At 40.6% G+C, this 288,358-nt stretch overlaps 3 protein-coding genes across 5 annotated transcripts; 2 read left to right on the top strand and 1 right to left on the bottom strand.

Moving 5' to 3' along the window:
- Positions 1-93,438: 93,438 nt before the first annotated feature.
- On the top strand, positions 93,439-122,708 carry LOC306898588 (zinc transporter ZIP10-like). 3 transcript variants are annotated; one of them, XM_079464196.1, is made up of 10 exons: positions 93,439-93,498; positions 113,760-114,905; positions 114,977-115,151; positions 115,261-115,436; positions 116,069-116,242; positions 116,474-116,594; positions 116,768-117,073; positions 117,162-117,242; positions 119,686-119,876; positions 120,080-122,597. In XM_079464196.1, the coding sequence occupies exons 1-10, from the start codon at positions 93,445-93,447 to the stop codon at positions 120,230-120,232; spliced, it is 2,577 nt and encodes an 858-aa protein (XP_079320322.1). In that variant the 5' UTR covers positions 93,439-93,444; the 3' UTR covers positions 120,233-122,597. The 3 variants fall into 3 exon arrangements, with proteins under 3 accessions (XP_079320322.1, XP_079320323.1, XP_079320324.1); XM_079464197.1 differs by lacking the exon at positions 93,439-93,498 and adding an exon at positions 95,403-95,664 and having other exon boundaries at positions 120,080-122,708; XM_079464198.1 differs by lacking the exon at positions 93,439-93,498 and adding an exon at positions 112,760-112,874.
- Positions 122,709-122,869: 161 nt separating this feature from the next.
- On the bottom strand, positions 122,870-224,578 carry LOC306898736 (dynein axonemal heavy chain 7-like; the record flags this gene model as incomplete). Its single annotated transcript, XM_079464478.1, is given in 85 exon segments — positions 122,870-123,076; positions 124,959-125,062; positions 125,616-125,793; positions 126,602-126,754; positions 128,313-128,543; positions 128,651-128,788; positions 129,913-130,098; positions 136,623-136,784; positions 136,884-137,084; positions 137,587-137,748; positions 138,279-138,455; positions 144,784-144,876; positions 144,960-145,154; positions 145,685-145,811; positions 146,301-146,636; positions 146,741-146,874; positions 147,968-148,158; positions 149,268-149,422; positions 149,735-149,898; positions 151,464-151,649; positions 152,985-153,165; positions 153,868-154,214; positions 154,361-154,691; positions 154,848-155,077; positions 155,551-156,423; positions 156,505-156,724; positions 156,806-156,932; positions 157,032-157,200; positions 157,547-157,702; positions 159,300-159,497; positions 161,143-161,364; positions 162,426-162,557; positions 163,438-163,614; positions 166,063-166,245; positions 167,058-167,207; positions 169,757-169,930; positions 169,934-170,005; positions 170,097-170,195; positions 171,724-171,936; positions 172,599-172,726; positions 172,935-173,037; positions 173,989-174,157; positions 174,249-174,358; positions 174,603-174,815; positions 174,993-175,133; positions 175,269-175,467; positions 177,269-177,462; positions 180,435-180,513; positions 180,515-180,619; positions 188,392-188,422; positions 189,994-190,330; positions 190,532-190,849; positions 191,040-191,130; positions 191,907-192,148; positions 192,247-192,325; positions 192,404-192,531; positions 192,635-192,712; positions 192,716-192,907; positions 195,213-195,401; positions 195,503-195,686; positions 195,799-195,912; positions 197,534-197,877; positions 198,079-198,396; positions 199,471-199,695; positions 199,794-199,872; positions 199,951-200,078; positions 200,177-200,449; positions 202,699-202,845; positions 202,988-203,171; positions 203,284-203,397; positions 206,068-206,348; positions 206,557-206,877; positions 206,928-207,152; positions 207,251-207,329; positions 207,408-207,535; positions 207,634-207,906; positions 209,168-209,314; positions 209,457-209,640; positions 209,753-209,866; positions 210,161-210,286; positions 210,445-210,517; positions 210,837-211,017; positions 212,690-212,780; positions 212,961-213,034; positions 224,267-224,578. Coding segments are annotated over 85 exon segments (15,579 nt in total).
- Positions 180,977-185,998, top strand: LOC306898274 (uncharacterized protein). The gene is made up of 4 exons (XM_079463617.1): positions 180,977-183,053; positions 183,135-183,186; positions 185,342-185,458; positions 185,717-185,998. Exon 1 carries the CDS (start codon positions 181,363-181,365, stop codon positions 182,743-182,745), a length of 1,383 nt encoding a protein of 460 aa, XP_079319743.1. The 5' UTR covers positions 180,977-181,362; the 3' UTR covers positions 182,746-183,053; positions 183,135-183,186; positions 185,342-185,458; positions 185,717-185,998.
- Positions 224,579-288,358: the final 63,780 nt, after the last annotated feature.

The raw sequence follows: 288,358 nt of genomic DNA, 5'->3' as shown, positions 1-288,358 counted from the left end.
CTAGGGGAGGTCCATTCACTCACCTTTTTGTTCTTCTGAACCTGCAAGTCTTATGCTGAGCGATCTTTGATTCTTCCTACTGGGTCTACGACGCAGGGCAGGGGAATTGGCCTGGTGTTTCCGACTTTCCCTGGGCGTTTCGGTAGTTGGTCAGAGGTGTCTCCAAAGAGCATATTTCTATAGGAGCAAGAAGTCCTACAGCGTGAACATGAGCCTAGAGCCAGAAAGGCTTGATATCTGCATCACATGTCTGGGTCCCCAGCATGCTGAGGTAGTGTTCGTGGATACGACATGTCCGCATTGTGAGGACATGTCGATCACGGTATTGCGGTCACGGTTGGCTGGGTTCACTTTGGACACAGCCAAAACATTGTCTGGTTCCTGCTCGATCTCGTGCCAAGCCATCCCGTGGACGTAAATACGTCTTAGCCATTGGTGCAGATCATCCAGGCCCCTTCACGCCCATCAAACCTGTCTCCCCAAGGGTGTTGCAAGACTGTCCCATAGCGGAACCACGCCTTCTGGAGAACTGGGCAATCAAGCCCGTCGCTCTGGATGAAATGTTTTAGGGGAGACAACTCCTACTCCGTCGTCCCCAAGAAAGGTGGAGGCCTCCTCTTCTGGGGTCAGCAGTGGGTGGTGTGGCTATTCCGGACGACCTCAATCAGACAGCCGACATGCTCTCTCGACAGGTCACGCTCCTTAGGAAGATGGCGACTCCAATCTTCCTCTCTCCTTCCGCAGATGTGGTCTCCGTAGCATCCCCCCTTAGGCAATGGGGTAGCGCTTTCCAGTGCACCTTACATTGTCAGCCGGCCGTCTTGCCTCAAGAGTAGCAAGGCCACCACCTGTACGGCCGTTGGAAAGAGCCTCTCGTCGTGATCACATGAATTGATGCATTACTACACCACTGGATGGGAAGATTCGCAGAGACGCTCACTTTTGACTCACCCAGGCCGGTCAGTGTCGTTCCACTGGAAATTGTGATGCGGCGCAACACCGTGGCACTTTGGTATGGTAACCCGATTCTGGTTTGCCGCTTGATCCCATTAGTTAGCTTGAAAACTTTTAAACGGACGTTATAAAACTACATAATGTCAAAGAACAGTCTCTAAATTATCCCACAGGGGCCATACGGGCATGAGATTGAACCCAGACCGCAAAAATCAAGGAAGTTGGACAGCGACATCTACTGGGATGATGCCATTAAACCCCAGCCAGCAGGCACATGTGATATATCGTCTTATGTATGAAGACGGCCAAGAGCTTTAGATTTATTTATTTAACAACCCTTTATGCAGCGTTTAACAACAATAGTTCACATTTCTAAAGTGGAGGTTGTCTAACATAATCTAACGGGAAGATTTTGATACCCACACCATCTGGATGCTTCAGTGTGACTTGTTCTGGTACATCATGTAGTGATATAGGTGCTGTGTTGTTAGACGTGCCTTTATTTATAGAGCTACAATGTTGACTTGGCCATTACATACATTACTGTAATGAAGTTCCATAAAAGAGAAGGAAGGAAGCGGGAACTGGCGAACATTTAATAAACTTTAATTGAAAAACAATAAACACGGAAGTAAAAACAAAACACAAATGTAACATGTCCGGGTCCGGTCCTCTCTTGTCAACAGTCCTGCCGGTCGTCCTTTTAAGCTCCCGATCTCCTCCGTAAGATATGCTGATTGCAACAATCATCTCTTACGGCCCCGCCTCACAGCTCTCGTCCCGCCTTCCTCACCACAATTACATTCAAAATACTTAAAATAGTGTGTAATTCCTGAGTCATCCAATGCGAATACCTATATTTGAATACAGCGCAACTGTAATATTAAACTTAAACTTCATTCGATATAATAATAAATGATTATAATGTCACTTAGCCCTGGATGTATGCTTCATGTGTTGATAGTGATGTTCCATGCAATAACAATAAAGTAAATAACGAAGTAAACAATATGTTGTGATGTTTTTTTAGATGTGCAGAATGCAGTAACCTAGCTAAATGTCTTTAAATGTTATTTACTTTACGTTTTGTTGTGTCACATGCTAACAACCGATCGTAAGGTTTTCTGAGCTTTCTGTGGCTGTTGTGACAGCCTTTTACCGCAACCATTAACAAAAAATTCCTTTAACATAGTAACAAATACAAAATGGAAGTGCGGAGCATCAAACAGGAAGTCACTCGCAGTAATGGCACCCTCCATGGAGACGTCAAGTATTGGGAAAGGGTTCTTTATTCCCAATTTTCAGTTTAAATTAAATCAGTTATTTAGAAGCTGCATCCTGATTGGTTGTTTGTCCTGCATCAAAGTCTTGATTTAACAGTCCTGCCGAGGTAATAAACAGTCTAAAAATGCATATGCAGTTCCATGATCCTGTTCTCAAACTGGTAAACTACAATTACAGTCTATCAATAGAGAATGGTGAAAGTATAGAAATACTTGCATATTTATACCACCTGACCCGAACCTCAACCCTCACCCTTTTAACGTTTAAAGTAGCCTTGAGAAATGTATAAGAATGCTGTTGAATGCAAGCTGATGCTGCGGGTTAGCGGGCTAATGTTAGACAAGCGAGGAGGACCAAAAACATGATGATTCATGTCAGTAGGCGATAACTTTCATCACAGAGATAAGAATGCATAAAATATCACCATTACCAGCAAATTGGTGTTAACTGAATGAATACAGATACTCGCCTGGAGTGACAATGTGTTGGATGCCTGTGATTTTTCCCAAAACAATCTCACAGCAAAAACACAACTATTTTACAATGTGGCTAATTTTGGCATGTTCGTATGAATTCGTACGGTCTCAGTCATACATTTTATTACGATCTGCTTTGGCGCCATTGATGTTAGATTTTTCATATGAATTAGTAAGTTGTACAAAATGTACAAATTCATAAACATAGTTATCAATTGCTGTGAGATCAGGTTGTATAGTATATTCCTTAAAAAAAAAAGACATGATTGTAAAAATTATGGTTTCGTATTAAGCTTTAATAAGCACAGTGCGGCCTGACATCAACTTCCACACATCTGAGATGATCAGAAACCAAAGTTCTGAAATTTTCATTGCCAGATTCACGCTGCTTCCAAAATTCATATGATTCATGACCAGTCACAATTAACCCAAAGCTCATAACACTGGTATAGCTAACTGGCAACCTTTGATTTAATGTATGTGAATATATTTCCACACAAAAATTTAACACGGTTTATAAAAAACAGGAATGTTTGACATGCTCAGAAAATTACCTCATAATTCCTAAAGGCACATCTCTTTGCTGACTATTAGCTCTCTCTCTAAACGTTCAATTCATCTTTCAAGAAATACATTTAAGAAATTAAAGTTATACTTTTTTTTCTCTATCTATATGTAGCATCATGCAGCTGATGTACCTGGACTAATAAAAATGAAACTGTTTATGATAACCGTAGAAATCCAATCCAGTTTCCTCACTAAATGTTTCACATTTAATACTTTTGACACCTAATACAAGACGTTCTTAGACACCATGATTTGTATTTTTTTGTCACAATGCAATTTGCCAGCCAGTTGTATTTGAGGAAATGGAAGTTACTAATCTCTAAATGTGTATTTTTTGTTTTTCATCATCAAATTACAGGTTCTGTCAATAGCCCCAGTGACTTTTTCCAAAACAGGTTGACTGAATACACACCAGACTAAATCTTTTCTCCGCTGTTTAATATTGACTATTCCAGGCTATTGTGTTTGTTTATGCAGACTGATGGTGAAATCACTTTCATCTCTGGCACTAGCAGTCAACATCTAACACGCACATACAAAGCCACATCCATCTCCCAAGGTCTTCCTTCCATCAATACCAAGGATGTCTTAATAATCTGTGTGCATTGCTCCTCCTCCGCAGAGGGTGGGAACGGACAATCAGCTTCCCTGTTTCCCCCCTTGAGGCAGCTGGGCCGTTTGCCCTTTTACAATTCTCTGAGTCACTGGTTCTCTCGGATACTCCCTTCTATTTTATCCCAAGGTTGCATCCTCCCCTGCATTCCAATAAGTTTTAGGCATAAGGAGGTTATTGTGCACCTGCTGCTAGGTGATGTGTCTCTTTGCTCTGGAAGGTTAAGTCAGATGAGGGGAGACGTTCTTCATCGACACAAAAAAAGCTAGCACAAAAAGTAGATCAGTTAAAACAGATATATGAGAGGATGTTGAACATCGCCTTTAATCATAATGGTATAGTGTGACCCATCTAATGCAGAGATCTCTTTTTAATCCGCGTATGAGCTAGAGGCCTTTTAAGGAAAATGTGTTCCTTAATTTATTAATGTTTTTTCAAATGATGAAGAAAAACAAAAAGACAGATGAAGTATGTAAGAATATACAGGGCTAAGTGGCATTTTAAAGTTTCACTTGCATAACGATTCCCTATCTATAATGTATACACTCACCTAAAGGATTATTAGGAACACCTGTTCAATTTCTCATTAATGCAATTATGTAATCAACCAATCACATGGCAGTTGCTTCAATGCATTTAGGGGTGTGGTCCTGGTCAAGACAATCTCCTGAACTCCAAACTGAATGTCAGAATGGGAAAGAAAGGTGATCGAAGCAATTTTGAGTGTGGCATGGTTGTTGGTGCCAGACGGGCCGGTCTGAGTATTTCACAATCTGCTCAGTTACTGGGATTTTCACGCACAACCATTTCTATGATTTACAGAGGGAAAAACATCCAGTATGCGACCGTCCTGTGAGCGGAAATGCCTTGTTGATACTAGAGGTCAGAGGAGAATAGGCCGACTGATTAAAGCTGATAAAAGCGCAACTTTGACTGAAATATCCACTCGTTACAACCAAGGTATGCAGCAAAGCATTTGAAGACACAACACGCACCACCTTGAGGCGGATGGGCTACAACAGCAGAGGACCCCACCGGGTACCACTCATCTCCACTACAAATAGGAAAAAGAGGCTACAATTTGCACGAGCTCGCCAAAATTGGACAGTTGAAGATGGAAAAATGTTGCCTTGTCTGATGAGTCTCGATTTCTGTTGAGACATTCAGATGGTAGATTCAGAATTTGGCATAAATAGAATGAGAACATGGATCCAACATGCCTTGTTACCACTGTGCAGGCTGGTGGTGGTGGTGTAATGGTGTGGGGGATGTTTTCTTGAAACACTTTATCGTTTAAATGCCACGGCCTTCCTGAGCCTTGTTTCTGACCATGTCCATCCCTTTATGACCACCATGTACCCATCCTCTGATGGCTACTTCCAGCAGGATAATGCACCATGTCACAAAGCTTGAATCATTTCAAATTGGTTTCTTGAACATGACAATGAGTTCACTGTACTAAAATGGCCCCCACAGTCACCAGATCTCAACCCAATAGAGCATCTTTGGGATGTGGTGGAACGGGAGCTTCGTGCCCTGGATGTGCATCCCACAAATCTCCATCAACTGCAAGATGCTATCCTATCAATATGGGCCAACATTTCTAAAGTATGCATTCAGCACCTTGTTGAATCAATGCCACGTAGAATTAAGGCAAAAGGGAGTCAAATACAGTATTAGTATGGTGTTCCTAATAATCCTTTAGGTGAGTGTATATAGAGGAAATCTTTTCACGATGGGTTAAGTTCAATAAAATATATTGTTTCCTTTTGAGCAAAAAAACACAAATACTTGCCATTTCATTTACATTGCAATACAGTATGAAAGACGAAAACTATATCCTGATCATGTCTGGTTTTCTCTCTTTCTGCATCAGGTAATTAAGATTAAATGACTCTTTGATATGTGTCAAAACTAAGATGCAAGCAAGACTCTGCGTCCTCACAGCATGCAGTCATAGTGTTCCGTTCATCAGCATTGTTGATTTCAGCTCGCTGGCTTCAATTCAGGAAGCTTCTGACTCTCCGGGAAACTTTGTGCTCAATTTTTAATTGGCTTTAGTGCGGGAATGTGAGCCCATTAGTGAAAGAGACAGAGGGCAAGATCACAGTGCATCATGGGAAAGCACATAACCTCGATGGAGGAGCATGGGTTTCAAACAGAAGTTTGTTTTATTATATAGTATTAGTGAGAACAATTGATTTTTTTCATAGCAGGCTTAATATATTTTTCTAAACCAGTACTCACAATTTGTACAGACCACCTAAAATCCTCATAAAAGTTGAAATTTAAGTTTGGATTTAAGATATATAATAAAAAAACAGAAAATCTAGGCCAACAAAAATCTAACCCAGGTGAAAAATGTATCGGTACTACTATAGCATCGCAATGGTAAAGCTTCAAAATACCTGCAATGCCGCTCTATTTTTTAAACTGTAGTACAGTCCCGTAAGAAATGTTGTATATGCACATTAACTTTAATTTGAACCCTAACATCTGTCTTTTTGCAGGGTTTCTCTAGGAAATGAATCCTGAACGACTCTGATGAGATAATGATTCAGACGCTTGCTTCATTCATGAATAAATTGGTCATTTTAAATGAAACGGTCGAATGATTCCCTGACTACGACGCCTACTGCCCGTTTTAGTTTCACATTTTAAAGTAAGCCTTACATTTCACTTTTTCTAAATGTTGTAATGAAATTTGTTGCATATTTGAATTAGTTTCTAGGTGAGAATCTTCTACTGTAGTAGCTACTATACTAAACAAACATTCCTAGACACTGTCTTTCCATTTTTTTCTCCTGTGCGTATGTGAGTATTTGCTACGATTTATCTAATTATGAAAGTTAATACTACAAAATATTGAAATTTACATAAAATAAGTGTAGTAATACTATCATTTATTGCAGAATAATACAGTTACTTGTAAATACAGAATGCTTTTATCTAGATCTGTGTATTAAGGACATTTTTGTTTATTTTGTAGATTTGAATTATGAACATCAGAATACTTCAGCCGGCAAAGCATTGCAAAAAACCTACGCTATAATACACTTAAAGGGATGAAAATTCTGTCATCATTTACTCGCACTCAAATTGTCTAAATTTCTTTGTTCTGTTAAACACAAAGGAAGATATTTTAATGAATGTCAGTAACCAAACAGATCTCATCCAGCATCGATTCCCATAGTATTTAATTTCCCTACTATGGCAGTAAATGGGGGATGAAATCTGTTTGGTTACTGTCATTCTACCAAACATCTTCCTTTTTGTTCAGCAGAACAAAGACATTTATACAGGTTTGGAACATGGTGAGTAAATTATGACAGATGTCGTTTTCACACACTAATTTTGTACAACAAAAAAACATAAAGCCACTTCTTAAGATAGAATTAAGAAATCTAGATGTACTCAACCGTACTATTTTGAGACACCATTTATAGAAGTTAAGTACAAAACTACACTGTTAAATATAAAGGGGCTTAAAAGATTCTTCACAGCGAAGCCATTGAAGAAACATTTTTGGTTGAAGAACCATTTAGTTAAAGGATCTTTAAAGAACCTTTTTTATATTCTAAATTAAAAAAAATCACCACAAAGAACCTTCTGTGACGTTCGTTTAATTTACTCCGCAACACATCATCATTTTATGTACTTTAAATTATTGCTTGTATTAGTGAAGCCTTAAGCCATATAAATGTGAGACAGTGCTACATATGATCTCCAATTTATTGCTGCAATACAAATACCAGACAAAGGGCAACAGCAATGGTTACCCCGGTCTGCCACACATCATGACAGCAAAAGAAAAATGTGACACCGCAAACTAAATTACAGCATTAAATCTAACAATACTGAGTGATATATCAAATCCAGACCTGGCCACAGATGGACCGCCCAGCTTAAAGGGGCCAAGCAGCTGGTGCACCTGACAGGGGCTGGAGTAAATCCAGGCAGGCAGGAGCTCAGGGTGGCCTGTGGACTCTCCAGACCCCTGCAGGTGGGGTTGGGTGGGGTCACTTGGTCTACTCCTGTTCTGATTGTCTGGTGGTCTGCCAGGCTACTGTCAGCCCCGGAGGACCAAGCAGCACCTTCAGGTCACAGCTGGCTGTGGCGGTCACACCTGTCTGCATTATGTCACCCTTCTGTCCTCTCAGAGGAATCTGGGACAAATCGGGTGGGCCACAGGCATACCAATTGTGTTCTCTATGTTTTAGGGAGCTACTGATTTTATTTGTTTCAAAGAATAGCTTTTTTGACTATTTTTATGCTGTGTGTTTATCCAAGTCCTATTTATGGAATTAATGCCTGAGACTATGATAACAGCATGTTTTTTTCTCTAAGTAATAGAGAATTGAACATTGTTTTTCACAAACCTGTGAAAGGCCATGATGGGTATAGTTAAACATCATTCTTGTAGACAGACCTTTTCTAAGCATTGTGAGAGCAAATAACATTAAAGGTTTCTTAGGGGCCTGCATATTGAGGTGTTCAGTCATTTTTAAAGATCGTGTCCCATATTTAATTTAAAGAGCTCTCCCGATAGATGATTATTAATGGTACAATGTTTAGAAAAGCATCATTTGCTCTTATTAGGCCCCAGAAAACATAGAAATAACTGTGATTATCAAACACCCAAAGCACAGCTGTAAGAGAACATTCATTTACTTTTCTTAGCAACAGCAGTCTCAAATAGATTAAAAGCAATGTTTTTCTTTACTTTCTTTACAGGTGGCTTTGGGAGAGTAAATTATATTAAATGTAAATACAACATTTTATTTAGTTCTGGTCCATGAATAAAATCTCACTCCTAGTGCTGCATTCGATACTGTAGACCATAACATACTTCTAGATCACTTACACAATTATACCAGTATTTAGGGACAGGCACTACAATGGTTCAGATATTACTTATAAAACGGACATCAATTTGTCCATGTAAATGGAGAATCATCAAATCTGACACAAGTAAATTATGGATTACCTCAGGGATCGGCTTTAGGACCCTTGCTATTCTCCCTATACATGCTGCCTATTGGAAACATTATAAGAAAACATGGAATTAGCTTCCAATGTTATGTAGTTATGATACCCATCTTTATATCTTATCAAGACCAAATGATTCTGCCCAGCAATCCAAATTGTCAGAGTGCATCGAAGATATAAAACATTGGATGACTTGTAATTTCCTTCTTTTAAAGTAAAATATTTGGGATTATTACCTGCAAGTTGAAGGCTGTACTGTTACACCAACTAATACAGTTAAAGATCTAGGCGTTATATCAGACAGCAACCTGTCTTTTCGAAATCACATATCAAATGTCACAAAAACAGCCTTCTTCCACCTTAGAAATGTTGCCAAATCAGAAAATCTTCTATTTGTTGCTGACGCAGAGAAGTTTATCAAGACTTGACTACTGTAATGCTCTACTTAGTGGTTGTCCTGCATCATCAATAAACAAACTACAGTTAGTTTAAAATGAAGCTGCCAGAGTTCTTACCAGGTCCAGAAAATACGATCACATAACCCCAATGTTATCAACCCTTCACTGGCTACCCATTAAGTATCGTATTGACTTTAAAGTTCTTTTAATCACTTATAAAGCCTTAAACGGTTTAGCCCCACCTACATAACAGAGCTTCTATCACACTACAACCCATCACATTCTCTAAAATCTCAAAACTCAGTATTTTTGATTACACCTAGAATAACTAAATCCACCAAAGGGGGTCGAGCTTTCTCATACCTAGCACCTTCACTCTGGAATAGCCTTCCCGACACTATTCGAGGATAAGACGCACTCGCCCAATTTAAATCTAGATTAAAGACACATATTTTCAGCCAAGCATTCACTTCATGCTAAATATGCTAAGTAAACCACCGGGAGAGCATTTATTAGATAGTATTACTAGAATAATTTAACTTGTTATATAAACACCATATACTGTGCTTTGTGTTCCCTATCAAAAGCTACACTTGATGCTGCGTTTCAAACGCTATGGGAGAACGTCTTTGTTCGACCGGTTGTGAAGCACGTGTGTCAAACACGCCAAAAATTCTTTTGGCTTTAAATAACCTCGGCAGGTAATTTGGTTAATTACACCATCACCTGCAGGTTATAAATACGCGTGGCGCGAACGCGTCTTCAGGTTCTTTTGTCTTCAAGGACCGCATTGTATGCATGTGTGCGTGTGAAAGCGAAAGCAAGGCGAAAGCAAAGCAAAAGCAAAGCAAAGCAAAAGCAAAGTGAAAGCGAAAGCGAAAGCAATATTAGTTTGTACTTATAAGCCCCAAAGGGTTTCTTTAAGTTACGAATTAAAATAAAATAAAGGATCATGTCTACTCCAGAACGGAGATGTGTGCCTCCGTGTCAGAGACAGCTGGACGGACTGGATAGACATGAATTCTGTTTTGAGTGTTTGGGGGTTGATCATGCCACCATGGGACTGGAGGGACTGTGCGAACTCTGTGATGTGTTCGACATCCAGGTTCTCCGTGCTCGGCGCTCATTCTTTAAGAGCGATCGAGCCGTCTCTCCCCCGAGCTGGGGTTCGCGGTTCAATGTAGCCGAGGCACGGGAGACGGAAGCCGTTTCTCCCATGCACTCGCCGAGCCGCGACGTCCTCGCGTCCGCTTCCGAAGCGTGCCTCGGCACTTCTTCGGATCGGGCTGAGGACGAGGCATCTCTTGTTTCTGCGGGCTTGGAGAGCGCCGCCTCGGGGCGCTCCTCTCGTGACGCAAAAGCGTTAGATGAGCTGCTCGGGGCGGTGACAAATGCAGTCGACCGTCTAAAGCTCGACTGGCCGCAGGAACAAGAGATCCCCAGACACTCAAAATTAGACGACAGATATCTGTCGGGTGGCCAAGGGGAGGAGCCCAAAAGTCGGGCTCTCCCATTTTTTGAGGATCTCCACGCCGAGATTTCTCGGTCATGGCAGAGACCTCATTCCTCCCGTGTTTTCGTGCCGTCAACGTCGATTTATTCGACTATTGTCGGCGCGAAATCACGAGGGTACACGATGGTGCCCCGTGTGGAAGAGACACTGGCAAGTTATCTCTCCCCTGGGACATCATCATCCCTGAAAAAGCCTTCTCTCCCTACCAAGCCTTGCAGGGTTACATCTGCGCTGGTGGGGAAGGCTTTTCAGGCAGCCGGTCAGGCTGGTGCTGCCCTGCACACCATGGCGGTTCTGCAGGCATATCAGGCTGACCTGCTGCATGACGTGAGCACGGACGGGGTGATCGATGAAACGGCGTTCTCAGAACTACGCCGGGCCACAGATTTGTCTCTCCGTGCGACCAAGCAGACGGCCCGTGCCATCGGCCGTTCAATGGCTGCGTTGGTAACCACGGAGAGACACCTGTGGTTGAACCTCACGGGCATCAGGGACCGGGACCGTGCGTTCCTCCTTGATGCCCCGATCTCGCCTTCTGGACTGTTTGGTGATGCGGTTAATACCGTAGTCACCAGGTTCAGGGAGGCGAGAAAACACGAGGAGGCTTTCGTGAGGTATCTCCCCCGTCGTGCTCAAGCGTCTGGAGTGTCGGCCACCCACTCTGGACCAGTTCCCCAGTCCCGGCCAGGCACACAGTCTCGGGTGGGTCCGGTCTACCTGAGACGTGAGGTCGTCAGGCAGAGTGTGGCGAATCGCGCCCCCCCTCAAAGAGGCAGGGGAGCGGCCCACCGTGCCCCTCAGGCCACCTCGGGGAGGCCGGACTTGAGGCAGTCCATCTCCTCTAAAAAGAAGAGACCCTGAGATGAGTGTGCCCGGGACTGTGGGGGTGTGCCCCCCCAGGGAGGGGTGCTTAAAATTCCAAGAGAAATTAGAGGCTCCTCTTCGGCACCCTCACAGGGCCGCTGTGCAATCTCCGCCGCCACCGGCGTTTCGGGGATTGGCGGTCTCAAAAATGCTAAATGTTCGGTCGTCTCCTGCCATGATTCAGGACGCCGAACGTCTGGCATCCCCCCAACTAGAGGAAGTGTCAACACTTATACCCCTTTCAGAGAAGCTGGCAGCGTGGAAACTACTGCCAGGTATCTCTCCATGGGTAGAAAGAACTATTGCCAAAGGCTACAGAATTCAATTTGCATATCGTCCTCCGCGTTTCAACGGAGTGGTCTCCACTTCCGTCCAACCGGAGCGAGCACATCTGTTGACACAAGAGTTACAAACTCTGCTGGACAAAGGGGCCATAGAACGTGTTCCCCTATCAGACAGAATGTCAGGCTATTACAGCCGGTATTTTCTAGTTCCCAAGAAGGATGGGGGGTTGCGTCCAATTCTAGATCTTCGCGGAATGAACCGCTACCTAAAGACACACAAGTTCAAAATGTTGACAATCAAGATGATTGTGTCTCAAATTCAGTGTCACGACTGGTTCGTGACGATCGATCTCAAAGACGCATACTTTCACATAGAGATCTTGCCACAACACAGGAAATTCCTGAGGTTCGCTTTCGGGGGCGAAGCTTACCAGTATCGGGTTCTTCCATTCGGCCTAGCCTTGTCACCCCGCACATACACAAAGTGCATGGATGCAGCTCTGGCTCCTCTGCGACTCCAGGGCATCCGCATTTTGAATTACATAGACGACTGGCTGATTTTAGCTCAGTCTCGGGAGATAGCGCTTCGACATCGGGATGTCGTCCTAGTTCATCTCGAGACTCTCGGGTTAAGACTCAACGTCAAGAAGAGCGTTCTTTCCCCTACACAGAATACAACGTATCTGGGGGTTATATGGGACTCGATCGCAATGCAGGCACAACTGTCACCTGCACGTGTCGAATCCATTCAGAACACCCTGAGGAGCATCAGGTTAGGCCAGAGAGTGACAAATCATCACTTTCAAAGAGTTCTAGGTCTCATGGCGGCGGCTTCCACAGTAATACCTCTGGGCCTCCTGCACATGAGACCGTTTCAGTTGTGGCTCAGAGCCAGGGGGTTTCATCCAAGGGCCAACCCCCAGAGGCAAATAAGGGTGACGCGCCAGGGGCTTCGCACCCTTTCTATGTGGTTCAGACCTCGGTTTCTGACTCTAGGTCCCACTCTCGGTCCGTGTTGTCGTCGCAGGATGTTAACGACAGACGCTTCCCTCACGGGTTGGGGTGCGGTTTTAGATGGCCGTCCAGCCCAAGGGATCTGGAGAGGTCATCTTCTCGATTGGCACATAAATTGCCTAGAAATGATGGCTGTATTTCTGGCCCTGAAATACTTCCTCCGGCAGTTACGAGGCTACCATGTCCTAGTGCGGGTGGACAACACTTCAGTAGTCTCGTACATAAATCACCAGGGTGGGCTGCGGTCGCGCCACCTGAACAAATTGGCCCAGCAGATCCTGCCCTGGGCAGAGGGCAAATTCCTGTCCCTCAGAGCGATTCACATCCCGGGGCATATGAATGTGGGAGCAGACTTTCTGTCCAGACAAGCTGTGACGAACGGGGAATGGAAACTCCACCCCGAGATAGTGAGACAAATCTGGGAAAGATTTTACGAAGCAGAGGTGGACCTCTTTGCTACACAGGAGACAGCACAATGTCCCCTCTTCTTCTCTCTGAGTCATCCAGCTCCCCTGGGTCTGAACGCGATGGCCCACACGTGGCCCAGACTGCGTCTTTACGCATATCCTCCGATAGCTCTGCTCCCGGGAGTCCTAGCGAAGGTCCGTCAACAGGGGTGTCGCCTCTTATTGATAGCTCCCCGTTGGCCAACCAGAATTTGGTTTTCGGACCTAATATCCCTCCTCGACGACACGCCATGGGCGATCCCAGTCAGGAGAGATCTTTTGTCTCAGGCACAAGGGACGGTGTTTCATCCCCATCCCGAGCTGTGGAACCTCCATGTCTGGCCCCTGAAGGGCACCAGCTGAGAGGTTCAGGGCTTCCGCCTGATGTAATAGAGACTATTTTAAGTGCTAGGGCTCCCTCCACTAGAAGGAGCTACGCCCTTAGATGGAGCGTTTTTGAAAGATGGTGCATGGTACACCATGCAGACCCAATTCACTGCCAGATTGTTTCAGTGCTGGAGTTTCTGCAAGAGAAACTGTCCTCAGGGACAAAACCCGGTACTCTCAGGGTTTATGTGGCCGCTATTTCAGCTTGCCATGCCCTGATTGATGGGGTTTCTGTGGGAAAACACCCTTTAGTCGCCCGCTTTATTCGTGGAGCGAGGCGGCTAATGCCTCCTTCTAGACGGACTGTTCCATCATGGGACTTAGCAATAGTGCTCGAGGGTCTGGTTAGCGCCCCTTTTGAACCTATGGAGTCAGCACCTATTAGGCTTCTGACCTTTAAGATGGTTTTTCTAATGGCAATCACCTCTCTTAAGAGAATTGGAGATTTGCAGGCGCTCTCGACCTCACCGTCCTGCTTAATATTTGCCCCTGGGATGGTCAAAGCTATTCTGCATCCTCACCCGAGTTATCTGCCTAAAGTTCCGTTCTCCACCGTGCATCCGGTTGTTCTTGAGGCCTTCTGTCCTCCGCCGTTCACGACGTCGGAGCAGGAACGATTACACTTACTGTGTCCAGTACGTGCTCTTCAGAATTATATCCACCGCACTAGCCAGTGGCGTAAATCGGAGCAGCTTTTCATATGTTATGGGAGCCGCAACAAAGGGGCGGCTGCCACCAGGCAAACAATGTCACATTGGGTAAGGGATGCTATTGCTCTGGCCTATGAGGCGCGAGGCCAAACTTCACCTCTGGGTATCAGAGCCCATTCAACAAGGGGGGTTTCATCTTCTATGGCCTTAGCAAGAGGTGTCCCCTTGCAGCAAGTGTGTGATGCGGCGGGCTGGTCCTCTCCGCACACATTTGTCAGATTTTATAGTCTGGATGTCCACGCTACTCCAGGCTCACAAGTCCTGGAGTCTACATCCCAGAGTCACGTCTGATGCCTTCTCTTGGCTTGTGCACACATACCACACCTTGGGGGGTCCAGACACTTCCAGTGCGGCGGCGTTGGTATTCTCGTTCCCATAGCGTTTGAAACGCAGCATCAAGTGTAGCTTTTGATAGGGAACGTCTCGGGTTACTTGCTGTAACCCTGTTCCCTGAAAAAGCGGGAACGAGATGCTGCGCCTCAATGCCGCACTGTAGGCGTGCCGGACATCCTTTCAGACAAAATTGGAACCTGAAGACGCGTTCGCGCCACGCGTATTTATAACCTGCAGGTGATGGTGTAATTAACCAAATTACCTGCCGAGGTTATTTAAAGCCAAAATAATTTTTGGCGTGTTTGACACACGTGCTTCACAACCGGTCGAACAAAGACGTTCTCCCATAGCGTTTGAAACGCAGCATCTCGTTCCCGCTTTTTCAGGGAACAGGGTTACAGCAAGTAACCCGAGACGTTTCCTTTTACCTATGATGATTTTTGTGAAAATTTTAATTAGAAAATAATGTATTTTAGACATATATTTTTGCTGTGTTCAGTAACTCACAAATGTGGTCAATCAATAGTAGGTGGTATACAACTTCAGTATCATTTTACTTTGAAGATTAGCTGCACATTGTTACTTTTGACCCTGACATTTGGGACAAAAGTAATACAACAACACAATCTTTTTTTGTTTTGCTCAATATTCTTAAATATACCTGACTATGACCTTGTTTATATCTAATGGCAAACATATTTTGTACTTAATCCTTGCAAAAATAGAATTTTCATTTAAATTAAATTTTTTATACCAATATGAACAACATGAAAATTGAAATAAATTACATTTGCATAATATAGCTTAATAATAAGAATGGCAGCTGGACAAATGTAATATTCAATTCAATTTAATTTATAAAGCGCATTTCAAAATGTGCATTGTTCCGAAGCAGCTTTACAGGAGAAAATAAGAAAATGAGAAAAACACAGAAAAGGTAAAAATATTGCGCATGGTGTTTATAGAGCAAGCAAGATCATTCAAATAAATTATATCTAATGAAAGCAGTCTCCCGGCGAGCAAGCCAACACCGCCCTGTGGCGAGGAACCCAAACTCCAATGATAAATAAACGGAGAAAAAAACTCCCCTCTGGTGTGTCACAGCTGCACTCGGTGACTTTGATTAAAAGTTACTGAGTAAATGTTTAGGAAAGATGGAGAGAGTTTATTAGTTGCGATTTAGGACATTTCATTTGTTGAAGCTGTTTGGGTCTAATTTTGTCTTATTTTGTGATCGATATCAGACAACAGAGGAATGTTAGAAGCAGGAAAAATTTTAATGGTAAAATGAAACTTCAAACTGATGTCATGTGATGTAAATTTAGCATTGAATACTTAGTATTGTAAATTTAGTATTAATGTGACAAGTAGTCCATCTTTGCTCTTGGTTGTGGATGGAATTGCCTGAAACTGGAGCTGTGATGGTCAGTCAGTCGGCAGGGTCTCGCAGGAGGATGGCACAGGATGTTCTGCTGGAGCTGGTGTAATCTCTAGTTAGGTATGGGCATATGACGTTCATCTGGGCATCCCGAGGCGGGGGAGGAAGGCAGAAAGGGACTAATTAGTGTAGCTGCTGTTCATTAATATTTATTTATTTACTATGCATTAACTGAATGCTTGGTGGAAAAGTGTCTTTTTGACAGATACTTTTTTTATTTAACAACTTTGACTTAAATGTCAATGTATACATTACAACTGTTTTGAACAGATTCAAATGCAAGACAACAACTAATATTTTCAACCAATATTTTGTGGACTGGCAATTTTTACTGCAGATTAAAAAAGTAAATATTTAACCTCTGATTTTCTTTTGAACTTTTATTTATTTTCTTGAAATATCAGTATTTTTAACCGTTCCTATCTGTGACAAAACGGAAAACAGAGCCCATTCTTTTATTATACTGTAGTCACGCTGCTGTTTGTTTAATTTATACAAGAAAACAGGCATTTTCACTCAGCCCTACACAGCACACAAGCAGTGTTGTAGATGTGAACAGGTTGATGGAAAATACATTTTCTCAGAATTGAAACAGTTCTGATCATAATGTGTCCTATATTATTCTCGATATTTCCATCTGTGTACAAAACAATATTCTGCATGTTCATTATTGCAATTTATTTCACTGCGCTTGACTCTTGTAAGATTATTACTTTGTCTAGGTATACAGCTTTCATGAGTTGAAGGGTCTAGTCGACGGTGCAATCAGAGGAACCGAGCTCGGGGACCAAGAAGTGTAGTTCACTCAAAGTCAAAGTTTACTAAAGATGGGTTCAGTATATATACATATGCATATATATATATATATATATATATATATAAGTAAGGAAGTGACGAACATATCACTTATATCTGAACATCTCACACAATAACAAGATAACACAATAAATCTGACATTGGTTAGGTCAACGTGTACTGAGCACGCCGTCATAATAGAGATCGGTTAGACAAAACATATATCTGTACTTGCAATGTTGAAATAGATGGGACACAGAGAATTCTGGATTCTCACAACTCTGACAGACATTTCAAGATGCAATGCAATATTACACAAAGATTCAATATATACAGCCACAAAAAAATTAAGAGTCCATTCCTAATTCTCTAGATGTGTTGTGGCCATTCCAATAAATTTTAGTCTGTTGAAATTCAATGAATTTCAATCGAGAGGAATGGGGACACGGAGAGTGTCAAAATAACCTCATATCGATATTTTACATGTGGCATCGATGCATCATATTGTTAGAAAATGAATCGATACATCTGTGTATTTTACACCCCTGCTGTTGGACAAGTTATCCAACAGCAATGTAAAAGACTGACAGAATGACAAGACACATGATAACCGATGTTATCACATAAAAATATATTTTTATCAGCTCCTTAATAAATTTACAAAGATTACTGTTGTTTTGACCCGTTTCTCAAGTTTAAATTTTCTGCAAATACATGCAAATAGAAACAATATTTTTATTCGGAAATTTAGTCTAAATATTGCTAGTAGTCCACAGAATTAAACAAAAAAAATTATAATTTTACCTAAACCCATACCTATAAATGCTATATTTAAAAATAAAACACTGTCGCTGAAATTGTCTCTTATAGGTCCAGTGTGTTATTTTTGGGATGATCTATTGATAGAAATGAAATATAATATAAGTACATAGCTTTGTCTTCAGAGTTGTATAAAGAGCTTACACAATAAAGCATTATGTTTTTATTACCTTAGAATTAGCTATTTCTATCTACACACCCTTGCGTGTAATTCGCCATGTTCTGCCCGCTAGTGTTTCGAAAGGGAGGGGTGGAGCGAGCGGTTGGTTGCAATTTGCAACCTTGCCAGATTTTTTTGAGATTATAATCATAATTTAAACCAAAGTGCATTTGTGTTTTCATCTAGTAATGTCTACATATTATTGATAATTGGCGATTTTCTTTATATTCCACTACATTTGCACTGAAACAATACTACATTATGCAGCCATAGCATAAAGTGTTGCTTATTATAAAAAGGTCATTACTAAAGATAACACCTTACATTTATGCATTGGTACACTTTTCTCCTAAGTGACTTTGGATATGAATTGAATGTGTTTTTCATTGATATTTGACCCCATAACCTTGAAAATTAACTCATGCTGATAACGCAATACCCTACAGTTGAGCTACAGTACAACACATGTACACTTTTTCATATAATTACAATAAACTATAACAAGAAGACCGTAAAGTCTTTGAATGGTGCACATTTTCACCTTCCTCGGCTTCTAATGTTTCCTTGGTTCTCCCTCGTGATGGCGATTAATGGGTGACAGGTGTTGCTGGTTTCTCCTGTATTACCGCCCGGACCGACTCCAGCATCTGCTCAGACCTGCATTCGTCTTATTTATTTGTTTGTTTATCAGGCAAGCATTAAGCACACATTGTACGGTTTCTCATGTTACAATTTTGGTTTCTATTCTGATCATTTGTAGATCCTGTTACACGTCACGTCTCGCTGAGAAACCATCACGGAATAAACCCACAAACAGGGTTATTAATTAACACAATTTGTCACTGTCGCAGCTGCCCTCATTTCGATTTCATTAGAACGTGAATAGGATAAGAGATAAATAAAGTAGATTTTGTGCGGCACGCCTCAACGCGCATTTGTAATTTCTGAATTAAGAGATGCAATTTAATAATGGTAGACCTCCTCTCTTCTCCTCCACTGACAATTTAGCACTGATTACAGCCTGAGCTCTCACAATTTGAATATTTACAACATGCCAACCAATCCACCTCACCTCATTTACATTTTGATTTACATGCCAATAGATGTGGAGTTTGGGATAAATATGAGCCGTAATCAGCTTCATTTATCCAGAGCCGAAATGAGCGGAGACCTTTGGGTACCCGGGCTAATAGCAAACACCACGCTATTAGAGGCCAGCTAGACTAATCCCACAAGAGCAAATTGGACACAGCACATGAATCAGGCGACTGGCCATTTTAACAACAGCCTCGGGTTGCTTGACTTCACCCGTCTCGATGGTTATCTGCTACCGCGACTCTGTCGTGTTTGTTTGTGCATTTAAAGTTGTAAGTGCCGCGCCATTAGACGAATCCTTGAGCACGCTTGTATGAGTCATTGTTGCCGGGGGAGACCGTTTCCTGGGAATTCAATGGAAAGGTCAATTAAACAGTCTGTAAATAGAGGTTTGTTATGATGGCTGGTCATAAAATGTAATGTGGAACAATTTACAGCCCCTATAAAAAATCATTAAAACTCTTGCAAAGATTTTGTAAAGATGGTTTTTAATTATTCATCGCAATTTCTCAGGGCATCTATTCACCATCCTGCGGTTTAATGTCTGGTTTGTTTAAAAGAAGCTAAAAGTCAATCTGAGATGAGTAATGTTATTTCAGTTGCTTCTACTCATTTCAAAGCGTAGCACAAATAATCAATGTATGTCATCTGAACAATACAAAAGTATGTATGTTTTGTAACTGTTTGTTCGTGAAAACATATGTAACCACGATTTACTGTATACGGAATATTATTCAGTCAGATCCTTATGAATTAAACCGCAAAAGTAAATGAATTCTGGTGAAGGTGAAGAAAGTTGGGGAGTCACGGTCAAGTGAAACACAAAGGGTTGACAGAGAAATGGTGGAAGCATTGACATTAATCACTATTGACTACTGCATCATTAAGAATATAAAAGACAACAGTACAAAGCCACTCCAGAGATCATATGGCACTTGTCATAAAAGTGATAAATGTTTGCACGTAGGTTTACTTTTTAAGCTATATTTAGTGCACGCTATTCTCATGCAAAACTAAAAATACGCCTTTACATGTAATTATTGAATATTCTTGAATTATTGTTTTATTTACTGTAAAACTGATAAGACTGCAAATTATTCATGATTGTGACATTGTAAACATTATTTATGCTAGCAATAAGTCATAAAGGATAGCAAAGAAAAACGCGGGTTTCTAAAAAAATGGCCATTTAGTCTTGTCACCATGAGATGGAAGTTGTGATTGACTTCCTTTATGTATTGTGACGTATATCTGAAACGGCTCCTGAAAATGTTTAAAATATAAGGGCGGGCTTCATTTTGCCCTTCCGTTTGTGATTGGTTCGGGCCAGGAGGGGAGGGATAATATTGCCTGGACATTGGACAGTCAGTATAGTCCTACCTCTTGTTTGTTGCTGACGTCATGTGGTGAAGAGTTATTGTTGAGAGGGGGAGAGGAGCTAAATGTTTTTGACTAAAGATAACAAGTGCAAATGAGTTTTGAAAAAAATAATGCTGTGCATGGATAAATCATTCGTGATAATCAATACAACTCTGTGTATTTGTTTGATTTTATGGTGACTTTAAATATCATTACTTTCTGTCATAGATTTTGTGGATGGTACTTAAACTGTAGTGTATATAAAACTGTTTACGTTTTTAGTAGGCATGTCACTGCTGTTTTTCTCTACTATCCCCTAAATTCAGAATCTACTTGAAAATACTAATGTAAATGTAATGTTCAAACGTCCTCTTAAAAAAACACTACAATATCATCTCTTACACTTCATAAGAACAAAAAAATCTCTATATCATAAATGCATGTACTTTTGTGTTTCCTCCATTTCTCAGATATTACAGTCATATACAAGCATCAGTGGCTTCATGCATCAGTGGCTACTAAAACCAGTTTTAAAAAAGTAAAGGTACAGACAATATTAGGATGTGCTTCATATTCGGGTATTGTTGGAATGGCATTAGCCTACCTGAATCAAACTTTAAAATTACATTTCTAACTAAGTTTCTATCTGTACCATGCTTCCATTTATTTTTAGTGCTCACATAAATATAAAAGTCTATACTGAGTTAAAGTTCCATTATACAGTTTTTTAAAAAAGAAAGAGTTTTCTCATATGATTCAAAGCAATGATTTGGCTGTGTGGTGTATTTTAGAAATGGATAATACAATCATGTTTCAAATGTTTTAAATATATATAGTGTTCGTTTTGGTCAAATTTGAATCGACCATTGCTTGTGTCATTCGTGTAAAAAGCCAGCCCAAAACTGCAAACACATTTATATCTATATTTTTCATATATATTTTAAACTATATATTTGACCTCTTCTGAGTTTAAAGTCACCATTTAATCAAACAGGAATATTGTAAGTGTTTGGGATAATTCACCCGAAATTGAAAATGTTGTCATCATTTACTCACCCTTAGATTGTTTGAAACCTGTATACATTTCTTTGCTTTGCTGAACACACAGAAAGAAATTTGGAAGAATGTCAGATCCCATCATTTACTGCTATAGTAGGGAAATTAAAAACTATGAGTCAATATTTTTCAATCACATCTATGTGGAATATTGAGATACACGCCTAAACATTAATTGTCGCTAACGTTCCTGTTAGAAAAGGGTTTCACGATGAAGAACTATGTAAGGTTCAAATAAAGAAAGTAAATGTGCTTACTGGTGATCTTGAAGTCTGTTTTCTGGCAATACACATCTGTGACGAGTCACTCCTGGCGCAATCAGTGTCGCCATGGAGACGGAGGAAATCAGAACTGCGCACCTGCCGATCGTTACCGTGGGAAGCGACTTCTCAGCGGCTATTATAGCCGCTGTGGCAAGACAGAAGGTGAGCAACGTCTCCCCAGACATGAAGGTACTAAGCTACACTCTCTTGTGTCGACAGGGACAGACGAGTAACAACCGGCAGGACCGCTCCCGCGCAAACCCGGAAGGATGCGACCGGTAGGACCGCTCTCGCACAAACCCGGAAGTGCACGACCAGGACGCCTCCCGGAACTTCAAAAGCGGCTACAGCGAGTGAGACAAGTCACCCCACCTGCCGCCACTGGAAGTTGGCGCCTACCTCCTTTTTCCTCTCGTCTCCCTTGAGACATTCAATAAAGGTTGCCCTTCGGGGTGGTTTATTGCACTCTCGCGTACGTGTTGTTACTTCGCCGGTCACAAATGGTGGAGAATGCGAGCACATATAACGAAGCTACGACACGTACCGAGACAATAACAGCTCAAATCTTCTGTTTTTCACGATGCATATCTGCTCTCTCTCTCTCTCCGGGCTACCATGGAGGAAATCATCCATCGACTGGCCAAGGTGGTGACGCGCCAGCAACAATTCTCTAGGGATGATGAGAGACGCCGCGGCTACCCGGGTGCCATTGCCGGACGCGAGAACCACCGCTCATCAGCTACTGACTAAACTCACAGCACAGGATGACATCGAGGCATACCTCCATACTTTTGAGGTCGTGGCCACCCGGGAGTTGTGGGACAAAGCCGAGTGGGCTAGGATATTGGCACCAGTCCTGACCGGCGAAGCCCAGCGGGTTTACTTCGCCCTACAACCCCCGGCCAGCGAGAATTATGAGACCCTGAAGCAGGAGATCCTCGCCCGGATAGGGCTGTCCCCAGTCAGCGCCGCCCAACAGTTTCACCAGTGGACCTACGACGAACAGATACCGGTAAGAGCCCAGGCTGCCCAACTAACACGGCTGGGACATCTCTGGATGCTAACCGGGGAACCCTCGGCACTCCAGGTAGTCGACCGTTTGCTTCGTTCCCTACCCCGACGATATAGGACGTCAGTCAGCATGCGGGGCCCCACCACCATCCGCAAAGTCATCGAGGCGGTGGAGTTGGCAGAAGCAACAGCTTCCTGTGCATTCAGGAACGTCTGCTGTTGGAAACGGATCTCATTTTGCAGAAGGCAATTTTCTATCGCGGGACAAATTGGATCTGCAGTAGCTGAAGCTAATGCTATGGAGTGCACTGAAACGTCTGTTAAAGTGGTGCAAACTGGCTCACGTGATGGTGCAGAACAGCGGTGGCGTCAGACATCTGCAGCTTCTCATCAGATGCCATCTAATACAACACAGAAAAAATGAATACAAAAACATGCTACCGCTGTGGTACTATATCACATTTAGAAAACTATCACAAATGCCCAGCTAAACAGTCAAAATGCAGACTGTGTGGTAAAACAGGACATTTTGCTAGAGTTTGTCGGAGTTCTGCATCCACCTCGATGTACAAGAAGTTGTTGTACCAGAGTTAACGGTCTTAAGCATTGAGATGCCACTGCATATGAAGCAGAAACAAAACCTTACATGCAATGTGTAACAAAGAACCATAAAAGGGAAGGAAGGAGGCAGGAACCGGCGAACAAAAAATACTTTTAATTAAATAAACAAACAATAAGCCACAACATAAAGTCCAGACCTGGTCCTCTCTCACTGACGGTCTGGTCGCTCGTCCTCTTATGCTCCCAATCTCCTCCGTGATACGAGACCGGTGGCGTACAGCTGACGCTCGTTATTTTTTTTTATTTTTTTTTATTTTACCTTTATTTAACCAGGTAGGTCAGTTGAGAACAAGTTCTCATTTACAACTGCGACCTGGCCAAGACAAAGCAAAGCAGTGCAACAAATAACAACACAGAGTTACACATTAAACAAACAATAAAAAAACACAATAGAAAATCTGTATACAAAGTGCAAAATGTAGTGCAAAAATGCAGTAAGGTTATGAGGTAGAGCAATAAATAGACTATAGTGGTCAAATAAATTACAGAATTGTCATCATTAACACATGAATGAAGAATGTCCAAATTTGATGTGCAGATAGAGATACTGGAGTGCAAGATAAATAAATAAATAAACCCAAATAAATATGGGGATGAGGTAGTAGTGTGGGCTATTTACAGAAGGACTATATACAGGTGCAATGATCGATAAGCAGCTTTGACAACTGACGCTTAAAGTTATAGAAGGAGATAGGAATCTCTAACTTCAATGATTTTTGCAATTCGTTCCAATCATAGGCAGCAGCGAACTGGAAGGAATGGCGGCCAAAGGAGGTGTTGGCTTTGGGGGTGACCAGTGAGATATACCTGCTGGATCACTCACAGCCTCGAATCCTCGCAGCCTCGAATCCCGGCTCTCGTCCCGCCTACCTCACTACACAATGTTTTCTTGCATACTGCGTACAGGAATTCAGTAAACACTAAACTGATTGTGGAAACTGGATCGTCTGTTTCCGTCCTCCCAGAGCATCTGTACCGACAACACTTTCTCAGATACTTCAGAACACCAATACCTGGCATCAGTGGCGGATCCAGACAATTTTGAATGGGGGGACAATGGGGGGTCCTGGTAATTTAAAGGGGGTCTCATGAAAACCAACAGAAAATACAGTGGACACGGGTAATAACTGCATATTAATGCTACTAAACAAATAAAACAACACAGCATATCAACTACTTTGTTTTTAATTAATTAATCAATTGTAGTTTGCAAACAATATGCTCGAACTTTAATTGCCATATCCACACCCAGTGCCGCTGCAGACATATTGGTGCACTAAGCATAATTCCATTATGATGACCCCCCCCCCACCCTGAAATTTGTCAGTTTAACTTTTTATTACCAAACATATAACTCAATACCAATAACACAACAGCAGCATCACAGTATAAAACCTAGGAACACTAAATAGAGAAAGTAAAACCTTCACAGCTTTGCTGACTTTGTAAACATATGTAGAATAGCCAACACACACTACACATTTGAAAGTGCAAACTTTTCTTCAGTAAACAGAATTAGTAGCAGCACATCCACATTTCCCGAATTTAAGTTAATTAAACATGGACATACCAGCATGTGATGCATGGGCATCATCGCGCAGTTTCTTCAACTTTCTTTTCTCTGATCCTGACTCCTAATGTCTTTTCGGGGCCATTCCCAAATAAGTTGCCTAGGCTACCGTCTGTCAAACTGCGTCAGGCGCACGCGCGATCAACGGCGCTGCCGTGGGCGGGTGGTGGTGATATGGGATTGTTCGGCCGGGTTTTTTTACATATATATGGCTAAAATGTGCCTGCCTAATAATTTTTCTATAGCCTAATGAAATAATATTAGATTTAAAAAAAAATTTCATTACGCTATTTTGGTGCCGCCTCAGCACTTGGTGCCTTACGCACAGCGCGTGGTAGCGGCGGCGCTGGCCACACCCATGACAGAAAACAAATTTGCAATCCAAAAGAAAGACGCGGGTATGATTTAAGTTGAGGCTGTCTTGGTTTCTCGGCTGGTTCATGGATTAAATCCCCAGTTAAATCCTCTCCGCCGTCAGGATTCCCAACATCAGTGCCCGCTGTAGCACTCGATTAGGCGCCATTTCTTTCCATCTGCTCACCTGTCTCTTCCGCCCTTTTTTAGGTCTGACAAAACGATCCATTTTTAGCTTCAAGAAAAGTGCGTAGCAGCTCTTGCGGTCTCGCTACAGCGCCTTGAACGCAATGACGCAAGACGCAGCGGCAGCAACATTCATGGGGCGTCGCATTGCTTCTGATGTTTATATTTTTTTATATGTCGATTAAATTATTAATTATTATTGTTCTGCGTAGTTTGAAGAGAACGATTTTTTAATCTTTATCCCGGATATATATATTTTAATATATATCAAATATTTTTTAATCAGGAAGGGGTGGGGGGTCTAATGGGGGGTCTAGGCGTTTTTTGGAAGGGTCTTGAGACCCCCCCTGGCGCCGCCACTGCCTGGCATGGATCTCTTCTCTGCATCTCGATATAAGGAATGGATCTGTTGCATCTTCTGTGGAGATCGGACATGTTGCTGTGAATTCCACAGAGCCTTTGGGCTTGGCTGTTGGCTTTGTAAAGTGAATGTGTGCCTTAAGATGATTCAGGTGGTGTGAAAGTATGTCGGTGCAGATCCAGTTATAGTCCTGTAGGCAAACAGAGCCGTGGTGGTAGACAATTACCCATTACCACGTATTGAGGATGTTTTTAGGGAATTGCATGTTCTCAACAATAGATCTCCAAAATGCATACAACCAAGTGACCCTGCATCAGGATAGTAGGGATTTGACATCTTTCGTCACCCATGATGGACTTTTTCGTTTTATAAGGGTCCCTTAAGGGGTTAACATCAGCTCCTAGTGCATTTCAAAGGATGATGTCCCAAATTTTGGCTGGCCAGGACGGTGTGCAATGTTATCTCAATGACATTATTGTCTATGCTGAGAATCCAAAGGTACATGAGAAACGACTTCAAGCCTCGCTACAGCGTTTGCAAAACTGTGGTTTGAAGCTAATGTAGAAAAGTGCCGCTTCAGGAAAACTGAGCTACTGTTTCTTGGACATGTTATTTCTGTTTCAGGATTGCATCCAAACCCAGATCACATTCTAACCACCTTCTCCCCGTGATGCACAGTCCTTGTGTTCTTTCCTCGGACTAGCAGGCTGGTATTCTAAACCTGAATTATACTCACCCGGCACTGGCTTCCTCCTGTGTTCCCACATCTGAGATGAGTTCTCCGGCTTGAAGCCCCTCAGACATCTCAGTCTCTTCTCCTAGTACCACACATCCTCATAGAGTGTGTCGTGCTGCATCTTGGTCTAAGGACTGCTACGTAAAGAGATGTTCATCATAAGTTATCAGAGGAGTGAGAGACAGGAGTTGAAAAATAAATGTTTTGAGTATATATATATATGTTTGTTAATTTTTTCCTTAGAATGGAACTATGCTTAACATTTGAGTTAAAAGAAAAGAAAAACACTGGCACGTTGTAAAATTCTGTGTATGATTATATGAATGTTGTTGACATTAGAGAACTGCTGTTTTGTTGTGTTCTGTGCTGTTTACTTAAAGTAAAGATTCAAAATCTTTCTTCCACAAAAAGGGAATATGTGGTATATTAAGATAGACGCCTAAACAGTAGGTGTCGCTTACGTTCCTGTAAGAAAAGTGTTTCAAGTATGTAAGATGTGAATAAAGAAAGTTAAACGTCTTACTGGTGATCTTGAAGTTTGTTTTCTGGCAATACACAACAATCTGCCAGAAGAACTTTGCAGGATCTTTTTTTGTCCTATATGCTTCACGTTGAACATGCTGTTTGGGTTTTTTCATGTGTTTTGCTTGTTTGTAACTTTGGCTCTTTATTTATTCATACTACGCAATCTAGCTCTGCTGAAGTGAGTTCCCTGATGTAGATTACAATATTTCATTATTACAATGATGCTTCAGCCCGTCTCCTCATACATATGGATGGTTGCATATCTAGTCCCCGCCGTTTTGATGCTCTTCTGCCAATTTACTGTTTACAACTGTATATGAAAGCTGATTTAGAAAAATGGATAATAAATGTCTGAATGTAGGCCTGTTTACACTTGGGTTGACTTGTTGTACAGACAGGAACAAGATACTGGCTGACCCGAACTGGAAGCCGGCTGACACGGACTGGATGGCCGGCTGGGATCTGTGGCAGAAGCAGGATTCCCACGGTTTCCAGCCAGGAAGGGAGCCCGGCGGCCTCGACCCTGGAATGGACCCCAGCAGTCTCGACCCTAGAAGGGAGCCCAGCAGCCTCGGCCCTGAAGGGGAACCCGGAGGTATCGATGCCTCCCGCAACGATCCCTCTGTCTGCTGGGTCCTGTACTGGCTGGTTCATTTTGTCACGGCCCAGGGTGAGACACAAGGACAGAGGACCCAGACAGTGGGTAAGGGGTTTTAACAGACATTTATTAACAAAAAGACAAAACAAATACCCACGAGGGGGTAAAATAACAGAGATTTAAACATGACAGATAAAAGGAACACAAACTAACTAAGGACTAAAGATAAAATTGAATGGAATACAACTAACTGGAATAGACAACCCTGACATAGAACTCACCACATGAATCAAAATGAACCAGCACAAGACAGAAAACACGGGGTATTAAATAAGGGAACAAATCAAGAGGGACAGCTGCGGGGCATGAGGTACTAATGAAGAGACGAGAGAGCAGGAACCGAGACAAGACCGGAGAGAGTATATGGCAAGCCATAAGGGCCAAAAATGCCTCTCTCCACATTAAACATGAGGTTCTGACATGATCCTGCCACTAGAACAAGAAAGACCAGACATGATGCGGCAGAAAAAAAAGTTTGTTTTCAAAACTGACGTCTTTGTCATTTCCTAAAAAAACGATATATGCTACAGAATAATAAACAAAAGAGGAGATTATTTAGGCCTATTTGGCAATGAATAAATTAAGGTATTAAAGATAATAACAAATCGTGCTATTTAGCCACCCAAAACACTGCTAGGAAATATCCTTCACCGTGATTAGCCCAATTTTCACGGCAAAAAAATGCACATAACATTACATTGCAGTATTTACATCAATTGTCTTTATGGGATCTTCACGGGATATGTGTGACAAATTCCTGGACACATTTCCAGTATTTTCCAGGATTTCTGTATCAAAAGGGCTAAAGAAACATGGCTCATTAATCAAACACATCTACTGTATACAGTGGCGGTTCTACATTGAATTGCGCCCGGGCGAGACCACCTTTGAGCCCCCCCCAAAAGAATGTGCAGGAACTATAGGCCTGTATTCATTACATTATGAATAAAATTTGTGTTATTTGGAAGTAAGTCTAGGTGGTGTCTGATTGACTATAGCCCACTAATTGAATATTAGCCCGCACGAATCACACCGCATGTAGGTCATCGTGTCTTTGCATTGACTTAAAATGTAAATCACTCGCGCTTAACGCTTCATTCGCGTTCGGTGTTAACACCCAGAGTTAACACCCAGAGGTTCGCCTTTGCCTAAAACCACTACTGACTGTATATCGCAGTAATTGCAGGAACTTTGGGTAACTTTGGATTATTAAATGGGGCCTAATGTTCTACATAATTAAATTATTTTAAATGTTATTTAGCAGAAACAGTCTGAGTAGCAGCATAGGGGGGTAATAGAGCTGCAAAGTTTAAAAAAATATTAAAGCAAACTATACAGTGGAGGCTTTTACTGCATAAAAGCACCAATGTATACAGTATCAAAATGTGCCAAAAAGAAATTATAACCACCATCAATAGTGATGATGGCCATCTATGACCATTTTTGTAGGAGTTAAAAGAAATTGCAACCACAAAGTTGTCATTAACAGGCAATACAGTACAGAAATGGCATGGTGCCCCAGGATTTGGCACTAGGCTCAAAAAACTGTATAATGGGAGTAAACAATCTACTTCTCACTCTTGAACCAGTTTATTTGCAAATGGAACAATTAGGTAAACATTCACCTCAAGCATTCACAAACAAGCATTAGTTACAATAAAAGCAGTCCATATTTCTCCCAATGGGCCATCTAACCAAGCACAAGACTTTTTCTTACTGAATTTGGGAAGCAAATATTATACAGGACTAATGTCAACCATGCAAACACCCTCTGAGATCTCTTAAAAGCATCCATTTACAAAAACGGACGGGGTCAACAATCTTTCATCAAATACACTCCGCAAACTATTTACTCAACGTAATGCTTCAATAGCACACATTAGACGAGAATCAGATAATCCTTGACATATGCTCATCAAAAACACGCTCAGATACAAAGTAAATATCTGTAATCCGCTTGTAGGGGTTGGATCACCATGTGAGGGCAATTCAGTACATCTCCCGCATTCCCTGGTACCCCACTCCTAATCTTCGTTTGTAAACAGAAAGGATTGATTTATTTCAGCAGTGTCAGAAGCTATAAACCACACAAAAAATGTTCTAGTGTTGCTGGCCATGTCTCCAAATGAGTTTTCCATTTAATTGTTTCTTGATGGAAACGGTTCAATGACATTGAGAGATCAATGTGTGTTTGTGTGTAAGAGTGAGAAATTGCCGTTGTTAAGTGCTGATTGATGGGAAAAGGTTAATTTGGTACTAATGCAGCCTTTCCTCTAGCAGAAGAGCCACTCAAACTGTTGTTCTATTGACAGCTGAGCATTTAGCCCAGATCTGAAGTGCTGCCTGCAACGGCCTCTAAATCACATTAAAATATATTAAAGATTATACTCAAAGGCTTCGCTTTTTTCTGAAAGACTGATTCATCTGAAAGATCTGCATATTTTTACTCTTGTTCTCCAGCAGCATAAAGGCAGGTGGCCTGATTTTACAAATACTTGAAATATGGAAGTGTAGGCTATATATGCTATATGTACAAAAGTATTGGGACTAGGACTGTCACAATTTTGAAATAATCGTTTCAACGCCATTATTTGACTTCATTACAATTATTTCAGAGAATTATTGTGAATCCTTAGAAAACAAGGGTGATGTGCAGTATCTGCTGCTTTTTACATCCACTCACCGTTACGTTCAAAAGACATCTCTCTCTGATTTGAGTTGAATTAGCTTTGTATTTTTTTGTTGATTTGTTTTGTTTCCAGACTTGCTGCATCTACACAGCAAGACCCTTGTGTCTAGTTTTAGCGCCTAAGACTCAAGGCTTCTCTGTATGGTCACTCTACAGTATTAATATTTTCAAATTTCTAAAGTATATAATTTCTACATTAGATCAGTTAACTGTCAATAATAGTATAATTGTTGTACAATTAATCGTCAGCCAAATGTCATAATCGTGAAAAACCCAGCCCCTCTTTGTTCCTGTTGCTATGTCCGACAAGCTTTCGGTATCAGCCATGTGCTCCCAGTGTAAGTGTGTACTCTCCCTGGGGAAATAGTGAAGAATTTCTGGAAAAATGACACGCTGAGTTTATAAAGAAGGGTCTGCAATATGCATTCAAGGAACATATTCAGGATTTAAGATAACTGTAACAATAATTATACCCTATAATTGTGTCCACACCAGCAGATGATAACATAACGTTAATTCTTAACTGGCACAATGTGTCCCACAAATGGATGTAAAGCTAACCTAAATGGGGTGCATTAAGTGTTTATATTTACAAATTTGTAGTAATACAAATTTTAGAGAGAGTGTAACTTTGAGCAGTGTTTTGGTCAGTGGTGATCCATCTTTGTGAAAACTAAAGTAAACTTTTCAATATTAGTTCAGTACAGAAAAGAATAACAGTCCATCACTGTCTTAATCTTTATTTGTGTTAAATACAACAAACACAGTACAGCTTTCCTATAAAATGTCACTGCAAATTTTGCTCTCTGAAGGCTGAAGGTGCGCTCATCACATCACAGAGACGCAAAGCATATCTTGCAATCCAGCTTCCTCAGACTTGTAATATGTAAGTAACATATCAATAAGTTTTATATTCCGTCTAAAAACACCACTTCCCAAACGGTTCTGTCTGTAATTCGTACATACAATTTAGTATGTTAAATATTTAACTTAAGGAAATATTATTTAAAGGAAACAAAAAAAGATTACATTGAACAAAAACATGTGTCTAACTCAAACTTTACAGTTCACTTACTTTCATATTGAAATATACTATTTTTACAACATCGTAACGTAAGGTTGATCTTAGAACCATTGTCACCAAGGGAGCCACGATCATCGTAGGCTCACGATGCCTTTAGGAAATGCAGCCCAGGCCTACATAAAATCCAGACCTGAACTCAGCTGAACACCTTTGAGCCCAACACTCATCACACAAACCCATCACTGACACAGGGGTAGCCTACAGTCATTTCCAAAAATCTTGCGACGAAGATGTAAAGAAAATCTGTTAATATGGTATTGTATGGTATGTTAGTATTCCATTGGAATTACTGAAATAAATGAACATTTATTAGAAGGGCTTGTCACAATAGTTTTGTCCATATAGTGTTTGTAGCTCTATTATGTTTCTATGTGTACACCTGTGTGTATGTGTGTATATATATATATATATATAAACCCCCCCTCACTGCCAAAGGTCCAGAATTTAAGTCGTTTTTTTTCATGTGATTATTGTCATCATTGTTTTAATCAATGCTTGTGACAAATTTCTGGGTTTCTGTTTCAAATTAATATGATTATTATCGCAGGACACGTGTGTGTGCGTGCGCAGACAGAGAGAGTTCTCGCAATACACTTTTCAAAGCAACGTGAAGAAGCATCGTCTCTGAATGATGCGGGGGGAGGGGATATATATATGTATGAATGTGGCCCGCCCACAGATTTGGACCGGCCCTCTGAACAATGACTTATAGTGTGCTCACACCAAACGCGAATAAAGCGTTAAGCGCGAGTGATTTACATGTTAAGTCAATGCAAAGATGCGATGACCTACTTGTGGCGCGATTCGTGCGAATGACGCGAGTTGATGTTGAGTTGAAAAATCTGAACTTTGGCGAAAATTCGCGCAGCGTTAACAAATCTGGAGCTTGCTCTAGTAGGGCTGTGAGCGAGCGTCAGAATATTGTCTTTCAGACCCAAATTTCTCTAAGTTACTCACATAGCCTAATAATTTGTTAAATTCATAACGTACCATTGCGATAGAACTGACACGCGAACCATCGGAAAATGTCAAAGAGATGACAAAATGGCCAAGCGGTTGGGAAAGAGAAAGGTTAATTAATATGCATAAGAAAATGTTTTGAATTTGAGTAGCACTCAACTATTATACCATTGGGAGGCATAATAAATACATTTCAAATCATAAGAAATTATGATGCGAAGAATTATTATTAATATTTCAGTAAAGTTCATTAAATCTATTCTGTTGTTAGTGTGGTCTTTAAACTTATGAACTGTTTATGGACTGACAAAAGTGTGACATGAGGAAGCAATTTGACAACAATGCAATAAATATTTTAGGTGCATCAAAAAGCGTGCTGGTTAAGAGACCAGCAGACAAGGTAATCCAGCAGAAATTTGTGCATAAAAGGTCACCAAAATGAAGTATTTGAACCTCATAATTAAATACAAAAGGAGGAGAAAAACTGCAAAAAGGTCCACTTTTTGAAAAAAAGAACCTCCCCTTTAAACTGGCTGGCTACGGACCTGATATATATATATATATATATATATATATATATATATATATATATTAAAACTCATCTCACCAAACTCTTCATATATTTATATATATCTAGCATGTGTTATTTTAGAATACACTGAAGATCAAATCCAGAGTGCCAAACTTCCATCTATCACAACAACTACTTGACATCTTTCTGCATGGTGAGTTGACCAAGCTGCTCTTTAGGTGCCACAACCTGGCAGGATGTTTGTATCACAGAGTATTGCAAAGTGACATTCTGTGAGGAAATCGCCATGTCAAGGCCAGGCAGTGCCTGGAGGTCATGTGACACTGTGAATAAAACTCAGAGACAGGTCAGCACTGTCTGTGTGAGCTGGAGGCCGTTTTGTGAACCTGATACGTGGAATTAGATATATCTTCTATTTGTTATGCTGGCCAACTGCATTATTTTATTGGTATATCTATATATAAAGTACTGTATTATGTAACATAGTACAATATAATGTGTAATATACAGTATAGCGCTGTCAAACGATTAAAGACAAATCTGATTAATCACACAACATAAATGTTTTAAAATATATTTTTACATTCTAATCATTTCACATTTAATCTTCAAATTATTGTAGAAACAACAGATTTCTTTAAAAGCATAATTTTTGATTGAAAGCCAACATTCCGATATCAGTACTGTAACTGATAGTCTCTATTAAAAGTATTATTCTTTCTTTATTTTAGCATTAATTACCGCCATAAATAAGTATAATTGAGAGCTATCATGTCTAATAGGTAGGAATTTTACAGATATTGAAAAGAAATTCTTAAACACAGCCTTTAATGCAAAATTGTAAATTAAATACAGAATTCTCATTAAAGCGCCAAAACACATTGAATTTCTCTTTTCTTTGTTCTTTGATTAACATTAGTGACAGCAGTCACAACAGAAGGTTTAAGATCTCTTTACACAGATTTCCCCATTTTCACAACTCTGCATTCATTAAAATTTCTTTTTAACACGTAGAAGTCTGTGCTTACGAAAATGCTAGAAAAAGGGGCTTTTTTACGGAAGCCGTAAAGTGCCCAACAAAACAACAAATCGCAAAACAAACAACAAATCTAAAAGCCAAAAAACTAATCCTGAATCACAACTACAAATCTGAAAACGCAACACCAAATCTGAAAACACATTAACAAACCATAAAGCACAACAACAATTTCGGAAACAAAATCACAAGTCAGAAAACACAACGACAAATCTGTAAAACCGGAAAAGGTAGGTCTTTTGTGTGACCGGGGTAGTTACTGCTGATTGGACGGAACCCCTGTCAATCAAGATAAACAGTCAGGTGTATGTTTTCATAGAAAATAATGGAGTTTGTTCAGCACTACTTTCAAGAAGGACATTCATATGGTGTGATTCTAGATATGCTTTTAACATATCATGATATTAAGATCAGCTTGCGCTCTCTTAAAAGACACCTGAAGAATGCAGGTTTATTCAAACGAAAAACGATTCCCTATTAAGCGATGTCAGGAATGCTATAAGAGCAGACGCAAAACACAAAATTTGAACCCACAATAAGGACAGTAGATTCTATATTTGTGTACACTGCCGCCAGTGACTTCTTTCTTATTATTATTCTGAACCACTAGCTACAGAACTGTACTTCCTATTTATCTTGATTGACAGGGGTTCCGTCCAATTAGCAGTAACTACCCCGTTTTTTTATGGTTTGTTAACGTGTTTTCAGATTTGGTGTTGCGTTTTCAGATTTGTAATTGTGATAAGTTTTTGGGCTTTTAGATTTGTTGTTTGTTTTGCGATTTGTTGTTTTGTTTGGCACTTTACGGCTTCCGTACTTTCTGGCATAGTCTTGTGTGGTTTTATCAATTCAAGCACGAAAGAGAACTTAATTCTGCGCTGTCAGACAGATTCTGGAAGAGATTTATTGACACAGCTTTTAGCCCATGACTTTTTACTGTACAGGGTTCTCAAGTTATATTAAAAGCTTGGAGTGCGATCACATGCGGTTAGGGGAGGAGCCCTAATGGAGTCCCACCCCCCCCCCAATTTTACCCATCGTTCATAATTAACCAGCACAAATTGAAATTATAACAATTGGTGAATCTTATAAATGACAGAACAATTCATCACATCAAATTTATTCTTTAATGTTATATTACAAATATACAAAAAATTACAAAAATATAACAAATTGTTCCAAACAGTTTGGAAAAACATAATTTTCCATTTGGAATGTGTCTAGTGTGGTGGGACATTGTGAACAAATTGACATATTAGAATATTAAGGAGTGTGTGTGTACACAAGAGTACACTCCAGCTTATGAAATGTGTTTTGTGTTGTAAGTGTTTGTAGCAGATTTTGATGCCATGATAATAATAATGTTTTGACTGCATCAATATGTATACGATGGGCTATATATTAAATGTTCTAGCCTAAAATGTTTGACAAGCTTTCTTCCAACTTACCTTCTCCATCACGACGTGTGTTTGCGAGATATTGTTGGTTACCTAGTTACGAACGTACGGTGGCCGAGAATGTTTGTCAACTTCCGTGTGTTAGCGCATCTATGTTGGCTAGTAACGAACACAATCTGGCCGAGATACGTGCTGGTGGCAGGAAACTTCACTTTGTGTGCCTGCGCCTCGTATACAACATTATATATAAAGCTTGCAGGACAACATGATTGGCATTGCCTTTTCGGCACGAAAATGTGGCGTGTGAGCGTGTGAACTGGTTGAATTTGCCTCTGTCTCATGGCCAATGCGTGAGACTTGAGAACCAACACCAGACTGGACTTTGCGTTGTGTTTTACCGCGTCCCAGAGCTAGAATCTGTCTATCTTCACTGAATGCGTTTAAGTGGTTTAAAAGCCTGTACACGAATAAGACAAAGGATGACATATCAAACGGGATGCTGCGTTAATTGCATTAATTATTTTTAATGCGTAAATCTGAAACGTTAAGGTTGACAGCCCTAGTAATATATCAAGGAAAGAACAAAGAATACATACTGTGCGCGTCATACAGGGCCTTATCTTACGAAAAGGTCCAGGTCTCATTCAATTTTAGTTACAGCACCAAATCTAAAAAACATTTCCATGCCAGGCAAACAATGTGTGGGAGTGCATCTGTGAGTGTACACATGCAAACTGGGTGTATGAAAGTCTTGCATTTAAATTCTGATTCCAAAATCTAGAATCACAATGGAACGTAAAAATACATCCCTGACACCCAAGTTAGTCATGTTTTTAGGCAACCGACGTATGGTGATAGAGCTTTTCACAGCAGGAATGGTGAGATTAGGACACACAGCTCTTAAAACACCTGCTAAATAGCTTTTTGTGTTCTTTATTTACAAGATGGTGTGAATGTCAAACCCATTGAGATTTTTCTGACACGATGTGAAGTGGTACACTGTGTCCCCTTTCAATTGGAGGCCATTATGAACATCAAAGCTATTCTTGTCATTCTAATCGCGTCTCTAAATGAAAGGATAAAGGATGCAATCAGATTTTTTTATATTTAAAGAACAAAATGATTTTTTTCTCCAAACACACATCCACCCAGACACTTTACTCAATCTCTTCTTTCATCCCACCCAGTTTTCCAGCATTTATTGCTCACTGTGAGACCCACCATTACTGTTTGTCTGTCACAGTGGGACACGGTCTGCACTAAACTAAATCCTGCTGGGAGGTTGAACTCACCAACACTGTCATGAATAACCAGCTTTACCCGGGAAGGCTTTACTAAATTTAGCCCTTCTGAGAAATTTGGGAGCATCGAGATAACATTGGTCAAGTGTTAGATTTTTTATGGGAGACACCAATGTGCTTTTAATGACCCATACTTTAAAGGTAAAAATGTTGGAAAGTTTTAATCCATGGTTGGGTCAAATATAAAGAAAATTCAAGTTTAACAAACAGCTTGATTTGTCAATTTTTGAACAAACCCACCATTTTTTGCTTACGTTCAGCAATTTCTCTTTTCAAACAGGAGCTTAAAAGCACAGACTAAATATTCTCTAATCCAAAGGGTTGAAAGAATCCACATAATGCCGGTGATATACAGTGTTCGCCCGTCTACAGATGACATCACTTGTCCACTGTGGCACCCCCACCGTCATTTCAAATTTTTATAGTAATAAATCACTTAGTTAAAGACCAAACTACAGTTGCGCGTCTGAACTCAGCTGCTGCATTCAGTTTAAGAGGAACAAGTGTTGCTGCAAAGAGTCCGATTTTATTCGTCATGTGAGGAGAGTAAAGTGCTGACTGACAAGATAATGGAGGCTTTTCTGTCAAAGAACATGCAGTAGGACCTAAGCACTGTCATCAAAGGCCAGTAAAGTTTAAAATGTATTTTTGTTCTAATTTCCAAAGTCTGTGCTTTGCCATTTATTTAACATATGTCATGTTTCTCTTGGTCCAGTGGCACGATCATGACACAACCTCATGTTTAATGTGGAGAGAGGCAATTATTGTTTATTTGGCTTGCCATATGCTCTCTCTCCGGTCTCGTCTCTGTTCCCATCCTCTTGTTAAATCTATTGCTTGTTAATTAGTTCATGCCCTACACCTGTTCCCCTCTTGATTTGGTCCCTTACTTAATGCCCTTGTGTCTTCTGTCTTGTGCTGGTGCATTGTGGTTGTTGGGTGAGTTCCTGTGGCTTGTTAAGTCTAGTGTAGTTGTGATGGTAATAGTTCTTGAAATGAGTTTATTTTTAGTCTAGTTATTCATGCTATTGTATCCATCCCTGTTTTATTATGTTATCCCCTCGTGGGTCTTTGATTTGTCATTTATATTAAATATCATTTAACCACTTACCCGCTGTTTGCACCTGGGTCCTCTGTCTGTCTCTCACCACTCGCGATCATGACAACGAGCGTTTTTCATTCATATTCCTTATTTAACAAACTTTTTTCGTATCATTACCTTCGTTGTGTGTTTTCATTTAGAAAGATCTTGAACCCACTATTGATTCAAGCAATTGCCGTTCCTGAAGTGCCACTAATTCAAAACTCAAAGTAAAATTTGTCATACACACGACTGCATCTTCGACCACCCCACAGCAAACCACCCAGGGTGTCATCAGTACTAGTCACCAGTACACTTCTATTAACCGGTGGGAAAATTTCATCATCTCCACATCAGTTAAATCCTTTTAGACTCATGAGAGCTCAAGATCAGCCTGCAACAGGTTTGTGTTCCGTCTGTCATCACCCATCTCATTTTGATAGGGATTGACCCAAGGTGCATCACAATCCAGATTAAAGCAATTAGATTATGGCACTCTGTCATAAGGAAGAATCTTGAGCTATGGATTAGGGATATGATTCTTCTCTGTACATGTTAGGTTTTGGTTAAAGGCTATATATAGAACAGAATTAAGGCACTGATCTTCTTTGACAGGCCTAAGCCTGTGTTGATGGCAGAGATTATACGATGAAAAATGCGATTATTACAGAGGTTATATCTGTACACTTATTGAAAGGTTTGAGGCGCTTATCTTTCCACTTGCCTTAATAAAACAGCCTATCAAACAGGAGAGGCCAGTAAAGTTAAGAATCTGTGATATGACAACGATCATGCCAAAGCATCTAGACACTCAGTGTTTGTACCCATGACTGCGTTCAAATCACATATGAAGACAACATTACACCATCATCCACTGCAACAACTTTACATATTGTTTATACAGGACAAGAGTCTGTATGTATCTCACAATATTGAAATCTAGAATTAAGGGAATGTAAACAGGCGGATAATTTCTCAGTAAGGAGAAATAAACAGCATATTAGCTCAACAAATGTCACTGGTTAGCAGCCAGCCATATTAACATAAAGGTGAAATTAGCCATGTAGCGTGCAGAACATTGTTCAAGGGGTTCCAGTGGATTCAGAGGCTCAATGAGCCAAACTACATTGCTGAATTTTTTTAAGGAAATTGTTTCTATAACATAAATCTTTCCAAACCAATGTATTAATGGAAGCGATCATAATACACGATGGACCAGATGACAACATTTGAGTTACATTAAAGGGATAGTTAGCCCAAAAATGAAAATTCTGTCATCATTTAGTCAACCTCTTGTCATTTCAAACCTGTACGCCTTCTATTGTACAGACACAAAGTACCTTTGTTGTTCAGTTGCCAACATTCTTCAAATATCTTTGTTTGTATTCTCCAGAAGAAGGAAAGACATAGTGATTTGAAATGACAAGTGCGTGAGTAAATTATGACAAACTATCCCTTTAAGACAAAATCACCATTCACCAGTTAATCACTCTCAATTTATAAGGGTTAAAACAAAGCTAAAGACTGGGAAAATAATACAAGCTGTAGAGGGCTTGTGAGGATAGGGAATTCTTGATTACATTTTTATCACCCTCGAGCAATTTGTGAAAACTAACACATTCTGAAGGCATCCAGGCCCACAGCACGAGTACTGTCTGGAATAGCAAAACAGCCGTACAAGCAGTGGTTTGTTCGGTGGGAGGTCAGCACAAAAAATGCCCGAGGTGAATGACACCCTCTCACAGGGGAAGAGAGCACAGGGGAAAACACCTTCCCAAAGTGCTAAATTACCAGCGCTTTGGGTTGAGCCCTGCCCGGAATTCATTTTAAAGAGGAGAAAAACGTGCAAATAGAGTTCAACCAGGTGAGAGAGAAAGAGGTTACAGCTTCAATTAAATGAGGACGATCCAAAAAAGGTTGATGTTATCAGATATATCTTTAATTCTTTGATTCTTTGTGATCTCCAAAGATCGTGGTTTTGTCTTCCTGTGACATGTCAATGGTGTTAGCGTGCAATTAAAGTGAATTGATGTTTGGGGAACTGTCCGTGGTCCTGAAAGAGACTTTAGCATGCATTTCAGAAGTTCAGAAGCTTTTTTTAAACTAGGAATACACAATTGATAAACAATATTTAATGTTAAATACTAAACAAGGTTGAGTAAATGATTTTTTACCGAAGGAGATAACGTATTTACGAAATGTGCTCTGTACAGCAGTTTATTCGTTTAGGTCTACAGTAGAAACCACTTGGCGAATTCCCTAAGGGGACCCACGGTGTATGTAGATAGAAATAGCTAATTCTAAGGAAGCATAACATAACGCTTCATTATGTAAGGTCACCTTTGAAGACATTGTTATGTATATTATTGCATTTCTGTCAATACATCCTTCAACACACAGGGGAATTAACTAACCAACTGCACGGTAACTCTATTAACTGCATCTACTCATCAATTGCACTATAACTTCAATAACTGCATTAACTAATCAACTGCACTGTAACTCTATTAACTGCATCTACTCATCAATTGCACTGTAACTTCAGTAACTGCATTAACTAATCTACTGCTCTGTAACCTTATTAACTGCATTAACTCATCTTCAGGACTGCAACCTATTAACTATATTAACTCTTATACTGCACCGTAACTTTAATAACTGCATTAACTCATATACTGCACCGTAACTTTAATAACTGCATTAACTCATATACTGCACCGTAACTTTAATAACTGCATTAACTCATATACTGCACCGTAACTTTAATAACTGCAACTTCAACAACTGCATTAACTCACCTATTGCACTGCAACTTTAATAGCCAATGTCAATAATTTATGCATACTTAAATCACTTGCACTATTTTAGTCTAAATTATTATCTGTTCATATCCACCTGTACATTAATGTTCATACTATATAGTCATCTGTATATATTGTTCATAGTATATACCTTCTGTCATATTTTCATAGAACATTCCTACTGCAAAATATTTTTATAGTCCATGCCCACTGTATTATATTCTCACTATTGTATTCTGTATTTATTCTAACTGTATATCCTGCACTTGCTAACTGCACTTCTGGTTAGACCTAAACTACATTTCGTTACACTGTACTTGTATATGTGTTATGACAATAAAGTTGAATCTAATCTAATCTAATCTAAAAATTCTGAATCATGTTGGCTTCATGAATTGAAATTCAATTCAAATGTATAAATCAAAATCGAATTTTTAATGGCATTCAAAAATCAATTGTGATTTACGCACAACACTGCTACTTTAACTTTCAAAAGGAATGTGTTGCTTTGTTATTTAATGTTTTTGGGTGATTAACGATAGTTTGCACATTTTTTTCAGCTGTACAACCAAGTTACAGTTGTCTCAGTGACAGTATTGAGAAAACAGTCTGCTGAGGTTTTGTTTAGTGTCGGGGACTAACGAGTGAGCCGGTGAACTTCTTCGTCAGACACACTTAATTACCTGAGACGCAAGCGACGGTGGGTTTCACTTCACCAAGCAACGGGTGAGCAGCTTTGAAATATGACAACGAGAAGAAAAAAAATGAACCTGAAATTAAGTTACTTCATTACATATTGCAAAATAAAATTTTAATTTTTGTTTCGATCAAATATGATCACATAATTAAATGGGGATATCCATTAAAGTGAAAGTTCACCCAAAAATTCAAATTCTGTCATCATTTATTCACCCTTATCATTTCAAACCTGCATGACTTTCTTCTGCAGAAAACAAAAGAAGATTTTTGAAATTGATAACCGAAGAGCGACCACACCCATTCACTTCTATGCTGTTAGGACTCTGTCCTTCCTGTCTCGAGCTTTCTAGCTCCCTGGGCAGAGTCATGACATTGCCACGTCTTTCGGGTTTCTGTTGTGTTATGTGTGGAGACATGTGGCTTTATGTTGTTACTTAATGCCACGTGTCTTCCTGTTATGTCTCTCAGCCCCACCCCCCTATCTCCTGTAATTTCATTAGGGTTTCATTCCCATCGTCTGTTTTGTAATTCACCTCGTTAGGGTTTCATTCCCATCAGCTGTCACCACTCTCCCCATGTAATCACTCCTCGTTAGTGTCTCCCTTTATATGGTCTCAGTTTTCTCTCTGTTCAGTGTTGGTGCATTGTCTTTATCGTTTGTCTGATGTTGGTGTTTGTATCAACGCTCACGGTAGTATCCCCTGTTTCTCATCTTGTTGGACTACCCTGTTTCCTGTTTCGGTTTTGTGAAGTGTTTTGTTTCTAGTGTTTGTTTTCTAGTGTGTTTTTGTTCTTGTTTTTCCCCATTGCGGGTGTTTTATTTAATAAAGTTTTTTGTTAAACCTTCGTCTGCCTGCATCTGGGTTCTGTCCACACCATTTCGTGACACTATGCATGGACACAAAACCAATGCAAGTGAATTGGGGGCTATTAACAAAATTCTTCAAAATATCTTTTGTCTTATGTGGAAGAAAGTCATACAGGTTTGAAATGACGAGAGGGTGACTAAATTATGACAAAAAAAATCATTTTTAGGTGAACTACTCCTTTTAAGTGATATTTCACTTACAAACCAAAACTTCCCCATATTGTACTCACCCTCAAGGCATCCTAACTGAATATGGTTTTCATCTTGAAGAATAATGCAGTTGGAGTTGTAATTTTACCAAGCGGTAGAATGGGAGTGAAGGGGTGTTGATTTATTCAAACAAAAAGTGCATCCATCGATCAAAGAACTCCGGCTGGTCTTTAAGGAAGGTCTTCTGAAGAAAATAGATGCATTTGTTGAAGAGAAATATCCATATTGACAACGATAAAGCGTTACTTGGCTATACTTAAATTACATAATTTAATGCTTAATCAAACAAATTTACAGAATTTGTGGCAACTCGCTAAATTTTTGATTGTCAAAGGTTTTCTACATTATTTTGCCGAAGATGCGCCATGTGATGTCATCACATCACGTATTCCGTCAAAACATGCTCCAAAAGTCAAGCAAAGATACTATAGAAGGGTCTGCAACACTTACAATTTGCTAACAAAATAAAATAAAAAACTAGCCTCTGGTCACCTTTCCTTTCTTCCGTTAAAGGCGTTAGCATTAGCCGTTATGCTTTTTTGGCTAAAGGTTGCAGGCTAGTGGCTTTGAGACAAGTCAGCCTCACCGATATATGTATCACTTTCTTAAACAACACAACTGGAAACAACATAAAGCCATCTGATCCATGAGAAGACTTTTCATGTTTATTTGGGTCTCAATGAACATTCATCACAATCAACTAAACGTTGATTTCTTAAAAGTTTGCAAGGTTCATGGCATAAACTCAGAGACATTTCCACAACTATAAACATGAAGGCATGAAACGAACGCTGATTGGTTGCTTGACTTGTTAGTCAAAATGGCCTTAAACTTAAAGCAGCCAAGGTTTCCAGACCTTCAAGTTCACCACCTACTTCCCAAAAGGCAACAGGTCCCCCTGTGCCCGCCCAAACCACACCCAGGCCAGCCTGGGGTTTAGTACGCTACGCCGGTCGTGCTGTCCGGGCCAGTATGCTGGCTCTGCACGAGAGGCCGGAGCCTCGTCAGTGCAAGCAGGACAGCTAGCAACTTCAGGCAGTGATCTGCCAACGCAGGCGGGGGCCCGTCCACCGACCCGACACTGCGCGCCCGTTGCACACCGCACCCGCACCCCGTAGGGAGGCGTCTGTCGTTACGACGACCAGCCTCAGAACCTGCGCGGGGTTAAGGATGCGACGGCCGCAGGCGTAATGACGATACGCCTACTGCTAGTGTGCCACGCTCTCCAGGGAACTCGTCTCTGTAGTCAGTGCTGTCGCGGTCCCAGTGTGCGTCAACCCGAGGGGGACAGGCCACCCCCGAGGACACCAAGCCCAGGAGCCTCTGAAACTGATTTCAGGGGACCGCTGGCTGCTGCCTGAAAGTTCAAGCAGCTCAGCAATGACTGTGCGTGCTCGAGAGCCGTCATGGAGACAGTGTTGAGTTCTCTACCAGGAAAAGGGGAGCTCTGCGCCAGGGAGAGCTGCTCTTCTTCCCGGCTGACCCGTTACTGACATGCCAGCCCCTCGACAGTGCCGAGGGAGACCGGACATGAGAGTATGCGGCCAGTTGTCATGAACCACTCCTGGCGTCTGACAGACACCAGGACGCGCTTCTGCGCCTCCTAAACGGCACCCTTGCAAGGTGCTGCTCAAGGTATGCAGCGACCCCTGGTTTTGGGGATGATGAAGTGCGGGTGTAGAAGCCACTGGACATCTCGGCCGAGGGGACGGTTCGATCGCCTTCGCCAGAGGGGTGGCAGCCCCGGCCTGGAGCACGGGAACATCCCTGCCTCTGCTGAGGTAAGAGGATGCCCGAAGTCCGGCGGAGGTCTGGCGAACTGGATCGAATCGCGAGACGGACCACACTCCCAGCCACCGTGATGGTTTGAAATGCTAACCAAGCACCCAGGGACCTCACAGGGGGGGGATGTACGATCTGCTTCATCAACCCGCGGGGTTTGGTTCAATGACTAGCAGTGCTGGTCCCACCCGGGGCGGAAACAGCTCCGCTAAATCACCTGCCAGGCGATGCCGCAGCTCGACAAACCGTCGAAGCGAGAGTGCTGAGGGCTGCTTTATACTCGCCATTGCGTGCCGCCACGACGCAACGTCGAGTTGCCAAACACCATCTTTCAGAGGGTGAGAGCGGCTGCCATTGGGACCCAGAGAGAGACCTCTCCTTGTGAGAAGGGACCGTCAGGTGAGCAGGGACCGTCCCAGTCCGACCATCCAGCGACCAAGGCTGGGTCGGGCCCAATGGTTCAATCTCTCTAGGTGGTCCTTCTCTCAACGTCTTCCTCCGGGGGGCCACCTGCGGGGGCCCCGGAACCGGAGTCGACGGTGGAGAAGGCCGGGGCTGCTGGGGGGCAGACCACGTGCGAGATCTCGACGACCGAAAGGCGGCCGGGTCACAGCAGGCCAGTCTGTTTCTACACTGTCAAAAGGCTGCTGGAGCAGTCCTTGACAGCGCCACCAATCAGCCGACCTTGCGAGAGGGGAGTCGGGAAAGTGGCCTTTCTCGACATCGCCCACCTGCGCAAGATTGAGTCCGGGGCATCTTTCCGGGCCACTGATGTGGACATCGTCCGACCCAGCCTGCCCTGCCACCGTGGTCCCCGGAGGGCCAGTCGGCGGCGGCACTAGTTGGGTCGGTCTTACCCTGTGTGGCTCTCTTTAGCGCCCTGGCCTGCAGGATGGCCATGGCGTAAGAGTGGTGGCAGCTTAGCCCACAGCACTGCCAGCCTCAACACCAGAGATGTCGAGACCTTACATGCCCTGGACGGTGAGTCTAGGTCAAGCTCCCCAGGTGGCCGCCGTCTGCGGATATCCGCGACTGCATGCTCCACCCAGGGTGCATTGACATAGTCCCTAGCTGCCTCCCCGCCCCGAGGAAAGAGAGGGCGATAGAGTCAGCTAGACGAAAGCACGCCGAAGGGGACGCTCCAGGTCTTACTGAACTCCTTATGCAGCTCGGTAAAACTTGGCACTTGAGCCGTGCACGGCTTGGAGTCGCGCCCGGGCCCAATGTGCGAAGTACCCAGCCGCGAGCACCAGGGCTGCGGCGCACCGCAAACCGACGCTCACGGCGGTCCAAGCGAGCATGGCTGACATCTTGACGTCTGCTCTCACCTGTGCTCGACCTCCCGAGGGAGGGAGCTTCAGGGAATCGCCAGAGTCTGATGCCAGCAGGTCGCGCTCCGATGTTGCAAGAGACACCTCATCTCCACGGCTCGTGTCCGAGCGCATGGCTGAGGAATAAGATGGCTTAGGACCATCCTTGGGGAACTGCTAAACAAGCGAGACGGGGCGCGAGCGATCCGCGAGCCGGCCGGCTGACGGATTAACGCTCACGATAATCCCCACATCACCCTCGCTGCTCGCCGCCGCTGACGGCAGGGCCGTAGCCGCTGCGGTCACAGAACGGGAAGCAAACGAGGTGGTGGCTTGCTCTTGATTAGAACATAGCCACCGTGACGCAACGTCTGAATAGCCATCCGCCCGCAGTGACGCAACGTCTGACTAGCCATCCGCGCGCAGTGACGCAACGTCTGAATAGCCATCCGCGCGCAGTGCGGGCAGGACGAATCCACGAGGCTGCCACAGTGGTCGGACCCCCGAACACTTGCGGCAACCACCGTGTCCGTCCCCGTCCTCGATGAGTGTACTGCACCCAAGAGATCAGCGGGCAATGCCACGCTGAGGAAATTGCTCTTTTAGAAAATACCTCAGGAACTGCCAGGACGCCCAGGGGAATCTCCGCTGCACCGCGTCGTAGAATTCGGCAATTCGAAGAATGTCATCAGATGCGAAGGCTCCGAAGAACAAAAGGTGAATGAATGAGCACGCCGGCTCCCCTTTATACCCGGATATCCGGGGGCGGAGCCCGGCATGCAAATTTCATTCGCCAATTTCATTGGCCTTTTCAAAATAGTCAGAAGATGATAGGTTCTCAAGGGCGAACCCCATCTGTCGGTTCGACACAACGTCGAGAGACCGACAGAAAGGGAAATAATGTTTTCACAGGTGATAGTTTTAAAGAAGAACCCTATTTGTCAATTCAAGTCGTGTTTTTAACTTTTTTTGTAAAAAAATTTAATAAAGCCGCTGCAAAAATAAGCCTTTTTGGCAGCAGAAATCACAAAATAATCTCTGGAAAACCCTGTGGAGACTTTTAATTGCTGAGGGAAATGCCCCAAATATACACAATAAACCAAGCGTACCAACTTAACTACAATCACTGTCAGTCTGTAAATTCTCACCATCATAAAATGTCTTTTCACAAATATAATTTGTATTTATACAGTATATATAACATACATGTCTGGATACGAATATTATGAAAAAACACATAGCCTTTTCTCATCTGCATGCCCTCAAACAATTCAATAATAATGTAAAAGGAACTCATTTATAATGTTTTATTGCAAAACAAACTGTAAATCGGTTGGCCCTGTAAAAAAGCCATGAAGCATGGCCTGCCCTTTCAACTATGTCATCACATTAGCCACAATGTATCAAATAATTAGATCTGTGACCTGCAGGTCAGCTACTACACAATGGTAATCTTATCAGGCTAGAAAGTCATCCATGTTGTGTGTTTTGCTTTGTAGTTTGAGCACATACCTCTATCATCTTGAAGGCAATGCCTAAGGCACTCTAAAGTGACATGGAGCTATTAGCCGGACATAAAACCCCACTTTGCCCCTAATTAAGATTTAATTGCACTTCTCTTTGAGCTTTGATGATGTTCTCTGATGTTCTGGAAGCAACATGAAAATGCATGATTCATTTACTACAGCTTTATATACAACGCACTGAATTAAACTTTAGAGACACTGTATGTCACGTTAGTGCTAACATTTATTTTTGTTTAGAATAGAGTACGTAAACAGACTTTTGAATGCCCACAGTACATTATCCAAATGAGGCTGACAAACCCCCTCTTTAGCTATTTCACCCCATGCTCTCATTTTACCACTTTATTTCCTACGCTGAGGTTGCCGTCCAAAAACATGCTCTCTTGCATGTAATTAATATGAGCTGCCATTACCAGTGTGTTTTAGGGGAACTGCCAATTAGCCTTTCTGTCACTGCTGAATCCTAATTATAAATTATCAATGTTAATGGCTCCAAATGCTGCTGCTAATGGAGGGGTACCTGCCAAGCCCCTGACGCTGGCCTGGGTGAATACCTAATAGAGCTCACCTTCTACCTTTTGCTTCATGATGCATCGACCTTCACATCCTCGAGTGTTGCAGCAGGGTGACACGTGATAAGAGTAGGGTGCCACAGTACTCTCTACTCCCATTGCAATCCAAAAAATCTGATATTTTAAACCAATTTTACAAACATGAAACTGAAAAAGACCTTTCTAAAACATTCATTATTATCAATAACGCTCTCCGTTGCTTGGCTTCTATTGGTAGTCGCTCCCGAAAGTGGATCTTCATTTGCATAAATTTGAGCAATTATCAACTTTGTCATATAACTAGAACTAGCTGAGCTTCCATTAAAATGAAGGAGATCGCGTTGCTCTGCCGCTGCTAGTCGCTGGTGGTCTCAACAGGGGAATTAGAGAGAATGCTAAAAACAGTAAATTCACAAAATGTATAAACAATGCTGGTCATGTGTTGACAACTCAACCAATGAGATGAAACGGATGTCATCGTGATGGGCTATGTGACAGCTGGTGTTTTTGAGAGTGCATGCTCATGTCGGGACACCCACACATAATCAAAACATCTTCATTTATCAGCAAAACAAATCAAATATTTTTTCACGTCGGCCCGATGTCGATATTTAATTTCTAAGACAATATCGGCCGCTAATATCTGCCTGCAGATTATATTGTGCATCCCTAATAGGAATTTTACCCGACAATTTTTAACATTGTTCAATGAGTTGGATTAGTAACATTTAAAATTAATAGTTCGCCCAATTTAAATGCAAGTCTTTTCTGTTTGCAAAACTATCATATGCCCTCAGAAGATTTTCTATACAGGATATACAGTAAATCACACAGCAGAATTTGTTGTATTTTCTAGATGAACAATTCTTTTAACTACGACTCGTCCTGAAAAAAGAGTATCCTAAGAAGGCACAAAACACAACAGAACTTCCTTACCTATTATGTCAGAGAGAAAAACACAGTCTCAGTTTGTGCAATTGATTTTCGGGTACTTTAAGAACAGCTGACTTCAGCGACAGACTGTCAGAATTACTCAAGAGATAGAGCCCACTGAAGCATCTGGGCAGGCCGTTAATAAGAGTGTTCTGAGTATTATATACTGCATCACACTTTTGGCCAGTGACTAGGTAAAAGCGTCTGCGTTCTGCCAAATGCAGAAACAGAGACAGTTTAAGGGCTCGAAACTTAAAAAAACTTTCATTGGAAAAAAATATGAGTTTATTAAGGTTATAATAGGCTGTAAATTCACTATACAAGAACCATCCAGAGGAGAACACAGAGACCAAGAAGTTCAACCCAGAAGTCATTAGTAACGGCATTCTAGGTCTGCCTTTGCTCTCCCATCCTCGTCTTTGTGCTTCCTGTCCTTTCAGCCCCAGTTTTTGAGAACTTCACTCAGGCCTCACAGTGTGCTCCTCGGGGACCCTCAGCTGTCAGTTCAATCTCAGAGGAAGCGAGAAGCCGAAGGCGTTTGCTGTCTGAGCTTGCCTGCCACACACAAACACATGCCCGCTCATCCACACTCTCCTTTTTAATATGCATGGATAGCCTGGCATCTTGTCTTCATTCTCTCTTTACACCAGCACCGGCTTAATCCCGAACAATGTATTTCGTTAGCATGGATCTGTCTGCCCAAAATCACTGGGGAGGAATCGAATGATATGGTTTCAGAATGTGCGATTGAACGTATACATTCATCGATATGGAATTAATAGTGTTGCATGAGCTCTTCACACTGCCCCCTTTTCTGTCTCTTCCTATGTAATTCATCTCTACAGAAGATTACAGTGAGCACTTAAATTATAGTTCGCGTAAAAATGTACTCACCTGATGACAGATGTTAAACACTATAGTTCTTGAGTTTAGCTTTAATTTGATAACAGAAATGGTAAATATGTCGAGGTCCTGTTGACATTTCTGTTTCCATCATTACTTCTTCCTTTCATAAACAAATGCACTCAGTACCTTCACAGATGCTGGCAAGGTCGGCTTTCAGGAAGACACAGAAGAAACCATCCCATTATACGGTTAAATGGTGCAGAAGATTCAACCCTTGACCAAATTCTCCCATCATTGTGACATTCTATTAATTAAGTTGCAGAGGGCAGGGCTCTGCTCACTTCACACATCCATGTGTAAGACTGACTGAGATAATGCAATTCTGAAGGTCGCTCACATCAATAAGAGGCTGCTATTCAGACGCCTGCTTACTTATTTAAAATACATTTGAATATGAAAACAATTCAGCCCTCATGCTCTTGTGTATAACAAAAAAAATATCAGCGCTAGGAGAGTGCTTGTTAAACTCAAATCAGGGTGTTTTAGTCTAGATATAGTCAATGAATATTGATGCTTTAATTTAACATTTTAATTGACGGATGGGTTGCGGTTGTTCACAAGATTAAATAACCTGTATGCAAAACAATCACACAAAGTTGTCAGACGGAGTATAAGCAATACACTGTATATCCATCCATATACTTAATTTGAATAGAGACTTAACCAGTAAATTACACTACAACAGGGGTTGCCAAACTATTTCTTTGCGTCTTTGTGTTGAAATTGTATCTTAAAAATGCCCAGTGAGTTTTATCCAGATTTTTTAGTTCATCATATTAGATCTTTAAAACTGTTTGTCTCAATATCAATCAATTTAAAAAGTTAAAAAGTTAAAAATGTACATTTTCCAGTATATATTGGTTTTGACTTTGTGTGTGCCAAATCTATTGGCATTACCAGTGATTTTAAGGTATAGTTGCATTGATTTTGAATTGTTTACAAATTCCCTCATTGAGAAGCATTACCAGGAGGATGTCACATTTGCTATAAATTTTTAAATAGGTTTGTTTTAGTAGATCACTTAAATCAAATAAAAACCTTTTTGAAATAAATAATTTTGAAAGCACATATGTGGTATTAAAATCATTCAAGATTAAATAATAATAATAATTGTAGGAGGAGTTCTTTATATAATTAATATCAATGAACTCGGCTTGAGCCAACAAATATACTAATTTGAATCGAATGACATTAAGTCGATTTCCTCATTTGTTACAAACATTTGTATGCATTTCATTATATCTCTTGACCACTAGGGGGCGTATAATTTACTGGCCTATAATTTTACAGGTCCTCTCAGAACTTTAATAGCCAATGTGAACCATATTGAACCATACCAAGTTTTGTAGTGATTCGCCATTGCGTTAGAAAAAGACTGCATTTTACGACAAAATTCCAAATGTGCGATGCCCAGAATGACAGACCGAGGAAATATATATATGTCAGATTATCATATTTTGAAAACCAAGTTTAAGAACACTCTAGCAAGAGTAGAAAAGAAATAGAAGTCAGAACGAAGTCGCTCTTGTTGTTCTGCGTGAGAAAGGAGGAGAGCTTGTGACAACACGCTCAAGAGTTTTGGCAGTGAAGGGGAGATACCGTTGTGTAGTTCTGTGACATTTAGTAAACTAGTAGTAAATGTTCTGTGTTTCCTACAATGGTTTTGTCTCGATAAAGGTTGCAAAGTTTTTCAAGATTGTTTTTTTTGCTATCACACTACAGGCCAAACCGTAAGGCAAAACCATTTTCAAATCTATTTTGGTGAGCTGTCCGTCGAATTCGTTCACATGCTGTACGAGAACGGATTGACCAATTGAAAATCCTTTTTGTCAGCATTGTCTTTAGATGCTATATACATTTTTTTTACAAATCGATAAAAAAATCTAGGACAAATTTGAAAAAGTCTGTGCGTTAACTTTCCTGTGTACGGTTCTATGGGCTGCCACAGACTTCGATGGCGGAATAATAATAATAAGAAAACTAACGGATACAATAGGTGTCTCTGCCCTTCAGAGCTTGACCCCTTATATTCGTTACATTTATATAGTGTTTTTCTGGAAGGGGGAATCTCCTCAAGCACCACCCATGTGCAGCATCCACCTGGATATAACCCTTACAGGTTTGGAATGGCATGAGGGTAAGATTATCTCTTCTCTTGCTGTAAGTTTCTCTTGCTAAAAGATGTAGAACTGAACAACTTGTATAACATGCACTGTGTATATTTGGAGCCCAATATAGCCCATTGCTTGCGACTGATATTACCTGTTTAATGACTTTCAAAGGTTTCTTTTTCTAAACCTTATTTAGAAACTTCTGAAACTCTGCACTTCTATAAAGTTTTTGCTTTATTGGTTTAATGATACCAGCATCACCTCTTTCTCCACCTTATCATTTTGAACTTTTTCACTTCTACTTTTGCTGAATATCATGATCTGTTTTTTCTGTGATGAGCTCCACAGCCCCATGAACCTAATTCAATTAAAAGTAAAGGAGGGACTGCGACGTCAAAGAGAAGATTTTACGATATTCAAAGCGTCAATCCGCCACCTGCCTTTCACTATATTTTCATATAGAAAAGTCAACGGTCACCAGCCAGCATACAGCAAAGGCTGTCAAGGTACCGAAGGGCTGATTTTTTCACACATGCCTTACATCGGCAAGACCTTTGGAGGTCAACGGATGGCAGCAAATAGAAGAGCTCAATCTCCCAGTTGTGAGAGGAAGGAGACCTGAGATGACTCAAAGGGGGCCGAGCTTGCTTGCTGCCATAATCCCTATATTAAAGGCAAACCAGAAGAAAGAGATTTTGTGTCAATACATCCTCAGCAGTGACTACTAATATATATTCAGGAAATATAATTGATTGTTTCAGCAATATCTTTCGTTTTATCGTGTCTAGCTTTTTCACATGAGATATTTAAGGTTTAGGTAAGCGAATGAGCATGTAGTCATAGATCAGGACGTAAGTGATGTTAAAGCAATGAACTAATTTGTTGAGATGCAGACGATTTGAAATGCTAATGAGCACTGCAGTTCATTTTCTTGGTGAAAGAAACACACACAGTTTCTCCTCTAATGCGCTAATGGAAGTGTTGTTCAGATCTTAACTTCTGCCTACTGGTGCTGATATTCAACAAGAGACTTGCTTCCTTGTAGACTGAAATAACTCTTTTATCTTGAAATAAGAGCGTGAGAGCGTGTTTTTACACAATATGACATCTGTCAGGACAGTACACCTGAAGCGCTCCCATTCAAAAATATTTTTACTTAAAAAAAAAATTAATTTGAGCAAATTTGATCATTATTTCAGATATAGTAACACTCTATGTTCACATGACCTGAATATTTTTTTTTATATGAATTTTAGACATTGGCCAGTCTATGGTTAGACTCCATGATCTATGATTGCTCATTGAAAAATTACTGGACACAAATAAATACTTATTATGAAATGAATGAATACGTGTCAATATGATATCACAGAGTGCCTCAACTGCACTTTATCACACCACACAGAAAAAAATACATTTACTATACAGAAATCTTTATATCAAATAAATAACTGATAAAAAATGAAATTGAGATTTATACATCATCTGAAAGCTGAATAAATATGTTTTCTATTGATACATGGTTTGCAAGGACACGACCATATTTGGCTGAGATACATGAAAATCTGAAGGTGCAAAAAATCTAAATATTAATAATATCACATTTAAAGTTGTCCATCAGAGGCTAAAGCAGGCTGTATCTCTGAAGAAACAGGTTTGTCTAAAAATCTAAGTTGTACACAGAGACCACACTTGAATGGATAATTCACAAAGAGCGGGCAGCACCGAGTGATGTTTGTAGCCGTGGTTCCATCAATTTTTTTTCACGATTTTGCTGCTTCAAAAATAACGCTTTGATATGTTTACAGTTGGAAATGTGCTAAATATCTTCATGGAACATGACTAATATCCTTTATGATTTTTGGCACATCGGAAAAATGTATCATTTTAACCCATACAATATTTTTGTTGGCTATTGCTACAAATGAAGAGTTTGATTTCAAAATGAGATCACTTTTTTTCAAAATCATGTTTTGTATTTTGTTATCATGTTTTCTCATTGTGGAACCAAACTTTTCAAATATACCCGTGCTGCTTATGGTTTTGTGGTCCAGGGTCACATATGACGTATTACCAACTATATTACTATAGAAGTAAAGTAAGTCTTCATTAATGACAACGGTTCCTATTAAGTGAGTTTGACAAATAAAGATTTCTAATTCATAGATGCATGTTTTATGTTTCACGTCATAAAAACAAGCACTGACATCGACGTGACAAACAAAATACGTTTTAGAATCAAAGCGAAAAGCATTACTGATTTTAAATCATTTTGATTCGCTAGATACCAGTTTCTTGAAAGTTGAATACTCAATATACACCACAATGGAGCAATGCAACAAAACTAGATTGCAGTGTGTATTACATAGTGTAGACAGCTTTGTTGATTTATAACAGAAGCCTTTGCAAGGGTCTAGAACTATACTTACTCTTATAACTTTGTTGATTTATAATGTTATAGGAACGTTCTAGTATTGTCCTTATAAACCATCTATGCTACTTTTATTGTAGTATAATTTATCACAGATAAACCCGCCCATGCATGGCAAGTAAAAACAAAAGAGACTGTGGTTGGGTGCTTTACATGTTGACTAGACAGATCTTTCCTTTGTAGGCAGACAGTTCTTGCAGTGATGTTCAAATGAAACCTACGCCACCGCTTAAATCTTTCATGCAAAAAGAATGTACACATTACAATCCATTGACAAGACAGAGCAGCTTCTGCTTTCCTATCCCTCTGTTCAAGCCCAAACTTTGCCAATGAAATATTTATGCATTGCGTAACCAGCAGGGGACTTTCAGTTTGCAGAACCCAACAGAAAGCTGGAACCAAATCGTAATGCAGTTTATCTGGATCTGTGTGATCTTCCGTTCGACTGAAGTGCAGATGAATTTCTGGCACGGATGTAAATCAATGTGTGTGTTCCATGATCCTTTTAACTCAAGTATAAATAAAACTACACATGCAAATATAGTAAAGAGGTGGCATCTAGTAAACATTGTGGTATGTAGGTCATTATACTTTAAACTAGCACAGCTGATGTTTGTCTTACCCCACATACTACACCGTTCGCAGTGTTTTGTATATTAAACATACTACACCGTTTTGCAGTTCGCAATCTCCTACAGAGCTATTTCTTTTGACTTTTTCAGTTACACTCATGCATTGACATGAGGGAGCACACAGTAGCAGAGATAAGCTTCTCTTTGTCCTTCATTATAATTAATCCCGTTGTCTGAGGAATTCAGGGTCGTGCAGCAGTGCATGTAACAACTGCCGTCGTTTCATTGAAGGAAACGCGGTGAGACTCTGTTACGACCTGAAGGTGAGTGACGGAAGGCTCGGAGTTCTGCTCAAGCAACATTTGTAGGACCGTGAATTTATTAGCACACCTGCCATCTCAATTTCTTTGTTAAGATGCTCTAAAAATCTTAAGGCATTTATGATAGGAGCAAAAAATGAGTCAAGTGTGTACCTGGCTGAAAGTTAAACTCTTTGTTTAAACCTGTTTTTATGACTCATAAGATGCTCATTGCTGTAAGGGTCTGACATTATTTGGAGTCAATTTGATGTATTGGTGACTGGAGAGTTGGACGGACTTTCTAATGAGGATTTCACACAATGGAATGAATTGTGCCCAATAATAGCAATTGTAATTTACACATGCTGTCCGCACCGCTTTAGCGCAACAAATACAAAAATGTAGCACGAAAAGCAATTTGCACAGCATAACGCCCCGTACTGCAAAATATATGTATATATAAATATATACAGTATATATATACACTTCTATATTTCTCAGTTGTAGATTATGGAGGGTGCAGCAAACTAAGGCGATACTTTACTGGAAGTTGTTTACTACAGCCTTCACTCCATCCATACAACTAAATTAGCTTTTTTTGTGTCCCCATATAGAGATGAAACCCTTCCCATAGTCCACCAACATCTAAAATATTTGACAAGTGGCAGCTGTCACACGTGCACAACAAGATAAACATGAGTCTGAGGTTTAGAAGAATGCCTTCATATTTTTCGCAGCCCCTCACCTGGGAACCGTTGAGATCCCAGCCTGCCGCATGGGTCACTGTCAGCTTTGGGCGAGCACAGAAACTGGTCTCATGGTTCAATGGTGCATGACTACATCGAAGAGTTATTTCTCTGCATCCCTCCACAACAGGACACCAGAGGATCTTCCTCTACGAGAAAAGCATCATGGGTCATTTCAAATGCTACCATTCTGAAATGAAGAAAATTTCGAGTAGTCAGTAGTGACAACATGCGGAGTCACAGCCAAAACTGTTGGTTGTTTTTCAGCAGGCATGAAGCCAGATGACCCATCTGTCAAAAACACATACATGCACAAAAAACATCACGCATTGGGTGGCACCCAGTGGCTGGCAACCCGACTCATAATAACAGCTGTGATTTTTCCTTCTCTGTCCAGCTTCATTATGCAATTACAAAGTCCATAACAATTAAGAGCAGTGGGTGAAAATCAGGTGCAGCGAAAACACCTTTGGATGAAGGATCATCACCTGCAGCTAAACCTTGCAAAAACGGAACTGCCTGTGATCCCGGCCAACCCAAAGATTCACCACAACCTTACCATTCAACTAGATTCATCAACGATTACACCGTCCAGCACAGCCAGAAACCTGGGAGTGGTAATCGATGATCGGCTTAACCTCACAAGTCATGTTGCCAGCACCACCCGGTCCTGTAGATTCATCCTCTACAACATTAGGAAAATTAGACCTTTCCTATCGGAGCACTCTACGCAAGTCCTAGTCCAGGCTCTTGTCCTGTCCAAACTGGATTATTGCAATGCGCTTCTGGCTGGACTTCCTGCTTGCACAATCAAACCTCTCCAGATGATCCAGAATGCGGCGGCAAGAGTGGTCTTCAATGAACCGAAGAGAGCGCATGTAACTCCGCTCTTCATCAGGTTACACTGGCTCCCTGTTGCCGCCCGCATAGAGTTCAAAGCTTTGCTCCTGGCCTACAAGACCAACACCGGATCTGCACCATCGTATCTCCACTCGCTAATGCAGATCTATGTTCCTGCCAGATCACTGCGGTCTGCAAAGGAACAACGACTAGTGGTACCATCCCAAAAAGGAAAAAAGTCACTCTCCCGTACCTTCTCTGGATCTGTTCCACATTGGTGGAACGATCTACCAGCTGTTACAAGATCAGCAGACTCGGTTGCCATCTTTAAAAAACGCCTAAAAACGCATCTCTTCCGTCAACACGTCGGTGATTGATTTTTCCTAATTCTCTTCCCTTTCCTTCTTTAAAAAAAAAAAAACCTTACTAACCTCACTATTCTTAGCTTTTTATACTGTGCTAGGCTTTAATGGACTAGTTTGATGCACTTATGTATTTTGTTGCCTATGTTGTTATAATTGCTTCCAATGTTTCCTCATCTGTAAGTCGCTTTGGATAAAAGCGTCTGCTAAATGACTAAATGTAAATGTAACACCTGTATTGCGCACAAAACATTGCTGTGTGGAACAACACGGCATTCAGTGCTTTTAAATGCTTTAACTGAAATGAAAGCAGCTAAGTGGCCATTGAGCGCTCATGGTGCTTTTCACTACACTACACAGTTAGGATATAAATATTCATGAGCTGAATATCATGAATGCATATTATAAGGATTAGTCTGATCATTTAGCTAATGCTGTTTTTACTGTCATTTCAACAACAGACCGAGCTCTGGAAACTGAAAGCAATGACTAATTAAACTGAATAACATGTCACACTTATCCATAATTGTGATGTCTGGTGTGTGTCAGGTACCTGCTGTTTACTGTTTAAAAAAATCCTGCTCGACAGATGCAAACTCAGGTAATGTTCTTTAAAGAGTACATAAGTAGGGATTTTTAAGGTCTTACTTTGGTTTATGGAGTTACCAATAACACAGTTATATGTACATAGAAGGTGTAAAAACACTATATTTTCGTAATAATAGTAAATATAATAAATGTATATTTTTGGCAGTTATTCTTACCTAACTTATCGACTGACTCTCAAATTAGTTTTGCGGGCAGTCCGAGCAAAACGTAGGCGGGGACTATGTGTAGTGACATAAATCTGCAGCATTTCGCAAATCGGACTAGGGACAACTCGTTTTTTCCAAGCCAATCACTTTGTTGATCATTCACCTTCGTATTTACAACTTGGCAGACTGCTTACATTCACACACGGCAACATTAGACACTGTATGAACATGTAATGTACTGTACATGATCATGTTATGTACTCTTTAACGCATGTCAATTTACTAAAAGAACGCAATGTTGGACATTTTGCTAGATTAAGGCAGATTGTCAAATTTAGTTACTCAATATGATGCACGTCGTTTTTCCAGTCCTGCTCTCTAAAGATATAGGGTACTAGCAAACCCAAATGCTCAAAATGATTGACAGTCTGACATAACCTTACGGTCTTTTAACTCGTAAAACAATAAAAGTAGATAACATTTTTGCTGTTTAAAGAGAATATTGTGGTGAAAAGGAATAATAGTTCAGTGAAAAAATTGTTAGGGATGCATCAATATGTACATTTTTGGCCGATAACGATGACTGATAATTCTTCAACATTGGAAGCCGATAACTGATATAATAGCCAATAAAGAGTATATACAGTATATAGTATTAATACAGATTTTTCTGAGCTTTTATTATTTATTATAAAACAGCTGAAAACAAGGTCACATTTAGTTGTTGTTTTCGAAAATCATATACCAAACCATCTTTAGACTAGATAAAACTTCTTTAACTGTTACACTTTTCTGGTATGTTTATTTTATAAGCAAATTAAAGATGTTCTGGTAGTGCAAACCAAAAAAGTTTTTTCAATAGCCACAAGCCTAACAGGTCTAATCGGCCTGATTTTATTATCATTTAAAAGATTACAACATACTATACTAAACATTATACGCATTACAAACATTATTACAAAACATAACAAAAGATACAAAAGGATGGCTAGCTGTTGGTAGCTGAAAACACAAACTCTCAAGGGCTTTTTACTAACTCTCTTCAAACTGTCCAGACTGTCAGTTCAATTTTACAGACCTGCAAACATCAAGCAAGTGAAAGTGGCCCTGACCCCAATTCAGAAGAAACCCAGTTAAAGAGAGATTTGTTGAAAGAGGCAAATGGGAAAAGACATAGATACAGAGTCCACAAAGGTCAGCACAAGAGGCTACGAAGGGTGTTACGATCAAAGCTTTGACTGAGCCACAAGACATCTCTGGGGAAGAATGCTCTTTGCATCGTCCCAGATAAACTTCTACGTTTTCACTCTGCGTTTTAGCACAAAACCTCTTTACTCCTTCTGTCAATCACAGATATTGAACTGTGCTGTGCCACAGTCCCATTATAATTACAACAAGACAGAGAAACACTTTTTTGCCTCAAAATGTCATTTGGCTGCAATAATATATGGAAAGAAACGGCAGGGAGGGAGGCATTTTTTTACAGATTACACAGAAAAACATTAGAGCGCATATTTATCACGGCACTGCGTTATTGCATTTGTGTCTCCCATTAGTAAGCAGACTGTGGCATATATTCATCCTCAAAGACATCTCTCTATTCCCTTTTGCAACGGTATGCAGGGTTGGGAAAAAATGAGGTGATTGCAAACAAAGATGCACTAATAAACAGACGAACAATAACTGAAGGGCTGGAATACAGAAGGGAGCAAATATCTAGGAGACATAATGAAAGGATTTTGAGGCACACAAACCTACAAAAATTATGAATGATCAATGACTTATTTTCGATAAAAAGGGAGTTACAGATGTTTCAGTAAAAGTCTACAGTCGGGTAGAATAAACTTTCAGACCACTTTCAAGGCCCGGTTTCAGAGACAAGGCTTAAGCATTAAACAAAAAAACGGCCCAAGTGTTTAACAGTTGCCAAACACCCCCACCATGCCATCAACCAACATTTTAAACAGCAATAATTTAACACAAATTATCACTGTGCACTGTAAAAAATGTCACATATTTCACCTTAAATATTTAAGGCAGCTTTTGAACTAATGTGTTCAATCAAATTGGCTTTCTTATAAATCTGAATTTAAATGATATTAAACTGATTTATGAAATTAACCTAAAACCTTGTTAGATTTGTTTAGATATATAAAATGCATCTATTTTAAGTCAAGTTTATTATACGTTTAAGTGACTTGGTAGTAATCATTCTTCCAAATGTCGTCTTTCCCCATGTTCATCAGAACAAAGTAATATATACAGATTTGGACTCGAGGGTGCATACATGATGACAGAATTTTCATTTTTGGTCTGAACTCTTCTTTTAAGTTGAATTTTTTCAGTGTGTAGACATTTTAATTAGATCTTTTAGTTTAGTTGCCTTCTTTCTTTTAGTGAGATCACACGCATATCTTCATAATTTGGAGTACTAGTTGCTAAGTTATAATTTACATTTTTGAAATCATTCTGGGTGGCTAGTATTTGTCTGTGTTTGGTTTTCCTCAATATCACTGGAGAATAACGTTGCCTCATGTAAGTATATGGTTGCAAAGGGCATCATTACTTGCCATGCTCACTTGCAAAAGGCTGTAGTTTGTAATTTGCAATAATGCTTGTAATTTGAAATGTTGTCAATAAAACATAAACTTGTTATTGCACATGACAATATGGAGCCCTTAAGAGAACAGAGAGGGAATTTAATTTCGGTAATAGCTTTACATTCCATCATAATAACTTTTGTTTCTTATAATATAAACTATTGCAAAGAAAAGCATCAAATTGTGGTCATGTGAGGAGGAGCCATTCTGTAATACGAATAAAATCAATGCTATTTATAGCATGACACTTTATTTGCATTGCAGTTTATGACTTGTGATACAAGGAAAATCTCTGTAAATCTGGGGCGTAAAATTAGTAAATTAAAATCATGAACCCCTGAAGACTTCCGATGCAAAACAAGTTACCAAAGGCTCTTGTTACTTCTTGCTATAACTTTCCTCAAGGAGTATATTAAATTTGTTTTCATTATCTGTAGGCAAATGACACAGCGAGACGTCGGCGTCTCGATACGCTACCACGATCACCTGAGATACAAGAAGATTAATTTACTTTAACTGCGAGGCCAAGTTTGGAACAGATGTTTGGAAAAGGCTTCAGTCTCAACTGGAATCTAATTATTAATTTGTGAACATTCCTCATGTGTTGGGCACTAATCAGTAAATGTTTTGAAAAAGACTCACAGATGCGTTAAATGTCTTGATAAAGATGTGGTCGTAGCTTACATCACGACTGACATAAGCGAACGTTCATTTACATTCATGCATTTGTCAAATGCTTTTATCTAAAGAGACTCAATGCACATCCAATCCGTACATGCTTTTGCTGAAGCTTACTCCAATGACCTTTCCTTTGCTAGTGCGCAGATACAAGAAAGCTGAAACATAAATAACAATACAGTATGAAATAACAGATGCATTGGTCGCATTGCTTTTCAATTTTCCATACATTCAAGAAATGATACAGTCATTGTGCAGGTAACGCATATCTAAGCCAAACACCTACATGAGATGAAATCTGAAAAGGAATTAATTTATTTTCATTTGTATACATACATTACAGACATACCACATGAGCCATAATTTCCTTGTCATGTGTCCAAACAAGTACACAAATAATGTGTGTTTTAAAATATGGAATGCAGATTGCATATATAGCCTTAAAATAACACATCCATAGTTTATAAATGTTCCTATGGTGAATATGGTCAACAAGTCTAAATATTAGGATTACATAATCTAGGATTGTCTTTATTCACTATTGAAATCTGATAATAAATGTAAACTTTGTGTGCTTTTGAACCAGAAAACCTGCAGCTCACCTGTTTACTCGTAGCCCATGTGTAACAAGGTAGTCTCACCCTTTACAATAAGCTTTTGACGTATGGCAGAATATGGCCAAAGCGCTGAATGCAGCGTGCATGTACTTTATGTCTCTGATCGAACACACCTACAGAGATGATCATAACATGGTCTTTACACAGCGAGATTCTGTGCAAACATCCGCTTCTTGACAGTTTTGACGAGTCTAACTTTAATTGCACAAACACCTCTGGGTGTTAAACGCAAAGCGTCACGTCTGTAGACACCTGTGTTTTGTTCCAGTCTGTTGCGCTCCGTAGCCTTGTTTAAACGCAAGTACGGGTATTCTGTGAACACCCCCATGGGAGTAAAGTGCAGCCTAGGCAAGCTGTCAAGTAGTTTATTCGTTTCAATGAAATAATGGTTTTCATTCGTCTGCTGGTTCTGGTTTACCGGGGACATGCAGCTTTGATCGTCTAAAGACTCACGAGCGGACTTTTATGCACAGTGCGCAAATACTGCGCAGGTGTGGACTTCGAAGACCGACACAAGTTTCATTTAGATTATTCTGCACGATTGGGACACTTTCAACAAGATACATTTTATATAGATTAACAGATAACATCATTAACACTGTCAAATTCCAAAACAGCTATTTCAACTATTTCTATTATAATTGCCATGTCTAGAATGCCAATGATATGACTGTCCTTCGCTGATATGAGTCTTTTCATATGAATGTGCTTTGTTTGATATAGTTGTCGAAGGTGCTGTTCATATCAGAACTTCTATTAATGTATAACACACACACAATATATTTATGAACGTTGTGATAATGAAATGAGTTTTAGGTTATTTTAAGGTCGTCCTCATATCCTCAGCTGAGCTTTCCTAGAAGAGTTTGTTCCCTACCTAGAGCTGTTTCCACAAGGGATGTCTCGTGTCAGGTCCGGATTGATGTTTCACAAAGATATCCAGGCAGAAACATGACTGCATCAGAGGCTCAGAGAACACAACTGGTTATTAGCATTACTATTCAAACGTCTCTATACAGAACTCCAACCAACCCCTTCACAAAAGGAAGACTTTAGATTAGCTCAAAATACACAACACAGCGGACTCCCGGTCTGCTTTTGTGTGGAAATAGGTCATCACTTAAACTGATCGCCTGGCAGCAAATGTATGTTTGCCGTGACATATTCATTTAAAGTGAGCTTTAGCTGGAGTGTCTTACAAATAAACAGCTGATTCATAAGAAAAGATCTTATGAAGATCTCAATATATATATATATATATATATATTGATTAACACACGATTACCAAAGAGACACTGATGGTTCCATCTCTGCTCTAACTGTGAAACTGTCTTGTGGATTTTTACATAACTTACTTATTTGTTTTATAGTATGATGCAATGTAAGTCGCTTTGGATAAAAGCGTCTGCCAAATACATAAAAGTAATAAAAAAAATTCCTCCTGTGGTCAGACCCAGACGTCTATAGATCACTTGATGGTAGCATCTTAATGGTGAAGGTGAATGAAGAAGCAGAAATAGTAGAGCAGTATAAGAAAACAAGAGAAGGACAAAAATAGAAGAAAGAAACTGAGGATGTGTGTGGTAATGAGATGGCTGGCTGCCCACACACAGGAAGAAAGGTGAGGACAGCAAAGCCACCTCCAGTCCGGCTTGCCTGCTGCCGGAGTCGGTCTCAGCCTGCCATCTCCAAAAGCTAATTGGAGCCGGAATAGAGAAAGCACTGGCTGACACATACACCTTCTTTTCTGTCTGTGTTCTCTCTCAGAAAGGTTTAATTAGCTCTACTTCTACTCAGTCAAACATGACTCAACGGCGTATCGTAATGTCCACATGAGCTTTTAATTATTTTGTGAAATAAAGACAAATATGTGTGCGTGAACTGTGACAGACTGATCATGCTGATTTATTCGCTTTTCTCATCTCACCAAAGGGAAAATTAAAGGTATATTAAGCTATTGAAGACTAGTTTTTGAACTTTTTGCGTATAGTTTGTAAGATGAATAGTACTGTATGTAATGGGCCTACGACACAATAGAGTCCATTCATTTTCTCAATAGGGAATTCAAGTTCCATGGAATAAAACAGGAACATTGACAACAATAATAAACTTTTATTTTGTTAAAATAATCGCCCTCGAACGCGAACCGTAGGAACGGCCGGTGTCGAGGGAGAATAGAGACGTGAAAGTACGTGTCCTTCAGGTCGACAGCCTAAAAGATGGGAACTAAAAATCTCATTAAATTCTAGAAAATCAAAGGTTCATCACATCTCTCACAACATTCAAAAACCAACATAAAACCCATCTCTTCTGTGAATACCTGACCGACAAATGAAAAAGAAAGTCAAACCCTCTTTCTTTCCTCAACATTGTTCTGGCTTTTGTTGAAACTAGGAACTTGGTATTAGCGCCTATTGTATTATTGCTCCTGTATGATATATTGCTTTATTGCTCCCTGAACTCTCTGTAAGTCACTTTGGATAAAAGCGTGTGCTAAATGTTAAAATGTAAATATATATAATGCACTGCAACTTGAGCAGTGCTGACTGGATAAACACTTTTTAAGGTAACTTAAAAGATCGATTATCAGTTAACTATTAAATGAATATCATTACAGTAAATGTTATTTTAGTCATGTACATTTAGTGTAGTGAATTTGACGTGTTTATACATTATAAATGCAAATACATGTTATAATGTATATTTCTAAGTAATTTGTTTAAAAGGGAACATGAAAGGAATTGAACTTGTGGATATATAATCCTTAGTTAGTTTGACAGCTGCGACAAGTGTGAAGAACTGTTACTCACTGTTGGATCCGTGTAAAAACATCAATCTCATATACTGACTAGAATGTACCCTGTGTCCTGTAGCTTACGTAGTGAGTTTTTCTTCCACATTCTAGCTCTCTTCTCAATCAGATAAAGGTCTGACTCTATGCTCTGATGGCCTCATCTCCGCCAGAGTAAGACTTTCATTACTGTCGTCCGCGTCACCTGTAGCCGACGTCCGGGCGATAAGCCAGAGATGCCATCACTGACAACCCAAACCACATTAAATCCGAATCCCCACCTCTTGCCCCCCTTGGAGAGAAGGACTTGAATCTCCAGACAGCCTGACAGCCGTGATCTGGCCAAGTACAGTAAATGTCTTCTGTGCATTACGAAGAGAGTTGCGGTGGATAAGGTGTCTGAGCGAGAGACCAGCGAGCATGTTCTTCAAGCACTCACTTTCTCTCTGTCTCTGCTTTCTCCTGTGAGAAAGTTTCTGCTAGAACTCTTTGTCACTAGCCTTGAGCATCGGCTGCAGCTACATCATTTGCTTGCCCGCAGCCTTTTTTGGGGTTGGAGGTAATGCTGTATCATTGGTGTGACAAATGGCCTGAGGAAATGTTCATATAATGTACATGGTTCCATTTTGTTCTCTATTTCCTATTTCTGTACTCTCTCTCACTTGCATTTTCTCTCATTTCTATCTTTGGGGACACCTGTAATATTACAGACGTAATACAACCATTAAAATCATTCAACAAAAGTTTTTCCGTGTTTTTCCTTGATATTTAACAATGGAAGTGAAGCTCCCAGAATCATTTTTACAAGTTCCTGTAAATGACTTATTCAGAAGGTATTAATATTGAAAAAGCCACTATGTAAATGCTTGATAAATGAGTCGTTATTAATTCATACGTATTGTAAAATTCAATTTCACAAGTTGAGAAGACCCACCTGAACTCCAATACATCTTATTGCAGCTTTAACAACTTTCTAAATGACCTCTTGTTGAGGAAAGTTCTGTGCCTGCAAAATTCTTCACACACTTCCAAAGACTCTTTGACTCCTTAGGTCTCCTTGGCTTTTGACTAGATCTTATATGTTTAAAACAGAAGTTGGACAAAATAATTCTAGGCATTTAGAAATTAAAATTCAGTCTGTATTTAATCAACATCATTTTAATACTAGCCAAACTAGCTGAAACGACAGCTAACACCCTCTTAATTTCAGTTGGTGAAGCAGGCTTGTTGTAAAGGGGTTTTGTTCAAGGTTTTAGCTAGTAACGCTGGTATTATCTGGTCATGCTTAAACGCACCCACACCAGCCTAGCTAGACAGGCAATTTGGCCAGACTGGTCAAGCTGGATTTAGCTGGTCTAAGATGGAGACGCATGGTTAAGGCTGGACAAGCTGGTGTTTACTTGGTTTAAGCTGGTGCGTCGGGCTGACTGACACGAAAAAAGGGGGAAATCCATGTCCATGAACAAGAATCAATAGATTCCAAATTTCATGCCTATGCCACGTACTGCCTTGAGACTGAGGTTGGAAACTTATGTAATGCGGTCAGCAGTGTGTTTTGGGGAATTTTACAACGGCTTAAAACACAGAACCACCACTCAGAATCAAAGAGCAGAACAAACAGTTTTACAACTAAACATGTGCCTAAGATCTGAAGTTCAACTTACTCAGTTATCTTGTCAAGCAGTTATCCGCCCACTTCAGATGAAGATTGTCAGTGAATCATGACTTAAATCTTGTCTTGAGATTCCTCACGCAAAGCATAAATTCACATGCCTTTTAATATAACATTTTTAAAGCAGAATTTGATACATTTGTCATGTTATTTGTTTGATAATGCACTTTGCTTGAAAAACAGCTTGATTTATATTCATCTGCGGTGTTGTGCGGCACCAGTGTTCCTGTTTTGAACAGGCTGTTCTGTATTCTGTGCAGCGAGGGGCATTTAATCATTTAGCAAACTGCTTCTTCTCATCTCTGCCCTGCGCCGGGCTGTCAGGAGCAACTGTAACTGGTCAGCTCCTGTCAGGAGAGCTACCATATATAGGCCATAGATTACAGCAACAATTATACCTGCAAAATGGATGCAATTCTGTCAAAGAAACACCTGATGTATGTAACTGATCGGAAAAAATGAAAAGGGTCAATGAAAGGGTAACTAAGATCTTCTGGCATTAAGGATATACAGTAGTAGAGGCACAAACACAATTAGAAATAATGCTCTTTTTACGTATTGTTCTTATCACCCCTACGGATGATACTGCGTTGTCCACACCCCTGTGTGCTGTATATCGAATGAAAATCAGTTAGCACAGCAAAACGCCCTCTGATATCTGCAAACGTTGTTTGCCACAGGGAACTAATTTGTCACCGCTGACAGACAAAGGCCACAGCACTGACAGCAAAACTCCTAATCGATGGCCTTAGAAGTTGACCAGCAAATACTATCCTCTCTGTCACCTCGACACTAGAATAAACACCCCCTCGCCTGCTCGTCCACCTCAACAACAACCGGACAGACCGAAATACACTGAATTTAGTAACAAAAACAAGGCAACAGAGCTGACTTTAACACCCTCCCTCAGATCACTCTGGGCTTTTGTAGCAACACAGCTTTAATGGAATATCGATTAAATATGAATTGAGAGCACATAGAGAAGCCAAGCAACACACGGTTATCACGAAGCACCTCGCCGTGGGGTTCACACCGGCTAATCGATAGAGGGTTAATTACACCGGCCTGAGGGCGCACAAGCACAAACGCACACCGAAAACAGAGCTTCGCTTTGAGCGCAAAGAGTTTCTGAAGAGAATAGTAGAATGTCACATCTATGAAAACAAAATTGAAGAGGATGTGACAGTACTTTTATAGGGCTCTGAGATAAATATATGAATTATGGCACGTGCTTGAAACGGCTGCTTTTCTTTTTTCTAAATGTCCCAACTGCTCTCAACATATGGAAGATTCATTGTGATGCATTCATCCACACAAGTGATCTTCAGCACACTATAATTTCTTATTGAATTGATGTGACCAAGCTTTCAGATGTCAAGAGGGTGTCTGTCCCCTTTATTTGGGAGCTGAACAACTTTGTTCTCTTTTCAAGGCATGCCAACAAAGTGGATGTGTATCAGCGATATTAAATATGCACTGGCTGACTGAAGTGGGAAGAGCCCAGTGGCTGCCAATGCAAAAATGTCATTTTCTCAGCTGCGATAAAGAATGAGTCGATCCAGACATCAGCTGCAGAAGCCTTGAGCTAACCTTGCCTGCTTTCTTGTTCTGTAACTTTCAAGAAGTAACTTTTGTTAATGATGAACAGAAAATAAAGATTAGAGAGAAACACTGCAAAATGTATTTGAAATGTTTTATTTCCTGGTCTGTATAATAACAATAATAGTGAATTGATCAACAAAATTATCTTCTAAACACGGTAAAACAGATGACAGAGGGTTTGTGTAGTAATTTAGCATGCCATTATAAGATATTTTATCATTATTATAAAAACTAAATTACTAAATTAGGACTTATTCATGGCCATGAGAAGGCATGTGAGCCTGCTTTCAGGCATTGTATGTTTTCACTGCATGAGATTTTAGATGATAACTTCTGTAAAATGTATGAATGCAAAACAAATCTAATATAATAATAATATAAAAATGAACAAAACGAATTGATAACATCAGTAGGGTCATGTTCAGATGCTGTCTGAGCTTTATTAAAATGAAGATTTACTCTTTATTCATAAAATAAAAAGGGCTTATCATTGTGCTGATGTAGAGCACAGATGGCTGTTATGGCATCAGGTTATGGAGATGACACTAAGAGTGAAATCTGAATGAGCTTCACAATAATTGCTTTAGCAAGTTCAGCTGTTTGTGAACTATGTAAAAATTCATTATTTTTAACTATTTTTCGTATTTAATATATATAAAACCACCAGACTGATCTGCATTACCATTTCCCATAGCCTTTTGATGCATCAAAGCGAATGTCTAGTTATGTGTGAAAATTACAACTGTAAGATGATTTAGTAACCGTGAGCTTCCATTCATTTTTAGAGCACTGAAATTTGCTTGCAATTATATCAAACATGCTAAACTGTACACCAATAAATATCTTTCCTGAAAGTTAGTTTTTTTGTGATTCTTTGGTTAATTCTGAACTTTTAAACCAAGGCCCATCTGTTTTTGTCCCTTTTACATTGTTAAAGCACAAGTCACTGCATACTTTCCGTGTAGCCATGCACAACAGGCAAGGCAACAGGGACACAGCTTTGGCTTTTGGAGTAATCTGAGGACTCACTTTTACCAGGTTGGTCTCATAATTGAAACCCTGGGTTTACAAAGTTTTAGAGACAGGTAATTTCATTATAAATTTGGTGTCATCTGCATACCAGACGTCCAGAGTGAGAATGTAAAAAGTGCTTTGGATTGATGGGATTATGTTATGGGATTTAAGCAAACACTAAACAGTTATGAAGATAAATATGACATTGATAGTAGAAATGTACAGCCGTTGAAACTACTATTAATGTGTTTAAGTAGAATAATATTTGTTGTTTCATCCCCTGGACTAGTGACAACATTTCTTCCAAATTCCAAATGAAAATTGCATTTACAGAAAATTGAAATTGGCGACAAGTTACGCAAGCAACGCGACTAGAAGCGATGTGACACGACAAATGCCTTGTTCATAATGGGTTTAGATACAGTATTAGTCTTTCACATTATTGCTGTCAGATTTCTTTTTGTCATTCTTGCGATTTATTTGTTGAAATTCAAGAAACTCTACCAGTTTTAGTAGCAATTTGATACATTTTTTTATAAAAAATAGGAGTAGAAAAACAGTAACTGTCTATGTCAGAGAAGGAACCAGGCCACACAGGATGTTGAAGTTAACAAGTGGTTTTAATGAGTCCAGACAAACTGATAAGTGTTCAGGTTGAAATAGGGAACATCCAAGTAATACAATCCAAAATAGTATCCACTGAGAAAACAGGCAAAAATGTATTTAGTCAGCCACCAATTGTGCAAGTTCTCCCACTTAAAAAGATGAGAGGCCTGTCATTTTCATCATAGTTACACTTAAACTATGAGAGAATGAGAAAACAAATCTGGATTCTTTCTCCTCAAAGCACGACAATTTTACCAAAAAGTTATATTTTGGTTTCATCTGACCATATGACATTCTCCCAATCCTCTTCTGCTTCATCCAAATGCTCTCTAGCTAACTTCAGAATGGCCCAGACATGTACTGGCTTAAGCAGGGGGACACGTCTGGCACTGCAGGATTTGAGTCCCTGCGGCGTAGTGTGTTACTGATGGTAGCCTTGGTTACTTTGGTCCCAGCTCTCTGCAGGTCATTCACTAGGTCCCCCCAGTGTGGTTCTGGGATTTTTGCTCACCGTTCTTGTGATCATTTTGACCCCACAGGGTGAGATCTTGCGTGGAGCCACAGATCGACTGAGATTATCAGTGGTCTTGTTTGTCTTCCATTTTCTAATAATTGCTCCCACAGTTGATTTCTTCACAACAAGCTGTTTACCTATTGCAGATTCAGTCTTCCCAGCCTGGTGCAGGTCTATAATTGTGTTTCTGGTGTCCTTTGACAGCTCTTTGGTCTTGGCCATGGTGGAGTTTGACTGTTTGAGGTTGTGGACAGGTGTGTTTTATACCGATAACCGATGCCATTAATACAGGTAAAGAGTGGAGGACAGATGAGCCTCTTAAAGAAGAAGTTACAGGTCTGTGAGAGCCAGAAATCTTGCTTTTTTTGTTGGTGGCTGACTAAATACTTTTTTTGCCCCACTGTATAGGGAAAATGCAGTAGCATAGTTAGGACAGTAGTTGGTTTGGTACAAAATAGTGTTATTAATAACACACTTCAAATTAATAAACAATCTGAGCTGTGTTTACCCAATAAATAAATAAATACAAAGACATATTGATTTGATCATTTCAGCCCATCTCATTCCCTATTTTACATGGACCATTAACTTTAACTGTTGCTGTGTGAATAAGAGTATTCATCAGAGGATGAATGCAGAAGGATGGTCATACGCGCTTTCATCAGAACAGGGTTCAGTGAATAAGATACGGCTAGAACGACACCATAGTTTATAGTGTTATATTATAGTTTCAGCGTGAATATATGTGTGTGATGTCGGTTTTTGTTTTTGAATCAGCCAAACAAACACTATCATTTTTTTCATCTTGTTTTCAGCCTCAAAGTGACATTGAGCAGTCTCTCTCTGCCCGAGAAGAGCCATGTTTCTTCACGCCACAGATCTGCACCTGCCGGGTGACGTTCCGAAGCCACATGTGAGGGCTTCACACGGAGTATGCGGCGCTAACTGCACGACTGCACATGCAGGAAGACTTCTGTGGCATCATTAAGAGCGGTTCATTTGCCATAAATCCAAGCGAAAGTCTTGCTAACCCCTGCCAAGGAAGAGAACGGGAGCATGCAGGTCAGCACACTATAAAAGTCATCACTTTTCACTGCCTTTGTGGCACAGGAGTTCTTTTACTCACACTAAGCCATTAACTCCTCTTTATGGGCCACCATGGGGCCACTACTGTGGCCCATAATCTTCTCTGCCACCTTCACTTGCCCTTCTTAGTATCCACCGGCAGACCGGAGGACCTACTGTGCACCCTGAATGTGCCACATTGCTATAAATCATTTCTATATGTGTTGCTTTGTTTTGTTTTCTTGCTGGATGATGGCTATACTTAAAATGTCACGGCACAGACATCCAGACATGCTCCTGATCTTTCGTGACTAATGGTGGTTTTGATGCAGAACTCATTTTATATATTTTTTTTAATAGCTTTTAAGAGTGTTTCCATCTTAACTGCTTTATTTGCTCATATGGGAAAGAACAAACAGCATTCTTAAGGTATTTTTCTCCAAAGCTTCTTAAGACACTGCCCAGATGTATTCAGACTATACTGATTCCTGAGGGTCAGGTGTGATTGTTTGTGATAGCACTAAATGTACTTTTTCTGTCCCTTTGGGAATAGAACAAGACGTGTTATTACAGATTTTTTTACTTTAAAATCATATCTACTGTAAAGATGCCTTATAAATTTTCAGAATCTTGAAATTTTGCATGGCAAATATAAGAATATAGAATATTTCTTATCTCTTTGTAAGTTTATAAAAACCATAGATTGCCTACTAATCAGCATTACATTGTAATGAGCACTTGACAAGTAATCAGTTAATGGGTTTATTAATCTGCTAAACTGTCATTTTATATCCAGATCTGTATGAATGTTGATAATTATGGATTTATGTGTTTATGTGTTTATACACCGAGTTTGTGAAAAAAATACAAATAAACAGATTATTAAAAAGATTACATAGAACAAGATTGTAAATTAAGTTTTAACATGGGAATGAAATTGTATAAAATGTTTAAAACATTGAAAGCGCTTTTGTTTATTGAAATTAACATTCTCTGGAAAATTTATTGAAAAATAATTAATCTTATAAAGCAACATAATAAAACTAATAAGTGATACAATGACAAAAGCATATTACAAAGTTGCTAAATATTCAACAAAAGTTAACATAAAAACATAAAAATTAAAAGGAAAGCTGATTTAAATTACGAATAAAAACGAAATTAAAACTAAAATCAAAACTATAATAACTGGTGTGGCCCATACATCTATTAATCTCTATTAATTCTATAAAAAGTGACAGATTATTGAGTGTATGTTCAAATGCAGTCATTATTTTAAATAACTTTTTCTTTTAAACTTAAAAGCCACATGAAATGCTTTGAAATGGGTTTTTGTTGATGTATTTCCAACATGATGGGGCAGGGCATATCAGAGGGATCAATTTGTTTGTTCTTGTTTGCATATTCCTGTGAGCGCAAGATCACGAGTCATCAATATGTTTGGTCTTTAGACCTATGAAAAGATCTGCTTTAAAAAATGTATGAATCTGCTAAACGTTTATGGTTTCAATCTTTAGAATAGATGGCCTCAATCTAACCCCCATAGGCACATATTCACAAATCTTTACTTTTATATCATTAGGTCTACTGTATATAATCTTTGTAAAAATTATAACAAAAAGGTGCCAGGCTTAGAGGAGAATGTTTAAGTAGCGCGGGTATTCTTGTAGCAATAGCCAACAAAAGATTGTATGTGTCAAAATTATAGATTTTTCTTTTATGCCAAAAATCATTGAGATATTAAGTAAAGATTATGTTCCATGACGATATTTTGTTAATTTCCTGCCTTTTGTGAGGGAATGCAAGTAAATTTCTAACAGAAAAGGCCGGAAACACACCTACAAACATCGCTCGCTGCTGCCCGCTCTTTTGGGAATTACAAGTTTGGTATCCATGTAAAGCTTTGATTTTCAGCTTTCGGGTTCATATACTCTCCACATCGTCATTACATCGGTGAGCCAATATAGAGAGCGTTAAGACAATCCTGTTTTTTCTCAGCAACAGCCTGCTACAGCGCCTCTGATGGCAATAGTTGTATCTCGGCCAAATATCGTCCTATGCTATGCTAGGCTTTCAGATGATGTATAAATCTCAATTTAAAAAAGGTATCCTCATGACTGGTTTTATGGTCCGGGGTCACATTTGTATTATAAGAACCAACCTCAGTTTATTTCACATTTGACCAAAATCTGAACCAAAAACAACCTTGCTTATCATCCTTCTATATTACATCTCTCTCTATCTCACACAAATACAGAATCGCACACAGTTCCTCAGATCTCTGCTGGGTTCGTGTGCCTGCTGTTCTGAGTCTGAGTTGAAGCTGGGGGAGATGTCTATCCTTCATGACAGGTGCCCCGCTTGGCTCCGCTGCATACACATATTGCCTTTCAGATCTTTAATGAGTAATCTACAGGCATGACACTAATCTGAGTGCTGGTGCTCTATAAGGCATCTTAGTTGCTTACTTGCTGAAGATTTTATATGTGAGGAGCATTAAGACGTGGCCAGAGACTTTAAACAGCAAAAGTCAATATAGCGAAAACAACTGATGTGACAGCACCGTTGAACACGTCTCTCGAGCTTTGAGTACTAATTTTCAGTTTGGAGCCACCTCAAATTAACTTTGTTTTGTAGGAAATATGCTTCAGATGGCAAACATAATCTCACTGTTGTCCAAAAAACTGTGGCTTGTACAAAATGCTACCCCACTGTGCCTGCTCGCAACCATTTGTTCGTCAATGTCAGGGAGGGTAGAAGAGCAGGGGGGGAGAGAAGCCGACAATGTGGAAGCAAGCGTTGCTTTAAAGGTACAATATCGCCCTCCACAGGCAAGAAGACAACAAGCATTTAACTAAAGAAGCAGTTACAGAGGACAGACCCCCAACTCGGATGCCAGGGAGTTTTGATATTAAGATCATGGAGGGAGGAAATAAATCTGATTGAGATCAAAAGAGACAAGAGACAAAAGGAGGCTGTTGACTCTATCAAAATGCCAACGGGATTGCTCTTGGGATTTGTAACATGGATGTCAGTGTTTTTCATGTAAATGTATTTTTTACGTTAGGCTTAAAGGATATACATGTATTTGAATTCTGCAAAATAATAGACATAGCATACTAGATTGTTTCCGTAGCTCAATTGGTGGAGCATTGTGTAATGTCATTGGTTTGATTCACAAACACAGTGAAAAAATGTATAGCTTGAATAAGTAGGTCAATTTGGATAAAGATGTACGCCAAATGTGTAAAAGTAATTGAGAAATGAACACTCTGTTTGTTGTTCAAGTATGATCATAGAGGAAGTCATTATCACTCAAGGCAGTACTGAAGACAAGGTTCGCTCACAGCGAATAGAAGAGTCATATTCTTCAAAGACTTGCTTGCTTCAAAGAGTGTTAATAGTAGGTGTATTTGAGTAATTCCAGAGCAGGTAAATAAATGTTACAGCATCTGTTAAAATATGTGTGCTAGAACGCTTTTCTACCATCAAGCCGGATCGTTCTTGTTACTTAATCGTTCCACTCCATGCCGATCCAGGCCAGCAGGGTTGACCGCAGGGTTGATAACGGAAATCTTTACAATGTAAACACAACCGTGCCGAAAATTCAGAGCATAGAACAATTTGTAATCGTGATTCATTGCGTGTCGAACCAGGCTCGCGTAGGTGTAACCCTTCCAGACCGTTCTTAGAGCGGTTCGGCGCGATGGTGGAAAAACGTTCTTTGTTTAACGCTGTTGCTGTAGCTCAACTACATTGAAAATATGTAAAAGTTATTGAACAAAATAGTAGTATTCCACCCCACTACAAAAAAGAGGATATTTTGTACCCGGATGGTCTAATATTTCCAGTGAAAATTCAAAGTGTGAATCCATGGACACTTAACAGCTGATATTACCCACGACTCACCGCGAGAGAGCAGAGTTAAGTAAAGCTATACTGCTTTATTTAAATTAAAGAAAAGATGCTTCGCTAATGTTAATATATGTAAGTAGTTAGGGCTGTCACGATTATGAAATTTGGCTGGTGATTAAACATTCAGGATTATGGTGATTTATTGTCTTTTTACTGGCTTTGACAAATAAAATGATTCATTACAATCAATTTATTCAATGAAGAAAATATATCCTTTGAAAAAATGGTAATTCTTTAAATACTGTAAATAATAACATTCACATAGAGTTATTCTAACATCAGTAAAACCACTGAGATATTAGGATGTTGTAGTCTTGCTGTCTAGATGCAGCAAGTCGGTCACTTTAATAAAACTCATCAACACAATTTTTTTTACTGATTCAACTTAAATGATGAATGTGACAGTGAATGGAGATCAAGAATGGTGCATGAAGAAATCTGCAAAGATCACCCTTGTTTTTTAAGAATTCACAATAATTGCGGTTATCTGAAATAATTATGATCGTGTCAAACTATTGCGATGAGATGATTATTTAATAATTGTGTCAGCCCTTTATACAGTACACATAACATACAAATAATAAATGAATAAAGACTAAAATGCAAGAAGAGCTATATTTTTATGTGTGTTTTTGTGTTGGAATAGTAGATACTTTTGACTGCATGACAAAAGAGATTGCGCACACTGGAGAATAACTAACAGGAAGCAGAAGTGGGCGTTGTTGCCTACTGTGGCCAATAACTGTCACACACATCAAAATACAGCACTGTACATTCATTATCTCCTATGTAATGTTTATTGTATACTTACATTTGTTAATGTAATTTAGTTATATAATTTATTAATGCAGTGGAGCGTCATTAAACTCCAACTAATCGCTGTGAATTGTGGGTAATATTAGCTGTTAGCGTGTGCATCGTTCTGCACTTCGAATTTCCAACGGAAGTAGTATACCATCCGATAATCTTTGGAATACTCATTTTACATACAAAAATTTGGGACATACTAATTCTACTTTCAAATACTATTTAGGACGGATAGTATGCGGATTGTAACGCAGGGACATGCAGTGTCATCTAGGCAACAACGGCCACTTCCGTTTTGCGTTAATATGTCCCAGAGCCGTGGAATGGAATGCCCAACTCGTGTCATGGAGCATTAAATAGTTCCAAACACTGCACATGTCTCCCAAACGCATTTGCTGTACAGTTGGTAAAATAACGGCATGTTTATACATTTTAACGAATTTGCGGACATTCTTATATTCACAGAACTTATATTATGAAATTACTCTCCAGACAAAATGCTGCTATAAGTCAACGTAGTATTCAGTGTACACAATGTGCTAATATATTTCGCAATTGTGCAAATATAGTTGCTTCTATCTGGCTCGTTTAATCCTTTTAAATAGATTGACAGCACAAATTTGTTTGGAACTATTAACATGAACCACGTGACCACAAGGCAGCAAGATCGAGTTTAGTAGCTCTCATATTCAACGGCTCTGTTATGTCCCAGTTCGTGCATACAGTTTTGCTACGCACTACAATGTTTATCATTTTCCACAACAAAAACGGTACATACTTTAAGGGGATAGTATAAGTAGGCGAAGTGGGACGCAGCAATCATAACTGCCAGTGTGATGGTCTCTGTTTCACAAGTAGCAGTGCAGCAGATTTGTACAAGGGATTTTGAAGCAATCAGATGCTCACTGCTGTATTTGAACTGATTTCCAACTTCAGCAAAATCTTTATTTCTGTCATTTCCCTTTCCCATGAACACTTTCATCTCCAGAGCACAGACAGGGAGTTCAGTCTGCTTGGTTGTTCCTTTGCCAAGCATTGCGGTTGAACACAGTGGGGGAACGTTTTGATGTAAGGAGATGACTAGGAAAGTAAAATGCATCATAGGCTTTGGAGCTCAAAGCAATGTGTCCGATTTATTGGGGAGCATTTCATCTCTGACTTCATTAATGATGATGGTAGTGACTTGACAAGATATTATAGCCAAACTTCTTCTGTAACTCCTTGTTATTCATCTTACAGCTAAAGTGTAAATAACACTGAAAATGTCTCCAAATAATGGAGGTTTTGCCATATTTAAGCCACTTCAGGTTTTTCACAAACATTAGGTTCGCAAAACACAAGTTGTTGATACACACTGTGGTCTCTGATCTAATCATCTAACAGATACTGTATGTTTTGTCAGATGTTTTTGGTTAGTTGTTCATTTTAGATTGTATTATACATCCTTAAGGATTGATCACATCCACATCTAATTCACAAGATGAATAGCCTGGCAATATTCTGAACGGTTTACACTGTTTACTTTCAGAAGATAAGAAGCAGGTCAGTAAATAACTCTTTTATTGTGCATCTCTTCTTCTTTATCACCATCTGTCTCATGTCATCATCTGATCAGTGAGAGGGCAGAATGAAGGCCTCCACACCCCAGTTTGGTGTTTTATTATGTTTCTGTCCTTATTATGAGAGAAGCATGTGTTTCCACATTCTGCTCAGGTTCGAGTTTTCTACATACAGTCAGGCCACAGCAGGTAATGGATGAGTTGTTAACACATTCATGACAAGACCTTCAAAAGCTCCAGTGAATGTGGAGCAATCTATCACCATCTTTAAGGGGCTGTGTCCACCAAGGTTCTTTTACGCTACAGAAAACGCCAAGAGCTTTGCCGAAAATGCCCGCTGCAGGCACATATGATATATAAATGACTGAATTGCTAATGACATCTTACATTGAAGCTACCACGCGGCCATGTTGGTATGTTCTATAAAATGAATACAGAGTTATTACATATTAATGATAAAACAATAACTTACCAGTTCCTGTTTTTATATCTAAAGACTCACAGACAACACATATGTCTTAAGCATGTAAATGGCTACTTCTTTAAAGTCGGAATTTTTCACGTCTTATTAGATATTGAGTGAGTTACTTTCCTTTTTATTACAGTAGCGCACATATCAGCTCAGCAGACTAACAAGACATCTCAACATATGACAAACATACTTATTCTGAAATCAAAATAAAGATATATAAAGGCTGTATATGTTAGTTAAGTCATGAGTCAAAAATTAATTTTGAAAGAAAATATGTCAATTGACATATGTCAATTACAAAACTGTGCAATAAACATTCACCTTCTATATATTGATTTCTATATGTTGCTATTCTGCCCAAAATAAACATAAACTTTGGAATAAACGCCAGAAATAACAATTCATCTAAACAGACATGTGAACTATAAAAAGTTATTGCGCACCTAATAAGATGAAAAACTGGTTATTTTAGTCAATGGTGCTCCCTGTCAGTTGGGCATACCAAGATGGCGGCGCGATCGCTTCCAGTGGCTTCACCTCCTTCCGTTGGTTTAGCGTTCAAGGCACAATCCAGTCATTTATATTGTTCAGTGGTTCTGACCCAAGATGAGTATTTTTCAACTCTGGGCACCTGGTTGATCGCCGGCACTGAGATTACGCCCAAAAAACATTGGTTTAATGTTGTATGCATAAGGCACAAAACATTGAAAACTCTTCAGGAGTTCTGAAATTGATCAGGAGTGCGTTTCCCAAAAGCAGCATTAGCCAACTATGCTCGTAAATTCCGTCGTTCCTGCATAGGTTATTATTATTATTTAAGTGTCCCAAATCCATCGTCCCAATGATGAATCGCAAGCAGTATCACAAAGTTGCGTGGTTGGAACTACAGGTCTAGAGCTTTGGTTAGAAGCATCGTTCCACAGCAGGTAATGGATGAGTTGTTAACACAATTGCCTTAAATGCAATGTATGTTATTTACAGCAATAATTTGACAATTCGATCTTAACGTATTTATTTGTTGACGTCATTACTATTAGCAGTCGTAACTACATCGTTAATTTCGATGCATCATACTATGGTGGTTAACCAGCGAGTTATATCATTGTTTGGGAAACGCACCCCTGATTGGTTCAATTCCACAGGATTTCCAGAAGACACGTGTGTTGCGTTCTTTAATGGTCTACCTGAAAACAAAGCCGAACTGTGATTGATTGTTTTACATGTCAGTCAGACAGCGTCTTTGGGGCTTCTTGGTCAATAAAAGCTGATATAGAGTCCAAGACCTTCTGGCATTTAGCTGAAGGTCCGGCCATGCAAGACTAGGCTAGTAAGACAGTGGGGACTTTTAATTTGTAGCTTGATTTGTTTCCCTCTCAGGATCGCCGGCTCTGGTCTTTTTCCTCAGTTGTAATATTAAAACTGCACTTGACTCTGACACTCATCTTCGTGAGCACATTATGTTATTGTTGCCCTCACTGTGATCTTCCCATGTTTTTCTTTATTTCCATGAACTCAATTACATAATCAATGATCTCACCAATAACACTATACAGTCAACCAGAAAAGGGAAGGATTTAATGATGGTTGTTGTCAGATTTATTTGGCCTATGCAATATCGTAGTTCCTCAGAAATTGGGTTAATGTCTTCAATTTGGATTGTCAGAAACTTGCCAGCTAGAAAATCTGTAATCATAGTCCAAAATTGTCTCTCAAGACAAAAACAACAATTTGATAAATGTTCAGAAAAGTTAATGAGATATTTGCACATGCGGTTCAACATCATTGCAAGTGAAAACACGCTGATTATTGCCTTTGGCAAAAAATTCAATTCCCTCCATTTCCCGTTCATTGTGAATTAACCCAGACATGAAGTTAATTTGATATAAAGATCTTAAAGACCCACTCATGTTGTGCACAGAATGTGAATAAAACTGCTGTACTACTATAAAAGAATGTATTACATTTATAATATAACTCTGTTTAAAATGAAACAGCAGAATATTTCACGGATATATCGTTGGTATGAACACTTCTCAAATGAAAGTGCACAGAAATAAAAATATACACTGTCCATTTACATACAACTACTTCTCTATTATAATCCTGTTCCTGCTTTGTGCAACAAGAGCGATTTATAATAAAAAAATGCAGAGATGGCCGTGTGTTGCACCGGCCCACAGCAAAAGTTGTTTATTATTCGAGGATCAGACACACTCGCCCAATTTAAATCTAGATTAAAAACGCATCTTTTCAGCCAAGCATTCACTTAATGCAAAATATGCTAAATAAACCACCAGGAGATGCTGACATTAGATATTATTTACTAGAATAATTGGATTTATTATATAAAACACCATGTAGTGTGTTTTACCCTTTCTTGGGTTTTTCGTTTTTCCCCTGTAAAGCTGCTTTGGAACAATGCAAATTTTGAAAAGCGCTATATAAATAAAAAATTGAATTGAATGAGATCCTGCCCTGTTTATTTGATGGAAATAGATAGGTGGAAGTGTTTTAAAAACCCTCATTATTTCTCTCAAGGATGATGAGCAGCTCATTAGAGTCAAAGAGCCGCCAATATAGGTTGATTTTACATAGCGTAGCTGAGGAGCCACAATGCGGTTGTAAAGTTCACATTTGCATTATGGTAAATGAGAGCACACCTGTTCTCCGTCCTCAGGCTCCTCTGGAGGGGATGATGGCATGGAGATGCTGAGAATCTTAGCTCTTGATTTTCAAACAGCTGCAGGAGAGATCATTCAGAGGTGCTTTCCAAATGTCTTCTAACACTTCCTCTTCACCCAGAGTACAAACGTACTCGCAACAAACCCGTATCCATTTTTATGGCTTTCCTTGCACTCGGCCTGCTGTTTGTGTCAGGACTAATAGTGTAATAGTGCATTAGATAGTAGTTGTATTGACAGGTGGCTCATTAGGAGACAGTGGACCGCAGCGTGACAGAATTCACAGAGCCCTTGAAAGTTGTTTACCGCAGTTTCACAGAGACGGAACGTTCAGAAACGTGGGTCCTAATGATGTGAATCTCGTTTCGGGCTTTCCAAGTGTGTTGTCATGGATACAAGAAACCGTAGGTGATGGGTCGCAGAGTGTTTAGAGTCGTCTTAAAAACTTATTGTTATTGACTTGCCCTTGTATGCTGTGCAAGTGCAGCTAGTTTTCAGAAACATTGGCTGTATATGACGAATTCTTCTTCAATGGATTAATACCGATTTGGGCCATAAGGGGAGTTGAAAGTAAAATGTTGTAAAAGATGAACTTCCTGTTCTTCATGCAGTCACAGAATTATATTCCGCCGCTTTCGAGGTAAAACTAAATCAGCTAAATGTAAACACTTGCACAATAAGAAAATATGCCATATATGCTAAATCTACTCTATGTACTAGACTTATTTTCCAGAGTCTACTGGATTTTTATACAGGTGAAATTTCCTGCTTTGAAATGTAGTTTTTTTATTTATTTTCTATGTTGATTGATTGTCATGGTGATAGTAGTTATGTATTAGATTTTGGATTCAATTGGATTCAATTGGATTCAATTGGATTCAATTTATTGTCATTACACACATACAAGTACAGTGCAACGAAATGTATTAATATTAATACATAATATTAATTAATAATATTAATTAATATATTAATATTTTGTAAACTGTATACACAATTTTTGTTTATGCTTTTTATCAGCCTCCATGCAAATTCATATACAACAGCTTAACATTGTATTTAAAATTTGCCATAGTTGCCCCATAATTTGAAGTATCATTCAAGTATCAAGAATTAGGTAGGCCTATAGGTGCACACACAGACGTGTATGCAAATGAAGAGACAGAAAGAGAGAGAGAGAAAGTTTGTTTCCCTGGCGTCTCCTGTTACACAAGAAGACCCCTCTATGACCGCCCCTTTAATGACTTCCACATATCACCCAATCACATTACAGTAATATTGATGCCAGTCATTACCCACAATGCACTGTCTCGGCACCCCAGCGCAGCGTTAAAAGAAGAGAACAGTAAGGCAATAAAATCCACTTATGAAGATGTATGGTGATGAAGTCAATAATATTATATTCCATATAGTTTGAGGCTCTAATGATATAGAGCTCATTCAGGAAATGCAGCTGAACTCATTGTGGGGGAAATGCATTGAAAGCTTGAGCTATAAAAGTTTGCTTTGGTCATTAGAGTTTCACTCATGGATTCCTTGCGCCTGCCGCCTAAAATACAGTCAGCATCGCCACTGATGCATGATAATGATGGACTGCAGCAACAGTAATTGAACATATGAGCATATGAAGGATTTATGCCATCAGCCATCCACAAGCCTTTTTACTAAATAAAAGTCCAGTATTATTCATGTAATATGATAATTTTCTATTAACAATGAATTGTATAAATATATATATATATATTTTATAGTAATGCACACTCATAACAAAACATCACTCTACCAGGTTTACAAGCAAAATTGTTTTGGGAATCAACACATCATCTTAATGTGTTTGATGGCGGCGTCAGTCAATGAACCAAAGATGAAGACAAATGAATTCAGTCAGTTTGAGTAAAACCTAAAAACGTTTTGACCAAAGTTTACTTAGAAAAATTGTGATGAACAATTGAGTCCCCGCGTTCAGATAAGTTCACCCAGGGTCTCAGCATGGGATCATACAATAAAATGATTGATAGCGAGAATAACCCTTTTCTAAAATAATGTCATAAACCTCTTCTAAAGTTCACTCTAACACCTTCTTAGACTTTCAATTACAAGCAATTTTTTGTCAGTTCATAATTTACACTATTTATCCTCAGCACTGCAGGTAACTCATATCGAATCGGCTACTACTGTCAGAGAGTTTAGAGTCTTTATTTGTGTCTCTTGATGGTATTTGGCATCGTTCATTTCATTGGCAAGATGCATAATCTTAATCATCTCACAAAAAAAAACTGTTTTATAAATAGCTGCACTGAGGCCAAGATAATCAATTCAGCAGAACTTATTGGCAATATTTTCAATGGCTTATCTAGCAAATGATGAAATATGGTAATTGAAGAGCCTGCACAGCCCAGGGTGGCAATTTGAGGCCTAATGAAGCCATTAACCTGACGACACCGAACCTGATAGTGGCTGAAATATAGAGAGAGAGTGGAATTATGAGCACCTTTTCAAAATGATCTTAGTTGCTAGGCAAATATTACATTTCATGTATGAACATATGAATATAATAATCCTATAAGAGGGCATGGGAAACATTATCTGGCTGTATCCGTACATTATGCTTATGACTTGGAATTAAAAACATGTTTAGAAATTGCTGTAAATACAGTATGCTTTGTTTGTTTAGGTTGATGTCATATAGATTTTAAATGTGCGAGCACATGCACTTATGTACAAATGTTATTTTGTGAATGTGCTTAAATGTACTTCAGTGTGCAATAAGATTTTCCCATGATGAAAAATCATTAAAGTTTATGGCATGTGTTTCTGAGAAAGCACACTAAAATACTGGTAACAAACACACATACACCCTATCTACTAAGGTCACTTACTCTTTCTTAGCTTTCAAAGAAGATTCAGGCTTGTTTGCCCCTGTATTCTGTGTGCTGTTTATGAAATCTTCAGCTTCATTCACCACTGTGATGTCACACATAATGCAAGACTGATCAGTAAACAAATTCTAATTACACAACACTAATGAAAGAAAAGCACAACAGAAAGAAACAGAGAGAGAGAGAAAGGGGGAGAGAGCCTCCCACCCAGACTTGATAGCTTTTATTAATTAAAAAAAAGATTCCAATAATGCCATAAAATACAATAATATATTGTAATGAATTTATGAATACATTTATTTAAATAAAAACGCTCATCATACACAAAGAAAATAATTAAAAAATTCAACATTACCATACAATATATACAGTCTTTTTTTGATAGGTCATTGATTTGTCCCATTTCTAGAATATTCAACGAGAGTAATATAGTCGGGTCTTCTTCTTGGCAGTCCTTCTTCAAAAACTAATTTTAACAAAAAAATGTTAACTCTTCAATAACACCCATAGTGGGTTCCTCAAAAAAATCTCTAGCTGAAGGAAGTATAGATTCTAGGTCCTCTAGTAGTCGTTTAATGAGACGCACAATGAGACGACCTAAAACCCACTTTTAGAGAAAGTTATTCAGCCTCAATCCACCCAGATAATTTCTGTAAATCTTGGAGAGTTGATATACCGGCAGAAATCAAAATTGTCCTTACAGTTCAGAAGAGTTCAGAATATCAACAGAGAGAAGAGGGTTGGAAAATAAAGATTCTATAAACAACCATAGACCTGGTTTTGATCATAAACTTGAGATGGAAAGAAATCGCCACGCATTCAACATGTTGAGATAATAAATGTTGATTCCATGTAAAGCTGTTTTCTCCAGGTTCATGGTAAATAACCATTTCTCTTATCCCATTCTTCCAGCTTTGCGTAAAAGTGCACACATTAAGTCCTTCCATCCAGAATGTTGATTAAATAAAAGCCGTTGAACAGCCTTCAGACGAAATGTGCCACTCTAGCACGAATGTCTATAAGTCCCTGTCCACCTTCTTAGACTGGAAGATAAAGAGCAGCAGCTCTCAGCCAATGTTGACCAAACCAAAATAAATAAGCAAGAGTCTTTTAAAATGCCGGTGGATCTACGGACATTAATTTGTGCCAGAGCATGGAAGCAATCAGGTTATTTTCAATCAGTATTCTTCCCCATATGATAACTGGGGTAGCATCCATTTCTAGCTAGAAAAACTAGCACAAACCTTTATAACCCCTCCCAATTTTATTTCTGTATTCTTCATGACCAAGGTATACCCCTAAATACTTAAACCCAACTGTGCCCCACTGAATATTATTGGGAGGTTTTGGCAAAAGCATCTTATTAAAATCCTAAAAAGAGCTATACCACAAAGCTTCTGTTTTGTTCCAGTTAAGTCTAGCAGACGAAGCTCTCATACATTCCTAAAGCATTTTTTAGGCATATGCTGACAATACAATAGGCTCTTTACTTAAACTTCCATTTATGGTTAATCCTTTTTATTTGCATTTTAACAAACACAATACAGGTTCAATTGCTAAGCTATCCACCTTTTTCGCAATGCACGAAATTACCCATTATGCCTTGCGTATGCGCTTAGGGCTAATGCTTAACACTTCCGGTTTGCCGCTTGATCCCATTAGTTGGGCATTACAAAGTTAGCCCCAAAGCTTTTAAACTGACTTTAAAATAACTTTATGTCATTTAAAACAGCATACTGTCAAAGAGCTTTACATTTATAAAAACACTTTACGCAGCGTTAACCATGGACAAATTATTTGCCATAACCATCAACAGTTAACATTTCTAAAGCGGAAGTTGCTGAGTGCACTGTTCTTAACAGGGTAGTCATAATCTAATGGGAAGATGTTGATACCCACACCAAATATAAATAAACCTGATCACATCGCGTTGGATCTTTTATAAAATAACGCAGTTTTGGAGACATCTGGATGCTTCAGTGTGACTGGTTCTGGTATATTTTGGAGCAATACAGCTGCTGTGTTGTTAAAGTTACCTTTATTACTAGAGCTACAATAAAGACTAGGCCAAACATACACTTAAATACATACGTTACATACAAAATACTTTTATATAGTGTGTATTCCCCTTGTCATCCGATGTCAATACATTTGTTTGAATACAGTGCCACTGAAATATAAACTAAATTAATAAATTATTATAATGTCACTTAGCCCTGGATGTATGCTTCATGTGTAGTGATGTACTATGCAATTTCAATTATCTAAATTACGAAGTAAACAATATGTTGTGATGTTTTTGAGAGTGTAGAATGCCGTAGTCAGAACTAAGACCGAGCTGTCTTTTAATGTTATTTACTTTACGCTCTTGTTGTGTCACGTGATAACACTCATTCATAAAATTTTCTGAGCTTTCTGTGGCTGTTGTGACAGCCTTTTACCACAAGATTTCTTTGAGAAACAAAATTTTTAACCATTAACAGAAATGTCCTCTAACATGGACAGGAAGTTACTTGCTGTCAACTCCATGGAGACGTCAAGAACAAGGTGGGACATTGCACAACCTTGTCTAATACTTTCTTTGTACCTTAACTGGCACACTCAACCCCCTTCTACCTTTATCTAACTCACAGCTCCACTATATGACAATTTTATCCATGATATTAATTTATCCCCAAAACCAAAACATTTCAACACATGAAACAAGTACTGGTGATCTAACCGATCAAATGCCTTTCCTTGGTCTAAAGACAAAAGGCCATCATTCACATTATACATTGTAGAATGTTCTGAAAGATCCCTTATTAGAAATAATTTCTCATACATGTATCTTTTGGGAATACAATAAGACTAGTCTTTATGAATCAGAAAAGCTAAAACCTTCTCGAGACGATTTGCAAAACATTTTTATAATATCTTATAATCAGAATTTAAAACACATACAGGTCTCCAGTTCTCCAGTTCTTAAACAAACATAAACCTCCTTTTTTTGGAGAATTGATAAGAATCTTGGCAGTATCTTCGCTTCATAACTTGCTTCCATGATTTAAAAAAAATCTTGTCCAATTATCTTCCAAAAGGATTTATAAAATTCTAATGGAGGTCCATCAAGACTTGGTGCATGTCCAGACGAAAGTTGTTTAACTGCACCAGCAATTTCCTCAAATGTAACATCAGAGTCTAAAGCCAGTCTTTCTTTTTCTCCCAGATGTGGTAGATCATTAGGGCCCTTGAGCAAGACACCTTACCCCTGATTGCTCTGTAGAAATGTGCCACTGTAAAAATACTACTTGTAAGTCGCTTTGGATAAAAGTGTCTGCCAAATGAATAAATGTAAATGTAAATGTCATCATTATTGGATCTGAAGTATTATTGCCATCAGGGGTCCGTAAACAACCTTCTTTTCTAAATAAAATTTTTTTTTAGGTGCATCTATATCGTTTATTTTGGGAAACTAACAAAAAATTTCTAATTAGTGCACCTTTCACTTTTTAATGTAACGCTTAACTCCTGTTTTTTGATAAATTGTCTTGAACATCTATATAATTTTGATTAACCAGAAAATTGTGTAAAGCAGAAATATCATTTTCTAATTTAGCCATTTATCTTTTATTAATACTCAGAGCTTGAGATGAATACTGTTGACAGAAAAGAATAATTTGGGCTTTTCCCACCTCCCACCATTGAAGATGATTTCCATAATTACTTTTTTGCTCACTCCACTGATTCCAAAAATTTTCAAATTTTTCATGAAAGTTCATAGTTATCAAATGATGGTCTGAAACAAACACGAGGGATATATGTGTCTCTTCTATTCAACTGCACATTGTATTCTTAACATAAACCTGTCTAACCGTGCTGCACAGATTCTATTTTCTGTGACTTTAATCCATGTACACTGTTTTATTGTTCTATTTTAACAAACCCAAACTGTGTTATAATCTATTTTATAGAAATGCTAATGCATAATGAGGTTCTTCATTATTTCTGTCACATGTAAAGTCTAGGGTACAGTTCCAATCACCCCCAACTATTACAAAATTCCAATTAGCATATGTAGAAAACACATCCATAAATTTATGAAAAAAGCAATTCTCTCTCTACCGGTTTTGGGGGCATAAACAATAATTAAAACAAAGATTCTAGATTAAAATTATACTCTTAAAACAAGTAGGCACCCTTTCACTACATCAGACTTAATAAAATATTAACATATTGACACTCCTGCTTTCCCCCTCCCACCACAATTTCCAGTCAGTTTCATTAAATTCATTGTTTTGCGTTTCTTGTAAAAACATAATCTGAATATCTTCTGGCCTCAAGCACTCTTTCAATAAAGACCATTTGTTTCTTTCCCTAGCCCCATTTACATTTAAAGATCCTACTCTAAGACCATCCATGGTAAATAAGGGAAGGGAAAAAGAAAAGAATAAAGCAGAGAAAAGCCCACATCCCCATGTGCTCATATGTAATATTATTCCTAGTAGATCTACGTTTAACTTTATTCTTCCTAATTCTTTGTCTAACCGTTGTCAGATATTTCTTTAATCTTAACCTCTTTTGCTGTGATAGAATCTCAACGCTGCATTCCCTATGAGCTTTGATATAGACCTAACACATTTCTCTAAATCAGAATAGGAATATTCGATATCAGTACTCTTAACATTATTGTCATCCAAAAAGTTATTCTTTTGATCAACATGAAAGAATTCTTCAGATAAGCTGACGTCTACATCAGTACACGAATCGTCATCTCTTTGTCTGTTTCTTCATTGCCAGCAACAATATAGCCATAATCTGAACTTCCTTTATTCACAACCGCAGACCCTCCAGAAGTATTTGCATTCCCCACAACACTTACAACAGTTTAATTTTCATCTTTCGCATTTTCTAGCTCTCTTTGCACATCATTATTACGATGCTTTTCATCACTAACCTCACCATTCGCATCCGACAGACCTGATGTCCCCCCTTTTCTTTATTACGTTGTTTATGACGGCAGGAAAACCTTTTATGACATATCTCTGCACTCAAAACAACGTAAAATGTCGGTGCAAGCATAAACCATATATGAGCTTTCTCCTCAAACCACTCGAAAAGAAACATCAAGTGTTTTAGTGGGAGATGTCAAAAACATGTAAACTTGTCACTGGAAAGACATAACATCTGTACCTGTACCTCAGTGATTAGAGCATGGCACTAGCAATGCTAAGGTCATGGGTTCGATCCCAGGGGATTGCACATACTCGGAAACAATGTATAGTATAATGTAAGTCGCTTTGGATAAAAGCGTCTGCCAAATGCATAAATGTAAATGTACCAAAATGGGTTTATTCTCGTAAAATCGCATCATCTTTAACAAAAGGGGGGACATTTGAAATTATCACTTTTGTAGCTGTTGCAAACAGCGGAGTAATGGGAACAAAAGCTTCTTTCACCCAAATGCTGCTTCGATTACCCTGAAAACCAGTTGTTCGCTTTAAAAAAAAGACAACTGCTTTGTTCGTACGCGATGCATAAGCAATATTATCGTGTCCTTCCTATTCTCTTGTTGCTTACAGAACCACCTCAATCGCTGAACCTGCTGCCGGAACACACCTGAAGCCATTCCGAAGTGAAATATGCAACTCTGCCCCCGCAGGGTAGACGCCATCCCGTACTGTTAAAAACAACACACTAATTTAAATAATCGAGAAAAACAATAGTGATTTTAGTAAAGAGTAAGATAAAGAAGAAAATAGATTTAGAATAAAACTTTTTTTAACCATGACAAAAAGTTTAGATACCTCATGCTTTTACATGTGCCTCACATGCACCACGCTCACTACCAGCATGAAACAGAGTGAGATAGAGAGTGAAAGACATTTATTAAATTCTCATGTTTGTGTCTAAAATGTACATATAGATATTTTTTATATATTTTATTTGATTACTTACATATACGTTATTTTATAATTCATTCTACATTTATCCCTTAGCACCTTATTTTATTTTTACTCTAATGCTTGTATGTATTATATTGTTGTATGTCTTTTGTTATATGTTCAATGCCTCTGCCATATTGAAAGAACACGCAATCAGCCAATAAAGTACCTTGAAATTGACAAATTGAGAGAGAGAGGATGAGAGAGTTATGCTTTTTTATAATAGTGTTTTATAATTTGCTTCAAATTCCAGAAAGGTCATGTTATCTCTTTCTTTACAGAAGTAGATGTTCTCGGTGCCTCCCTCTCTCTCTCTCTCTCTCTCTCTCTCTCTCTCTCTCTCTGAGGCTGTGCCATGGTTAAATGTATCATTCATTAGTATACAGCAAGCCATTAGTGTCTTCGGCTTGGGAGATGTGCAAATTCATTTGTGACTCCATGTTTGGCATATAAACTAGGACCCCATTTATCTCTAAATAAATATCGATGACAGGCCTGAGACATGGACGGGATTGTAATTATGGAACTTCTACTTTGGACTATTAAACAGCTTGCATAAATTCAAGAGCCCTCAGGATATTCGCTTTTAAAAACTGCTACAAAAGATCTTTAAATGAAGTAAATTTAATATATATTACCTTTCACCAACATAATTTGTGCACCTGTTTTCTAACCATGTAAGCTTTCTGAGGATGTGCTGTGTCTCTCAACATTGGTATGAATACACAAAGAAATGTGATCATTTTTGGTCATTTGGCTAAAACAAGTTAGGAGGCAGTATGATATCCGCTTTCTCTTGAAAGCAGCCCTGATGTTTTCAACCCTGTTGTGTCGAAGTATCAAATACAAATTTTCCCTGATGTTTTAACTTTCAATGCTTCGAGGCACGGATCTTAACTCAAAGTCCAGCAATGGAAGTGATAAATGGAGAGTGATCTGAGTCTGAACACTATCCAAAAAACACTATCCGTCTTCATTTCTCTGACCTACTTGTAGCACCTTAAGGTGGAGAAAGCGGATGCAGGTGAAGAATCAAGTGCTGACTTACGCCTACACCGGTAATCCCACTGGATGCTGAAGGAGTGCTGAACCGCAGACCAGCCACTTATCCTGTCGACTGCAATCTGCCCAACATGCCTCCTGACAGGACAAACCTCCGCTGTGGCATAGACAAATAACAGCTTGTGAGGCCGAGGGAATACAGGTACATAAAAGCATAAACACACTCCGGAGCATTGTGAGTGCATGTCTGAGGAGGGCGACATCTGTACGATCAAAGGAATCTAAAAAGCCAACAACAGACAAAGCTCCAGTGTTCTGAACTGTCGGGTTTTTGATGGATATATTGACTCTGGAAGTCAAGTAAATTGCACATTGATCTTTTCAAAAGTCTTATATATACGAAACAGAAAAAACTGTAAAGTTTATTTTTGCTTAAATCTCATCCTATGTATGATCTATACGCGTTTTTCTCTAATTTTGTGTATAATCCCTTACAAGTGTCAAAGCCATGCTACATTGACTCGATGGAAAAGTTGGCATGGCTGCATTCGGCTTTGTGGCCATTAGCAGCCGTGTTGACAGGTAAAGATGAGCCATGCTCTTTTAATTCAATAACCGCCTGTCGCTCATAGCAAAGCGCACTTTGTGCTCTTTCAAATTACATTGATGGATCTTGACTACATGTGGCAAAACAGATTTGGCAGGCGTGAGAAATGCCTCGCAATAGTCTGAAATGTGGTTTTGATAACAAATGGCATGGATAGCAGGAGAAAATTATGGTAATGATTCAGGGTAATAGAATCTGTATCCATCAAGCTAGGGAGCGTGTCGGCGTGCCGGGGGCCGCTTGATTCCCAGAAGAACCAGGGGAAAGGTTCTGAACTAAGGATAACCCCACACGTGACGCACGGCGAGACAAGCAAGCTTAATTATGAGCAAAGGTAATTCTGTGGCTGCTGTGGATTGGTGTTTTTCTCCCATTGATGTGGTGAAGCTCGGCGCATGAGAGGTGTCTGTTCTATTGGATGCTGCCTCAAGCTGTAGCAGGTGTAAAATCGATGTGGGTAATGCATTAGGATTTTGGCTGTGAATTACTATACTGAGCTATGACACTAATTAATAGATTGTGAAATTATTGAAAAAGTGATGGAGAGGCACTTGTAACTGCATTACAAGCATCAAAAAAATTAGGGGGCCAATAACAAATAAAAATAGCACAGCATCTTGTGATTAAATTAACCTTTGAAAGCTTGAATATGAGATCATTTTAAGCTGTAAAACTTTCATGGTGAAGAGAATTCCCAGCCTGATTTCACAGGGATTTGTTACTATCTTAAGAGGTGGCTAATTCATATGAATGCGTACGTTGTGAATCGTACAAAAACATACGATTGCTAGACAAAAGCTATGCTGAGGCCCCGGCCCTAAACCTAACATCACTGGCACGAAAGCAAATCATAGTAAAATGTATGAATGAGATCGTACAAATTCATACGAATTAGCCAAAATTCGCCACCATGTAAAATAGTTTTGCTTTTACTGTGAGATTGTGTCAGCCAAACTGAAGCAACTCCCCTAAACCAGCATCGCTGGCGCTAAAGTACAAATTAGTTTACACGAATTCATACAAATAGTCACCTCGTACAATAGTTATTTCTATATTATGAATTGCTATAAGATTAAGTTGGAATTCAGTCAATTTTTATAAAAGATTGTGAGTTTTTCAGTGAAAATTGTTTAAGGCCTGTGGTTTATCGTTGAATGCGTGTGTGAAGCAAACAAGACAAGAAATGAAAAATGACATGTGGGACATGCACTGTAGCTGAGTGGCAGCGCTCATCAATAATTCCATGTGATCTCTGGAGGAGAATAGTGTATTGCAGGTGTCTTACAGTAAAGGGAATCGAAGGAAAGACACTATTTAATATTTTTCAGATGACTCTCACCTGTCAACCGCCATCCGGAACTGACAGGAGATTCGTATGATGGGTGTCATCCAGATGTCGACTATGCAGGGCTATGTGAGGAGGCATGTCACCTGTGTCTATAGGGAATGACCTGGATTAATGCCAGCTGACAAGACATTCTTACACGACTGATAGAAAAACCAGCGTTTATTCTCAGCACCAGTCCAGAAAGATTTCTTTAAATAAAAAGTTTTACCTTGAAACTTTTCTAAGCGTCGTGAACTTCAGTGTCCCCAGCTTTGAGTGAGTTGCTCCTGTTTCTCTTTAACATTTTTTTTTCTCTCTAAAGCACATGAGAAACGTAAGATTTGACGAAGGCTATTTCAGACCAGAATGTAAGATCTATAAAGCATAATGTATTCTCAGAATATAACCGCTGACAAGACCGTCAGGAATCAAAAGCGAGCGACATCTTAACTGCCATGGTTCACATTTATAGGAATGGGATTCACAGAGGTTAAGAATAGACTTGCTTTTTATTACAGCAGCAACGGCTCGATGTTCCTCTGTCTTCTTTGCAGAATATTTATTTGATCTCTGTGCCAGGAACGAGAGACTGAGAAGGTGCGCTGAATTTGTAGGAAATTCATAATAGTATTTATAGAGAGATGGATTGATGGCTGGATGGATCAAATGAATGAGAAAGAAGAAAAGCACCAAGAAGGCACGTTGTGGGTCTTTGTCTGGAAAGCATTGTGACAATTCTTTCATGTCATGATTACAGATTTCACAAAGAGGCAGAACTGATGGCAGTAATCAGGGACGTGGCATGACATGTATGCTGGAATCATTAACTTTACTCACGGCTGTGCCAAGATATATAGAACTTTGTATGAAAAAAATAATACAAATATTACAGTAAAATAAAATTCCTGCCTTGTCTAGCTAAAGTACAAGTTCACCTAAAATGGAAATTCTGTCTGTGTTTGTAACCTGTTTGACTCAAAAGATTTTTTTTCTTTAGATTCATTAATATTCACCTTATATGGATTTTGACAGTTATGGGTGCTTTAATAAGCAATAAATTGAGTCATAATGTACTGTCATTTGTGGTAAATTTACCCATTACATTTACCCAATGATGTATTGATGACATCATTTCCTTTTGTCTTCTGGAGAAGAAAAAAATGCCTTAGAGCTTTTGAAACAGGATGAGTGAATGATGAAAGAGTTTTTATTGAAACATTTAAATCTTTTAAGATTGCATGATATTGCATGAGTTCATGGTTGGAGTATGAGAATGTTCTGTTATTGTGGGAGCTGATGGATTCATATCGTGTTTGAGGTGTGGTCACTTTGAAACAACTTCAACAAAACAGGCCACAGTGATAAGAGCTGCAAGAGAATAATAACAGATGGCACGTCGTGTTTTACACACTGAGCGAAAAGGAAGAAGAACGGGCAAGTTAAGCTGATGTGCAGTGTTGTTACTTAATAGTTAAATATGTCAACTGTTGCATGTTAACATTTAAACGTGCCAACGGCATGCCAGCTGTATGTAACCAATATATGGTGAGTAAAACTGACACAATGCTTCTAGGCAATAACACATTTTCACCTCTGTTTTTTTATATTGTTTAAAATGGTCAGTCACATGCTGACATGATGATCCCAGCTTTTATGCAATGCAAAAATTATATTAAAAACTTAAATATATTATATAAAGATTCCATTTGCAGATGTTTAAGAAAAGTCAAGCTGTTTACTCACAGCTGTTGAGTTACCTGCAGTGGATGTATCTGAGGGAAAGGTTAAACGCACAAGTATTTATAATACACTGAATCGCGAGGTCTGAGATGATGTTTTATGTATCACAAGTAAGTCAATATCACAAACGCACGATTCTGTCTGTTCTTCAAACTGATGCAAAAGCTGTGGCACATTTTGGGACTTGTGCATAACACACAAGGATAAAAATCCCCATGCTACCTGAATTGAACAGAAGAATAAAAAATGATGATCCGGCTGCAGTACATTTACATTTATTCATTTGGCAGACGCTTTTATCCAAAGCGACTTTAAAAGTAGTTTTTTACAGTGGCACATTACTGCAGAGCAATCAGGGGTAAGGTGTCTTGCTCAAGGGCCCTTCAGTCATGACCTGCTGGCACTGAGATTCGAACCGGCAACCTTCTGATCACAAGCCCATTATACCCTGTGCATGAATAAATATGCATACACACAAAATGAATTAAACATTGTCTTAATATAAATGAATATTTTTATTGCTTTAATATCATTTGGCTCATAAAAAAGAAACAACTTAAACTGAAACTATCCATAAGGCTGAAGAACATTACGCAACACTGTAGAATCTAATATTCTCAGAATATCTTTAGGCTCAGCACACATTGCACTTCCCTGTTAATGTTATTACAGAAAGACAAGACTGCGCCTTTGGGGGTGATTTCTGTTGTATAGATTCACTAGTCCACACTTTGACGGAAGAATATTTGCATTATAAGATATTTTTGCTGCCAAAGGAGGCCTAAACTTACTAGCTAAGAAGACTATTGTGTCTCAACGTTTTAGGTCAGACACGTCAATAATTATTAGTTTATTATGTATGGAAACTTGTATTTTTAAATAATGTTATATTACTTAAGTAAATTTGCAGTATTGCTCTCTCTCAAGATTTGCATCCTCATTCATAAAGCTGTGAAATGGAATTTGTTTTTAACACTTTCCGCAAGCTTGCGGAATTAAGAAATGTTGAATATTTGTTAAAGGTGGTATTAGAAATTTTTAAAAGGACAGTTCATAGTTTCAAAGAAAATCTGTCATCATTTTCTCACCTTCTAGTTGTTCCAATCTGTATAAACACAGAGAAATATATTTGGAAGAATGCTTGTAACCAAACAGTTCTTGGACCCCATTATCAACTACCATAGTAGGAAAAACTACTTGATAATGTTCTGTTGAACGCAAAATAATTTTTTTTGAAGAAAACAGTTCTGGAGCACTTTTGATTACCATTGTATCAATGGGAACTGTCCAAGAACTGTTTGGTTAAGCATGCTTCCAAATATCTTTCTATGTGTTGGACCAAACAATGACATGTATACAGGTTTGGAACAACTAGAGAGTGTGTAATTCATGATAGATTTTTTGTTTGGGTGTGAACTGTCCCTTTAAGAAGATTTTGGAGGGGTGGAGTGAGCCGTTGGTCGCAATTCGCAACATCACCCCTAGACGCCGCCAAAATGGAATTACAGGTTTATGACGGGTTCCATTTTTTGTTTTCAAGTTTTAATGTTTGTACCGATTTTAAGTAGGATATCTGCATATTACAATTGATATTGATGATAATTTAGTGGATTAAACAAAACATTTTAGGGGAACCCCGTGTAAATTAATAACATACCACAAAGTCAAATCCGAATCCCAACATTTATGTAATGTGATGAAACGCATGTGGCAGACTGCTACGCAGGTCTCCGGCACGAGCTCAGACTGGCCTTTCGGCTAGCGGAAGCACACGTCACAAAGCTCTCCCACGTTGCGTAAAGTGCGTAACACAACACTGAAAACATGGCGCCCGGTGAAGCAGCGAAACGTGTCTCTACGTAAATAGCTTGACGAATGGCGCTTCCGCAGTGAGGTCGGGGTTTTGTGCAGTGCGCAGCGTGAGTGTTTTAGTACCGAGCGGAGAGGAGATGCACACGGCACTCGAGTGAGGTAAACTATATAAAACCGGCTTTGTTTTCACACACACTCCCACAACATGGACCCGAACTGCTTCAGATGGGCACACGAGAGCAGGGGTTTAACGTTAGGATAATACATAGCAAGCTTTTTAGTTATTATTGATTTCTTGGTCATTGGCGCTAGCCGTGTTAGCCGCTGTTTTCTCGATTTATAATCTTTCCGGCAGTTTCGCCGTTTATAGCGGCCGCTCGTTAAACTGCGCTTTAATGTGTGACATAAATGTGTTTATATGTGCGAACAGTGGTGATGCAGTTTACGTGTATTAATATTGTTCATCCCATGTGCTTTTTGAGAAACGCTTTGGGGTGTAATCGCTTGTTCTGGGTTCAGGATTAGCGTTAGTCAATTTAGGAAGTTCAGAGTGTTACATTAGTCCTGAGATGAATAACTCGTGCAGGTTTCGGCTTGAGATCATTATTTGGGAAACCAAATGTTCCTGTTGTGCTGGTTTCTCCATATACTGCAGATCTGTCATGTGTATCACTTATTAAAGACGTATAGTGCGCGAGCTTTTGTTTATTAAATGCACAGTTTATGCGGAACTAAATTACTTGATGCCCAATAAGACTTGTCTTGTGTTTTTTTTATTAAATGTATTTTTCAGCATAACATGCATTAAATTTAAGACCGTACAAACATGTCAATGTTTGAGGATCATCCTGCATTCTGTATTACTAAAACCAAGGCGAACAGCTTCGTATAAAGAAAGTTATTTAGTTATCGTTTTATGTATGTTGTTATGGCATTGGACACGTTTCTACAAATAAATGTGAAGTAAATTGAACGTAGTTTAATGCAAGTGCGTTTAAGGATTCCTAGCTTGGTACCGGAAGTGCGTCATATAGACTGAAATCCATCATGGCGGGACGTTTCTGCAGTGTGATGCTGACTTCCAGTTCAGTGCACACCTGCAGAAACCACGTTAACCACAGTAACTGATGAATGTTCTCCCAGAGTCTCTGCTAGGAAAGAAAGGCACAGGTTACTCGTGCATAGTCCTGGCAATGTCAAGGCCACATGTTTGACACAAAGAAAATGCAATAATAAATTACAAGTAATACATATTGGTGTCTTTAAAATAATAAATACATTGGCTGGATTTCGTATTGTTTTACGTTGTCAGATGAGCCACAGTTTAGATGTGGATCTGTCAACACTACATGTACAAGGAGTCTACGTGTTATTGATATAATGAATTAAACTGGTGGTGTCATGAGAGCACATGCAACAAGAACGTTTGAAAACATTGCAATTGAGAAAAACCATGTGGCCATGTCAGCAGAGATGCTGCTGTGTGTCACTATAACTTCCAGGTTTAACCAGAAAAGGCTGCATTTCAGGTTCTGGAAATATCTGCCACAATCTGGGCTCCTCGTGCTCGTCTCACACAGGTTCTGTGCTGGTGTTTATAACACAGGATTTTGGCAAATACTGTCTGGCATTTCATCATGTGAATTGGATAAAGGAGTTTCTAGTTTATTTTATAATCCATAAGATTATTCACATGATTAGCTATAGGTGCCTGAACATACAGTACTGAGCAGCTAAGCGTACAGTTTTACACTGAGAGATTAAGGAACAATGTCTCACTGGGTGGAGTCTCATTAGGCATAAGACTTATTATATTTACAGTCTGGGGTTTTAGTGCAACTGATGTTTCATAAGCGTACATGTTTATGGGAAATTTAATTAGGTTGTTTTACGATGAAAACGTATCTAAGATCTATAGATATTGTAGTGTTCATATTGAAGTTTAACGTGTTTTATGCTGAGCTAAATGTTGGTAGTTAGACTGACTGTACAGCATCCATTCTAGCTACTTATTTATTTTTCCTTAAACAACCTTCTTTAAACTACCATTAAGAATTCATAAAGATAAAAAATGACTAGAAAAAACCCTGGGTCAATTCCGTTTTTGGCACAGAAGCTCGTCGACTGTTTTGATATAAGTGTTTGTTTGTTCAATTTATATCTGTTTCTGCTGGGATACATATGGCCTCAAGGATTCGCTGAACTTTATTAGTGCTGGGGCATCATTCTGAAAATACTAAAGTGATCAGACAGACTTCTCGGTTCTCATACATCTGATCGCATCGTAGAGACCTCCTATAATGCACAACCAATGTTATCTAAACATAACCTATACAGTGTACTTGTATATATTATCGCATCCCTTTCTGGTGCCATTGCACATGTGATGCAAAGATATTAGTTGTGTTGTGCTGGCTTTAGACAGACCTGAAAGAGTGATTATAACTTTAAATGATAAATTCTGGTCTCGTGATAACAGAATATGTTTTGACTCGTCCCTTAATAGAGACCTATTTGTTCTTTGGTCTATGTATAGGGAAGAGTCAAAATCGTTTTGCCCATGGACAAGTGTTTTGTGCAATCTATTATAATTTACTATTGCACACAGTAGGCAAAAATATTACTGAATGCTTAATGGGTTCTCATTAAAATACATTATCGCATTTGTGTCTATGTGAACAAGGCTCAGCTCTATCTCTGTAGGTCGTCTGGATAACAGCTCTCAAGTCTGATAGACTTTACAGACTAAAGTCTTACTGGTAAAACCTGAATTACAACCATCAAAGTATTTTCCTCCCTCAACAAAAGGAAAATGCCCGACGATTACTTATATAGTGCCAGATTCTCTTACTGATTCTTAAACCCTGCGTCTGACCTTTGAAACCAATTTAAAGAGGTGTTGTGCTAAATTACACTAAGTTGGCTGTAGTAAGGCACAGTGGTAGCACATGGTATGTGTCTGGTGTAAAATAGTGTATGGGTATTCTTGCTTTCTGAAAGATTAGTGAGTAGAAAAGAAAATATCTGTTTTGCACAAAAGTTAATATCCTGGATCTGTAAACTGTAGACTGTTCACAGAAGTCAAACTCAAAAACAGATTTTCTTTGATGCATCCTTATGCTCATACTAGGCAAACAAAGCTTAAGGAGTTTTTGTTTCTGTATTTGATGGATATTTGAGGAGCTGATTAACTCCGATCTCAACACCCACCCCCACCCACCTACAAACACACACTTGTCCAGTACACCAGTCCACCCTCCCTCCTACACTAAATCACCAGACCTTGATTCATAATGCTGTAGAAGAGCATTTGCTTTTTGACCTGTTCGGACAGAAGAGGTAAGCTGTCGGATGCACCTGCAGGCAGAGCCACATATACTAGACTGAACTTTACTGTGAGATTAGAGAGTGTATAGACTGTTGAAAGCTTATCCTTATTGTGTGAAGATCAGACTTTTGAGCGAGAGCAGCGAACAAGGAACGGCTAGACTTGGGGTTTACCAGATTGTTTTGGGGCTGGTACTTTTGGAACTGGCTTTAGTTGCCTGATTTTGCTTGCATTGTTTGGGTTTTGGGTGTTCAATGAACTGGTTTTAGTTGTCACTGTTTTGCTTGGGTGTTTAATGTGCATACATTTGTTGGTTCTTTTAAAACCAAAAAACATAGTTCTAGGTTATTACAGGTCACGTAAACGATTCACTGTGCTGTTTATTTGCTTCATGTGATCAAAGCAGTTTCACTTGTTGTTTAGAAGATGAAGGCCAGTTTATGACCAAAACACAAATGTAAATACAATTTTATGGTCAGGTTACAGGTTAATCATCTTGGTTTTGTGTGAAAAAACATTCAGGTTTGTTTGATATGATGGCTGACAACCTTACATTTCTACTTTCTGAGTGTGAGCATTTACCACGTTTGTACCGTGCTTCAGGGTACTGTTCATAAACATGAACCGAATGACTTGCTGTTCCGGACCTTCGGAGTGTCTATTTATTTTGAAGGTGTGTGTGTTTGGAGTTAAGAAGGTCCTGCTTATCAGGCCTTTGTTCCTTATTTTTTCATACCCCACCCATTTCAGCAAAGCCTATACAGCTGGACCATCTTATTTTCACAGGGACTTTATTGATAATTTATTGATGAACCATTTAGAAAGGTTTACACCTTTATTTGGTTAAGGAATCTTCACCCACTGCACTGAATCTCCTGCTTTCTTTCCCATTTCTTTACAAATGTGTAGTTTCCATCTGGTGTTTAGCATCTGCTCATTTCTCATGCCTCAAGGCCTGTCCTGACATACATACTGTATACACGTATAGAAAGAAATCAGTATGTTTGTAGGATTGTCTTTATTTATAAAGCTTGACTCTTAATGTTATTAAACACTTCGCCAACGGATTAGCATTGCCATTTGTGTGAATACTGTATATGCTACAATCTGTTGCAGTAATCCAATTTCTTAAATAAAGCTAGAAAGGCTTGTGCAGAGAAATTCTTATGTTATTCTCATAACAGTTTGAGTGTCATTACTGAGCAGATCACTGCACACTGACCTATACTCCTAGGTTAGATGTCAACTTGAAAAAAGTGAAATTTAAAATGTTGAGATGTGTCTTTTTTTATTAGTTAAAGGGGTTTTGCAACCTGGGGCTTAAACAAGCTCCAGATTATATTGTTGGTCTTTAGATGTGATAAAAATCCACATTAACCACAGAATGAATTGGAGAGGATTATTGGGATAACCACACAGTTGTAAGCAGAGGAATTCACCGGCGGTGGACTCATGCGTGACTTACAAGAGATGCACAGCCTAGGCAGACGTCTTGTGAGAGTCATATGAGGCATCTTAAGGGCGCTTGCTCTTTCTCTCCCTCTCTGTCAGAGGTTTAGTTGTATAATGTATAATGATGAATAAGACTTTATTTGTACCTCTATAAAGCGTTACATAAAACCATTAAATAAACATTGACACTCATGGCATTTAGAGTTCATAGCAGTAGGGCTGTCAACTTTAGTCGTTTAGTCGACTAATCGGTCGATGCCGTCTTGGTCGACTGACATTCTCATTGGTCGACCAGTTGCCTATTTTTTTTTTTTTTTTTTTTTTTTACCAATGAAGACATTTTCATTGATTTACTCCTTGATATTTATTCCTTTTATAAGCAGTTATATACTACTGTATTCTAAATTTAATTAGCCTATGTTTCATCCCCAACTTTAAATACTTTAATTTCGGCTATTTTGTAACAGCGCCACAGTTTAGTGCACCACGTTGAACACTCGGGAACCACGTGTGGCTGCATGGCTGCACTGCTGCTTCGCGCTCAGTAAGGAATATAGGTAGTTTTGCTGTATTCATTCAGTTAGAACGCTAGTTGTTTTGGCTTTAGTGGACAAAATGTCCAAGAAATCTAAATCTTTTGTCTGGCTGCATTTTACAAAACAAGATGACAAGACTGTGGAACATCGCGTCTTTTTTTTTTTTTTTTTTTTTTTTTTTATTATTTTTTTTTTTTTTAGTCGACTGATCGCTGCGCAGGACAGGACTTTGGTCGACTAAGCATTTCTTTGGTTGACTACAGCCCTACATAGCAGGCATTGTATTATTTACCGCTGTAAGAATGTAAATGACACTAATTTCTTTCTTCCTTCATTTTCTTTTTCATTCCTTCTTTTCTTTCTCCCTTCGTCCTTTTCTTTCTTCTTTCTTTCTTCGTTCTTTCTTTCTTCCTTCCTTTCGTTTTCTTTCTTTAGTTCTCTACTTTAGTTCTCTCTTGTTGCAATAATACTGTAATATTCAATTTTATTTATATAGCGCTTTTCACAATTTGCATTGTTCCCAAGCAGCTTTACAGGAAAAAAAGAAAAACCCAAGAAAGGGTAAAACACACTACATGGTGTTTTATATAATAAATTCAATTATATATATTCTAGTAAATAATATCTAATGTCAGCATCTCCTGGTGGTTTATTTAGCATATTTTGCATTAAGTGAATGCTTGGCTGAAAAGATGCGTAGCCAGTGAAGGGTTGATAAAATTGGGGTTATGTGATCGTATTTTCTGGACCTGGTTAGAACTAGGGCTGTGCAATTAATCGCAATCGCAAAAAAATTGCGATTTGAGCACATGCGATTTCTAAACCGCACAAAGCTGCGATTTTATTAATTAATTTATAACTCAGAATACTAAAACTGTGTTGTGCGCATGTTCAAGATGTTAACCTATCAGAGCTCACTCTGCGAACTGTGCAAAATACGGAAAAAGCTGAGAGGGACAAGAACAGAATAGGCGAACGGGAGGAATCGATATAAAATATGGATGCAGGTCAGAATAAAAATGATTTGCTGTCAAAAAGAAATTCAACATCAGTCCTATGGGAGTATTTTGGATTTAGGAGAGAAGATGTGTCAGAGAGCAAGGTAATCTGCAAGACCTGTGAAATGATTATTGCAACGAAACGTGGCAATACAACAAACCTGTTCCAACACTTAAAACAGCGGCATAAAAAACTATATGATCAATGCATGTCAACAAAGTCTGTCGAACCTAACAAAAGCACACACCAAATCCAGGCTGAACAAGTATCCATCGTTGAAGCATTTGCAGTTGTAACGCCTTGTGAGCGATTGCTCGAGCGGCGAGAGGCCTAAAAAATGTCCATAGACGGTAATCCAATTCCCAGGTAGTTTTAATGGAGCAGCAAAACATAGCAATCCGATTCAAAAGTAAAAAATGATACAAAAGCAAAAAAATGTTAGCTCTTAATATAGGCTGGGTAGGTAACCATGGAGGCAATCAACCCCACCATGCACTCAAAGCATATATCCATCACTGTGTTCCCATCCTCTTGACTGGCCCATCACTGAGCTAAAAACACCCCTTTCTGAGACAAAAACCATGCTGCTTTTAGCAGCCATTTTACTAGGCCACGCCCTCTGGAACGTACCATTCCCCTGGTAATAATACTAAATTAACTAACTTAACACTTTAACAAATAATAATATAACAATATACAACTAAGCCAAATCATAAACACTGTATACACGTCCATAACTTCACATATTCACATTTAAACACAAAAATCACATTACAATATAACATGTGTGAAATGAGTCAGTGTGCATGCATAGTTCATGTATAGTCACGGGCCTCTCCGTGACATTTCCTCCCTCTTCTCTTGGACACCCTTCGTGGTGTCCTCGAAAGGAAATCAGCTGTGCAGTTCTCAGTACCAGCCCTATATATGACCTCAAAGTCAAAAGGTTGTACTGCCAAAAACCAGCGAGTGATGCGAGCATTAGAGTCCTTCATACGGCCCAGCCATGCTAAAGCCCTGTGATCAGTTTCAAGAGTGAATTTCTGACCCAAAAGATAAAACTTTAAAGAGTCAAGAGCCCATTTAACAGCTAAAAACTCTTTTTCTACAGTAGAGTATTTTGTCTCTCTAGGCAAAAGCTTTCTACTGATGTAGGCCACGGGTTTCAAGTGACCTGCATTACTCTGTAGAAGAACGGCTCCTAGACCGAACTCCGAAGCATCAGTCTGCACTGTAAATGGCAGATCGAAATTTGGGCTTTGCAAGATAGGTTCAGAACATAAAGCACTTTTCAAGTCTTTAAAAGCCGTGTCACACTCCACAGTCCATATGACCCTATTGGGCTTGTCCTTCTTTGTGAGGGTGGAGAGAGCCACTGCCCTCGCAGAGAAGTGAGGAACAAAGTGTCGATACCATCCAATTAATCCAAGAAATGATTGTACTTGCTTCTTAGTGGTAGGTTGCTCAGCATGCATAATCGCTTCCAACTTCCCAACTTGTGGTCGAACGACTCCGTATCCGAGTATATGACCTAGGTACGTTGTTTCCCGCTTGGCAATGGCACACTTATCCGAACGGATAGTAAGTCCTGCTGTTTAAATTCTCTTCAGAATTTCTGTGAGATGACACAAGTGCTCTTCCCAGTTTACACTAAAGATGACAATGTCATCAAGGTACGCCGCTGCATATTGCTCAGTACCTCTGAGAATCTGGTCAATCATTCTTTGGAATGTTGCGGGTGCTCCATGCAATCCGAAAGGTAAGACTTGAAATTGATAATGTCCAAAAGGTGTTTTGAATGCTGTTAAGTCCTTGCAATCTGGGCTTAATGGGATCTGCCAGTAACCTTTGCACAAGTCCAAAGTTGTGAGATACTTTGCGCTACCAAGTTTCTCAATGAGCTCGTCTACACGAGGCATTGGGTACGGGTCAAATTTACTCACTGAATTTAGCTTCCTAAAATCGAGGCAGAATCTCAGAGCTCCGTCCTTCCTTGGAACTAAAACGATGGGGCTATTCCATTCACTTGATGATGGCTCAATCACACCCAAAGTCTGCATTGTGGTCAACTCATGCTTCAACGTGGTTAAAAGTTTCTCAGGCACTCTATACATAGGTTGATGTATCGGCTTTTTGTCTTTCAAGTAGATATGATGCTGTACAAGATCTGTTTTACCGGGTATATCACGGAACAGATTGGGAGGAATGATAGCTAGCAACTGTTGTTTCTGCTCTGCGTTGAGGTGTTGTATATCCAAATATGATTCACTTTGCTGAACTGGCAGATACTGCTCTTCCACCTCATCCTCTTCTCTCACAGACCTCACCAGCAGTTGATTCCTAGCATCCGCTGTTGACTCTGGTAGGGCAGCTTCATACCACTTCTTCAACATATTAATGTGAAAGATCTGGAGTGGCTTTTGTCTAGCTGGCATCTCGATCTCGTAGGTTACTGGACCGACCTTCCTCTTTACCATAAATGGACCTTGCCATTTTGCCAGGAGCTTGTTCTCTGTGGTTGGCAACAACAATAACACTTGGTCACCTGGTTGAAATGTTCTCGTTCTGGCCTTCTTGTCATACCAGGATTTCTGTTTCCGCTGAGCGTGCTGCAGGTTCTCATGTGCAATGGAAGTGACACGTTGCAGCACCTCTCTCATCTTGATTATGTAGGATAAGATATTCTGCTTACAGCTTTTGTCTTTAGCTTCCCAGCTATCCCTTAATACATCCAAAGGACCTCTGACCTGGTGGGCAAACAACAACTCAAAAGGAGAAAACCCTGTGGATGCTTGGGGCACTTCACGGTAGGCAAATAGCAGATATGGCAGCCATTTGTCCCAGTCTTTGCCTGTCTCTGAAATGAACTTACTCAACATGTTTTTCAAAGTCTGATTAAAACGTTCCACCAGCCCGTCAGTCTGGGGATGATAGGGAGTAGTACGAACTCTCTTAATACCCAGCAATTGATAGACCTGTTGCAATGTGTGGCTCATGAAATTAGTGGCTTGATCTGTAAGAACTTCTTTAGGTATACCCACATGTGAGAAAAAATGCAATAGTGCAGATGCAACTTGATTAGCTGTAACCTGTCTTAACGGATATGCCTCAGGGTATCTGGTTGCGTAATCACATATAACCAGAATAAATCTGTTCCCTTTTTGGCTCTTTTCAACAGGTCCAACCACATCAATTCCTATCCTTTCAAAGGGTACTGTGACTGCAGGAATAGGTATAAGGGGCACTATAGCAGGTGATCTGCTTGCTGTAAGCTGACACTCAGGACAAGCTTTACAAAACTCATTGACTTCGGTATATAATCCTGGCCAATAAAACCTTTTCGAAATTCTCATTAAGGTTTTCATAAAACCAAGATGACCTGACCATGGGACACAATGCCCAAGTTCCAAAACTTGCATGCGATAGCACTTAGGTACAACCAACTGCGTACCATCTTCCTTTGATTGTCTATAAAGGAGACCTTCTTTCGTGAAAAAAGTATCTGCACTCAGAAAATCAGCATCTGCTTTCCTAGCTTTCTCAAAACATGGCAACAAAGTTACATCATCCTCTTGTAACTTTCCTATCTCACATGAAATCTTCACATCGGAATCATCAGACTCTGGCTCTTCCAGTTCAAAATCACCTTGTTCTGAGGTATTAATTAGCTTAGCAACCCATTCTCTTCGCTTCTCTAATCTCTCAGTCTTTGTAAGGTTTGTTTCGCCTATTGTCTGTTCAGTGAAAAATGGCATTTCTTGCAAAGATTTATTAGTGACATCTTGGGGTTCTAAACATTGAGGTACCTTCTGTGCTTGTGCTCTCGTAACAACACCACACCATGCAGTTTTCTGAACCAACTCTGCTAAAATCGGCATGTCTGTACCTAACAGTACTGGATATGGCAACTTTGTTACAATTCCCACTTTCATGAGATACGGCTGTTCGTCAACTTCAATATACACCTCAGCAGTAGGCAACAGTGTTTTATCTCCGTGCACACAACATATTGAGACTTTTTCTTCAGTCCACAATTCTCTCGGAACATACTTTGCCTGTACCAACGTCTGCGCACAACCTGTATCTATGAAAGCTGTCACAGGCTTACCATTCAACAAAACAGATATTGTAGGCTCTTTATCTACGCTAGGTAGCATTAAAGCTGGAGGAACATAGCAAAGTCTAGCTAACTTAGACTTATTTAAAGGACACTGCGGACTAATGTGACCTGTCTGAGCACAATTATAACAAACAACACCAGTTTTTTCTAAAGGCTGACGTGTTGCTACAGGTGGCGTGGGCTTGGGGTAGCTGGGTTTTAAAAACTGGGTTTGCATTTGAGAGTACGAACTACCCCCTGTCCCCCCAGACTTACCTCTAATAAACTGCAGTTTTCCCGCGTAGTGAAATGACCCAGTGGTACTGTTCCTCGCCGAGATATAGGTGTCCACCAACGCAGCTGCTTCCTCAGCAGTCGCAGGATTTCTCTCCTTAACCCAAGTCCTTATTTCTGGATATAGAATCCGCATGTACTGTTCCAAAATCAAAGTTTCTCTCAAGTCTGCTTTAGCGCATGTATCAAAGTTCACCCATTTGGAAAATAAGTCCTTCAAACGAACATATATTTCCATTGGTGATTCCCCCGGAAAGGTATCCAATGAACGAAATCTCAGTCTATATGTTTCGGCGCTAATCTCATATTTCCGCAGGATCGCCTCTTTAACATTATTATAGTCCCCAGTATAGAGCGGCGACATTGCAACAAATGCAGCTCTTGCTTTACCTGAGAGAAGTGGAACCAGATGAATGGCCCAGTCCGTTTTTGGCCACTGGTAGACATCCGCCATTCTCTCAAATGTTGTCAAGTACTGTTCGATGTCATCATCCTCCTGAAGTCTTGTAAGTTGAGGTCCCGAAGCCAGGCCTCGAGTAACGACTCTTTCCGCACCTGTAGATTCTTGTCTGGTGTTTTCTAAATCCATTTGCAATTGCGTGACTTGATGTGTAAGAACCTTGAATTGTTGTTCTCTTCGCCCACAATCTCTTTCTTGCCGATCATCCCTTTCCTTCTGGTGCTGCAGAAAGGTCTGGAACATGTTTGCTAATGCAGCTAGCGCTGATCCTTCTGTAGTTCCGGGATTCTCTATCGCTTGTTGCATATTTTCACCTCCTGAAGGACCACTCTGCTCAATATCGCTGTCCATATTGACTTTTTGTTGCCCTCTTGTCTTAGGTGGCATTTTAAAGTCCAAAACCATAAACCGTGGTGAACGTGGCTTACCCTTGCACTTTGAACACCAATGCAATGCTTGTGGGTTTGTTCCAACAGTTCTTACACCCGATGGGTGTTCGTGGGTTCTTTCCGTCACTTCTGACACCATATGTGAGCGATTGCTCGAGCGGCGAGAGGCCTAAAAAATGTCCATAGACGGTAATCCAATTCCCAGGTAGTTTTAATGGAGCAGCAAAACATAGCAATCCGATTCAAAAGTAAAAAATGATACAAAAGCAAAAAAATGTTAGCTCTTAATATAGGCTGGGTAGGTAACCATGGAGGCAATCAACCCCACCATGCACTCAAAGCATATATCCATCACTGTGTTCCCATCCTCTTGACTGGCCCATCACTGAGCTAAAAACACCCCTTTCTGAGACAAAAACCATGCTGCTTTTAGCAGCCATTTTACTAGGCCACGCCCTCTGGAACGTACCATTCCCCTGGTAATAATACTAAATTAACTAACTTAACACTTTAACAAATAATAATATAACAATATACAACTAAGCCAAATCATAAACACTGTATACACGTCCATAACTTCACATATTCACATTTAAACACAAAAATCACATTACAATATAACATGTGTGAAATGAGTCAGTGTGCATGCATAGTTCATGTATAGTCACGGGCCTCTCCGTGACACGCCTTATGAGAAAGGCTCAAAGCGCCACAAAGAAATAACCGAAGCGATCACTTATCACATTTGCAAAAACATGATGTCTGCGTACATCGTCAGTAAAGACGGTTTCCGAAGATAAATAAAAAACACTCTACAAAATATACCAGCTGCCCTCATTTCACACGAGTTGTTATTCCCGAAATGTATGAGCAGTAGCGGTTTTAGGCACGGGCGAACCGGGCAATCGCCCGGGCGGAATTCTTCCATGTCACATGGGGGGCGGCACCGGCACGAGCAGTAAAAGAAAACTCTGGAGCGTTTTGAACAAGCGTTAAGCGCGAGGGATTTACATGTTAAGTCAATGCAAAGACGCGTTGACCTACTTGCGGTGCGATTGAGTTGAAAAATCTGAGCATTTGCTAATCAGGAGCTTGCTCTAGTAGTGCCGTGATTATTAACATTTACATTTAGTCATTTAGCAGACGCTTTTATCCAAAGCGACTTACAAAGAGTTCGGGGAGCAATAAGCGATAGCCTATGTCATACAAAGAGCATATACAAAGTTACTAGTTTCAACAAAAGCTAGACCACTACCTGTTGAGAGAACATTTTTTAATTTTTATTTGTCTGTCAGGTATTCGCCGAAGATGTGCGTTATTTGGAAGAAATTGATCATGATTTAGCGAGCGGCAGAAGCCCCTCCCATGACGCGAATTCAATTAGTGGGCTAAAGTCAGTCACACACCACCTCGACTTTCTTCCAAATATCGCACATTTTATCCATAATGCAATGAATACAGGCCTATAGTTCCTGCACATTTTTGTTTTTCTGAATTGTGTGAAATGGCTAATAAAAACTAAGTAATACAAAACGATTATGGCCGTGACTCGTTTCCTGAGTGACAGTGTTGGGGGGCGGGGGGGAAATCTGTTGATTGTCGAGTGCCAAATAAACAGAGATGGACAGGAAAAGGTCAAAGCCATCAGGTGCACAAAAAAAAACAATAGATTTGTGCAATTGAGAAATATAATTTTCTCTTTCACCTATGTTGTTATAAAAAATATGACGGTTTATCTTAATTTTGTGTGTGTGTTCTATTTTTATTTATTAAATTTTCGGGGGGGGGGGTGTTGGGGCGCTTAAAGGTGTTCTCGCCCGGGGTGCAATTCAATGTAGAACCGCCATTGTGTATGAGAAATGTAAGGCAGACGTTGAATGCGAACTTAAGCAGGTAAACATGCCAATACCACAGATATGTGGTCCAGCAGAACGATGGAGCCGTATATGAGCTTAACGGTGCATTATATTAATGACAACTTTGAAATGGAAAGTCGATGCTTGCAAACAGCATTCTTTCCAGAAGATCACACTTTTGTGACAAGTTTATTTTAGGAATGTATGTAAGTTAACCAGAATTTATTTTATGTTGTCTGTTTTAAAGACATTTATTTAAAGTTCTATTACTGTTAATACTATGTTATTCCACTGTGGAATGTTTTGTTATGCACTTCTGGTACATTTAGAATGTTACATGCTTGAAAAAGTAAAACAATTACCAAAATCGCAAATAAAATCGCAATTGCAATATTGCTTATAAAAATCGCAATGTGATTATTTTTTCCATATTGCACAGCCCTAGTTAGAACTCTGGCAGCTGCATTCTGAACTAACTGTAGTTTGTTTATTGATGATGCAGGACAACCACTAAGTAGAGCATTACAGTAGTCAAGTCTTGAGGTCATAAATGGATGAATAAGCTTCTCCGCGTCAGCAACACACAGAATATTTCGTAACTTGGCAACATTTCTTAGGTGGAAAAAGGCTGTTTTTGTGACATTTGAGATGTGATTTCGAAAGGACAGGTTGTCTTGTAGTAACTTGTAGTAAGTTGAATTAAATCTTCCTGTTTTATAGGTGAAAAACGCTGGAGCCTTTGTTTTGGAGCAATGGTTGGTGCTTATTCATAGGACAGATTTGGAGGTTGAGTTTTTAACAATTTTGTCACGAATGTTTTCGATTTTCTCTGTTAAAAATTTCATGAATATGCACTGTTGGACGATGCATCCGATATTATATATTGATAATATATTCAGTTGTGGCCTGGGGGTTAGAGCGTTGGGCTTGTGATCAGAAGGTTGCCGGTTCAAATCTCAGTGCCAGCAGGCCATTACTGAAGTGTCCTTACCCCTGATTGCTCTGCAGTAATGTGTCACTGTAAAAAACTACTTGTAAGTCGCTTTGGATAAAAGCGTCTGCCAAATGAATAAATATAAATGTAATATTGAGTCAATATCGGATGCATCGTCCATCAGTGCATATATGATTTATGTACCATTTGGCAAACAGCCATGGTACACTTTTATTATTGTAAATGTTTTTATTTTTCTGTCCAGATTTCTGTAGTTTAGAATAACCAAAGAAATATCAGATCAGGGAGCAAAGATGGCAACACTGTAATAGCATACAGAGCTACAGTATTAGAGATATGAATAATTAAAAACAGATATTTGCATATGGAGTAGTCTACGTTTGCCTCCGTTAAAGGGTTTAAGTTAATCTAAGATCATTACAGACAGTAATGGAGTAGATAATGGAGTTCCATTGATTTGCATGTGAAGCTTTGCTGTTCAAGCTCTGTTAACATACAGCTTTAGTGTTCAGGTTTTACTTCTGTGCATCTGTCTGAGACTTAAAGCCCCTGAGGCTGTACTGATCTCAGCCTATCTGTGTGTGTAAAGGCTCTGGGTAAACACAACTCCGTAAACACCAAACTGCGTTTTAATCTCAGTTGAGTTGAAGCAGCTGCCCTGTGATGCATGAGTTTTCAGTTCATCTCTACCTGTTACAGTTCAGACAAAACCCAGCATGCACACAGCACGGCTCCATCCAGACGGTAAATCTCCAGTTGAGGACAAGAGGTTCTAGAACAGAGTATAATCTGTTTGGTACAGCATGTATTACTGTCGAACGTCTTCAAATTTAATGTCAATGTGCTGGCATGACCGGTCCATTGTGCAAGATCAGCCTTTTTGTAATGTAAATTATAATGTTTTTTAAGGATATATACATTTTTTATATTAGTGCTTCACAATTTAAAAACAAAAGGGGAAACTTGTGAAATAATGCGAGAGACTTTATATGTGATGCTGTAATGCTTTAAAGTGATAGTTAGAAAGACAGTTATGGTTAAATGGATAGTTACCCAAAAATTTAAATTCTGTCATCATTTACTCACCCTCTTGTCATTTCAGACCTATTTGACTTACTTTCCTATGCAGAACACATTTTGGAGTAAGTTGGTAACGGAGCAATGGCAGTACCCATTCACTTCTATTATATATTAACAAAACCAATGCAAGTCAATGGGTACCACTGTTTGGCTACCAACATACTGCAAAATGTGTTCTGCATAGGAAAGTATGTCATATAGGTCTGAAATGACAACTTTTGACATAACTTTTTTTAATAACTTTTTTTTAATAGATTATACATGAAATGTAAGTTTAACTGTATTATAAATCATACATTTTGTTGACAGATTTAAGAAATCAAAATGTCACTTACTAACACATAGCTAAGGTAAAGTAATACACTAATCATTAGGTAAGACAGTTCGGTAGGTGACTGGATGTTAAAAGTGACCAATCAAATGTGCCAAGACATCTGCCATTTTTCCGCCTCCAAAGTCTCAAAGATGGGGGTGTAGGGCTGCACGATTTGAGGAAAATGTCACAGTGCGATTATTGAGGTAAAAATTGTGATGTGCGATTACGATAAACTGGGTATAATGAGTTAACTTGATGAGTTGATATCAAGGACAATGCAAACACAGATAACTGAAAATGATGAAATTTGTATTTCTCAACTGAGATATACAGTTCAAACTAGCAACAACAACTAGAATTAAGAAGTTTTCAAATTAAAATAAAATGTCATAAAATTAAATAACAGTAACATCTTTGTATTACTGAATTAAATTAATTTAAATATATATATATTCTCAAAAGTACAGGTAAATGAAAAAAATGGAACATAAATATGGATGTACACATTTTTAGGAAAATAATCCTAACAAACAGACATTTAAGCAGGATGTAATTTATACTTGTATGAACTCTCTTGAAAAAGAAACTGGATATAAATGTGTGGTTCACTCTGTAAAATTGAAACCTCTATAATCTTTGTTGTTACTTTAAATGGTTGGTACTCAACTGGTTGAATCCTCTTTCTAAAACATTCTTTATTTAGAACTTTAGTTTTGCAAATATCGCCAAATAACAGAGGTAGTAGTTTTTTGAGCACTAGTTCAATGTCGGCAAGCTCTGCATCCATTTCTCCCGTCTCCACACTGCTCCCCGCATGTCACGTGACCAAACACACGCGCTAACCGCCACACAAGATGACTCGGGTTTTTTTATCGCATAGAAAATGGCCATATATCTCTTAGAATGGATGTTTTGTCACGTCCACGAATGCACTTTTTGTCTTTAATATAATCGCAACATTTTGCCGTCATGTAATCGCATAGCCTGACATCGCGATTGCGATATGATTAATCGTGCGGCACAAGTGGGGTGTGCTTGTTCTGGCGATCTGAACATCAACAACGGCTAAGAGAAATCAGACACCCCACCTTTAAATGGCCTCTAGTCTTGTGAAATGAGTAACATCACTTTGCTGTTGGTTTTGCGGTCAAGTCAGTTCACGCTGTGCCCTTTCTTCCATTACAACCTCTTAATAAAGCCTCCATAACATTGTGACAGGATGACAAAACAATCCACTATAAAACGTGTCACTTACACGTTGAATTTCACATGCCTTTTATCGATGGAAAAAGTATTTCCCCTCAAGTATTTGTCTCATGATATTCCTGCAGCACATGACTGCCAGTTTTGAGGATTTTTTTAGAGGGTGATTGGGCGTTTTTTGGATGTCATTTAAGCAACAAAGAACGTATTGAAGCAGCTCAAGCAAGATTTTGAGTTCCTGCCTCATCCCTATCTCCTGTAAGGTTCAAAGGTCACTTCATTCACATGTTTATAAACAGCGTCTTGTGGAAAGGAGGGATCATAATTAAAGTGTGTTTTGACCGCCTTCACGCTTCAGTTAAATTTCACACACTTTAATACGCTGAAGGAGCACAGCCTGCCGTAAGTACTGCTCGCAGGATATTTTCACTACAGAAGCATGTGGATAAAAAAGATTATTATGTGTTAGATGAACCGTATGAAGTCTTTTTTATGGACTGGGCTAAATTGAGCTTAATATAACATTTCAAAGAGCGAATTCAAGTCGACTTTTGCGAAAACGGGTATTTTAGCGTCTATTGTTGCTCACAAGGGCACATTTATGTACTTTCAATCTTGCAACTGTTTGGTTTGTGATCTCTTCCAATAGGGAAGTTAAGTTTAATAAGTGATTATATGACTGCAATATAGTCCTCACGTTTACACGCTACCGCATATAAATGCCTTTAGAGTTGTGCCATAAACAATTCACGGAATATGTATTTTTCCAAAATATCCTTATAAAAATATAGATTTCAGACGCTTTTCCAATCAGTGTATCTGATTTTATTCAGATTAAATGTTTCTGGTACTGTCAGACAAGATTTCTGTCAGCAAAAGTTCAGCAAACTGTTAAAGTTAAAGACAACAAATGTTAATCCATTAAAAATGACTTTTATATATTTGTATGCAAATCTTTAAAGACTTCAATGTTCAAATCTCTTATTACATTTAGCAACAGGGTGATCACATTTTCACCTTCAGGCTCACAGTAGCTTTTGTTTGGGGACTATTCATATTCTTGAGTGCTTTTCCTCCAGTAAGAAGCCTCCAAGGATAAAAACACACGTTTTTAAATTAATTTAATAAAGAAGCGATTATCTGAGTCCTACAAAGAACTATAGTGTAGTGGTAGTGGGGTAGAGCATGGCCTTTCAATGGCAAAGTCATGTGTTAATACGCAACCGATAGAGAATTTTCATTATTAATACAATTAAATGCCTCATTGTTCATTTGTGTTTCTTGTAGAGGTTTCAAAGCGAGGAGACGATGAGAGTTCACACACATACCAGGTTTTGCTTTCTCTGCGTGTTGACCCTCCTGTTCCATCACTGCAGTCACTGTCACGAAGGAGGATCCCACCATCACCACGGACACAGCCACGAAGACCATGACCACGTCCACAATGACCTGCAGATTTCCGAGACGTCCTGCGATGGCTTATCGGACCGGTTGTTGCACCACGGAGAGTCTGCGGAGAACGAGCAGCATTACTACATCCAGCGGTTGTTCTGTCTGTACGGCAAGAAAGACCGTCTGGATTTTAAAGCCTTCCGGAGTCTGCTGCTGAGTTTGGGATTGGGAGAGGTGCGAGTTGTGGGCCTCGAGCATGAAGAACTAGGACACGATCACATGGCCCATTTGGATATTCTAGAAGTTCAGGAAGGCCGGCACTCGCATTCGGCCGGGCATCCGCATCATCACCAGAAGCCCCATAAGAACCACGAACACTCACATGGCGAAAATGAAGAGCACACATTAGTCGAGGAGACACCATGCGCTGACACAGGAACCACGAGGAGCGGACTTGAGAAACACGATCATGAGAAAGACGGTGATCATGAGCATGGACTCGACACAACTGAGGATCATGACCATGAAAACGACACTGATCATGAACACATCCACAGACATGATCCTCAAAAGCATGACCACGAGCACACACACACACACACGCATACGTACAGTCACGGACATCACAGTGACCAGCTGGATCATGACTACGACCATCATCATGAACCATCACAAGAAAACAATGACCTCAGTGAAGACCACAAGCATGAGCATCATCACCATGACCACCATCATCACAAGCACCCTCACCCTCATCTCCAGCACACTACGGTAACGCCTTCAACAACGACTGAGCCACCCAACACTCAACTCCGAAGAAACAGACGGCCACCTAAAGCCAGAAACCACCGGGGACGGAATAAGACCTCCAGTGTTACTCATGCCGTCAGCTCACCAGAGTCCGAGAGCAGCGGAGATGAGCATGAACACAACAGTCGGGAACACAGCCTCGATGAGCCACCCAGAGGAAAGAGAGAGGTGCCGGGAGGGATGATGGATCCTTCGGATAAATCACATGGTGTGCATCACCAACACGAGGAGGTATACCTAAACCTGAATGTACAAATACTGTATGAAATGAGGACAAAGCATAATTTCTTTCTTTTTGTCAGTGTTTGAATTTAACAGAGTTGTTGAACCAGTACGGACTGAACTCTGAGTCTCTCATCTCCCCGGAGCAGTTCACGTATTTATGTCCAGCACTCCTCTATCAGATCGACAGACGCTTCTGCATCCTTCACTACCATCAAGTTGAGACCAATACAGTAGAGGAAGCTGCATCTTCAGGTGACTTTAATAATTCTGTCGATTGTTTGTTCGCTCAGCTGTGAATCTCTTTTAAAATCTATTTTAGAATGATCTTTGTGTATAGTAAGTGTTGTTTATGTTTTTGCAGTGTGGATCTGGATGTGGGGTTTCGTGTCCATCACCATCATCAGTCTGCTGTCTCTGCTGGGTGTGATTCTGGTGCCCATCCTCAACCAGTCCTGCTTTAAATTTCTCTTGACCTTCCTGGTGGCGCTGGCTGTGGGAACCCTAAGCGGTGATGCTTTACTGCATCTACTGCCTCATGTAAGTTTAGGGGCAAACATAGCAGGCTTGGTAGTGTAAACTAGAGATCATGGAGCTTACTGTTGGTTTTTGGAAGTTTCCCAATATGATAATTGTGTCATAATTTACTCAAATTTAATGCCATCTCAGATGTTTGTTTTATAGCTGGAGTCTATATAGACGCAGACAAAATTAAGAGACCAAATCAAATCTCAGGAGTGACAAAGTCATCCAACAGCAATGTTATGGCAGCATGACAAGACACATGAAAACTGTGATATAGATCAAGGTTTTCACACAAAAATCATTTTAGAAGTTTTGCTAAATTGGTGTAGAAATAATACAGTGTATTGCTTAAAAGTGAATATGAACTTGTTATTAGTAATTGAGATCTGAAAATAAATACGTGTAAAAGGTTATTTTGACCTGTTTCTCCAGTTTTCATTTTCATCAAAACAATAGTTTAACTTGAAATTTGGTAGAAATATTGTTAGTAGTTAACAGCATGAAACAATAATGTTTGTTTTACCCAAAGATAGTAAATGGTAAATTCAGAAAAACTTTTTTTTAACTTTCCCTTTATTTTTCTCTGTGGCTGTATTTTTCAATTGCACATTAAGCTTTCTTGTTAAAACATTTCAATACACTTACAGTCTCAAGAGGGCCACGATCACAGTCACGGAATCAACACCGAGCATGAACATGAGGAGGATTTTCTGATAAAGTTTGACGGTGTTTGGAAAGGACTGACAGCGCTAGCAGGAATCTACCTCCTTTTCATCATTGAACACTGCATTGGCATGTTCAAACACTACAGAGACCAAAGGGTAAGAGACAACGCTGTAAACACAGGAAAAGTGCATTAGAAGTATTAAAAGTTTCACAAAACAACCTAAAATGGCAAGGAAGCTGTTTCAGAGAGGTTGTTCTGAACACACCTAAAATGTAATTCATAATTGCTGAAGAAGGTGGAGGTTTTAGAGGCAGCGCTGCCAAACAAGTGTAGCTTTTTATTCTCAGAATCTAAGGGTTCTAAGCACCTTCGTGTGTTTTCACAGGGAAGCATCTGCCAGAGGAAGAAGAAAGGAGAACAGGCAAAGATTGGCAGGAAATTGTCAGACCACAAACTCAACAGGCGTTCGGATGCTGAGTGGCTCCATCTGAAACCTATAGCTGAGGGTGAGTCCATACCTTTATTTCAATTTTTTTTAAATGTGAATATCTTGGAGCTCATTTAGAGTCTCAGCTTATATACTTTATATCCCATTCCCAAATACTATAAGAACATCCGAATCTCTGTAAGCATACTTAATGCAGAAATAATATTTAGGAGCAACATTTCCATTTTGCAGGAGAGGGTTCAACATGTGAAGCCGGACACAATGATACACAGCTGACAGAGTTACAGCCTCTAGACTCTCCCAACAAGATGCAGATAGACATCTCAGATTCTGATCCCCCCTACAAGGCAGCAGGAAAATCTGAGGAAGACAGTGGACCAAAGGGCAAGACAAAAAAGCATGAACACGGCCACGGTCATTCACACCACGGACACTGCCATTCTGACCAGGAGATGAAGGATGCTGGGATCGCCAGCATAGCATGGATGGTCATCATGGGTGACGGCATGCATAACTTCAGTGATGGACTTGCTATTGGTCAGTTTGTGTACATTGAGCAATGAATCCATAACCACATTAATTTAGATGAATTTGTCTGTTTGACAGAAGGGTTTCTCTTCTGCAGGTGCTGCTTTTAGTGCTAATATAACAGGCGGTATAAGTACATCAGTGGCGGTTTTCTGTCATGAACTGCCCCATGAACTGGGTAAGTGTCTTAAAATGTTTGAATGATATACTTTTCATCTTGGAACCTGGCAAAAAAATGTCTGTAGAAAAGACATGGACATGGAGGTCTCTCACTGTAGAAAGTAAAAAAAAGCCAAAGCTCACAATTTATGGCCTCACGTGATACAGTCCGTTTAGGAAGCTGTGACGGAACTGCTTCAGCTGTGCAATACCCCCACCAGGGGCGTCATTTGTCATGTCTGAAGTTCATCCCACCCCCCGTTGCTTGTCAGGAGAGGTTAATCGCCTCTCATATCCCCCTGTACACTGGATGACAAACAAGCTAAAAATTTGGCCTGACTCAAAAGAGTTATACGCCCTAAAAATAGTTTCAAATTGTCAGAGCCGATAGCCTCATGGGCAGTGCTCCGACATGTGATGCGGTTCCACATCGGGCGACCCAGGTTCGATTCCCGTCTCGTGGTCCTTTCCCGAACCGAGCCCCTTCTCTCTCCCACTTCGCTTCCTGTCCTCTCTCTCACTTAACTAAAGCAAATAAAAGCTAAAATGAAGCTAACATGCCTTGAAATCTTACAAATTAGTTTCTAATCTAAATCTCACATTGTATGCCCTGAGAAATATTGATGAATTTTAATATAGATGTAGATTAAATAGATCGGTGTTTTCAAAAGTTATATTGCAAAGAAATGTTTAATAATATAAAAACTAAAGATGCATCTATTTATCAGCAAAAAATCGTTTATAATTTTAGAAACATCCAATGATCAGGGTGGATATGTCCTGTCAATCAAAACAGAACAGGAAAATGCAATAAAAACAAGTTAATATAACCACCATAGCATCGGGCAGATATCAATACTTGGCTATCGGTGGAGAAATTGAGTATCGGTGCATCATTGAAAGTTAAACATGCAAATGTGCCATTCAATTATTGAAACATGTACTTATTCATAATTAGCATAATCCCCACCTATGAAGCACAGCTACGCAAATTATGTATCTAGGAATGCTGTGCCGTTGTCAGGTTTGGCACGTCATGTTGCATAACTTTATAAAATAGTAATAGACTATGCCTAACAATAAAATAACATGTTTCCACCAAAGTGTTTTTTTAGACAGCTGAAATAATGCCTGGTGCTCTTCTGAAAATAACCAGCTGGCAGTGCTTGAGAGCGTCTTTGATGCACAGCGCATTTTTCCGGAGTCACGTTGTTTGCTACGATTAGGAATATCCACGGCGGTAACATGTTACGAGTATCTAATTCTGAAGATTATTAATGAATATAAAAATGCAATAACTAGCATGTTAACTTCTCCATTGTTGTGTTGTACAAGTGTGATGGTTGGTCAGTATACTGTTTGTCCCAACCTCTCCTCCACTGTGATTGGACAGCTGTGTTAAAAGGGACAGTTACTAGGTCTGCGTTTTAAAGTTAAAGAGTAAAAAATCTGACAAAAGCCAGGGCAAAGGAACACTTGAAATATTATTAGGATACACAGTGCATCAAAATGCTCATTGTGTGAACTTGCTTTTATTTCTATAATTTTCTTTTTATAATATCATTTATTTAAAAGAATGTATGCATCCACTCTTTACTATACCCCACCAGTATGTTACCGACCCTGTACAAACAGTCTAGAAACTGAGCTGGTTTATGATAAAAGCTGCTTCTTGTACTGCAGTGACTTTTCATCTATCATCATGTGTCGTTTCTACATTATCAATTGACATTAGTTCACATGAAGGCGGAGAGTTCCTGCTGTCTTGTGCTCTGCTTCTAATGTATGAAGGGATCAAAACCAAACATTGAACTAACCACAGCTTTTGAAAGAAATCAAAGCTTTGAGTTTTTCTTTCATATAACGCCACTCTTTATTATTATCATTTTTGTTTTGTTTACACCTCCACTAGACATCACAATGTCAGACTGGAATTAATAGGATTACTTTGATGTACAAATTGATCTTTTCCATTTGCTGATTGATGTTTTGATTTGTTCACTGATAAGGTGTGATGAAGCAGAGCTCTTGAGAGTCTGGACTTCATGTTATGACTGGTGGAAGATAAAGAGTTGTGTAGCACCCCACAGTGCATTTAATAGCCGTTGATGATGGTTTTAATTGTGTGAAGGTCCACACTGAAGTGTAGAAAGGACTGAAGGCTCGCTCAAGTATTGATGGATGTGAACGCTCCTCTCAAATCTATTTAGAAACTAGCAGGAGGCAGCATAGAGACGTTAGCCAGCTGTGCGTGCATCTGTCAGGCTGACAGGCCACACAACCACCACCACACCATTTTTGTAACTCTAAAACCCTGGTCTTGTTTATCAATTTCTCATAACTCGTACGTAAAGAAAAACATTGAGTATTAACTATTTTCGTCTTTCTAAGGCCACTGTATACTTTGAGTTTGTTTATTGTTGTACATTAATGTTTCCTGTTGCATTTTACGTTTATTTCAGGTGACTTTGCGGTTCTATTAAAAGCTGGGATGTCGGTGAAGCAAGCCATTGTGTACAACGTCCTCTCCGCCCTCATGGCTTACGTAGGAATGGTTATCGGCACAGCCGTGGGCCAGTACACGCACAACGTCACCAGCTGGATCTTCGCGGTCACAGCTGGCATGTTCCTCTATGTGGCATTAGTGGATATGGTATGTGTCGGGATTTAACACCCCAGTTTCCTGAACTCAAATGTGATTAGCCTAGCATGACAGCTTAGTTTAAAACATTCAGCTTTAAGGCGTGAGGTAATACTGCGGCTGTATGTGTAGTTTCTTATTGCCCTTCATCAATCGCTTCTTTGTTTTGTTATGCTATGAAGTAAAAACCCAGCGTACATTTCTTTTCTCATCAGTTGCCAGAGATGCTTCATGGTGACAGTGAAGAGCACAAGCGCTGTGAGCTGGGTCACTTCGTCCTGCAGAACTTTGGCTTGCTCACCGGGTTTGGCCTCATGCTGCTGATCGCCATCTTTGAAGATCACATCGTACTCGACTTTGGCTTCTAGCCGGAGACTGTGCTCGAGGGGAGGCGTTGTTCATCAGCTACATTCACACATGTGCTTTGCCTTAAAGTGGTTTTGTGATGGTACAGTCCTCTGAAGACAGGATCAGTGACTTACAGTGGACATGCAGATAAACATGTTTACATTTCATCAACCTGAATCTCATCGCTTGAACTCCTCAAGCTGGCTTGTAGCTATAGCTGCTTGGCCCTTTTCTCTCTTGTTCCTTTGTCAAATCCAGACATATCCACTGCAAGAGAAACACTTCTCAGTATTTGAGTTGTCCCTTTAATATTCTAGGGTTTTTTTGGATCGAGTCCTGGAGAGAAGCAGCTATTCATCAGTCATCCATTCATTTAAATGTGTTGAGCAGCGTGACTTGTTTGGCTCTTTCATTCGTCTTTATTGTAGCTCACAGTCCATTCGTTGTCTGGTGTGTCGTGCTGTGTATGTCTAGTGTTTACACAATTGCAATGTCAGGCACAAAACTATCTGCTTAAAACGGTGCAACAGAGCCCGACTTTTTTGTTTGTAATTTATTGTTTAAGAAGTACAGTGAGCGTCGTGTGCCAAGATATAACAAAGTTGATGCTCTTTATAAGCTTTCTTCTTTACTGGTTTACACTTTGCTACCAGAATTGATTTGTTTCTTTATTACACTATATGTACTGTTCACAGTGATGGGAGCATCCTCTGTCTAAGAATTTCAGTTGTTTGATTTTTATTTTATTACTGTTGGCTAAGATTGTACTATTGGTTAGGCCATGTTTAAGTATTTGAAGAATGCAGCAGTGTGATGCAGTGCTGCTGAATGACCGGACACATTCAGAAGGTCAACTGAACGTGGTAACTGAACAAATCCAGTATTAACTCCATTGATGAAGCACTGTGATGTTTAAATGAAGAACTAGCTAAGCATATCAGTTCATCAAGGAAGAAAGTTTTTTTTCTAAGTCTACTTATTCGTTAACAATTTGCATTTGTAGTTATGTTGACCTTCTTTCTGAATTTAAAAGGACAGTTCACCCAAAAATATAACAATTCTGTCATCATTTACTCACCCACAAGTTGTTTCAAAGCTGTATAAATGTATTTGTTCTGTTGAACACAGAGAAATATATTTGGAAGCATGCTTATAAACAAACAGTTTTATGACCACCATGAAAGTGTGAAAAATGCCAATGGTATAGTCACAATTCCCCTAGATCTGTTTGCTTTCCTACATTCTTGAAAATATCTTTCTCTGTGTTCAACAGAACAAAGTAATTAGTGGAGATTTGCAACAATGGAGTAAATGAAGACATAATTTGGAATTATTTTTGGGCGAACTGTTCCTTTAACTACACATTTACTTCATATCCAAGTGTTGTCATAGCTATTGACAGTGTTCAAAAAAGAAAAAATGCTTTTATTGTACATCCAGGTTACAGTTTGGTGATGTTGAAATCATGTTCCCAAAGGGAAATTCGCTACTAAAGATTCTTATTTGGGTTAAACATACAGGGACTTTCCAAACTTAAGTTACTTTTTATTTAAATTATATTACATGTTTGGAATAACTGGATGATTACAAAAAACTAAAATGCTAGCAAGTTATTTGAACTTTTTGTGCAAATGCACATTTTGGGAGAACCATCTTTTTTTCTTTTTAAATCTAAAATCTGAAAAGTTAGCCATTACAAATTTGATTTTGACAATCTAAACATTTTCATTATTAAATTCCAGCTCATCGTTTTACATTTATTGACCTTATTTGCACTTGTAAAATCTGACTACAATCAAACCATCTCTGAATTGGTGCCCATTGATGGATTTAGTTTTTGTTATTGAGTATTTTGATTTTGCCAAGTACGGGCTGTGGTTCTGATTTTGCTCACAAACACTGCATGTGCCCGCAGTCGCCTCCACACATTCCATTTGCTATGTCCGCTGCTTGAATCCTCTGCCGTCATGAGTAAGCGGGGCTTGTTATGTGATTCATGCTTAACCTGTCACCATGTGACGTTCATTATTTGTTATTGTGAGGTTGTGTAATTAAATAAATCAAATGTACCTGATTGGATGGAGACATGCATGAGACAAATGAAAAAGCAGACTTGTTTTTGTCCATTTCATTTCTGCTATGAAATAGAGAGATGAGAACACGTAGTGTTGTTGACTCTCTTCCTCTGAAGTACTTCATTTTTTACAACTTGAATGTAAAGCCAATGAGTTTGGGGGTCAAGTGAACAAATCTAAACCCAGTCTTCATTAGGTCTAAATCCTTTTATGTGAAATTGTATGTATTGTTAGGACTTAAATTATGTTAAAATCTGTGAGAGAGAGCGTAAACACCTTGGACTGGATAAATAAACTGAAAAATAACTTGACACACTTGTTCTCTATGCTTTAACTAAAGTTTATTTGAAGAAGGACCATTCGAAAATCAAAGACATTCATTACTTACATTACAGTAATGTCAATAAAGGCTAAACATTTCTTCGGCTGTGCTTTCTTTGTCAAAATTGAAAAATAAAGTTTACAAAGACCGCTTTTTAAATTGAGGTAATTAAAAATCCATATACTTTATTATAATAAACATAACAGCCTGTAGAGATTGACAGATAGATAAATAAAAAGCGATCATATCAAGCTGCAGATCTATGAGTTAAGCTGGCACAGTAAGGCCACCCCGCGGCGAATCCAGTGCTCTGGAGGCACATCTGAATTTAGGGTCATAGCAATAACATAGTTAGTAGAATGTCCTGTGGTAGAGAGGGTGCCACGTCTTTCACTGGTCTTGTAGACTGGAGAAATGTAGCACTGCCGTTCTGGAATGTCCTGCTTCCTCATGGGTTTTAGCCAAATCTACAGACAGCATAGAGAGTAGTTAGCGCTTCAATACTCTAGTCTGACTGATTTGACCAGATTTCAAATCAAAGCAAAATGTTTGTTAATACAATTCATTATTCTAACAGAGAATAAAAAAACATTTATGTAAATCTATGAGAAGTCACTGATACAAATAAAAATATATAACTGATCCGGGATTCCCTTGCTAAAAATCCATTTTCCATTTGGTTTGGTAATTCTAAAGCTGAAAACACTCACCATAAACCCACGCAAAGCCTGAGGAGACCTTTATCAGACCTCAGAAAACAAAACAATGTTGATTAGACATTGTCAGTTTTAATAAGACTCTGGTCTGTGTGTGTTTATTCATTCAGATTAAATTAATGGCTTTCTGAGAAATTAGCATTTCAAAGTGTTTTTACCGTAAGTAACAAATGCATGCGTAATAAACTTCTCCGCTTGTCAAGAACCTATTTTGGTATAAGCCTTGCTGGAATGTCTGAATATTAAATCTCAGCGAATGCATTTTTTTTATAATGGCAACATACATTGTGAAACAGACAGAATGTGTGTGGGGGGATTAATAAGGCAAAATTAATTCTTGCAAAACAATTTATTTGAATATCTCGAAATATGGTTTGCATGTTGTATACGGGCATAATTCGCACTCTCTTCCCATATACAAACAAATACAAACTTATTTGGTTTTGTACAGTTTTCTTCTCCAACTCTTCAAAAGTCCCTAGATTGACTTATACTATATAGTGTTGAAAATAGCTGCATGAGCAGCGAGTCATTATGAGCCCTTTTGGGCTGTTGGAAGACGAGGCGTGTTGCTGCCTTTTGAACCAGCTGGAGGGATTTGATAGCCTTTGCAGAAAGGTCAGCAAAGAGAGCATTGCATTAGTCCAACTTTGAGATTACCAGGGCCTGGACAAGGAGTTGTGCCGCATGTATAATAATAATATTGAATAAGGCATATCGACATGATCGAGTTGTCTTTCCAATGTCATCAGTTATTCTGTAGCTCACTGGTAAGAGCATGGCGTTAATAACGGCAAGGTAGTGGGTTCGATCCCAGGGGATTGCTCATACTTCGAAACAAAATGTATATGCTAATGCATTGTAAATCGCTTTGGATAGCGTCTGCCAAATGCATAGTTCAGCTGGGGTGATGGTCTTTCATCCAAGCTGAGATGTCTTCTAGGCAGGCTGTAATGCGAGCTGCTACAGTGGTATCGTCTGGGTGAAACGTGATATAGATCTGGGGGTAGTCAGCATAATAGTGATGCGAGAAGCCGTGTGCCTGTATGATGGGTCCCAAGGATGTAGTGTAGAAAAACAGCAGTCCAAGCAGTGCAGTCTCAGTGTAGTGGTTTGTTATGAACAAAGAGAAAGATATTTGGAAGAATGCTTGTAACCAAACAGTTCTTGGCCACCTTTGACCACCATAGTAGGAATATTTCTTTGTTCTGTTGAACAATTAAGATATTTTTAAGCACTTTTGACAACCATTGAAATTTAACCTATTATGGTAGTCGATGGTGGACAAGAACTGTTTGGTTACCAGCATTCTTCCAAATATCTCTCTCTTTGTTCATCAGAACTGAGAATTGTATACAGATTTGGAACCACTTGAGTGGGAGTAAATGAGGACAGATTTTCTATTTTGTGGTGATCCATAAAATGAAACTTTTGTGTCCAAAGTTACTAAAGTTTTGCTTGCAATGTGTGTATTTGCAGTTTTCATACATATTTAACAGATGCATAAAATGAATGATCTTATAAGCCTTATCTGACCGAGTGATACGTGGCTTTGAAATGGCAGAAAGTCAATTGAAATGGCAGAAAGTTTTGTATAAAGTGATGTGTGAAGAGGGAATTTAAAGTTTCTCACCACAGGCATGGTGTCATGAAGGATTTTGGGGAAAGACTCAGCCAACAGCTTTGTCTTGCGATCCCAGCGTGCACCATCCAAAAACAAGCCACGGATGTAAATGCCTGATGGGAATACATACACAAACTAACATAAAACTCTCCACAACAGCGTGATACAAAGCATTGGGCATTGAGTGCTGAACTATATCCAAAATTTTCATTACTGATAGCAAAGCATGCTGAGATGTTTCTCCCCAAAGAAAATGAGGCTAATAAAGCTACCTTGTTAAAGGGAGCAAAATGATGCCACCTACCTTTCCAAGAGTGCACTTTTTTATACAACGCTACGTTTGGAAAGAAAGCAAGCGACTGAACTCTACATAAAACTGAGAAGGGCACCAGGATGCATCTGATAAAGCATACACATAAACAGCAACACATGCAGTTGTGATGGATTTCCTCTGGAGAGACTCATCATGTACTGATGAAAGAGCAGCAGGGGTCTGATGTCATTGCACTGAAATGTTGACTCTGATTGATGCCACTCAACCACAGCAAGAGGTTAATGAAACAGCGCATCTCTCTTTCCTTTGTCCCTTGTTACCCATTTCCCTCTCATATATTTTACATTTCACGCTTGTCAATGCGTTCTTTTCCCCCTCTTTTTCTTTCTCACCGTCCTCTGGGGAGCTTTTGTACTCCTCGTCCTCCATGACTTCAAAGTCGAAGCTGAGCAGGTCAATGGGAATGGTGTACTTTCTGGCATAATTCTGCTGGCTTCCCGTGAGGAAGGCCTGAGTGAAGAAAAACCCAGACATCCAGAACACTGCAGGTGTGCCTTCCTTGTACCATTGCTTTGTGGATGAAAGAGACAAAACCACAGTGAAAGACCAATCAAAACCAACAAATCAGAAAAATCACGATATTGTATCACAGTCCACAATAAAGCTTTGGAATTTAATTGTGTTTTCTTTTATTGGATGGAAAGGCACTTGTGTTCATGTGTGGTACATTCATGGTGACCATGATGGCCCAAAAAAATGGAAAACTACAAAATTAAATATGAATTTGACTAAAATGTTTTTAGACACAAATATCAGTTATTAGATATTGCGGTAATATCATTATCACAAATTATTTTGGCCACAATAATCATAGTGGATATCTGATATCATGACAGTATGGTTGCGTTGATACAAAAATGTTGGCTACCCGAAATCTGCTCATTTGCATTTGTATGTTATTAAGTACAATTACAAAACTACAAAAAGGGAATAAAACACAATGAGTCATCTTCCCTGACAGGTTTTAAGCCTAGTCCCAGACTAAAATAAATGTTAGCGCTGTCCAAACTGAAACCAGCTTCCACTGACACTGAAAATATATATGAGTGGCATTGATGTGTGTGTTTCTGTAAAGCATGTTTGTAAAACTACTTAAATGTCATAACTAAACTAAGGCTTAGTCTTGACTTGTTTTAAGCTAATCCATGTCAGAGAAAGCACCTCAATGTAAATTTGGGCATCACAACAACATCACAATGTACAGAATGACAGATGAGTATAAATAGATAACTATGGATAGATAACTACATAAAATAGTCCACATTACCGTGAAAGGTGTGCAAACTATGGTGAAATGAGTGTCAGCTTCATGACTTACGTGTAAAAACTTGAGTCGTTGAAGAAAGTCATTAATGTAGCTTCCAAGGGGTTTGAGACTAGGATATGATTTCTTCATCCACATAGCGGGAATCCGGCCCTTCAGAATGCTACTAACAACTTCTTCCAGCTCAGCAGACATCACCACCAGACCCTGAGCCAGAGAGACAAACATAGAACTGTAATGTCTTTCCATAGTGAATGAACAAAAGATTTGATGAAGGTCAGAACGTTTAAAACACAGAACATTAAAGATGCAGATTTCTTTTATTGCAAAGAAATGAATGTGTTTGAATATACATGTCTCATAGACGTCATATCTCACTGATGCCTGTTATATTTGTTATATTATTTCATATATTTGTTTGTTTGTTTTCCCGTTGTCATGTTTCCTCACGTATTTGCTGTGATATAGAGGTGAATGATCACGAATGATAATGGAAAGGGAGACAGAGATGACTCTGGGCAGAACTCAAGCTCCAGTCAGTGAGTGACAGTATTTTAGGGTTCAAGGTGTGTAAAATGAAGGCCGGTGGGTGTGATCAAAACTCACAGATGCATCTCTCTCACCCGGCGGGACAGTAATGCTAACTGGGATTGGAGCTGTCATTCAAAACAACAGGGGAAAGAGTCTCAGCTGATAGCACAGCATTAGGACCTGCCCTGTGGTGGTATACATTTTCCTGGTCTCTTTCATCAGGGAGTGAATGTTCAAAGACTTTCAGAAAAACACTTAGAAGTAATAGTATACAGTACGTTTCAACAAAAGACATAAACAGTAGAGGGGTCAACTCCAAACCTTATCTGCTAGGCCCCATTTTATTGGTTACAGTAGCTTTCTAAGAAAAGCTTTAGAAAATGACTTCAATTATGTATTTTTATCGGTTTTCATTTAATAACAAGGTTGTATTTGTTAGTTCATGTTAGCTAACGTATGAACAAATGTTACAACTGAAGAATACTTCCACAGTTTCTATTTGATTCATAATCTAAATTATGGTTATTTCAGCATTTACTAATGTATTTTACAAATCAAAAGATGTCACTGTTAACATTAGTTAAATTCACCATAAAAATAAAAAAAATGTTCATAAAAAATTACTAAATGCTGAAAACATTTATTGTTCAATGTTAGTTCATGATAGCTAATGCTTAATGTTAACAAATGCAACCTGTAAAGATGCATGGAAATATGAGCTGACACGCTTTGAGCTTTCAAGAAATATATTAAGACTTTAGATTGGGGTTTCCTCACTATTAACTAACTATTCATTATGACTGTAGAATGAGGTTAGACATTAATGTACTTTATACGTACAATTTACAACCAATAAGCATGTTAATAAGAAACTAGTTAATAATTAATTTGTGTACCTTAATATAAAGTGTAACTGAAATATTTTAGTAAGAGATGCACCGATATATCGGCCAATAATAGGGATCAGCCAATAGTTTAAAAGCAGGCGATGATCAGGACTGATTTATCTTTTCAATTAAAAGAATTGGTATCAGCAGATATTCTGAAATAATCAGCTATCGGTATCGGAGGATAAATTTAGTATCGGTGAATCTCTAATTTTAATATATTAATAGACTATTCTGACAGCAGTGCTTCCATCAGACTCTAAATTCCTACTTAATTTCACCAGACCAAAACTATTGAGAATTTGAAAACTCCTATAGGCTACAGTTCTAAACCTTCTTGTTCTGACCTTGATGGCTTTCTGGATGTTCGTGCAAGAATCCCGGATGGTCTGAAGGAGTTTGTTAAATCGCCCCATCTCTTGCACCAGCACGGTGTTCATGCTTTGGTTGTAGCTGGTCGGAAACCTGCGCATGGCAGCGTCTATGTCAAAATCGGGGGGGAGTTTATTCAGGATATCCGCAGCCACCTCATACACCATCTCATCTGTAGATGTGGCGCTGCCACCAGAGGAATGGGACTAGGAGAGAAATTTGGTTTAAACTGGTGACCCCGTGAAGTAAATCAAAAACTAAATATCGACTTTGTGGAAAATGATGTGCAAAAAAACAAAATATAAAGACACACCTGCGTGAGAAGAATGCTGTCGAAAAGCAGCTGGGTTTCCACTTGGTCCTTCGTAATATCAGCATTGGCGTTCATTCCGAAAATTTCAGGTGAGGGATTTAGCGGAAGTGCTTTGGTGTACTCGATGTAACTGTTATACTGCAAAAGAAACAATGGGCTTCTTAATGCAACACCGAACCCGGGACGGTGACGCTAAATAATGGCACGCACTTAAAACAGGCTACCCTTGAGATTGCTGACATTTATAATAATGGCTATGCAAATGACATTCATGAATAAAAGATTTCTAGAGGAAATGCCAAATAAAATTGGGCATAGATTATACATTCGCAAGCAAATAAATCAGACATCACCACTGGCAGCGACCTGCTGTACTTAGTTATTGCACTTATAGCTCATAATCCTTTTCAGAACATTCATGAGGGGCGGTCCAATGCATTTCCAAAGATGTATGTTCTTTATTCTAGCCAAATCAATCATATCTGTAGCATTAAAGCGAGCTGTATAAAGCATGAGGAGTAATGAGCTCACAGAGACCCTGATGCACACAAAACTTTTGTTTTCTCTTGTCACTGCTTTCCTATCGTCTATCCATCCATCAATCAATCCATCCATCCATCCATCTATCGACAGTAGAGCACATCAGAACCCAGCTTTCCAGAATTTCCGCTGTTCTTCAATTGTAATATTCTTAAGGTTTACAAGCTTTCCGGAAACAAGTGAACAGGTCCCAATAACGTGGCCAACAAAAGTAACGTTTTTCTTCGTGTTTGCTAGCAATTTTCTCTGATCCCACTGTGATAATGTGACCATGGTGTGCTGTTGTCTACGGAAAAAAGGTAGAGTGCACAACCCATGACAGCCACCAACTGTGTGACAGGATGACAGGAACATTCTTTCTCGGAAAACAGTGCTGCAATTTTGATGCTTTTCACTGATCCACATACAGCAGTGCCTTCAAATGTTTATGTTGAAAAATAACATTTACCTTCATGTTAATAAGTTAAACTAAATATGTGTCCATCACTTTTGTCAGTGATAGTTCAGTCATCATTGATGCACCCTCATGTCATTCTAAACCTGTGACTTTCTATCTTCTGCAGAACACAAAAGAAGATATTTTGACATCCATTGCATGGACACAAAACCACTGAGACATTTCTGGAAATACATATTTTATGTGTTCCACAGAAGAAAGAGTCATCCAGGTTTTGAACGACATGAGGGTGAACAAATAAAGTCCTTTGAGTACAGTCCCTTACATCTCCTTCAGGGGGTGAGTAGTAGAGGCCACTGGGGTCAAACTTGTAATCGGGGTCATCGGTGATCTCAGGTGTGTAGAAGATGGAAAGTATGGTGCGCAACGTCCTGCGATCCCAGTCGTCTGTAACACGACCTCCATAGTTACATTCACCTGTCATGTAGCGAATGGCATCGAAGGGGATTTCCTGGAAAGGACACACAAGATTGTGTTGTAACTGTACAAAACAGTATTTGTGTCCATATGTACAGTATCAACATTAATACATTTTAGAACATAGATAGTTGTGTTAACTAAGATTGAATTATTGGAAAATCAAATAAAATACAGTTCATTCTTGAAAAGGTCCAGTGTATGAAATGAATCGGCATCTAGTGGTGAGTGGTGAATTGCAACCAAAGGCTCACTTCAACCCTCCCGTTTTAAGCACTACGGAGGCTGACAATAATGTCGTCACGTTTTCACTTCTTTGTCGAAGGAGATAATGTGTACAAAATGCGCTCTGTAGAGCAGTTTGTCCGTTTAGGGCTACTGTAGAAACAACACGGCGAATTCCATGTAAGTGGACTTGTGGCGTATCTAGATAGAAATAGCTCAATCTGAGGTTATAAAATCATAACGTGTCATTACGTAAGGTCTTAATATACAGTACATAACTGTCTTCAGAGGTGTATAATGTTACATTTCTGTCAACAGATCCTCCTAAATATGACACACTGGACCTTTAATGAATAAAGAACATGATGCAACATGATGCCATGTTCACTTCGTCATGATGCCATTTAAAATGACAATTCTTTCATCTTGAACAAATAATGAGAAAGTGTACTGGTTGATCCTTCTGTCTGTCTGTCTGTCTGTCTGTCTGTCTGTCTGTCTGCCTGCCTGCCTGCCTGCCTGCCTGCCTGCCTGCCTATCTATCTATCTAAAGATAATAGAGCACATCAGAACCCACCTTTCCAGAATTTCCGCTGTTCTTCAATTGTAATATTGTTAAGGTTTACAAGCTTTCCGGAAACAAGTGAACAGGTCCCAATAACGTGGCCAACAAAAGTAACGTTTTTCTTCATGTTTGCTAGCAATTTTCTCTGATCCCACTGTGATAATGTGACCATGGTGTGCTGTTGTCTATGGAAAAAAGGTGGAGTGCATGTTGTGGAATTTTCTTATTCCTTAATCAAGGTGAGTCAATTTTGACAAACGCAACATACAGAGACATCAGGTACTTTGCAAAGTATTTTATTGTCATTTAATCTGCATCATAAGCAATGAGCATGGTGCAGAGCAAAGGCACTCTTTCCTTCTGCACCCAGAGTTTATATATTAAAACGTGAAAACCCCCTCCCTTTGCCCCCTAGCCAGAATCCCGAGCTGGTTTCCGAGAAGTGATGCCCGTTATTCCAAACAGAACATCTTGGCCTCTGCTCGAGGGCAAAGGCAGAGTGGTATGACGTGTATAGAGAAAAACATGATAACATAGAGAAGAAAACATGGATAAAAACTTCATAAACATATAGATAGACACATCAAGAAGCTAGACTAGAAAATTTCCATTACATTCCCCCCTTTTATCATATATGATAACCAAAATCTTTATACTTTGACCATGTAAGATGAGCAACGCCCTTTCTCTTACAGGTTTCATTCTTCTATCTAAACAGTTCTTAAAATCCCACTAGAATTGGTAACACCACCTGCTTCAGCCCCACTCCCCAACTTTAGGCTGTTCAGTCATATCATCCAGCTTCCTGAATGTAGAAACAACAACTGACCCTGAGCATTTTACACACACACTGCTTAACCTTCGTCACTTTCCATATTTCCACTCTTATTTGGGAAGTTGCTCCCGTTCCCTCATAATTCAAATTTTTCTGAGTAAGAGCTAGTCTTTTTCCTTTTTATTTGGCCGTCCCAGGGGACATAATGGCCCACATTTTCAAATTTTGTTGCCTTATCCAGAACATCAACTGAGGTACACGTACCTCTACACAAATACATATTTGTTCCCCAGTACCTAGCAGAATTAGGGTAACACTGTCCCTCCCCATACCATTTTATTAAACTTGGAATATAGTGTTGCACAAAAAAAATTCTATAATCTCGAATTTCTCAGGGTTCGATGCATCCCCGACTTCGAACAGTTGATTCCCTTTGTCAGCACGACCATTGCGAAGAGCCATTGTGGATGGAGTTGCCCCTCCTTGGACCTTTTTGCAGTGGGAGGTGTGTCTTTCCCACGACTTCCTGGAAGCTGTGTAATGATTTGTCAGCTCCATTTGCTACTGCTCTTTTGACCTGCACAAAAATTTTGAGAGCAAAAACACAAAAACACATTGCCTTGTAACATCCCCCCTTTTGACGCGTGGTCTAGGCCATGCGTCAAAATTGCAAAAGCAGAGAAAAAATGTTTGGCAAACAGGTGAAGCACATTTCGGCCCCCCCAAACATTGTATGTGTATTTACATGAGCACTCCTTCCAGAGTGCACGCTCAGCTGGTTCTGCAAAATGTTTGCATCTCTGCAAGAGAAAGAGTTCTGTTAGTGATTTCTGGAGACAATCTGTCTGTCTCTGATGTTGCTTGCTTTGCTGCAAGGTCAGCTCGTCGGCTTCCTGCAAAAAATAGTTTCAGATACAAAAGTGTGTGTGGCATAGTCACACACAACAATGGCTGCTGGTAGAAGAATGGCAGATAGCATATCAGCAACCTGTGTGTAAGAATCTTTTTACCATCAGCTTTCAAAACGTTCCTGTGTTTCCAAAGTGTGCCAAAATCATGAGTTACACCAAATGCATATCTACTATCTGTGTGAATGTCTACATTTTTATTCTTTGATAATTTGCATGCGTGTGTGAGTGCAATGAGCTCTGCTGTCTGAGCAGAGAAATGGTCCCTAAAAATTATATCAATTGCTTCTTTGCTTTTGGACTTGCGATGTCTGTAATTGCAGACACGCTTTGCGGACAGCTGTCTGCCACGGTCAGTAATTTCGTGACCCAAAAAACGAACAAATTGTTTTTTGCCAGCTGGACTTTGGAGACATTTTACTTTGTGTTCTTTTCTCTTATCTTTTAAACTGGAAACAAAGGCCTGCGCACCGGTAAATTTGGACATGGCACAACTATGCCTTTATTTTTTTAATCTTTTTAAACTCATTAAAAATTGGCCTTATGCCATTGAGGGCTTCTGATTTGAGGCTTCTGTTTTGAGGGGGTATTGCTGTTTGCGTGGATGAAAATTACCCTTCGGCGTTATCACAACAGGCTCACAGTTCCTAAACAACCAAACATAATATTTTCCTGTTATCAACAGTTGTACGGGCACCTTTCCCAAAATTTCTTCATAAATCTTTTTGTGTGTGAAAACACTTCAAGTCCCCTTGTTGCTGACAGACAGGCATGATTCTCACGATGGGCATGCAACAAATTTGAATATTGCACGTCATCCCTTTTAACCCATTCTATGGGGTGCGCATATTTGTCAGCAAAACACCCACATCTCCCCACACCATTACAATCAACGTCATGAGGCTCTGTGAGGCAATACTTTCTACATCATACTTACGTAATTCAATATTACATCGTACAGCTGTACGAGCGCTGCACTCGGGTCGTGTTGGTATCATGCTCAATCTGTCATCATACACATTATGACTCTGCCCAGCAAATGAATCGGGCAGCAGTCAGACATGAGAAACCTGTGTTGAAATTTGACACTCCCCAACTCACATTGCACCCTTTTGACATCAATTATTTTACATTAGAGCCACTAGCATTTAGGGAAAACACAGCTAGTTTAGACTCTGGCAAATTTAAACACTTCTTGTGAATCACAGTAGGCTATTTGTTGCCCCTGAATCTATCAAAAATTCAAGCGGTTTGTTGCACACAAGCATTGTGCATTTTAGCAAAGTTCAGAAAGCAGTTTTCATTCATCATGGAATGTGAGCTAAGCAGATCTTCGTTGCATACAGTAGGAAAAAGCATTTCTTCATTGCATATGCTAAGGGAAATCATACTCACCACCCTCGGAATGATGCCTCACCTCCTCACTTCCATCTACCTTTTCTCTTGACCTCCGCGCTCCTCGAGGCTCAGGACAATCATTGCGCCAGTGCCCCGTCTTTCCGCAATTGAAACATTTCTCTGGATCATAGGTGCTAGAGGGTTTAAAACCTCCTCTTCCTTGAGCACGTCCACGCCACTGACCTCCTCTCCTCCCGTTTCCTCTTCCTCCGTGCTGTACTCCGATATTCATTAGAGCCATGTGGAGTTCTTTATCTTGGGTGTTTTTCTTTTGAAACTGTTTCTTGTCCGTTTGTCTTTCGGCGTGCACAGCGTGACGGACGATCTCGCTCATTCTCGCGCGATCTGGCTCGATGCATGATTTTTCCACTTCTCGTCTCAGCTCTTCTCTGAGGTTCCGCAGAAAAGTGGATCTGAGATGTCCTTCGAACGGACCAATGTCTGGTCCGTCTGCATCAGGCTGAAGTCCAGAATGTTCTTTAAATACTTCCTCCACAGGCCATTTACCCTGTAACTTTCTCAGGTCAGATGGTTTCAGTTTGACTTTCAACAGTCTCTCTAATTCTTTCATTGAGGGTGAGAATTCTTTGCAAAAGGTCAAAAGTTCTTTGTCTGCCGGTGCTAGATGCACTCTTTCTTGCTTTTGACGCACCGCGGGCTGTGGCATGTGCGGCACTGGTGCTGGTGGAGATACTGGTGGGGGCACTGGAGCTGCCTCGATCGGGTTCAGATGTCGGTGAGGAGGGACACAATCATCCTCCGGTTGGTGTTTGTACTCAGTCATAGATGGGGGTAAAGAAGACAGAGGGGTTAAATCATTATATTCAAGCAAAACAGGGTACAATGGAGTTTTCGGTGGTGGCAGTTCTTCCAATGCCATTCCTTTAAAAACATAGTCACGTCTATTAGCTTCCCTCTCCCATAACTCTAAACATTTACACGCTTCATCATATTTTTCCCTTTCTCTTTTGGACATTTTAAATATGTTTTTTTTCCCCATGTGTTCTCTTATTTTCTCTAATTTTGTGGTACTAAATGTACCGTTTTCAGGAAAGTTTGCTTTTTCTTTCAGATAGGGTACACCTTGTAAACTTCCCGTTCCCCACCTTTTCCTCATTTCTCTGTATGTATGTCTTTTCAGACTCTTTAAAATCTATCTCGATTTAGAGTAGTCACTTCTCTTTTCAGACTCTTTAAAATCTATCTCGATTTAGAGTAGTCACTTCTCTTTTCAGACTCTTTAAAATCTATCTCGATTTAGAGTAGTCACTTCTCTTTAACCAGACTGTTTAGCGCTAAGTAGTCTCCCCTTTCCTTCAGACTGTTCAGAATATTTTCAACTCACCGTTTTTCACTTTTGTGCCTTGCACTGAGTTCTTTTGGGATCACGTCAGCTTGGAGTCCGGAGTAGAGTTCTCTCGTCCCTGTATGGGGTTAGAGCTGGATTTGCTATGTCCAGGATGATCAGTCAACTCTAGTCCGTTCTCCGTCAGCCTTGTGATCCCATACCTCGTCGCCAAATTGTTGTGGAATTTTCTTATTCCTTAATCAAGGTGAGTCAATTTTGACAAACGCAACATACAGAGACATCAGGTACTTTGCAAAGTATTTTATTGTCATTTAATCTGCATCATAAGCAATGAGCATGGTGCAGAGCAAAGGCACTCTTTCCTTCTGCACCCAGAGTTTATATATTAAAACGTGAAAACCCCCTCCCTTTGCCCCCTAGCCAGAATCCCGAGCTGGTTTCCGAGAAGTGATGCCCGTTATTCCAAACAGAACATCTTGGCCTCTGCTCGAGGGCAAAGGCAGAGTGGTATGACGTGTATAGAGAAAAACATGATAACATAGAGAAGAAAACATGGATAAAAACTTCATAAACATATAGATAGACACATCAAGAAGCTAGACTAGAAAATTTCCATTACATGCACAACCCATGACAGCCACCAACTGTGTTACAGGTGTATAAAGACCTTACGTAGTGACACATTATGATTTTATAACCTTAGATTGAGCTATTTCTATCTAGATACGCCACGAGTCCACTTACATGGAATTCGCCGTGTTGTTTCTACAGTAGCCCTAAACGGACAAACTGCTCTTTGGTGTCTTGCTATGAACAGAGGACAAAACCTCCGAGCCCCACTACAATGCAAAACAGAATTAAAGTTTTATAAAAAAGTCTCATATAAGTGGTTCACTTTGAACATGACGTCTCAGACGAGGGCTGCGCCCCTCTATAACTATTCCACCCCATTGTTGAAATCGCTTCAAAAAGCAACAACCTTTCTGCCAGTCTTGAAAGTGTGGCCGCTCAACAAAGGCTCTTTTTTTATGAAGTGGAGGTGCGTGTCAGCCTAGTGGATTCGATATACTGATCTTTGTGCGGGTATGAAAAGACGGACAGAGTGGCGGGATTGTGACATTTCCTGTTGAAATTTCCCTTGCTAATGCAGTGGGTGGCACTACGTACTACCGGGGAAATGTCAGAGCATTCAGAGAGCTCTTGATCAGCTTATTCAGTCTGCTTGTTTTGAAAGGAAGACGGGAAGTTCGAGAAGCGCTTCTCTGAAGTTGGGGAAATGTCAAGAACGGTCTTTTTTTAAGGGCACGCAGAAAAGCGTGAAAAGCAAAAGGGTGATGCGAAGATAGTGTGTGTGATGAAAATGTGTTTGTTATCTCACCTCATACTGGTCTAAAAACATGTGTAGCTGCTGGACAGAGATGCGCAGGTCTGTTTCGTTAAACTCGTAGGGAATGTTCCATCCGAGAGGACCGAATTTTCTCCTCTCTTGGGTCAGGCCGTGGAAGAAGCACAGGCTATACAGAAGCTTCTTAAAGACAGCCTGAAACACACAACGATTTGTTTTTGCCCCATATAAAAGAATTAACAAGCACTTTCTATGATAGATGATAATATGTCTCTGTCTGTGTGCAGCACCTACCGACTTTGAGCTGCTGTCAAAGAACTCAGGGTCAGATATCGGGTCCATGCAGAAGGAGCGGATGATGTTGGAGCGCAGGCCCTTGGGTGCCTCATTGGTCATTTTGACTCCGTTTTGCAGTACAGCCACAGGGAAGTTAGGAGAGGGGTAACTGGTCAGCCATAGACGGAAGTCTTGGTGAGTGGTGTCTGGATTCAGCTCCTGAGGAAAGTCAAAATGCAGCTTCAAAATGTTTTCAATGATAAACGTACTAGAAAATAAAAAGGACAGCTCACAAAAAAAAGACAATTCTTTCTTCATATACTCACCCTCATGTCATTTCGAACCTGTATGACTTTCTTCTGACACTATAAGAATGTTGGTAGCTAAACTACCCATGTATAGACCCAAAACCACTGAGACATTTCTCAAAATATCTTCTTTTGTGTTTCATAGAAGAAAACGTTGTATACAGGATTTAAACAACATGAAGGCGAAACATAATGACAGATTTTGTGTGTGTGTGAACTATCCCTTAATATAACCAGACTAAGAGAACAGTTGTGCTCAAGCAGTGTGTTCAAGTATGCAAACAGTATAAATAAATGGTGTTTATTTGTGCGCTTAAATGACACATATTACATATATTACATAAATACAAATTAGCAAATAATTTCTGAAGAATAATGCAATGACCCGTCACAGTCAAGTGTTTGTATGCTACCTCACAGACACGCTCAAGTGTGGGCATCCAGGAGGTGGCCAGGTGGCAGTTTTGTAAGACCACCCATGTCCCCTCTTTAACACCGGTCTTGATCATGCTCATGGCGATTGGACCCTGACCCTGACCCAGAGACAGAGAGGTCAGCCTGTTTCCTGTGAAGCCCTGAACAATGACCCAGACAGCATGTGTTAATAACAACAGTTCAGAAATCATTATAAACAAGAAAAACAAGAGGTCATCCACCAAACCTAAACAAAAACGTGTAGTTTAAGCTCTCGAATAATGATAGCAACGTGGAGATTTTAGCAGCATCTATTTGGTTAGGTTACGAATTGCAACCAACAGCTCACTCCACCCCTCCCTTTTGAAGCACAACAGAGGCTGACACAGGACTAAGATATCGCCACATTTTCGTTCTTTGCAGAAGGAGATAACATATTTAGGAAAAGCGCTCGGTAGAGCAGTTTGTCTGTTTAGGGCTACTGTAGAAACAACGGAGTGAAGGGGACCCGTGGTGTATGTAGATAGACATAGCTCAATCTAAGGTAATAAAAACATAGCGCTTCATTATATAAGGTCTTAATACACCTATGCATTTCTCTCAATAGATCCTCCAAAAAACTACACACTGGACCTTTAAGCCATAATTTGAAAATGATGTGCGTGAAATGTGCAGCTAATATAGTGAGCACCTGCTCCTCGCCAAACTTTAGAAGAGCAGCCATGGGGTCTGATCCTGGGGAAAGGATGAAGATCAGTGGAGCACAGCAGTGACTGTCTCCAAATGCTGCGGCCAGATTAAAGGGTGGAACCTCGATAAATTGCTGCCCAAGGATGTCTGACACAAATTCCTGTACCATGGGAACAACCTGACATGGAAAGAGACAGAGAGAAACGTCTCGGTTACGTATGTAACCTCTGTTCCCTGATGGAGGGAACAAGACGTTGTGTCGAAGCCGACAGATGGGGTTCGCCCTTGAGAACCAGTCATCTCTGACTATTTTGAAAAGGCCAATGAAATTTGGCGAATGAAATTTGCATGCCGGGCTCCGCCCCCGGAAATCCGGGTATAAAAGGGGAGCCGGCGTGCTCATTCATTCACCTTTTGTGCTGAGGAGCCTGAAAGCATCTCGTGACTGCTGCAGCGGACGGCTATTGTCGTGGCAAGAAGGACACAACGTCTTGTTCCCTCCATCAGGGAACAGAGGTTACATACGTAACCGAGACGTTCCCTTTCTGTCGGTTTCTCGACGTTGTGTCGAAGCCGACAGATGGGGTTCCTATTGAAAACGCCACGGCAATAGCCGCGTCACAATCTCCAGCGAAGCGACGTTGGCCAGCCTAGGCGAGTCAGACGTAGCGCTCTCGCGAGATTGTAACCTTCCAGTAGGTAGACAGGGGGACCCAGAGCTTTCAGAAAAGGTGGGTAGCCCCTGCCCTCTGTCAACTCAGACGGCCCCAATGGCGAGAGCCGTCCGGCCATAGGACCACTGGGTAAGCGCTATTCCCTCAAGGGGGAGGTGCGCTACGGAGACCACTTCCCACCCTCGGGGGGAATACAGTGGAGAAACAGCATGGTCTTACCGGTAGGGAAGAACTCATGGGAGGTATGTGCGAGAATCCGCAGGGTGGATGCCCACCCGGGGAAGGTCACGGGTTCCGGGGGGAACAACTCATGACGGAATCTCAGACGGAACCACCCTGCCGGGGGGTTACCACGTCTGGAGCACTGAGGTCGGTTAGAGTCACACGTAGATAACTCAACTTGTGCCCGCCAAAGGTGGCAGGCTGCTCCGCCCAGCCCGCTGCCTTGAGTGCTTAGTGATGGATGGAATGCCTATTCTTCGCCCGAGGGGAAAGAAGGGAGGCAGATGATTGCGCACTGACCCACCTAAAGAGGTGGAGTGGCGCTCGTCGCAGGCGTACGCCCTGCCGGCCGCTGGTCTCACCTGGTGTTATCCTGCAAGACTCGAGCTGACACCGGATCCACGCGGAGGTTGTAGAACCTCGCGAAGGTGTGGGGCGTAGCCCAACCCGCAGCTCTGCATATGTCTGCCAGAGAGGCACCCCGAGCCAGTGCCCACGAGGAGGCAACACCCCTGGTGGAGTGTGCCCTCACTGCCAGCGGGCACGGGCAATCTTGAGATCGGTACGCAGTCGTGACGGCGTCCACGATCCAGTGCGCCAGCCTCTGTTTGGAGACAGCTTTCCCCTTCTGCTGACCTCCAAAACAAACAAAGAGCTGCTCAGAGCCTCTGAAGCTCTGCGTGCGGTCCACGTAGAGGCGCAAGGCGCGTACTGGACACAACACGGACGGGGTTGGGTCTTCCTCCCCGGTGGGGAGCGCCTGCAAGGTCACCACCTGGTCCCGGAAGGGAGTGGTGGGGACCTTGGGCACGTAGCCGGGCCGAGGTCTCAGGATCACGTGAGAATCACCGGGCCCGAAATTTAGGCACTCTGTGGACACGGAAAATGCTTGCAGATCCCCCACCCTCTTGATGGAGGCGAGCGCCGTCAGGAGAGCCGTCTTCATCGTGAGATGAGAAAGATAGGTCTCTCCGAGGGGCTCGAAGGGAGGCCTCTGAAGGCCCGCCAGGACCACATTGAGGTCCCAAGAGGGTACGGAGCGCGGTTGAGGTGGGTTAAGCCTCCTCGCGCCCCTGAGGAATCTGATGATCAGGTCATGCTGCCCTAGAGGTTTTCCAGCAACTGGTTCGTGATGAGCGGCGATAGCGGCTACATACACTTTCAGCGTGGACGGAGAGAGCTTACTCTCCAACCTCTCCTGCAGGAAGGACAGCACGTGCCTGACCGAGCAAATCCGTGGGTCTTCTCTGCGAGAAGAACACCAAGACGAGAAGAGGCGCCACTTAAAGGCGTACAGCCGCCTCGTGGCAGGTGCCCTAGCCTGAGTGATGGTCTCCACCACCGCGGGGGGTAGACCACTCATGATCTCCTCGTCCCATCCAGGAGCCAGACGTGGAGGTTCCAGAGGTCTGGTCTCGGGTGCCGCAACATGCCCTTCCCCTGCGAGAGAAGGTCCTTCGTCAGGGGAATTGGCCAGGGGGGAGTTGTCGTCAGGAGCATTAGCTCCGAGAACCAAGTCCGGTTGGGCCAGTACGGCGCAACTAGTACCACTTGATGCTCCTCTTCCCTGACCTTGCACAGGACCTGTGCAATGAGGCTCACTGGGGGAAGGCGTACTTCCACTTGTCCCGTGGCCAGCTGTGCGCTAGGGCATCCGTGCCGAGGGGGCCCTCGGTCAGGGAGTACCAAAGTGGGTAATGGGTGGTGTCCAGGGAGGCAAACAGGTCCACCTGTGCCCGCCCGAACTGCACCCAAATAAGCTGGACCGCACGGGGGTGGAGTCGCCACTCTCCACGGGGCGTCGACTGACGAGAGAGCGCATCGGCTGTCTGGTTCAGGTCGCCCGGTATGTGAGTGGCATGCAGAGACTTCGTCACCTGCTGACTCCACAGGAGGAGGCGTCGGGCAAGTTGCGTTAACTGTCGTGAGCGTATACCCCCCTGGTGGTTGATATACGCTACGGCAGTCGTGCTGTCTGATCGGACCAGTACGTGCTGGCCCTGCACGAGGGACCGTAGTCCCCTCAGTGCCAACAGAACAGCCAACAACTCTAGGCGGTTGATATGCCAACACAGCTGGGACTCCGTCCAGAGACCCGACACTGTGTGCCCTTTGCACACCGCACCCCAACCCCGTAAGGAGGCGTCGGTCGTTACCACGGCGCGCCTCGGGACCTGCCCCATGGGGACGCCAGTCCGTAGAAAGGTCACTGATGACCACGGGGTTAGGATACGACGGCAGAGAGGTGTAATGACGATCAACCTCCTGCCTGCGTGCCACGCTCTCCAGGGAACTCGTCTCTGTAGCCAGTGCTGCAGCGGTCTCATGTGCATCAACCCGAGGGGAATTACCCCCGCCGAGGACGACATGTGGCCCAGGAGCCTCTGAAAAAGTTTCAGGGGGACCGCTGGTCGCTGCTTGAGGAGTTTCAGGCAGTTCAGCACTGACTGTGCGCGCTCTGTCGTGAGCCGCGCCGTCATGGAGACAGAGTCGAGTTCCATACCGAGAAAAAAGGAACTCTGCGCAGGGGAGAGTTGGCTCTTCTCTCGGTTGACCCGTAACCCCAAACGGTCTAGGTGCCGGAGCACCAGATCCCTGTGTGCACACAACAGTTCTCGCGAGTGTGCTAAGATAAGCCAGTCGTCGAGATAGTTGAGTACCCGCACACCTCTCTCCCTGAGGGGAGTGAGGGCGGCTTCCACGACCTTCGTAAAGGCACGTGGGGACAGGGACAGACCGAATGGGAGGACCCTGTACTGATATGCTCGCCCCTCGAAAGCGAACCGTAGGTACGGCCGGTGACGAGGGAGAATCGAGACATGAAAGCACGCGTCCTTCAGGTCGATAGCCATGAACCAATCTTGACGCCTGACGCACGTCAAGATGCGCCTCTGCGTGAGCATCCTGAACGGCAGCTTCTGGAGGTGCTTGTTCAGGGCACGCAGATCTAGAATGGGGCGCAACCCTCCACCCTTCTTGGGGACGATGAAGTACGGGCTGTAGAACCCGCTGGACATCTCGGCCGAGGGGACGGGCTCGATCGCTCCCTTCACCAGAAGGGTTGCCACCTCCTCCCGCAGCACGGGAGCATCCCTGCCTCTGACCGAGGTAAAGAGGATGCCCCGAAACTTGGGTGGAGGTCTGGCAAACTGGATCGAGTAGCCGAGACAGATCGTGTTCTCCAGCCACCTTGACGGTCTGGTGAGTGCTAACCAAGCACTCAAAGACTGCGACAGGGGCACTAGAGGTACGATCTGCTTCATCGCCCCTGGGGAGGGCGGTTCGCTGGCTAGCGGTGCCGGCCCCACCTCGTGGGGGGACTGGCTCCGCTGATTTGCCTGCCTGGCGGCGGCGCAGCTCAACGCACCGTCGAGGTGAGAGTGCTGAGGGCTGCGCGATTTTATACTCGGCCTTGCATGTCGCCACAACGCAACGTCGAGTTGCCGAACACCGTCCTGCGGAGGGTGAGTGCGGCTGGAAGGGGGACCCAGAGAGAGAGACTGCTCTTTTTGTGAGGAAGTGGGCGCTAGGCCCTGAAAAGGGACCGTCCCTTTCCGACCCGTCAGCGATGGAATGGCTGGGGTCGGGCCCGATCTCCCCGGGTCCGGCTCGTCAGGAACGCTTCTGCTTCCGCGGCGGCTGCTGACGAGACGGTGGTCGCTTCTTCTCCGTCCTCTTCCGGGGGGCCGCCTGAGGAGGGGGCACCGTAGCCGGAGCTGACGATGAAGAAGGCCGGGGCTGCTGGGAGGCAGACGTTCCACGGGACCTCGACGGCCGAAAGGCGGTCGGGTCGCGGCGGGGCAGGATGTGCTTGATTGCCTCCGTCTGCTTCTGCACTGCCGAGAACTGCTGGGAGAAATCCTCGACAGTGTCACCAAACAGCCCTCCTTGCGAGATGGGAGCATCGAGGAAGCGAACTTTCTCGGCTTCACGCATCTGCGCAAGGTTTAGCCAGAGGTGTCTCTCGTGGACCACCATCGTGGACATCGTCCGACCCAAAGCTCGCGCTGTCACCTTCGTCGCCCGGAGGGCAAGGTCGGTGGCAGCGCGGAGCTCCTGCATAATCTTCGGGTCGGTCTTACCCTCGTGGAGCTCTTTCAGTGCCTTGGCCTGGTGGACCTGCAGGATGGCCATGGCATGAAGAGCTGAGGCAGCTTGTCCAGCAGCGTTATAGGATTTCGACACCAGCGATGCCGAAACCCTACACGGCTTAGACGGGAGTCTAGGTCGAGACCTCCAGGTGGCCGCCGTCTGCGGGCACAGGTGCACCGCGACTGCACGTTCAGCCTGGGGGACATCAACGTAGCCTCTAGCTGCCCCGCCATCGAGGGAAGAGAGGGCGACAGAGTCAGCATGACGGGAACGAGCCGAAAAGGGGGCGCTCCAGGTCTTGCTGAGCTCCTCATGCACCTCGGGGAAAAAAGGTACAGGGGGCGTGCGCGGCTTGGAGCCGTGCTCGGACCCGATGTACCATTTATCCAGCCGTGAGCGCTGGGGCGTGGGCGGTGCCGTGCACTGCAGCCCGATACTCGCGGCGGCCCAATAGAGCATGGCCGACATCTCGACGTCTGCCTTTTCCTGAACTCTATCTCCTGACGGAGACGGCTCGAAGGAATCGTCAGGGTCGGATGCCAGAAGGTCGCCCTCCGATGCTGCGAGGGACATCTCATCGTCGTGACGGTGACGGAGGAGTAAGACGGTGTGGAACCGCCTTCCTGGGAACGGCCAGACGAGCGAATCGGGGCGTGAACGGTCCGCGAGCCATCGGCTGACGGATTGACGCTCACGGAAATCCCCATGCCACCCAAGCTGCTCGCCGCTGCTGACGGCGGGGCCGTGGCCACCGCGGTCGCAGAGCGGGAAGCAGACGAGGTGGTGGCTGGCTCTCGAAAGAGCGCAGCCACCCGTGACCGCAACGTCTGTATCGCCATCTGCCCGCAGTGCGGGCAGGATGACTCCACGAACGCTGCCTCAGCGTGTTGGACCCCCAAACACCTGACGCAAGCATCGTGTCCGTCCCCCTCCTCAATGAGGGAACCGCAACCACGAGAACAGCGGGACATGCCACGCTGAGAAATTTGCTCTTTCAGGAAAATATCTCTTTCAGAAAACACCTCTGGAACTGCTGAAACGCCGTGGGGGATGATCGCTCGGAAGGGACAATCCGCTGCACCACGTCAAGAATTCAGCTGTAGTAGTCGTCATTCGATGCGAAGGCTCCGAAGAACAAAAGGTGAATGAATGAGCACGCCGGCTCCCCTTTTATACCCGGATTTCCGGGGGCGGAGCCCGGCATGCAAATTTCATTCGCCAAATTTCATTGGCCTTTTCAAAATAGTCAGAGATGACTGGTTCTCAAGGGCGAACCCCATCTGTCGGCTTCGACACAACGTCGAGAGACCGACAGAAAGGGAACAGCGCAATAGCACGTTTAGAACAAAACAGTGAGTTTGTTTTTATATTCATTAATAATTATATTTACAATCTCTTGCTTTGCCTTAGATTTTTGTGAAAACAAGTTTCCTATAAATTCAGCATAAAACGTTGTAACAGTTTTAATACGCCTATGATACCTTAAACGCTACCTGTGGTTTTAAGAGTATACCATACCTTATCTGGCCGCAAGCACCGTATCACCAGCATCCGCTGGAACTGTCCCAACTTTTCCTGCCACTCAGATGGGAAAGGACTGTGATGGGGGTCCTGGAGAACACACACACAGCATGAAATGACAAATCTGCCCATTTCATACCACAGAGCGAGAAAAAAATTGCTTTCCATGGCACCTTGCTGTCGTAGACCCTTTTCCAATCCTCCTGCAGATAGTCCAGGTCTTTCGGCAGACCTTTAAAGCACTCCATTTGATCAAGTCGACAAATTTCATCCCAGGATGTTTTGGGCAGCCAGGAGCAGGGGTTCGAATGTGGATTATCCAAACCTACTCCACCTGTCAGGAGAAAACGCCATTCCTTCTCATCCACCTGGAATAAGAGAAAAGCAAATAGAAAAGTCACTTGCATAACCTCATATGTTAGAATAAATGATACTGCTTTGAGAATTTTGGATTTAATGAAAACAAACAGTTTAGATAAGACTTTTGATTCTGAATAAAACTCCATAAAACAGTGAATGAGTCCTGAAGCTCGACTGCGGTCGCTCTGAAATAAACAAACTGGCACGCAGCTTGATTCACGAGCTGACAGAATTACTGACAGCACAATAAACTGATGATAGACAGTTGAAACTGGAGTCACAGCTCAGGCACTGAGAGTCAGTGTGATGAACATAAATCAACATAAGATTATTTGAAACAGTGAAGATATAAACACAGCATACAGACACGCAGGCAAGACAAAGTCGACGACCGTACAAATAAGCCATTAACCTTAAGATGACTTGTGTGGAAGTAAACTCTTCATTCTTGCTAGTCTGGTATTTGTTGGCTGAACTGATGTCTTGACTGGGATATTATTCCAATAATTCACAACCGTGTACAGGCAGAGTTACTCACCAGCTTGTTGTGTTTCATCAGGTTTATGCTCAGACAAAAGGAGAAGAGGAGTTTGTCCTTCTCGAAGAGTGACCGGCACACATTGATGTAAAGGGAGTATGTAAAATGGTCCTTCAGGATCTGCAGTCTAAATATACAGAGAAAGAGAGCTTTAATAGACAGACCAATGAGAAATTTTTTAGACCATGTTTAGAAAATCGTCTGTACACTAAACTTCACAGTATCACAAAATCACCAAATTGTTTCACTGTACATTTAGGTGTCAATATATTTAAATATATTTGATAGTTCACCCAAAAATGAAAATTCTGTCATCATTTACTCCTCCCTTTGTCATTTCAAACCTTTATGACTTTCCTCCGAGGAACATAAAACAAGATATTTTGAAGAAAGTTGGTAGGCGAATAGCACTGGCCCCCGTTCACTTCTATTGTATGGACACAAAACCAATGGAAGTGAATGGGGGCCAGTTAAAAACATTCTTCAAATTCGATTTTTGGGTGAACTATTACTTTAACTGTCAAGATATTTAAAGTGCTTCAAAGATTTAACATTAGCCTTTCAAACTCGTGATTATCTAAATAAAATTTTGTGCAGTGAGATACTGACAGAATACCTCTGCTCAAGAAGGTCACTTTTCTGAGAATTCTCAATAGAAGATATGAACAGGTTGATGAACCAGTTCAAAGAATACTGGTACATGGGCTCGATGTTGGCCAGGTCAGCGATGGAAAAAAACAAAATGGAAGAGTGGACGGCGATGGGGGTGTAGCCGAGGCGGGTCTCATCGATCTTCCGCTCCGTGGCCTCAGCGATGGCTTGTTTACTAGATATGTCATTGGCCAGATCTTTAGAAGATGAGAGGACCTGAACTGCCATCTCATCTTCTAAAATGTTCCCCTCCGATGCAGAGAGCACTTCGAGAATTTTATCTTCTATAACCTTCAGCAGTCTACAGAGATGATAATAAAAAGACAGTTTATGGTTAAGTTTCTTAACTGTTTTTGTTTTTCTACATTTGGTCTCCACTACCGTTTCTAAGCTTGGGCTGTGTACCTCTTGTTCTCAGCTCCTTGCACGATGAGGTCCTGTTTCTCTTTCTCCAGGTCAGGCCTTTCTTTGGCCACCACAATACCCAGCAGCTGGTCCTGCATCCCTTCAGGAGTTATCATGAAGTTCAGCAAAGTCACCTGAGCATCACAGGAGAAAAACAAGATTTTTTTTTAATGACACCGACTCCTAGTTAAAATCTGTAAGAGACCCAGAAGGCTCTCATCAAAGCTTCAATTCTAGGACCCGGCATTACTCATCCCAGAACTCATTGCCGTTTTCCAGAAACAAACTATAGTCCTCAGTTGCTTGCAGTTTAAAATCTGTTCATATCCCTCTTTGCCAAGATTCTGTGCTTTTGTGCTTGCTAACATCCCCCATTATCATTTTTGATGAACTGCGATGCTGCACCTTGGCCCGTGGTGGGACATATTTTCAGATGAATGATGGGGGCCTTACCATCCACAACAGTATCATTTGTTTAGTCCTGTTGTGAACGCCACATGCTCATTCTAAAGTGGAAATGATGTTGCGGGTTCATTAGGAAGACCAGGCAGACACACAGGAGACACTCTGTGACTTGTGCACCAAATGTCAAACTAGATATTTCTATACAAAGTACAACTATAAAATGTTTGTGTATGTTTATGGGTTTACAATGTTTTAGGCAAACAGAGGGTAGAGTGGTAATGTCCCAGCATAATCATTAGATGTGTTTTGAAATATCATTGTAAAAAGTTCTCAACTTTCTGTCTGGCCCCTATTTACTTCCATTGTAATGACACAAGACAAAAATGTTCATCTGTGTTCCACAGTCATATACAGGTTATAGGGTGAATAAATGATGACAGACTTTTTATTTTTGGGTGAATATCCCTTAAACATTTTACTTATATGCTGTATATGAAGATTATACCCCCCATATAACTGACTTGGTCCCCATTCATACATTAAAGTTGACTCTATCAGACTGTTTCAGAACAACACCGAAATGATACTAAAGCCCTTGGATGTATATCAATCCAGTGAACATCAGCCACCTGGATTCTTTCATCCGTGCTATAATGGACACGATAAGCATGCGTTTCTGTGTGTTAGATTATCCATGTTACTCACCGTGACGGATTAATATGGAAGAAAATGTTTAGGTGACCTTGTTTGAAGGCCAAACTTATATTTTGTTCAGGAGTTTATGTAGTGTTTTCAGTGTATACTGTACACGTGGAGACTCACCTTGACTGAGATCTCGGGCAGATAATATGGATTTCGCAGCTTGGTTGTAATGTAAAATCGGAAGTCTGGAGCATATTCGATAGTGGAATCACCTAGCCGGATACAAATACTGCCCCCCTGTTTAAATGTCTGCTTTAGCAATAGGGGTTCAAGTATGGGGTCCAGCTCTTCACCAACATTCTCCAACAACACTGAAATACATCATGAATAAATCATTCCATCAAATGAATCAAGATTCACAAAATCATAACCAGCTGTTATTTTATTAATGTGCATAAAAATCATATCGGCTTCCAGTCACCCCAATGACCCCAAGTCGAATTCAGGTGGTGGAATTGGGAACTACAGTGCATCAGCTACAAACAAAATAAATTCATAAAGAAATAAACTCAATGCAACCCCCTAGAGGAGAACAGTACCAAAACAACAAACCACAGAAGAAAGCAAAACACCGGCCTGCCCACGCAAGCCCACTGTCTGCCTTTCATCTTTGAGAGATGCTGATGAACAGCAGATGAGGATAGAAGGCAGAGGAACTCAAAGCAAGAATATCAGTCCCTTGTGTATCTCACGCTGTGTTTTGCATCCACCCCGGAGCCTTCTATTCTTCCATTCAAGAGTGTAAAGATTGACAGAAATTGTGCTTTCAGGCCATGTGTGTTACGTGCAAGAGGTAACAGTGTTGCCCTGGGCTATAGCGTGCATATTTATAAAAAAGGAACATTCACTGGTTTGAATCATGATGTGTACTTGTTTTTATGGTGGAGGGGGACCCCTGTGGAGAAACACTGGAATTACACCTGGGCTAAATCGTTTTACCCCCAGGTTTATTTGATCAAAACAAATCATCTGTCCAAATTTGTTTTTTTTTTATCGGCCAAAAGTAAATTATTCTTATTTTTAGTATCATTATTATTATGAATGTTAATATTGTTTTATTACGTTGGTAAAACTTTTATTAATAATAATTATAATAATAAGAATGACTGTTAGTTAACTTATATTACATTGGTAATATTTGTATTATTATTATTAATAATATTATAATTAATGTGAATCATCTTTCTGTGGTTATATTTGTATTTTAATAAATTCATGTTAATAATATTTGTTATATTTGTAAGATTTTGTATTATTGTTATTATTATTATTATTACCAGCTTTCCTGTGGAGGTGGTTCCACAGCAATGCCAAGGTCATCAACTGTACTGTACTGTAGCCAGATTCATGATATGTGATCAATTGCTATGTAAAATAAAAATACAGCACATCAGTATGATTCAGTGTCTGTATTTCTCACCTGGTGTGCCAAACTGAATACAGTTTTCTAATGTGCGCACAAAGTCAGAGTCACTGAGTTTTATGACGTGCAGGCTGTTGGATTTCTCCATGTTCTTCAGCCACTTGTTTGCCTGGCCCTGAGGATCAATCATCAAGGGCCACCTCCTCGCATTACTGCAGAGAAATAACATCTCAAAAACCTTCTGCCCACAACAAATCTTCTTCATCTTGTGCACTACAGAAATCAAGCACTCTTTCAGGATAAGTGCTCTCTATTGTAATTTCCAATTGCAGAAAACAGTTCCCTAAAAGTTCACTAGTAATTGCTTTCAAGGTTACAAATTCGAGAATATCAAATAAGTTTTTCCAAGACAATTTCTGACTTTTTCTTTTGCAATATTTATTAACAGAGTGTGGCTAGATGTAAAAATGGTAGGTTATTTAAATGTGTCCAAAAGGTACATTTCTGGCAAAAAAGCCTCTTACGAGATAATGATAGCGTTGTCAATGGAGAAGCTGTCTGATGGAAGGCCTGCAATAGTCCAGCTGCGGATTTTCACCGGCTCACCCAATGAGTTCATCAGGGACATGTTCATGGAGCAGGGAATACCTCTGGTCTTGCACATATCAATCCACTCCTCTGTTGCTCGCTGTAAGGGTTACACAAACACACATACAGTATAGTACAGTACAGCCTGCTTCAGATGCATCCACTGATACATGCAAAAAGCTGTAATTATTTTACCGTAAACACATCCATCTATTTTTCATTATAAGTGTGTTGAAACATAATAATGGTATCGTGGACAGCACTATTGTCATTCTGACAGCTTTATTTTGGTTTAAATCTAATAAAGACTTAGTACTCACAAAGGTAATAAGCAGCGTGCGGTTTGTACCTGCACAAAAGCTTATAGAAAACAGCTCTCTGTTGGGAGAAAAGATATTGCTTTCACAGAGGGGAAATATTAAAGTTAAACTACTCCCTGTTCCCCGAGTGCTATTTCAAGCTCACCACAACATCTCCTTGTGCCCTACAATGCATTTTCACTGACTTCATTCATTTTTTATGAAAGCTGTTCTGTTGGTAAATGTAAGAAGTAGATCGAGGGAATGTATACAAATAATGTCCACCGATGAATATCAAAGAGTAAAGCAATGTGTTTCAGTCAAGACAGCGCTTCGACTGAAACTCAATAGACAAATTAACAAGGTTCAATGTCATATAAAAAAAAAAAACATTTTCCTCAGACATCTTTCAATATTAAATTGGCCATTTATCTTGTGAAATATTGCCAAGATTTTACAATATGTAGTAATAATGTTCTACTATAACATTTACAAAATTATATTGTAAAATCAAATTCTTAGACATTCCGATAATTTAGTTTGAAACACAGTAAATTAAACAGTAAATAAAAACTGCCTTTTTAACTTTGTTTTGTATAATTAATGTTATTTTGTTATATACAGTGGTGTTTTCTTTGGAATCCAATTCATTTGGATGAATTTTTCCTTTGCTATAATTTTTTCTTTTTTTTTCTTTTGTTTGACTTGCATCAGTACATACAGCATGTACACAGCATTGATGAAAGAATTATACATTTGACTTCGTTCAATACAAGTAACTGTTTAGAGTTTAAATGTTTTGACATATTGAGTATACAGTATATACTGTGTGGCTTCTTTATTCTACAGCATATGTTTCAGAGCAACAGAATAAACAAACGTTCCTGCTCATGCGTGCTTTTGTGGCCCAAACTTAACTTCCGGTACAAATTCGCAAATAGTCATTTCTGATAAGCAAAATAAATAACAATTGTGTAATTGCATAAGTTAATAGTATGTCTAGCCAGTACTATTATAGGTCACCAATAGAAGAATCGTTACTTGGCTAAACTTAAATGTGACAAAGTTACTTGACCCATTCAACAAATTGTTTATTTAAAAAAATGAATATACAGTAAAATTAAACAAAATGTTTTTAACACAAATATTATATATAATAAAAAAGTAATATAAATGAGTATAAATAAAAAAATAGAAATATAGAAGGATCAACAAATACAGACCGGAAGTCAATTTTGGGCCATGCGTATGCGTCCGATGAATGTTCCCATAACCTTTTTATTTCTCAAATCTGTTGCGATATAAACAACGTAGGCTTGGGAGCAAAAACCTGAAAGCAGGTCTGTATTGTTGTAAGATAGCACACCTGTCTGAAGCTGGAGGTGAATGCACCGAGGTAAGCCACTATAGCAGCAGAGATCAGAATATCTCCCGTCAGGTTGTTGTAGAGTTGCCCTAAATTAAAGGCGGTCTCGCTCCAGCGGGTCTTCTCTCCCCCCAACCCACCAATGAGCTGCTCTGCTCGTTTCAGCTTCTTACTACACAAGTCCACCTACAGAAAAAAACAGATACAACCAATGAACACATATAGTAAACACTATACACACAAAGAAAGGAAGAGGATGCACTGATCGTTCCATAGATATATCAAATTAATGTTTAAGAAGTACACAGATCACATTCTGAACATTTTATTTTCTGGTATGTGCTACATTTATTGATATTGCCAATGTGGTTATTTATGCAATACAAACATTTCTGAGAGTCTGCATGTACAATTTGACATTTACAAATGAAGAAACGGTGTTGGCTTAAAGGACATTAACAGCAGGTCAGACGTTGACATAATACACTTTAGAAGAATTTGTCATTATAAATGAATGTTTACTACACTAACATCTCTCCAAATAAAGCATCTAATCGACTGTCTGATCTGTTAAAGCAGTTCGGCATCAAAAGAACACTGTCTTTGTTTGAGATAACAAAGTAAGCCTGCAAAGCAAAGAATGATGGGAACTCAGCGGTTAGATGCTGAGCTGACAGCACAAGGCACCAACAGCTTCACTCGCAACAATCCAACACATCTAATTTACTCCCTGTGATGATATGCCGGTAATTCTTTGTGACACCATCGCATCTGGAGCCATTTAGCTGTGGGATTCTCGAGACAACAAATGAAATGAATTCCTCCATCATTCTCATTCATTCATTTTCTCATATTTAAAAAAGACTTCCAGTGGACTTAAAGGTTCAGCGTAACAGGTTATCTCTGAATATCCGAGGGCCTCGATTCTGGACATGCTTGAATGAGCACAGCATAAACAACTTCTGCCCTCCAATTGGGAAAACAGACAACCTGAATTACAAACATGGAAGGAAAGGGGGGAAAGAACAAGGAACATGAAAGGAAGTGAAATAGGGCAGAAAACAGCAGCGGGAGCTTGGTTTACCCGAACCTCGCAAAAACTGACAGCCAGTCTCAATAGACAAATAAGAACAGAGCACGCGTGTGTGTGTGTGTGTGTGCCCCTGTGATTTTCACGTGGGTTTGGAAACAAAAGCTTCACTCTTACGGCATTAAAGTTGCAACATAAAAATGATCTGAAGGAAAGTAAACAAAAAAGGAAAGAAAAAACATTCTCTTAACTTTTCTTGATGTGGAAATACAAACAAAATTCCTTTGAAGGGGAAGTTATGTAAACAAACTTCCAGTGAAGATGAGAGAGAGTCAAAGGGCTTTACTGGAAAACAGGTTTTAAAAAATAAAACCTGATATATATTTGAACATGGTGTGATAAAGCCTGATGTAACAGTAACCACCGTTTATTGATTGTGAATATCTGGCACACAGCTTATTTTGTGCTGCATGCTCAGACTTTCTGCTTACCTGATTCTCTAGGTCAACTTTTTTGTTCTTGTTGGCTTCCAGGGTCTCCTGCAGTTTAAACAGTTTGTCCTGGACTTCCTTCAAAGCAGCCTGTTTCTTTTGAAGGCTCGCCATGGCCACCTTCAGCTCCTGTTCTGCCTGTGCCAGCTTCGCTTTCTTTGGAGTCACTATCTTTGCTACTCTGGAAAGGAAAAGCAAAATTTCAAAAGCTTGCAAGATTAAAAAGTTATTTTTTTACAAATACACCATGTTTTTATGCCAATATTTATGGGCCTTTTTGGGGGGGCTGTCAAACAATTACCAAAGATACTAATACTAACAAGGTGCGCCACTGCCGTTACAATGAATGGCGAGGAATGCAATGAGTAAACTTCCTTAAACGAACTTTGTGATTACGCAATTAATCACATCTAGAATAAAGGTTTGTGTTTAAATAACATATCTCTGTGTACTGTGCACATTAATTTTGTATTTATAAACACAATAACAAACACATATATGAAATATTTCAATGTGTTTTTGATATTTACCAAAAATATAAATTATAAATAAACTTTTATGATTATTTTATATTCTATGTTTTTTATTAATATATGTATGTATATGTATGTGTTTATAATACAAAATTAACATGCACAGTACACAGACATATATTATGTAAACAAAAACTTTATCGCGATTAATCGTTGACTTGATTAAGCTAAAGAAACTGTGAAGACAATTTGTGTGGATGAAACTAAAGGGATACATTACTGCATCACTGATTCATTCTATGAGCTGTAAAATGTCACTAGTACGTACAGCCATTGTTAATTTATATAAGTTAAAGGACTGTAAAAACTGTTTATGGCTTTTATTATGAATTTGTATCAGTCTAACTTACTTATCATACGAGTCCATGGCACAAACCCATTTACAGAGGCCCTCGGCGGCCGTGGAGGCCATACGGATCTTCTCCGGCACAAAGTCTGGGTTAGTGATGTATTTGTTGCGAATAATGCTCATGTAGTTGGGTGGGATGCTGTCTTTGTCGTACTCGTGGAGGCTCTGGAGGAATCTCATATCTCCAAGCAGCTTCTTCGCTGGACCCCAAAAGTCTTCGACCTTTTTGCCGGAGCCCGAGGGATCTGGAATGCGGTCTGGTTTTATGCCTTTGAGTATGCAGATGGCTTCCATCACCAGCTTGACACCAGCTGGAGGAGTCTTCATGGTCTTAACCACAGTTATGTCCTACAGGAGATGGTACACATCAATTCAATGCTTATATTGGTGGTATGAAAAGAGTATATTAAAACTGTTTTAACCACAAGAACGTTTCTGATGTGCATCTGTTTGCCAAGGTGATGATTGTATTTTTTGTCACTTGTTCTTCTGACCTGTGCAGTGAGCGTATCCAGTGCATCCAAGGCAGTTTTCAGAATGGGCAAAGCTACAGCCAGGTCTGTGTCACATTCATCTTTGATGGCCTTGGCAGCCATTGCCTGCTCATTAGCTATTGCTTCATCCATACGAACCACCTTCTCAGTCTTGGCCACCTCCACAGACTCCCTCTGGATGACCACCATCATCTCATCCACCTCTTTAGTGGCCACACGCAGCTGAGGCTGAAGGGCTTCAAGCTCCCCCTGCATTGTGGACACCTGATCTGCAGCCGATTGCAGCTTCTGGAGACCGATCTCATATCGACTCTTCAACTTCATGACCTCACTGTGACAAAAGAGAATTTAAAGGTGCTATTAATATTAACACGATCAACTTTAGCATCATCAATTATGCACAACAGAAATTAAATGTACTTTCTGTTTACCAAGTCAAAATACAGTCAAATGACACAACATGTTAAAGGGGAGAGAGATGCCTTACGCTCTTCTGCGCTGAAGCAGGTGCTTGAACATAGATATGAGCTCCAGGTAAGAGGTCGGTGTGACGTAGTTGTAGCGCTGCAGCTCTGAGAGGAAACGTGCAGAGAGATCGATGGTGGAGGTGTGGAAGCTTTTGCACATGCTGATGCAGCCAGCACGAGTGCTGTCCGTCATCTCAACATCTTCTAGGAACCGTGTAGCTACAGCCTGCAGTGCGTCTTCCGGCCAGCTCTTTAAGAAAGTTGAAACAACGGTTGATCACACTTTAAATCTTTGACAAGAACAAAACAATTCTGAGAAACAGTCACATGATTTAAAAAAACTCGTTTTTTACGATAAACGCTGCAAGATTTCATGATTTTTTTATTTCACTGGGAAGTTAAAAAAGATCAAATAAAAATATATTTTAAAAAATTACATTAAAAATGTTTTCGTTTTTTAATAATAAAATTAAATATGTTATATTGTATATAAAATATAATGTAAAAACTTAAATATTGCATTTCAATTAAAATATTCACAAACAAGAGCAATTTATTAAATTAGTTAGTTATAAATCAGGCACAATAAGACCAGTAATGTGTTATTAAAATGTAAACAGTGTCTATTTTGATTATAGACTGGCTTTAAAGCCCAGAACTAAAACACAACTTGCAGTCATGATTAGGTGGAAACCATAGGACAAACAGTAGTACAGAACTGACCTGAAACCAGTCGATCGTGCAGCAGTTAATGAGAGCAGGAAAGCGTCTCAGACGACTCCTGAAAGTGTCGCCAATGGGACTCATGGCCAGAACAACATGCAGCTGACTACGACAGCGCTCCAAAAACATGTTAAACAGTGCCAACGGACTACCGTCCGTCTGTTTACTACGCTCACGCTGACGGTCCAAGACCAGCATGCGCTCACAAATCTCCTGCTTCTCATCTACAGCAAAGAGATTGGGAACCTCGCCAGTATTCAACAAGTTGCTCACGTCCTCCAAAAATGACTCCATTTTAATCTGAGTATCAGTAAAAAGGAAGACTCCGTGAGTTTCACCAGATGTGGACTTCTGCATGATGAGTTTGAGATCATCTCGCCATTCTGCCACTCCGTAACTCTTGGAGATCTCCACCTGGAAGAGTTCCGCCTCAGCCATGTGAGCGGCCAAGCGTGTCAGCGACTGACGCCCGCTCCCTCCAACTCCCACCAAGAGAGCGTGACCACGGGGCTGTTTGAGAATGCGGGAGATTCGACAGACGTGCTCGATAGCGAAGCGGAATAGAACGAGATTCATAGGAGCCTTGCTGATGTTGTTGTACTCATCGAGATGGGCTTCCACCACCTGACGGAGGTGCTCGGGGTTGCCCACTTCACGGTAGTTTTTGTCTTCGCCTTTGGGGTCGTGGAAATCACAGAACATGAGGCTCCGGAGGTCATCTTCGGTTACATGCCCGTCTGCATTGCTGTCTAGATGCTTGAAGAGCTGATGAAAGTCTTCTTGCAGGTGAGATTTGGTGACGTTCTGCAGGAAGTCTACCATCCAGGCACAATCAGACGGGTGAACCAAACGGTCATAATACACCCTTAAGACCTGCATGACAGGATTTAGACATCTTAAAGTGTGAGTTCATGTTTATGGAGAGAACAGTTTTGATATGGACAGTGCAGTTACCTCATGCACCCACAATCGTTTGTGGGTGGTAGGGTCATCTGCAGTTTCGGGACGGGATAGGCAGATCCCCTGGATAACACGGGAAAAATCTCGAAGGTTGAAAAGGTAGTGAGACTTGGTTGGGGTGGGTAGAAGGTTCTTTGTGGCTTCCTGGTACACCAACATGGTGGCGCTGACAATCTGAGAGGTGACGCTGGCAAAGGGCTTGGGAAATGGAAATCTAGCGGGCAGCAAAAACATGAATTTAAAAAAAGGAAATACATTTTTTTACATTGACCACATTTGTATAAAGTGTTAATACCGTATGGTAAGGTGCCAGTCCAAAATTATTGAGAAGATGGTGAACATGGTTTTGTCATCAAATTCATTAATGTTCACTGTGTTGAAGTGACGTAAAAAGCGGGGGGTCACAGGGTTCCTGCCTCCACCTGCACATAGAAAAGCAGTGCAGAAACAACAATGTTGCTTGATCCATTCTGCAATTTCAGATTTGTTTATATTGTCAGAAACAATTCTGATGAACTCACCGGGTGGGCCCATGGCACACATGATCTGGATGTCTACTAAGCTGATCATGGAGCAGTCCTTCGTATCATACCAGTTCCAGTGGTCAAGCCATTGTCGCAGGAGCTCTATTGGAGGCTGGGCTCCATAGGTTTCTCTTGCTGGCATGTTTACATCATCCACAAACACCACCTGATCAAAAGAGTCAAAATCAAGAACTCCATTTTTGTCATTTAAACTAATGCAATACATGTTACACAGTATAAAGCATCTTAGCATAGTTTCATGACAATTATTAATGTGTTTAAAGTTAGTTTAAATGGTGATTAAATAAGTCAACTTGGGAATCACAAACATCATTTGCCCAATAAAGTTACAGGCGATATACATTTGCTCTCATTATATGAAAGTTCACTTTGAAGGCAAAATTTATGGTCGTAAATGAATCTGAAAGTGCTGAGAAGAATTGCTGAATAAAATCAAGACTCACACCATCAAAAAGCATACAGTAAGAAAAAAGCATCTTTTGACTATTTACCATTTTCTTTCCCAGTGGAGGCCCAAACACTCCTTTCCGTCTTTTATCAAGTTTGGACATAATAATGTTTTGAGTCTGTGCAGCTGTCGTTTGGGCTGAAAAGTTGATCAAAAGAGGACTGTACACATCCTTCTGCAGACGATTCAGTAAGAAGTCCTGTGGTGGATTTGGAGACACCTGATTAGTGTTAGTTAAAAATTAACATTTGCGTTATTATTTAGCCTACAAGTATTAAAAAAAGAGACTCAAAGCCTGAAATTGCAGTAGTATTTATCTTAATATTCAGTTTTGATGTTAATGTATTTATACATGTTATTAATCCACCCATCCATCCATATCGCTATATATATAAACATATAACTTAAACAACAAAACACAATAAAAACATGGTAACATAACACAAAATGGAGTTATCACATTTTTTTACAAAACTCTTCTTACAGTATATACTATGTATTTGTCCAAAACTAGTGTACTTTCAATAAAGAGATTAAATGCACAAAATAACTCTAAATCCCTTAAATGTTATATTCTTATCCCAAACAATGAAATCCAATAAAATGAATAAACAACATTTGTTAAGGATCAGTTTTGTCTCTACTAAAGAATGTGAATATATGCACATATCAGCAAGACATTTTGAGGAGCCTGTGCGTTGTTCCACTTGTGCTTTACACACATAATCTCTTCCATCCCTCAAAACTCAGCAAAGAGCCATGTGGTACTGTTATCCAGCGTCTGCAGGTATTTCACATTTTCGTTTTCGAGTTCATCAAGCACTTTTCACATTTCTGCCAAAGATTCATGAGGTAAACTAATTAAAAATATAAAGCGGAAAAATAAAACGGGAGGAGGTGACAGAGGGCCTGGAAACTTAGAGAAAAACATAGAAACATAAAAAAGAGCACAAAGGAATATATTATATATTTGGAAGACTGTCAGTTACCAAAAATATATCTTCCCCCATTTACTGCCATATTAGGGAAAACAAATATGAGTCAATGGGGGATAAGATCTGTTTGGTTACTGACAATCTTCTTATCTTCCTTTTTGTTTGGGACAATCTGATGGTGAGTAGATGATGACAGAATTTTTATTCTTTGGCGACCTATCCCTTAAAAGAGCATCCATTATGATCTGGCACACATAGTAAGATGACGTGTGTGTGTGTGTGTGTGTGTGTGTATGTACAAAGAAAGCACCTTAAAGAAGGTAACCAGCGAGTGTTTCTAACTGTGTACCACCGACTAAAACAGTGTTGTGCGTGTTCCTCTACGTAGCAAGAGAGAAGAGAGCAGGTGTGCGGAGTGGGCCACAGTTGGTCTCGAACCCTAAATTCATTAATCACGATCTGCTGACATGCCATTCCTCAGCACACACAAACATGCGCAGGTGTGTGTGGGGGCACCTTAGAATGAGCACGTCTAGAGCATCTAAATGGTTTCATGCTCAGGTGGCCAACATGTGTAGAGAGAGGCTTAGTTCTGCACCAGGTACCAGACTACACCTTTGTATAGGACTAATGGTTTTCATCCATGTTGCAAAGAATGCAGTGGTTCCAGAGATATTGAACAAAAATACAAATAACATCTGTATAACCTTATTAAGTGGCACAATTAATTTTCTCATTATTATAAAACTATAACTATCCAATATATCACTAAATGCATCATATTTTATAAATAGTACATCTTCTTAGTTACTTGGACATAGACTTTTATTCTTTGTGGTAAAGGTGCATTGAAACACTCACTAGAATGTAGATGCTCTTGCCGGTCCCCGTGGGCCCAACAAAGACAGTGGGCTTCTGATGAGTGATGAGCAGCTCCATGAGGGCAGTGTAGCGTACAGTGTTCTCCGTAGGCACAATTATTTCGTTGAACTGCACATCTTTGGGGATGGGGGCCACAGGTTTCAGCTGCTCAGTCCACAACTCCCATCTGCCTGGACCCTGTGAGAGCATCAGTACTCATGTGAGTCATTTAGACAAGGTTAGTGTCTTTTCGTTCGCTTCGCGGTTTGTTCTGATTTATTTCAAATGTTGTTTGCGCGTTAGCGGTGCATTGTTTGCAAGTTTTGCCATCACAACCTCGTAACTGTGAATTCTTTGTAGAACCCTTATAGGCTTTTATTAGCCTATTCATTTTTCGAAATGGCTTTTATCCACAGCAGAAAAATGTAAGCGATGGATAATCAATTTTTTTCTAATAAATGACATTTTCAGCATTTAATGAGGCATGAAATTGGCAAATTAGTCCAGGTTATGCCTGAAGTTTTATTACATGGGGATGAGGCTTGTGATTTATAACAAATAATAAGACAGATTACCTCATTCGGGATGTGGAGGGTGTGCTCCTTGAGCAGCTTGCTTGTATATCAGGATAAAATTAAATAATCAGATTCCCCTGCTTCAGGCCCCTAAATTTAGGGGTTCACTGTTCACTTTGTGTGTCTTCTAAATACAGAGTCTAGTCCAGATGGCATAAAGAACTCTGAGATGAATTGAGATGTTTCTAATGTCATAAAGCATCGCTACCAGACCAGACATTGTAATTCACTTCCATTCATATGCATGTAAACACATTTAGTGTTCAGGCAAGAATTTGCATAAAGGTTTAGCTTCTTTGGTGAGTTCGGTGAACTCTGATCTATGAATTTACCAAAGAAATACCAATTTTAAGTAACACCAATTCGCAATTTACCAATAACGATTTACAAAGTAAAAATCTAACTGTCTCAGATTTCTTGACTCAATACAAAAAATGCTATTATTAAAGCTATATTGTTTGCATTAATAAAGGGATACCAAAATTGAAAATGTTGTCATTGTTTACTCACCTGGAAGTTGTTCCTTCTTCCAAACATGTATACATTTTATTGTTCGGTTGAACACAAAGAAAATATTTATGTTAGCAACTGACAGTTCTGGGGAACCACTGACTACCATGGTAGGAAAACAACATTGTATATTTTTTTGTTCTGTTGAACACAAAATTTGATATTTTGAAGAATTTAGGAAAGCAAACAATTCTGGGGCACTTTTGGCTACCATTTAAATTTTCTCTACTATGGTATTCAATAATGTCCCAGAACTGAAGTTTTCCAAATATCTTTCTTTGTGTTCAACAGAACAAAAACATAAAATATTATTTCCTGCTATGGTAGTAGTAAGAAATGTATACAGGTTTGGAAAGAATAGAGGGTGAGTAATTCAGGATTCATGCATTTTCATTTTTGGGTGATGTATCCCTTTCAAGGGGAGTAAAAAATATAATAACATTTTCAAATAATCATTATTTGCCATTTATAGTTTATTTATGAAGAGGCCCTATAGGACAGGATTTCATATTCTGTTCCCATACAGGTTCTTTGTCATTCTGCAATTTCGAAGCTTCATAAGACAGCACCTAACTTACGCAAATAAACAACATCATTGAACTGTGTTAGCAATCTAATTGGGTAGTTGAAGACAAACATGCCCTTGGATTTATATCAATATCAACATCTTCGGTTAAAGTGAATACATCTGTATAAAACCCCAAGAGAGCCCAATTTGGGCTCTCAACCCCTCAGTCGTGTTGAATGAACAATCTGACCTCTCTTAGGAAGCGGTATTCATAGAGGGTGCCCTCGGTGGGTAAATGCACTGTCAGCTGCTTGGCGGGGGGTTCCACGTGCTCAAGGATCCCATGGCGTGTGCGTGTCTCTTCGCTGAGGCCACCTGCCAGCATCTCTTTCACCAGACCATCAAACTTTACACGTCCAACCTCGGTGCAGCTGGCCCCGACTGACCACATGAGGCAGAAAACAAAGATTCCCTATGCAACAGACACAAAGCGGGCTGGTAAACAGTCGGTTCCTAAAATGCGAAATGTGTATCACTTCATGGGGTTATAACTGAGATCTAAGATTGAATTACAGAAATATTAATATTGATATTAATCAGAATAACACATCACAAGTATGTTGCTCAGGTCTTTAGTCTATTCATCCTTTAATGCAGAAAAAGGGAAAACTCAGATATTATTCCCTGATGTGACTCGATCTGAAGTGATACTTTGCCTAAAAACCAGTATGTTTTGGTATTTACATTATATACAGTATGCTTGATTTTTACTTCGCTTTTGTAATGTTTCGATTGCTTAATTCTCACATTTTTCTTTTTATGTATCATATGAGCTTAAAATAAAGGATCTTAATCATTATTTCATTCACTGCACTGTTAAATCACTGCCGTCCGCTGATGACCTTCCCACAACCGTTGTCAATTATTCATATTTCTTTAGCAACTCAACTGAACCTCAATCTTTCTGCAAAAATGACAATCGATACTAACACTGCAGCCATTGATTTAGGACAAAATGATTTGTGTGCTTTGAGAGTAAAAAAGGCTTTAGGAATGTGCAATTCTCTGATGACCAGCTGAGGGAAGGCAAATAAAGTCATTCCTATCTGGAGGGGGAAGCTTTTTTAGGCATTGATCCTGTACCAGCTAATCGATGAGACTCAACGTCGGGGTTGGCACTTTTTGATTTACTGATATGATCTCTGTCTCTGAGGAGCAGTTGAAGAAAGATTATTACCTTCAGAGGAGAAATGCAGACAGTATTGACTGATTTCAGCAATACTTCAGACAACACAAAAAAAAGTTGCCATTGGCTAAAGAGATGACCTTTCAGGGCTGAAAAGCCGAGGTGTTTGCTGGAAAACAATGTATTCTGCCAGCCATCTAATGTCTATATATTTCTACACTGATTCTATATCGATAGGTCAGGTGAAACAAAAATGAAATCCTGCATCCTGTCAAGATGCAAGGGTGTTTTGGCTGGTTTGTGTTGCTAAGAGGTGGTTGCTAGGGAGCTGGTTTTCATCTCCTTACCTCCAGCCAGGAGCAGATGTCTCGCTCATTCATCTCCTTCATCTGGCTCTCCTCTCTGAACTCGTCCATCATGCAGTCCATCAGATTCATCAGAGACTTCACCAGGCTCGTGTTGGATGTGGGAGATAATTCCTGAACGTTCACACAAAACACACTCCATTAGTCTGGACCTGGAAACTGTAACTAGATCTCTAGAACTGACTCGTGTGCCATCATATTGGGCAGCTTGGGATATTAGGCAAGATTTGAGAATAAATAGCACGCATTTAATAAATGATAAACGCAAGATGACTGTAAACAATTTATCAAATTCATAACTATCCTTATAAGAAATGGATTGACCAAAATGTACTACATAATACATCCAAAAGTGGGCCGTCATAAAACAATCTAAATCACATTGTTAGGTTTTATTCTATTTAAAATGCATCGCACATATGTGAAATATGAAAATTCTGTCTGTGCTTAATTTAGACCGCTATTCCTTTAAGAATTTATTAGAGTGAAAATTCAGGTTTATATTAAAAATAATAGGTGTATTTTCTCCAGCCTCAGTTCATTATTAACAACTTGCAGGAGAGGAAATCTCAAGTTAGTCACTCTGTTCTCAGCAATTATACTTCTGTAGGTCTGTTTCCCACTCAACACCTAACTTTCTAGAACCAGGCAAAAACAGACGAGGAGGTAACAAGTAATACTCTTTTATTTGTTTCATTATTTCTTCTTTTTTTGGTTTACTGTAGTTTTAATATTTCAGAATAGATTGAATTTTGTAAGTTTAGTTTTCGTGTTATTTGAAGGTTATTTTTCTTAGCAATTTTGTAATTGTCGTTTTTATTTATTGTTAAATATTAAAGTTTATTTTTTATTTCAGGTTTTATTTCAAATGAATAAATATATTAGGATATCAGCCTAATAAGTATTTGTAAAGTGCTTTAGTGTATATAAGAGATCTGCTTTAATTAATGTGGAAAGCACTCCTTTATTGTGAGCAGTACAGTTACAGTTGTACCTTCGTGCCCCTGCGGATGAGCTGCAGACACGCGGGCAACATGCGGTCGAAGAGGCCCGTGATGAGGTCTTTGTGTATGGATCCTATAGTGGACGGCAAAGTGTTGAGCCAGGACAGCATCAGAGGCCGCCATCCCAACATGTGAGGCTCCATGTAGATCATACCACACCGAGATACCTGCACAGAAAACAAAAACGTATAAGCTTGAGTGTACAGAATTGTCTGTACAGGTGAATAAATGCAGCCGTGAAATAAAACATAGTTGTACGCAAATAAAAGATGATAAGAGTAAGAGCATTACGTTAACAACGCAAGGTTGTGGGTTCGATCCCAGGGGATTGCAGATACCTATGTAAAATGTATAGGATAATGCAATGTAAGTCACTTTGGATAAAAGCGTCTGCCAAATGCCTAAATGTAAATGTAAATATCAAAGGTTGTGGACATTCAACTGAAAAAGGTCCAAAACTTTTGTGTTATTATATATCTGGAAATTAAATGTTATTTCCCTGCAACAGCAGCTGTTCTGGGTTACTCATAAGGACAAAGGTCTTGTACATGGTGTGATGAATAGCACACCCTCAAAGTTACGTGGTGGAACCAGCTGTGTGAATCTGGCTTCCGTGGAAGGAACGTGAGAATTGTAGAGGTGTAAGTGAACAGGGCACCTGAGCACAGTTGTTAAACCACGGGAGACATGCAGGCCTTGTGTGACCCCTGAGAAAAAGCAACCTTGAATTCTCACTGAACTTTGGTCTAGTTTGCAGCAGGCCTTCCTTATGATTCAAGCCTCCCTATTTAAAGAAACATGAGAAATGTGAAGCGAGAGAGAGAGAAATAGAGACGAAAAGAAACGGTTTACGTTCGTGCTGCAGCCAAAGCAAATATTTTTCTGACAAAGTGAGGCAAGAGATGCACACAGATTTGATCTCTTCTCAATGTTTCCCCCGGCTCCATCTCCAGCGTCTGCTTTGATCTGATCCGGTGGCAGTTACAAACAACAGAAAAACACACACACACACTTTGATATCGCTCTCACACGCTTCCCTTTTCTATAACGCGCTTGTTAAATCTCCGTCATCATCACCCATTCTTTTGAATCAGTCTTGTGCCCACGCTGGGTCAGATAAAGCCAGCATCCGTAACTATAAGAGCCTTTCCTCGGGCTGGGACGTGCCAGGCAGAAGCTCCGTCGAATACAAAGCCATCCTAGCAGAAGAAGCCGAGATAAAGACGGAGAGGAAATCGCGTTGGTGTTTCTGAAACCAGAATCCTGAAGCAACATGCCATTATGCCATTCACGGGCAGGATATGAGAGGGGGATGAGCAGCGTGGGTGTATCATTGTGCCGCTGCCAGCGATTTGGTTAGGCATCTTCTGACTGGTTTGCTGGAAAAGGTTCTCGTATGGCGAATGACAGTGACAATTCTATTTGACGGCCTACTTTTATTGCAACGCCAAACATCAAAGAGAGAGCCTGTCTTGAATTCGATGCCAAATTCTGAGAGATGTCTTCTCTGATAAGACTATATCAGCTTGGGAAATGTGATGACATATTTTCATCCGATTTCATCATTCTTTTAGCTTCTAATGGAAACAAATATGTGCAATGTTGGCTTGCCTTTGTAGGTGGAATAAATTATAGGAATATATTATACAGATATAACAAATGCCTGCTGATCCTCCTCTAGGAGTCATGAAATTTGTAAATGTACATGATATAGGTATAACGTATGTAGGATTATACCGTATGTAAGATCCATTCGCTTTAAAGCAGTGGTTCTCAAACTGACTTTTGTTGTAAGACCCCCCTTGTTTAGAGTGCATAGCTTTGCGGCCCCCAAATAAAGACTTCTAATCTATATCTTACATTTTAATTAATCCAAAAATATATTCAGTTATACAATGCTGAAAAATCTGTTCTTTTGGTTGGTGTTTGATTGCACAAAATAATGATAAATCATACATTTCTATATTTCATAAAAAAACATTTCGGTTGCCCCCAGTTTGAGAACCACTGCTTTAAAGTATCTACATTATCAGAAATATTTTTTTCTTTTGAGATACAAAAACGTGCAGCGTGTTAGGAAAACATACTAAAACTTCATAAATCAAAACTTTCTCCCCTGTTCAAAAAGACAGACAATATGAATCAACACATGCCACTTACATTAATACATCAGCAATGCCTATTAGAAGATCATAAACGTTGCCCTAGTCACTGTCAGGTGAATAAAATGCTGCCGTGTGGGGCGCTTACTCCTCTGCAAATCCTTCCGATTGGATCCCAGTTATTTTAACATGATCATTTTACTTTGAATGTAACTGTTCGACTGGCAAATTTCAGCACTGATTGTCTTTCAGTTCCAATGTAATGCAAAGAAGCTGTTATTGATGGATGGAGGAAGCAGGAAATTATATTGAACATGACAGCAAAATCACAGTAGAGTAGAGCACCGGACCACAGCAATCAGTGCTGTTGTTCCTTTTGCGTGCCAATGGGGTTTTAGAACATTAGAATTCTAATGTAATAGGTCATATTTTTTCTTCAGATTTTTCTCCTGACATCCAGTTATTGTTTCAAATGTTTAGGTTTATTGGTTAAAAGGTGATTGTTCATCTCACCGTGGCTGGTGAAGCCACCTCCAGGTCCATGGGTTCAAAGATGAGGCTCATCTGCGGGGACATCTGGATGATCTCCCCACTCATAAGACAAAGCTTCTTGTTGTCATCCAGCACAGTGTTCATGTTCTCAATCCACACCGCGTCCACCGGCCCATCGAAGATCAGCCATTTTCTGTCTGGACTCTGGAGTAGAGGATGGACAGACACTTAAACCAAATGTGCAGTGTGAGCTGCGAATAGTTTTTAAAATAGATATGCAAGGACATTTACGTGTCTTATACATGTTTTTTGCTAATGTTTTCTAAAGGTTGTTTAACTGTGTTATCTGTGTTGCTGTACCTCCCACTACTCTTTACAATTATGAGTTAAAAATGGTTCCCATGAATGTTGTGCTTGGGTTTAAACACATCGCTTGAAAAGCATCGTTTTCTTCCGGCCTAGTTCAGCTTTTCATTAAAACAGAACGAGGTTTTTCCCGATACAAAAGTAATGATTCTGAAGCATTCCTTCATTGCCTTGAGCAAAGAAGTGGCAGTCAAATAGGAAACGATGTATGAAGCAGACTCTTGACACCTGTCTGCTCTTATTGCTTTTTATTCTTCAATTTCAACTATTAGAGGATTCCTCATATTCACAAAGACTTTGGTAAAATCATCTCTGCCAGCAGCTGCTTAAACATAAGCGTTTATTTTGTAAGCCGCAGAAACAAGGCTTTAAACTGTAATCCTATGGATTGAGGGTATGACTGCACTACGACAGCACCGCGGACAATATCAGCTTAAAAGATGACACATATTCAGACTTTGTGTTACCATGGTGAGCGTAACATCACAGCTGCATGTCTCAGGCGACAGCACTCTAGAAATTGCCTTTAATTTGTTGGCAGAGGATTTAACAGCAATTGCCATCATTTATGTATCTAGCGGTAGCTTAAACACGATAAGCAGTACATGGTAAGAAATGTAATGGACAAATAAAATGAATGAATACTGTACCTGAGATGTAGCAAATCCCCTATAGCTGACAGCCAGGATGCCATCTGACCATTCATGGGATACAGGATCGAACTGACCGTACAGCTGGCCCATGGTGATCGACTTTGGGTTGATAACAGTGATCTGAACCTTATTCTCATCCATCAGATCCTGCATTCAAAACACTTTTATTACTCGTCCTTAAAAACCATTGAAGTTGCTCTCATAACAGTTATAATAGATTTCTGCGAAATGTTTTATAATAGCACGAAATCAACAAAGCAACGTAGTGATTTATAGCAGTACCTTGTTCACAGTACAAAAAGAATGCAAGTAACTACATTAACGGAAATGTCATTCATACACAAAATATTGTACTGGCAGCTTTACTTAACAAAGTGTTTGATTGGTCAACTTAACAATGCTGAGTAAAACGCGAAACCCTATAATATTGGACCTATTGTTCGGTTTACTTAATATAAAATTTGGTTAATTCAGACTGGTGACTGGTTGAGTGGGATTTCCAGTTCCCAGCATGCTTTGCATAAGACTGCATTTAGGCAGTAAATTTGGAAAACTAGTGTTATTTTAAGTGTTTTTCAGTAAAGATAAAGACTTGCTGGTATTTAATGTTCATATATCTTTGAGATCATTCAATGAGCATGAACCGTGTTCATGCCAGTAATGAGTTGTCTCATACAACCACACCGAATAAGACATTAGCTGAAACGTCTGTGTCTTTGTTCCCCAATGATGGATACGTTTGTATCTCTGAGAGTACAAATCATTTTTGTAAGAGTTTTGTAAGTTAACTCACCACAGAAAAAGAATAAACAAGTGCGAAAGACTTGAGTAATGAGTTTTCTCTTATTTGATTTGCTCGTAGTGTTTTGACTTGCATGAAGTAAGTCTATATTTGATTTATGTATGATAACAAAAAGTACCATTTAGAAGAATAAATACTGAGTTTGATTAACTTAAAACTACTGTGACGAGTCACCTCTTGCGCAATCAGCGTCGCCATGGAGACTGAGGAAATCAGAACGGCACAGCTGCCGATCGTTACCGTGGGAAGTGACTTCGGCTATAAAAGCCGCTGTGACAAGACAGAAGGTGAGCAGCGTCTCCCCAGACACGAAGGTACTAAGATACACTCTCTTATGTCAACAGGGACAGACGAGTAACGACCAGCACGATCGCTCCCGCTCAAACCCGGAAGTACGTGGCCGTAAGGATCGCTCCCGCTCAAACCCGGAAGTACGTGGCCGGAAGGACCGCTCTCGCACGAACCCGGAAGTGCACGACCAGGACGTCTCACGGCCCTTCGGAAGCGGCTACAGCGAGTGAGACAAGTCACCTCTACCTGTCGCCACTGGAAGTTGACGCCTACCTCCTTTTTCCTCTGGTCTCCACTGAGACATTCAATAAAGATTGCCCTACGGGGTGGTTTATTGCACTCTCACGTACGTGTTGTTACTTCGCCGGTCACAACTGGTGGAGAATGCGGGCAGTCGATGGATGATTTCCTCCATTGTAGCCCAGAGAGAGAGAGAGAGCAGATATGCGTCCTGAAAAACAGAAGATTTGAGCTGTTATTGTCTCGGTACGTGTCGTAGCTTCGTCGTACGTGCCCGCATTCTCAGAACAACTGGTGGAGAATGCGGGCACGTACGACGAAGCTACGACACGTACCGAGACAATAACAGCTCAAATCTTCTGTTTTTCAGGACGCATATCTGCTCTCTCTCTCTCTCTCTGGGCTACAATGGAGGAAATCATCCATCGACTGGCTGAGGTGGTGACGCGCCAGCAACGATTCTCCACCAGTTGTGACCGGCGAAGTAACAACACGTACGTGAGAGTGCAATAAACCACCCCGTAGGGCAATCTTTATTGAATGTCTCAGTGGAGACCAGAGGAAAAAGGAGGTAGGCGTCAACTTCCAGTGGCGACAGGTAGAGGTGACTTGTCTCACTCGCTGTAGCCGCTTCCGAAGGGCCGTGAGACGTCCTGGTCGTGCACTTCCGGGTTCGTGCGAGAGCGGTCCTTCCGGCCACGTACTTCCGGGTTTGAGCGGGAGCGATCCTTACGGCCACGTACTTCCGGGTTTGAGCGGGAGCGATCGTGCCGGTCGTTACTCGCCTGTCCCTGTTGACATAAGAGAGTGTATCTTAGTACCTTCGTGTCTGGGGAGACGCTGCTCACCTTCTGTCTTGTCACAGCGGCTTTTATAGCCGAAGTCGCTTCCCACGGTAATGATCGGCAGCTGTGCCGTTCTGATTTCCTCAGTCTCCATGGCGACGCTGATTGCGCAAGAGGTGACTCGTCACACTACAGGTAACATCTCAATGGTTTGGATTTACTTAAAAAAGTTTCGTCAACTTTACCTGAATTTTATTTTGTTTATACAACTAAATTGTTCATTGTAGAAACGAATCAACATATTTGCGTGGTACCACTTGACAGTACTTTTTTTATGTAAATCCAACAAATATTTGTTTTTAAGTGTATGTGATTCACATCCACAATTGGTTGAGAAATGTGGGAGGGGAGTTCACAATCTCTGCGTACCAAAAAGTACATAACAGTCAATAAAAAACGAAAAACAAAAGTTTCTATTGTATCTTCAAAGTACAGTGTTGCATGCAAATAACTCTACTCCCACTGCGACTATCTAGGCATGAAATTGTTTTTGGTGAAATGTCATCCAATTACAGCACCTTCTCGCAGATGTCATGCAGGGCTGCGGCAAGCACGCGGTAGGCAGACGTCTTCCCGCCGAAAGGCTCTCCCACCAACATGAAGCCGTGACGCACAATCATCATTTCATAGATCTGCAAGATCTTCTCGACAAAGAAATCTGTGACCTGTAGATTCATCTTGGCGCTGTTTTCCTAAATGGCCTCGAGCAGCACACTGTAGTCTGGTTTGGGAAGTTTGACCCCAGGAAATAGATCAGAGGTGATGCCCTGCATTTAAAATAGTTCGAGAAAAATTGGAGAACGACATAAAACATCTCTGGTTCACAATGTATTGAATGATGTGTGGATGGGGGTGTACCTCAAATAATGGCAAATCATGAGACAGAAATTTTGGAAGGTTAACGTCGATAATAGATCGGAGCAGCAGAATATCCTCATTCTCTTCTGGAAACTTCAGCTGTGACATGTTAAACACAGGGAGAGAAAAAGGTTTGACACTTAATAACACATTTGCTTGTGCTGTCACTTTTGGAAGTCTCCGGGGGGAGAATGGCATTCAGCCACATTGTCTTTGTTCATTCTTTACCATCACAGTCATTTGCAACAGACACCCGAGGGGTTTCGAGCATGCCTTTGTCTCCAGAAGTAATTTCAAGATGGCAAAAGAGTGCAGTCTCGGGTGTGATGGTGCAGAGATTGCTGTGAAAATGACACAGACGTATTCATTTCACAGAACAGAAGAGATGACACAAGCAGCCGCTATTCAAATTTGGGAGAAGGAGAAAAGCGAGCCGGAGCTGTCAAGGTCAGTGCATGTTTCTCCTCTGCCTATTTCAGCCGTGACAGATTTGATTTTTGTGACTTTGATATTTCAGGATCGCACCACAGGCACACTACCAACCAAGAGATACATCCACACTGCAGCACAATACAGATGTCAATCTAACGATCCCGGGACACATTTTACGTGTATTTCCCAGGATCTCCGTATAAAAAGGGCTTTATTCTGAGCACACAAGCCCACAATCTATACATACAAAGTTGGGTCATTTATGCAAGTATAGCTGGCTCATGTACTGGATGAAAAATCACTTTTGATGTTCCTTTAGACAGAAACTGTGAATGTAAGATCACTTTTACTCAGCAACAGAATCTCTACGCTTCACTACGCTGTATTCAAGAAATGCATCTGTTCCTCCTAAAACTCTGCATGTGAGCATTAAAGGGATAGTTCACCCATGAAAGAACATTCGGTATTTATTTACTCACCCTCTTTTCATTTCAAATCTGTATGACTGTCTTTCTTTTGCAGAACACAAAATAAGATATTTTGAAGAATATTGTTAACCCAACAGCGACGGTTCTCATTAACTTGCATTGGTTTAGAGTCTATACAGTAGAAGTGAATAAGTGCCGCTGTTCGGTTATCAACTTTCTTCAAAATATTGTGTTCTGCGGAAAAAAAGAAAGTTTATGCAAATTTGTAATGACAAGAGGGTGAGTAAATGATTTCATGAATTTTGGGCTGAACTATCACTTTAAGGACATGAGACTGAGGATGAGCCTCATGAAAGCATTGCACTGAGAATTCATGAAGCACACTGGATTTCAATACTTTAATTTTTTCAAAGATCTGTATATCACGTGGTTCCTACTGTAAATTGAGCGTGAACGTTATTTATAGTCAATTTCAGATTCATCAGACTTTGATCCACAAGCGAGTGAAAGAGGAGACGAAGCGTGCAATGAGAATTGAGATGAAGTGGAAATGCCTCATTCGTTTGACTCTTGGTGGTAACTCTTTACTGATAACAGTGGCAGGTGGAGACCTACTGAATCAGTTGGAGTTGGTAGTCATTTGCTTAAACACATTCATTGAGGCTCAGAAACAAAAGATGCGTAAAAACTGAATGCAAGGTACACCGTAAGAAAACCGCAACATTAGAAATGTTTACAGAAATGTTTACAGGGGATACAGTGCCTACCTTTAGGTTCCCTGCGGCGGTCAGAACAGATTTCACAGCTCTCATGCCGTAATCATAGTGATGCTGGGAGGAGAGCTGCTCTGAGCACAGTCTATACGTAGCTACAATCTTCACTGAGAGCGGTCGTGCTCTGACAAATCCACAAGAATAGAGCACAATCTCAGCTATTAGAGCATAGTCTGGCACCATCATAGCTACTGTCCGGAACAGAGCCTGCGGCAGACAATTACACAACTCTCACAATCACAGAAGCAGCAAAATGGACAATCTACTGAAACAAACAGGAGTGTAATATTTTTTGGAAACTAAAGATATTTTAATATATTTCTAGACAAAACATCAGTTAGAACAAGAAACCTGATGTAAAGTGTGATCAAATATTTTCGTGTTTGGTTGATTCTTGTTATAATACTAAACTGTTTTTTTTGACAGTGACAGTGATTATGTCATCTGACAGTGAACAGTTCACCAAAACATTTAAATTGCATCATCATTTAATGTTCTGATGAAAACAGAGAAAGATATTTGGAAGAATGTTTGTAACGAAACAGTTCTTGGCCAACGTTGACTATCATAGTAGGAAAAATATATTGGTTGTCAAAAGTGCCTCAAAAACTGCTTTCCTACATTCTTCAAGATATATTATTTTGTGTTCAACAGAACAAAGAAATGTACGATGACAGAATTGTAATTTTTTTGGTGAACTGTTGCTTTAATAGTGTTGCATTAATCATTTCATGTTCATTAAACATAACATTAGACCCCCACGGCCTAATACACTGTTTTGCTAGGTTAGTTGAAGCATACAGTATGACATGCTCAATTTATAAATTACGCAATGCGTATATGAGTTTGTACTGTCATATTCTACATGCCTTTAAGTTATCGGGTAGTTCAGAGCGTCCTGCGTATCCAGGGTTCATGGTGATAAAGACAGCACAGGTTGGGTTCAGCTTTAGCTCTGTCCCCTCAAACTGCAGCATCTCAACATGGGCAGAAATACCTATAGAGAAAAAAAGCATTTACATACAAACTCATTTAACTCCATTTACTTCATCGAATGCTTGACCTGACTGAACTCAACTCAACAGGTTCTGATGTAGACCTCTATTAAGTTGTATAACAAACTAGATGATTTGAAATTCATTGATTGATTTCTCAAATACGTCTGCTCAGCAGTTAGCGTTCTCATTGTGCACGCAAACACGCACCTCTCTGAATGGTCAAAATTTGCTGAGCCACCACTGAAAGCACCTCCAGATCAATGCGGTTGAACTCATCAAAGCAGGCCCAGGCACCAGACGACAACAGGCCCTGCAAGAGACCAAGCAACTGCAACGTGACTCACACAGCACACGCAGTCTGAGCATTCCTGTGCTGCCAGATATCAGGAAACTGACAAGAGGTGAGCAAGATGACATTGACATCGTAAGTCTGTGCAATTGTAAACTCTCTGATTAAGATACAGCTGTAGCTCGCTGATAGCGCTGAGGCTATGATGCAAAAAACGGCAATCTTTGCAAGCACAGCAAACTGAAAGGAGAATTGTCATGTCTGTATTAAAATGCTAGACAGAGTGAGGTCCAGAAGTATGAGACCACTAGTCAAAATGTTTTTTTTGCATCATTCCTAATTTAATCAGTTTGTTAACAAAAGTATGAGTAAGAGTTTTTTAATATTAGGCCTACTACTACTATATTATTCAGTTTATTCATGTTTGGTGTGTGCCCCATCCAGTATACATTGAAACTTTTTTTATATTATCTTAAGTATACAATTTGTTTTGAAAACAAATATTTTCATGGAGTCTAGTTTATAACCCCATTATACCGTACCTTTACCACAACAATTTGCTTTTAAAATCTATATTCCTTTACCATTAATATTTGACCTTCATTGTGAAAAAAACGTACATTTTCTGGGAGCTTAATTCCTGTAAAATTGCACTTTCCCCTGATTTTTTTTGTAAATTCTTCAGTGATTTGACGGGTTTTGACCATATTTCAAAATATGTGAAAAACTGTGTTTTGGACATATAATGTGAAAAATCTGTCAAAATAAAAAAATAACAGTAAAAAGTTTTTACCATGTATGTTATTCAGTATCAATGTCTAACACTGACCCAACCACCATATTCAAAACATTTTTCAATACATTATCATTTTATATTCTTTTGCTGTGGGCCGCAGCATCCTATTGCTACAGAATCACTGACAGTTTTAAATAACTTCAAGACTTCATAATTGTAGACTAGTGTGAATCTACCTTAAAGAACTTTCCCAGAGCAATATAGTGCAGGCCATCAGAGCAGTTAAAGACCACACACTGCTTAGCTATAGCTTTAGCCAGGTCTTTGGTCGTTTCAGTCTTTCCTGTACCTGCAGGGCCTTCTGGGGCTCCACCCAAGTGTAAATGAAGAGCTCCAAATAAAGTTCTGGTATAGAAGACATTTATTAAAGATGCAGCTCAAAAGAAAAGAAAATGCCTTACAGCTGAGCATTATTCATAATGTAATGTATTCTGACCTGTAGCAGCGATCAGTCAGAGGGGTGATGACCAGGCGTGGTGTGTTTCCAAGATATTCATAGCCGTAGGCCAAGCCTGCATTGATCATCTTTGTGTGAAGTTGGTTCAGAGTATTGTCTTGGCCAGACAATATACACACCGTGAATGTAAACATCAAGTCACAAGCACGCACAAACATCTTTGTACACTCTTACAAATGCATTTCTTCAACTTATACACAATGGCTTTCAATGTGATTTTGCCTAAAGTAACGTTTGTCACCATTGGAGACCGAGTGCCTTGCGTGTTCCTCATTAATTCTGGATTGATCACACACAGAAACATTTCAATTACAGCCTCTCAAAATGACTTACGATCCAGTAGTAGCGCAGCTGGCTCAGCCACTCAAAGTTGGTCTCATCATCCACACCTTTCTGGACCAGAGAGGCCAGCACGTCCCGGGCGTGGACGTCAAGCACCACGAGCGCTCCCAGCGTTACCCGGTTCTGTTTAGACAGTTTGCCACGAACCAGGGTCACGATATCATCTATCTGAGAATTGTTTTGTTCCAGATAGCCCTGCAGAGCCTGATGTAGAGCAAAGCAATCATTCAGTCATATAATGAGATATTGCACGAGGGACCAAGATGCATGGAAGTAGCAGAGCTGTGTAGGAAAGTTGTAAGGGAAAAACGCGCAAACGTTCAGTAATCATAATAAATAAATCAAAATGAAACGTTCCAGATTGTAATGTATGGTACAGACCTTTGGACCCTTTGCAATGGCTTCATGAATGTCCTTCGTCCAGTAAACCTGGGAGACGCAGAGCACCGTCTGACCCGGCCAGGCCCGCACCCAGTTGATCCTTAGATCTTTGGGATATGCTTCAAATGCTTCTCCAATCACCTGACAGCCAAGAGTCGAGATATTATTTTACACTTTTCAAAAACACATAATCCACTCTACAGCATTTTTGTATACATAACAATGTTTTATTTCTGAACTACAGTATGTTTCACTCTGAAGCAGTCATTTCTGTACCTTGTGTATGGAAAGAAGCATGCCACTCTCCAACTCCAGAAGCCACTGTTCCACCTGTCCACGAGCTTTAGAGGTAGAGATGACCTCAACCAGCTCCACCTCCTCCCCTTCACTACTCCTCATATGAGTGATGTCCAAAGCGTCAGTGAACACAACGCTAGCAATGCCCTCAAAACACTTCTTCAGGTGGGGCTGCACTCTGAAAAACAAAGTCAATATACAGTTTCAAAGCAACAACATAAACAAACGTTACTGCGCATGCGCACGTTCATAGACTGCCCTTAACTTCAGGTATACATTCACAAACAATAGATTGCCTGTAGATTATTTCTGATAACAAGCAAAAGAAACCGAGAAGAACCGTTACTTTGCTAAACTTACCTCTCCAATATTTTGTGTTTAGACTTCGATACGGCTAAATGTCAATGTACCATACGGTTTATTTAAATGGGACCAAACCACAGGACCCATTCAACAAATTGTTTATTTAATAAAATGAACATACAACAAAATTCAGCAAATTGTTTATTTAATACAATTATTCTGCAATAGTATGAATTAATATTAACATCAATTAAATAAGATATACAGTAAATCGTTGTATTATTTGGCCCTAGCCAGACTGATAAACTAACATACTGTAGACTGAAAGTTAATGGCAGTCCAGGCGTGCACGTCCGATGAAACGGTCTATAACAGTTTGGCCATTTCTAATGCAGGTTTAACTTTCAATCTGAGGCGGCATTCTGAACCAAATCCATTATGATTATATATGACTAACACTCATATGTGCCTAAGCCTGGGGTCTTGAGAAAACGCTGCGAATGTTTAAAATGTGTAACCCTGTCAGCCCTGTCATACCTATGCAATTTAGATTTCACTCTTTCAAGAACTCTTAGGAAGCTCGCTCGTACGTGCTCCATAAAGATGGACGTGGCAATGAAATATAGGGGGAGAGAGAGTAAGGAAAGAGAAGGAGATCACAAGCAATCGCCAGTCAGCATTAGTTTCAGAGAGCAATACCAAGGCAAGCTAAAACAAACAGTCCAAGATATGCAAGACCAAAACCCCCAACTTCTTTGCTCGTATTCATTATTACACAAATACCTGGGGGGAAATAAGGCAAGATTTGCTTATACGTCAAGAGCCCGCACAAGGGAGCAACATCAAGAGAAAGTAGGGCAGAGTGTCATATGGAGAAGAAAAAGCGCTATAATTAAATTCCCTCAGTAAATAGTGGATTTTAAGAGGTTCAAATGAGTTTTCCAAGGCCATGGTGAAGCGAAATTGCTTTTCGTTTGTCCTTCCTTGTTCCTTTTTAGGCCTCTTATGCTAAACAGGCCACACTGGATAAGTACGGTGTAACATATAGCATTTGTTGAATATACCCAATGAAATATGTCAAACTAGACTACAGTATGCAAGGAAAGCTTAAGTAAATTATTTGATGTTTTAGTGAAGTCTACACTATACATCAATTCAATTCTAATGAAAGCTAAAATCAATTTATTTTATTTGTAGCAATATCATAAAAACATCTCTACGTTGTTTTAAATTATTATAACTTGCAGTTAGAACACACATCCAAAAAAGTGTGGCAAAACTAGCAGCTCACCACATCTAAAATTGACCCAAACTTACAGCACTGTGAGTTTTTCTATAAATAATTGATAAAGAACAGACTGCTCTATCATGGGCTCTCCTTCAGCCTGGCCCATAATGAATCAATCTCACACAGCAAGACTAAAGAAAACAGAAGCCCTCAAAATCAGTTCACCTTAACTGCTGACAAACAATTTTCCCCAAGCCTATAAATCATATTGTTTCCAAAAATGTCTCTACTAAGCCTCTGTCCCTGAACGTGTGTTGAAAGTGTGAAATGAACTCACAGCGCACTAACAACAGTGTCAGGACTACCTGAACAAAACCCAAAGAACTCCTGACACTTGCTACTGAATACGGTTCCCATTGTCTGAATTCTTTCCAAGACTTCACAGTACCTGGTTGGGTCTTTAGTCTCGGAGAGGATCTCTAGCAGCTCGTCGTTGGACAGGAAGAAGAAGCGGGGGAAATACAGTCTTTTCTTCTCCAGGTATTCATTGAGACCCTTCAGAATGAGCTCCAGCAATTCGTTACTGTGTTTCATCTTGTCGAGCATCTTGTCAATCGCCACCACTGCCAGAACATGCTTGTCCTGAAAAAGAAACACAATGCAATACAAAGAATTCAGAAGTGCTTCAAATAATTCATAATCTTAGTCATATTTATTATTGTAATATATTAAATATATAAATAATATGGATTGTTTGTTGTTATTATTGGTATTGTTGTTGTTGTTAATTATTATTATTACTACTACTAAGGATAAGAAAAGATTAGAAAAAACAATACCAATAATATAAACAATCAATATTATTTTTATATTTAATATGTAATAATAATGTTTATTATTATTGACATTTGATAATGGAAAATGTAGGATAAATGTGGTGCTTGAAGCAGTTGCGGAGCTCCAAGTGGTTCCTGGGACATCTAGATGACCTTTATGATGTTTGGAAACCATCTTAAGTCTGTTTTAAAACCATATTTAAGATATAAATTAAATCTGAATCTTTTCACCAGACTTATAACAATAGCACACCTTCCCAGATGATGCAAGACGTATGCCGAGCAATACAATAGTTACCTTACCTTAAAGTGATAGTTCACCCAAAAATGAAAATTCTGTCATCATTAACTTGATCTTGTCACTTTAAACCTGTATGACTCTTTTTTCCGCAGGACAAAAAATAAGATGTTTTGAAGAATGATGTTAATTGTTAATGATGCAATGGTTTTGTCTACTGCATATAATAGAAGTGAATGGGTGCCGGTGCTGTTCTTTGAAATATTTTCTTTTGTGTTCTTAAGAAGAAAGTCATTCAGATTTAAAATGACAAGAGGGTAAGTAAATGATGACAGAATTTACATTTTTGGGAGAACTATCCCTTTAAAGCTTGCACCACCACTGATTTAGGCGGCACACCTATGCACATTTGACCATTGCTCTGCATGTCAGACAAATCTCTAAAAGAACTCCAAAGAAGCTCAGGAGGCTTAACCTAAAAATCACGGGCAATGATATAATACATACATACTAGTCCTTTCAAGTCACTTCACCCGTACGAATGCGATAATGAAAAGAGGGCTACAGCAGACTGTCATATTTCACCGGTTTCACAAAAGAGTTCATTTATAAAGGCGTCTCCCACCAGGAAAACTCATCCTGTCTTTTGCGTTCGGATTTTCAAAGAGTCCTCCAAAGGTTGTCTGAAGGCCCTGTCCTTCATTAGAGACGGAGGAAAGAACCGGACTCTCCCCTCCCCTTCCTCCACTCACAGATGCTGCTCACCTGTAAAGAGATAATAATTGCTTTTTCCCCTTTTCCGATTGCTATTGATTTTCTATTACCCACGGTGAGTTGACTTGGAGCGCTCACGGAGAGATTGAAGTTTAACGATCACTTTTAAATGACAAAAAGACCAGAGTTTCCTGACAGAGACTGGCAGAACTAATGAGGGGTTGTTAATAACCAAAGCCACCTCAAAATAGTCCCTCAAAAAGATACCATTGGATGACTGTCATGAAAGAGATAGAAGGGACGTCTTACGCCAGTTACTGTGTAATTATTCTCTCTTGCTGTCGAGTTAAATTACATTAAAGTGAGAATGTGAGTGCTGTCTGAATGTGCCTGAATAGAAGGCATCTGCCTTCATCTGCTTCCTTTCATAGGCTGCAGAAACACGCAGGTGGTTTACTGAACAGATTCACATACTGATTCACACACGAAGCAAATGGCGTATTCTCATAAATCTTTCAAAGGAATCGTTTCCTAAGGTATGTGATCACTCTCCCTATTACCGTGTTGAGCATAACACTGGACTCTGATATGCATCTCGACCAATGTTTCCCACACACACCACTGTTATTGCAAGCATGTCTTGAAGTGTTTACTTCGTGTGCTGATCAAACCAACTTTCCTACAAGGCAGCACCAGGCGATAGCACCTGCCTTCCAGCTGAAATAATAAATATACATTTGCGTTTCAAAGAAGAGACGTTTATGGCTTATGATGTGGGACGGAAATTATGGAGCTGTGTAGGACTTATTCAAAAAGAAAACATCCTGAAAAAAAACGTTCTATGAATTTAATTGCAAAATGTTTATCTCTTTTAGTGTCAAATGAGGAAAGTAAGAAATACATTAGAAAGAGTAAATAAAATCGGGGGGAGGAGGAGGGAAGCTATGTGGGTACCACAGATGAAGAGAGACACCTAGTGGGCTTCTGACGTTACAGCTCGATTTGTTCAACCACCACACAACAGAATCGCTTGAAATGTTTTCTTTTTTAATTTCATACACTAAGTTTATATTTGACATGTATGGTCAACTAGTCCTCAAGGGTTGGGACATTTGCTTTTCTCTTTACAGGAACAGTTTACCCAAAAATTTAATTCTGTCTCACTCAACTTTCCTCACGCTGGAGTTGTTCCAAATCTGCATAAATGTATTTGTAATGTTGAACACAAAATGAGATATTTTGAAGAATGTAGGAAAGCAAACAGCTTTGGGGCACTTTTACAATTGCAGTTGTAGTTCCAAATATCTTGTGTTCATCAGAACAGATTTGGTACAGAACAACCCGAAGATAAGACATTGACAGATTTTTTATTTTTGGGTGAACTGTCCCTTTAAGTCTGCCGAGGTTTTGCTTGAGGTTCGAACCCACAAAAACCCTGCTCGCCAACCTCATTTTCTGCACACTCTCCAATTTGAGTCCCTGCAGACAAAATCTATAATTCCTATTTGATGGCAGAGCTGGGCAACTTTTTTCCGTTTAGAGAAGGACAAAAGATATTGATGTCTCTTATAGCACAGAGGCTCAGGATGACAATTACACACCGAAGTGTGCCTGCAAGAGCGACTGTTTTCGGCTATGCGTCTGACAGCTTTATCTCATTTGTCATGAATGCACTTCTTTCACGCAAACATCTCCAAAGACACGTCAGGAGAAAAAGAAAAATGAACGCTGCATCTTATAACTTCTCAAAGGAGTTACAGTACTCTGTATTCTAGACACAAACAAACCAGATATCGTGTTTGCGGATGTGGGGCTATCGGGCTCACCAAGCTGACTTGTTTCATGGTGTCCCTCCAGGTTTTGTCCACGGCTGTAAAGCGATCTCTCTCAGTGGGCATCTGAGCCAATGTCTGGAGAACTAAATATGGGCTCAAGGTAAAGCCAGGTGCCCTGAACCTTCAACCACTCATCCAGAATTTCCTGCAGCAACAGCAGCTTACCCTCCCAGTCCCTGTAATACACACACATGTATATTCACATTAAATCCTAAGAAGATGATGTGTTTGTATCGTAAAAATATTGTAAAATTGTGCAATGTGATTGGGGCCATCCCACTACCAAGTATTTAACATTTGTATTTATACACTCTTATAAAATCTCTTTAAAATCCACAAAAAATCATAGACGCTCAAATGATGTTTTAATTACAAAGTTTGAGAGGAACCTAAGGATATAAATCAGCCCGATGTTCCATCAACAGTAATCACCTATCAGCCGAGCATGCAATCTCTACTTAATTATCTAGGCTGGTTCACCATCAGCAATCACCGTATCTACCCTATCAGCTCCAGCAAGCTCTATCATAAATAGACAAACAGTCTTACCTAAAGCTTCTTGCCAGATAAGCAGATAAGGTTCGGATTATACGGACTATTCCCAAGCTTCCCTGCCATCCCCGCCGCTCTGAGCGGCGTGCATCTAAGAGGAAGAATTCGGCATCGCTTCCACCGGCACGATGTCCACCTCATTCACCGGCATCATCATACGCTTTTGCGCTCCCCAAGATATCCGCATGCAGCAAGTGGACGATCCAGAGACACCACCGCGACTGCAGCTGACCGCCCCGGCCAGGCTGGCCGGCAAATCTCAGGAGCCCTGGCTCACCCATACCTCTCCAGCGTGAGGCTGCCTCCGTTGGGGACACAACCGCTGGTCTCTGGACCACAATTCTTCGGCGCCACCGCTAGCGCGAGCATGTCTCCGTTAGACGCACAAGCGGCCACCGTTAGATTCACTTTTCCCGCCCCGGGCTCTTGGCTCCCCAGCGCGAGGCTGCCTCCGCTGGGGACACAAGCGCTGGTCTCGGGACCACAATTATTTGACACTGTTGCCTCCGCTACCACGAGCCTATCTCCATTAGACGCACAAGCGGCCGCCATTAGATTCGCTTTTCCCGCCCCTGGATCTTGGCCCGTGGAGCCGGAATTGATTTCTAGCGTGAGGCTGCCTCCGTTAGAGTCACGGGCCTCGGTCCCGGGGCCTCATATCTTCAGAGCCGCTGCCAACACTAGCGCGAGCTTGTCTCGGCACAACGCGCAAACGGCTGCCATTCTCTCTCTTCAACAGGCCCGCCCCACATTTTCATTGGCCATAGCCCCTTCGATGCCAGCGCCTCCACACGCGCATGCGATGAAACCTCCACCAGTCTCCAGCAGCATCAGAGCGCAGATTTTGGCAGAAGTCCAGGCTGCTGGAGCCCGAAGCAGACCCCATGCCTATTCCTGTACCACCTTATCTGGAGTGGATCTTCCAGTGAATCACCCACTGCAAACGCTTCTCGATGCCTCTCTCAATTCCATAACTAAGGCAGTTTCCCCCAGGACCCTGCAATCATACCTCACAGCGTGGAGAAGCTTCAGATCGTTTCACCAGGCTTTCAGCATTCCCTTCCCAGAATTTTCTCTCCTCACAATTACCTCATACATCTCATTTCTCAACACTGCAAAAAACCTTCAGGCCAGCTCTATCAGAGGTTACCTCAGCGGACTCCAGTTCTTCCATAAATTGATTTTCAACTCCACGTCACCGGCCATAGCAAGCTCCCAAACATCAATGGTTATCCAAGGCATACGAAGATCCCAACCCGCCCGGCAGGACGCCAGGAGGCCCATTACCTTGGAGATTCTCACCAAATGCATCTCCACCCTCCGCAAGGGATATCACTCACATGTTGCTCGCACACTCGACGCCATGTTCACATTGGCGTTCTTCGGCTTTCTACGATGCTCAGAGATCACCACCACATCCAAATTCGACCCTTCAGTTCACCCCACCATGAAGGACCTCCAAGTGCTGGATTCGGAGACGATTTCTTACTCGATTAAGCAAAGTAAGACGGACCAGACCAGGAGAGGCCATTTCGTCTACGTTTTCAACATCCAGTCACCGATTCAGCCGTATCGAACCCTCCTAGCCTACCTTCGCTACAGACAACCCCAGTCAGCGGCCTTATCGGATCCCCTCTTTGTCGATGACTCTAATCGCCCGGCCTCACGCTTCTGGTTTCAGAAGCACCTCAAAGCCGTCCTGCTCCAATCTGGCATCCCAGCAGACAACTTTTCCCGTCACTCCGCATAGGCGCAGCTACCACAGCCGCCCAAAAGGGTCTATCCCAGCCGAAGATCCAATCCACAGCAAAATTTCCAGTGTTGTTTTGAGTTGTTTTTTTAGTGTTACTTTACCAGAGTTAAAAAGTGTTGATTTAGGTGTTAATTTGAATGATAACAGCACTCACGGTGTAAATAAAAGGTAAGAGTCAGTGTAATTACAGTGAGTTGATGTTAAATTACACTTTAGCGCGAGTACATCCAATTTCCGGTCATTGCGGATCACTTCCTTTTTGACTGATGGCGGACAACCACGAGGTGAAGGCAGTGCAAAAATAGGTAGGCTATAATACATTTTTAATAACTTCATTTTTTGTTTGTTTATTTAGTGTTCTCAACATTTCTTATGTACATTTTCAGCTCGCTATCGTTATTTTCAATCCGCAGACAACCGACCGAGAGCAGCGCAAAGGTAACAATAACGTTTTTTTAAGTTAATCATGATCAGTTTCAACATAACCTAGGGTTAGTAATATTTATTAATTGTTAGTGGGAGATCATGCATTTATTTCTGTGATCAACGTAAACGTTTTAATGAAATGAGATGCAACCCGTTTAGCCAGATCTCATGTGCTTTGCCATGGCCAAGAAACGCATACGTCTAATATGTCGTGCAGCGTTTTCACAGATATCTATACTTGTATATACCGAACTCCGTAAACACATGACGTGACTTTTGTTGGTCCTAGTTAATGTTATTTACGCGAATATCGTCGGGTTTCCCGCCCCTTCCCCAACAGTGCTATTTTTAAAAGCTAATACAACAGGAAACAGCTTTGAAAAAGCGCACTGTCATTTTATATATTTCCTTGTAATGATATTTAACTCTCGTGTGTTCTGACGAGCGCGCAGTTGATCTGCTATGGCGCAAGTTCTTCCGTTCACATTAACGGTGTATCTGAGACCTAACATGTTTTCGTACAGGGCTGATATGCACTTTTAAGCCTTTTTTGTGGTGCATTGGCGAAGACAAAACGCGTTGTTAAAAAAATTGATTGGTAGTATAATGTACTTTCAAGGCTTTTCCCTGACAGATAATTATCTAATAACAAAACTTTGTGAGGCGTTTTATTATAAACGAACAATTGCTGTACTTTTATAAAGTATCATCTGACGTTAACTGCAGCTACTCAATTACGCCACTGCGGCAGTGGCGGCTGGTGAAAAATATTCTCGGTGGGGCTGTGCCATACTTTTTTGTTTCCGTAACCATCGCAATAAAATTTAACACAAACTGCAGGACAGCAGTGCTCAGTGAAATAGTCAGTAATTATTTAATGCCAATATTAAAAAGTTGAGGCATTCGTACACAAAAACATAAACATCATGATGCACAAACACAAGCCTTTTATTTGCATTTAAACTGAACTTGTAAACAATTGACTATTTCTACATATAAGTAACATCTTTTGGAAAGGCTGTTGGTGCCATTGGTAGTAAATAGGCAACACAATATGCATGCTGTCAGAACAGAGTGGAAAGTGGACAATAACATTAAATTATTATAAAGTTTATAGGAATTCTTACACTGTATAAAGGATGTATAATATAGAAATGGATATCAAGTGGCTGAACTCAAACCTTTGACTGGAAGAATAGCATAAAGTATTTTATAATCAAACTAAATGTAACTAATTGTTAATGTGCTCCAGAACTGCAACAATTAATTGATACAAAACATATATACAGTAATATTAGCAACCACACTATTAACATTTTTTAGAGTACCATATATAACTGAATGATTTTTATGCTAAGGTCAACTATATACAAAGAAACGTGTGTGTGTGTGTGTGTGTGTGTGTGAAGCTACGGGAGAAGCCGCGCATATACTGCTTCCCTTTTTCGCTAGCCTGCTGTTTGATTGAGAGGTCAGGTTGATCTGGGCCCAGCTCTTTCACCCGAACTTTCTCCGACAAAGTTCTCCTCTCAAACGGATCTTGGAGGAGAGATTTCACCGAGTTAGGGTTGGGTCTTGGAGGAGTAACGTCCGCGCTCGCCATTGTCGTTTAGTAAAAATGGCGCCCCTAGAGCCCAGTCCTTATTCTATCAGGGCTTGGGGCGATAAAATGATCGCCCTTCTTGGATTCTATTTAAGAACGCTGATTGGCTAAATTTTATGTCATACATTCATATCTTAAATTAGCAATTGGCTTAACTGCTACATAGACCCGCCTCCTTTGGGCACTTTCTCTATCGCCCCAGAGCTGATGAAGCGGTCAGACAGGCAGAGGAAAGGTTGCAAATATGATTTTGTATCATATTTTACATGTATTACTGGGTGCATTCCATATTTAAAACACACAAATAATGACATACTGATGTTTTTCTCATTATTATTACTATTTTTGTTTTAATTTTTTAATTTTTTTTTTTTTTTGTGGCTTAAGGGGGGCGGCGCCCTAGCGTCATCACAGTGAGGCGCTGACTAAGCCCTAAGAGAATGAGAAAGCTTTTTTGTCAATTTTAACAATACACAAAACTATAGAGACACAATGTCACATGTGGTTTTCTTAATTTTACCGTTGTTATTGTGTTTGGAAATTAGTTTTTACTTTTTGTTTCAGTGATTTCGCCAACAAGATCCTCAACCCAAAGCACTTGCACTGACTATGAGGAGAGAGAACCAACAGTGCACATGGACCAGCAGTAAAGAAGCCTTGAATGCTGAAAAGGCAAAACCGGTATGTATTTCCAAATGGTAAATTTGCCATGTAAGCTTGGATAGTTGTTTTCTGATGATGTAAGTCATATGTATCTTGGGTAGCCTTGGGGTGTCAGCACATTTTTGGGGTGAAATGGTGGGTGATCAAATGTTTACTTTTTACAATAAATTAAAGAGGTTTGAACTTTTTATACTGTTTTTTTTATTAACAAACTTTGTGAATTAGTGAAGTTTCTTTTTATGTTATTTTGTTAAAATACAATATTTGTCTTTTCAGACTTGCACCAGTATTGAAGGCCATCTCAGTGAAAGGGAGGGCTGCCAGCCATACCTACTTGGATTAGGAAGATTCAAGGGCAGAATCGAGAAATTCTACTCTCAGAGCATCATCATGCATTTAAAGTACATAGAAACTATGAGTGAATTTATTAAAGCAAATGCTCTGAGGTTCTAAAGGTCTTTTGATCTACAGTGTCCATATGGGTCAGATGGTGAATATATTGTACCTTCATTTCTGTTAGTTTGAGATGTCATTTGTTAAAAATAAAAGATCAAACTGAAACTATGTTTGCTTTTCTTTTTGTACATGTATGTATCTTAATTATAGATAAATTCGATCTAGATGTAAATTACCTTAATCAGGACATTTTTAAACACTAAATTAGTGTACAATTACCTAACACAGTGTTAAACTATTGACACTAAGATTTCAATTTCAGCACTATTTTGGTGTAAAATTTGCCTTTTGAGAAAGTACAAATTACACTAGTGGTGTTAAATTTGAACACTCCGAGAGTTTTTATTTCACTGTGTAAGTATTAAAATTATAACACTTTTAAAAGTGTATATTTAACTCAATTTAGTGTGGACCTATATAAACCCCGAAAAAGTGTTGATTTTCACACTGCAGGTGAGAATTTAACACTTAGAAATTTGCTGTGTCCCTAGGCCGATGGTCATCAGAGGCTTTTAGAAGCTACATCCGGACGGACCTGTCGCTCCTCAGGGAAGCCCATCGAACACTCCTTTCCCGTATCATCTGATAGTCTCGGATGTTAGTTCAAACCTCAGCCACTTTGACGCATGACTACCTGAAGATCGCATCACCTTAGGACCAATCGACTCAAGCAGGTGTCGCATTCACAGTTACCAGTTGTCCAGCTTTGTCACCCGGGAAAGCCTCCGGAGGAGATGGTTCTCTCATCTGGGGCTCAGCTGAGCCAGTCTTCATTGCTGAAGGTGGCACCACCATACAGTTTGTTAACAAGGTAGCCAGCGCTTCCATCTCACGACGTTGTTCTAAAAGTCTCGAAGACTGCACCACTCGCCATGGAGACAGTATCGCAGCAGCAACCACCCCCGCATGGGCACGATCTTCCAACCAGTACTCTGCAGCACCAGCCACAACTTGCCATGGAGACAGTATTGCAGCAGCGACCTGCCCCGCAGGGGTCTGAGCCTCCAACAAGTGGTCTGTAGCAGCAGGAACCACCAGCAATGAAGCCAGTATCACAGCAGCGACCGCCCCCGCAGGGGCCCGAGCTTCCAACAAGTGCTCTGTAGCAGCAGGAACCACCAGCAATGAAGCCAGTACCGCAGTAGCGACCGACCCCGCAGGGGCCCGAGCTTCCAACAAGTGGCCTGTAGCAGCAGGAACCACCAGCAATGAAGCCAGTATCGCAGCAGCGACCGCCCCCGCAGGGGCCCGAGCTTCCAACAAGTGGTCTGTAGCAGCAGGAACCACCAGCATTGAAGGCAGTGTCGCAGCAGCGACCGCCCCCGCAGGGGCCCGAGCTTCCAACAAGTGCTCTGTAGCAGCAGGCACCACCAGCAATTAAGCCAGTATCGCAGCAGGGACCGCCCCCGCAGGGGCCCGAGCTTCCAACAAGTGCTCTGTAGCAGCAGGCACCACAAGCAATGAAGCCAGTATCGCAGCAGCGACCGCCCCCGCAGGGGCCCGAGCTTCCAACAAGTGCTCTGTAGCAGCAGGAACCACCAGCAATGAAGCCAGTATCGCAGCAGCGACCGCCCCCGCAGGGGCCCGAGCTTCCAACAAGTGCTCTGTAGCAGCAGGCACCACCAGCAATGAGGTTAGTATCGCAGCAGCGACCGCCCCCGCAGGGGCATGAGCTTCCAACAAGTGTTCTGTAGCAGCAGGCACCACCAACAATGAAGCCAGTATCGCAGCAGCGACCGCCCCCGCAGGGGCCCGAGCTTCCAACAAGTGCTCTGTAGCAGCAGGCACCACCAGCAATGAGGTTAGTATCGCAGCAGCGACCGCCCCCGCAGGGGCCCGAGCTTCCAACAAGTGCTCTGTAGCAGCAGACACTACTAGCAATGAGGTTAGTATCGCAGCAGCGACCGCCCCCGCAGGGGCCCGAGCTTCCAACAAGGGCTCTGTAGCAGCAGACACTACTAGCAATGAGGTTAGTATCGCAGCAGCGACCGCCCCCGCAGGGGCCCGAGCTTCCAACAAGTGCTCCGTAGCAGCAGTCACTACTAGCAATGAGGTTAGTATCACAGCAGCAACTGCCCCCGCAGGGGCCCGAGCTTCCAACTAGTGCTCGGTAGCAGCAGACACTACTAGCCATGAGGTCAGTATCGCAGCAGCGATAGCCCTAACAGGCCCTCATCCTTTCGTTTACTAAAATTCAGGTTGCACCTCCGTACCGCAAAGCATGGCATTTTTGGGGGGTGTATGCGTACTTCGGCGGTTGTCCAGCTCTATTTTGCATTTGGGGGGTGTGTTCTGGGCTCGAGCCGGTTCCGAGCCCGGAGCACTTGCTCTGAGCAGGGTAGAGTGCTCCGGGTTCGGATAGATCCGGCGAGCTCGGAGCGCACTCCCTGCACAACACGCCAAATACGCATAACCTTCATTCCCATGCTTTACCATCTATCCCAACGAGGAGCTGTTTATTGGCGAGGGCGAACTCGTGAATTGCCATTGCTTACCGTATCTCAGCCTCGAATGGCTTGATGAAGGGTGAGTGTAACCCAGATAATCCAGGCTACGAGTAAAAGTGTTTAGGATGTGTAAAAACATGGGAAAAGTAAGGAAAAAGAATAAGAGAGAGAAAAACGAGTGTTTTAGAAGAGAAAGTGTTTCATCCAATCATTGATCGTGCTGCATTGATTGACACTCCAACGAGCCAATGGTAGCAGCGCACTGAGATTCATTGCGCCCGCGGCGGTCAGAGACGTTGAGAGAGAGCGAGTCAGAGGATAGATATTGAAAAAGTAACTTGAATGCAATCAAAAGATTTTGTTTATGAGTGAAAGTGATAACTTTGAAGAGCTGACGACGAAGTGAGGAGACGGAACAGAGAATTGAGAATAAAAAACTGATGTAGATGCACGGAGCACCAAAATCACCGGGAATTATCTTATTGAACGAGATATGACATTTTTGCCTTGGTGAGTTGTTTTTTCATATATTGGCTTGACTTTTCACAAGAAAACTGTTGCAGACTTAGTTGAAAAATTAGTAATGTGATGTTAGCGTTCATATAGGCGCTTATGCATAGCGTGTGAGCTAGTGCTAATTTGCACGCTGGGCTAAAGCTAACCGCATGTGAAGATGCAAATGAGTCAATGACGAGTGATAATGTCATGTAGAAGTGTCAAGATATTGAGTCAATATGTTGTTTAAAATGTATATATGATGTTTGTTGATGAAAATGTTCGAATGGAAGATTAATTATTGTTTTGCCTTGTTTTTACAAGGCTGGTTTTTTTTGTTTCTTCCTTTTTTCATGTAGGTGTTCTTCTGAGAAATTGTGATCACCATCCTGGACACGTGAGACGCGTATGAGCGTATGTAAAAGGCGAGCCACCCACGGAGACAATTTGATTGTTGCGCTTTGATCTTGAATTAATCAAACTGGTATGAGAAATCTTTTGTTTTTGGACAAATAGGACTGAAACTTTGTTTTTTCCATATTTTTTCCTTGAGTTTTGGACAAGAGAGACATTGGATCTGAACTAATTGATTCTGAGGAGTCAACAAATCTTTTGATCTGAGTCATTTCAATCTGAACTGAAAATAACTGAATCAATTCAGTGAATCTTGAATATTTGATTCATTTTGCTGAAAAGACTTTCACATTTGGAGTTTTGAATTTATGATAATGTTTTGAGAACCTTGTTTATTTTTTCTCTCAATTTTGTTGGGTTACAGAAACTGAGTCTGTTTAGTTTTCAACAAGTTTATTTTATTATTTCATTTTATACAAAGTATTTGACAGTTGTTTTCAATTGATCTGATTTGTCTGAGTCTTGAGAATAACTTCCTGAAATACAAAACAAAGAGAGTTGATCATAAGCATTGTCATACATTGTATGTTCTGAATGAGTGTTGAAATTTAAATGCTTCAGACAAACTGCTACTGGGAAATTCAATGAACGCAAGATTTCAACCAGTAAAGAAAGTTCTGAGTTTTCACCTACCTGCTGTGTTGCCTCCCTCTCTCCAGTAGTCGTTCCTTACCTTCTGATCAGTGGCCCATATCGAACAATATTGAACCTTATGCAAGTATCAGACCTCACACGCGCTACATGAGCCTCTCATGGTCTGGGTCTTGACAATATGGTCATCCAGCTGCATCTGTACCTCATCCAATGAGGACAGAATGGAGGTCCCGGTTTCACGATATGGCAGGAGGGTAAACTCCATCCCGGCCCATTCACCGGCCATGCGCTCCATGGCCTTTTCGAGACCGTGTTCCTTGCTGGCTGATTCACTGATGGTTTCAAAGGCGGCGAGATGAGTCTCCAGATTGAGAGCAACAAACTTGCCCACACAGACGTCCTCTTCTGACGGCCTGAGGGGGAAGCCCACTACTGCAGACATGGCATCCCAATGGCGGTCACGGAGACCGGGGTTACACAACACCTGCCGAAACAAATTATCATCAATCAGTAAACCATTTTTTATTTATATTTATTATTATGTAATGCTTTAGCCTCCAGTAAGAGCGTAGTATTGTCAGCTCTGTTTTCAACTCAATTATTCCCAATAAGTAGTCTATACACATACTGATCAAATATTCCATAAAAAGTTTAGTCACCAAAATGAAAATCCTCATCAAGGTACCTGCATTAAAGGAATGTGCTCCTTAAAGGCCTCTACTGCCTTCACAGAGGTTGCGATCTGAAGAGTGTTGTGTGAGTCCTGGAAGCTTTTCTCAAGCTTGTACAAAGAACGGCTGTAGTTCCCGACATCAGCTTCTACTTTGTCTGGATTGACAGCTGCGAGTGGGCCGTCCACCCATTCATGGTGCTGCTTTTGAAACTCAGCCGCCATCTCATATAGCCGCAGGTACGGACCCAGACGGTCCTGAACCGTCTTGAGCTGTGGGTACTGAGAGACAGTCCAGCCAAAGGCCTCCTCTTCCTGGTTGAAGCCTCTGATCTGATGGATAAGAAAGTGAAGATGGAGTGATGATAGCTGCTATTGTCAGCAGCACTCTAACGCATCACTAACAAATGTGCTAAAAATAACCCACTGCAAACTTTCAAGGACTATATGGTTTCATATGCATCAAAAGCCACCAAAATTTTGTCCAAAGTCTGGACGTATTACGTTGTCCAAAGTTCAGTACCTTTTCTATATGAGAGTCCAGTTTAGAAATGAGGGCCTGGGCTTTCTTCAGGTATTTGCTGATCTCAGAGATGTTACCAAAGGTGGCCAATTTATATCATATATTATAATTTCATCTTGCTTGTATGCTGCACAATTTACACTACAGCAGAGGTGTACAACTGAATGTTTACTCAGAGTTCGATGTTCTTACACTAGTTCAATTATTTTGTATGTCTTTGAAATGTTTTTTCTTGAATACTTACATGTTAAAGAAAATAAATAAGCACTCTTTTCATTCAACAATGTGCCCATTATTATCATCAGTGATTAAGCAACTCAGACTTTTAAAAACACATTTTTAATGGATATCGTCTAATTATCGTTATCGTTATAATCGTCAAAAATATCTAGATTTAATTTTTTGTCCATATCGCCCATCCCTAGTACAAATCTGAAAATACTCTCTAGTGACTATCCATCTCAAGTTAGATAGCTAAGGCGGAGCATCTGTTAACTCCTCCCTTTCAACTGTCAGACTGCTGCCAGTTCCCTTTCAAAGTGCAACGCCTGTTTTTAGACAGCCATTCAAATCGAAGTGAAATAAAAAAGCCGCGCCCACTATTTATTCTCATTCTACATTTCGTTCCATTTGGAAATACGTCAGAATACAAAAATGTAAACGATCACAACTTCCAGTTCACAGGGTCTTAAGATGCACTTAACAATAGAGTTGTGCAATAAGAAGGTTTGTTTTGTCTGTAAACCATCGCCAAATTATTTTGTTGCCATGATGACATTGTCTGCATGTTTCCTATGTTTGGTTTGAGCAATCATTCTGTACAGTAAGTTTCTTGTGTTAAGAATTGAAATGGGTTTTATGGCCCACTGTGGGGTCTGCCATGCCTTGAGTCCATCCTGGAACTGTCCGGTCTTCTCCTTAATGATCTGACGGTGCTGATTAAAAACTGCCGGCATGCGTGCATGACTCTGGAAGGTCTCGCTGTTCAGCCGGGTATCTGTGAGCGAGAATGTGACATAATCCACCAAGAAACACAACCGGCTATTTGACTCCTGAAGCTTCAATTCCAGCAGAGGCATCTCCTTTGTTTCCACCTTCTCCACATATACCTACAAAACAAAAGACAAAGTGACATATAATCACTATACTCAAAATTGTCATAGGAACTAAACAAAGAAGGTTCATAAATACAGCGGATCAGTTTTACCTTAAGCTCCACAAGATCCTGTGTGTTTGATGGAGTTCTTAGGGCTTTCTTTGATATTTTATCATATTCCTCACACAACCTAGAGATCAATAACACCACACATTACCTGCCTGGAACATCAGGTTACTAAATGTTTTTTAAATGTTCTAAGCCTTACTTCTTATTGAACTCTCGATGATTCTGTAACATGTGATTGACCATTCTCTCCATAAGACCCTCCGCTCGCTTAACAAGAGCCCGGACCAGCTCATGAGAGTGAACTTCGAACATACCCAAACGCACCACCTGAAACAAAGGAAAGTTAATGTGTCTCATTCATTTAAGTCTTTATTAGTCTTTTAAGGAAGGGCTTTGTGAATGAGTACAGCTGATGTAAAGAACAACGAACCTTGACGGTGCTGTACCGGATCTCATGAGCTAACTGCTGGTAACGGGTCACCTCCATCATCAGCTCATGGAATGAGTGCTACTCTTGGAGGAACTGGGTCACATTCTCGTCAGCTTGCTGGGACACCAGCGGGGCATACTTATCATAGAGACGAATGTGCTCTGAGGGTCTGGTACTTTCTGTACGGATTACCTGCCTGACCTTCTGCTGCTGGGCCTTCAGGATCTCTGGCAGGACAATGGGTTTAAGGGTACTGTGTGTTTTTGGGTCAGGCTGGAATGAGAGAGTATAAATTGTGTAAGTACAGAAGCACAAATGGTATTTTAAAGGTATAATTTAACGCTGACTTCTTTACCATGTTAAACTTGCTGGCTTCTCAAGCTTCACATGGTCAAAAACTAGTTGGACGCATTACCTAGTATTTCTGTGCTTGATACACTCCCCCAAGGTTCGTGTAGGTTTCAGAAAGTTTGTTTCCGAACATGAACGACCCTTACATAAAACAACTTCTCTTAGTCCCTTATTGGGCAATTCTCCCAGAAAAGCATGCCCATGACAAGGCGAATGAAATTACCCGTCCACGCGTCAATTGACAGACAAAAGGAAACCCTGCTTATCATCAAGATTGGCAGCACTGCGTAAAGATTGGTTGCACCTTGGGCCTGCAACTGTAGCTTGTTACTCTTGCGATGAGGTGACGAAGTTGAGATGTGTTTGTTAATACTCTAAATACTCTTCGAAGAAACAAAGTATGCAATACTTGAGAAGTATGAGATTGGCAGAAATTGCGTGTTCAACCAGACCTTTAATAACCAATGTTTAAAGGCTGCTTGATTCAAAGGTCTAGTGTTTGAAATTTTGCAGAATCTAGTGGTGAGGTTGCGAATTGCAACTAACGGCTCACCCATCCATCCCTTTTAAAGCACTAAGATGGTTGCCACAGACAAAGATGTTGTCACATTTTAATTTCTTTGCCGAAGGAGATAACATATTTATGGAACTCGCTCTGTAAAGCAGCTTGTCTGTTTAGGGCTACTGTAGAAACAACATGGCAAATTCCATGCAAAGACAGAAATAGCTTTTTCTAAGGTAATAAAAACATAACGCTTCATTATTTAAGGTCTTTGTACACCTCTGAAGACATAGTTATGTATATTATATTACAATTCTGTTTTTAGATCCTCTAAAAAATGACACACAGCACCTTTAAGATATAACATTCATGTTGAATTATGTCATAAGAGCTCATTTCAATATTTAGCTGATATTAAACAGCTGGAGGTAACATTTTTGTCCCAAAAGTGTCATGAAGTATTATGCTTTGTAGAGTTGAGCCGGATACTCGGCTGAAACGAGTATCCGGTACGGATAAAGCATATTTGCCGAGTACAAGTATTATACGAGTAATGCGAGTTAATATCTTTGCTCGGATGGAATAAAAATCCTCATTGGGTAGCTGACTGTGTCTGCGTTCTGTGATAGGCTAGTCACAGCGCCCCTCCCTTACACATACAGATTTGCTGTGTCCCGCTCTGCCCACTCACTCACACACAGAACGCTGAGAAGAGAACAGCTCTCTTTCTCTCTCTGTCTCTCCCTCAGTCACTCAGGTTCGCGGGTCTTTTCCGTTAACGTTTAGGTTTTCTTGAGCTTCAGGTTTGTTTTTTATTTCGTTTTTTTTTTGCAGTACTTATTAACCAGTAGAGTTCTGGTAAACGTTGGGTTTGTTCAGACGTGGTGCTTGGTAGAACGCGACTAGCGTTGCGTCTCTGCCTGTCTGAGATTTTTTTTTCTTTTTTTAACCGTCTGCTGACTCTAACCAGTTTTTTGACTTCAAGCAAAAAAATAAAGTAAGTAAGTTAGTGGTTTAAAAACTATAGGCTATTACAAATTAATTAGCTACACACACACACACACACACACCTGGTGTGAAAAAAAAAGAACCAAAAAAAAAATCACTGATCATAAAAAAATTTTAAGTTAAAAAAAGAAAGTTATGTTTAGATGAAAACTCTTGTTCATTACATTTTTCTTCATAATTGCAACCACATGTGTTGTATTAATTGTTGCAAAACTTGTTCTGTATATAGTTCGTTTGTTATCGTGATCAAAACCATTGATCTGAAGCTCAATGCTGATGCTGTCATGTAAATAGTTTTCTAATCAGCAATAAATATAACAATTTCTGATCAACCCATAGCAATTGCATGATTAAAAATAACATACTGGTTAAAGCCCCGCCCCTTTCAAGACAACCCGACCACTTCCTGGTTAAACCCCGCCCAGTCCGAGTACAGATACAGATAATTCATATGGTTAACAGATACAGATACAGATAATGCTGTACTCGCTCATCCCTAATGCTTTGTCTTAACATCAGAAACAAGAAATTCTAATATACTAAAAAGTCTATTCAAACTGGGCAGAAAATTCTGAAAGTTATATTTTCATAGTACACCGAATAGTTTTATATATTTCAGATAAATGTTATCCCTCATAATAGGATTGTGAAAATAGCACCTATGAAACACACACAATATTGGCAAGATGTCACAAAAAATGTAAAAAATATGTTTACCGTTTCTGAATGCAGCAGCTGCGGCTCCACCCGAGGAATCAGACTTATGGATTTTAGCATCATGTTATAGACATTTACCAGGGCAACTTCAAAGTCTTCAAAATCAGGTACAAATTTAATAGTATTATCGTCCAGATCCAGCACCAGCTTTATGACAAAACCCAGATGATCACAGGTTCTCACAGAAAACTTCAGTAAGGAAAAAAGCATGTTACCTTCCAAGTTTTAAGGATTTATGAGGGTGTTAGCCTGTAAAAGATAATAGCATGCAACGATAGAGCAGATCTCACAGGGTCTTCGGCAATGAGTTGTGTGTAATCCTGAATGGATTCAAGTGCCAGGCTTTGAAGCTGGGAGGTCATGAGTGTGGCAACGCAGTTGTAAAAAGACCGGAGCCGAGTGACACTGGTTTTGCTGGAGACCAGTTTGCGCTTGATACCAAGATTATAAATTTGCTGCACTTCTGGTATCCACCTGTTTCATTGAAAAGAGACATAGTAACATTGTTTTTGTAGGATGCAGTTTGCTGATCTTGATTGTCTAAGCAAAAGGCAGTAAGCATGTGAAAAGAGTTTTATGTGTTTACCTTCCGAGAAGGACTTCATTGGCACATTTAATCTGTTCATTGACTTGCTGATGAAAGGCAGAAAGCTCCAGCGACTCATTGTGGAAGTCCTCCACATTAACAAGACGCAACTTTCTAGAGAAGGGACAAGGAAAAGAAGGAATGCAGAAAGGGAACCACAGTGATAAAAATGAAAATCTCACTTTAAATATGATGTAGTTTATTGTAAACAACACTTTGATATTACATAATGTATTTCAAAGCTAAAAATCACAGTGATATTACTGTTGTTTAACCGTGAGCATAAATATGAAACTTGACACTGATTGACACTCCAACGAGCCAATGGTAGCAGCGCACTGAGATTCATTGCGCCCGCGACGTTGCGGCGGTCAGAGACGTTGAGAGAGAGCGAGTCAGAGGATAGATATTGAAAAAGTAACTTGAATGCAATCAAAAGATTTTGTTTATGAGTGAAAGTGATAACTTTGAAGAGCTGACGACGAAGTGAGAAGGAGACGGAACAGAGAATTGAGAATAAAAAACTGATGTAGATGCACGGAGCACCAAAATCACCGCGAATTATCTTATTGAACGAGATATGACATTTTTGCCTTGGTGAGTTGTTTTTTCATATATTGGCTTGACTTTTCAAAAGAAAACTGTTGCAGACTTAGTTGAAAAATTAGTAATGTGATGTTAGTGTTCATATAGGCGCTTATGCATAGCGTGTGAGCTAGTGCTAATTTGCACGCTGGGCTAAAGCTAACCGCATGTGAAGATGCAAATGAGTCAATGACGAGTGATAATGTCATGTAGAAGTGTCAAGATATTGAGTCAATATGTTGTTTAAAATGTATATATGATGTTTGTTGATGAAAATGTTCGAATGGAAGATTAATTATTGTTTTGCCTTGTTTTTACAAGGCTGTTTTTTTTTTGTTTCTTTTTTTTCATGTATGTGTTCTTCGGAGAAATTGTGATCACCATCCTGGACACGTGAGACGCGTATGAGCGTATGTAAAAGGCGAGCCACCCACGGAGACAATTTGATTGTTGCGCTTTGATCTTGAATTCATCAAACTGGTATGAGAAATCTTTTCCTTTTGTTTTTGGACAAATAGGACTGAAACCTTGTTTTTTCCATATGTTTTCCTTGAGTTTTGGACAAGAGAGACATTGGATCTGAACTAATTGATTCTGAGGAGTCAACAAATCTTTTGATCTGAGTCATTTCAATCTGAACTGAAAATAACTGAATCAATTCAGTGAATCTTGAATATTTGATTCATTTTGCTGAAAAGACTGTCACATTTTGAGTTTTGAATTTATGATAATGTTTTGAGAACCTTGTTTATTTTTTCTCTCAATTTTGTTGGGTTACAGAAACTGAGTCTGTTTAGTTTTCAACAAGTTTATTTTATTATTTCATTTTATACAAAGTATTTGACAGTTGTTTTCAATTGATCTGATTTGTCTGAGTCTTGAGAATAACTTCCTGAAATACAAAACAAAGACAGTTGATCATAAGCATTGTCATACATTTTATGTTCTGAATGAGTGTTGAAATTTAAATGCTTCAGACAAACTGCTACTGGGAAATTCAATGAACGCAAGATTTCAACCAGTAAAGAAAGTTCTGAGTTTTCACCTACCTGCTGTGTTGCCTCCCTCTCTCCAGTAGTCGTTCCTTACCTTCTGATCAGTGGCCCATATCGAACAATATTGAACCTTATGCAAGTATCAGACCTCACACGCGCTACATGAACCTCTCATGGTCTGGGTCTTGACAATATGGTCATCCAGCTGCATCTGTACCTCATCCAATGAGGACAGAATGGAGGTCCCGGTTTCACGATAGGGCAGGAGGGTAAACTCCATCCCGGCCCATTCACCGGCCATGCGCTCCATGGCCTTTTCGAGACCGTGTTCCTTGCTGGCTGATTCACTGATGGTTTCAAAGGCGGTGAGATGAGTCTCCAGATTGAGAGGAACAAACTTGCCCACACAGGCGTCCTCTTCTGACGGCCTGAGGGGGAAGCCCACTACTGCAGACATGGCATCCCAATGGCGGTCACGGAGACCGGGGTTACACAACACCTGCCGAAACAAATTATCATCAATCAGTAAACCATTTTTTATTTATATTTATTATTATGAAATGCTTTAGCCTCCAGGAAGAGCGTAGTATTGTCAGCTCTGTTTTCAACTCAATTATTCCCAATAAGTAGTCTATACACATACTGATCAAATATTCCATAAAAAGTTTAGTCACCAAAATGAAAATCCTCATCAAGGTACCTGCATTAAAGGAATGTGCTCCTTAAAGGCCTCTACTTCTGCCTTCACAGAGGTTGCGATCTGAAGAGTGTTGTGTGAGTCCTGGAAGCTTTTCTCAAGCTTGTACAAAGAACGGTAGTTCCCGACATCAGCTTCTACTTTGTCTGGATTGACAGCTGCGAGTGGGCCGTCCACCCACTCATGGTGCTGCTTTTGAAACTCAGCCGCCATCTCATATAGCCGCAGGTACGGAACCAGACGGTCCTGAACCGTCTTGAGCTGTGGGTACTGAGAGACAGTCCAGCCAAAGGCCTCCTCTTCCTGGTTGAAGGCTCTGATCTGATGGATAAGAAAGTGAAGATGGAGTGATGATAGCTGCTATTGTCAGCAGCACTCTAACGCATCACTAACAAATGTGCTAAAAATAACCCACTGCAAACTTTCAAGGACTATATGGTTTCATATGCATCAAAAGCCACCAAAATTTTGTCCAAAGTCTGGACGTATTACGTTGTCCAAAGTTCAGTACCTTTTCTATAAGAGAGTCCAGTTTAGAATTGAGGGCCTGGGCTTTCTTCAGGTATTTGCTGAGCTCAGAGATGTTACCAAAGGTGGCCAATTTATATCATATATTATAATTTCATCTTGCTTGTATGCTGCACAATTTACACTACAGAAGAGGTGTACAACTGAAAGTTTACTCAGAGTTCGATGTTCTTACACTAGTTCAATTATTTTGTATGTCTTTGAAATGTTTTTTCTTGAATACTTACATGTTAAAGAAAATAAATAAGCACTCTTTTCATTCAACAATGTGCCCATTATTATCATCAGTGATTAAGCAACTCAGACTTTTAAAAACACATTTTTAATGGATATCGTCTAATTATCGTTATCGTTATAATCGTCAAAAATATCTAGATTTAATTTTTTGTCCATATCGCCCATCCCTAGTACAAATCTGAAAATACTCTCTAGTGACTATCCATCTCAAGTTAGATAGCTAAGGCGGAGCATCTGTTAACTCCTCCCTTTCAACTGTCAGACTGCTGCCAGTTCCCTTTCAAAGTGCAACGCCTGTTTTTAGACAGCCATTCAAATCGAAGTGAAATAAAAAAGCCGCGCCCACTATTTATTCTCATTCTACTTTTCGTTCCATTTGGAAATACGTCAGAATACAAAAATGTAAACGATCGCAACTTCCAGTTCACAGGGACTTAAGATGCACTTAACAATAGAGTTGTGTAATAAGAAGGTTTGTTTTGTCTGTAAACCATCGCCAAATTATTTTGTTGCCATGATGACATTGTCTGCATGTTTCCTATGTTTGGTTTGAGCAATCATTCTGTACACTAAGTTTCTTGTGTTAAGAATTGAAATGGGTTTTATGGCCCACTGTGGGGTCTGCCATGCCTTGAGTCCATCCTGGAACTGTCCGGTCTTCTCCTTAATGATCTGACGGTGCTGATTAAAAACTGCCGGCATGCGTGCATGACTCTTGAAGGTCTCGCTGTTCAGCCGGGTATCTGTGAGCGAGAATGTGACATAATCCACCAAGAAACACAACCGGCTATTTGACTCCTGAAGCTTCAATTCCAGCAGAGGCATCTCCTTTGTTTCCACCTTCTCCACATATAACTACAAAACAAATGACAAAGTGACATATAATCACTATACTCAAAATTGTCATAGGAACTAAACAAAGAAGGTTCATAAATACAGCGGATCAGTTTTACCTTAAGCTCCACAAGTTCCTGTGTGTTTGATGGAGTTCTTAGGGCTTTCTTTGATATTTTATCATATTCCTCACACAACCTAGAGATCAATAACACCACACATTACCTGCCTGGAACAACAGGTTACTAAATGTTTTTTAAATGTTCTAAGCCTTACTTCTTATTGAACTCTCGATGATTCTGTAACATGTGATTGACCATTCTCTCCATAAGACCCTCCGCTCGCTTAACAAGAGCCCGGACCAGCTCATGAGAGTGAACTTCGAACATACCCAAACGCACCACCTGAAACAAAGTTAATGTGTCTCATTCATTTAAGTCTTTATTAGTCTTTTAAGGAAGGGCTTTGTGAATGAGTACAACTGATGTAAAGAACAACGAACCTTGACAGTGCTGTGCCGGATCTCATGAGCTAACTGCTGGTAACGGGTCACCTCCATCATCAGCTCATGGAATGAGTGATGCTCTTGGAGGAACTGGGTCACATTCTCGTCAGCTTGCTGGGACACCAGCGGGGCATACTTATCATACAGACGAATGTTCACTGAGGGTCTGGTACTTTCTGTACGGATTACCTGCCTGACCTTCTGCTGCTGGGCCTTCAGGATCTCTGGCAGGACAATGGGTTTAAGGGTACTGTGTGTTTTTGGGTCAGGCTGGAATGAGAGAGTATAAATTGTGTAAGTACAGAAGCACAAATGGTATTTTAAAGGTATAATTTAACGCTGACTTCTTTACCATGTTAAACGTGCTGGCTTCTCAAGCTTCACATGGTCAAAAACTAGTTGGACGCATTACCTAGTATTTCTGTGCTTGATACACTCCCCCAAGGTTCGTGTAGGTTTCAGAAAGTTTGTTTCCGAACATGAAAGACCCTTACATAAAACAACTTCTCTTAGTCCCTTATTGGGCAATTCTCCCAGAAAAGCATGCCCATGACAAGGCGAATGAAATTACCCGTCCACGCGTCAATTGACAGACAAAAGGAAACCCTGCTTATCATCAAGATTGGCAGCACTGCGTAAAGATTGGTTGCACCTTGGGCCTGCAACTGTAGCTTGTTACTCTTGCGATGAGGTGACGAAGTTGAGGTGTGTTTGTTAATACTCTAAATACTCTTCGAAGACACAAAGTATGCAATACTTGAGAAGTATGAGATTGGCAGAAATTGCGTGTTCAACGAGACCTTTAATAACCAATGTTTAAAGGCTGCTTGATTTAAAGGTCTAGTGTTTGAAATTTTGCAGAATCTAGTGGTGAGGTTGCGAATTGCAACTAACGGCTCACCCATCCATCCCTTTTAAAGCACTAAGATGTTGTCACATTTTCATTTCTTTGCCAAAGGAGATAACATATTTATGAAACTCGCTCTGTAAAGCAGCTTGTCTGTTTAGGGCTACTGTAGAAACAACATGGCAAATTCCATGCAAAGACAGAAACAGCTTTTTCTAAGGTAATAAAAACATAACGCTTCATTATTTAAGGTCTTTGTACACCTCTGAAGACATAGTTATTTATATTATATTACAATTCTGTTATTAGATCCTCTAAAAAATGACACACAGCACCTTTAAGATATAACATTCATGTTGAATTATGTCATAAGAGCTCATTTCAATATTTAGCTGATATTAAACAGCTGGAGGTAACATTTTTGTCCCAAAAGTGTCATGAAGTATTATGCTTTGTAGAGTTGAGCCGGATACTCGGCTGAAACGAGTATCCGGTACGGATAAAGCATATTTGCCGAGTACAAGTATTATACGAGTAATGCGAGTTAATATCTTTGCTCGGATGGAATAAAAATCCTCATTGGGTAGCTGACTGTGTCTGCGTTCTGTGATAGGCTAGTCACAGCGCCCCTCCCTTACACATACAGATTTGCTGTGTCCCGCTCTGCCCACTCACTCACACACAGAACGCTGAGAAGAGAACAGCTCTCTTTCTCTCTCTGTCTCTCCCTCAGTCACTCAGGTTCGCGGGTCTTTTCCGTTAACGTTTAGGGTTTCTTGAGCTTCAGGTTTGTTTTTTATTTTGTTTTTTTTTGCAGTACTTATTAACCAGTAGAGTTCTGGTAAACGTTGGGTTTGTTCAGACGTGGTGCTTGGTAGAACGCGAACCATTTTTTTTCTTTTTTTAACCGTCTGCTGACTCTAACCAGTTTTTTGACTTCAAGCAAAAAAATAAAGTAAGTTAGTGGTATAAAAACTATAGGCTATTACAAATTAATTAGCTACACACACACACACCTGGTGTGAAAAAAAAAAGAACCAAAAAAAAAATCACTGATCATAAAAAAATTTAAAGTTAAAAAAAGAAAGTTATGTTTAGATGAAAACTCTTGTTCATTACATTTTTCTTCACAATTGCAACCACATGTGTTGTATTAATTGTTGCATAACTTGTTCTGTATATAGTTCGTTTGTTATCGTGATCAAAACCATTGATCTGAAGCTCAATGCTGATGCTGTCATGTAAATAGTTTTCTAATCAGCAATAAATATAACAATTTCTGATCAACCCATAGCAATTGCATGATTAAAAATAACATACTGGTTAAAGCCCCGCCCCTTTCAAGACAACCCGACCACTTCCTGGTTAAACCCCGCCCAGTCCGAGTACAGATACAGATAATTCATATGGTTAACAGATACAGATACAGATAATGCTGTACTCGCTCATCCCTAATGCTTTGTCTTAACATCAGAAACAAGAAATTCTAATATACTAAAAAGTCTATTCAAACTGGGCAGAAAATTCTGAAAGTTATATTTTCATAGTACACCGAATAGTTTTATATATTTCAGATAAATGTTATCCCTCATAATAGGATTGTGAAAATAGCACCTATGAAACACACACAATATTGGCAAGATGTCACAAAAAATGTAAAAAATATGTTTACCGTTTCTGAATGCAGCAGCTGCGGCTCCACCCGAGGAATCAGACTTATGGATTTTAGCATCATGTTATAGACATTTACCAGGGCAACTTCAAAGTCTTCAAAATCAGGTACAAATTTAATAGTATTATCGTCCAGATCCAGCACCAGCTTTATGACAAAACCCAGATGATCACAGGTTCTCACAGAAAGCTTCAGTACGGAAAAAGCATGTTACCTTCCAAGTCTTAAGGATTTATGAGGTTGTTAGCCTGTAAAAGATAATAGCATGCAACGATAGAGCAGATCTTACAGGGTCTTCAGCAATGAGTTGTGTGAAATTCTGAATGGATTCAAGTGCCAGGCTTTGAAGCTGGGAGGTCATGAGTGTGGCAACGCAGTTGTAAAAAGACCGGAGCCGAGTGACACTGGTGTTGCTGGGGACCAGTTTGCGCTTGATACCAAGATTATAAATTTGCTGCACTTCTGGTATCCACCTGTTTCATTGAAAAGAGACAAAATTACATTGTTTTTGCAAGATGCAGTTTGCTGATCTTGATTGTCTAAGCAAAAGGCAGTAAGCATGTGAAAAGAGTTTTATGTGTTTACCTTCCGAGAAGGACTTCATTGGCACATTTAATCTGTTCATTGACTTGCTGCTGAAAGGCAGAAAGCTCCAGGGACTCATTGTGGAAGTCCTCCACATTAACAAGACGCAACTTTCTAGAGAAGGGACAAGGAAAAGAAGGAATGCAGAAAGGGAACCACAGTGATAAAACTGAAAATCTCACTTTAAATATGATGTAGTTTATTGTAAACAACACTTTGATATTACATAATGTATTTCAAAGCTAAAAATCACAGTGATATTACTGTTGTTTAACCGTGAGCATAAATATGAAACTTGACACTGATTGACACTCCAACGAGCCAATGGTAGCAGCGCACTGAGATTCATTGCGCCCGCGACGTTGCGGCGGTCAGAGACGTTGAGAGAGAGCGAGTCAGAGGATAGATATTGAAAAAGTAACTTGAATGCAATCAAAAGATTTTGTTTATGAGTGAAAGTGATAACTTTGAAGAGCTGACGACGAAGTGAGAAGGAGACGGAACAGAGAATTGAGAATAAAAAACTGATGTAGATGCACGGAGCACCAAAATCACCGCGAATTATCTTATTGAACGAGATATGACATTTTTGCCTTGGTGAGTTGTTTTTTCATATATTGGCTTGACTTTTCACAAGAAAACTGTTGCAGACTTAGTTGAAAAATTAGTTATGTGATGTTAGCGTTCATATAGGCGCTTATGCATAGCGTGTGAGCTAGTGCTAGTTTGCACGCTGGGCTAAAGCTAACCGCATGTGAAGATGCAAATGAGTCAATGACGAGTGATAATGTGATGTAGAAGTGTCAAGATATTGAGTCAATATGTTGTTTAAAATGTATATATGATGTTTGTTGGTGAAAATGTTCGAATGGAAGATTAATTATTGTTTTGCCTTGTTTTTACAAGGCTGTTTTTTTTTGTTTCTTCCTTTTTTTCATGTATGTGTTCTTCTGAGAAATTGTGATCACCATCCTGGACACGTGAGACGCGTATGAGCGTATGTAAAAGGCGAGCCACCCACGGAGACAATTTGATTGTTGCGCTTTGATCTTGAATTCATCAAACTGGTATGAGAAATCTTTTCCTTTTGTTTTTGGACAAATAGGACTGAAACCTTGTTTTTTCCATATTTTTTCCTTGAGTTTTGGACATAGGCGGAGTTTGACATTCGAGCCAGGGGGGACAAAAAAAATCATTGTAGCAGCTGGGACCTGGGCTATCAATTGGGGAACACAGCACTAACACATATGGACACAACAAACATGCTAAATAAACACATATATTTATTTTTAACCCAAAGAAGAAGAAAAAACAGTACAACAATACAATCATTCTATTAGTAAACAGGTAAGCCACTTGACTTTGCATCGCATCTTCGGACACAATTAGGATCAACGCAATAAAATGCGGACCACTTTTGTTAAAATATTATCTTCAACCAAAACGAAAAGATTTTTAAAGTTTTTCTTTCCTTTTTTCAAAACAGATTGTGGCAATGAGAGCGATTAAAAAACAAGTTATATTTCGCATTTTGTTGTACTTAATGAATCATTTAAAACATTTTGAGACAAGGGGAAAAAATAAAAAAGACGCCATGTGAGAGGCTACAGTATGCATAGATTGGGGCAGAGCAGGTTGCTTGGGACAGCCGTGTTTTTCTCCAAGATAATCTGTGTTTGTGTTACCTAGTGCAGCTAGTGCATCTGTGGCCGTGGGGTGAACGTCAGGACTGCTAGCGGTTGCTGCTGATCCAGAGCTGCTCGGTGTATCCTCCAAGTTCACAGCGGTGTCTGTTTGCCTGTCGTTATCATCGGTTACTGTTGTTTGTGTTGTATCTTTGTTAGATCCAGAAGACTGAATATCTGTGTCATTTGGAGCTCGATGTTTTAAAAATCTCCTTATGTCCATATTTTTGTCCATAGCTAGCTGAGAATCGCTGGACTTACGTTACTTGTCACATGACCCAGAGCCCTGAATTTTTTTTTTACTAAAGGAGTATATGAAATCAGATGTATTACCTACCACCATTTAGTTGTTTTGTTTTATTTAAGATATTTATAATCTATAATTTTTTTAAAGAATGCAATTATTTTTTTTGTTGAAACAATGCAATTACCCGTTTCAGCCGCCAGGGGGGGCAATGCTCCCCCTGCCCCCCGCAATCTCCGCGCATGGTTTTGGACAAGAGAGACATTGGATCTGAACTAATTGATTCTGAGGAGTCAACAAATCTTTTGATCGGAGTCATTTCAATCTGAACTGAAAATAACTGAATCAATTCAGTGAATCTTGAATATTTGATTCATTTTGCTGAAAAGACTGTCACATTTTGAGTTTTGAATTTATGATAATGTTTTGAGAACCTTGTTTATTTTTTCTCTCAATTTTGTTGGGTTACAGAAACTGAGTCTGTTTAGTTTTCAACAAGTTTATTTTATTATTTCATTTTATACAAAGTATTTGACAGTTGTTTTCAATTGATCTGATTTGTCTGAGTCTTGAGAATAACTTCCTGAAATACAAAACAAAGAGAGTTGATCATAAGCATTGTCATACATTGTATGTTCTGAATGAGTGTTGAAATTTAAATGCTTCAGACAAACTGCTACTGGGAAATTCAATGAACGCAAGATTTCAACCAGTAAAGAAAGTTCTGAGTTTTCACCTACCTGCTGTGTTGCCTCCCTCTCTCCAGTAGTCGTTCCTTACCTTCTGATCAGTGGCCCATATCGAACAATATTGAACCTTATGCAAGTATCAGACCTCACACCTGACACGCGCTACATGAGCCTCATGGTCTGGGTCTCGACAATATGGTCATCCAGCAGCATCTGTATCTCATCAAATGAGGACAGAATGGAGGTCCCGGTTTCACGAGACTTTTTGAGACCGTGTTCCTTGCTGGCTGATTCACTGATGGTTTCAAAGGCGGCGAGATGAGTCTCCAGATTGAGAGGAACAAACTTGCCCACACAGGCGTCCTCTTCTGACGGCCTGAGGGGGGAAACCACTACTGCAGACATGGCATCCCAATGGCGGTCACGGAGACCGGGGTTACACAACACCTGCCGAAACAAATTATCATCAATCAGTAAACTATTTTTTATTTATATTTATTATTATGTAATGCTTTAGCCTCCAGTAAGAGCGTAGTATTGTCAGCTCTGTTTTCAACTCAATTATTCCCAATAAGTAGTCTATACACATACTGATCAAATATTCCATAAAAAGTTTAGTCACCAAAATGAAAATCCTCATATCTCATCAAGGTACCTGCATTAAAGGAATGTGCTCCTTAAAGGCCTCTACTTCTGCCTTCACAGAGGTTGCGATCTGAAGAGTGTTGGGTGAGTCCTGGAAGCTTTTCTCAAGCTTGTACAAAGAACGGCTGTAGTTCCCGACATCAGCTTCTACTTTGTCTGGATTGACAGCTGCGAGTGGGCCGTCCACCCATTCATGGTGCTGCTTTTGAAACTCAGCCGCCATCTCATATAGCCGCAGGTACGGAACCAGACGGTCCTGAACCGTCTTGAGCTGTGGGTACTGAGAGACAGTCCAGCCAAAGGCCTCCTCTTCCTGGTTGAAGCCCCTGATCTGATGGATAAGAAAGTGGGTTTTATGGCCCACTGTGGGGTCTGCCATGCCTTGAGTCCATCCTGGAACTGTCCGGTCTTCTCCTTAATGATCTGACGGTGCTGATTAAAAACTGCCGGCATGCGTGCATGACTCTTGAAGGTCTCGCTGTTCAGCCGGGTATCTGTGAGCGAGAATGTGACATAATCCACCAAGAAACACAACCGGCTATTTGACTCCTGAAGCTTCAATTCCAGCAGAGGCATCTCCTTTGTTTCCACCTTCTCCACATATAACTACAAAACAAATGACAAAGTGACATATAATCACTATACTCAAAATTGTCATAGGAACTAAACAAAGAAGGTTCATAAATACAGCGGATCAGTTTTACCTTAAGCTCCACAAGTTCCTGTGTGTTTGATGGAGTTCTTAGGGCTTTCTTTGATATTTTATCATATTCCTCACACAACCTAGAGATCAATAACAACACACATTACCTGCCTGGAACAACAGGTTACTAAATGTTTTTTAAATGTTCTAAGCCTTACTTCTTATTGAACTCTCGATGATTCTGTAACATGTGATTGACCATTCTCTCCAAAAGACCCTCCGTTCGCTTAACAAGAGCCTGGACCAGCTCATGAGAGTGAACTTCGAACATACCCAAACGCACCACCTGAAACAAAGTTAATGTGTCTCATTCATTTAAGTCTTTATTAGTCTTTTAAGGAAGGGCTTTGTGAATGAGTACAACTGATGTAAAGAACAACGAACCTTGACGGTGCTGTACCGGATCTCATGAGCTAACTGCTGGTAACGGGTCACCTCCATCATCAGCTCATGGAATGAGTGCTGCTCTTGGAGGAACTGGGTCACATCGTCGTCAGCTTGCTGGGACACCAGCGGGGCATACTTATCATAGAGACGAATGTTCACTGAGGGTCTGGTACTTTCTGTACGGATTACCTGCCTGACCTTCTGCTGCTGGGCCTTCAGGATCTCTGGCAGGACAATGGGTTTAAGGGTACTGTGTGTTTTTGGGTCAGGCTGGAATGAGAGAGTATAAATTGTGTAAGTACAGAAGCACAAATGGTATTTTAAAGGTATAATTTAACGCTGACTTCTTTACCATGTTAAACGTGCTGGCTTCTCAAGCTTCACATGGTCAAAAACTAGTTGGACGCATTACCTAGTATTTCTGTGCTTGATACACTCCCCCAAGGTTCATGTAGGTTTCGGAAAGTTTGTTTCCGAACATGAAAGACCCTGACATAAAACAACTTCTCTTAGTCCCTTATTGGGCAATTCTCCCAGAAAAGCATGCCCATGACAAGGCGAATGAAATTACCCGTCCACGCGTCAATTGACAGACAAAAGGAAACCCTGCTTATCATCAAGATTGGCAGCACTGCGTAAAGATTGGTTGCACCTTGGGCCTGCAACTGTAGCTTGTTACTCTTGCGATGAGGTGACGAAGTTGAGGTGTGTTTGTTAATACTCTAAATACTCTTCGAAGACACAAAGTATGCAATACTTGAGAAGTATGAGATTGGCAGAAATTGCGTGTTCAACGAGACCTTTAATAACCAATGTTTAAAGGCTGCTTGATTTAAAGGTCTAGTGTTTGAAATTTTGCAGAATCTAGTGGTGAGGTTGAGAATTGCAACTAACGGCTCACCCATCCATCCCTTTTAAAGCACTAAGATGGTTGCCACAGACTAAGATGTTGTCACATTTTCATTTCTTTGCCAAAGGAGATAACATATTTATGAAACTCGCTCTGTAAAGCAGCTTGTCTGTTTAGGGCTACTGTAGAAACAACATGGCAAATTCCATGCAAAGACAGAAACAGCTTTTTCTAAGGTAATAAAAACATAACGCTTCATTATTTAAGGTCTTTGTACACCTCTGAAGACATAGTTATGTATATTATATTACAATTCTGTTATTAGATCCTCTAAAAAATGACACACAGCTCCTTTAAGATATAACGTTCATGTTGAATTATGTCATAAGAGCTCATTTCAGTATTTAGCTGATATTAAACAGCTGGAGGTAACATTTTTGTCCCAGAAGTGTCATGAAGTATTATGCTTTGTCTTAACATCAGAAACAAGAAATTCTAATATACTAAAAAGTCTATTCAAACTGGGCAGAAAATTCTGAAAGTTATATTTTCATAGTACACCGAATAGTTTTATATATTTCAGATAAATGTTATCCCTCATAATAGGATTGTGAAAATAGCACCTATGAAACACACACAATATTGGCAAGATGTCACACAAAATGTAAAAAATATGTTTACCGTTTCTGAATGCAGCAGCTGCGGCTCCACCCGAGGAATCAGACTTATGGATTTTAGCATCATGTTATAGACATTTACCAGGGCAACTTCAAAGTCTTCAAAATCAGGTACAAATTTAATAGTATTATCGTCCAGATCCAGCAACAGCTTTATGACAAAACCCAGATGATCACAGGTTCTCACAGAAAGCTTCAGTACGGAAAAAGCATGTTACCTTCCAAGTCTTAAGGATTTATGAGGGTGTTAGCCTGTAAAAGATAATAGCATGCAACGATAGAGCAGATCTTACAGGGTCTTCAGCAATGAGTTGTGTGAAATTCTGAATGGATTCAAGTGCCAGGCTTTGAAGCTGGGAGGTCATGAGTGTGGCAACACAGTTGTAAAAAGACCGGAGCCGAGTGACACTGGTGTTGCTGGGGACCAGTTTGCGCTTGATACCAAGATTATAAATTTGCTGCACTTCTGGTATCCACCTGTTTCATTGAAAAGAGACATAGTAACATTGTTTTTGCAGGATGCAGTTTGCTGATCTTGATTGTCTAAGCAAAAGGCAGTAAGCATGTGAAAAGAGTTTTATGTGTTTACCTTCCGAGAAGGACTTCATTGGCACATTTAATCTGTTCATTGACTTGCTGCTGAAAGGCAGAAAGCTCCAGGGACTCATTGTGGAAGTCCTCCACATTAACAAGACGCAACTTTCTAGAGAAGGGACAAGGAAAAGAAGGAATGCAGAAAGGGAACCACAGTGATAAAACTGAAAATCTCACTTTAAATATGATGTAGTTTATTGTAAACAACACTTTGATATTACATACTGTATTTCAAAGCTAAAAACCACAGTGATATTACTGTTGTTTAACCGTGAGAATAAATATGACATTTTTCTAGTTAAACTGTAAATATAAAGAGGATTTTTCAACCAACTGCGAACATCACCTGAAGTTTGCTGAAGGTAAACTGTGAATATCACTGTAAGATTTATTTGGCACTTACTTGTAAGAAATATGCCACAGATTCAATACTGAGAGCATGGTGGGATTGAATGAGTGAAGCTTCTTTCCCATGCTTTTCTGGACTTGAAGAAACAATATTTTCCATGGCTTTGGAATCACTTCCATTCTGCAAGACAATAAAACAAGAAAACGAATTTGTATGTTCAGTAAATCCTTGTACAATTTTGACAAATATGTACAATTACTTACAATGCTTTATGCTATCATTAAAACCGTATGATGGCTTGTGAATTATACCACTTATAGATATTTAGCATGACTCACTCCTGTCTATGCGGGGGAAGATCTTTGGCTTTATCATCTTCTTTCTTTCTGGGGTCCCGTAGCACAAAATCCACTGCAAAGACAGCAGGGGCTTTAACTGATATGACTTAACAGATATCAACAACACATGCAATTTTTGTACTTTGACATGTGAACTGTAATGAGCAGGAAGACAGCAAGAAAGTATAGTGTTTTTATTATGATGTATCTTGTAATAACAAACAACTACAGTAAACAACATTTATCAAAGTTTATTTTTATAGTTATTGAGGGCAACAAGATCAAAATAACATTATTTATATTTGGCCCAAACATCTTAATGCATTAGACCACTTACAATGCATATTTATTTGAAAGCAGACATATCAGCAAAAGAAAAAAGAAGAGAGTACCAATATCCTTTTTGACACTGAGCAGGTAGTCCTCTCTAATCTCATCTGAAAGAGCCTCAATGGTTCCACTCAAATGTTTCAGATTCTCTGGGACTAAATCAAGAACATGCTCCAGCCAGGAGTCCTCCATGGGTGCCACGTCCTCAGTGCCTATTCCATAGTGGATGTAATACTGATATCTCTGCTAGAGGGAAAACAAATTAGAAGTACACACATTTTTGTCAAAAACTCAACAGTAATTCGATCTGGAAGACAAATGGTAATAAAAACGTGTAACAAACAGAGATGGGAGTAAGTCACACATGGGCAAGTCACAAGCAAGTCTCAAGTCTTTACCTTCAAGTCTCAAGCAAGTCCAAGTCATTTTGTGTGACAATCAAGCAAGTCAAGTCAAGTCATAGCTTTGGTCAAGCAAGTCAAGTCAAGTCATACAAAAGTTTCCATTTTTAAACAAGCTATAGACAGTGGTTATGAACTGCACCCCGGGCGAGAACATCTTTTAGCATTAAAAATGTCATAATTGAGCGAATGACACTTAATGACAGTTGTCATAAACATGCATAAAACCTTCATACTCATGACATGTGTGATGTAGCAAATAAATAGCAACGGTTATGTTCGTCATAGAAACTAGCTACAGATTGGAAAATTCTGTTTGCTCATTACGGGACCTTACGTTAACCCAACTGATGGAAATAAATAATAATAACTGAACTTGTAACAGTTTTGTTGCAAAGCACAATATTATGGTGAAATTAGATCTCGTGTTTGTTGACTTAAAACCAAATTTGTTGTATAAGAGTTGTCGGTTCTACCTGCCCTGCGCGGGCCTCGAACCGGCGCCTGTCCGAACGAGAGTCGGGCGCTCTAACCACTAGACTAAACAGAAGTGTCTATCTAGTAATCATAACACAGAGACAATTTGCCAATTCCCCACACAATGAATGAATGATAGATAATAGATCACCGGTTTGCGGCGGCCCAGAGTTTTTTTACTGCTCGTGCCGGTGCCGTTGTCAACGTTTTTGCTAGCATAATAATATAATACTTAGCTAGCTAGACAAGAACATGTTTCACGTTGCCATTTAACGTATTTTAGTCAAATTTCCTTCCTGTTAACTTAAAAGTATAATTGACTCTGTCTGACTTCAACGTTACTTCTGACTAGCCACTATGGTTTAGCTAGCTAAAAAGATTAGGCTGACTTCATAATTTACCTTTCCTTGTGGGATTTGAAGTGTCTGATGAAATTCGACGTGGTGGTGGTTGTGTCAGAAATGTTTGCGCTGCAGACCTTACAAACTGCTGTTCGTTTCTTCTTTGCCTGGTCAGATGTGTAATCCTTATAGCCAAACTTTATTATTTTCGGTGGAGAGCCAAAGGGATCCATGGCATTTAGCCGTAGCCAGTCTCGTTTACTGCAGCTGTCTGTCGCATCACTTGGTAATCAACGGGTTCCCGCGCATGCAACAGCACCCAGTCAGATTTTCTCATCTGTATATGGATTTTCTAAAATCGTAAAGTTAACTCCCCCTCAATATCAGAAATAAACAGAAAATCAAGTCATTTCAAGTCATTTGACTCAAGTCTAAGTCAAGTCTCAAGTCATGAATATCAAGTCAAAGTCAAGTCGAGTCTTTTATGAATGTTCATCAAGCAAGTCTCAAGTCCTAAAATTTGCGACTCGAGTCTAACTCGAGTCAAGTCATGTGACTCGAGTCCCCCATGTCTGGTAACAAACAATTGACAAACCAAACAACCACAACAATCAGATGACATCCCATTCTATCAGCCTGTGCTGTACAGTGTGAAAAGGCATTTGTGGATGATATAGCTAAAAGACAGTCCCTTACCAAAATGTCTTTCTCAGCAGCAGTAGGTGAACCAGAGATGGATGGGAGGCTTTCTTGTGTGATGGACGAAGTGGAGGCATCGTCACGCTGCCTGAAATGATATTCTCCAGTTAGTGATGATCTGTAACGGGGACTATATTGCATCTAAAAATCAGCTTTCTGCAAATCAAACCCACATAATAATGCTGACAAGAGCACTGCGGAACTTCTCACGCTCCGTGGTGGGATGGAAACTGCCATGGCGCCAAGAAGATACTCCTGCGGTCCTTACAACTTTGGTCCTAGTGTGCTTTGGACCTTGATGATGAGTCTGACGCCATTGCACACCTGCTCCTTGTATGTGTCCTTAAAGGAATTTAAAAAGTATATTTTGACACAGCCATACAGTAGTTTATCTACATGTAAAGATCTTTACATACTGTATAATATATAGAATACTCTTACTATACAGTAGATGTCAAATAAACAATTACAGCATATCTTACTAGACAGTAGCCTATAGAATCATGGGTGTCTACATAACGTTTTCAATGCCTATTTATTTATTAAATGTATAAAACCGAGAGTAAGATATCAAGTAAATCTCAACTATTTAACATTTGATAACCATTTATTATTTTATTTTTCTGATTAAATTATTTTACATATCATTGCATAGAGAAGAGAATAGGGACCTCTAGTGGTTGTGTGCAGATATTTCACAGCCAGAATTCAAGCCAAAATTAGAGCACTTTTTATTCCATTGAATATTTCTCAGTGCGACTTAAAATGCAGGAATATAGATAAATTCAATTAAAATTGACTTGTGCTTTAATGTGTTCAGTTTTCTGTTTCTGAACCATCGCTACACACCTACACACAACACATCTCAAACAGAATGTTTGTGTAAATTCAGAGTTAAAGCCTTACCTGTGTCAAATTAAAAACGATTGTTTGTAAATATTCTTTTAAAGCGACAGCTTCAACTTCCTTGGTTGCAATTTACTTTCCTTGTGTAGACATAAACAGAGAAACACTTTACAAATGTGGTGTTCTATGGAAGAAAGAAAGATAGAGTTTGTACAGTGTAATGCCAGCATTTTAATATTTGGGTGATCTGCCCCTTTAAGATATGGAGAGCAAAAACAAAACATTAGAGTATGATAAGAAAGATGACATATTGAGATAGACAAGCATGGAATGTTTGTAATGAAGGAAAAATGAGAAAGAGAAGTGCAGTTTCATTAACCTCTTGCCGTGGTTGAGTAGCATCAATCAGAGTCAACATTACAGTGCACTGACATCAGACCCCTGCTGCTCTTTCATCAGACCATGATGAGTCTCTCCAGAGGAAATCCATCTCTCTGAGAACATCACACGGTGCATGTGCTGCTTTTTATTTGTGTGCTGGAGTTTTATCACATCTGGTTGATTAAACAGTATGGATGTGAAATTTACAACATATGAAGCATGAATGTTTATAGTGACGATGTTATCTTTTAGTATCATGGTTTTGTGAACTATCTGTAGTGTGGAGCTATATTAGAATATTTACAATTTTATTTTAAACTCTAAACTTTTAAGCAAGCCTGTGATAAAGAAGAGGACATACAAGGAATATAACCATTGAAATAAAGTTTACTCAATGAATGAAGTGAATGGAAAGCTTCACGGTGGGAATTTCGTGGTTTCTGAAATCATATTGCTCTTTTTAGTTATGATCTGTGACAGGTATAATTTGTCAGCAAGAAATAATTTTGATGCTAAGAACCCACACAGTAGGCCTAATTGACATGTTGTTGATCATCTTTCTGTCTCCCCTCTCTATTTATTTTCCATAGACCGATACTTTATTACCCTAAATTACAAACTGTATATTTTTTTCGTGTGGAGGTGACTGCAATGCATAGTCTTTCCACTAGGTGGAGGGCTTTCACAACTGACTCGTTCACAGGAAGATAATTCTGATCAACTCTTATAGTCACTTTATTTCTAAACCGATTTATCTTAATTTCTCTTCTTTCTTTACTTATTGCTTTACCTTTTATGTTATTGCGTTTTTTTACAGTAGGGAATATGTGTTGTGATACTAAAAAGTGTTGTGTACAGTGGCGGCTGGTGAAAAATATTTTAGGTGGGGCTGTTTGTGTGTGTGTGGGCATCTGGGGGGATCCTCCCCCAGAATTTGTTTAATTTCATAGATGTGATTTCCTGCATTCTGGAGCATTTTAGTCCATGTCCCTTGCCTATACCAATAAAAGAACTCAAACCAGTCAATACCAATAGTCTAAAAAGACAATATTAATTGAACTGCCATGTAGAAATCAAGTCTCACAGGTAATGATAATGAACAAGTTACATTGCTCAGTGTCCAGATAGGAAAGAGTGAACAAAAAAAACTAAGCAAGCATAGTTACATTACTATTGAGATCAATATTTTAATAGCAAATGTGTGTGAAATGGGTGTGTGTGACTGAGTGAGTAAGAGAATGACAGCGAGTGTGTGTGTGTGTGTGTTTCAAAGTGAGTGAGTTGGAGAGATAGATGGAGGGTGAGCATAGACCGCGGAACTGGGGGGACCAGGGGGGCCACGGCCCGGGCAACTTTTGTACTCTGACAAACTATTTTATATGAATAAAAGCCTAAATTGTATCTGTGTTTTTACGAGCCAAATAATAGTCACCACACAGCTTCACTCACTCTCACCAACTGCTGCCGATGGTGGTGAGTGAAGTGCCTTTAAAAACAGTGGCGTTCTCCAGGTGCACCTCCAGCTCAAGGTCGATTGAGGCCATAAGATCAATTAGACCCAGGAAAATGACAGGGTTTCTGATGCGTCACTCTCATCGTGACCACGCAAGGAAAGTTCAAAGGCACCACAAAATTTCACGGCATCAATGATCTTTGACAAAATATGCCGATTCCTGTCCACCTCCTCGTTGTGCCTTCTTATGGCAATGCGGTGTCCCTCATCTAGCTGTGTGGCTATGCTAATTCGGCCTAGCATGGCTAGCTTCACAGAGTTGTCCATATGCACTCTTGCCCGTTCATGTTTCTTAATGCGTTCTGACATATGTTTCAGGTCTGTCACCCCTGTCTGTGTCCACGAGCTATCGCAAGCACTTGTTTTAAACAGTAAGCAAGGGAATCAAAAGATTGCATTGGCGTAACCACAGCTAGTAAGCCAAACCTTTCGATCGAACCAACCTCGGGAAAAGGTTCTCTTGTAGGTTTTCTCCTTTTCTCGCGCCTGTTGGGTTATATTCACTTCTGGCTTGTCTGGTCCGAGTTCTTTTACAATTAGTTTTTCCGCTAATGTGCTTCTTTCGAATTGATACAGGTGTAGCGATTTAACTGAATTTGGGGCAAGATTAACTCCCACGACTACATTAATGCTATTCAACGTCGCCGGCGCAGCCATACTGCACTCGCACTCCGCTCTGAGGTAAATGTCCCGTGGTGCACTGCTCTAATCTTGGTACTACGGGCGATATTTTCAGAGCCCCTAAACCTTCAAATTAGACAACGATGATTGGCGAAATATAAACTTTTTTGCGTAGCAACCGGGGAACCATTGGCTTAAATTCCAGCACTGTAGGGCTGAGCGAACTGGAGCCCAGGGAAGACAGCCTATTGGCTACTACTACTACACCAACATCCAAATATCATTCTGGAGAGTTCTAAACACATTCTAGAGTAAAACCATTAATATCATGTAATTAAAACAGATTAGTTTTCAAAATGAGAGATTATTAAAAATTTTTTTTTTTAAATACAAATACAAATAAAAAACTGGCAGGGAGGTCGGCGCCCCAGCGCCCTCTATGGGCGGTTTACCGCACAAAAATCTAACGTTACGTTAGTCTGATAACGTTCGTTTAAGGTGCATGTGTGAAGTTTGTTTCTATACATAGCAATCCTACTGTCTTATCTGTTGACTGTTATTAAATAATAGTTAGTAATAATCACAACATTTGTATGGCCGAGCGGTCTAAGGCGCCAGACTCAAGGTTTCAGACCTTCCTGTGAATCGGGAGTTCTGGTCTCCGAACGGAGGTCTGGTTTCGAATCCCACTTCTGACAGTACTTTATCCTCTAGATCTATCGAGTTGGTTCAAATTTTACTTCATTAGTAGTAAGCCTGTGACAAAAGAAAAGTTGTCGAATTCGTGAAATTAGAAGAAACTCTGAATGTCTAAACGCTAAAAAAAAAAGGTACTGTTAATAGTTTTGAGGTTGGACGATATAAAAACTGTATATTTTTTCCTAAGATCTTTAAGCTAAAAAGTGAAATGTATGTTTTCAAATCAGTGATTCTCTGACGAAATAGTAAAACTTATTTTAATAACTGGTAATTATGTATTTATTGAAAATACACAGCTTTGATTACAAATCCTACATTCATATGTGGTTAACAAAATAAATAATACATAGTAGCCTACACAGTAACAAGTCAGAAGTCTACCACTGTAAGTAATTTAACAGTTATGAAGCTACGAACATCTGGGGGTTCGCCACCGGAATTTCTTTTTTTGGTGGGGGCCTCGCAATATACAATTTATACAAAATACACAATATATTTAATCATAATATGCAAAACTATACACTATTTATTAAAAGAACAGGCTCCTTTTTTTACTGTATTTTGGATTAAATCAATGCAGGCTTGGTGAACAGAAATTACTTTTGAACCATAGTACATCCAAAGGAATAATTCTAGCATTATTTACCAATGTAGTATTTACAAATATGATTGACACTTTGTCATAACAATGTTTGTTCCAAAAGAATGCAAGAAACTAGTTTATTAGATATTAAAAATATAAATTGTGACAAGGATTTTAGGAACTAACTATGGCTATCAATATGTCAATCATAGCTATTTCAAAAGTGAATCCCGCATTTATTTGCTGGTGTGTTTCCCGAAACTTAGCGGCGTGTGTGTGGCCGTTGGCTTTAGCAGCATGAAAAACAAGTTTTATACAATTCTGAATGGATTATATAAGCAAAGAAACAGTCCAACGAGCACTCCCCTTATAATTACTTTAAAGCTGTCAATCATCTTCATCGAGATCTCTAGCACCCCAGAACTAGGCCTAATAATAATTTACGCAAGGAATACAAAAGCCCCGACTTGGAGTTGATAAATATAATGGAAAGATATATAGAGAATATGACCCCTCAAAAAAAAAGAGAAAAGCTTCCTCTTCCCGAACTGCGAGTGGATGTTTATTATTTTCCATTTTTTAGCTGAAGTTAGCCTCACCGGAGGGACACCAATCAAGCAGTCATGTCAACAATGTCCTACTCCGCTTAGCTGTCCTTAGAAGTGGGTGGGGCGTTTAAAATGTAAAGAGACATGACATCGAGCCCATAAACAAGCTTTAAGAAGTGGTTCACTTTCAAAATACATTTTCATGATAATTTACCATCCCCATGTCATCCAAGATGTTTAGGTATTTGTTTCTTTAGTCGAAAAGAAATTAAAGTTTTTGATGAAAACGTTCCAGGATTTTTCTCCATATAATGGACTTCAATGGACTCCAAATGGTTGAAGGTCAAAATTATTCAATGGTTGAATCGTTTAAAGCCCTTTGAAGCTGCACTGAAACTGTAATTTTGACCTTCAACCGTTTGGAATAAGAAATAAAAACATAAACATCTTGGATGACATGGGGGTGAGCAAATTACCATGAAAAATAATTTTGAAAGTGAACTACTCCTTTAATATAAATTATTGTAAATAATGAATTGACGATAAAAAATATATGAGCCTAAGTCTAAATTTGACATCTTATGGGGTCCCTAATGCCTTATGGGGTCCCTGATCCCCCAGCCCGCCTTTAATTTGAGAACTGATTAGAGGTTTCATGTATTTACGGCTTCCCGGAGCTTCTTTCGATTCTGTAGTCTGGCACATTTGGGACATGCTTCATCACGGAAACAGGAGATGTGGAAACAGGCTCTGCAGTCTACAAACCACAATGTACAGGACAACCGTCATTTTATGCAATAAATGAATGGCCAAAAGATCAACTTACTCTGTTATCATCTTACACTGCCTGCTAAATGAAGCATTTCTAAGTAACCCAAGATGGACTGTAAAATTGTTTTAAAATGTCTCAAGAGCAAAGCTGCTGTACTTTAAACTTTTAACATAAATGATGTTTAATTAACAAAGTTCGGGAGGAGCCGTAGCATATAATCAGCCGGCTGGTCCACAATCAGCAATCACCGCTCATACACAATTAGCCATAGCGAGCTCGCTCATAAATAGAGAAACCATCTTACCTGCTCGATCTCCTAAGATTAAGCATCCCTCCTCCACCCCGGCTCCTCTCCCAAACTCACTTTTCTTTTGCAAGAGCCCCGGGGGGTGTGCTCTGGGCTCAAACCGGTTCCGAGCTCGGCGCACTCAGCCTGACCAAGGTGTAGTGTTTCGGGTTTGGATAGATCTGGCGAGCTCGGAGCCCGCTTCCCGGACAGCACGCCAAATACGTGTAGGGGTATCAACAATAATCGTTTATACGAGACTTTTATTTTGATTTTTGACGTGGGCGCTGCCATGGGGTGTGCACAAAAAAGAAGGTGAAGAATGGCGTACGACAAACGTGCTCGCTGAAGACGTCTGTGATGTTCGGGTAGTTTTCGGTTAAAAACATAAGTTTAGACCCGCGAGATGGTAACTTTGAGAATTAGTAGACGTGATTGAGTGAGTTTTGTGTCTTTGTGAGCGAGACCGAGAAAAGCGCTTATTAGCTTGATATTGCTAAGGCTACTCCCGTGTTTCATTTTGTTTTGTCCAGTTTTTGTTTTATTGTTTCAAACGAACTTAAAATACTAGGGACGCGCGATAATGTCCGATGAAGCGAGTGTGAGTCTCCGATGGTGCGTTCGTCGTTGAAGTGCGGTCTGAGCCAGCTCGGATTGTGGCCTTGTAGGATCGAGCTGACGTCGTCAGGATCTCGAGGGCAATCGCTGGGGAGGAAAATTGAGCTAAGATACCCTGCCATCTGTGGGACATCATTCAGCGCCTCATCCTGGAATTAAAGTGGTGATGTACACTATTTACATTTTGTGCTACACTTCGGTAAGCAGAATTCCTTTTTCCTCTCGTGAACTGGACTGAGTATATCACAATTCATTGGACCGTGAGCAAACTTGTGACAAGAGGATTCAAATACGTTCCGACTCACGCATGGTGGTGAACTGTCTTTGAGAGCTCACGTTTAAAAAGAGGAATATTACTTTTTGTTCATTATTCTCAATGTTGATGCGAATTGATATTTGAATTCATTGAACTGATTATTTTTGAACTGTATTAAAAGACTAAAAAGCATTGGGTGGGGGGACCCAGCTCCTGTTGCTCACTCAGTCTTCCTTTAATAAGTGTTTATTATAACCCCCACAAGGCGGTGACATCACCCCGACGCCACATATGCATAACCTTCATAACCAAGCTCTTGCTTTATTATCCCTATCAACATCACTGTTATCTGCGCAGGTGAACTCGTGAATTATTTTAACTTATTTAACTTAGTTAAAGACCAAACTACAGTTGCGCGTCTGAACTCAGCTGCTGCATTCAGCGTAAGCCGAACAAGTGTTGCTGCAAAGAGTCCGATTTTATTCGTCATGTGAGGAGAGTAAAGTGCTGACTGACAAGATAATGGAGGCTTTTTTGTCCAAGAACATGCAGTAGAACCTAAGCACTGTCATCAAAGGCCAGTAAAGTTTAAAATGTATTTTTGTTCTAATTTCCAAAGTCTGTGCTTTGCCATTTATTTAACATATGTCATGATTCTGCCACGTCATGTCATGTTTATCTTGGTCCAGTGGCACGATCATGACACAACCTCATGTTTAATGTGGAGAGAGGCAATTATTGTTTATTTGGCTTGCCATATGCTCTCTCTCCGGTCTCGTCTCTGTTCCTGTCCTCTTGTTAAATCTATTGCTTGTTAATTAGGTCATGCCCTACACCTGTTCCCCTCTTGATTTGGTCCCTTACTTAATGCCCTTGTGTCTTCTGTCTTGTGCTGGTACATTGTGGTTGTTGGGTGAGTTCCTGTGTCTAGTCTAGTCTAGTCGTGATGGTAATAGTTGTTGTAATGAGTTTATTTTTAGTCTAGTTATTCATGCTATTGTATCCATCCCTGTTTTATTATGTTACCCCCTCGTGGGTCTTTGTTTTGTCATTTATATTAAATATCATTTAACCACTTACCCGCTGTCTGCACCTGGGTCCTCTTTCTGTCTCTCACCACCATGACGTTTTTCGTTCGTATTCCTTATTTAACAAACTTTGTTCGTATCATTACCTTCGTTTCTTTATTTATTACACAATGTGTGCCGTGATTATTCGTTTTTGTTAATAGCCTATCAGCAACTTATCCTGCGCACCAAAATATTTTTACATTCACTATAAGGGGAAGAAAACACATCAGTTCTCTTTAAGCAGACAATGGCTTTAATTTTCCTTATCATTGCCTACATTTAATAACTGTGATAAGTATTCAAATGATATTGTTTAATATAAGCAAATGTCATTATACTTTTGTAGTTTGTGTGTTTTCATTTAGAAAGATCTTGAACCCACTATTGATTCAAGTGTCATGATCCTGCCTCTCCTTGTCTTGGTTTTCGAGTCTTGTGGCAGGATCATGTCAGTCCCATGTGTTTTGTGTGGAGAAAGAGCATTGTTTTGGTTTGAGAAGCCATGCTCTCTCTCCGGTGTCACGTCCTTTAGTCCCGCCCCCTTGTTTCCCCGGTTAGCGGTCCATTAGTGTTAGTCTTGTCTCCAGCCCTGGTCCATCTTTCCCTTAGTGTTTCAGTCCCCTCACCTGCCTCGTGCAATCCTCCTGTTAGCTTTCCCTTAGTGTTTCATCCATGTCACCTGCCGCCACTCTCCCTGTATCATCAGTCCTTGTTAGTGTTTCCCTGTATCAAGCCCCGGTTTCCCTCTGTCTCTTGTCGGTTCATTTTGCATTTTGCACACTTACCCTTCGTCTGTCTGGATTACCTGTGTTCCTGTTCCCTGGACTCAAGTTTGTGGACTTTGTTTGTTTTTCTTAAAACCTTGTTTGTTTTGTTCCCCTTGTGGGAAGTTTTAGTTTTCAGTCTTGTTTGTGTTCATGTTTTCCCCATCGAGGGTCTTTGTTTTGGATTAAAGTCTTGTTGTTCGACACATGTCTGCCTGCGCTTGGGTTCTGTCCACAACCATAACATCAAGCAATTGCCGTTCCTGAAGTGCCACTAATTCAAAACTCAAAGTAAAATTTGTCATGCACACGACTGCATCTTCGACCACCCACAGCAAACCACCCACGGTGTCACCAGTACTAGTCACCAGTACACTTCTATTAAATCCTTTTAGACTCACGAGAGCTCAAGATCAGCCTGCAACAGGTTTATGTTCCCTCTATCATCACCCATCTCTTTTTGATAGGGATTGACCCAAGGTGCATCACAATCCAGATTAAAGCAATTAGATTATGGCACTCTGTCATAAGGAAGAATCTTGAGCTATGGATTAGGGATATGATTCTTCTCTGTACATGTTAGGTTTTGGTTAAATGCTATATATAGAACAGAATTAAGGCACTGATCTTCTTTGACAGGCCTAAGCCTGTGTTGATGGCAGAGATTATACGATGAAAAATGCGATTATTACAGAGGTTATATCTGTACACTTATTGAAAGGTTTGAGGCGCTTATCTTTCCAGTTGCCTTAGTAAAACAGCCTATTAAACAGGAGAGGCCAGTAAAGTTATGAATCTGTGATATGACAACGATCATGCCAAAGCATCTAGACACAAAGTTTTTGTACCCATAACTGCGTTCAAATTATATATGAAGACAACATTACACCATCATCCACTGCAACAACTTGACATATTGATTATACAGGACAAGAGTCTGTATGTATCTCACAATATTGAAATCTAGAATTAAGGGAAAGTAAACAGGCGGATAATTTCTCAGTAAGGACAAATAAACAGCATATTAGCTTGCCAAATGTGTCACGAAATGGCTTGGACAGAACCCAGATGCAGGCAGACGAGGAGTTAGATAAAAATTAATTTTATTTAAATGTTAACAAAACTAGAAAAACAAACACTTCCCTCGATGGGGACAAAACGTGGTCTACAGGGAAAAACTATATAAATCCACAAACTTAGAAACAGGTAATCCAAAACACGACGTCCAAAGAACAGCAAGACATCCAGTGATCACAAACATTAGACAATCGATAATGCACCGACACTGAACAGAGAGAAACTGAGACTATATAAAGGGAGACACTAACGAGGAGCGATTACATGGGGAGAGTGGTGACAGGTGATTGGAATGAAACCATAACGAGAGTGAAACAACTAACCAGGTGATGGGAATAAAATCCTAACGAAGGTGAAACACAAAACAGACGATGGGAATGACACCCTAATGAAATTACAGGAGATAGGAGGGTGGGGCTGAGAGACATGACAGGAAGACACGTGGCATCAAGTAAAAACATAAAGCCACATGTCTCCACACATAACACAACAGAAACCCGAAAGACGTGGCAATGTCATGACTCTGCCCATGGAGCTAGAAAGCTCGAGACAGGAAGGACAGAGTCCTAACATTTCCCCCGCCCCCAGAAACGCCCCATGGCGTCTCAAGGGAGAAACTTCAGCGGGCCACAACACAAAAGCACAAAGACAAACACCACAAACACAACACAGAACAAACTAAAGAGAACATAAGGGAGGCATTGAAGGGGTTCGGGTGGGTCAACAAAAACAACAAACATGGGAGGGGGGGTGGGGGAATGGGAGACCAAACCTTGGGGACACCAGAAAAGGGTGGGACAGGTTGAGGAGACTTGAAACAACCGGACGAGACCGGCAGGGACTTGAAACAACCGGATGAGACCGGCGGGGACTTGAAACAACCGGACGAGACCGGCAGGGACTTGAAACAACCGGACGAGACCGGCAGGGACTTGAAAGGGTTAGGGAGAGGTGTGTGTCCAAGGGGAAAAAAAGCTTGAGGTGATGCCGGCCGGAGAACTGGCTGAGGCACTGGCTGGAAGGCCGCCTGTGGAAGGGAAGGTCTGGATGCCTGCGGAAGGGCAGGTCCGGCCGCCTGCTGAAGGGCAGGTCAGGCCGCCTGCGGAAGGGCAGGTCCGGCCGCCTGCGGAAGGGCAGGTCCGGCCGCCTGCTGAAAATCAGGTCCGGCCGCCTGCGGAAGGGCAGGTCCCGATGCCTGCGGAAGGGCAGGTCTGGCAGCCTGAGGAAGGGCAGGTCCGGCCGCCTGCGGATGGGCAGGTCTGGAAGCCTGCTGGATCGACCACTGGAAGGCTGGCTGTGAAACCGGCAGGAGAGCCGGCTGGGCTGGTTTACGTGCCCCCCTCCGTTGCCTCTTCCTCTTCTGCCGAGCCAATTGCCTGGTAGTCGGCTGGAGGAAGGAGGTAAAGGACGGGGCTGGCTCCGCGTTGGAGGCCTCCGAAGAGGACCCCCAGGACTCTCTCCTCCCACGCTTGCCCTGAAGACTGGTAGGTGGTGGAGAGGCTGCAGGGTCCGAGGCTGATGGTGCGATGGTGGTCACGACCCCAAGCTCCAGGGTGTGATCCTCAGAGATGGGGCCCAACGATGTCGTAGAGCTGAGGCGTGCAGAGACCCTGGGCAGATCCCGATCACTAATCCGCTGAACAAGATCCGTGAAGCCCAGGTGTCTCAGCAACTTCATCTCCTCCTGGGAGAGCGGCTCTGCAAGGCAGCTGTTGAAGATCACCTTCAACTCCTCCTCCGTAAAGCAGCCTCGCTTTGCAGTTGCCAAGAACTTGTCAGCGAAGTCCCAAATGTACCAGTCTCCTTGGCGGAGGCCAAAGAGGAGGTACGCCTCACTTGCACGGGCCGTCATGTCCGTAATTCCTGCTGGGTTCAAACTGGGTCGGTGCATTCTGTCACGAAATGGCTTGGACAGAACCCAGATGCAGGCAGACGAGGAGTTAGATAAAACAAATTTTATTTAAATGTGAACAAAACTAGAAAAACAAACACTTCCCTCTACAGGGAAAAACTATATAAATCCACAAACTTAGAAACAGGTAATCCAAAACACGACGTCCAAAGAACAGCAAGACATCCAGTGATCACAAACATTAGACAATCGATAATGCACCGACACTGAACAGAGAGAAACTGAGACTATATAAAGGGAGACACTAACGAGGAGCGATTACATGGGGAGAGTGGTGACAGGTGATTGGAATGAAACCATAACGAGAGTGAAACAACTAACCAGGTGATGGGAATAAAATCCTAACGAAGGTGAAACACAAAACAGACGATGGGGATGAAACCCTAATGAAATTACAGGAGATAGGAGGGTGGGGCTGAGAGACATGACAGGAAGACACGTGGCATCAAGTAACAACATAAAGCCACATGTCTCCACACATAACACAACAGAAACCCGAAAGACGTGGCAATGTCATGACTCTGCCCAGGGAGCTAGAAAGCTCGAGACAGGAAGGACAGAGTGCTAACAAAATGTCACTGGTTAGCAGCCAGCCATATTAACATAAAGGTGAAATTAGCCATGCAGCGTGCAGAACATTGTTCAAGGGGTTCCAGTGGATTCAGAGGCTCGATGAGCCAAACTACAATGCTGATTTTTTTAAGGAAATCGTATTAGATCTTTCTACAACATAAATCTTTCCAAACCAATGTATTAATGGCAGCGATCATAATACACGATGGACCAGATGACAACATTTGAGTTACATTAAAGGGAAAATTAGCCCAAAAATGAAAATTCTGTCATCATTTAGTCAACCTCTTGTCATTTCAAACCTGTACGCCTTCTATTGTACAGACACAAAGTACCTTTGTTGTTCAGTTACCAACATTCTTCAAATATCTTCGTTTGTATTCTCCAGAAGAAGGAAAGACATAGTGATTTGAAATGACAAGTGCGTGAGTAAATTATGACAAACTATACCTTTAAGACAAAATCACCATTCACCAGTTAATCACTCTCAATTTATAAGGGTTAAAACAAAGCTAAAGACTGGGAAAATAATACAAGCTGTAGAGGGCTTATGAGGATAGGGAATTCTTGATTACATTTTTATCACCCTCGAGCAATTTGTGAAAACTAACACATTCTGAAGGCATCCAGGCCCACAGCACGAGTACTGTCTGGAATAGCAAAACAGCCGTACCACCAATGGTTTGTTCGGTGGGAGGTCAGCACAGAAAACGCCCGAGGTGAATGACACCCTCTCACAGGGGAAGAGAGCACAGGGGAAAACACCTTCCCAAAGTGCTAAATTACCAGCGCTTTGGGTTGAGCCCTGCCCGGAATTCATTTTAAAGAGGAGAAAAACGTGCAAATAGAGTTCAACCAGATGAGAGAGAAAGAGGTTTTAGCTTCAATTAAATGAGGACGATCCAAAAAAGGTTGTTGTTATCATATATATCTTTACTTCTTTGATTCTTTGTGATCTCCAAAGATCGTGTTTTTGTCTTCCTGTGACATGTCAATGGTGTTAACGTGCAATAAAAGTGAATTGCTGTTTGGGGAGCTGTCCGTGGTCCTGAAAAAGACTTTAGCATGCATTTCAGAAGTCAGCTACACAGAGATCATGTCTGCTATTGTATTCTGCGCTTTTTCTAAACTAGGAATACAATTGATAAACAATATTTAATGTTAAATACTAAACAAGGTTGAGCAAATGATTTTTTACCGAAGGAGATAACGTATTTACGAAATGTGCTCTGTACAGCAGTTTATTCGTTTAGGGCTACAGTAGAAACCACTTGGCGAATTCCCTAAGGGGACCCACGGTGTATGTAGATAGAAATAGCTAATTCTAAGGAAGCATAACATAACGCTTCATTATGTAAGGTCACCTTTGAAGACATTGTTATGTATATTATTGCATTTCTGTCAATACATCCTTCAACACACAGGGGAATTCTGAATCATATTGGCTTCATGAATTGAAATTAAAAAAAAAAACTTACTAACCTCACTATTCTTAGCTTTTTATACTGTGCTAGGCTTTAATGGACTAGTTTGATGCACTTATGTATTTTGTTGCCTATGTTGTTATAATTGCTTCCAATGTTTCCTCATCTGTAAGTCGCTTTGGATAAAAGCTTCTGCTAAATGACTAAATGTAAATGTAAATGTAAATTCAAATGTACATATCAAAATCGAATTTTAAATGGCATTCAAAAATCAATTGTGATTTACGCACAACACTGCTACTTTAACTTTCAAAAGGAATGTGTTGCTTTGTTATTTAATGTTTTTGGGTGATTAACGATAGTTTGCACATTTTTTCAGCTGTACAACCAAGTTACAGTTGTCTCGGTGACAGTATTGAGGAAACAGTCTGCTGAGATTTTGTTTAGTGTCGGGGACTAACGAGTGAGCCGGTGAAATTCTTCGTCAGACGCACTTAATTACCCGAGACGCAAGCTACGGTGGGTTTCACTTCACCAAGCAACGGGTGAGCAGCTTTGAAATATGACAACGAGAAGAAAAAAAATATGAACCTGAAATTAAGTTACTTCATTACAAATTGCAAAATACAATTTAAATTTTTATTTTGATCAAATATGATCACATAATTAAATGGGCATATCCATTAAAGTGAAAGTTCACCCAAAAATCATCATTTATTCACCCTCATCATTTCAAACCTGCATGACTTTCTTCTGCAGAAAACAAAAGAAGATTTTTTGAAATTGGTAACCGAAGAGCGACTACACCCATTCACTTCTATGCATGGACACAAAACCAATGCAAGTGAATTGGGGCTATTATCAAAATTCTTCAAAATATCTTTTGTGTTATGTGGAAGAAAGTCATACAGGTTTGAAATGACGAGAGGGTGACTAAATTATGACAAAAACATTTTAGGTGAACTACTCCTTTTAAGTGATATTTGACTTACAAACCAAAACTTCCCCAAATTGTACCAACCCTTAATGCATCCTAACTGAATATGGTTATCATCTTGAAGAATAATGCATAGAATGGGAGTGAAGGGGTGTTGATTTATTCAAACAAAAAGTGCATCCATCGATCAAAGAATTCCGGCTGGTCTTTAAAGAAAGTTTTCTGAAGAAAATAGATGCATTTGTTGAAGAGAAATATCCATATTGACAACGATAAAGTGTTACTTGGCTATACTTAAATTGCATAATTTAACGCTTAATCAAACAAATTCACAAAATTTGTGGTAACTCGCTAAATTTTTGGATTGTAAAAGGTTTTCTACATAATTTCGCCGAAGATGCGCCATGTCACATTATCACATCACGTATTCCGTCAAAACATGGTCCAAAAGTCAAGCAGAGTTACTATAGAAGGGAGATAGAACGGTCTGCAACACTTAAAATTTCCTAAAAAAAAATACTAGCCTCTGGTCACCTTTCCTTCCTTCCATGAAGGTGTTAGCATTAGCCGTTATGCTTTTTTGGCTAAATGTTGCAGGCAAGTGGCTTTGAGACAACTCAGCGGAATGCCGCAAGGTGGATGTCCACCTGGGGGAGGTCATGGGTTGCCACGAGGGGAACCATCTCATGACGACATCTCAGACGGAACCACCCTAGTGGGGGGTTACTACGTGTGGGGCACTAGGTCTGGTTAGAGCTATATGTAATAACTCAGCTTGATACCCGTCCATAGGCGGCAGGGCTGCTCCGCCGAGCCCGCCGCCCTGAGTGCTTATTGATGGAAGGACGGACTGCCTATTCTTCACCCTTGGGGAGAGAAGGCAGGCAGCCCATAGCGCACTGATCCACCTAAGAAGGGGAATGGCGCTATGCGCAGGCGTACGCTCTGAGACCCCTGGTCTCACCTGTTGGCAAGACTCGAGCTGCCGGTCCCCCATGGAAGTTGCAAGCCTCTGCGAGGTATAGCGTAGCCCAACCCGCAACTCTACAGATGTCTGCCAGAGAGGCGCACTGAGCCGGTGCCCACAAGGAGGCCACACCCCGAGCGGAGTGTACCGTCACTCAAATGGGCACGGGCTAGGATCGGCACGCCGAAGTGACGACGTGTGCGATCCAGCGCGACAACTCTCCTCGGAGACAGCACTCCCGTTGCTGACCTCCATAACAGACAAAGAGCTGCTCAGGGCCTTGAAGCCCTCCATGTGGTTCGAGTAGAGGCGCAATGCGCTTACTAGACACCCCACGTACAGGTTGGGTCTATCTCCCGGTGTGGGAGCGCCTGCAAGTTCACCACCTAGTTCCCGAAGGGGAGCGGCGGGAACTTTGGGGACGTAAGTCGGCCGGGGTCTCAGGATCACGTGAGAGTCACCGGGCCTGGATTTGGCAATCGGTGGACACGGAGTGCTTGCAGGTGCCTCACCCTCTGGATGGACTCGAGCCCCAGCAGGAGAGCCAACCCCCCTCGCAGAACGAGGAAGGGGGCTCTCCGCAGGGCCCGAAAAAAGGGAACCCAAAGGTCCACCTTGAGGCCCCAAGAGGGTACGGGGCGCGGAGGAGGCTTTAGCCCCTCGCGCCCTAGAGGAACGTAATAATCAGGTCATGCCGCCCCAGAGGCTCACCAGCAACTGGTACGTGATAACCGCGACAGCGGGTACCCACGCTCCAATGTGGAAGGAAAGATTACTCCCCAGCCTCTCCTGCAATAGGACAGCACGTTCCTGAGCGAGCAATTCCGCGGGTCTTCTCCTGGAGAAGAGCACCAGGACGAGAAGGGGCGCAACTTAAAGGTATCCAGCCTTGTGGGCATGGCCCTTGCCTGAGTGATAGTCTCCACCACTGTGGGGGGTAGATCATTCAGGAGCTCCTTGTCCCGTCCAGGAGCCAGACCCAAAGGTCCGGCTCGAATGCCACAACGTGCCCATCCCCTGCGAGTAGGGCCCTTCGCCAGGGGATTTGGCCAGGGGGAGTTGTCGTCAGGAGTATTAGCTCCGAGGACCAAGTGAAGTTGGGCCCGTAAGGCGCAACTAGCAGCACTTGATACTCCCTTCCCAGACCTTGCACAGGACCTGCGCAATGAGGCTCACTGGGAGGAAGGCGTACTTCCGCTTGTCCCGCGGCCAGCTGTGCACTAGGGCAGGACAGCTAGCAACTTCAGGCAGTGATCTGCCAACGCAGGCGGGGGCCCGTCCAGCGACCCGACACTGCGCGCCCGTTGCACACCGCACCCCGTAGGGAGGCGTCTGTCGTTACCACGACCAGCCTCAGGATCTGCGCGGGGTTTAGGATGCGATGCCAGCAGCACGCCAGCTGCCAGTGCGCCACGCTCTCCAGGGAACTCGTCTCTGTAGTCAGTGCTGTAGAGGTCCCATGTGCATCAACCCGAGGGGGACAGGCCACCCCCGAGGACACCATGCCCAGGAGCCTCTGAAACTGATTTCAGGGGACCGCTGGCTGCTGCCTGAAAGTACAAGCAGCTCAGCACTAACTGTGCGTGCTAGAGAGCGAGCACGCCGTCATGGAGACAGTGTTGAGTTCCCTACCAGGAAAAAGGGGTGCTCTGCGCCAGGGAGAGCTGCTCTTTTTCCCGGCTGACCCACTACTGACATGCCAGCCCCTCGACAGTGCCTTGCAAGGTGCTGCTCAAGGTATGCAGCGTCCCCTGGTTTGGGGATGAAGAAGTGCGGCTGTAGAAGCCACTGGACTTCTCGGCCGAGGGGACGGTTCGATCGCCTTTGCCAGAGGGGTGGCAGCCCCGGCCTGGAGCACGGGAACATCCCTGCCTCTGCTGAGGTAAGAAGATGCCCGAAGCCCGGCGGAGGTCTGGCGAACTGGATCGAATGCCGAGACGGACCGCACTCCCAGCCACCGTGATGGTTTGAAATGCTAACCAAGCACCCAGGGACCTCACAGGGGGGGTTACGATCTGCTTCATCAACCCGCGGGGGTTGGTTCAATGACTAGCAGTGCTGGTCCCACCCAGGGGGGACAGCTCCGCTAAATCACCTGCCAGGCGATGGCGCAGCTCAACGCACCGTCGAAGCGAGAGTGCTGAGGGCTGCTTTATACTTGCCATTGCGTGCCGCCACGACGCAACGTCGAGTTGCCGAACACCATCTTTCAGAGGGTGAGAGCGGCTGCAAAGTGAGACCCAGAGAGAGACCTCTCCTTGTGAGAAGGCGGGCACTAGGCCCCCGGAGGGGCCCAGAAGGTGTTGGGACGCGGCAGGGACCGCCCCAGTCCGACCACCCAGCGACCAAGGCTGGGTCGGGCCCGATGGTTCAATCTCTCCAGGTGGTCCTTCTCTAGACGTCTTCCTCCGGGGGGCCACCTGCGGAGCACCAGAACCGGAGTCGACGGTGGAGAAGGCCGGGGCTGCTGGGGGGCAGACCACGTGCGAGACCTTGACGGCCGAAAGGCGGCCGGGTCACAGCAGGCCGGTCTGTTTCTACACTGTCCAAAAGCTGCTGGAGCAGTCCTTGACAGCGTCACCAATCAGCCGACCTTGCGAGAGGGGAGTCGGGAAAGTGGCCTTTCTCGACATCGCCCACCTGCACAAGATTGAGTCTTAGGCATCTTTCCGGGCCACTGATGTGGACATCGTCCGACCCAGCCTTTGTGCCACCGTGGTCCCCGGAGGGCCAGTCGGCGGCGGCACTACTTGGGTCGGTCTTACCCCATGGGGCTCTCTTTAGCGCCCTGGCCTGCAGGATGGCCATGGCGTAAGAGTGGTGGCAGCTTGGCCCACGGCACTGCCAGCCTCAACACCAGAGATGTTGAGACCTTACATGCCCTGGACGGTGAGTCTAGGTCAAGCTCCCCAGGTGGCCGCCGTCTGCGGATACCCGTGACTGCATGCTCCACCCAGGGTGCATTGACATAGTCCCTAGCTGCCTCCCCGCCCAGAGGGAAGAGAGGGCGATAGAGTCAGCTAGCCGGAAGCGCGCCGAAGGGGGCGCTCCAGGTCCTACTGAACTCCTTATGCAGCTCTGTAAAACTCAGCACTTGAGCCGGGCGGCTTGGAGTCTTGCGGCGCACCGCAATCCGACACCCACGGCGGTCCGAGCGAGCATGGCTGACATCTTGACGTCTGCTCTCACCTGTGCTCGACCTCCCGAGGGAGGGAGCTTCAGGGAATCGGCAGAGCCTGATGCCAGCAGGTCGCGCTCCGATGTTGCAAGAGACACCTCATCTCCACGACTCGTGTCCGAGCGCGTGGCTGAGGAATAAGACGGCTTAGGACCATCTTTGGGGAACTGCTAAACAAGCGAGACGGGGCGCGAGCAGTCTGCGAGCAGTCCAGCTGACGGATTAACGCTCACGATAATCCCCACATCACCCCCGCTGCTCGCCGCCGCTGACGGCAGGGCCATAGCCGCTGCGGTCACAGAACGGGAAGCAAACGAGGTGGCGGCTGGATCTTACAGAACACAGCCACCGTGACGCAACGTCGGAATAGCCATCCGCCCGCGGGCAGGATGAATCCACGAGGCTGCCACAGTGGTCGGACCCCCGAACACCTGCGGCAACCACCGTGTCCGTCCCCATCCTCGATGAGTGTACTGCACCCAAGAGATCAGCGGGCAATGCCACGCTGAGGAAATTGCTCTTTTAGAAAAATACCTCTGGAACTGCCAGGACGCCCAGGGGAATCTCCGCTGCACCACGTCGTAGAATTCGGCAATTCGAAGAATGTCATCAGATGCGAAGGCTCCGAAGAACAAAAGGTGAATGAATGAGCATGGGCGGAGCCCGGCATACAAATTTCATTCGCCAATTTCATTGGCCTTTTCGAAATAGTCAGAAGATGATAGGTTCTCAGGGGCGAACCCCATCTGTCGGTTCGACACAACGTCGAGAGACCGACAGAAAGGGAACAGACTTTTGAATGCCCACAGTACATTATCCACATGAGGCTGACAAACCCCCTCTTTAGCTATAGTCTTTAGTTAGTTCAGTTTATTGTGTACCCTGTTTTGTCACCCCCTCGTGGGTTTTTGTTTTGTTCCTGTTTTCTGTATATATTAAAGTCCTTGTTCAACCCCTTCATCTCCGTTTTGCTGCCTGCACTTGGGTTCTCTGTCACGGTTCCTGACAGAACGAACGAGCCAGAACCGAACCCAGCAGGCAGCCAACATGGACCGTTCAGCATCGTTCCTGCGATCTCGCCTTGCCCACTTGCTGTTTGGGTTCCGTCAGGGGGATCATGGGACGCGGGAGTTCGCCAGGGCATTTTCTTCGGTGGCGAGGGATACTGAGTTCGGTGATGCAGAGTTAAAGGTGATCTTTGATGGCTGCCTCACCAACCGTCTCACGCCATCGGAGAAGAGGATGCTTAAGCCCCTGGGGTTCGACGATATGGTCAGGTTCATGATCAACCGGGACGAGGCCAGAGTTCCAGTCGGGGTACCCGCCCCATTGGCTAGCGTCCCGGAGGATTGCGTCCTGACTGTCGCCGCCCCGGGGGACTCAGCTCCGCCCGGCTCGAGCTCCACGGCTCCTGTTCCGCTTGGCGCCATTCGCGGTGAGTGGGGAAGGGGGGATTCGGGGACGATGTCTGCTGACACCTTGGGCACTGATCTTTGCCCGGGCTCCACTACTCCGGGACAGATGTCAACCCGCCTGGAGGGTCGTGTCCTGCAGGTCGGGGTTTTCGGCATCGCCACGCCCTCCGCTCCACCACCTTCTGCCTCCCCACCCGCAGTCAGCCTGGATGGCAAACGGGGAAGGCGTGAATCCTGGGGGTCCTCTTCGGAGGCCTCCAATCCGGAGCGAGACCTGCCCTTCGTCTCCTTCCTTCAGCCAACCACCTGGCGGGTGGCTCGATTGAGAAGGAAGAGGCAAAAGATGAGGGCACGGAAGCAGGCCCAGATGGCGCTGCAGCCCGTGTACAGTGCCGTGTCCAGTTCTGCCCAGGCGTCCAGTCAACTGGTCCCGTCAAGTCCGGTGGTCCCAAGTCCGGTGGTCCCAAGTCCGGTGGTCCCAAGTCCGGTGGTCCCACCTGCACCCAGTCCGGCGTCAAGTCCTGCCCTGCCGGCCTTCCAGCCGGCGTTAAGTCCTGCCCCTGGGGGACTTCGCGCTCTCGAGCGCCGCCCCCCAGGGTGTCCCCTGGGACTCCGCGCTTCCGAGCGCCAGGGACAAAAACTGTTCCCCCATGTCCCAAACCCTTTGGACTTCCTCCCATGGACTCTTTTGTTCCCCCATGAACTCTGCTGTTCCCCCTCCCCCCCTCCCTTGTTTGTTATTTTTATTATGTCATCCCAACCCCTTTGTAATTTATGCTTGTCTGCCCTTAATCTTGTTTTCCATGTTTTGCCTTGTCTTGTCGTTGTCCCAGTCTGCCCTGTCTTGTCAACCTACCCCTTGATGAACACCTGGTGGTGTTCATTTAAGGGGGGGCTTATGTCATGATTCCGCTATCATGTCATGTTTATTCTTGGTCTTGCAGCGGAGTCATGGCATAGCCTTAGGTTTTGTGTGAGAGAGCCATGTGCTTTCTCGTGTCTCGTCAGTGTTTCCCGCCCTTTTGTCTCGTTAGCCTTCCCATTAGTGTTTCATTACCTTCACCTGCCCCTTAGTAGTTATCCTGTGTTTGTTCCCCTATTTAATGCCCTCGTGTTCATTGTCCTGTGCTCGTTCGTTGTACGTGTTACCTTGCTTTACTGGTATGCTTTACTGTTTCTTGCTTAATGCTATGCCATGTCTTTGAGTTGTTAGTCTAGTCTAGTCAGTGTGAGTGTTCTGTTAGTCTAGGTGTTTTGTAGTTGTAATTCTTGTCAAGTGTTTAGTCTTTAGTTAGTTCAGTTTATTGTGTACCCTGTTTTGTCACCCCCTCGTGGGTTTTTGTTTTGTTCCTGTTTTCTGTATATATTAAAGTCCTTGTTCAACCCCTTCATCTCCGTTTTGCTGCCTGCACTTGGGTTCTCTGTCACGGTTCCTGACAATACAGTAAATCACAGAGCAGAATTTGTTGTATTTTCTAGATGAACAATTCTTTTAACTACAACTCGTCCTGAAAAAAGAGTATCCTAAGAAGGCACAAAACACAACAGGACTTCCTTACCTATTATGTCAGAGAGAGAAACACAGTCTCAGTTTGTGCAATTGATTTTCGGGTGCTTTAAGAACAGCTGACTTCAGCGACAGACTGTCAGAATTACTCAAGAGATAGAGCCCACTGAAGCATCTGGGCAGGCCGTTAATAAGAGTGTTCTGAGTATTATATACTGCATCACACTTTTGGCCAGTGACTAGGTCTTGCCTGCCACACACAAACACATGCCCGCTCATCCACACTCTCCTTTTTAATATGCATGGATAGCCTGGCATCTTGTCTTCATTCTCTCTTTACATCAGCACAGGCTTAATCCCAAACAATGTATTTCGTTAGCATGGATCTGTCTGCCCAAAATCACTGGGGAGGAATCGAATGATATGGTTTCAGAATGTGCGATTGAATGTATACATTCATCGATATGGAATCAATAATGTTGCATAAGCTCTTCACACTGCCCCCTTTTCTGTCTCTTCCTATGTAATTCATCTCTACAGAAGATTACAGAGAGCACTTAAATTATAGTTCGCGTAAAAATGTACTCACCTGATGACAAATGTTAAACACTATAGTTCTTGAGTTTAGCTTTAATTTGATAACAGAAATGGTAAATATGTCGAGGTCCTGTTGACATTTCTGTTTCCATCATTACTTCTTCCTTTCATAAACAAATGCACTCAGTACCTTCAAAGATGCTGGCAAGGTCGGCTTTCGGGAAGACACAGAAGAAACCATCCCATTATACGGTTAAATGGTGCAGAAGATTCAACCCTTGACCAAATTCTCCCATCATTGTGACATTCTATTAATTAAGTTGCAGAGGGCAGGGCTCTGCTCACTTCACACATCCATGTGTAAGACTGACTGAGATAATGCAATTCTGAAGGTCGCTCACATCAATAAGAGGCTGCTATTCAGACGCCTGCTTACTTATTTAAAATACATTTGAATATGAAAACAATTCAGCCCTCATGCTCTTGTGTATAACAAAAAAAATATCAGCGCTAGGAGAGTGCTTGTTAAACTCAAATCAGGGCTTTTTAATCTAGATATAGTCAATGAATATTGATGCTTTAATTTAACATTTTAATTGACGGATGGGTTTCGGTTGTTCACAAGATTAAATAACCTGTATGCAAAACAATCACACAAAGTTGTCAGACGGAGTATAAGCAATACACTGTATATCCATCCATATACTTAATTTGAATAGAGACTTAACCAGTAAATTACACTACAACAGGGGTTGCCAAACTATTTCTTTGCGTCTTTGTGTTGAAATTGTATCTTAAAAATGCCCAGTGAGTTTTATCCAGATTTTCTAGTTCATCATATTAGATCTTTAAAACTGTTTGTCTCAATATCAATCAATTAAAAAAGAAAAAAAGTTAAAAATGTACATTTTCCAGTATATATTTGTTTTGAAATGGTGTGTGCCAAATCTATTGGCATTACCAGTGATTTTAAGGTATAGTTGCATTGATTTTGAATTTTTTACAAATTCCCTCATTGAGAAGCATTACCAGGAGGATGTCACATTTGCTATAAATTTTTAAATAGTTTTGTTTTAATAGATCACTTAAATCACCTAAAAACCTTTTTGAAATAAATAATTTTGAAAGCACATATGTGGTATTAAAATCATTCAAGATTAAATAATAATAATAATAATACAAAATATTGCTGCAAGCAGCAAGTGCAGGGTCAAGCACTACAATGGCACAAATGGAAATACATGTGGACATTTCTGTTTAGTTTCTGCAAAGAAGATAAATAAAAACATTAAGAGCTCAATATAATTGCTTCTAACATTTGACCACTAGGTAACACTGTCACCAAACTTGTGTGCGATGAAAAAGATCTGACAGTGATGATGCATACCAAGTTCTGTGTCAATACACAAAAGTGTCGCGAAGATACAGTCACATGTCCCTTTTATTTTGATCAATCAAAGAGCTTTTGATAACTTTTATTAAGGGGTGTCTCTAGAAACTATAGGCCTATACAAAATTCAATGCAAACCAGACAGCTTTTGTATGAGGAGTTCGAAAAAGTGTGTCCTTTATAAAATTAAATGTGGCAGACATGAAGTATGTTGGAATATGATATCTATGAACTCGGCTTGAGCCAACAAATATACTATTTTGAATCGAATAACATTAAGTCGATTTCCTCATTTGTTACAAACATTTGTATACATTTCGTTATATCTCTTGACCACTAGGGGGCGTATAATTTACTGGCCTATAATTTTACAGGTCCTCTTGACCATAATGAACCATACCAAGTTTTGTAGTGACTCGCCATTGCATTTGAAAAAGACTGCATTTTACGACAAAATTCCAAATGTGCGATGCCCAGAATGACAGACCGAGGAAATATATATATGTCAGATTATCATATTTTGAAACCCAAGTTTAAGAACACTCTAGCAAGAGTAGAAAAGAAAAAGAAGTCAGAACGAAGTCGCTCTTGTTGTTCTGCGTGAGAAAGGAGGAGAGCTTGTGACAACACGCTCAAGAGTTTTGGCAGTGAAGGGGAGATACCAGTGTGTAGTTATCACAGGATAATAGTGCAGGATTTACAGTGGGTTTCTCCATTTAGAAAAGCAAAAAAGTATTTTTATTTTGACATACAGCCTGTGACATTTAGTAAACTAGTAGTAAATGTTCTGTGTTTCCTACAATGGTTTTGTCTCGATAACGGTTGCAAAGTTTTTCAAGATTTTTTTTTTGCTAAAAATCACACTACAGGCCAAACCGTAAGGCAAAACCATTTTCAAATCCATTTTGGTGAGCTGTCCGTCGAATTCGTTCACATGCTGTACGAGAACGGATTGACCAATCGAAAATCCTTTTTGTCAGCATTGTCTTTAGATGCTATATACATTTTTTTTTACAAATCGATAAAAAAATCTAGGACAAGTTTGAAAAAGTCTGTTTTTCGAATAAATCATGACGGAAAAATTGCGTCATATAGAATGTTTGTCATGGGCTCAGGAACTTTGTTTCTACGCTTTACGGTTCAAAAGTTATGAGTGAAAATGTGTGTGAAATTTTGGACTGTTGGTGGTGTGAGTTGGTTTGAGTTAGGAGACTCCAAATGTGTTCCGGGTAATGTTGACACTGTCAGTTATCTGTGCGTTAACTTTCCTGTGTACGGTTCTATGGGCTGCCATAGACTTCCATGGCGGAATAATAATAATAAGAAAACTAACGGATACAATAGGTGTCTCTGCCCTTCAGAGCTTGACCCCTTATATTCGTTACATTTATATAGTGTTTTTCTGGAAGGGGGAATCTCCTCAAGCACCACCCATGTGCAGCATTCACATGGATATAACCCTTACAGGTTTGGAATGGCATGAGGGTAAGATTATCTCTTCTCTTGCTGTAAGTTTCTCTTGCTAAAAGATGTAGAACTGAACAACTTGTATAACATGCACTGTGTATATTTGGAGCCCAATATAGCCCATGGCTTGCGACTGATATGACCTGTCTAATGACTTTCAAAGGTTTCTATTTCTAAACCTTATTTAGAAACTTCTGAAACTCTGCACTTCTATAAAGTTTTTGCTTTATTGGTTTAATGATACCCGCATCACCTCTTTCACCACCTTATCATTTTGAACTTTTTCACTTCTACTTTTGCTGAATATCATGATCTGTTTTTTCTGTGATGAGCTCCACAGCCCCATGAACCTAATTCAATTAAAAGTAAAGGAGGGACTGCAACGTCAAAGAGAAGATTTTACGATATTCAAAGCGTCAATCCGCCACCTGCCTTTCACTATATTTTCATATAGAAAAGTCAACGGTCACCAGCCAGCATACAGCCAAGGCTGTCAAGGTACCGAAGGGCTGATTTTTTCACACATGCCTCACATCGGCAAGACCTTTGGAGGTCAACGGATGGCAGCAAATAGAAGAGCTCGATCTCCCAGCTGTGAGATGAAGGAGACCTGAGATGACACAAAGGGGGCCGAGCTTGCTTGCTGCCATAATCCCTATATTAAAGGCCAACCAGAAGAAAGAGATTTTGTGTCAATACATCCTCAGCAGTGACTATACATATATATATTCAGGAAATATAATTGATTGTTTCAGCAATATCTTTCGTTTTATCGTGTCTAGCTTTTTCACATGAGATATTTAAGGTTTAGGTAAGCGAATGAGCATGTAGTCATAGATCAGGACGTAAAATGATGTTAAAGCAATGAACTAATTTGTTGAGATGCAGACGATTTGAAATGCTAATGAGTACTGCAGTTCATTTTCTTGGTGAAAGAAACACACACAGTTTCTCCTCTAATGCGCTAATGGATGTGTTGTTCAGAGCTTAACTTCTGCCTACTGGTGCTGATATTCAACAAGAGACTTGCTTCCTTGTAGACTGAAATAACTCTTTTATCTTGAAATAAGAGCGTGAGAGCGTGTTTTTACACAATATGACATCTGTCAAGACAGTACACCTGAAGCGCTCCCATTCAAAAATATTTTTACTTAAAAAAAAATTGAATTTGAGCAAATTTTATCATTATTTCAGATATAGTAACACTCTATGTTCACATGACCTGAATATTTTTTTTAATTGAATTTTAGACATTGGCCAGTCTATGGTTAGACTCACAAATGTTTTAATGATTGCTCATTGAAAAATTACTGGACACAAATAAATACGTATTATGAAATGAATTAATACGTGTCAATATGATATCACAGAGTGCCTCAGCTGCACTTTATCACACCACACAGAAAAAAATAATTTACTATACAGAAATCTTGTACAATTTATCAAATAAATAACTGAAAGGCTGCCGAAAATTATTTTTTAAAATTGAGATTTATACATCATCTGAAAGCTGAATAAATAAGTTTTCTATTGATACATAGTTTGTAAGGACAGGAACATATTTGGCTGAGATACATGAAAATCTGAAGGTGCAAAAAATCTAAATATTGAGAATATCACATTTAAAGTTGTCCATCAGAGGCTAAAGCAGGCTGTATCTCTGAAGAAACAGGTTTGTGCCAATGCTCTTTAATGGTTTAACGCTGTAATAACATTGTGTAGAGTAGATCAACCTGAAAGCAGAAATCTAAGTTGTACACAGAGACCACACTTGAATGGATAATTCACAAAGAGCGGGCAGCACTGAGTGATGTCTGTAGCCGTGTTTCCATAAATTTTTGTTCACGATTTTGATGCTTCAAAAAAAAACATTTTGATATGTTTACAGTTGGAAATGTGCTAAATATCTTCATGGAACATGAATAATATCCTAATGATTTTTGGCACACCAGAAAAATGTATAATTTTAACCCATACAATATTTTTGTTGGCTATTGCTACAAATGAAGAGTTTGGTTTCAAAATGAGATCACTTTTTGTCAAAATCATGTTTTGTATTTTGTTATCATGTTTTCTCATTGTGGAACCAAACTTTTCAATTATACCCGTGCTACCAATGGCTTATGGTTTTGTGGTCCAGGGTCACATATGACGTATTACCAACTATATTACTATAGAAGTAAACCAATCACAGACATTCCATGATGCATAAAACCTAATTAGAAACATTAAGTCTTCATTAATGACAAAGGTTCCTATTAAGTGAGTTTGACAAATAAAGATGTCTAATTCATAGATGCATGTTTTATGTTTCACGTCATAAAAACAAGCACTGACATCGACGTGACAAACAAAATACGTTTTAGAATCAAAGCGAAAAGCATTACTGATTTTAAATCATTTTGATTCGCTAGATACCAGTTTCTTGAAAGTTGAATACTCCACAATGGAGCAATGCAACAAAACTAGATTGCAGTGTGTATTACATGGTGTAGACAGCTTTGTTGATTTATAACAGAAGCCTTTGCAAGGGTCTAGAACTATACTTACTCTTATAACTTTGTTGATTTATAATGTTATAGGAACGTTCTAGTATTGTCCTTATAAACCATCTATGCTACTTTTATTGTAGTATAATTTATCACAGATAAACACGCCCATGCATGGCAAGTAAAAACAAAACAGACTGTGGTTGGGTGCTTTACATGTTGACTAGACAGATCTTTCCTTTGTAGGCAGACAGTTCTTGCAGTGATGTTCAAATGAAACCTACGCCACCGCTTAAATCTTTCATGCAAAAAGAATGTACACATTACAATCCAGTGACAAGACAGAGCAGCTTCTGCTTTCCTATCCCTCTGTTCAAGCCCAAACTTTGCCAATGAAATATTTATGCATTGCGTAACCAGCAGGGGACTTTCAGTTTGCAGAACCCAACAGAAAGCTGGAACCAAATCGTAATGCAGTTTATCTGGATCTGTGTGATCTTCCGTTCGACTGAAGTGCAGATGAATTTCTGGCACGGATGTAAATCAATGTGTGTGTTCCATGATCCTTTTAACTCAAGTATAAATAAAACTACACATGCAACTATAGTAAAGAGGTGGCATCTAGTAAACATTGTGGTATGTAGGTCATTATACTTTAAACTAGCACAGCTGATGTTTGTCTTACCCCACATACTACACCGTTCGCAGTGTTTTGTATATTAAACATACTACACCGTTTTGCAGTTCGCAAACTCCTACAGAGCTATTTCTTTTGACTTTTTCAGTTACACTCATGCATTGACATGAGGGAGCACACAGTAGCAGAGATAAGCTTCTCTTTGTCCTTCATTATAATTAATCCCGATGTCTGAGGAATTCAGGGTCGTGCAGCAGTGCATGTAATAACTGCCGTCGTTTCATTGAAGGAAACGCGGTGAGACTCTGTTACGACCTGAACGTGAGTGACAGAAGGCTTGGAGTTCTGCTCAAGCAACATTTGCAGGACTGTGAATTTATAAGGACACCTGCCATCTCACTTTCTTTGTTAAGATGCTCTAAAAAATCTTTAGGCATTTATGATAGTAGCAAAAAATGTGTGTTCCTGGCTGAAAGTTAAACTCTTTGTTTAAACCTGTTTTTATGACTCATAAGATGCTCATTGCTGTAAGGGTCTGACATTATTTGGAGTCAATTTGATGTATTGGTGACTGGAGAGTTGGACGGACTCTCTAATGAGGATTTCACACACTGGAATGAATTGTGCCCAATAATAGCAATTGTAATTTACATATGCTGTCCGCACCGCTTTAGCGCAATACATACAGAAATGTAGCACGAAAAGCAATTTGCACAGCGTAACTCCCGGTACTGCAAAATATATGTATATATAAATATATACAGTATATATATACACTTCTATATTTCTCAGTTGTAGATTATGGAGGGTGCAGCAAACTAAGGCGATACTTTACTGGAAGTTGTTTACTACAGCTTCACTCCATCCATACACCTAAATTAGCTTTTTTTGTGTCCCCATATAGAGATGAAACCATTCCCATAGTCCACCAACATCTAAAATATTTGACAAGTGGCAGCTGTCACACGTGCACAACAAGATAAACATGAGTCTGAGGTTTAGAAGAATGCCTTCATATTTTTCGCAGCCCCTCACCTGGGAACCGTTGAGATCCCAGCCTGCCGCATGGGTCACTGTCAGCTTTGGGCGAGCACAGAAACTGGTCTCATGGTTCAATGGTGCATGACTACATCGAAGAGTTATTTCTCTGCATCCCTCCACAACAGGACACCAGAGGATCTTCCTCTACTAGAAAAGCATCATGGGTCATTTCAAATGCTACCATTCTGAAATGAAGAAAATTTCGAGAAGTCAGTAGTGACAACATGCAGAGTTACAGCCAAAACTGTTGGTTGTTTTTTCAGCAGGCATGAAGCCAGATGACCCATCTGTCAAAAACACATACATGCACAAAAAACATCACGCATTGGGTGGCACCCAGTGGCTGGCAACCCGACTCATAATAACAGCTGTGATTTTTCCTTCTCTGTCCAGCTTCATTATGCAATTACAAAGTCCATAACAATTAAGATCAGTGGGTGAAAATCAGGTGCAGCGAAAACACCTGTATTGCGCACAAAACATTGCTGTGTGGAACAACACGGCATTCAGCGCTTTTAAATGCTTTAACTGAAATGAAAGCAGCTAAGTGGCCATTGAGCGCTCATGGTGCTTTTCACTACACTACACAGTTAGGATATAAATATTCATGAGCTGAATATCATGAATGCATATTATAAGGATTAGTCTGATCATTTAGCTAATGCTGTTTTTACTGTCATTTCAACAACAGACCGAGCTCTGGAAACTGAAAGCAATGACTAATTAAACTGAATAACATGTCACACTTATCCATACTTGCGATGTCTGGTGTGTGTCAGGTACCTGCTATTTACTGTTTAAAAAAATCCTGCTCGACAGATGCAAACTCAGGTAATGTTCTTTAAAGAGTACATAAGTAGGGATTTTTAAGGTCTTACTTTGGTTTATGGAGTTACCAATAACACATTTATGTACATAGAAGGTGTAAAAACACCATATTTTCGTAATAATAGTAAATTTAATAAATGTATATTTTCGGCAGTTATTCTGACCTAACTTCTCGACTGACTCTCAAATTAGTTTTCGCGGGCAGTCCGAGCAAAACGTAGGCGGGGACTATGTGTAGTGACATAAATCTGCAGCATTTCACGAATCAGACTAGGGACAACTCGTTTTTTCCAAGCCAATCACTTTGTTGATCATTCACCTTCGTATTTACAACTTGGCAGACTGCTTACATTCACACACGGCAATATTAGACACTGTACGAATATGTAATGTACTGTACATGATCATGTTATGTACTATTTAAGGCATGTCAATTTACTAAAAGAGTGCAATGTTAGACAAAAACAATAAAACAGTCCTTGGTAAAACAATAAAAACAGATACAATTTTTTGCTGTTGAAAGAGAAAATTGCGGTGAAAAGGTTCAGTGAAATATTTCATTTTTATTGGGGATGCATCAATATGTACATTCTTAGCCGATAACGATGACTGATAATTCTTTAACATTGGAAGCCGATAACTGATATAATAGCCAATATGCAGTATATAGTATTAATACAGATTTTTCTGAGCCTGAAACAAAAGACAAAATGTGGACAACTGCTTTTATTATAAACACTATCTGCTGATGTTTATTTTATAAGCAAATTAAAGATGTTCTGGTAGTGCAAACCAAAAAAGTTTTTTCAATAGCCACAAGCCTAACAGGTCTTATCGGCCTGATTTTATTATCATTTAAAAGATTACAACATACTATACTAAACATTATACGCATTACAAACATTATTACAAAACATAACAAAAGATTCAAAAGGATGGCTAGCTGTTGGTAGCTGAAAACACAAACTCTCAAGGGCTTTTTACTAACTCTCTTCAAACTGTCCAGACTGTCAGTTCAATTTTACAGACCTGCAAACATCAAGCAAGTGAAAGTGGCCTTGACCCCAATTCAGAAGAAACCCAGTTAAAGAGAGATTTGTTGAAAGAGGCAAATGGGAAAAGACATAGATACAGAGTGCACAAAGGTCAGCACAAGAGGCTACGAAGGGTGTTACGATCAAAGCTTTGACTGAGCCACAAGACATCTCTGGGGAAGAATGCTCTTTGCATCGTCCCAGATAAACTTCTACGTTTTCACTCTGCGTTTTAGCACAAAACCTCTTTACTCCTTCTGTCAATCACAGATATTGAACTGTGCTGTGCCACAGTCCCATTATAATTACAACAAGACAGAGAAACACTTTTTTGCCTCAAAATGTCATTTGGCTGCAATAATATATGGAAAGAAACGGCAGGGAGGGAGGCATTTTTTTACAGATTACACAGAAAAACATTAGAGCGCATATTTATCACGGCACTGCGTTATTGCATTTGTGTCTTCCATTAGTAAGCAGACTGTGGCATATATTCATCCTCAAAGACATCTCTCTATTCCCTTTTGCAACGGTATGCAGGGTTGGGAAAAAATGAGGTGATTGCAAACAAAGATGCACTAATAAACAGACGAACAATAACTGAAGGGCTGGAATACAGAAGGGAGCAAATATCTAGGAGACATAATGAAAGGATTTTGAGGCACACAAAACTACAAAAATTATGAAGGATCAGTGACTTATTTTCGATAGAAAAAGGAAGTTACAGATGTTTCAGTAAAAGTCTACAGTCGGGTAGAATAAACTTTCAGACCACTTTCAAGGCCCGGTTTCAGAGACAAGGCTTAAGCATTAAACAAAAAAACGGCCCAAGTGTTTAACAGTTGCCAAACACCCCCACCATGCCATCAACCAACATTATAAACAGCAATAATTTAACACAAATTATCACTGTGCACTGTAAAAAAATGTCACATATTTCACCTTAAATATTTAAGGCAGCTTTTGAACTAATGTGTTCAATCAAATTGGCTTTCTTATAAATTTGAATTTAAATGATATTAAACTGATTTATGAAATTAACCTAAAACCCTGTTAGACTAGATTTGTTTAGATATATAAAATGCATCTATTTTAGGTCAAGTTTATTATACGTTTAAGTGACTTGGTAGTAATCATTCTTCCAAATGTCGTCTTTCCCCATGTTCATCAGAACAAAGTAATATATACAGATTTGGAGGGTGCATACATGATGACAGAATTTTCATTTCTGGGTGAACTCTTCTTTTAAGTTGAATTTTTTTCAGTGTGTAGACATTTTAATTAGATCTTTTAGTTTAGTTGCCTTCTTTCTTTTAGTGAGATCACACGCATATCTTCATAATTTGGAGTACTAGTTGCTAAGTTATAATTTACATTTTTGAAATCATTCTGGGTGGCTAGTATTTGTCTGTGTTTGGTTTTCCTCAATATCACTGGAGAATAACGTTGCCTCATGTAAGTACATGGTTGCAAAGGGCATCATTACTTGCCATGCTCACTTGCAAAAGGCTGTAGTTTGTAATTTGCAATAATGCTTGTAATGTGAAATGTTGTCAATAAAACATAAACTTGTTATTGCACATGACAATATGGAGCCCTTAAGAGAACAGGGAGGGAATTTAATTTCGGTAATAGCTTTACATTCCATCATAATAACTTTTGTTTCTTATAATATAAACTATTGCAAAGAAAAGCATCGAATTGTGGTCATGTGAGGAGGAGCCATTCTGTAATACGAATAAAATCAATGCTATTTATAGCATGACACTTTATTTGCATTGCAGTTTATGACTTGTGATACAAGGAAAATCTCTGTAAATCTGGGGCGTAAAATTAGTAAATTAAAATCATGAACCCTGAAGACTTCCGATGCAAAACAAGTTACCGAAGGCTCTTGTTACTTCTTGCTATAACTTTCCTCAAGGAGTATATTAAATTTGTTTTCATTATCTGTAGGCAAATGACACAGCGAGACGTCGGCGTCTCGATACGCTACCACGATCACCTGAGATACAAGAAGATTAATTTACTTTGACTGCGAGGCCAAGATTGGAACAGATGTTTGGAAAAGGCTTCAGTCTCAACTGGAATCTAATTATTAATTTGTGAACATTCCTCATGTGTTGGGCACTAATCAGTAAATGTTTTGATAAAGACTCACAGATGCGTTAAATGTCTTGATAAAGATGTGGTCGTAGCTTACATCACGACTGACATAAGCGAACGTTCATTTACATTCATGCATTTGTCAAATGCTTTTATCTAAAGAGACTCAATGCACATCCAATCCGTTTATGCTTTTGCTGAAGCTTACTCCAATGACCTTTCCTTTGCTAGTGCGCAGATACAAGAAAGCTGAAACATAAATAACAATACAGTATTAAATGACAGATGCATTGTTCGCATTGCTTTTCAATTTTCCATACATTCAAGAAATGATACAGTCATTGTGCAGGTAACGCATATCTAAGCCAAACACCTACATGAGATGAAATCTGAAAAGGAATTAATTTATTTTCATTTGTATACATACATTACAGACATACCACATGAGCCATAATTTCCTTGTCATGTGACCGAACAAGTACACAAATAATGTGTGTTTTAAAATATGGAATGCAGATTGCATACATAGCTCAAAAAACACATCCAGAGTTTATAAATGTTCCTATGGTGAATATGGTCAACAAGTTTAAATATTAGGATTACATAATCTAGGATTGACTGTATTCACTATTGAAATCTGAAAATAAATGTAAACGTACTCGGTTACTAACGTAACCTCGGTTCCCTGAGATACGGGAACGAGTACTGCGTAGCAGGACGCTATGGGGAAAAGTCCTTTTCTCCGATGACTGAAGCAATTCAATAGCGCAGTGAAAACTGCACGGTGATTGGTTGAAAAAAAGTAAAACTTTAAACCAATCATAGCGGAGCTGCCGGACCAATGGCGATGGCACCCGCCAAAATGGGCGGGGCTTATGGCTATATAAGCAGACGCATCGCCGTAGAGTCCTCAGGTTACTTCAACTGAAGCGACGACAATGCAGCTCGTAGCACGGCAAGGAACGCAGTACTCGTTCCCGTATCTCAGGGAACCGAGGTTACGTAAGTAACCGAGTACGTTCCCAATCGATACTCCACTCGTACTGCGTAGCAGGACGCTATGGGGAACCAGTATAATCACGCCGTGCTACAGATGGAACGAAAAACACAGATAGTCTCGGAGCCTTGGCTCGGAGACGGGGTAAAACAGGGAATCCCTGAGAAGGCGGAGAAGGCCAAGCTAGTAGGTGGCCTAGTCCGGTTAATCGTCCCAAAGTTATTAGGCGCTGGCATGGCTATAGAGCCAGGGCTCAGCGGCCTAATTCAAAGCAGAAAGGACCCGGGCCTGAAGGGCCGGAACGTCCAGATTGTAAAATCTTGTAAAAGTGGACGGCGAAGCCCAGCAGGCCGCCGCACAGATATCTTCTATAGAGACACCGCTATACCATGCCCAGGAAGAGGCAATGCCTCTAGTGGAATGGGCTCTTACTCTCGTGGGACATTGAAGGCCCAAGGAAGAGTACGCCAGCGATATAGCCTCAACTACCCACTTTGATAGTCTATGTTTCGAGACCGAAGACCCTCTGGTGCGGTCACCGAAGCACACGAAGATCTGTTCCGACCGTCTGAATGGGGCGGAGCGCTCAATGTAGATTTTTAATGCTCTGACTGGGCAGAGCAGGTTAAGCTCTGGGTCCCGCTCGGAGGAGGGGAGAGCAGAGAGCGTAATAACCTGTGCTCTGAACGGAGTAGAGAGCACTTTAGGTACATAGCCATGCCTTGGTTTGAGGATGACCCTGGCGTCGTTAGGCCCAAATTCAAGACATGATGGGCTCACAGAGAGAGCCTGTAGGTCACTCACACGCTTCACTGATGCTAAAGCGAGAAGCAGAGCGGTCTTGAGCGTTAAGGAACGGAGGTCCACAGATAGCAAAGGCTCAAAGGGAGGGCTCTTTAGAGCCCTCAGGACCGTGGGCAGATCCCAAGTGGGAACTGTAAGAGAGCGAGGGGGGTGTAGCCGCCTGGAGCCCTTCAAGAAACGAACGATAAGGTCGTTCTTGCCCACTCCTTTTCCTCCGATGTGGGTATGTGAGGCTGAAATAGCTGCCACATAGACTTTGAGCGTGGAAGGGGCACGGCCGTTATCCAACAACTCTTGCAAGAATGATAGTATCAGCGATATGTCACAGGACACCGGATCAGCGCCGCGTGGTGTACACCAGGAGGCGAAGACAGACCATTTGAGGGCATAGAGACGTCTAGTGGATGGGGCTCTAGCCTGGGATATGGTGTTCAGTACGCTCTCGGGGAGGTCCGTAGGCTCCCGTCGAGAGGCCAAAGGTGCAGAGCCCACAGCTCTGGCTGGGGGTGCCATATCGTGTTCCCTGCCTGAGAGAGGAGGTCCCGCCTCAGGAGAATAGGCCACGGGGCTGCTACTAGCAGCTGGGAGAGATCTGCGACCCAAGGCTGGTTTGTCCATAGAGGGGCTACCAATAGCACTCGGTGCGCTTGATCCCTGATTCTCCTGATCGTCTGCTGTAAGAGCGCGATCGGGGGAAAAGCATAGAGGAGCCGGTTGGGCCAAGTCCTTCGAGAAGTACGTTGGGCAATGAGTATTGTCTTCTGAGGCGAAAAGGTCGACTTCTGCCTTGCCGAAGATTTGCCAGATTTGCTGAACCGACATAGGGTGGAGCGTCCATTCGTCCGAAGGAACGTTGCTCCGAGATAGCATATCTGCCCCCCGGTTCAGTTTGCCTGGAACATGAGTTGCCCTCAGTGAGCGCAGATTGGACTGGGCCCATTCCAAGAGGCGTAATACTAGGGAAAAAAGGCGTCTTGAGGAGAGGCCTCCCTGGTGATTTATGTAAGATACCACCGTCATGCTGTCTTATCGGACTAAGACGTGGCGATCCTTTAGCACCGGTAGGAAGTAGCGAAGAGCCAACCATACTGCCTGCATTTCCAGGTAGTTGATGTGGAGGCTTCTTTCCTGGTTCGACCAGAGACCGAAGGCCGGTTCGCCATCGCACAGAGCCCCCCAACCCGTGTTGGAGGTGTCTGTCGTGACCACTTTCCGGCTGGATGTGGAGCCCAGGGGCATACCCTGCTCTAGCCAAAGGGGATCTTTCCACGAGGCTAGGGCGGTTACGCAGGCTTGGTTCACCAGAACACGTAGACGTCCAAGACGCCAAGCGTGTGAAGGAACTCTGGGCTTCAGCCAGTACTGGAGGGGGCGCATCCGGAGGATGCCCAGACTCAGCACATGAGATGCAGAGGCCATAAGGCCCAGCATTTTCTGAAAAACCCTGAGGGGTCGTGAAACCCGGGGTGTGAATGAGGCCGCAAGCCGTCGAATAGCCAGAGCTCGTTCTGGCGATATTCTGGCAGTCATGCGTTTTGAGTCGAAGACTGCCCCCAGGAACGATATACGTTGGCTGGGGGACAGTGCACTCTTGGCAAGATTGATCCTGAGTCCCAGGCACTCCAGGTGGCTGAGGAGGAGGGATCTGTGGGACCTTAGCTCGTCCTCTGACTGGGCTAGAACAAGCCAGTCGTCGAGGTAGTTCAGAATGCGGATTCCCTTCTGTCTGAGAGGGGAAAGAGCCGCATCCATGCACTTCGTGAAAGTGCGGGGAGCTAGAGAGAGTCCGAATGAAAGGACCATGTACTGATATGCAACTCCCTCGTAGGCGAATCTCAAGAATCGTCTGTGACGGGGGGCTATCTGAATGTGGAAGTATGCATCTTCCAGGTCCAGAGAGAAGAACCAGTCCTCTGGGCGTATTTGCGAGAGGATCTGCTTCATCGTGAGCATTCTGAAGCGCCGTTTCATAAGGGCGCGATTCAGATGTCTGAGATCGAGGATGGGGCGGAGGCCGCCGTCCTTCTTTGGTACGAGAAAGTATCGGCTGTAGAAGCCTGACTCGATTTGGTCTGGAGGAACCATTTCTATGGCTCCTTTGCCCAGTAAATTCCTCAACTCCGTGCGCAGAACGTGTGAATTTGAGTTCTGTACTCGGATGGGGACGACCCCGCGGAAGCGCGGGGGTCGACGAGCAAACTGTAGTGAATATCCTCGGGATATTATATCCAGAACCCAATCTGACACACCGGGGATGGCTCGCCAGGCCTTGGCCCGGGTGGCAAGGGGTTGGGTGCAATGGGGAGGTACGCCGCCTTTTGGGGGCAAGAGGAATGTGGAAGAGGAAGATTGCTCTTTTTTTGACAATGTTTGTGTTTTATTAAACATTTTGCAGTATGTGGTGTGGGCATTAGAAAAGGCCCCGCACTTACAACTTTGCACATTATCAACATTTTGCCGGCACCCGGAACTGAACGGGGGGACCGGGCAGACATGAGAGTGGTCTTTGAAGGAGGGCCAGCTGGAGCGGGCCCTGTAGCCTTCCTCTTCCTCGTATCGGTCTCAGGATGGGGCCTGAGGCGCAAGGTCCAGCGTGATCTTAGGCCGGGGACCCTGTCGTGGAGGATGCGGGTAGCGCCGTCCACATCGGGAGCGTTGACGGCTGTCAGCCTTCTGAGCAGCAGGGGTTCTCATCGGCTGTTGCGTCGGAGCTGGCTTGGGGTGGGTCGCCACCGGTCTAGATCCAGGTCTCTTCGGCAGAAAGTGTTTCATGGCCTGCGAAGACTTCTGCGCAGCCGTGAAGCGTTCCGCGAAACCCTCCACTGCCGGTCCGAAGAGGCCGGTAGTGGAAATTGGAGCGTCTAGAAAGGGGACTTTGTCTGCCTCCTTGATCTCCGTAAGCGTCAGCCACAGATGACGCTCGAGCACTACTAAGCTGGCCATGGATCTTCCTATCGCCTGGGCCGTGGCCTTGGTGGCGCGTAGAGCAAGATCCGTTGCGCTCCGTAGTTCTCTGAAGAGCACAGGGTCAGGGTCGGACTCATCCATTCCTTGGAGGAGCTTGGCCTGGTATACCTGGAGCACTGCCATGGAGTGTAGCGCTGAAGCCGCCTGGCCTGAGTACGAGTATGCGCGTCCAGCGAGGGCCGAGGTGGTTCTGCACGGCTTGGAGGGATGAGATGCCTTTGCCTTCCATCCAATGGCGGTGGGCGGACACAGATGTGCGGCCACTGACTCATCGAGGGGGGGCAGTTTCTCATACCCTTTTTCCTCTGCGCCGTCCACGGAGGTGAGAGCGGAGGAGGAAGAAGGTCGAAGACAGGCCTAGTAGGGGGCGCGCCATGACTTCTTGTGTTCGCCGTGAACTTCCGGAAAGAACGGTGAAGTTCTTTGACGAGGGGCCTGACGGCGCCCTGGCAAGAACCATTCGTCCAGGCGGCTGCGAGTGGGTTCCTCTGGGGGAGACCACTCTAAACCCAGTTCGTTGACTGCCTTTGTGAGGACCCGGAAGAGCTCGGAGTCCGCACTTGGGCCGCGTCCGCTGGGTTCTGGAGACGGCGAGGGGGCGGGGTCATCTACCGAGCCCGCTAACTCCTCCCCGTCTGAAGTCGCTAACGACATGGTGTCGTCCTCCTCGAGTTCGTTTCCATTGAACGAGATCATGTCACAGGCGGCCGCCAGTGGACGCTGATCTGTCCGGGTGAAGCAAACCGGGGAAAGCTCTCTCTCTGGAGAAGCCGAGCCAGCGTGAGCTCGCGCTTCCCCGAGCGCTTAGTTCCTCTACCCCGCTGCTTCATTCGCACAGTGGCCTGTGCGGGCAGAGGCGGGGGGGATCGAGGGGCGGAGTTACTCTCTGAAAAGAAAGCTATCCGCGAGCGCAGAGAGGAGAGACTCATACTCTCGCAGTGAGAGCATTCCGTCTCTTTGAGCGCGTTCTCGGCGTGGGAGAGACCCAGGCATGAGATGCACTCGTCGTGCCCGTCAGCGGCGTGCAGGAAGACCCCACACGAGCGACAGGGACGACGCGGCATTTGTAGCGCAGTGAAAACTGCACGCAAAACACCGCGGAAATTTGCTCTTAGAAATTTCTCTTTTAGCGTCGCCGGATAGCGGCAGGGAAAAGACCGTTGCTGAGTAGCGAACCGTTCGCTAGCGAAGCCGCCAACAGAATCCGCCGGAGGGGAAGACGCTGAACGAAGCCGCTGAGCAGGAGGTCGAATCGGCTGCAGGTGCTCTCTCGACGGCGAAGCAGTCAGTCTCGGGAAGCGAAGATCAGGTCGTCGCTGAAGGAGAAGAGATATGAGGACTCTACGGCGATGCGTCTGCTTATATAGCCATAAGGCCCGCCCATTTTGGCGGGTGCCATCGCCATTGGTCCGGCAGCTCCGCTACGATTGGTTTAAAGTTTTACTTTTTTCCAACCAATCACCGTGCAGTTTTCACTGCGCTATTGAATTGCTTCAGTCATCGGAGAAAAGGAGTTTTCCCCATAGCGTCCTGCTACGCAGTACGAGTGGAGTATCGATAGGGAACTTTGTGTGCTTTTGAACCAGAAAACCTGCATTTCACCTGTTTACTTGTAGCCTATGTGTAACAAGGTAGTCTCGCCCTTTACAATATGGTTGACCCGTTGACGTATGGCAGAATATGGCCAAAGCGCTGAATGCAGCGTGCATGTACTTTATGTCTCTGATCGAACACACCTACAGAGATGATCATAACATGGTCTTTACACAGCGAGATTCTGTGCAAACATCCGCTTCTTGGCAGTTTTGACGAGTCTAACTTTAATTGCACAAACACCTCTGGGTGTTAAACGCAAAGCGTCACGTCTGTAGACACCTGCGTTTTGTTCCATTCTGTTGCGCTCCGTAGCTTTGTTTAAACGCAAGTACGGGTATTCTGTGAACACCCACAAAGGAAGTAAAGTGCAGCCTAGGCAAGCTGTCAAGTAGTTTATTTGTTTCAATGAAATAATGGTTTTCATTCGTCTGCTGGTTCTGGTTGGGACATGCAGCTTTGATCTTCTAAAGACTCACGAGCGGACTTTTACGCACAGTGCGGAAATACTGCCAGGTGTGGACTTCGGAAGGCCGACCCAAGTTTCATTTAGATTATTCTGCACGATTGGGACACTTTCAACAAGATACATTTTATATAGATTAACAGATAACATCATTAACACTGTCAAATTCCAAAACAGCTATTTCAACTATAATTGCCATATCTAGAATGCCAATGATATGACTGTCCTTCGCTGATATGAGTCTTTTCATATGAATGTGCTTTGTTTGATATATTACATTTACATTACATTTATTCATTTGGCAGACGCTTTTATCCAAAGCAACTTACAAGTAGTTATTTACAGTGTCACATTACTGCAGAGCAATCAGGGGTAAGGTGTCTTGCTCAAGGGCCCTTCAGTCATGACCTGCTGACACTGAGATTAGAACCAGCAACCTTCTGATCACAAGCCCAACACTCTAACCATTAGGCCACAGCTGACTATAGTTGTCAAAGTAATGTATAACACACACACACACAATATATTTATGAACGTTGTGATAATGAATTGAGTTTTAGGTTATTTTAAGGTCGTCCTCATATCCTCAGCTGAGCTTTCCTAGAAGAGTTTGTTCCCAACCTAGAGGTGTTTCCACAAGGGATGTCTCGTGTCAGGTCCGGATTGATGTTTCACAAGATATCCAGGCAGAAACATGACTGCATCAGAGGCTCAGAGAACACAACTGGTTATTCAACATGGTGGAGTATTTACAAAATGCAGAGACCAGTGAGGTATTCCTGCACATTTTGTCTTGGGGACGAGGCAACGACATCTCAGACCTTCGTCATTGTTTCGGGCCATGCCATCGAAACTGACTACTTGCTTGAGGCAGTTGATCTGTGTTTCAAGTCCTTTTTTGTGCTTGATGTCAACTGTAGTAAGCAGTTTCTTCCTACCTGGGAATTTCTACAGCATGCAGTGTATCGTTTGGATGGTCATGAGTCTTCATGTGTTAAATTTTTGAGAGCAACAGTTTCTTCTGGGCACTTGTTTTAAGTTGTCACATGTTTTGTCTGTTGTTTGGAGTCTTTGTTCGGCCTAGTTTTATTGGCACAATGTTTTGAATGTTTCTCACTGATTCTATGTGCGATGTTGACATCTTGAATTGAAATCTACAGTGTCTAGTTCACACAATTTTGTGTTTTTAAAGAATCTAAAAAACTTGTTTTATCTGTGTCTCTGTTGGATGAAATGCATGGTAATTGCACCCATTCAATGGTTATAAAAAAAAATTTAAAAACTCATTAAATTGATATTTAAAATTGTTTTTGTGTTGTGTAATTTGAATTACGGAAAAATAATAATAATCTTTTTAATAATAAACTTTGTGATTATTTATAATAATTGGTAAATATAAAGGTAGCAATGCAATGAGACAACGTATAACCCAATGTTTAGGTTATGTTTAACCCAGGAACACAGTTAACCTGACCCACTGGTTGGGTCAAATAAACAACCCAGGATTCTGGGTAAAATGGTTAAACCCAGCACCTGGGTCAAAATAACCTAGCACGAGTTCTGTCCCATAGTAACCCAGCAGCTGGGTTAAGGTTGGGTTATTTTTTTAACCCAGCTATTTTTAGTGTGTATACGATACATGTGTTGTTAATCCTGAAAAATATGATAAAACATTGAGAGTAGACTCTAGATAAGGCATGTACCACGGTAAACATGTAAAGAAAAATATCTAGATTTTTTTAACCTATTTGATAAATAAAAAGGAAACCAGTTGAATAAAGTCACTTAGTGTGTCATTGAATCTGAAGAGAATGCAGCTGCTGTTGTGTATGAGATTAAGTTATGTGACCGGACCATACAAACATGTCAGACAGACCATGGACCGGACCTGGTGAGAAGTTGTTTCAGAGTTTGCCTCGAGAGCTAGCGTCTGTTTTCACGAGAGCGAGCGATCGAAGGAAGGCTAGCGGTGAGAGTGATGAGGGTTTGACACAGACAGAAGAACAGAAGCAGGTAAGAGTAACTCTTCTGCTTAATTTACAGATGGCAAAATAAGCTCCTGATCTACTGTAAATGGACGAATGGCTTTTATGATGCGTTTTCAGCTATGGTTCTGGATGGGTAAGTGTGAGGGACCGAGAAGCCAAGAACAAGGAACACAAGCTTTTTTCAAAAGAAAACGGGTCTTTATTTGAACCCAAGAAAAAATTTACTTTCCATACTCATACATTTCTTTCAACAAAAATAAAATAATCCAAACAGAAAATGAGATCAAAACAGTTAGACAAAACCAACCAAACAAACTAGAACTGACCTCCTTAAATGAACAAAGCAACAGTTTATAAAGGAAAGGATGGGCCCATTACAAATTAAGAGGGGAAACAATTTAACTTTACATACCAAATATAACCTTACATACATCAAAATCAAACAAAGACATATTATAAATAAAGATAAGGAAAGCAGAATATAATCAAATATCATAAATGTACAATTAAATGAATCAATTAATAAATACATTAACATTCCTTCCTCCCTCACCGGGCAATTCCTGCAAATGGTATGTCCGGAACCAATAATGCGAACCAACGATGCTTAGGTGCAGTGTTGCCAACTTAGCGCCTTTGTCGCTATATTTAGCGAGTATTCAGGCCCCTCTAGCGACACATTTTCAAAAAAGCGACTAGAGACAAATCTAACGACTTTTTCTGATGTTATTGGAGACTTTCGGACACTCTCTGACGTGAAAGCACATATCGTTCTTACTCTACACAACGAGCAGCGGTGCTGCCGAGAGCCGCACGCCCGCACCAAAGCACTCACAGGCGGCTCAGTCCTCGCGAAGCAGCCCCCCCCCCCGCTGCAGTCAGAGCAGATGTTCACCCCTCCGCGTCCAGACTGCAAATGATCGCGCACATGTGCAGAAAGCCGCCGCTGGCTGAATTCAGTTAAAAATGTTCATGTTTTACTATGTCTTGTTGTAGGTTAAAAACCAAGCCAAAATCTTTTGTGTCACTTTTTGCCGGTCCCAAGCCCGAATAAAGTAGGAGGGTTGGAATCGTGACTGAAATGAAAATTCCTCTCTCCTACAGCGTCCATCACAATTACATGCACAATGCACATGGTCAATTATGCAAAGTATGTGATAACATCATTTGGCGACTTTTAGGACAGCCAATAGCTAATTTCCTTACTGAGGAGTTGGCAACACTGCTTTAGATGCTTTGGGAAGATTTCACTTTGTTTGGCAAGAGAAAATAAAGTTAACTTTTTGACACCTGGGCCCTCTTGTCTGAGCAATTTTTTCAAACTACAAGAACAACTTTCCACGACATATGTTATCTCTTAAAGATGTCATATGTTCATATACTATAGCTGCAATTAATTTTTGTTAAAAAAAATCTCTATTGCTTTTAAACAACCAAAAAAGGTCAAGTTGTTAAAATGTATGGAGACTTTTTTTCAACTTAATATCCCGCCTGTTTTTTACCGTGCAGTGTTTTTATGGATGCTCTTTTAGTTTTTTCCATTTTTTATTTATAATTTGTCCATAGGAAGGAAGAGAAATACATGTTTCTTTCTCTTTTCTTTCTTTGTATGGTTTATTGTCTGATATCCTATCTGTATAATATTGTAATTTTCTAATATTTCTATTAATAAAAATAAAATAACCTGCCTGTCAGATTATCCTACCAGGCATGCGCACATCCATGTTACGTTAGTGTAGTGACTAGTGTAGTGACTATTGTGTAATTTCCTGGCACTTTTCAGTATTGTCATACACTGTCGGTGGGCGTTATACACTGTTGGTAACCTCCTATATATATATATATATATTCAATAGTTCTACACAATGTTACTGTTACCCACATATATTTTAAAAGTACACATATAACTAGAATAGATATGTAGGAGTAAGATAATCTGGAGGATCTGAAACCACATTTAACCCAAGAAGAATGAATAAGACTAAGCAGTTGATTATGCAATGATTTAAGGCCTAGGATCAGTATATTTAGCCATAATCAAGTATCATTTATTTACATTTATCAAACATTTATACTTACACTTATGGTTTAAGAGCACAGCATAGCACAGCATTTTAAAAATTCAGGGTTGTCTAAAAACGCATGATCCACACTTTTTGAACACTTGAACACCTGCACATTCACCACACACACTTTTGTGGACAAATTTAATTAAATTTAACTTATCGCAAGCAGCCAAGGACGCCAGCTGAACATGAGTTCACTAGGGTGCTCAAACATGAGCTCATTTTTATAAAAGCCAATGATAAATCATGTTTAGTCGGAAGACCCCGGAAAAGTGTCCAAATAAGGGCACATGAGATATTGGGCTCTCACTATAAGTCTTGTCCTGTTGGAAATCCATTTCTTCGGCAGTATATGTTAAACGGCTTTTTACAGTTTTTGCACGAGTTGCATTTTTAACAAACATGCCTTATGAACATTGAAACGATGTATACAATGGGCTATGTGTTTTAAAAAAAGGGATCGATGATTGGCTAACCACAAGTAAAAACATACTTGACTGCTGGAAATCTATTGGTGGAAAGTCATGTCATGTAAAGATAACAGTAAGGTATTTGATTGGTTCAAAAGAAGCCCCCCTGTCAGAAATACTACTATAACTATGGGCTTGAAAACACTGTAACTTTAGATGCTTTGGGAAGATCTCACTTTGTTTGGCATGCGCAAATAAAGTTAACTTTTTGACACCTGGACCCTCTTCGTCTGAGCAATTCTTTGAAACTACAAGAACAACTTTCAACAACATGACCAGTGTAGTGACCAGTGCAGTGACCAGTGTAGTGACCAGTGAGACTTAAGGAATGTGATGGAAAAGCCCTTCTGCAGCTTTCACAGGCAGAAATGAATGAGGGCCAAAGAGCCTTTCAGGTTTGGCTTTGAATTTAAGGGTGATGAGGACATCGTCTGGATAAACATGACTGTAAAACTTCATCAAGTTTCTTTCTGTGCAGATTTGGGAGACACAGAGACGTATCGAGCTTTTGAACTCATTTAGTTTACAAACATCAACTCTTCACATTTACATTTAGTCATTTAGCAAACGCTAAAGTATTCACAGAAGAGGTTTGAAGTAGTGTTTTGAAGGTTGTGAGAGATGTGGTTGACCGCACCGGACCTCTTATATATGGTATGAAGTGGATCTTGTAGTTCAAAAAATTCCTCAGACGAAGAAGGTCCAGGTGTCAAAGGGTTAACTTTACTTGTTCAAGCCAAACAAAGTGAGATCTTCCCAAAGCATCTGAAAATACAGTGTTATAGTGAAACTTCTGAAGGTTAAGTCCCTGTTATCTCTTATTTTTATGAACCAACTGCTGTTCTTCTGCCACCAACAGATCCCAGGCAACAGGATACGTTATGAATGGTGGTTGGCTCGCTATTACCAAGTGTTTTTAAATAATTGTATACAATGTTACAACTTAGTTACAATGGTCAGTGGAAAGTACCAAGGTTTTCCATGTCTCAACTTCTGAACTTCTCAGGCATATGCTTCTAGGTCTCACAGACACAGCTGGATTTTATATTTCTGTAGCGTATGTATTGTGTCATTTCTGGGTTGTTTTGAGATGATTTGATGCTGATTTCACATGCAATGTGCACTATTATTTACCACAGTTATGATATATGTAAGCAGTATTAAGAAGTATTCATAGGTACATTAGAATAGGAGTATTAGCAATATTATCTGAAACCACATTTATCCAAAGATGATTGTATACGAATGACTTATGAAGATGTTTTAATGACTTAATGTTACAATCAGCACATGGTATTATGTTTTGTTTTGGCGGAATCAGTTGTCCAATGCAGAAAGAAATCTCAAAAACCAAGGAGCCAGGTTTCAAGAGGTTAAATCTTTATTTGCTCGAGCAAGCAAAGTGACAAACACAGAGTTCATCTGACTCCATACTTTATACAGAAATGTCATGTTTCTGCCACTCAGCTATGCGCTTTTCATTAGCCAGTTGCCACAATTATATTTCAATCGGGCCGGCATGCGCTCGCTATAGAAAGAAAAACATGTATATCATGATGTAACCTTCAAAAACCTTTTAGCAGGGAGATGATGATGTTATCCTCTTTACCAGACACCGTTTTGGACCTTATCGGACGATATATGACTTACTACAGTTTTACTCCGGTACAGGGTTTATGATTAAGTGTAATACTGTGCAACCCAGCGCCTGTGAGTTTATTTAGAAAAAGTAATAACGGACAAACCAGTGTTCATGACTTTGTGCATTAAATTAAATAATGAACAAACTAATGTCTACAAAAGTGTGTGTGGTGTACGTGCAGGTGCCTGGTGCTCAAACCCATATAGAGTTGAGGCCCATAGCCTGTATTATATCTGAGGAAGACATTAAAACTATTACTAACTGAATGTATCATTCTAACCCCTTATATTCCTATATTTGTATGCACACATTTATACATTTTGCATATATAAACATATTCAAAGTATACATTTAAAACATTTAATTCTGTTTCCAGTACATCAAAATCATCCAAAGAGAACTATGAAGTGAAGGACAAAAACCCAGAAGTTCCCTTCTGTCCAGTTTAAACAGTGCTGGATCATAATATATTTCTTAATTTCATTATGATAGAAACAATCTCAAAAAGCCTCAGACTGCCGAGAACACCAACGAACAAACTTCTGACGAATGGCTCTTTCTCGAGAGGTGCGTATGACAAACTTAAACCCTTATCAACTGTCAAACAGTAAAACACAAGATAAATGTTTAACAGATATAAGTCAAATATGTCTATATATCTGTTAGTCAGGTATATTTCTTTCCCAAAACCTCTGGTTAGAAAGTAGTCACGCAGTTTATAAACATGAGTTCACACGTGTGACATTTCACTTTTAAATGTCATGTTTTTAACTGGACCTATAAAGCTCTTTGTATGGATGTCTATTATATCTCAATCATCATTTTTAAAGACAGGTAAGTCGGGAAGAATTGCAGCACATTGAAGACTTAACACAAGCGTTTTATGTAAACATTACTATGTGCAAACAATCTGACAATTCTCTGGAAAAACAACAATCAAGAAATATATGCAACAGAGGAATGTACTCTACATATATTAATAGTAATCTAATGCATCTCTTTACTGATGTGTTTTTCAGAGCTTTGTCGCCACCGCGTGGATACTTTGTGTAACAGCAGCGGTAAGGGAGCAGATCTAACTAACTGGACGGCCCGTTATTCGTGGTCACATTTGTCCGTAGTATGATTACAATAACATGTCACAACACGTTTTTCTTCATTTTCAATAAATAAATGTTTGTATTTATTACGTTATTTTTGTTTTAAAAATGAATGTAAAGCATTCAAATCGTTTTTTCTGTGTTATTTTCATTGTATTTATGTCTTGAACATCTAATTCACTCGGCTTTATAACTATAACTTAACTTAGACTAAAGTTATGCTTCAACCCTGTTAGTCATTCTGACAAGTTTATTTAAAGTTTGGTAACTATTTTGAAAAATGTTGGTTGCAAAATTTTAACCTTGAATAGTTTTTTTTGACCCGATCTTCCCAATCAATATGAACATTTCTCAAACCTTACAAACAACAATTTTAACTGGTTATCTAAATGTGATGAAGTGCTTGAATCTTAACATAAAAGTTTCTTCTTCATGTTTTAAATCATGAGTGAAAAGATAATGAAGAATAAACAACAAACTCTTTGTTCTTTAGTATCTTTCATTCTCAGTTTTATCAGATTTTAGCTCTCGGTGATGCTTTGATGAATTATGAGACGCACGTTTACTGGCCCATGTCCTTCCGTTTGTAAGATCTCCATTTTGTCGTGTTGGTAGTATCCAATAATTTTCTTTCATCCGAATGTTTCCATTCAGGAAAACCCATGCAGGATTATGGCAAGCCTTTGGTGTCACAATTACCCTATAGATTAAACGCGTTCATGTCTCTCTGTGTCTTCTCCGTTCATGACCAGACAGCAGCACTCGTAAGTGAACGAATGATTACAAAAGCGTTTCATTGTTATTGACTGGACATATGAGGATAAACATTTGTCTGTTATTATTATTTTAGTGTCTGACAACAGAAACATTAAATATGTAAACGACTTCGGCCTTATCGGGTAGGCTACTCGGTTGGATTGAAATACAGTAAGTTCAGAGAGTAAACGCATGTACTTTGCGATGACTTCGAGAACATGCTGATAAGCACGTAATGTTTTACAAGCCTTATGAGAAAGTCTAGTGCAACCTCTACACCACTTAAAAGTACTTCTACTAAAAATATTGTAAAATCCATATTTTAAAGCTGTAAAATGTGAGAGGAAGATGGTTAAGGTGCTTTATGCTGTGAAACCGTAGACCACTGTGGTACTGTTGACTGCTTTTGAGTACAAAAGATTCTGACATTCATTAACCAAAAACTAATATATATATTTGTTAACACTCTCATGTGTCCATCATGTGTTGATGTCTCACCAGTGAACACAGACGATGAAGCCGATCATCAGACAGACCGTAATAGCTCCAGACCGGATGTTATTGGTGATTCTGATGTGTTTTCTGTGAGACACAAAAGAACCAAGTTACATCTTATCAGTAAACCAGCCCTCACTACTTGTACACAAAAATATATAAATACAGTCAAAGATATCCTGGAGTAACCTGCTACTGTTAATATCCATCTCATTGCTGTTCTAGTATTATAACAGGAATAGTTTCCAGCATCAGATGTTTGTATTTGACTTATTTTCAGTGTCATTGGAGCTGCTGAACTGATATACATCCTATCTGAAGTGAAGTTTGTCATAGTTCTGTTATGAAATGAGTCGTAACTAAAAATAACACTGTTGTTTATTTTCCATGTGAAATCTTCATTATGAGGAGTTGTGTTGCAGTGAAGTGTCACTGTTTCTTCAATAAAGACGCTTGTGTAGACATGATGCTGAATCTTTGGAGCGCTGGATTCAGAATCTGATGAAAAGACACACAAGACCTCAGTCACTGAATGTTTTATAAGAACCGATAACACAAGTTAAACAGCACATGTATTTATCACCAAATCTGAAGAATATAATAAAGTGAATCACATTCAAATGATCCTGCATGAGTCAGTAGAGTAAGAAAGATGCAGAGATTCAGATGAAGAATCCTGGTTTGTTAAATCTTCATGATGAGAACAGCAGTATCACAAACTCTTGCTCTCCTGTGAATGATCTCGAGGTCTTCTGGTGAGAATCTACCGACAGGGGATGTGGTAACACAACCTCTACAACAAAAGTCTCCAGATGGTTTGGTTCTATATGTGAGATTATAGCACTCAAACACTGCACATACATTCATGCCATACCTGTGGGTATTTGTAAATGTTTTACTTTGTACACTGAGGTTCATGAGCTTTAAAATGTCGTGTGAAACATCAGCCACAGATTTCCTGTGAATCTGTCATCCGCAAAAGCACATGCAGGAACGCAAAAGCACATACTATGTGTTGTGGAATTTTCTTATTCCTTAATCAAGGTGAGTTTGATACACTTTAGACAAATTCAACACACAGAGCGCATGAGTTACCTTGCAAGGTATTTTATATTTTATTGACATTCAGTCTGCATCATAAGCATGGTGCAGAGAGAAGGCCCTCTTTCCTCCTGCACCCCGAGTATATATTAAAACATGACACCCCTCCCTTTGCCCCCTAGCAAGAATCCCGAGCTGGTTTACGAGAAGTGATGCCCGTTATTCCAAACAGAAAATCTTGGCCTCTGCTCGAGGGCAAAGGCAGAGTGGTATGACGCGTATAGAGAAAAACATGATAACAATATAAAAGAAAACATAGATAAACACTTCGTAAACATATAGACAGACACATCAAGAAGCTAGACTAGAAAATTTCCATAACATATGACATAACAATCTAAACAGTTCGACGCTGGTTACACAATGAACAATAATAAATGACGTTTATTTAATTTAATTGGTGTTGGGTACAAATAGCACATAGCCTGTTGATGTCGCGTTCCCCTCTGGGAAGTTGGGAAATCATTTTGGTTCCCAAGATGGGCGTAATGCCTTACAGTATGTCTTGTCATTAAATTAGTACATATATGTATAACCATTTGAAGCATACTGCATGTTTTATAAACTGCGAAAACAGCATTCACCAATATTCTAGAATAGTCAGCAGGCTGACAGTAGGATGTACGGTTAAACTATTACCATAGTCTATATATAGGCTATAACATTTTCCCAAGACATATGCAAACATGAATCTGGCGTCCTCCATTTTTATTCAACAACAAAGCACCTGAACACAACCAGCTCAGAATCATGACTTCACATAATGTTAAGCACCCTGTAAAGTGTTGGGTACATAATAAAACTAAAGTAAGAAGTTTTTGATGGATAAGTAATATTTGTGTCTTCATAAAAATACTGTAGTATACTATATACTTGATTCAGTGGGAATAGGCGATTCAATGTTTAGGTTTGCAAAGAAACTATTAAAGCACTAAGACATGGGAACAGTATAGATAACATTCACATTTCAATATTTATCTCAAGTCATATCGTCATCACAATATTAAAAAATTTTATCGCACATTGCAGCTTTTCCTCATATCACGCAGCCCTACTTGAACCAATAAATGTTTTTGCCTTTATATTTACATTTAAAATAAGAAGGACAGAAAGGAGATATGGCCCATCTTGAATGATCCTTAAATGCTTTAATGCATATTCCCAGTGGCGGTTCTACGTTGAATTGCACCCCGGGCAAGAACATCTTTGAGCGCGCCCCCCCCTCGAAAAAACTAAATTATGTCATATTTTTCTTGACCTAAACTACAGTGGTACAAATTGAATTTGTCATTAAAATGTAATTGTACCACTGTAGTTGAGGTCAAGAAAAGTATACATGACATTGTTATATAACAATTTGACAGAGTATTAACACTTAATGATATTTTACTGACATTCAATTTGTACCACTGGAAAAAAGGTGGTCAGAAAAAGATTCATGACAGTTATAAAGGCCTCATGACAGCCAATGTCAAAACCAATATGACAGTTAACCCAGCTGTAGTGGCCTTAATTCATTTATCTTCTTATTGGTTATTTGTAATCACGTGTTTTGTTGTGTTCACTTCCGTTTCCTTTATATCCGGTGTGTTATATTGTTTGTCGTGGTTGGTAGGGGGTGAGCGATGGGATGGCCAACTTTCTGTTGACCGTACAAGTAAAATGTTTGTTCTGTCAAATAAAACAACTGTGACGCGTACAGAAGTGTCTCTAAGGCAATATGGTTAGATGCCAAAACACCAGCTAAGTAGTGTCTTACATTCAATTATTAATCTGCTATGTCATGTTTTTATGACAATTATGACAGGTTAAGATGTATTGGTTAATGTAAAGTTGTCAACAAAGACCTCAAACAAACAATATTTGCATTAAAAATGTCATAATTGAGCGAATGACACTTAATGACAGTTGTCATAAACATGCATAAAACCTTCATATTCATGACATGTGTGATGTAGCAAATAAATAGCAAAGGTTATGTTCGTCTTAGAAACTAGCTACAGATTGGAAAATTCTGTTTGCTCATTACGGGACCTTACGTTAACCCAACTGATGGAAATAAATCATAATAACTCAACTTGTAACAGTTTTGTTGCAAAGCACAATATTATGGTGAAATTAGATCTCGTGTTTGTTGACTTAAAACCAAATTTGTTGTATAATTGTTGTCGGTTCTACCTGCCCTGCACGGGCCTCGAATCAGCGTCTGTCCGAATGAGAGTCGGGCGCTCTAACGACTAGGCTAAACACCGCAGCGTCTTTTCACACTGCAAAAAGGCTAATAAACGGTTATTACGATAAACGAAAATTAGCCCTTCAGATGACAACATGGATACAGTAATCATAACACAGAGAGAACATTATAGTTGCATACCTTTATCTTTTCAGCATGCAGGGGCGCCAATTTGCCAATTCCCCACACAATGAATGAATGAATGAATAGATAATAGATAACCGATTTGCGGCGGCCCAGAGTTTTTTTACTGCTCGTGCCGGTGCCGCCCCCCACGTGACATGAAAAAATGCTGCCCCCGGCGACTGCCCGGTTCACCCGTGCCTAAAACCGCCACTGCATATTCCACTGGAGTGGTTTTCTTACTTCTTCTCCCTTTTCCCCCTAAAGAGCAAGACCGTCCGAGTCGTGGCTGCATGATCTGGCCATTTCTTAAGAACAGCCTTGCAATTGAATTTGACTACAATTTGCACATTTATTTATTGATGTATAGCTAGTGATGTTGTCATTTAGTTATGAATTAAATTCAAAACAATTCAAATTGACTTCTGTTGTGCCCTTTACCATTTTGTATCATTGAAAAGCAGTTAAAAATAAGTAAAATCTAGCGGCATCTAGCGGTCTGATTTACAACCAATGGCTCACTCCCCCCTCCCCTTTGAAGCACTGCAGCTGCTGCTATATTCGTATGGAGGGATTATTGAGTTAGATTGTAAACTAAAAGTCTAAATTTGAAATTAAAAATCCAAGTCGAAAATGAATCTGGTATATAGGATTGGGCATTTAATCGTTTAGCCATTTAGGTTTGAGGATTTGGGCATTTGAGGATTGAGGAGTGTATGCAAATTAGAAGGCGTGGCCCAAATACTAGAGGATGGGTTTGAAATGGCTGGTGCACAGAGACACCTTATGGACAGCAGAGGGAGCTCCCAGTGCTAAGGAGCACACTGTAATGAAACAAACGGAGTGAGTGAGTGGCTTGAGCGAGGATATGAGGCGCCGTATAGGGTTTAAATCAAACTGCGATTATGAATACCAGGGGCGTTTCCTCCGAGGAGGCAAGGGAGGCGATGCCTCCCCTCCCCCTCGAAAATAATCGAATGAGAATATTATTAACAGTTCAGAAATAAAATAGGACAGCTGATAGAATGTATTAAGCGAAATATGAGATCAATCAGCGTATAAAACAGTGTGAAACAGCGACCCCGCTCGAAAGAATTCCAAAGGGAGACAGCGTTTCTCTTGCCTCCTCTAAGCTCATTGACTTTACATATACCGGCTAAAGCGTGCCGTGAGTTTGAGTGGGGGTCATTGAAAAGAATGGAGAAAAGTCACGTGAGAGGAGGCAATGCCTCCAACGGGCTATGATTGGATTAACTCATCAGCGAGATCCCGCCTTCCTGCTCGTCTTCGTCATTCATTTTAAACTGCGGGCGCTAAATTAGATTGAACGTTAATTAAATAGTTTTATTAGTTGTATTAATCAGAGTTTAGGATTCGTTTCGCAGATGGCAGAGGCAGAGAAGTTATCGATTGTTGACAGAATATTACGTGGTTCAGATTTGTTCAAAAACGTTTGCTTGTGATCAGGCTTGCTCAGGATAAGAGCAAGTTTAAAGTAAGTCACATCTATTTGATTTGATCTCTTAAATGAAGCAGCCTGTCTATATAAATGTCCACACGATATGGTTGTCGTGTTCGTATTGCATCACATGTTTTTGTTGATAAAAGCAAGCTTAGCCTACACATAAAACTTGGGTTTAAGAAGCGCTGCGTAATCAGACGCAGCAAACTCACACACAATAATGCAATGAGCGAACAAGTTTGTTAAAGCGCTTATGTTTTTTTCCACATAAATTCCTTTCTTCTTCATCTCATGTGCTGAGACAGTAACACTGAAAGATCCATTAAAGTAGTCAAAAACACGACTGAGATCGTCATAGTTTAAAGCCTTTTTTTTATATTAAAAAAGGGGGTCAGCTGTGGTTGCTGGTTCTAATCTCAGTGCCAGCAGGTCATGACTGAAGGGCCCTTGAGCAAGACACCTTACCCCTGATTGCTCTGCGGTAATGTGTCACTGTAAAAAACTACTTGTAAGTCGCTTTGGATAAAAGGGTCTGCCAAATGAATACATGTAAATGTAAATGTAAATAAACAAGTAGGTCTATATTCAATAATGGTGTTTATAAAACATGTTGATAACATTTTTATTTAGGTTAAATTGCAATTTTGACAGCTGATTTGTAAATGCTTTTATTTTGTAAAGTTTAAAGGCCCATTCTCTCAAATCTTTTAACAAATTTATTTTAAAACCTTTTTTCAACTTATAACATATTTCAAACAATATAAAAACTATTCGGCAGATTAAGAAAAAAATTCTGAGCAGAATTAACAAAAAAAGTCAGCAGATTCCGTCTGGCCCTGGTAATGATGTAATTCTTATATAGGAAATATAGTACCAGAGGAAGATGAAGGTGGTGTTGATGTACCTTTTCCCAAAGCAGGGAAAATATAAAACTACAAAAATCAGAAGTACATACTGTAATGAACTTGTAGTAATTAAAGGGAATTTTTCACACATAAACACTGAAATGACTGACAAACGCACTTGTTAATAGTACAGAGATGAACAAAAATTACATGGGTAGAAATCTGCCTCCTCATTTTTTAAGTCCACCGCACACCACTGATGAATACATATATAAAAGCATGTATACACACATATACATTGCTCACATATACATGTATAGTATTGGATGTTCAAGAAAACACATATGAAAAACATGTGCGCGCTAATGTGAAATCCATACCAATTCATATTATGTTAGGATTAGGGATGTTCATTTCGGATAATTTTCTTAATCGACAACCGACGCTAGTTAACCAAACATTAACGGTTAACTGAGATTTTTATATAAATCGGACGTTGAAAAAAAATACAGTTGCCGATTGTCTGTGACCCAGTAAAAACTCCTTTTTATGGGTTTATTATGAAAGTGCAAACAGTAGCGTACAAAACGGATCAACAACGATCATAAGAGAACCTTGATAACAACGAACAAACATAATATTATTCACAATATAAATGAAGAATTTCAAAATTTCGAAAATAAATAAACTCTAAATAAACCTAAACTGAAAAAAAATATCACATCAATTAAATAGTTAACAAATTAAGATTTTAAAATATTTTTAAAAAAGGAGCATAATCTGAACCGCAGCCTGTTAACTGTTATGCCCGCGCTTGCGCAGCCGCATCATCCGACACCGCTTGTTCATCTTCTATAGTGGCCATTGCCAAAGATGCACATTTCTGTCGAGATGCTCTCACACATTACTTTATTTCGCTCGCTTCATTTTGCGTTCTCAGCGAAATGTCTGTTGGCACGTGTGGCTTCACGCGCCGAACATCTTTCACGTGTTGACGTAAATTAACAAGTATTAGCACATCTTCCTTGAACCGCCACCTTAACGTGGTGGAGGGGTTTGAGTACCCGAGTGACCCTAGGAGCTATGTTGTCGGGGGCTATATGCCCCTGGTAGGGTCTCCCAAGGCAAACAGGTCCTAGGCGACGGGTCAGACTAAGAGTGGTTTAAAAAACCCCTATGATGTTAAATATAACAAGGACCGTGACGTCGCCCGGTATGGCGCAACCGGGGCACCACCCTGGAGCCAGGCCCGGGTCGGTGCTCGTATGCGAGCGTCTGTTGGCCGGGCCTTTCCCAACGGGGTCCGGCCAGGCTCAGCCCGAAGGAGCGACGTGGGGCCGCCTTCCCGTGGGCTCACCACGTGCGGGAGGGACCACAGGGGGTCGGTGCGTAGTGGATCGGGCGGCAGTCGGAGGAGAGTGCCTCGACAGCCCGATCCCTGGACACGGAAGCTAGCTCTAGGGACGTGGAACGTCACCTCGCTGGCGGGGAAGGAGCCTGAGATGGTGCGTGAGGTCGAGAGGTTCTGACTAGAGATAGTCGGGATCACCTCTACGCATGGCTTGGGCTCTGGAACCACACTCCTCGAGAGAGGATGGACACTTCATCACTCTGGAGTTGCCCATGGGGAGAGGCGGCGGGCTGGTGTGGGTCTGCTTATAGCCCCCCAGCTCTCCCACCATGTGTTGGAGTTTACCCCGGTGAACGAGAGGGTCGTTTCCCTTCGCCTACGGGTCGGGGTTAGGTCTCTCACTGTTGTTTGTGCCTACGGGCCGAACAGCAGTGTAGAGTACCCGACCTTCTTGGAGTCTCTGGGAGGGGTGCTGGAAAGTACTCCGACTGGGGACTCCGTCATCCTACTGGGGGATGTATAATGTGCATATAGCAAAATGTATATTGTCTTTTCTGTATCAGAATATTGGTTTATAGTTTGCGCTGTTTGCCTGTCACTTGCAAGACAAGGTTGTCAAACTGCATTCTGCCTTCTATGGAGCATGCATCCAATACTTTCACTCACCACTCCTGGTTATGACAAAGGTGATTTGATTTGTTAGATACTATTTGTGAAATATAGCCATATTTGCGTTATGTTTAAAATTTCATGGAAAGTCCACCTTAAGCTTTATATTATTCACATTTTGTTTAAATTTAGTATTTTATAAAATACTACTGGTTGTGTATCCTCTATATAGCCGTGTATGTGACTTATAGAAATCTTGACCCTTGATTGTGTGCCATTAAATAGCTCTTCATATTTAAGCACACATTTTACAAATTGATTCATTTAAAAAACACAGAAGACATTTATTCATTCATTAAGTTTATTTATTGAATTCACTCACCTCCCTCCCTCACCCCACTCCACTCCACTCCCCCGCTCACGTTTAACATGGCATTGACTTTTAAGCCATGTTCATCAATACAGTACGATAAAAATGTTTCCATGTCTTCTTGGAAGTAAAACATCAACACAAAGGCATTCTTGTCCACGGAGACCTTCCGGAGTGCATTTTCTTTATCTGCGCTCTTCATCCCCAAAAAGGCCGGTTTTGTTACTTCACCAAGGAACAGCTCTTTGTGACCCTTCACCCAGTCCCATACTGTAAGTAGGTCCTTAATAATGGTAGGCTGCTCCTCCTGGTGAAGTCAAGATGCAAGTTATATGTATTGCGGTTTTCCTGTAGCTCATTGGTTAGAGCATAGTGCCATCAACGCCAAGGTCATGGGATCGATCTCAGGGATTGCACATACTTACAAACACATAATATAATCACTGCAAGTTGCTTTGTATATAAGTGTCTGTCAAATGAATAAATGTAATGCATTTTAAAATGTACTTTAGTTAACAAATGCAAACTTGATCCAGCTAATTCAACTTATCTCAGAAATAGTGTAACTTTCAACCATTTAAACTTATTTTCTTAATAAGGACTGCAAGTTAATAACTGCAATTGGGCATTAGAATAAAAACAAAATATTTCATAAGACAGAAAATTGTGCAATTTTTTTTCCAGCAGCTGTGAATAGAATGCAATAAACTCAAAATATAAAATATCACGTCTTCTCATTATGGACCAGCAAAAAGTGTCAGGTGTACTCATAATTTGCATCTTTTTAAGCCTTTACATTTCTGTCCTGCATTTGGCATATATGCAGTTATTGTTGTTTCTTGGAAAACAAAACAATATGTAAGTGGAAAGCTGGCATGTGTACATGGATTTCAAGTATAAATAACTGCAATCCTGTAATTGAGTATAACCTATGGCTCAGATGTGCTTCATATCTAAAAACAAAGAAATCAAATGCAGGTTAATGCCTGCAAAATGCCATGTCCTGTCGAAGAAGGCTCGACTATGCATGGCTTCTCATCGTTCGCTTTTGAGAGGACATGTTCCTTTACATCAAGGGAGTAAGATGCATATTACATGATAGCATAGCACATGCTCAAATTACAATTACTCTAGACCAAACTTTTTGTAATAAATTTAGCCATAATTCTTACCGGGGTGACCCCATATTTTCTCTTTGTAGGGATACGGAAAATTGGGTCCAGACTTCCCTTAGCCATCAGTAATCCCTGTTTGGAAAAGTGTGCAAACCTCCGGCCATGGCTGTAGAAGTAAAAATTTAAATTAAACTTGCTGCCTCAGATTACTGCTAATAATAACTTAAATTTGTGTTGATTTTTTAAAGACACTGGTACCCTTCAATTTCAAAATTCTCCACCAACACTGTGCACCACCACCTTCTAAAGAAGACATGAGTACAATAAATGTAGTTTCTCATTTGCAAGGTAATTTTAAGTGTGAAAGGGCTTAACAGGCTTAATACATTTATATCAAGCAAAATAGGACCACAACACCCCGACTTAAACCCTCATAGCTAAAAAAAATATTTCCCAAAACTAAAAAGGAAGAACTCTCAAAAAGGACCACTAAGGACCTTGCCAGGATCAAATACCAAACAGATATATTTTAACCATATCTATAAGCATTGAATTTATACTTACAATTGTGAAATCAAATGGAGCCTCCCCTGACAACATACCATGAGTACTGTAAATATAGAAAAGTTAGTACTTTTTATTTTTGTGCGCATGTGAAGTCAGCAAGCGAAATAAAAGAGGAGTGAATCCTGCAACAATGACTCCCATTAAATTCACAGAACTCTTTTGTGGAACTGAAAAGAGAAAGAACTAAAGCCATCGTAGAGCACTGGTATTATTTGGCACTAATTACACAAGCAAAATGCCAGTTAATTGTAGAAAAAAAGCTGCATGTGGGAAAAGGGCTATAGACACTGTTAACTGACATTCTGTGAAGTATTATGAATTGACAAAGTGTGTTCTTTATTTGACTTAAACTGCTCACCATTAACATGAAGATTCCACAGTCAATGCCGTAATGCTTTTGAGGGAGCCCCTTTCAAAATGAAAGAATTAGAGATGCATGTTTATATTTAACATTGGTGGTTTGGAGGATGTAATGTAAGGGTAAATAGAGACAGTTAGTGTAGTAATAGCCCAAGTTCTGAGACAAACTGAAAAAAACACCTCAACATCCAGGCCTGTTAATTCAGTCAATGGTCCTGAGACAATGTGCTGTGCAACAGACCTGAAAAAAGCAAAAATGGCATCAGTAACGTCTAGAAGTACTGAAGCACACAGAAAAGAGTTCTGTTGAGGAACACAATTGTTTTTGAGCTGCAGAACATGTCAGTCTTAGGAACACGACTGGCGAACAGCAGTAGTTGAAACAAACATCTTTCTTTTAAACCTTAAGATGCTTCGATAAGGCCCATGTGTAAAACCTTGTCCTCTGGCTGAATAAAGGGAATACAGAAACAGAATCTCTCTTTTAAGTGGCTTTATAACCTGGGAAAATAGTCTTGGAAATGAGTCAACAAGTCTTTATCAAAACACAATGTCATGAGGTAGGACAGAACCCAAGCGCAGGCAGCTGTTTGCTCAATAAGAAAGCTTTATTAAAACAAAGACCCTCGATGGGGAAAACATTAATTAAAACAAGACCGTAAACTAAAACTTCCCACAAGGGGAACAAAATAACAGGGTACTAAGAATAATAAATAAACTAGAAGTCCACAAACTTAGAACAGGAACAAGATAATCCACAAACAGGTAATCCAATAAAGTGACTCCAACAGGGATGACGATAACAAATATTGGCAATGAATCGACAAGAGACAGAGGGAAACTGGGACTTGATAAAGGGAAACACTGACGAGGACTGATGAGACAGGGAGAGTGGCGGCAGGTGACAGGAATTAAACACTAAGGGAAAGCTAACAGGAGGATTGCACGAGGCAGGTGAGGGGAATGAAAACACTAAGGGAAAGATGGACCAGGGCTGGTGACAAGACTAACACTAATGGGCCACTAACAGGGAAACAAGGGGTTGGGGCTAAAGGACGCGACACCGGAGAGAGAGCATGGCGTGACAAACCAAAACAATGCTCTTTCTCCACACAAAACACATGGGACTGACATGATCCTGCCACAAGACTCGAAAACCAAGACAAAGAGAGGCAGGATCATGACACACAATTGATCAAATTAATGGCAGGATTAAAAAAGGAGACCTACACCTTAAATGTGATTGTTTTTAAACAAAAAACATCCTCTCTGCAAAAATAAATATGAAATATTCACTTACACACAGCTGAAAGTGCCCTGTGGTCCATAGGGGGAAAACCAAGGCATCTTTATTTTTGGAGTCCAACTTAAAGAAAGAAATTACAAATAAGTATTGAGGCCTTTTATAACTGCACAAGAATGCTAGCAACACTTTTTCCATCTTTGAAGTCACTACTTAACACACATTTTTGTATCCATTATCTATGAAATATATGATTTTATTAAAATTTGAAGCTCAGTTTTCTCCATGTTTTTATATTTTTATGTCAAACTTTTTATGTTATCTTATTGTGTGTTTCAACTTTGATTTGAAAATTGTTTTACAAGACAAAAGGGTTAACCCTTTTAGTTGAATGCATTGTGGGTTCTTACTGGAAGACAGAGAAAAGAGGGTCACATAATGAGGGTGAGAGCCAAGTTGGTGGAATATGAAGGTCTACAACATGGATATCTTTCCCCTGTAGAAGATATCTCTTTCAATATATACAGACAGGTTTTCAATGAAATGTGTCACATATATCTGTACATAATATAAAGACACACACACCTGATGCTGAATTACTTCCTTTAGAAGCCGAAAGCAAGCATTTCCCACCTATAAATACAACACTTTTAATCCCAATTCCAGAAAAAGAGCAATTACTTTCTAAATTAAAATTAAAAGGTTCCCCACCATTGAATCCATCTCCCCTCTTAGTCCCAGGGTTACCAAGTTCTCTCTTGTGAGGCACGTTTGACCATCCTTTATGATAATTTCATTCATAGGCCTGTTCTCATCCAGTACATAATTCACCTACACATATTACAAAGAAATAAAAGCAGTGTCAAACAAAAAATTCACAAAACATTTGTTTGCCCTAGAAAGTTGTCTTGGAATTATGTATTGAATTAAGTATTACTATCTATTCATTTAAAACTCTTCTGCTCTTTGCCTTAAATCAGGCATGGTGACATACCTTTAAACAACAATACCAAAAAATAAGACAACACACTATCAGGAATGTGGATTTTTTGTGACAAAGAAATGCAGCCACATACCAACTGCTCTTGAAGGGGATGATTTAGTCCTCGCATCCATGAGGTATGACAGGGCCTAAGGTTAGCTATCTTAGTCAAAGCCTCACACTGCTCATCACAGTGGTCATCCATATCTAGATCTGTGGAGGCATTCCCATGCGCTGCAAGACAATTACAGTTGTAAGAATTTGAGTGATAAAACATAAAAAAATATATTAGAATAGATCTTAAAGAATAAATTAAAGTATAAATACCCAAAATGGCTTTTCCATGCACGTCAAGAGTGATGGCTCCATGAGAGCTTTTTTTAAAGTCCTCCAGTGCCTGCTGGTTAACTCTTTCATTGCGGTGATGCAAAATGTTACGCATAAGGAAGATGTGGCTTGCTGGTGAGAGACAGTTCATGAAATAGTTATTTTTTCTCATGCCAGAGAAAAGCTGCTCTGCAGCCTGGGAGTTGACCCACCCACATAGCTCAGGCACAAGTCCAATAACTCTCAATGCAACCTTTTCATCTTTTGTGCTGTACTGATGAAAAGTATCATACAATGCATAGTGCTCAGCAGAACCAGTTGCAGGATGACCATTAAGATCAGGTGGGTCTTTTTTTAACTGCAACCATGGCAAATTCTTTTGAAGTTCCCCTTTTTTGGCAGATGCAATATTCTCTGGGTTAGCTGCAGCCAGTCTTCCTTCATATGGACTGAAGGGCAGTCTCTCTGGTTCCCGTAGGTTGGTATGAGTTGCTAATTCCCGTGCAAAGTCATAGATGACAATGTTTGGGAAATGTTGGAATGAGAGCAACATATCGGAATAATCACGTGGGCTTTCAGCTCTTATGTTAAATTTGACTGAGTTCACAATGCCACAAGGACACATGATCACTGCCCAACCACCTTGAAATAGAAATACACATAATTAGCAAGGTCATTAAACTTGGTACACATACAGACTTCTAGTGAAAGGTTTATTACACTGTATGAGGAGTATATTCCAGGATCTGCAAATTATTATTATTTTCATGAGTTTGTAGTTCAATTGTCTGCACATAAATGCAACTAAAACAATATTTTCATTAGGAATTTTGTTATTACTAGTTCACAGAATGAAACAAATGATAATTTTACTCAAACATGTACATCATTTTAGAGTGTTCTCCTCATTTTTCTACAGCTATATGTTGTACAGTTACCAGATGCTCCCCAATTTTTTTTAAACACTTTGTCATAAGTGCTCCTTGTTTTCATTTCCCCCCTTAAACGGAGCAGAAGATCCATTGTGGAGCCCTTTGAATCAACACCACATTCTTTTACAAGTTTCCTCAAGGCATCAACCTGTGTAAATAAATACAGATGCAAGAACAGCCATCAATTTAAAGCAGGATACATTATAATAATCCTTGGTATTTAGTTGATAATCAAAGTCCACAACATGCTGAATTTCTAATAATTTCAAGTAAGTGCATTGATATCACATTTACATTAAATGTTAATATTCACCTTTAGGTTCATTAGTTCACTTGACAGCCGTTCTTCTGTGATGTCTAGGTCTGCCTGTTCTGCAACAGACTTTTTTCCAGTGAGTTTAGCATACTCTGTATTGAGTACTTTTTTGCTAGCTCTGGTCCAAGGCCCAATCCAGGGTGCCCATTTTACATAGGAAGGAGAAACTTTAAATGGATTCTCACGGTTACCTTTATAGTTTAAAAAACGTTTTTATTTTATTTTAATTGCACTTAATACAGCTTATTGGAAATTAAGTTGTACAATCAAACTAGAACAGCATGCACATACATAATTACCAGGCATTTTTAGACAGAGATAAATCTTTTGGAATATTTCCTTAAAGAACATTTATATCTATAACTTACTTTGTAAAAAGCCCCTGCAAATCATTTCTTTCTCAACAGATTGCCAAAATTCTTCAATATCAACATGACTTTCAAACTGTGGTGGGGGATCCTTAATATCACTCACTTTAAAAAATTTTGCACAAAATCAGTTATTGGGTTATATTAGTTATGTTACGAGAAGAGAGCACTACCTACTTGGCATGCTAAAAACTCCCTTTTTGTGCAAGTCCATTATCACGACAGGTGGATGGAGCCCACAGTGTACACATGAAAACTTTTAATCATGTGTTGTCAATGCCTCAAAGTGAAGATAACCATGAAGAAGGGAGTCATGGTTTGGATACTTTTTATGGTTTGTCTGTTCCAAGATGTCCAAGGCCCTGCCAACTGCAGTGTGATTCTGTAATAGTATATCAAATTACATCAACTAAGATCAGTCATGTTTGCTTTTCTGTTGACATACACTATAAGCTTGGTTATGAAAACTTCAGAACTATCCAAATACCTACATTAGTCACTTTTAAATAATGGTTATAACTGTATATGATAAAACATGTAAGTCATATGTTCATTAAAATATTATGTGTACATCAAAATTGCATGAATGCTTGAGTACAAAGTACCTGTACAGATTGCCTTAAGAACAAGCAGAGATGCAGTGTTAATATAGTGTGGTCATCAAAATTGTGTAGCCCCTCTGACCATTCCTGGTATCTGTAGAAATGTCCACACACCCCACACCATTTACAGCATGTAGTCACATCTATAAGAAAGGAAAATAGTACTGCAGTAGTCATGGAATCGACATAGATCGTCATTTAAATTAATTTAACTACATAAATGTACTGTGCTTATAAAATAAACCTAAATTAAAAAAGGAAAAATAATTAAATTAGACCATGTAAATATTTAGAAACTGTACATACCTTCCAATATGCCAGTGAAGGTAACAATCTTTGCCTTTTGTGTAATTACAGTAGGATCCGAAAGAGGGATCTTTCCTTGGCATACAGTGCAAAAAGTCTCCATTGGAATGAGATGCTTGGGCAGCGTCTCCATGTTCTGTGATGCACAAACATCTTTTGGCAGAACAGATGGCAGTTTCTTGTTGTTAAGCAAGTAAAGGACCATTGCAACCAAAGCCTTTCCATCAGGTGGATAAATAAGATTTTCCTCAGTGGTATGCACATCTTCATGACCAGATTCTGCAAAGGTGTCAAACACATCACCGTCTGTACATCTGACTTTTAGAAAAAGTTCAGGTCGGGTCTGGTTCAAATGCCATTTGGCAACCGACTTATGAGGACATGAATTCCTTGGCTTAGAGCAGGGGCAGTGCCAGGTATTTCTTTTTTTATCAAAACAAACAATTACTCTCCCTAAATGAGAATAATAAGAGGTGCAGGGTTCAAGGACTGACAAATATATTTTTGATGTTCCATTGCCAATTGAGACCTCTTTACTTAGTGGGCAGCACTCAGACTCTGCTTTTTGCTTTCTAGCAAGACACATTATCCTTGTTTTGTCAGAAATCCACTTTCTTTTAACCATATCTGACAGAACTTCTTCCTTAAGTGTGATGTTTAGTTCGGACGATATGTTTCGCTGTGGAACGACAGTTACTCTGATACTGTCTTACATACTTGTACTTCAGACAGCCGCCGTGTTATTTAACTTACCTGAAGCCACACTCTTTGGTTCCTTTAGTATATGATACAACAGGGTAAGATAAAACGTACAACTAAAATAAACCGAGACTCAAAGTACTGGGGTGGGGGACTAAGATCCTTTCCACTGTAAGTCTTCCAAAGTAACGTATTAATTTCCCCTACTACGCGGGCCATAACGAACCCGTTACATGAACACAACTTGGCTCGACTTACTGTTAATGTTATTAAGCTAACCATTGCATCGTTTTAAACATTTTTCATATACTTGCTAAGTAACTGACCTTTTTTTCATTTCAGTTTAAAGAGGACAACTAGTATGCTATAAATATAAACAAATTAGTTACAAATGTAACCTTCACAAATGTCACATGCAAGGAATACACTCACCTTAACACAAGCATTGTCACTGTGTAGCACACTAGCCAGAGTTGTACCATGAATGTATTCATTGGCCAGCAAGAACGTGTTTTCAGTGTGAGCTGCTGCCATAAGACGAACAATATTGGGATGGCTCAATCGCCTAGAAATTACATATATGTAAAATTGTCATATTATACATGTATAATGGTCATTATCAGCACACAGGAACAATAGATTTCCAATTTGCCTACATTATGTAAGTATTTGCATTTTAGTATGCTCACACAGGGACATAATAACAAAACGAAGTATAAACATTGTTTTCTCGATGAAGTTGTGATCATTAAGTGATAGTTCACCCAAAAATGCCTGTCAACATTTACTCTCCCTTCTGAAATGACAAGAGGGTAAGTCGATTTTCATTTTTGGGTAAACTATAACTTTAACAGTCACACATACAGTATATACAGACACAAAAACAGCTCTGTCCATTTAAGTGTTAATTATTTCTTATGTAATGTTTACCGTATACATGTGTTTATTAATACACATATCACTCGCTTTATTAATGCAGTGTACTGTATGCAATTACTGCCTTTATTCCAAAACATATGTCAGAGTAATATTTACTTAAAATGTTAATGATCATCTTACATTGAGACGAGAATCTCATGCTGTATGTCCTGATCTTGGAGTCCAGCTATGCCATATGGAATCCTCTTTATGGCAGCTGGGGTTCCCTGAAAAGAACCACGATATACTTTCCCAAATGTTCCTTCACCCAACAGGTTCTGTTCACTGTAGCTGATTAGTGATGCGTCCACTAATGGCAGGCGTTGAGAATACACTGCAAGATATCAAATAACAAAGACACAATCTACATCAACATTTTACCATTTTTGTATTTTTAAAACCATCCATGATTCCAGTTTTAGCATCTTTTTTTAACTACGCGTATAACTTGACTAGGTGTATTACTTACATGACGGTAAAATGGTGACAACATTAGATGACACATAAAACACCTAATTTTGTGGGCAAGCACCTTCTTCCATGGGCCTCTCTGGATTAGGAGTTGCAATTTGAATCTCTAGAACTGAGGCCTCCCTTGCACCCTGATCTAGAATTAAGAAAATATTAAAATGAAAATGGTTTCATTATTTACTCTAATGTGATTTCAAACATATACGTTATACTATATATATATTATTACAAAACAATATTTAATGTCTATTTATTTATTTGTAAGAACCTGAGTATCAATCAATAATGTAATGTCAGCCAATCATTAATGACCTGTTCACAACTTCATTTAGATGCATTAAAAGGGTTTCAAACGCCTTTTAGTGTTCCACTCTTAAAAGAACAGAATGCCACTTTGAACAACATGCTGACAATGCCTAATTTCTCGGTGAAGTATTTCTTTAAGGATTTACCTGAACCCAAATCAGCACTAGTGGATCTTGCTGCACCTGGATCTGAATTTGCTGATGTTCCTGTGCCTCCATTCAAAGAGCTCTCTGAATGTGGATCTGGACTAGCAACAGCACTTGTGTTTCTCCTAGAACTTTTTACTAAACTTAAGGATTCTCCCTGAACCTCTATCGTATATCTTTCTACACTTGGCTGTGATGATCTTCCTACACATCTAGATCCCTTAGGTTGTAAATCCTACCGTCAAAAGTATCAGGGCCTAATTAAACAACTTCTTAAGACATTGTTTATACAGACAATATTGACAAAATGAACTAATTAATGTTGTCCTACCATGTCCGAGTCTTCCATTTCATCATTTCCTTGAAAAAAAGGAGCATTTAATAGATACATAAATTACATTTCAAATCATTAGCAACAATAAAATAATATTACCAAAATGCATAATTTTGTCACTGGAATTAAAAACATACCTAATGCTGAACTGTTTTCACCGAGGCAGATAATATCTGTAGACACTAAAAAAATATAAGCACCAAGGGATCATAACTCAGACATTAAACATCTTCTTCCAAAATCTATAATACAATACCCATTTCTCTACGTCCCGATGTGTACGAATACCCAATGTTGCTTGACTTCCTCCACTATGTGCCTCTTCTCCAGACAGTAAATGTTTTACCCTGGCATCAAAGCCCTTTTGTGTAAGTTCTTCTAAAAATCTAATTTAGTAATAAATACATTTCAAGCAAATTAAAACGTGTAGTATGCATCCAGTCACAAGCAAAGCTATTATAATGTAATTTAATTAACTATTACTGTTTGCATTACATACCATTTTCCAGTTGTTTTCTCAATTCGTCGTATGCTTTTATCTTATCCATCTCTTCAAAGAAAAAGACGTTTTCACATTTCAGTTTGATTTGCAGAAGACCAGTTTATACTTATATAGTTTATTTTAACGTTTTCATCAAGTCATAAAGTTTATTCATAGAATTCAATAACGTATAAACGTTAAGCAATCAAACATTTGTAACTTTTAAGACAATACAAGAAAATCGAATAATGTTTTTAATTGCAATACCCCGCCAACATTTCTGCTAGATAGTTAAAAATCTATTGTTAACAGCTGTTAACCTCCAATTAAACTCGCTAAAACTGTACCAACAAGGTCTTTCGATTAATTAAAAAATTCTTGGATGGACATCCTACCTTACGCGTGTACCTGTCTGTCTGCCATAAAAGTGCTTTTCGAAACGGTTTGCGGCATTGACGTCACGCGGGGGCGTGGCCATTTCTAGAGTCATCTGATGCCTTTTAGTTTGGGGCCGTTTTGCCCGATACCTTGTTGCACGAGAGCTGATGCCTTTTAGTTTGAGACCTCGTTGAACGGAGAACTGATGCCTTTTTGTTCGAGACCTTAGCCCCGACGCCTTTTTGTCTGAGGCGCGATGCCGTTTTATCTGATAACCGAGTACTGACGCTGAGGTCTGATGATGTCCTAATATGTATGCTGTAACCTTGTTCATAATGGGTTTAGATACAGTATTAGTCTTTCACATTATTGCTGTCAGATGTCTTTTTGTCATTCTTGCGATTTATTTGTTGAAATTCAAGAAACTACCAGTTTTAGTAGCAATTTGATAAAAAAATTAATACAAAATGGCAACCTGCAAATCTGAGAAGGTCTGCAAGAGATATGTTCTCCAGCTCACTTGAAAGACTATGTTACATAAGTCAAGTCAGTAAAAGACAATCAATAATATAATTGAGTTAGTTGTTGAAGAGTTCTTTTTCTAAAAGAAAATACTAATCATTAAAATATTGAGAATGTGATTGTTACAGTGTTATATTCTGTAAGTAAGGTTATGGGTATTTTGCTTGAGGAGGGGATGTAGTATCATGGAGTAACCACTAGGTGTCATTGTATTACAAGTGTTGTGTTCCACACTGTAGTGTGTTGTGAAGAAGATGTGCCATGCGTAAGACATGGAAGTGAACAAGTGGTTTCAATGAGTCCAGACAAAAAGTGTTCAGGTTGAAATAGGAAACATCCAAGTAATACAATCCAAAATAGTATCCACTGAGAAAACAGGCAAAAATGATCCCAAAAAATATATACGGTCACGATCATGATCCTCAAGTGGTGTAGTATCTTCCATATAAATCAGACTACTACATGAATAGTTAACTTCAATACTTTACTTTCTGTTTGCAACAGTTACAGCAACAGACATAAACATTCCATGTCTTACGCATGGCACATCTTCACAACACACTACAGTGTGGAACACAACACTTGTAATGCCAAGGTCATGGGTTCGATCCCAGGGGATTGCACATACTCGGAAACAATATAGTATAATGTAGGTCGCTTTGGATAAAAGCATCTGCCAAATGCATAAATGTAAATTGTGGTGTATTGACATAATGTAGATATGCATTCATTCCTATGCTTGGGAGAGGGTATTTAAGTCACGTGATGTGATTTGCACCTGGGGAAAATGTGATGTGATCTGCGTGTGTTTGTATCACCAGTAAAGCATGTTCGATAGCATTTGGTTGTCTGCTTCATGAATACATAACATAAATTGGCGACGAGGATAAAGTATCTGAGAGGACATGGCGCAAATCGGAAGATTGGATGAGTATAAACCAGAAAATGAGTCCTGGTCTGCGTATATTGAACGAGTGGAACTGTTCATGATTGCAAATGACGTGGATGATACGAAGCAAGTAGCGACTATGCTTAGTGCGGTGGGAGCGTCCACATATGGATTACTACGGAATTTGGTTCAGCCTGCAAAGCCAAAGGATAAAACATTTGAAGAAGTTGTGGATATCCTTAAAGCTCATTTTGAACCAAAGCCGTTAATAATAGCTGAACGTTTCAGATTTCAGCGCTGTGTTCAAAGGCCCCACGAAACTGTGTCCCAGTATGTTGCTGAACTGAAACAATGTGCATCTAAGTGTGACTTTGGTGCAAGTTTGGATGAGTCTCTACGTGATCGTTTTGTTAGCGGAATCCAGAGTGAAGCATGTCAACGAAGATTACTTTCAGAAGACACACTTTTGCACGAGCACTGGAAGTTGCTCATAGCATGGAAACCGCAGATCGAGATACGCAGCAACTGAGGAAAACAGAGGATTCAGCGACAACAGTGCATAAGGTAAATGCAAACACTGTTTATAATCAGAGACAATTATGCTATCGTTGCAAAGGGAAGAACCATAATGCTACGGAATGTTACTTTAAAAACTCTAAATGTCACAATTGTGGACAGATTGGGCATATAAAGAGAGCTTGTAAAGTTAAAGGAAAGTTATATCTCAACAATAAATCTGCTGAACAACGGAACAAGCACAAAGTAACAGCGTATATGTATGCTGAAGAGCCAGAGCTGGAAATGTTTTCCTTGTTAAGTGATGCTGAAAAACAACCTTTCCGAGTGAATTTTACTGTGAACCAGCAGGATTTATTGATGGAAATTGATACAGGAGCGGCGGTAAGCATCATTTCACAACAAGTGTATAATCAATCGTTTGCCCATTTGCCACTAGAGGGAGCTAGAGTAAAGTTAAAGACCTACACTGGTGAAGGTATTCCAGTATTGGGTCAATTCACAACTACTGTACAATATGAGGATCAAGTGAATGAGTTACCACTAATTGTAGTAAAAGGGAATGGTCCAAACCTGTGTGGGAGGAACTGGCTCCAGAAAGTAAAATTGAATTGGAAAATAATTCGATATGTGAGTCAAGCTAAGCAGCCAGGGTCGATTCAAGAAGTGCTGGACAAGTATAGTGAAGTCTTTAAGGATGAGCTGGGTACTCTAAAGGACATTAAAGCTACTATTTCAGTGAAACCAGATGTTCCACCCAAGTTTTTTAAAAATCGTCCTCTTCCTTTTGCTATGAAAGAACGTGTGGAGAAGGAAATTGAAAGACTGGAAAAAGCCAATGTGATATCTCCAGTAAAATACAGTGAGTGGGCTGCCCCTGTTGTTCCTGTTATAAAAAAAGATTCCACAATTCGTTTATGCGGAGACTACAAAGTGACTGTTAATCAAGCTGCCAATACTGAAGTGTATCCCTTGCCACGGATTGAGGAGGTGTTAGCCACGTTGAGTGGAGGGAAGTTGTTTTCCAAGATTGATTTGGCACAGGCATATCAACAGGTCTTACTGGATAATGATTCTAAGAAGTATACGACAATTAACACCCACAAGGGATTATATGTGTACAATCGTCTTGCTTTTGGCATCAGTTCAGCCCCTTCCATTTTTCAACGCATAATGGAAAATTTGATGAAAGATCTGAAGGTGATTGTGTATTTGGACGATTTGTTGATCACAGGTCAAAATGAGCAGGAACATCTAACAAACCTTTGTAAAGTCTTACAACGTCTTCAAGACTCAGGTTTAAGAGTAAAGAAAGGTAAATGTGCGTGGGGACAAACACGAATTGAATACCTGGGCCATATGATCGATAGAAAAGGGGTGTATCCAACAAAAGAAAAGGTAAAAGCCATTCAAGATGCACCAGCACCTTCAAATGTGAAGGAATTGCGAGCCTTTTTGGGCCTGGTAAATTATTATGGACGTTTTATACCACATCAAAGCACACTGTTAGCACCACTGTATAGACTGTTGAAAGAACAAATTGCTTGGTGCTGGGGGAAAAAGGAACAAAGTGTTTTCAACAGGTGTAAAGAACTGCTCACCAGTGATAATGTGCTAGTACATTATGATCCACAACTGCCTTTGACTTTAGCATGTGATGCTTCAGCGTATGGAATTGGTGCAGTGCTTCAGCACATCATGCCAAATGGTGAAGAACATCCCATTGCATATGCGTCACGGACTTTGTCCCCTGCTGAAAAGAAATATTCACAGATTGAGAAGGAAGCTTTGAGTGTGATCTATGGAGTTAAAAAATTCCATCAATATCTTTGGGGAAGAACCTTTAATTTGATAACTGATCATAAACCATTAGTGACTCTGTTTGGTGAACATAAGCACTTCCCAATGATGGCTGCCGCTCGCATTCAGCGATGGGCTATAATTTTGTCGGCATATAATTATTATATCATTTATCGCAAGGCAGAAAGTCATGGAAATGCAGACGGGTTGTCACGAATTCCACTACCTGAGATTACGGATGTGGGAACAGAATCTATGTCAGCAAATATCAACACTTTTTTGACAACCCATCTCCAAGAAGCTCCCCTAAATGCAGCACAGATTGCCAGAATGACAAGGACAGATCAAGAACTTTCTAAAGTTTTTCGTTATGTCATGGAAGGTTGGCCAATTGAAGTGTCAGATGATTTGAAAGCCTTCTATGCAAAAAGAGATGAACTGTCAGTGGAACAGGGATGTCTTTTATGGGGCACACGAGTGATTGTACCATTTAAATTTCAAAAATCAGTGTTACATGAAATTCACTCTGGACACCCTGGCATTGTTAAAATGAAAGCTCTGACTCGTAAATATGTGTGGTGGAAAAAAATTGATACGGATATAGAAAGAGTGTGCAAGGAGTGCCAAATCTGTCAACAAGAACAAAGAATGCCCAGTCACGTCCCTCTTCATCCATGGGAATTCCCGGGTGAGTGTTGGAAAAGGTTGCATGTCGATTTCGCAGGTCCTTTCCTGAACAACATGTTTATGATCGTTGTCGATGCTCATTCTAAGTGGTTGGAAGTTTTTCGTATGTCACAGATTACATCTCAAGCTACAATTACCAGATTGAAGAGATTGTTTTCTGCATATGGATTACCTGAACAAATTGTGACTGACAATGCAACTACCTTTACTTCTGATGAATTCCAAACATTTGTGAAGCAGAATGGTATAATGCATACCAGGAGTGCACCAAAACACCCAGCAACCAATGGATTGGCAGAAAGATATGTCCAGACGTTTAAGAGGGGTATGAAGAAATTGACTTATGAACAATTATGCATTGATGATAGACTATCTTTGTTTTTGTTGCGATATCGTACAACTCCTAATTGTACCACAGGTCAGTCACCATCTGATTTATTTTTAAAGAGACACATTCGTACCAGGTTGGATTTTCTGAAACCAAACATTCATGAAGTGGTTCGCAGAAAACAGTACTTGCAGAAAAATCAACATGACTATCGGGCGAGAGAGAGATCCTTTGCTGTGGATGATCCTGTTTTTCTGCGAAGTACAGTGGGAGAAGGTCCAAAGTGGCTATCTGGAGTGATTACACAACAGACAGGACCTGTTTCGTACAAAGTACGTGATCCGATATCTGATACTGTGTATAGACGGCATGGTGATCAACTGAGACCACACACTTCGTCCTCAGAGTTTCCAATGCCACAGAATGAAAAGGAGACTGCTCAATGTGCTGAACCCAGTGATCAAGCTCAATATGCTGAACAAATTGATCAAGAGTCTGGATTGGCTGGAACTTCAGTAGGTACATTTGACTTTGAGGTACCTCCTGAACTAACAGAACCCTTGGTACCAAGTCCAGCGGATCTGCGTCGCTCTAAACGGACTATTAAATTACCACAGCGGTTTAGACATTGATAATTTAAACTAATGAATTAGAATTTGAACTTCATTAATCATGTGGTGTATTATCTTTAACGGGGGAGGTAATGTGGTGTATTGACATAATGTAGATATGCATTCATTCCTATGCTTGGGAGAGGGTATTTAAGTCACGTGATGTGATTTGCACCTGGGGAAAATGTGATGTGATCTGCGTGTGTTTGTATCACCAGTAAAGCATGTTCGATAGCATTTGGTTGTCTGCTTCATGAATACATAACATAAATGTAACAAAATGGGTTAATTCTCGTAAAATCACATCATCTTTAACAAAAGGGGGGACATTTGAAATGATCACTTTTGAAGCTGTTGCAAACAGTGGAGTAATGGGAACAAAAGCTTCTTTCACCCAAATGCTGCTTCGATTACCCTGAAAACCAGTTGCTCTGTTACGACAAGGACTGGAGTCAGATGCAGGAGTCAAGGGTTTCTTTAATTCCAATTAGATCAGGTGCAATAATCACAGAACAGTAATCCGACAATGTAGGCAGTCAATAAAATAATAATCAAAAGGGGATCCCACAGTAATGATCACAATGGCTGAGCGCTCAGTCAATAAAACTTCCAGTCTGTCAGCAGCACCGGACACACCTGACTCGTAAATAATCCACCGTATAAACACACGGGAAAGAGTTCGCGCAAAGAGTCTGGGAAATGTAGTCCCCGGAGCAACGTGATAGTTCAGCCTCTCGAATGTGCCTGAGAGGGATAATCCATAGAACGCGAAACGCGCAAATCCAAGGAAGGCTCAGGTCTCTTCAGCCGTCAGCAACGCAAGTCCCGTGCAGAGGGGAATAGAAGTCGTCGCCTCCGTAGAACGAGAGATGAAGATCAGTGACACCCGTCCGAGTGGGGCGGCAGCTGTCAGCAGCGGAGATCCGACCGAGGCAGTCAGCGAACTGGGCAAGGTGAGGTGGGGATCGCGATGGTTGTGAAAGAAGTGGTAACACCGTGTAGGAAAAAGCGGCGCTGGAGACTGGTCAGATAGAGAGGTGAAAACCCGGATAATAAAGCAGCCCAACTACACAGATAGGGCAGGCGGTCTCCACTCGCATGGGCTAGATGTCTGAAAGGCAGAGTCCAGTTAATGCGTAGAGAAGATGCGTCTGGGCAGCCAGTACACGGGTAGTAATACAAAATACTAGATAGCGATCTAACAGGATGACGGGTCACGAAAAATAGTTAGTAACTTCTAGACAAGACTGATATCTTAAAACGAGATTTCCTAGACAAGAGTTATAATTCAAGGGAGTGCTGTGACTTACAGCCACGGGTCGAAAAACGAACGATCTGACAGTGAGTGAGAATCTTGGCGGGGACTAAATAGTAGGGGAATTAATTCGTAGAGTGGAAGCAGGTGTGCGAGATGAGTGGAGAAGAGTACCAGGTGTGTTAGGGAGACGGAGGAAAACACGGGGGCGGGGCAGACACGGACTCCAAACACATGGTGAGCTGACAGCTCTCCCATGCGATCGACAAAAACAAAGACAAACGAACACCACCAGTGCAGATCAGACCCGAGTACTGACATGCTCGCTTAAAAAAAGACAACTGCTTTGTTCATACTCGATGCATAAGCAATATTATCGTGTCCTTCCTATTCTCTTGTTGCTTACAGAACCACCTCAATCGCTGAACCTGCTGCCGGAACACACCTGAAGCCATTCCGAAGTGAAATATGCAACTCTGCCCCTGCAGGGTAGACGCCATCCCGTACTGTTAAAAACAACACACTAATTTAAATAATCGAGAAAAACAATAGTGATTTTAGTAAAGAGTAAGAAAAAGAAGAAAATAGATTTAGAATAAAACTTTTTTTAACCATGAAAAAAAGTTAAGATACCTCACATGTGCCTCACATGCACCACGCTCACTACCAGCATGAAACAGAGCGAGATAGAGAGAGTGAGAGACATTTATTAAATTCTAATTTTTGTGTCTAAAATGTACATGTACATACAGATATAGATATTTTTTACATATTTTATTTGATTACTTACATATACGTTATTTTATATTTCATTCTACATTTATCCCTTAGCACCTTATTTTATTTTTACTCTAATGCTTGTATGTATTATATTGTTGTATGTATTTTGTTATATGTTCAATGCCTCTGCCATATTGTAAGAACACGCAATCAGCCAATAAAGTACCTTGAAATTGACAAATTGAGAGAGAGAGGATGAGAGAGTTATGCTTTTTTATAATAGTGTTTTATAATTTGCTTCAAATTCCAGAAAGGTCATGGGATCTCTTTCTTTACAGAAGTAGATGTTCTCTCTCTCTCTCTCTCATGGTTAAATGTATCATTCATTAGTATACAGCAAGACATTAGTGTCTTCGGCTTGGGAGATGTGCAAATTCATTTGTGACTCCATGTTTGGCATATAAACTAGGACCCCATTTATCTCTAAATAAATATCGATGACAGGCCTGAGACATGGACGGGATTGTAATTATGGAACTTCTACTTTGGACTATTAAACACCAAGGAGTGGAT

Source organism: Barbatula barbatula (assembly GCF_947034865.1).
Source record: "Barbatula barbatula genome assembly, chromosome: 9".
NCBI lineage: Eukaryota > Metazoa > Chordata > Actinopteri > Cypriniformes > Nemacheilidae > Barbatula > Barbatula barbatula.
This window is presented reverse-complemented; position numbering and strand designations above follow the sequence as displayed.

Coding starts and splice junctions, on each gene's coding strand:
- LOC306898588 (XM_079464196.1), top strand. CDS start 93,445: ATGTTAACATTTAAACGTGCCAACGGCATGCCAGCTGTATGTAACCAA. Junction 93,499..113,759: donor CTGTATGTAACCAATATATG/GTGAGTAAAACT, acceptor TGTTTCTTGTAG/AGGTTTCAAAGCGAGGAGAC. Junction 116,595..116,767: donor TCTGAAACCTATAGCTGAGG/GTGAGTCCATAC, acceptor TCCATTTTGCAG/GAGAGGGTTCAACATGTGAA.
- LOC306898274 (XM_079463617.1), top strand. CDS start 181,363: ATGTCTCCGTTAGACGCACAAGCGGCCACCGTTAGATTCACTTTTCCC.